The sequence below is a fragment of the Xenopus laevis genome, chromosome 1S (assembly GCF_017654675.1).
Source record: "Xenopus laevis strain J_2021 chromosome 1S, Xenopus_laevis_v10.1, whole genome shotgun sequence".
NCBI classification, from domain to species: domain Eukaryota; kingdom Metazoa; phylum Chordata; class Amphibia; order Anura; family Pipidae; genus Xenopus; species Xenopus laevis.
The window spans coordinates 5417512-5705869 of record NC_054372.1 but is presented as its reverse complement, the minus strand read 5'-3'; the positions used below and the strand labels follow the sequence as shown (position 1 = coordinate 5705869).

Here is a 288358-nt window from a genome sequence, read left to right as displayed (position 1 = left end):
ACCCAATGGTAAAATGATAGATTATAGCTCACAATGGAAATATAGTTTAAAGTTAAAAAAATCTAATAATGGAACTGCTCTAATTCTCTCCAGAATATAAGAAGTTATACATAAATGAACTTTAATTAGTCAAAACAATTAAAGGAGTTTGTTGCAAACTTCCTACTACAAACTGATTAACACTTCTATTTTTTTTTACCTTCCAATAGGGGTGCAGGGGTCATGACTAGAACTGACCAATGAGACCAAGGAAGGACCATGGGCACAAAGAATTGGATCTTTTACCACCAATGAGGAAGACCAGTAGTATGAGTGGGGCATCAAAGGATAGAGGTGGATTAATAGTTCTGGATACAGAGATGTCAACCTTCTAGGAACTGAATCTGGGTTATTATTGGCCATGTTCTAGGCAACCACCATCACCTTCTAACAATGTCTTAACCATGACCTGTGCTCATCCCCAACTGTGATCCTCACCTGATAATGACCACCCTGTTTGTCTCCTGAGATGTCAAACCTCACAGTTCCCTCATAGACTTCTGGTGCTTAAAATGTTGCACTTTCCTCTCTTTGAACCATTGTATTGAGCATCTCAATTCATTTTACTTCTTTTAAGTTCAGCAAGACAGACAGATGTTGCTTTGTGCTGCCTCAGTATAATGTACAATATATAATTACCATAACTTACTTTTCCCTCAGTCCCAGATGCAGCACATGATAACCCTCCCTTTCATGTTACTAAACAGGTACTGAAACTATTCTTGACTCTTTACTGCTTGATAAGTCTCTGGTTTATTGGAGGGGAAAGATCTTTTTTTATTGGTTCTGGTTAATCCTGCCCATGAGGAGCATCTCTTTGTTCTGTGCTGCTTTTGGGACTGTATGCTTTTTTTATGATGATTCTTGCTGTTCCACAACATGTACTCCAAAATATTTGAATTCGTACTAAGCACAATTCCTCGGTGAACCATCCCTAAATTTTCTGGTAGCTTCTAAAGAAATATGGCAACATAGGTATTTCCCTGTACTAAGCACAATTCAGCAGGAACAGTCCCTAACAGAGCCGGGCCAACCCAGCCAGGCGCCCTAGGCAGCCTGGCGGGCCACGGCGCCGGCTCAGTGCAGGGCAGAGATTCACGGGGAGGAGGGGGTCCCACTGTATAGAGCACTGGTAAGGCCCCATCTAGAATATGCCGTAAAGTTTTGGTCTCCATCACTCAAACAGGACATTATTGTATTAGAGAGGCTACAGAGAAGGGCAACTAAGCTGGTAAAGGGAAAATCTTAGCTATGAGGAAAGACTGGCCAAATTGGGGATGTTCACGCTGGAGAAGAGGCGCTTAAGGGGTGATATGATAACTATGTATAAATATATAAGGGGATCATATAATAATCTCTCTAATGATTTATTTACCAGTAGGTCTTTCCAGCTGACACAAGGTCATCCATTCCGATTAGAAGAAAAGAGATTCCAGCTAAATATTTGGAAGGGTTTTATACAGTGAGACCTGTGAAGATTTGGAATTGTGTCTTTTTTCAACCTAACTTACAATGTTACTATGTTTTCATGGAGCTAACACACTTAGGAGAATTGCCACAGGTCATAAAAAAGTCATCATTTAAAGTCTTCACATCAAGGAGATGATTTGTGCCCATCGTTCATCCAGAGTTCTTCTCCATTGGACCTGCCACTCACATTTTCTCTAGAAGCCTAACTTAGAAGTGACATTTAGCTGTAGGATTTGGCATTTTGGGATACCCCTGATAATAAAGCTCCCCTGCAATGTAAAACAGATAAAATATAATATAAAATATAATAGTATAGTAGCAACAAAGTATATTTCAAGCAATCTGCCAAAAAGAAGATGTTCAGGAAGATAAATAGGTCTATAATAGTCTTTGATGCTCTTCCTATGTTTTATTCATATTTATTTTGGGCAAAGTTCGTATTGGTATATTATATAATATTGATACATTGTTAAGCTTATCTGCCCGTGTTGTTATGCTCATTAATTCTAAGAAGTGCTCTACAGTGAAAATGTAGTACAAATAAAGATATAAATACAGTTCTCATGATGACACATTCGAGAGGTAGTTTAAAGCTATAAAACATTGGCATATTGATTTATTCTCTGCTCACTATTTATACAAACATTGCGGCTTCCAGTACAGAGCAATGCAGAGATGTAAGCTCTTTCTGGAAGAAATGGTGCCAAACAAAAATGATAGCGAAAAAATGTCTGCCAACAGGATACAGGTTGACCACTCCCTCCTCTGTCCAAGAAAATTGAACCTATTCATGGGTCAAAATTTCGTATAGTCTTGTAGAGAATGGGATGCTTGGCAAGTACGAGAAAATATGTTTTTATTTCTCAGAAACTAAGGTAAACAAAGAGAAAAATAGATGGCAATAACGTGGTGCATTGAGAAACCAGAGAAATAGAGTTAATGATATATCTGTAGAAGTCTTTGGTTGCTCTATATTAATCAAAATTTGATTAAAAATTGACAAAAATGTCCTAAGAAAGGCTTTGAAGACCATCCAAAGGTCCACTAAGTATAATGATTATGCATCTTTTGCACCAGCTCTATGAAGATCTAAGTTCTCCCCTAAAGCTCAGTATGGATTCTTTGTCCACCCCTTTATGGCAACATTAACAGCCACGAATGGAGTGTGTTGATCAGCAATGAGCATGTCCAGAGCTTGCTCAGCATCTGTCGTTTTGCATTTCTGTTCTTCCAATAAAGTTTAACATACCAACAAAAAAAAAAGATACTGAGACAAATATCAGGAGAATCAGGTTTATGAGTTTGGAATCCTTAAGGCATGAAGTGCAGAATATGGTGAGACTGTGGCATGAGGAGCAATGGTAGACTGGACATTGAAATACTTAAGAGTTCATGTCAGGATTATACTGTAAATCAACCCAATCCTTAGCCACTAACCCTAGTAATGAGTAGAAAACAGTTGACTCATAATGAGTCAGACCAGGGATCTTAGAAAGAAGAAGCAAGCAGTCTAGTAACAGTCTAGTAGTCAGGGCAGACACTATACAGTAAACGGAGTCCCATGAAAAGGTTTTTGGTCAATACTAGGGAATCCACCAGATAAAGATCGCAACTGGTACAGGGACAAACAGAAACCAAAAACAAGACAGGACTCAGGAACTCCAGCTACATCACTGCTATGAGTCAAAGTGAGAAGCTTTGATAGTTGGAGGATACTGGCTTGCTCACACCTGAAGCTGGAGGCAGAAACAGAGGTTGCAAAGGATCTTTATTAGGGTTATTTAGCAGACCAAACTCACACAGCAGACCAACAACACTGGTCAGTAATCACGCAGTCTAGAGTTCTAGGTTCACACCTTTATAGCATTGTAAGCCCTTTTCCAGCTGACAAATTTTATTTGGCACAATCTTCTGCTGGTGGCCATGATTAGAACTTGCCAGTCAAGGGAAGGCAAAAAGGGGCTGTTGATGATTAAAGGTAATGATTAGACAGTGAACTGAATCCCTTTTCATTTTTATAACCAGGAATAAGATATGAACATGAGATCATCATAAAAGAGTTTATTGTAATTCGAAATGGTAACACCAACAACATGAGTTGCATCCTGGACCTTATAAATTCAAGATGGGCCCTATTCAATGAATGGAAGAATAATGCTCGCCCTGCATATTGTATCTATTGGGTGCTCTGTAAGACAATGAGCTCAATTAGTGGTGTTCCTCTTGATAGGGAGACCAAGAGGTGGAATGAAGCCCTGCCCTTACTTAGAAACTGTCAGAGGGTCACCTGATGTCTGTCACATTGGGCCACAGTTCCAAGTAGGGCAACTGTCACCAGTGAGCAGTCTATTTCCTCTCTGTGTAGAAAATAGGGGTGTATGGACCCCTCATTTAGGCATGTCAAAGGACCCCTTCATAAGCCACAAATCATCAGTTATCTCATGTCATATCTACATTTTTTTAATTAAAGTAATTAAAAACCCCTCTTTTGCTGCCACTTTCAAGATGTTCTAGAATACAGGATGATTTTAGGTCTCTGATTTTTGCTCACCTTAAATTAAGCCCCCCCCCCCCCCCCCCCGTAGACTTAGTTCCTACATAAAACTTTCCTTTAAATGCAGAGAGGGGAAAATCATCTCATTTTGTTTTATATTTCATACACAGATCCCCAGATTGAATGCATTCTCAGGCAGGGCACCTTAACTATCAATCACGGAGACACATAGGAGGATGAGCAAGCAAGTCTTGGCATTTTAAATGAATTTATTTGCACATTCTCATCAATAAACACCACTGTAAGTTTTTTTTCCTCTCTCTCCCTCATTCACTCTGGAAGTTTTGTTCCCCAGGGACAACAACTGAACAGAACACACAACATACAGAGTGACAGTAGCCAAGACTAGACTGTTACCTCAACGGTTACCAGCTTTCCTCATTTTTTTATCTTTTCCTGTCTCTTTTATCTCACCATTTAGTATCAGCCAAGGCATGGCAACCTGGTCCTTAAAGGAGAACTAAACCCTATGTAACTCCATCTAGGCTAGGCTTGACCTTGTCCGGCTAGAAAACAGGCAGAGCACTGGTTACATTTGATCCTCTCTCCACAGGATGGGCCTTTGCTACATGAAAGGGTGTTGGACTGGTTTTGTGAAACTACACCTCACTTATGCTGGGTGACAAAATAAAATAATTGGCCGCCAGAAGGTTCTGGACCAAAACAATTAGTAATGGTGGCCATACACGGGCAGACAAAGCTGCCGATATCGGTCGTTTAGACAATTTGACAGCTAATCTGCCCTTTTATGGAGGCTTCCGACGGGTCTTTCCGATCGATATCTGGACACAATATAGATCGGGAAGGTTTGATTTTTCTACCGGCAGACCGGGAGCCCATTTCGCTCGTCGTAATCCGATCGTTCGGCCATAGGGCCAAACGTTCAGATTAACCCCAATATAGCCCTGCCGTTAGTGGCATATCGGGGAAAAGATCCGCTCATAGTGTATGGCCACCTTATCAGGCTTTATTTTCTTAAAGCACAAATCAGGGGTTTTATAAACTCCTTTGAGGTTTATCACATATATTTAATTAGTCAGCACATTGTGACACCCCTGTAGAGATAGCCTATCACATGGATAGACGCACCCTTTATACCATGACCTGTATCCCTACATGTTGGATCAGGGAAAGCACTAAACCTAAATCTCTATCAGGCTATGATCCCTACACTACAGGCCAGTCCTGCCTGAGGGTAGAGCAACCCCCGTTGCTATCCCTCCTAGTTGGAGCACAGGCTGCACTTGCTCACTAGTTCTATCTGCCTCACTTTCCTAGAAAGTGTTTTACAGAGAACTACCCTGTCCTGACTACTCCTCATTTACAGGGTCCCTGTATCCCCAACAAGGCCTAAGCTCCAGGCTCCCCTTACTTCCACTCCCTCCTGGAGTGACAGGGAAATAGGAAGTCTCACCCTCTGCCCAGCACTATACTGAAGTGTGACAGGAACTTGTCATCAGCCTGTGGGCCAATCATACGCTGTAAACATTATGCTAATTAAATGTGCATAAGTAGATATATGGGCTTTTTATTGGATCTCCTGGTATTGACCTCGGCCTGCCTATTTGACCCTCCTTGTCAGCCACCTGCCTCCAACCATTGGCCTGATAAAGGCCTTGTGTATTTCCTTGAGCCTGCATTAATAACTGCTGTATTGTTTCCTTTAATAAATCTTCACATTCTTATAACATGTCAGCTGCCTTTCATCAAGTTCTGGTTTTATATTACCCACATTACACAGCACATATTTTCCTACCTGCCAGCCAACCACCTATGGCCAAACCTGACAGTAGGCATTCAAAGCCATAGGGGGGCATTAAACATATGGGTCCCTACACCTAAATGTGAATATGCCATATTTTATATGCTGAACTTACTGAACCAGCCTGAAGGTTCAGCATCTCTATAGTAGTAATGATCCAGGTGAGGCTGCTGGATGCCTATTGTGGCAACACACACAACTTGCCATAGTAAGTGAGGCACCAACTCTTGTTTGAATCTTTTTCACCAATATTATTTTATCATAAAGTCCACTATAACACATGGTGTTCCAGAAGAAGAAGAGCAAACAATCCCTCCTTCATACTAAACAACTGTGTCTGAATGGCACTGACAGTTATACCTACCAGCAAGACAAGACTTGCAGAACTTTCTATGCCATCAGAAGACACCTGTACCAGCTTAAACCACCGGTGAGAGTTTGGCTTAAAATCTTCAAGGTTGCCGTCGCCTCAATCCTCCTCTGTGGTAGCAAAGTGTAGCAAAGTGTGGGGTCCTGTCAATTACCCAGACCAATCCAAATAGAGCTCTAGCCCAACAGTAATATTTCATCTGGAATTCTGTAAGCACCTTCTCCAGGTTCACCAGCTCACGTGAAACTCTGCTTGGCAGGCCAAGCTGGGCAGATTTTTCTTACTATTTGCCATAGAGAAGAGGGTGCTCTCATACTGGGCACACTTACAGAACAGCAGCCCCATGACCTACCACCATAAAGTCTGGCTGAACAAGGAGACAGAGGGCAAACCATGTGCCCTGAAATAACTCATCAGCACCCTGCCCACCCAAGTAACACAAACGATTAACAAAGCTACTAAACACTACATCTGTGATTGGAGGATAAATATTTAACTCCCAGAAACGTTCCAACTATCAGTCACTGGGGCGGAAATACAGACTGACCTCATACCAGAAAACTCTACAGAACCCCAAAGACAGACAGATCCTGAGTCTGAAGTACAGACTATAAGTGCCCACAGCTTGGAGAATGAACTGGGACAGCACAGACAGACCTACAGGCTCAGGGAAAACAGACTGTGCCTGAGATGTGACCAGGAGGCAGTGGAGGACAAGGCCCAAGTACTCAACACTGCGGGACACCCACTTCCAGAGATTCTCCTGTCACATCCCAGACTTCATATTTATAGAAGAAGAGAGGAAACTCCACAACCTACTGAGAGAAGAGGCACTGACAGTAGCAATAGCTGCACAATAACTTAGAAACTGAGAGAAACAGGACCTTCCCCTCCCCATAAAATGCTCCCCAACCCCACCCATTTCACTCCTCTATCTGCTTTGCCAATGCTAAATATATTTGGTCCTTCCAATAAAGCTCATTTGATTTGATTTGACAGAGACATACAGATAGATAGACAGACAGACAGACAGACTGACTGACTGACTCACAGAGATATATAGATGATAGATGATAGATAGATAGATAGATAGACAGACAGACAGACAGACAGACAGACAGATGGACAGACGGACAGATAGAGATATATAGACAGATGATAGATAGAAAGACAGACAGACAGACAGACAGATAGATAGACAGTTTTGTAGTCCCAAATGCTTCCCTAATGTCTAAAGTGAATATAAACATTGCCCAAGTTAAGCTGTGACCTATATGTATCAGGTGCCAGTTCCATTGGCAAGAGCACAGCATATGTTCCTATACATAGAAAAGTGTTTTGTAGACAGATAAATGGCATTAAAGGTTATGAGAAGGAGCAGGAGCACAAAATTATGGCTGTAGCCAGTAACATAACTAAACACCTACACGCAACATTTGCAGTTGGCTTCCCACACATACAACATACTCAAACCCATGACTTTCCTACTCCTTACCAGGGTCTACAGTGGACTGATGTTTCCTTGGCAGGCCCCAGGGTTTTAGTTGCTCCCCCTCCAGGTAGTTCCACCTCTGTTGCAAGCAGGGGGACACCTATTTATTATTAATAAAAATAACTATGTTTGCAATACACTTTCATGGTCTCTTATTAGTGCTACCGAGCCCTGCTTCTGTAAATGAAACCAGAGCAGGCAGTAACCCTTCAAACAAATTCCCCTTGTCTCCTGGGTAGTTCAACCAATCACTATTTCTGGAGGGAAAATGAAAGCAGAGCAAACAGTGACCCTTTTTAATAACTTCTCCAGTTCTTACCCTATAAATCAGTTTGACTTTTGTAGTACTGGGACTAAAAAGGACCATTTAATGGCAAAGAAAAGGACAGGGATACCATGTTTGATTGCATTAGGATTACTTCTGGGCAACTTTGGAAGCATTATATAGCTCAATATCTTGGCAGTGAAGCATTAAAATCACCTAGCTTTGAAGCTTACCACAACAGTTTCCCTTACCTCTAGAAATAACATAAAAGTGCACCCAAAAACATCCCCCAGAATGTTGCCTTGTTTTCTTTGTGTGGAAGAAATGTACGAGTGTAACAGTGTCATTACTCTGGCTTGGCATGTCTATATACAACACTTGTATCATGGCACCAGTTATATTTTTCATCTGTTCCCCGGAGTCCCATGAAGATAGCTGGAGCGTCACTAAGAAGAATGAAAAAACCGTAACAAGGCAAAGTCAGCAAGCGTGCGTCATGAAGCACAAGGAGCAGCTGTCCTTGCTCACAATACAAGCAGTTGGCAGGAGATTGGCTGAAGCTGAACTTTATGTGCCATCAGTTCCCTGTGATATTATGAACATATTCCTGGATTTGATTCATTTATGAAGAAGTCACTATATACACAGTGTAGACTTAAGTGCACAATGTCACACCATATTAGTGTACCAGTGTGCCCCAGTGTTTTGTGGTCCACAAGTTGTTAATAAAGATCAATGTATATGGGTGTTGGTCATTCCTGGGCAGGTTGGGCATTGGTTATTTCTAGAGTTTTATTTCTAACAGCAGCAGAAAGGGTGCACAGATACCCCTGTTATTCACAAACCAAACAGAAGTAAAATTATATAAAACATCTGAGTGTTGAAGGACCAAGATGAAGGCTTAGAAGATTTCTGGATGTTGATATCAGTTGCCAGAAGAGATAGGACTGAAGCAGAGAGTAAGGAAGAGAGAAAGCAGCACAGCATGATAATGTAAATCACATACAAGCCAGAAGTCAAATGATATAGGACCTCACAGGGTTTAGGCCAATACCTAGAAACCAAAAACTGTAGAAAGTTTAAAGACCAGAATGAGGGCTTAGAAGGTGGCTGCAATAAAGTGTTGACATAACTTGCCAGAAGAGAAAGGATTGAGGCAGATAGTAAGACTGAGGGTAGGCAGCACAGTAGGACCTTCAGTAGCCCATACCTAGAAGCCAAAAATTATAAAATGTTGAAGGACCAGAAAGAAGGCTTCGAAGGTGGCTATGTGTAAATATTAGTTATCAGAAGATATATGACTAATGCAGATAGTGAGACTGAGAGTAGACAGCACAGTAGGACCTTCAGTACCCCAATACCTAGAAGCCAGAAACTATAAAATGTTGAAGGACCAGGATGAAGGCTTAGAAGCAGGCCTGGACTGGCAATCTGTGGGTTTTGGCAAATGCCAGAGGGGCTGCTATAAGGTGCCATAGAAAGTCAGTATTTAGTGGGCTGGTAGGGGATGTTTGGGCCTCTGTGTGGGCTTAAAGGGCCTCTGTGTACCTGAAATGCCAGGGCTTATTTTAGTTCTCAGTCCAGACCTGCTTAGAAGGTGGCTAGGTGTTTACATTAGTTGTCAGATGAGAGAGGACTGATGCAGCTAGACTGAGAGTAGGAAACCAAGTAGGACTTCCAATAGGCCAATACCTAGAAATCAAATGGCAAAATGTTTACATTTAAGAAGGGGTGTATTTAAAGGCACCAGGAACCATTCCTACGTTGGCGACTTTAATGGGTGACTTGCAAAGGGTGGGGGGCAGTCAGACTCAGTGGGCCAGAACAAAAAACCTCCTGATCCCTAAGGAAAAGTCTATATATGGTGTGTATTTACTTATCATCTATCCCTAATACTGTATATCAGGCATATATTTTAAATATCATAAGTAAGTAGTTGTGAGAGTAATGTGGAAAATTTCTCTTGGAGTAAATTCTAGTGTATATTCCTCATACAATTGTACACATTGGACGTACATAATGAGATGCATGTGATGTCATGTTTGGTTATGTCATGTGATGTCATGTTTGGTGAAAATATTCCAAATGTTATACAAAAATTCTTGGTTCTTTTCATACACAAATTGTTACTTCTCATTCGGCTCCTTTAACAGATTCCTGAATTTGTTTCTAAATGCTCAAGAGCTGGATTATGAAAGGGTCAATATCCATGTTGTAATAAAAGTTTGTCAGAACCTTCAGAAATAAATTTTTTTCCAGATTAAGCTCAATAACTAGCGATGGACGAATTTATTCGGCAGGAGCGAATTCGCGCGATTCGCCACCGGTGAATAAATTTGCAAAAGGGGCGTGAAAATTCACCGACGTCAAAAAAATGGACGCCTCAGTTTTTTGGACGCCGACACATTTTTGCCAAAAAAACAGACGCTGACGTAAAAAAAACGGACGCCGGCGACAAAAACGAGATGCCGGCCCGTTTCACAAATTTTTCGTCGTTTCGCGAATTTCACACGAAATTTGTGAATTTTTCAGCGAAAGGACGCAAATTCGCCCATCACTATCAATAACAACAAGCGATGCAAATTTTTTTAAGCATATACAGTATCAATGAACAAATTCAAAGCGGCAGCTTTACTGAACTTTAAAGTGGGAAAAATAACAATTCCTAGCACAAATCGGAAATGTGAACATTTTTCACTTTTATTACTATGAATTTTATTGTCAGTAAGAAAATGTAAATCAATGTGTGAATCAATTAGAATATGTTTGTGCAGTCAAAAGGCAGCACTGAGCCCTAACACCCGTCGAAATCATTAACATCTGGTGCAATTTTAAGGAGAAATTTCAATGTGTGCACAATATCGTCGTTTCTATAAATTATTACATTTGATTTTGCAAATACCTTTAGTCCGATTTTTTTCTGGTTGGAGTTTTAAAAGGCAAAACACCAATTTTTTGTGAATTTTTTTTTTTTTTTGAGATTTATTATACCCTGAGGCTGCTAAAATTCAGAATAAAAAATACTCCATCAAACCTGCTGCGGTCATGTAGAAGTCAATGGCAGATGTCCCTTTTACAGTTGAAAGATATAATGATCTGTGCTGGGTTTCGTACAATAATCCAAATAATTTGAGGTTTTCAAGTGATAATTCTGAAAAGTTTTTGGTCAAATCCGATTTTTTTGCTCAATTTTATTAAGTCTTTTCCAGCACCAGATTTTTTTTTGAGTTAATTTAATGATAAATAAGGTAAAATTGTGTATGGGAGTTTGGTCGAAGTTGTTTTAATAAAACAATGAAAAGAATTTGGATTTTAGTCGATATCCCCCTTACATTCATTTTGTAATTTAAAACAATGTCATTTCCACTGTACACAATATGTCACTAACAAAAACAAGACTTTTTACAAGACTTTATAGCAAACACACTGCCAGTATAAAAACACACTGTAAAAAACATTTTTTGAACTGGTGATACTTAAATCTTTTATGATTTTTTACATTTAATTTTTACCTTGGAAACACATCCCAATAAGATTTATGAGAAATAATGTGCTGGGAGTCGGGGAGTGACGATAAAAATAAAATACAAAAATGAGTCAGTCAACAATCGCTGCCAATGACAGGTTGCTGTTTTTGGTCTTTGACTTGCATTTTGTGATGACTTGAATTAAATCCAATTGTAGGTAACCCCCACGCACTACTGACTTAATCAAAAGTAGTAGGAATATTAAAGGAATGTCTGATTTAGAACAGCTCTTTCCATTGAAACCCAACCTCAACCACCATCTACCCTAGTTTTTGGTTAGATGATGATCATGGAACTTGCAATTTAGAGACAACTTACAGAACCTGGCAGTACTGGTAAATACTGTATCTAATAGGCTTCCTCTGGTTGGGCCACAGCCTGAAATATCAACATGTAGATATAGAATATAAGATTTTGCTCTTGGATGGCACAGCTTTTATTGTGCCAATAAGTTCAAGTGTTTCCCTGTGTTCCCACTTGCCATAAGAAGTTCATGGATCTTGCAGGACCATGTGCAGTTGAATTAATGTTCCTGAATCAACGTCAACTTGAGCATGGACTGGGGAATAGTTCTCCTATAAGTACTAAGATTTACATCTGATGAAGGCCGGGCAAGGAGATGGATCGTGACATCACAGGGGTGTGGGCAGGGATGTCATGGGGCGGAGTGGATGACGTGGAGGGGCAGGGTCATAACATCAGGGGCGATTTTATGAAGTGGCGATCATGATTGGCTGGAACCAAACAAAAAAAGTGAGTTCCTCTAAAAAAAGTGTTCAGGCAGCAAGTAAAAAGTACAAAAAGTTTATTAAAACAAATTAGGACCTGGCCTGATGCATTTTGTGCCTATGAGTAAGTGCCCCAACAGGTAGAAAACGCATCAGGCCAGGTCCTAATATGTTTTGATAAACTTTTTGTACTTTTTACTTGCTGCCTGAACACTTTTTCGGAGAAACATTTTTGTTTGGTCCTTACGAATATGCACCCATGGACTGGGGTGAACTGTGAGTATGTCCTCCTAACTCATGTTCCATTTTTGTAATTATATTGACTTTAGTGGTGCTCACATAGGTTGGATGCACCATATCTCCTTTTGTTATTTAATTGCTCACCATTGGCTGATCAACATGTCAACCAAAAAGAGTCCTGTCCGGAATTCCATATTTGGAAAACTGAGCAGGAAGTTTGTTTTTTGAAAATGCAGGAAGTTTTGACCCAGACAGCATTTTCAAAAACCAGACTGTCTGGGTCAGGACAGGTGGCAACTCTAGATAAACTGCATTCTCATATTTGGGTCATTATCCATATCAAGATTGAGTTTATTATAATTTCATCCATATACGTTTGTACAGTACACAGTGAAACGAAACAATGTTCCTCTAGGACCCTGGTGCTACACACAACATAGATGTAACGGACAACAGACAAAAAGTGCAAAAATATGCAACTCGTGCAAGACAGGACAGCACAGTGCAGGGACAGGACAAGACAGTGCACACTCAGCAGATGTAATATGTTAATATAACTCACGCATTTCATGCTGAGTAAATCAAGGGTACTTCCACCTTTAAGAGACTTGCCATTCAGTAGTTATTCCATAGTAATGCTGTATATTTTCTCTTCAATCCCTGGGGGTTACTGTTATTTGCATTAAATAGAAAGTATTCGATTTTTCCTGGGTGGGGTAAGCAGTGTGGCAGCATCCAAAACACAATATAAACATTGAATTTTCAGCAAAATAACCTATGTTAATTATTGAACATTATGGGGAAATTTTATGTAACTAGGTTATATTATCCTTTAAAAGAGAAATACTGATTTATTAAGGGGCACATTTACTATGGGTCGAATATCGAGGGTTATTTAACCCTCGATATTCGACCGTCAAAGTAAAATCCTTCGACTTCGAATATTGAAGTTGAAGGATTTACCGCATTTCATTCGTTTGATCGATCGTAGGAAAAATCGTTCTAAGGATTTTAATCCATCGATCGAACGATTTTCCTTCGACCCCAAATTGACAGGAAAGCCTATGGGGACCTTCCCCATAGGCTAAGATTGATGTTCGGTAGGTTTTATTTAGCGAAGAAGGGGGTCGAAGTTTCTTTTAAAGAGACAGTTCTTCAACTATCGAATGGTCGAATAGTCAAATGATTTTTAGTTCGAATCGTTTGATTCTAAGTCAAAGTCGTAGTTGAAGGTCGAAGTAGCCAATTCGATGGTCGAAGTAGCCAAAAAAAACGTTCGAAATTCGAAGTATTTTTTATTCTAGTCATTCACTTGAGCTAAGTAAATGTGCCCCTAAATGTCATCTCCCGAATAGCTCATCACTTTGTCAAATGCATTTGTGTAGAAATAATAACATTTTGACAGGACGAGTGGGGTCCAATATCCCGCGCAAGGCAGAGGAATAATTTAATTATTAAATTAAATGGAAACTGATCCCATCTGTTGTTTATCAGTTTGTTTGTTAATACAAGGTGTAAAAAACAGGCAGATTAAAGAGATTAATGTTGCAATATGGGATCTTGTCTTTCCCTATGATCAGATAACAGTGGTTTTCTTACTTGCTTAAAAGGCATCCAACCACTTCTTGAAGCGTGAATCTAATGTATCTGCCAGTACAACCACTTCAGGAAGAGAATGGCACAACTTCACATCTTTCACTGTAACAAACCTTCTCTGAATATTTAGACAGAACCTTCTTTCTTCCAATTGGAATGTGTGCCCTCATCTCAGCTGGAAGGATCTACTGGTAAATAAGGTATAAGAAAGTTTATTATAAGGTCATCATATATTTATTTATAGTTATCATATCCTCCCCTAAGAGCCTCTTCTCCAGCATAAAAACCTCCAACTTGGCCAGTCTTTCCCCCATAACTGAGACTTTCCATTCACTTTACCAGCTTGGTAGCCCTTCATTGGACTCTCTTAAAATTTAATGATACCCCATTTGTGCAAATTATTATTACTAGTGATGGGCAAATAAATTCGCCAGACGCGAATTCACAGCAAATTTCCGAGTTTTGCTGCCGGCGGATAAATTCGCTCAACTGCGGCAACAATTTGCCGGCGAAAAATCCACTGCGTCAAAAAAGTAGTGTATTTGACTGTTCTATTGCCACTTGAGGTTAAGTCCCTCATTATGTTGTTTTAGTGGTTTATATAAGACACCTCTGGAGACAATATATTTTATAAAATATTTAACATGTGAACCTTTATTAAAACAAGATGACACTCTCTTCCCATGAATCTCTGCCCTTTATAATATAACTCAAAACCTTATTTGTATCAATTGAGGGATCGGGAATCCATATAACTATTCAACCTGGCCGAAGGGACCCGCCCCAGTTCCAAAGGCAATCAAACTGCAAAAAGGTTTATATCAAAAAAGATATATGTCCCAAGGCCTCTTAGAGTAAAAACAAAAATAATTTATTGATAATCACATTTAAAAAAGTATTCAGTATGTGGGGTAGTATGTACTGAATACTTTTTTAAATGTGATTATCAATAAATTATTTTTGTATTATATCTTTTTTGATATAAAACTTTTTGCAAAACCTTATTTGCCCTTGCAGCTGCTGACTGGCATTGCTTGTTATAGCCAAGTCTATTATCTACAAGTACTAGTGATGGGCGAATTTGCGTCTCGTTTTTTACGCCGTGCCCGTTTTTGACGCCGGCGCCCGTTTTTTACGCCGGCGCCCGTTTTTTGGCGCGAATTTTCGCGGGCATTTCGCAAATTTATTCGCTGGCGGCAAAACGCGCAAATTCGCCGAGAATTTGCACCTGGCGAATAAATTCGCCCATCACTCACAAGTACAGTCATATGAAGGGTGTAAGTAGCTGCTACATCCCAACATTCAATCTCATCTGCCATTTAGCTGGCCAAATTGCCGGTTTGTCAAAATCCTACTGCATGGGACACCCATTTCTGGACTGGCTGATCTATGTGGGTTGTAATATCTAAAAGGGTTCTGATCACATTCATGTCCTCCTAATCTTGTTCTATTATCATTGTTGTGCCTAGGTTTGCCACCCTTCTGGTTTTGACCCGGACAGTCCGGTTTCCAGAATGGCTGCCCGGGTCTGAACTGCCTGGTTTTCCAAGTAAGGAAATGGCAGGATTCCCCAAGATTGATGAGGCAACCGGCCAATCACTAGTCAACACATCATCATCCTGGTCATAACATCATTGCCCCGTCCCTGTGACAGTACAGCCACCTCCGCTGTGATTCAGCTCCCATCCCCTGTCCCAAAACGTGCCTTTTTCTCTACGATTGCTAAATAACAACAGGGAATAGAGGGAATAGAACAAAACATATTATATATCTAGTTCTGGAGGACCCCATCGTTTTTTAAACAACATATCATCTTAAGAACCAAGGAGCTCTCAAAACAAGTCCAGGATAAAGTTCAGGAGAAGGTCTGATAAGCGCTGGATTCGACTTATTAAAAAAAAAATTAGTTTTAATAGTGGTCACAAGGTGAGTGCAGACAATTACACCAACAACTTCCAAATGATTCTGTTTTCTTTGCCGATCTCCGCTCTTTCGAAGAATATAATTATTTTTTCTGAGCCGGGACTTTTGATCAATGCAGCCCAAACTAAGCCTGGGTTGTTTTAATTTCCTTATTTTGACTTAAAAATAAGTGCAAGAATTCTTAAATTATTCCAACTCAAATGAAATGAAACAGGAGTAGAAGTTTGGTGCATTACATTTATTCTCCTGGTTATTTTGTTCTGCCAAAAACAAATTATAATCTGCTTTAAATATTGCATAATTTCTCTGCTAGTGGCGTCTTCGAAATTCTGGGATATTTTTGTAAATTTGTAGACAGGGTAATTGGGATATTTCAAGGATGATGGCAAGATGAAACCTAAAAATCGGCATCTGTTTTTTTTTATGGCAGATTTGCAAGAAATTTTGAGATTTGCTCGGTTACCTTGGGAATGAGTTTGTAGGTAATTAGTAATGCTAGGATTGTGCCTGCCATGCAGCACAAATATATAATTACTGTGCTTGTTTAATTACCACATTGCAATCCTTTATACTTCATGGATCTTCTTGTACAAACCAATATATGACAAACTTTAATGCTGCCAGAGAGTATGAAAAAATAATTAAAAAATCTAAAAAAAAAATCAAACAACCCATTTTCAGACCCATATCTCCACCTAACACCAATATAGAAAAAAATATTTCATTGAACCTATTATAGAACTGAAGTGATGAAGTGATGACATGACTGCAGCCTTTATCCTTCAAGCAACAGTCGACAAATAATGTAGCAAAGGTCAAGCAACCCATGACAAATCACGGAGTTTTATAAAGTGTTTGGTCCTCCTCCAGTTACTTTGGCATTCCAGTTCAAACTGAGGTGGCAGTTCAAACAACGGAAAATTTTAAGAAAAATATTTTTTTGAGGGTGAGGCCTCTTGACAACTTTAAGTTCTCTTCTTTAACTACTATTAAACAAACGTAATCTATTTAAGTCCTTCCAAGCCTGACCCTACTAACAGTTCACCAACCTTATTGATTCAGCACTCTGCCTTGTGGAAGTCTTCGACCCTTCCCTTTTCTTCTCTAATCTTATTTAAAACACTGTCAATCTCCGTTGTTTTTTCCTTAATATATATATATATATAGTCCGTAATATTGCCAAGATCCAACCCTTTATCTATACAAAAGCTACTTTAAAACATACCCATGCCCTTGTTCTTTTCCTGTCTGGGCTACTGTAACATTTGAATAACAGGCCTCTGAGAATCTCACTTCTCCTTTTTGATTTTTTTTTTTTGTAAAACATTCCATTATATAAAGTTACACAATCTGCAACAAGGCTGCTTCGGCACATTTTATAGGGTAAGATCCCAATGGAGAGAGGAACATTGTCCCACCCTGGCCGTTCCAACTTAATGCTATTATACATACTCATTATTACACCTTTTTTTTATCCTACCTAGTCCCTTCCTTGACTATAAGAATATATACAACTATTATAAGCAAGTAGCCAATTTTTGCCAAATTTCCAAGTGATTTATCTGTTCACACAGTGATACAAGTCCTTCCATTTTGTCATGTACGGTTGTTTAAGTTTCAGAAGCTTCCTTTTCTTAACCTTCATACATGTCCTTGTTTCTTTGGTGCGCCCATTCGTATGATAACATCCCCAGAGGACCCATTTAATTATAGCATTGACGTATTTGTAAATAAACCATATCCCTTACACTGGCTACATATATATTCATATATTAATCCCATTAGTACATGGTCGCATAGCAGTTGAGCAAATGAGCATCAAGTTCCACCATTAAATGTTCAACATGAACCAAATAAACAGGGTTTACTGTGTATTAAAAAACGTGTTAGGGCAAGAAAACCTTAAACCATGGTTCAACTTCAGCCTTTTCCACGGTTTAAATTATGTTTTCACAATGAAGGGTCCTATTTATTAACCATCAGAGGAAGAACCTCTATGTATTTCATCAAGGACGAAATTGCCTATTGATGAACTTTTAGAAAGTTTCTCTCAAAATTGGAAAGGAAGTGGGAAAGTCTTTGATGTTGGCCTGGAAATGACACAACCATAGTAGAAAGCTACAATGCCTCTATATTCATGGTGTTCCAATGACCGTGACACAGTTATCAATGAGTAGGAATACAAATAACAACACAAATCTCACCTGTAAAAACGGGAATAGAAAATGAAAACAATTTGAAAATAGAATGTCTACATCAAACTAAGGATAACTTGAACTTTGAGGGGGAATTATATCTGTGGAGTCGATTATACATAGCGATAGGCGAATCTGACGCGTTTCGCTCTGTTAAAAATTCACAAAACGGCAAAAAAAGGTCAATAAGTGTTTTTTTAAAGCCATAATCATGCGCCATTTTTTAAATCGAGCAACATTTTTTTTCTTACTGTCCATTAGAGTCTATGGGCATTTTTTTTCTCTGCGAAATGCGGCAAAAAATTACACTCATCCTTAATTATATTACCCTTTGTAAGGAATATGATAAGTAATTATAATTAGTATTGGGCGAATTTATTCGTCAGGATTTGCCCGTTTGCCACCGGTGAAAAAATTCGAAAATTTGCAGAGAGAATCTGCTGCTGAAAATTTTGATGCAGGTGGCGATATCGACGCCAGCCTCAAAGTTTTTGCGACACCAGCGACGGTCTCTACTGTTTCAGGAATTTTTCGCCAGTGAATTTGTGAAATTCGTGGCGAACAAATTCGCCCATCACTAATTATAATGTTTATAATATACATATATTCTATTACTACAGGTATGGGATCCGTTAACCGGAAACACACTATCCAGAATGTTCCGAATTATGGAAAGGCCGTCTCCCATAAACTCCCTTTTAAGCAAATAATCCACATTTTTAAAAAGCTATTTCCTTTTTCTGTGTAATAATAAAACAGTCGCTTGTACTTGATCCCAACTAAGATATAATTAATCTTTATTGGAAGCAAAACCAGCCTATTGGGTTTATTTCATGTTTATATGATTTTCTAATAGATTTAGGGGCAGATTTATCAAAGGTCGAGGTGAATTTTCGAATGAAAAAAATTCGAATTTCAAGATATTTTTTGTGTACTTCGACTAGGGAAAGTCCAAATTCAATTCGAATTTAAAAAAAAATTCAAAAATTGGAATATTGAAATTTATTGTCTCTTTAAAAATTCGACTTCGACCATTCGCCATCTAAAACCTGCCAAATTGCTGTTTTAGACTATGGGGGACCTCCTAGAACCTATTTGGAGTCAATTGGTGGACTTTGAAAAATCAAAGTTTTTTTGGGAAAAAACTTCGAATTGAATTCTATGTAATGCGTATTCCTTTGATTCGTACGGTTGTAATTCGCCCGAATACTCACTTAATTTCGGTTGGTCTTTTTGAATTCGAATTTCAAAGTTTTTCAATTCAAAATTCGACCCTTGATAAATATGCCCCTTAAGAAATGGGAAAGAGTTGGCTTTCAACATCTCATTTTTCTATGCTTGTGGCTACTAGGTTTTGATCTTATACAGAGATGTTGATGCAATACAATAAGTCAAGTACCACTCAGTATAAGAAACTGTGTCCAACACTTGGATTTACATAGTCCACAGTCTCCCACAATTTACCAGATAAAGCACAATATCCCGGCATATACCGGATAGTCCACAAAGTGCATAATTCCAACAAGAAAAAAAACAAATGCTCATTGGGCAGCCCACAACATGCCCAAAGTGTATCCATCGGTTCATAACAATCCTAAATTTAAATAGGCAGCTAAAAACATTCCCAAAGTGCATCAGACAACTCAAAATATTCTCAAAATGTTTAAAATAGTTCCAAATCCAGCGTGGGACAGGGGATCAGGGGCGCAGCAGGCTTATGACTGCCCACATGGCACGGAACGAGTAAGGCCACATATTGAGATGTTTATTTCTTTAAATAAAATATTTTTTAGCTGCATCAAGAATCTGGGCCGAATAATTTGCGAATCGGAGAAAAAATTCACGAAATGGCGAAAATTCACGAAAAGTCAATGGGCGTCCAAAAAATGTTAACGTGCGACTATTGTGTTGCGGCAGATTTTTCGCTGGCGGATTTTCAGCGCAGTATCGCGAAAGCATTCACGGGCGGCGAAACATGCCTGCCAAATTTATTCAAAACAAGATTTGGAGAAGCCGCACTCCACACAAACCCAAAAATAAGTATCCTGGTGCCCAGCGATAGAGGAATCAGCCACCTCACAACAAGGGTAAGAAGAATTTCACTGGCACACGGGAGTTGCGATAGCAGGGCAAGCCCTTGCAATTTTATTAATTCAGTAGTGCAACGTTTCAGGGACACGCCCCTTTGGCAAGCATCAAGCATCTTTTTTTGTTGCAGCGGATTTTTCGCTGGCGAATTCTCAACACAGTTTCGCGAAAGCATTGGCGGGCGGTGAAACATGCCTGCCGAATTTATTCACCCATCACTAGCATCAACCTCTGTTTGAAATCCAGTTTGTGCCAGCTGGAGTGTGAAGATAAGAGCCCAACTGGGCTACTGTCTTAGGGGCCCATCACATATCTTGTCTCAGCCATGAGGTCCACCTGAAGCCACCTCTGCCCCCCACCAGTGCATACCATGTCTGGAGTCTTGTTTTCTCTTATTTTGCGACTGCAATTAGGGCCGGGGGGATGTCGGGGGGCAGCACCAAGGATATCAGAGGGAGCGGGTCTGGGTCGGCAGGGCCCATTGGGTTTTTCCCAGTATCCTGACCCTGCCAACATCTTTAAAGTACACCAGGCAGCCCACTATAAGGGTCATTTACATAAGTGCAGTGTACAAAGTGCAAGTTCAAACTCAATGGAAATTCGAACAAATTACCAGCATATTTAGTTCTAGTCTTCCCCTCCTTCAATAGGTGCACAAGGAATCAGACAGACCAGACAGGTGCTATTGCGATTGCCATTAATACATCAACAATCGTCTCCATGTTTGCCAAACCGCAATTCTAGAAATTCCTAAATATGTCCTTACTGTATATGTCCAATTGGTCACAATGCCCCCAATGTGCTTCTTTATTTATTAGGAATATTTCCATGTGATCTGCAAATAAATGTGGGAGGAGGAAAGGCGGGTAATAAAATGACCCTTCCCATATAAAACCCTTTATAATGAACTCCTCCATATCTGTAAACATGAAACAACGGCAGGAGCTGGGGAAAGATGAGAACTTGTTTATATAGAACTATCCTTCCAATTGTTCTTCTGTAGGAAAGAAAACCTCTCCAAGTTGCAAGGGGAGGACGGAGAGGGTAATAAGTATAAAAACAGATAATGTGATGCCCATTATTCCCGGCGCCAGAAAGTAGATCCAATCTGAAGGTCGATTTGTATTATTGCAAGACTCTCGTCTATTCATCCGGCTGTCTGTAATGCAAAGTGGTGCACGGTTTAGGGTCGGCGACCACAGCAGATGGCAGTATAGAATCCTAGCTGAAGAGCTGTACAACACAAAGTTGCACATGGAGCAACGGGAAAAATAAAGAGTAAGGGGCATATTTATCAAGGGTCAAATTTCCAGTTTATGCTAGTTTCTAAAAAATCATTTGCCATAAACTCGAAATTCGGAAAAAATAATTAAAAAAAAAATTTTTTTTAATTTTTTTTTTCAAAAGTCCACCAAACTACTCCAAATTGATTGAAGTTGAATTTGAATTCTTAAAGTGGACCTGTCACCCAGACACAAAAATCTGTATAATAAAAGTCCTTTTCAAATGAAACATGAAATCCAATTTCTATTTTTTATTTAAGCATTCATAGCTGTTGTAAGCTCATTTAAAAATATCAGCTGTCAATCAAATATTGTCTGCCCCTATGCAGCCCTTGGCATAGAGGCGGGGCAGACAATTACTTTCACTTTCAATTCAGCAATTCTTATATGTCACTGCTCCCCACACATTCTCCCAGTTCTCTTTACCATATAACTGTGTGGCCAGGGCATGGGGATGGATATCGGGTCCCCCATTCTGGTGCACAAACAAAATTCTGAGATGATGCAAGGCTTGTCTTAATAACAGTGTCCACAAAATGGCTGCTGCCTGCTTGCTATAATTTTGAAATCCCAGACTGAAGGAAACAAGATTCAAATAATTTATATAGTGTAATTAAAGTTCATTTTCCTTGACTAATGTGATAAAATAGGATTTTGGATAATTTTTTTGGGTGACGGGTCCCCTTTAAAGGGACAGTACATGATAAATTTCGAAATTCGAATTTAGATTTTTTTTTTTAAATCGAATAAAATTTGCACTATTCCAAATTAATTAATTTGCACTATTTATCCTAATTCAAATATGGGACCTGTAATCCAGAACGCGGAAGACCTAGGGTTTTCTTTCCATCATTTGGATCACTATACTTTGTTAAAAAAAATGATTGAAACATTAATTAAACCCAACAGAATTGTTTTGCTTCCAATAGGCTGAATTATATCTTATCTGGGATCAAGTACAAGGTTTTATTTTAATATCACAGAGTTAAAGGGAATCTATTTTAAAAATCTGCGGCCGTAATTGTAATTTATAAGCTTTTTGGACAATTGGTATCTGGATAATGGATCCCATACCTGCACAATATAAGTTTTGTCTGATAAATAATGGGCTTTGTGGATATTCTAAATGTGGAACTGTAATTACAGAACTTTAATCTATTATTAATACATATAGTACAAGACGTAGAATGAATACACAAGGGACACTATGATGCTATTTGATAATAATCATATGCAAATCATGAATCACACAATATAATATTTCTTTAAGGGCCACTAACTCTTTTCTTTTTTTTCATAATGGAAATATAGAGATGAAGTTATATTTCTTTTCTTGCATTAGTTTGAATTCCTGACTCTGATTGAGGAATCTGTCATGATTTTATGATGTAGTTTTTATTTCTTAATGACACTGTTTACACTGCAAATAATTAACTGTACAATATAAAATGTCATTCCTGAACCAGCAAGTGTATTTAGTTGTAATATTGGTGTGTAGGTGCATCTCAGCTCATTTTGCCTGGTCATGTGATTTCAGAAGGAGCCAGCACTTTAGGAGAGAAATGCTTTCTGGCAGGCTGTTGTTTCTCCTACTCAATGTAACTGAATGTGTCTCAGTGGGACCTAGATTTTAATATTGAGTGCTGTTCTTAGATCAGGGGAGATGTTATCTGGTTACCTTTCCATTCTCTTGCTGTTAGGTTTCTAAAAACTCCCATCAACTCCCATCAACTCAAAATTCGAAAAAAAAAATGCTTTTTTGAAAAAGGTTTTTTTTTTTCCAAAAGTCCGCCAAACGACTCCAAATAGATGAAATTCGAATTTGAATTCTTAAAGGGACAGTAGGTTTTCGATCAAATAGGTCCGTATTCGGGCGAATTCGAATCGTACAAATCGAAGGAATAGCACATTTGATCGAATTCGATTTGAAGTTTTTCCCCAAAAAAACTTGCATTTTTCAAAGACCACCAATGGACTCCAAATAGGTTCTAGGAGGCCCCCCATAGGCTAAAACAGCAATTTCACAGGTTTTAGATGTCAAATGGTCGAAGTTGAATTTTTAAAGAGACAGTACATGATAAGTTTCGATATTCGAATTTTCGAATTTTTTTCAAATTCAAATTGAATTTGGACTATTCCCTAGTCAAAGTACACAAAAAATAGCTCGAAATATGAATTTTTTTAATTCAAAAATTTACCTCGACCTTTGCTAAATCAGCCCCTAAGTGTATGTTGCTTCTCCTACTCAATGTAACTGGTAGTGGGACATGGATTTTTACTATTCAGAGTTGTTCTGATATCTACCAGGGAGCTGTTATCTGGTTACCTTCCCATTATTATGCTGTTGGGCTGCTGGGGGGGTGATATCACTCCAACTTGCAGTGTAGAAGTAAAGAGTGACTGATGTTTATCAGAGCACAAGCCACATGACTGGGGGCACCTGGGAAACTGACAATATGTCAGTTCAGAAGTCTGCTGGAGCAGCACTATTAACTGATACATTTTGAAAAAAAAATATGTATCCCATGACAGTATCCCTTTAATTAAAGACTGAAACTAAGAGGGATTTACTGGTATCCAACCACTGCCATGACTCTTGGTTTTCATTCTCAAACACTTCTCCTTCTCTAAACCTCTGTTTGACCCAACTTGTTGGATGTTTCCAGTGATACTCTAGACTAGAGTTTGGGGTAATCCACCTTGGCCAGATTGGATTATGTTTGTTGCTCATTTTAGAGGTGACATCCCAGGGGTTGCACTTGCCCACCCCAGTGTCCTCTTTCACCACCATCTGAAGCAGATCACTCACATTGACCTCTTTAGAGCAGCTGTCTGTAGAGAGACTCACAATGACTTTTCTATGACAATTTTCCTTGTCCTAGAGTGATCCAAACAGTGTTGTTGAGAAGGAAACACTATAAGATGTTAATCAAAAATGTGAACATCGAAAAGCAATATACAAGGTTCATAAAGAGATTCAGGAGTCATTAAATTACGAGAATGACATTTATCCATATAGGCTTGATTTATTACAATAGACTAAATTAAATGAAGAAGGCAATTAGCTGGAGGAGATGTAACGAAATAAATATTTAAACTGTGCACCGTTGGAGATGCCAGGAGAATATTAACGAGGCGGAGTAGCTAATGTCACTTGCAGAGCATTGAAATAAACTATTGTATGGAAGCAGATCTTTAGAAATACTCCTCTGATTTACCCAAAACTATTTTATCTTCTGGACTGATCTAATATGAAGGGGGGCATTAATTTCCTTAGGAGAATATCTCCTGTTTCCAGGCTGCATGTCGGGGTAGCTATGGCCTCATTGGCTATTTCAGGTATTATTTTTAGGAGAAGAGGGAACAAGCAAAGACTGCAGCTTGGGCCAAACCTCAGAAACAGTAAGTCCCTGTTAGGATCTCAAACTCTTAGACGGTGCATGTGTTTTCTGGAGAAGGTGATTAAGACAAGGTGAGAATACAGCAGGAAAAGCATGGGGCAATCCAAGAACTTGCTGTTGAGGACCTGGAACTGTTGGCAGGAATGAATCAGGAATTGGTTCCTGCAGTTTTTTATTTCCTCTACAGCTTCATTGTATGTACAAGACAACTTATTCCAACTAGGGTTGAAACCTGGCCGTTATTTTACCAGCCTGGCCTGTAAAAATGATGGTTGATCCCAATGTTATTAATAGGGAAAAAAGATAAAGATATAGGAAAGCCGGTATTTTTTTCCAAAAAAGGTGGCAACCCTAATTCCAAAATACTCAACCAAGTGCAGAAGGCTACACCAAAGAACTCTCAGAGGCCCTTTCCATCAACCATGGTACAGTGCAGTGAAATGCAGGGCTGGATTTTCATAGCAGGTGCCACTAGGCCCTAATGCCATTAGTTGCCCCTGTCCCCTCCCCTTTATTCATGCACATTTTCATCATTGGGACTGGAGCAATAGGGATTGGCGCACAAGAAATGTAAAACATTATTGTATCTCCTGCAAATCCCCAGTGTTTTTGAACAAATGTGGGTGTGGTTGGGCAGCATGCCACCCCTAAAATCCTGCCACCCCAGGCCTTGGTGGCCTTTCCACAAATCCGGGCTTGATGAAAGGTTTTTGTTGGTGGGGATGCCCTTAAGAAGTTACTACTTTTTTAAAAAAATTTAGAGATGATGCCACAGGGTTCTCTTATCCATTCGTAATATACGTAAATATACGTAATATAATGCCCTTAACCAATATATTGCAAAGAACACAGAAAATGTATCAAGGAGTATCTGGGAATATATTGCTATTAAAACACTTACTACTCATATTTTACTGGTTATTTAAATAAAAAAAAAATCAATCCCAGAGGCCCCTGGGTGATTGAACTGACTTCACTTCTCTTTCACTAAAAGTTTAATGTTGTGTTCAGTTAACAATGGAAACTTTGCACATGTGAGATGTCCCAAGTATTAGTTATTGCATTTGTCCTGTTATATTTTCTTTTTCATATATGAAAAAAAATTCTTGCAAGCATCTATTGTGAGAATTTATCATGCCCACGTCTAGAAATGTCTGTGCTTTTACACCCAATTCCATTGCTAGATTTGTTGCAACAATTTTGAGACAAAATGTCTATGAAGATTCTCATTTATCCAACTCATGAAATACAGTATCTAGTAGAATTAATTCAAAGGAAACTGAACATTTAGAGTTTTTCTTGAATACGGCTTCTTCTGTTCAACTGAAGGGTTAGGAAATTCCCCAGCATTTAAACCTGATAGGATAGTGAAGTCACCGATATCCAATCACAATGGTTCCATTGAACTTCAATAAGGTGTTGGCTGAAACTCACAGATGTGTCAAAGTGTGATACAGTCACAGCGGTACCATCATTTTTATTGAGGCAGGTGTTAATATTTCAATGTACATGACTGGAAGTGGGAATTGTTGTGAAGTCTCGAGGTAAGGATGTCAAATCGGCCTCCTCCTCTATTTAGGGATGGTTTTCCCACTTTGGCATAAATGGCCTCTTTCTCACCTCTTTCAAACTATCTGTCCTCTCTATCCAAAATGTCTTATAAAGTGATTATTTTGTCTCCCCAATGTAAAGATCGGATCACTCCTCACTACACTGGACAGCATAGATCACATTGCTCTTCATGTACTTTGGTGTTGGGTCTTTAGGGTGCACCGACTTCGGTCTTAGGGTGTTGCTGGGTTTGAAATACACAGGAATGTGATGTTTCTTGAAAATTTTCTTAAGTTTTTCTGATGTTCTGAAGATGCCACATATGGCATGTCTATGTTGCTTCGCTTGCTGTGCTTCTCCCCTCTAATTCTTGGTTTGGTCTTTTTGCTTGGCTTTGATTACACTTTGATAAAGGCCCAAGTCTGGGTAACCACAAGTTTCAGAGCTCCTTTCAAATGTTTGTATTCTTTCTCTTTTGCTTCTGCACGGATTGCCACAGTTTCAGCCCGATTTTGTAAAATCCTTATAAGCCCCAGTTTATGTTCCAAAGGGTGATGGGAATCAAAAAACAAAAACAACAAATACTGATCAGTATGAGTGGGTTTCCAGTATACATTAATATCCAGGTTTCCCCCTACACATCTTCCCGAGTGAACTTGGTATTTTTGTCCACCAAGTTTGGATGAAAATCCAAAAAGTTCTGACTATTTTCTGAAAACTACTCCAACCAAATCTGCACAGTCTTTAATTAATCATTACGTTTTCACGAATATTTCTTGTGCAGAAAAAAACTTGATAAAATTGTGAAAAAAATTTGAATCATACAATTTTTTTAGGATTTCACGTCTGAAATCTCAGATTTTTTCCGATTATCTCCCGAAAACCACAAAATCTTCAGATTATTGTACGAAACTCAGATCAGGATATCTTCAAAATGTCAACGGGACATCTGCCATTGACTTCTATATGCACTTGGCAGGTTTGAGTTGGAGTACTTTTTTTATTCAAACTTTTAACACCATCAGAGTTTATTAAATCCCCAAAAAATTTAGGTTTTTATTTAAAAAAAAAAATGGTGATTTTACATTTAAAAGTCCAACCAGAAAAAAAACAGTTTAATAAATAACCCCCTATGTGTTGAGTGAAAGAAGGAACCTTATGTGCTTTCATTTTGACCCATTTGTCATCCGCATATCTGAACCAATGCCTTTGTGCTGTTCCCTTGAAGGTAAGTGTTTTTAATAAACATTTGGGTGATTTGGAATCTAAACAAAAAAATCTGCAGTCTAATCTATTGTATTCAAAATTGCATTTACAATTTTCATTTGGCACTAGTAATATCTGCGTATATGGTGTAGGAGAGGGGTCCCCAACCTTGAGCCACATTCAATGTATAAACAGTTGGGGAGCAACACAAGCATGCCAAATAAGGGCTGTGATTAGTTATTTGGTAGCCCCTATGGGGATTGTAAGCCTACAGGAGGTTCTGTTTGGCAATACACTTGGTTTTTATGCAGCCAAAACTTGTTTCCAAGCCTGGCCTTTGAGGCCACTAGCTGTTCTGTGGTGGAAGAATCACAGGGGTGGACCATCCTATGGTACTGGATCATTCACAAATCAAATGATAACACGGTCTGCAATACAAATACCTACATAATATATGTTAAATACACTAGACCAACTTTTCAAAGCTACATTTCCTACCACTAAGACATAATAGACAAGAAGTATAAAGATGAGTAAGGCAATTCAATGATTGGTGTAGCCTGAGACACTTGCCTGGAATGGCCAAGGCAGCAGATGATGAATGACCTTCGAATATCTCCAAATGATTAAAACCAACTCGACTGAATCCCAATTATTGGTTGTATAGCCAATAGCTTTAAGCCTTCCCAGAATACCTTCATTAGTGACTCTTCCTTGCCTGCTCCAGTGCCCAAACCCAGTGCTGATGCTACATCAGATTTGATCATTCCTGGTGGCTTCTCACCCACGATGCCCAAGCCTAACAATGCACCAAGTGTTCTCTTTAGTATTGTATTGTTTTCATGATTGTTCTTCCATGTGTTGCTTTTAATGGCCACTATATCCTCTAGTTTCTTGACCATCTCTGCTTAGTAATTTTGTGGTATCTCACTGTACATTATATGAGCTGATTTGAGTCAATTTAGCGGGACTGCTCCTGCTTAAAGGAGAAGGAAACCCCTGGGCGCAAAACCCCTCCCCTGTGTTGCCCCTCCTCCCCCCTGGCCTACCTGTCCCCCTGGGCAAACAGGGGAGGGGTTTTGCGCCCAGGGGGTTTCCTTGTCCTTTAATTGTGCTATGCAAAGGGGAATCTCTACTCAACCATTTTTTTAAGTGATTTTTTACAAGGGATGCCAAATCATGGCCTTGGAATTCCATGGCAAGCCAACTACTATTTCTATGAGCTTAAAACACAATAGGAAAGCCCTATAAGGGGCAGTAAAAAGTTGAAGTCAGAGAATCTGATACAATCGCTGCAACATGTCTGAAGCTTTTTAGGAATTTATTTTTATTTGCAAACAGAACAAATGGATAGAACATATATCAGGTTTCAAGCCAATTAACACCCTATGTGTCTTAGTGTCCCCTAAAAATCATTTCCATACTATTAATTGAGATAAAAGCCATTAGGCAGAACACAGGTTTGTTTATATAATTTTCTGCCATAGAGACAAATGATATGAAAATGAACATGGGCCGTGGCAGTCTATGGGTTGGGGGGGACTTTAGATAGAACACGTCTCGGTGGCACATTCATTGGAAAGCATTATGCTTTGTACTCTAGTGTAATGTTAATGAGTTTTGGCAGTTTAACCATCGAATAATCCGCTTTGTAGGTTACATGTCAGAAGAATGTGACTATGATGACATGAGGCTTGCAAGCCTGAGGGAATCCTATTGATGATTTCTTTTTCCTCACTCTAACAGTTTCCATAGCTCTGGATTCATTACAGGGAAATATTGAAGTTGAGTTAATGTCATTTTTTCACTTGTATTTATATATAGTATATGGCTCCTGTGAAGTACATGAAAGCTTTATGTCGAGACCGTATGTCACCACAATGGTTACTTCAATCATCTGACTACAGGACATCTCTAGTGATTAGAATAAAGGTTTCATTTTGAGCTCATAAAGCCAGAGACACCTGGGGATCTAAAGCACTTAGTATAACCCTGATAATCTGATATACTATCTCCACAAGGCAGCTAACACCACATCATGGGAAGGCATTTTCTCTGGGGCCCTTTACATAAAAAATACAGAGGCCCCTGTAATATTATAAATATATTTTTTAGGGCTCCATCAATAATGGGACTTAGTAGAGTTCTACCACCAATGTACAACTGGATGGACGCCATGGTCTGTGGGTCCAGCATTTAGCAGGTATAGGTGGGGTCCAGACAGTAGAAGAGCATCTAGACCAGGAAAACGTATACTAATAGGTTGCAATGCCTCCCTCTGCAACAAATCAATCCTCTCCTTGTTAATAATCAGCAATTAAAACTGGCACCTTGGCTTTACTGCTGGTCTTGGTGGTTGTTTCCACAGGATTCTCCAGCAGCTGCCCCATCTGGTTTTAACCATGGGAGCAACATATAGTGCATTTCATGAGACTTTCTTAGGGGGTTCTCATCTGGCTAAAGCCTAAATTACATAGTAACATAGTAACATAGTAAGTAAGGTTGAAAAAAGACACACGTAATGGGTAAAGATGATGTGTAGTAGTCCTACAGTGCTGAGAGGTTCTGAAGACTCAATAATCAGCTTGTACGTTTGTAGATGCAGAATTACTAATGTTATGCTGGAATGTTAGTCTGTCATTACCATTTCCGAGGAAGGAGTTATTCAATCATATGAGGCAAACTGAGATGACACTGTGACTTTTATTGGGGGAAAAATCCATTGATCCTGAGACTGTGATGGATCACAACATCCTGGTTTGGTGGAGCACATGACAGCAGGAGGTGCTGGCTGAATCCATCTCTTTGTATTGTAAAGAGCCTGTGGCGCTGATCTATCTTTGTATCTTGATTTGATGATCCAGATGAGGAACTGCAAAAAAAGATTGGCAAAGGAGATACTTCAGAGGTGTTACTTTCCCCTTTATTCTTGCCAATTTGGTTTGTTTTGCACATTTTAGCTCTGATATTTGTAGACAAACTCTTATCTGTTTAGGTCAGTCGCTGTTTAATATAGTGACTTTCATCTTGTAGGGATAAAAAATTTTATATACCATGGCAAAATATGGTACAGTACCTCATCATTACCATCCATAAATCCAACCCTCGTAGCATTGTAATCAGTGCCCTCCATATAACCAACAGTACCTTAGTGCAAATTGGCATTATAGGTTTGGGCAAGATTAAGGTGATCATAGAGTTATAAAGGCTGTCAACTCCATCCAAATTTGAGTCAGCAGCTTATTGCCCCAAATATACGGTCTTTGGAGAAACTACCCAAAGAAAGTGAGCTGTCGTACTGGCGCACAGGGATCCCTCGAAAACTCCCGGTGGGCCCAGGTGTCAGTGGAACCTCATGCTGCTAAATATTTCTCCTATTTCATGGCCATTCTCTATTTCTATGAGAACAAAGAGGCTAAAAAGAAGGAATAATAGATTATGATATTATAGTAGGTAAAAAAAAGAGACAAGGAGAATAGAATTGAGTGAGGAGAAGAAGATAATAGTACAGAGAGTGGGCTCCTGGTCTTAGGTTTTTGGGTGGGCTACTGGTGTCCCAGTCCGACACTGGTGTGCTCCCAGTGGGACTCCCATTGGATCATGACAATTTGCGCCAGTGCCTTAGTGATCAAATGGGGTAAAGATCTACTTGTCCACCCAGATTTAGACCTTAAGGAGTCTTTGGAAGAAGAATGCAGATATGAGATCAAACTGAAAAACATTTGTTTTGGAGAGGCTACCACTAGATAGCTTTGAGAACTTTATACAGGTATGGGACCTGTTATCCAGAATGCTCGGTACCTGGGGCTTTTTGGGTAAGGAATCTTTTTGTAATTGGATCTTCATACTTAGGGGCAGATTTATCAAGGGTCAAATTTCAAATTTCAAAAACTTTGAAATTCAACCGACCAAAATTTATTTAAAAAACAGGGTTTTTTTGCCCAAATAGGTCAGTTTCGATCAAATAGGTCAGTTTTTGATCAAATTTGAATGGTACGAAGTAATAATGCATTCGAATCGTACGAATTGAAGTTTTTCCCCAAAAACAACTTTTGAAGTCCACCACTTGACTTCAAAAAGGTTCTAGGAGGTCCCCTATAGGCTAAAACAGAAATTCGGCAGGTTTTAGATGGCGAATGGTCGAAGTCTACGTTTTAAAGAGACAGTACATGATAAGTATTTGAATTTTTGGATTTTTTTCAAAATCAAATCGAATTTGGACTATTCCCTAGTCGAAGTACACAAAAATTAGCTCGCAATTTGAATTTTTTAAATTCAAATTTTCACTTCGAACTTTGATAAATCTGCCCCTTAAAGTCTACTCAAGAATCATGTAAACATTAAAAATATATAATAGGCTGGTTTTGCTTCCAATAAGGATTAATTATATCTTACTTGGGATCAAGTACAAGCTACTGTTTTATTCGTGAAATCGTCGGATAAAATGGAGTCTATGAGAGACGGCCTTTCCGTAATACAGAGCTTTCAGGATAATGGGTTTCTGATAACGGATCCGATACCTGTACTTGTATATGGCAGTTGGTCTAGGTTTGGTTAGACTCCATAAACTAATTTATTCTCAGCCTTTGGGTGTTTGCTCCTTATACGAGGACTTGCAATGACATGCTATAAAGTATAAGCAGGCTTCTTTTTCTTCTTCAAATGGAAGAAATTACAGTAAGCAGGAAAGTGTACCCAAAGAGAAGAATGAATCTAATTTAATTGAAAAAAATAATATAAAATAAATTCCTTTATCACTACAGAAATATTAATTTACTCAATATTGCATAAAGTTGTCAGACCGAAATATTTTTTTATAACAGTGTTCTTTGAATGAAAAAGCTATTGTAGGGCAATTCAGGGCGATTTGAATAATTGGCCTCTTATTCTTCTACAGCTTCAGATTCTGGATTTCTTTTGCACGAGTTCAGTCTGTAACCTCAAAGCAAACTCCACAAACTCCGAGCAGCATAACAAATCAAAGAAGTGGCCTAGAAAGATTTAATTGATTTTCTTAACTTATTTGAGTCAGGCGTTCATGCCAGCATTGATTGGATATTAATTGTGAATGTTGCCATCCATTACATTGAGAGCTGACCCCTTCACAGACTCCTGAGCATTAATCTAATGAAAGTGAAATTCTAGAACATTGTGTTATGGGTATTTGAAATCCCATAGGTGTCAGGGCCGATTTGATGTATCGCCAGATTATAACAATGATCAATGGCTAAAGTTGAAGAGGTTGATCTATATAATGGTGTCTTACTATAGTATAGTGACAAAAAAATAATGCATTGAAAAACTATAATGTAAAAGGGAAAAAAATAATTCTTGATTAGCCTATAATGATCACAAAATATTGCTATGCTGATAGATATCATTTCACATGATTTCTGATGATAAAAATCAATGAACTATCTTGATCCCACTTCTCCATTTGATTGAATTTTCCAAATCCATCCTGACCCTTTTTGTAAAGAATTGGAAATACAACTAAAAAATGTAAAAAATTAGTTAAATTAAATTAAAAATTAAATTTAAATTAAATTTAAATTTAATTTAATAATTAAATTAGTTAAAAAAACGCAATTTTATTGCAACATTTCAATATATATAAAAAAGAAGTCTAAGGGCAGTGTATGTTTAGCAACATTTTTTATAGATATCAATTCATATTAGTTAATTATTTGATCTTGCCACAAGTTGGACAAGTCATGGTAAAAAAAATGTAATTACGTAGAAAAATAGAGATGAGGTTTTTTTTATGATTTGTTGAAAATGAAAAAAAAATCAACAGTTTAGAGGAAAATGTATTATAATGTATTAAAATGGAAATACAACTAAAAAAATTATGTTTTCTTTGCAACATTTCAATATACAGGTATATATAAAAAATTAACATTAAAAATGGAAAAAATTCAAATCTCAGCACCTAAAACCTGTTGAGAAGCCAAAGAAGTCAATGGACGGTGTAAGTTTATCAGCATTTATTATAGATATCAATTCATATTAGTTAATCATTTGATTTTAATAAGTTGGACTGTTTTTCCCCTCAAAAAGTCATGGTAAAAAATGAAGCTATGAAAAAAAACCGAGACCAGATTTTTCTTTTTGAGATTTGTTAAAAATAAAAAATAAAAATCAGCATTTTACAAAATCAGATCTCCCCAACACAAAGTCGATTGGATGGGTAGTGTCAGTAACATTTTTGATTGACAGTCATTACAATTCATTTGAATGAATTAAATGATTTGATTTGACCATAATTTAGATTTTTCCCCAAAAAAAGTAATGGACACAAATGCAACTTTTCAATATTTAACAAATATTTGTAAACAATTATGCATATTAAAAAATGTTGCTTCCTAAAACCTGTCAAGATTCCATAAAAATCAGTGGAAATTGTATTTTCAGAAAAAATGTTAATACATATTTAGGGGGTTATTTACTAAAACTCGACTTTTTCTCACTATAATTTAAAGAAAAATGCGAACAAACTCCCAAACGGCAGTCCCCTTAATTTACCAATAAATCTGTTTGAAAAAGTCGGTGCAGGAAAAAGTCTTGACAAAATTGTATGGCAATTCGAAACATGCAACTTTTTCAAATTGTCGCTGGGAAAACTCGACTTTATTGAATTGTCACCTCAACAATTTATCAGATTATTGAATGAAAACCAGCGTCAAACAGCCTGAAACTAGTGAGAATCATGAAGGCACAAAACAAGTTCCAATTGTTAAAGGGACCATCTGCCATTGACTTTTACATGACTTCGGCAGGTTTTTGGTAGAGTATTTTCAGATTTTTAGCAGCTTCGATGTACAGGCATGGGATCCATTATCCGGAAACTCGTTATCAAGAAAGATCCGAATTACGAAAGGCCGTATACCATGGACTCCATTATAATCAAATAATCCAAATTTTTTAAAATGATTTCCTTTTTCTCTGTAATAATAAAACAGTAGCTTGTACTTGATCAAAGTCAAGTCAAAGTAATCTTTATTGTCATCTCAGCAGTATACGAATACACAGTGAGACGAGACAACGTGGCTCCAGCTAGTACATAGCACAAAAAGGCACTTAAAAATACACAATAAATATGTAAACATGAAATTGGCAGAAATTAGATATATACATGTGTAAACCTTTAGAATTGTGCAAATAAATTAACAGTTCACAAAGTTCACAGTTCAGGTGTGTCTGGAATGTAGTGGGAGGACAGGCAGTGAGTTGAGGAGTCTGATCGCTTGTGGAAAAAAGCTTTCGCCTGGTTGTTTGGGCTTTAATGCTGCGAAATCGTCTGCCGGATGGGAGCAGCGTGAACAGTCCATGTAAGGGGTGTGTGGAGTCCAGTGCAATGCAGGAGACCTTTCTTACACAGCGCTTGTAGAAGATGTCCTGCAGTGATGGAAGAGCCGCTCCAATAATGTTGCCAGTAGGGATGTAGCGAACCGCCGAGTATGTGTTCGCGAACACCGGCAAAAAATGCGAACAGTTCGCGAACTTCGAACATCCGAAAATCGTTCGATTCGAACGATCGAAGGATTTTAATCGTTCGATCGAACGATTTTCGTTCGAATCGAACGAAAATCGTTCGATTTTAGCGACCGAATGGTCGAATGGTCGAACGATTTTGACGCGAACGCCTATTGGCGAACGTCGCGCGACGTTCACGAACTTGTGGCGGACGCGAACAGTTGAAGTTCGCGCGAACTAGTTCGCCGGCGAACAGTTCGCTACATCCCTAGTTGCCAGCTGCTCTGACAGTCCACAGTAGACCTTTCCGGTCAGCAGAGCTGGCACTACTGTACCAGATGGAGATGCAGCTCGTCAGGACGCTCTCTATGGTGCCCCTGTAGAACACTGTGAGGGTGGGAGGCAGAAGGCTGGCTCGTTTCAGTCGTCTTAGGAAGTGAAGACGCTGCTGAGCCTTTTTGGAGATGGAGGTGGTGTTGGTGGTCCAGGTGAGGTCATTAGAGATGTGGACTCCCAGGAATCTGGTGTTCTTTACTGTCTCTACTGTGGAGACGTTGATGTTGAGTGGTGTGTGAACAGGGCGAGTTCTCCTGAAGTCGACGATCATCTCTTTCATTTTATCCACATTTAGTGACAGGTTGTTCTCACTGTACCAGATCGCCAGCTGCTGAATCTCATCTCTGTACGCCGACTCATTGTTGTGGCTGATGAGCGCCACCACAGTTGTGTCATCGGCGAACTTGATGATGTGGTTTGAGCTGTGTCTAGCTATGCAGTCATGTGTCAGCAATGTGTACAATAACGGCCTGAGAACACATCCTTGAGGAGCTCCTGTGCTCAATCTGATGGTGCTGGAAACGTTGTCGCCGATAGGAACAGACTGAGGCCTCTCTGACAGAAAGTCCAAGATCCAATTGCACAAAGACGTGCTCAATCCCAGCTCGTTTAGTTTCCCACTCAGTTTTTGAGGGATGATGGTATTGAATGCTGAGCTAAAGTCTATAAACAGCACTCACATAACTGTCTTTCTTGTCCAGATGAGTTAGTGAGAAGTGGAGAGCAGTAGATATGACATCCTCAGTTGACCTGTTTGACCGATATGCAAATTGTAGTGGGTCCACTGAGCGGGGAAGGGTGCTCTTGATGTGTGCCATCACAAGTCTCTCGAAGCATTTCATGATGACCGGGGTTAGTGCAACATGGCGGTAGTGATCCCAACTAAGATATAATTAATCTTTATTGGAAGCCTATTGGGTTTAATGTTTACATGATTTTCTAGTAGATTTTAAGTACAAAGAAACAAATTATGGAAAGATCTGTAATCCAGAAAACCCCAGGTCCTGATCATTCTAGATAACAGGCCCTATACCTATATAATAAATCTCAAAAAAATGGGTTTTTTCCCTTTAAAAATTCGAGTATTTCCCCTTAAAAACTTGACCAGAAAAAAATTGAGGTTTAATAAATTAAAAATAAAAATAAGTTACAGTACACAATCGTAACATTATTGCTAGGTTTAGCTACAAATTAATATGAAATAATTCGTGAAAAATTCACCATCCGTGAAATTGAGGTGAATTTCCGAGTTTCGCAACGTCATATAAATTCGCGAAACTCCTGGTGCCAAAAATTTTTTAGAAGCGCGTTGGAAAAGTCGCTTGCGTCAAAACACTGCACATCAACATTATTTCGGACACCCATTGACCTTAATGCCGGCATTAAAATTGACACTGACATCAAAATTTGCGTTTCGGTTAAGTGAAAAGGGACAAGTTGCCCATCACTAGAAATAATGATTAATTTCTCTATATGTCTATCCATCTATCTTAAAAAACATGCAAAAGTCATTTCTTAGCGCACAAACAACTCCTCGTCAGTGAGTGAAAGGCACATCTGTTTATACGCTTCGCCTCCTTCCGCCCTTTAACTGTTAGTTCCTTAGTTTCATTTGTCAAAGGTCAAATCCTGGATATCTTTTTCCAATATGGGCAGAATGATTGAATTAAGAGATGTAACCGTGTTTGCAGTGGGTCAGGAAAACTAGGGCATCCATCAATTCTGCACAGAATTATGAGCAAAGACACAACTTTACATGGATATTGATAATCCTGGGGTTGCCAGAAGTAACCAACCACAATCAGGCCCAAATAGCAAGACTGAGCTTTCATAGAGAAGATCTTTTCTGAGGATGAACCTCAGAGGGGGAAAGGTTGGAAATTGCTCTAAAGTAACTTAAGGAAAGATTTACTTATCAGAAGCGGAATCCATGCAAGGAATGATCAAATGCTTATAATAATAATTTGCTTGGGAACCCAACTTGTCTGATCAAATCTGGTTATGTATGTATGTAGTCCATCTTGGTTGGACACAGCAAGAACCAGAAGACCATTAATCAGCAAAGAAACTGTATAAAGTTTGCACAAAACCTAGACAGAGACTGCTCTCTGCTGTTCCTGGTTCCTCTGGTTCTTGCCATGATGGCAGACTATACCCACAAGGGCCAGTGTGCCTACCTAGGATCCTCTGGTGCATTCTGTACATGGAGACTAGGGAGGCCTAAAATTACTGACAGCCTCAACAGGGTTCCCTTAAAGGAGAACTAAACCCTAAAAATGAATGTGGCTAAAGATGGCATATTTTATATAGTGAACTTATTGCACGAGGCTAAAGTTTCAGCTTGTCAATAGCAGCAATGATCCAGGACTTCAAACTTGTCACAGGGGGTCACCATCTTGGAAAGTGTCTGTGACACTCACATGCTCAGTGGGCTCTGATTGGCTGTTGAGAAGCTAAGCTTAGGACTCGACACTAATTATCCAGCAGAAAATGAGCTTCCCTGGCTGTAATATAAGCTGATGCTACAGGTTTGCTGATTATTCAATTCTGATGCTAATTGCACTGGTTTCTGTGCTGCCATGTAGTAATTATGTGTATTAATTACTAATCAGCCTTATATTGTGACATTTCTATTCTATGTGTACTGTATATTGTGAGTGGCTCCCTAAGCTCAGTAAGTGACAGCAGCACAGAGCATGTGCAGTGAATCAGCAGAAAAGAAGATGTGGAGCTACTGGGGCATCTTTGGAGACACAGATCTTTACTGCTAAAGGGCTGTGGTTGCCTTGGGCTGGTACAGAAGCACAAAACATCATGTACAACATTTCTACCTACTTCTTTAGTGAGGCTTTAGTTATTCTTTAAGGGGTTTTGTCCATATCCAGTGAAACAGATGCCATCACATGTTAGTGATCACATTGGCCAGTGGTGTAACTATAGATCAAGCAGACACCGTAGACGGTGGGGTCTGTTTCTCCTATAGTTGTTAGAAGACCCCCCTCCCCAGCCTCTCTCTCTCTCTGATGTGCACGGCAGGCTCTTCCAAAAGATATTTGTGCAGGGGGGCACGTTCTTGTTACGCCCATAACATTAGCACACAATGTTAGTCAGTATATATGCTGACATTCACTAACATGTTCTCCTCATTTAATGCAACACACCGATCTTCAAATATAATTGTCCTTTCGGTCCCTTGTCATCTTGTTCACCCTTAAACCGCTATCCCATGGCAGCAAGAAATAAAATGTGAATTCTCTATTAATGCTCCATCTTTCCTCTCACATCAGTTTAACCAGAAACCACTTACCTCTTGGTCTCCTGCTGAATTCACTCTCATTACCGATCCCTGACTGCACATGTCTGATTTCCACACTACGCCCCACAGCTTAGCCGATGCCTTCAAATAGCCTGTCAGTACAATAATATTATAATAAGGAACGGATTTTGTATGAAGGAAAAGGCTCAGGCCAGTTTTGCTTTTTTAAAGTAATTTAGTGTGTCATTAACTAGATCCTTTCCAGAATAAAAAGAAGAGTGGAGCGTGGCCAATCACGGAGATAACTTTGAATTATATGCAATGCAAGGGGCTTTCATGCTGAGGATTTCTACAGGACTGGACAGCCTTCAGCAGAATATATAGAAATGTCCGCTTTCTGCCTTAGCAATATCCATATTTATATGGTAACATAGTCAGAAATGTCAGTAGGTTACCTAGCCTTGCCATAACAGCAGTTCAGTTGCCAATTTAGCCTCACGTGGGGGTGGAATTGTCCCTGATACAAGAACAGTGATCAAATGGTTCCCCAGTAGGGATGTCGCAGACTGTTCGCCGGCGAACTTGTTCGCGCGAACATCGGCTGTTCGCGTCCGCCGCAAGTTCGCGAACGTCGCGCGACGTTCGCCAATAGGCGTTCGCGTCAAAATCGTTCGACCATTCGACCATTCGATCGCTAAAATCGAAGGATTTTCGTTCGAATCGAACGATCGAAGCCATTGGATTGAATGAAATCATTAAATCGTTCGAATCGAACGATTTTCGGATGTTCGAAGTTCGCGAACTGTTCGCGAACTGTTCGAATTTTTTGCCGGTGTTCGCGAACGGCGTTCGCGAACACATTATCGGCGGTTCGCTACATCCCTATTCCCCAGATCAGTTACCACTGCTTTATGGTCAAGGACTCCTTTTTTAATGATTGGAATTGGCAATTTAAGCCACAGTCATCATTGTTGACACTCTATCCTAGGACAGGGCTTCCCAATCTTTTTTACCTGTGAGCAACATTCAAATGTAAAATGAGTTGGGGAGCAACATAAGCATGAAAAAAAAGTCACTAAAGATGCCAAATAAGGGCTTTCATTGGCTATTTAGTAGTCCCTGTGTGGACTATTCTGCTTACAGGAGGCTCTGTTTGGCAGGACCCCTGGTTTTTATGCAATTAATACTTGCCCGCAATTAAAAAATAAGCACCTGCTTTGAGGCCACTGGGACCAAAGGGTTGGAGAGCAACATGTTGGAGCCACTGGTTAGGGATCACTGTCCTAATACATTGCATACATTTGGATTGGATTTGCAGAAGAAGCATGGAAGAGCTTGACTAGGCTGCACAGAACCCTGACCCCCAGCTTACTCAACACCTAGGATGAATTGCAACTTCAGTGTTAGTCAGGTCGGATAAGTGTCCAACCTCCAAATAAGGATTGAATGGAATGCCACCATCAGTGGTCCAACATCTAGTGAAAAGTCTTCTCAGCCCCAGAAGAGAAGAGGCACCAGAGGCTCCTGATCTCTTTCTTAAGCAGAGCAACATAAGAACATTTCTCTCTCTTCCATTTAAATGTATAGCTCTCTGACTGTGCAGTTAGAATATAATGTAATTATATTAGCGGTCAATAAAAACTTAAATAGCTCTAAACTGAAAATCATCATCAAGTTTACATTCTTTTTTGGTTTACTTATCCTTTAATAAGTTCAGTTGCAGATTTCAAAATTTTTCCATGTTCTTCTCTATATTTTTGTACTTGAAAACCCCAACCCGTAGCCTATACTCAAGGTAAAAGCACAATTATATTATCAAACCTTGAATGCAATGTCCTCTTATATGAGCACTGAATGCCGCAATCAAATGTGAGGTCTAATATTATTCCTAAATCCTTGACAAGAGGGCCACCTTTCCCTCTATAATTATCTTGCTTGTTGCTATGGCATAGGTGCAGTTATTACACCTTTAACCTTTTACATTGCACATTCAGGGACCCACTTAATGAATTCTGTGAATTATTTTTTCTATTGAAGAGCAAATGTATGAGCGCAAGGTTCCGCAGGGAACTAGTATGATTCCTTTAGAGTCTTTGTGGAATTTACTGATTTCCCATTGTCTGGATATGACTGAGAAGCAGCAGGTCTCAGGGCAAGAGACCATTGGGGACCATTAGTTAGTACATTCTGACCCTTGCCGCTATCCTTGTTATTGAATAGAACGTTCATAATCTCCCCCCTTTAGTTGTCAGACACTTGGAGTCCAATAGTCCATTCTTTAGCCTGATTTGTTTATTGATATTTGTGTATTGTTTAATAGGAAGCATAAAAGCTGCAACTGGTCTTTCTTCTTTTTTTATTCGGAAACCAAAATGGCACAAATCTCATTACAGTGATACTGACACTAAAAAATTGTTCTTCAAAATATTAATGTACATTAAAAGTTACCTATAGCTCATGTTGATTGTTTTTCATTGATAGGTCAGTGGCTGAAAAAAAGCCACTCACTGATTGGTTGCTATGGGTTACTGCCCAGGTGCAAATTTGCCCAGTGTTTATAAATGAGCCTCATTATCTCTTTAACATGAAACTGCTAATGAACATTCAGTCTTCATAACGGGGCTGTAAGGCACATTTCTAATAAGGGCCCTTGTGTGGGGGTGAATAGGGCTTATTTTGGGCAGGAATATAAAGCTGGGGCTGAGATATATCATCTATCATCTATCTATCTATCTATCTATCTATCGTCACCTATATATATATATATATATATATATATATATATATATATCAAAATATTTTAATTAGTGCATGGTTCATCAACGCGTTTCGACTCGCGTTTCAAGAGAGAGAGATATATAGATAGATGATATATAGATTGATATAGACAGTTATTTATAGATAGATCTAGATATATCATCTATATGTCTATCTATCATCTATCCATCCATCCACCTATACATCATCTATCTATCCGTGTAGCAAGCATGGAACACATAAACGGTTCTGTATAATAACTGCTGTCTGTGCCCCAGGCTTGCTGAGTCCACTTTGATCATCATATCGGATGTCCCTTTCATCAGTATTCTAGTAAAGTAGATTAATTTGGATTAATTTGCTATTTTGCACTATTTTAATGTCACTTTCCCCATATTCTAACTTTGCACCCTCACTCAATCACCAATACACGGCACCAATATGGGAGACGGCAGTTGTTTATTAACAATGATACTTGAAATAATTAACATATATGAGCAACTGTTACTTAAAGGAGAACTAACCCCCCTCGTAAAGAGATTCCCCATCTAATAGACCCCATTCATCCCCCTCCCCGCTTCCTCCCTGCATAGTCCACTATTTAAACAATCATTGCAGAAAGTCGCACAGACCTTCCCATGCAGAGTAGCGCAATGGAACTCACAGGCGCCAAACTCTTCCAGTTGTTGGAAGCCTCATTCAAAAGGCCCAACAACACCCCACCCCTGCTCACGCTGCCTTCCATACCTTCCACTTTCTTCTTGGAGCATAGAATAGAGGTTGGAGTGGAAGCTGGCAGTCAGGGTCGGCAGGCCAACCGGGTTTTTTCCTGGTGTTCCTGGTGTCGGACTGGGCCGGCGGGACGCGGAAAAAAAAACCTAGTGGGCCCCAGCCCTTGTGGGACCACCGGCCCAGACCACCTCCAGCCTGCTCTGCCCCACCCACCCTGCCTGCTTGCTCTGCCCGCTCCACCCACTTGCCCTGCCTGCTCACTCATTCCATAAAGTAGGTATGCAGGATTGGGCAGAGGGTGGTTTGCTGGGGAGGGAGGAATGCGACTGGAGAGGGGGGCCCTATGGGGAGTGTGGGGGTCCTGATGTGGCAGCCCGTTGGCCCTGACCCGCCAGTCCAACCCTGCCCTTGGGCCCAGTCCAACCCTAACCCTGCCAACTGCAACAATAATTACCAGTTTCAATCACATTGAGAGGGAGGGATATGGGTTCGCCCACATGTCGAGGCCAACTGGTCATCTGAACTGTTAAGTCAACCATAAGTGCGGAACCTGTGAAATGTCTAAAGGCCAATCAAATTGCACGGTTGGGGAGAAGAGCTCCTAGCATTGTCCTGCCTTTCTTCCCCTACTCCTAGCCTACTTCCCTGCTACTCTGAGTTACTGGGCCCTTCTTCTGATATCATTAACTATTGGACACTTTATAATGATTTATAAATAGGTGACGTCAATGCCCCCCCCCGCCCGAGCAACCCCTTAAGCTCTACTAAATACTAAAGGATATGGGAGATAAAATAAGCAGTGTATACTGTTGTTAAGGAGCAGATGATGCAGTCAACTAATATCTTTATTTGTAACACACTGTTTGTATTGACATCTATTTAACCAAAGCAATGAAGTGTAACCACCTCCACTCAGCAAAGTGCACATTACAAAGCGCTCGCCTCGCAGGGATGAACCAACAAAGGATTGAGAGAAGTTCTTGACCGGGGCCCGGGGAGGAAGTTAGAGAGATGTTAAAACACTTGGAGAAATGAATTTGTCTCTGTTCAAATGAAGGGAGAGCACTTGCGTTGGCTGAAAACAAATGTACTTTAACTGGCGTTCCAGCATTAATATTTAAACTGCTCCTTTATCTCCGAGGCAAAACGACGGATAATTAAGTCTAAACGTCCGGGATGCGTTGACTAGAGCAGCTGAGAGGCCCACAGTCTCAACATTAATGGCCGATCAATCTTCTGAATTGCAGCGTCCATACAAAGCAGTCATTTACTCTCAACCTACAAACCTGGCACTAAATAGGGGGAGAAATCAGAAATTCACTTCACCGGCTACAAAATTTATATGAATAAGCTTAAGAAATGCTGAACCTTATGTAGAGAAGGTTTTTTTATGTCCACCATGTCCATATCAGCACAATAAGAGATCTACAGTTGGAATAAATTCTAATGCTGCGTCTGGCGCAGTTTCCTTGGGGGGGGGGTTCATGTGTCAGATGCTTCAACTGGGCTTAGCTTTTCTATTTGCTATTTCAGTCAATATCGGATTTGATATGAAGTTTTGCCTCTCAGAATAAAATGATACGGGTCAGCTACGAAATATATTTATACACAGCTCAAGACCAGGAATATATTTTGTATATGAACATTTCTTGGCAGAAATGCCCTATTAGGGTCCCAAGTTGATAGCGGGGTCTTACACCCAAGGATCCCAGTACATACACCCCAGGTTCTAGATGGAGACCATGGACAGGAGCTAGTTACCATACCAGAGCATTAGTAGGAGAAGCAGGACTTCTGAGTAATGGGGGAGATTAGCCCGTTGAATCCCCTACAAATATTAATAGGAAAGAGATTTTGTCCACCATAGAAATAAACTCAAAGCCAAAAAAGAAACTGAAGGGGCATTTTAATCAAAGTGGACCCCCACCCTCCAGCTTTCTATTCTCTTGTATAGACATTTTACTAGTGTATTGTCAAAAAAGGAAACCGGAGATTAGTGCTTGATAATAGGAATTAGGAAAATGTTTTTTTTTAAGCAAAAAGAATGGACGCCAGCACCGGATTGAGAGTCTGAGGCCCACTAGCGTTGCCGCCACAAGGGCCACTTCCACCCCAGCCAAATGCCCCTCTGCCAAATAAACCCCCCCTGCTTTTTGGTCATTGAACAACACCCATGGTTTCAGGTGGGGAGCAGGACTGGGTTGGCAGGGCCCACTGGGTTTTTTTACTGGTGTCCAGCCCAGCCCAGCCCAACCCTGATAGACACCCTCTGTCGTGTGCAAAACGGCAACCCAACTGCCTCAAAGAATTCTCAAAGGGTGCCCCAAGGAATTACAAACCTACCCAGTTGAGCTTCTACAACTACCCAACCTTGAATCTGCACACAGCTGCTCTTACTAGTTTACTTTAAATATCTATCTGCTAGAGCATTCTATAAGAGAATAGAGATGTCGCGAACTGTTCGCCGGCGAACTTGTTCGCGCGAACATCGGGTGTTCGCGCTCGCCGGAAGTTCGCGAACGTCGCGCGACGTTCGCCATTTTGGGTTCGCCATTGTTGGCGCTTTTTTTTGCCCTCTCACCCCAGACCAGCAGGTACATGGCAGCCAATCAGGAAGCTCTCCCCTGGACCACTCCCCTTCCCTATAAAAACCGAAGCCCTGCAGCGTTTTTTCACTCTGCCTGTGTGTGCTGAAGAGATAGTGTAGGGAGAGAGCTGCTGCCTGTTAGTGATTTCAGGGACAGTTGAAAGTTTGCTGGCTAGTAATCGTTTTGATACTGCTCTGTTATTGGAGGGACAGAAGTCTGCAGGGGTTTGAGGGACATTTTAGCTTAGGTAGCTTTGCTGGCTAGTAATCTACCTTCTACTGCAGTGCTCTGTATGTAGCTGCAGTGGGCAGCTGTCCTGCTTCTGATCTCATCTGCTGACTGCTGCAATAACAGTAGTCCTTGTAAGGACTGCTTTTATTTATTTTTTTGTTGTTTTACTACTACTACTACTACTACTACTATAAGAGCCCAGTGCTATTAGTCTAGCAGTGTTGGGGAGTGGGACTGGTGTGCTAATCTGCTGCTCCTAGTAGTTCAGCAGCACCAACTTTAATTTTTTTTTTTTAATATTCATTTTTTTTTTATTTTACTTTTTTTTATTTTACTACCGCTGTAGTAGTGTATAAGTTGACCTTTTAGGCATTATTTGCCCTGTAGGCATTATTTGCACACTGTTTTCTTCAACCCGCCATCGAGCTGTGTGACCTTGTTCCCATTCTGTCTAAATATCCATAATATTACCGTCTCCAGAAAAAACACCGGAGTCACTTTTTTCAAGCAGCATTCATATATTTTACGTAATCCGTATCCACCGCTGTAGTAGTGTATACGTTGGCCTTGTAGGCATTATTTGCACACTGTTTTCTTCAACCCGCCATCGAGCTGTGTGACCTTGTTCCCATTCTGTCTAAATATCCATAATATTACCGTCTCCAGAAAAAACACCGGAGTCACTTTTTTCAAGCAGCATTCACATATTTTACGTAATCCGTATCCACCGCTGTAGTAGTGTATACGTTGGCCTTGTAGGCATTATTTGCACACTGTTTTCTTCAACCCGCCATCGAGCTGTGTGACCTTGTTCCCATTCTGTCTAAATATCCATAATATTACCGTCTCCAGAAAAAACACCGGAGTCACTTTTTTCAAGCAGCCATAATATATTTTACGTAATCCGTATCCACCGCTGTAGTAGTGTATACGTTGGCCTTGTAGGCATATTTCACTTTTTTCAAGCATCACTTGTGACTTTCATTCTTCTAATATCCTTATTCCGTCTCGAAAAGAGTCCTTTTTCAGCAGCTATAATTTTCGTATCGTATAGTTCTGCTTCTTGTAGGCTATCACAGTTCTAACCATAATTTGACCGTCTCCACGTCTAAATACCATAGATAGTCTCCAAAAGAGTCACTTTTTTCAAGCAGCATTCATATATTTTACGTAATCCGTATCCACCGCTGTAGTAGTGTATACGTTGGCCTTGTAGGCATTATTTGCACACTGTTTTCTTCAACCCGCCATCGAGCTGTGTGACCTTGTTCCCATTCTGTCTAAATATCCATAATATTACCGTCTCCAGAAAAACACCGGAGTCACTTTTTTCAAGCAGCATTCATATATTTTACGTAATCCGTATCCACCGCTGTAGTAGTGTATACGTTGGCCTTGTAGGCATTATTTGCACACTGTTTTCTTCAACCCGCCATCGAGCTGTGTGACCTTGTTCCCATTCTGTCTAAATATCCATAATATTACCGTCTCCAGAAAAAACACCGGAGTCACTTTTTTCAAGCAGCATTCATATATTTTACGTAATCCGTATCCACCGCTGTAGTAGTGTATACGTTGGCCTTGTAGGCATTATTTGCACACTGTTTTCTTCAACCCGCCATCGAGCTGTGTGACCTTGTTCCCATTCTGTCTAAATATCCATAATATTACCGTCTCCAGAAAAAACACCGGAGTCACTTTTTTCAAGCAGCATTCATATATTTTACGTAATCCGTATCCACCGCTGTAGTAGTGTATACGTTGGCCTTGTAGGCATTATTTGCACACTGTTTTCTTCAACCCGCCATCGAGCTGTGTGACCTTGTTCCCATTCTGTCTAAATATCCATAATATTACCGTCTCCAGAAAAAACACCGGAGTCACTTTTTTCAAGCAGCATTCATATATTTTACGTAATCCGTATCCACCGCTGTAGTAGTGTATACGTTGGCCTTGTAGGCATTATTTGCACACTGTTTTCTTCAACCCGCCATCGAGCTGTGTGACCTTGTTCCCATTCTGTCTAAATATCCATAATATTACCGTCTCCAGAAAAAACACCGGAGTCACTTTTTTCAAGCAGCATTCATATATTTTACGTAATCCGTATCCACCGCTGTAGTAGTGTATACGTTGGCCTTGTAGGCATTATTTGCACACTGTTTTCTTCAACCCGCCATCGAGCTGTGTGACTTGTTCCCATTCTGTCTAAATATCCATAATATTACGTCTCCAGAAAAAACACGGAGTCACTTTTTTCAAGCAGCATTCATATATTTTACGTAATCCGTATCCACCGCTGTAGTAGTGTATACGTTGGCCTTGTAGGCATTATTTGCACACTGTTTTCTTCAACCCGCCATCGAGCTGTGTGAGCTTGTTCACATTTTGTCTAAATATTGATAATATTATCGTCTCTAGAAAAACCACTTGAGTTACTTTTTTTCAAGCAGCATTCATATATTTTACGTAATCCGTATCCACCGCTGTAGTAGTGTATACGTTGACCTTGTAGGCATTATTTGCACACTGTTTTCTTCAACCCGCCATCGAGCTGTGTGACCTTGTTCACATTTTGTCTAAATATTGATAATATTATCGTCTCTAGAAAAACCACTTGAGTTACTTTTTTTCAAGCAGCATTCATATATTTTACGTAATCCGTATCCACCGCTGTAGTAGTGTATACGTTGACCTTGTAGGCATTATTTGCACACTGTTTTCTTCAACCCGCCATCGAGCTGTGTGACCTTGTTCACATTTTGTCTAAATATTGATAATATTATCGTCTCTAGAAAAACCACTTGAGTTACTTTTTTTCAAGCAGCATTCATATATTTTACGTAATCCGTATCCACCGCTGTAGTAGTGTATACGTTGACCTTGTAGGCATTATTTGCACACTGTTTTCTTCAACCCGCCATCGAGCTGTGTGACCTTGTTCACATTTTGTCTAAATATTGATAATATTATCGTCTCTAGAAAAACCACTTGAGTTACTTTTTTTCAAGCAGCATTCATATATTTTACGTAATCCGTATCCACCGCTGTAGTAGTGTATACGTTGACCTTGTAGGCATTATTTGCACACTGTTTTCTTCAACCCGCCATCGAGCTGTGTGACCTTGTTCACATTTTGTCTAAATATTGATAATATTATCGTCTCTAGAAAAACCACTTGAGTTACTTTTTTTCAAGCAGCATTCATATATTTTACGTAATCCGTATCCACCGCTGTAGTAGTGTATACGTTGACCTTGTAGGCATTATTTGCACACTGTTTTCTTCAACCCGCCATCGAGCTGTGTGACCTTGTTCACATTTTGTCTAAATATTGATAATATTATCGTCTCTAGAAAAACCACTTGAGTTACTTTTTTTCAAGCAGCATTCATATATTTTACGTAATCCGTATCCACCGCTGTAGTAGTGTATACGTTGACCTTGTAGGCATTATTTGCACACTGTTTTCTTCAACCCGCCATCGAGCTGTGTGTATTATCGTTTCCAGAAAAACCAACTGAGTTTTTGTTGTTGTTGTTGTTTTTTTAAAAATAATGCCAGGCAAAGGCAGGCCGCCACGCAGAGGCCGTGCTAGGGGCCGTGCTGCTATGCAATCCTGTGGCCCTAGCAAATTGCCCAGTTTTAAAAAGCCAATGACCCTGAACTCCCAAAATGCTGAAGAGGTAGTTGACTGGCTTACACAGCACACCCCATCCTCTACCGTTTCTAACTTTACCACAACATCCTCCTCATCCTCCACTGCTATGGCCACCCCACGTAACACTTCCTCCACCACCGGTGCCCCTTCTTCACTGGGGTCAGAGGAGTTATTTTCCAATGAGTTTCTTGAACTGAGTAATGCGCAACCATTATTGCCAGAAGAAGATGAAGGAGATGAGGACCTTACACCAGATTTAATTCTGGCAGAGAACACGATAGAGATGGACATAATGAGTGATGAGGAGGAGGTCCCCGCTGCTGCTTCCTTCTGTGATGTGTCAGAAGAAATTGATGCATCTGAGGAGAATGATGATGAGGAGATTGATGTTTTGTGGGTGCCTAGTAGAAGAGAGCAAGAGGAGGGTAGTTCAGATGGAGAGACGGAGAGTCAGAGAGGCAGTAGGAGAATAAGACTTAGAAGAAGCAGGGAGGACAGCCCGCAGGGATCAGCAGGGCAACAACATGTATCGGCACCTGTGTTCAGCCGGCCAACGCACCCGCCATTGCCGCCAATACCGCCAACTCCGCCAACTTCTACTGTTACCGCCAGATCGCACACTTCCAAAAAGTCAGCAGTGTGGGATTTTTTTAATGTGTGTGCCTCTGACAAAAGCATTGTAATTTGCAATGAGTGCAGTCAGAAACTGAGCCTTGGTAAGCCCAACAGCCACATAGGTACAACTTCTATGCGAAGGCACATGAGCGGCAAGCACAAAGCACTTTGGGAGCAACACCTCAAAGGCAACAGGCAAACTAAAAGCCACACTCCTTCTGGTCCAGCATCTTACTGCTCTACCTCTGCTCTCCTTGACCCGTCTGAACCACCCTCCACTCCGCCTTCCACCTTGACCACCTGTTCCCATTCCCAGTCATCTGCCACCAGCCAAGTTTCTGTGAAGGCCATGTTTGAGCGTAAGAAGCCAATGTCTGACTGTCACCCCTTGCCCGGCGTCTGACAGCTGGCTTGTCTGCACTCTTAGCCCGCCAGCTTTTACCATACCAGCTGGTGGACTCTGAGGCCTTCCGCAAATTTGTAGCAATTGGGACACCGCAGTGGAAGGTACCAGCCGCAATTTTTTTTCTAAAAAGGGAATACCACACCTGTACCAACATGTGCAGAGCCAAGTTACCGCATCTCTGTCACTTAGTGTTGGGCCAAAGGTCCATATGACTACTGACGCATGGTCCTCCAAGCATGGTCAGGGCAGGTATGTCACCTACACTGCCCACTGGGTGAACTTGGTAATGGCTGGGAAGCAGGGAATGGGTAGCTCAACAACAACAGTGGAGTTGGTGTCACCGCCACGGATTGCACGCGGTTCTGCCACCACCTCTACTCCTCCATCGCTCTCTACCTCGTCTTCTTCTTCTTCTTACTCTGCTGCTGGGTCCTCCTTCTCCTCCTCCACACCTGTGCACCCCAGCTCCCCCTAGGCTATTCGACGTGCCAGGTACGCCGTTGTCACGCTGTCTTGGGGATGACGTGCCTGGAAAGCAAAAACCATACCGGATCTGTACTCCTGTCATCTCTGCAGTCACAGGCCGATCGGTGGCTGACCCCACACCAACTGCAGATCGGAAAAGTGGTGTGTGACAATGGAAGCAATCTGTTGGCAGCGTTGAGACTAGGCAATTTAACACATGTGCCCTGCATGGCACATGTGTTAAATTTAATAGTCCAACGTTTTGTCTCCAAGTACCCAGGATTCCAGGACGTTCTCACCCAGTCCAGAAAGGTGTCGGCCCATTTCAGACGTTCCTACACAGCCATGGCACGCCTTGCTGACATTCAGCAGCGCTACAACATGCCAGTCAGGCGTTTGATTTCTGACAGCCAGACTCGCTGGAATTCAACGCTCCTTATGTTGGAACGTCTGCTGCAACAACAAAGGGCCGTCAACGAGTACCTTTTTGAACTGGGTGGTAGGACTGGATCTGCACAGCTGGGGATTTTTTTCCCCCGTTACTGGGTGCTTATGCGCGATGCCTGCAGGCTCATGCGACCTTTTGAAGAGGTGACAAATATGGTCAGTCGCACCGAAGGCACCATCAGCGACCTAATACCCTTCGCTTTCTTCCTGGAGCGTGCCGTGCGACGAGTGACAGATGAGGCTGTAGACCAGCGTGACGAGGAGCTGGAAGCGCACGATTTCTGGTCGGAATCACCAGAACGAACCCAGGCACCTGCTGCAACGCAGGGAGAGGTGCCAGAAGTGGAGTCAGAGGAGGAAGGTGGCTTTGTGGAGGAGGAGGAGGAGGACCAACAGGAGCAGGCTTCCCAGGGGGCTAGTGGTGACCTTTTGGGGACCCCTGGTCTTGTACGTGGCTGGGGGAGGAGACCGTGGATGATGCAGTCCTTGATAATGAGGAAGCGGAGATGGATAGCTCTGCATCCAACCTTGTGAGAATGGGGTCTTTCATGCTGTCATGCCTGTTGAAGGACCCCCGTATCAAGAGGCTTAAGGAGAAGGACCTGTACTGGGTCGCAACGCTACTAGACCCTCGGTACAAGCATAAAGTGTCAGAAATGTTACCAACATACCACAAGTCCGAAAAGATGCGGCATTTACAAACCAGCCTGCAAAACATGTTGTACAATGCTTTTAAGGGTGATGTCACTTCAGGAACTCATCAACATTCCAGGGGCAGAGGTGCCAGTAATCCTGCCACGAGCACACCTGCAAGGACAAAGCCCTTTGGCCAGTCTGTAACGTCAGACATGCAAATGTTTTTCTGTCCAAGGCAGCGCCACAACCCTTCTGGATCCACCCTCAAAGAACGCCTCGACCGGCAGGTAGCGGACTACCTGGCATTAACTGCAGATATCGACACTCTGAGGAGCGATGAACCCCTGGACTACTGGGTGCGCAGGCTTGATCTGTGGCCAGAGCTGTCACAATTTGCCATGAACCTCTTGTCTTGCCCAGCCTCAAGTGTGCTCTCAGAAAGGACCTTCAGTGCAGCAGGAGGGATTGTAACTGAGAAGAGAACTCGCCTAGGTCACAAAAGTGTCGATTACCTGACCTTTATTAAAATGAATGAGGGGTGGATCTCGGAGGGTTACTGCACGCCGGAAGACTTGTTCTGACTTCTATGCAGCTGTCCTTCTCTTCAAGCCTCATGACTCCACACACAGCTGTCCTTTAGCGTCCTCCTCCTCCCTCCGCCACCGTTACAAACTAGGGTGCAAACCCTACTGGTTTAATTTTTTCTGGCCTCTGTGCTTCAGTGGCTGCAACCAAAAAAATGCATATTTTCTGCATTTATATGGCATAATTTTTCTGGCCTCTGTGCTTCAGTGGCTGCAACCAAAAAAATTTATATTTTCAGCATTTATATGGCATAATTTTTCTGTCAACTGTGCTTCAGTGGCTGCGACCAAAAAAATGCATATTTTCTGCATTTATATGGCATAATTTTTCTGGCCTCTGTGCTTCAGTGGCTGCAACCAAAAAAATTTATATTTTCAGCATTTATATGGCATAATTTTTCTGGCAACTGTGCTTCAGTGGCTGCGACCAAAAAAATGACTATTTTCAGCATTTATATGGCATATTTTTTCTGGCCTCTGTGCTTCAGTGGCTGTGGCCAAAAAAACTGGGCAAACAATGCCTACAAGGTCAACGACGTTGACCTTGTAGGCATTGTTTGCCCAGTTTTTTTGGCCACAGCCACTGAAGCACAGAGGCCAGAAAAAATATGCCATATAAATGCTGAAAATAGTCATTTTTTGCCATACGTTGACTCAACGTATATGGCAAAAAATGACTATTTTCAGCATTTACGTGACATATTTTTTCTGGCAACTGTGCTTCAGTGGCTGCAACCAAAAAAACTGGGCAAACAATGTCTACAAGGTCAACGTATGGCGAAAAATTACTATTTTCAGCATTTATATGGCATATTTTTTCTGGCAACTGTGCTTCAGTGGCTGCGTCCAAAAAAACTGGGCAAACAATGTCTACAAGGTCAACGTATGGCGAAAAATGACTATTTTCAGCATTTATATGGCATATTTTTTCTGGCAACTGTGCTTCAGTGGCTGCGTCCAAAAAAACTGGGCAAACAATGCCTACAAGGTCAACGTATGGCAGTTGTTTAAAGAGAACAGTAGATTACTAGCCAGCAAAGCTACCTAAGCTAAAATGTCCCTCAAATCCCTGCAGACTTCTGTCCCTCCAATACAGAGCAGTATCAAGCAGATTACTAGCCAGCAAACTTACTATCATCTGTCCCTGAAATCACTAACAGCTCTCCCCCTACACTATCTCTTCCAAGCACACACAGGCAGATTTTTCAGATACATTTTTGCCCTTGATCCCCCTCTGGCATGCCACTGTCCAGGTCGTTGCACCCTTTAAACAACTTTAAAATCATTTTTCTGGCCAGAAATGTCTTTTCTAGATGTTAAAGTTCGCCTTCCCATTGAAGTCTATGGGGTTCGCGAACCGTTCGCGAACCGCTCGCATTTTTGCGCAAGTTCGCGAATATGTTCGCGAACTTTTTTTCCGACGTTCGCTACATCCCTATAAGAGAAGCTGCTGTACCTGCCACTCTTTACCTCATTTGACAAATTGTAAATATTACCCCATGCCTTGTGGGAACATCCATAGGGGCAAATTCACTAAGCTTCGTAGTTGCGCCAGCGTCCGCTTCGCCGCACTTCGACAGGCGTATTTTCGCCAGCGCTAAGCAAATTCACTAAAATCCGAAGTTGCGCTCAGGGGAAGCGTAAGGTTGCGAAGTTGCGCTAGCGTTAATTCGCCAAGCAAAGCCCTACACATGTGCCCACTGTATAGTTAAGGTGCCATGAGTTAGGAAATGTAGGGGGGAAGGAGGGGAGCCCCAAAAAAATTTCGATCTTTCTCAGCCTACATAGTTACGTCCGTTGCGCAAATTCGCCAGGCGTAAGGGTGCGAAGTAACACTAGCGAATTTACGCAGTGTCCGTTAGTGAATCAGCGAATTAACGAAAATGCGCTATGCTAGCGAATTAACGCTAGCGTTAGGCGCTTCGTCGTTTAGTGAATTTGCCCCATAGTGCTTATCCAGAAACCCATTATCCACAAAACTCCAAATTATGGAAAGACCATCTCCCATAGACTTCATTATATCCAAATAATCCAAATGTTAAATATGGTTTCCTTTATCTCTGTACAGGTACGGAGAATGCTTGGGACCTTGGGACTTCCGAATAACGGATATTTTTGTAATTTCATATCTTAAGTCTGCTAGAAAATCCTTTAAACATAATTTTTTTTGCCAGGATTAGATCAGTATTAAGTATATCTTAGTTTGGATCAAGTTACTGTTTTATTACTACAGAGAAAAAGTAAATAGTAAATATTTGGAATATGGGGATAAAATGGAGTCTATGGGGGATCGTTTCCTGTACTTTGGAGCTTTCTGGATAATGGGGTTCCAGATAATGGATCCCATACATGTACAAATAAAACAGTCGCTTGTACTTGATCCCAACTAAGATATAATTAATCCTTATTGGAAGCAAAACCAGCCTATTGTGTTTACTTAATGTTTACATGATTTTCTAGTAGACTTAAGGTATGAAGATCCAAATTACAGAAGGATCCATTATCCATAAAAGCCCCAGGCCCCAAACGTTAGCAGGTTAACATTTTCTCTTAATATGATGAAAATTTATATTGGTATACAAAATATATTGATAAGAAAATAATGATGATTCTTTTTAAATTATACACAAAAATGTTTATATAATCTTACACTAGTGATTGCTAGATCTTCATTAATACATATATGAGATAGCTCTTAGTATGAGGTCCAATATCTCATATAAAAGTATGGGATCCGTCATCCAGAAAGCCGTTATCCAGAAAGCCCAGAATTACAGAAAGGTCGTCTCCCATAGACTCCATTATAATCAAATAATCCAAATTTTTACAAATAATTTCCTTTTTCTGTGTAATAATAAAACAGTCGCTTGTACTTGATCCCAACTAAGATCTAATTAATCCTTATTGGAAGCAAAACCAGCCTATTGGGTTAATTAAAGTTCCCATGATTTTCTAGTAGACTTAAGGTATGAATATATAAATAACGGAAAGATTCATTATCCAGAAATCCCCAGGTCCTGAGCTTTCTGGATAATAGGTCCCATACCTGTATGTGGATTCCCCAGTGACTCAGAAGGCACTTTTATCAACCAGAATGAGATACTAGATCACAGTTGTTCTTGGGATAGGGATAATGGGAATCGTAGAAAGGGTTGGCAATCTTTAAGCTGTATTTTTTTTTACCACGCAAGTGTTTTAATGAGTCCAAACATGTGAGATTAAAAATTGCCTTTTTTTGAAAGGGCGAGGCCGTGTCTGGGCTACGAAGAGGTTAGATTATATAGGGTGGAAGAATTTGATGGCTGATGTTTTATTCATTCCTGTCTGCCAGTTTACAATCCATGGCTGACAGAAAGGAGAGCGGTGAGTTGCTACAAGTCAGATCTGACGCAAGGAAATCAAAGACCTTTCAACTGGGGCCCGGCAAAAACCCCGGCCAATCGAAATGTTCTGATAAACCTAAGGAAAAGAAAATACTAGAACTGAAGGCAAAGAGAATTTTGATGCTACTCGGATCCCACAAACCGGACGGGATAAACTAAAAAAAAAGCACAAAACCTAAACAACGAGATGAAACCTACTTGTAACCCACTTATGAACTTATTAGAGAGATCAGAAATAGCCATTTTATAAAACTCATTTTATTGATTTGGTAAATTTCATTTCCATTTGCTTTTTATCTTGGTGGACAAAATACAAACCGTGGTAAAATAAAAGTGCAGCCTTGACACGAGTGCCTCCCAACACTTCATTTATTCATCTACGAAGTTGCCTGGCCAGTCCGAGCTTGGTGGTCAGCTCTATGTTTCTATAAATGATGCACCAAGAGGAACTCTGATGAATATTGCATTGAAGCATTGTTGTTGACTTTTGTTGAGAAAGAAGAACACCATCATCAAGTCCAACTCTTAATTCAAAAAAAATTATTTTCCGCTTGCACTTGATCTATTGATAATAGAAATAAGACCACCCCACTTAAACATTCTATCTATGGGACTAAATAATAATAGTACATTACATACATTTTAATTGGGCCTACTATATGTGTATATTTGTATTTTGGAAGAGGAAGAGGAGATGGCATAACTTGTAGTGTGATGATGCTTATTTACCTTGGGCCAGTAGAGATGAAGAAACTGGAAGTCTACAAAAACTTTATACGGAATGTTTTTATTCACAGCCCCATTTTCTGATAAGCTTTACATCTTTGCTGTTGGTCACTCATCCTTGGCTATAACACAGCAATAGCGTAAGGCATCACAGAGACATGATACCACCCTGAAGCTCAACTTCCTGGAACTGTTCTTCCACAGGGGACTTTTTGCCTTTGGTTGTCCAGCCCATTTAGCTGTTAGATGTTCTGCTGGCAACTGTTAGAACCTTAGAAGAACCTTGCTATCCCCAAACTTGTCATTGTAACTCTATATTATTATATTGTCCATCAGGGGGCTGATTCCACTTTACTTCTCATTGAAGAACAAGCACCTTGGCCAGCTCATCTAGCCCTGTCTCTTACCTACAAAGGTGAGCTCAACAGAATCTGCCTTACTAGCTGCTGTATTGAAGTGCTGTTGTGATGTAGGTTTTCTTAGACCCTTGGCATCATGAAGGTTCTCCTGTACATCAGATAAATCAACAACAACTCTCTAGCTTTCTTTTCTTTCTTGGGAATCACTCCTCCACCCTCTACTAGAACCTATCCTAGGGAGCCTGGGTACAACAAGGCCCACTAAAGTTGTTTTGCCTTACAGGAACCTGTACCTCTAGTGATAAGTTGGGGGAGCAGGGACCCTGTGAATGAGGTTTAGCCAGTGACAGGGTAATTTCTTTCATGGCACTCTCTAGGAGAGTGAAATAGAGAGGTTCAGTAGTATGAACAGACTGTGCTCCTACAAGGATAGTAGGGAGTAGTTCTCTGACTCTGAGCTTTTCTATAGTGAAGGAACTGCAGCTAGATAGGGAATCAGGCTTTAGATTTATTCTCCCTGATCATTCTATTATATGGCATCCAGACTACATTTGGGCATTCCATACTGGAGGTGTACCTTCAACTACCTTACTTCCACATGGTGCCACATTGTGCTGTCTTTGACTAACTGTCCTGGCATATAAACATCTGCATGTTTGTTATAACCCCTTCTAACAAGTATCCATTTATGGATCAACTGCATTTCACCCTGCATCATACCAAACATATTTCTTAAAGCTGAATGCAGGGACTTTCCTTTACTAGTGTTTGTTCCATCAGGTCCTTCAGGTTTGATGGAAGTAAGGGTCTATGCTGTGTGAGTAACATTCAGAGATGTGTCCACTTTTATTCCCTACTTATCTGGTTTTAACAGGTCTATGGTATCAGAGTTTAAGGCAAAACATAGTCAAGGCCACGGGAAGGGGTGAGAACTAGAAGGACTCTAGTAGTCAGGCAGGATGGAGATCAGCAGCAGGAGGTCAAGTATAAGGAGGGGGTCAGGCAGCAGAAATAAAGAGGAAGGCAGCTGGAGGATTAATGGAACAGGTCAGGGATGGAGAAGAAACAAGGAAAGGAAAGATGGAATCAACTAAATAAAAGAAAACTTGATCTACAATGGGCAGAACATTAATGACTGGCCAGGCAAGAAGAGCTGCTGCACCATGGTAGTAACTAGGGCAACATTTAAGTTTGGTGCCAATTGAATTCCCATTTGTTCGAACAAGATGGTGGCAGGGGACCAGCAATCTAGGTACAGTATGTGACATTTCCCAACTACAGTTTTGCTCATTCCAGTTATCATTGTATACATCCACCACCTTGTATGTCCCATGATTGAGTCTATGCACTGTCTAGTGAGAAGTCAAGAAATTTACTTTGTTATCTGACAACGGCCTTGGCCAGATATCAGTCTGGCTCGGCAGAAATTCTTAATGCCACATCAGTTCATAGACTGACCATGAATGATTATGTTTTTGATACAGCATTGAAAATTTGCAGCAGCCCAAGGTGAAAGTCTGCTTGTTAAATGACTTGGCCAAACAGGCAAATCTCTAAATGTTTGACCAGCTTTAGTCATAGCAATCTGGTGTTATTTCAGCCTTTCTTTTTCCTCTTCTCACCATCTCAAGACTGATAGTTTTAATTTTGTACTTTCATTTTTTTCCTTGTGTTTGAGCAGCTCTTCATCTCACAGTGCATAGAATCAGAGCTCCCAGGTTAGCTGGTGAGAGATACAGTACACTAAAGAATGAATGGCTGTTTTATTGCTGCAATTACAATGTACTTTATTGACTGTTCTATCTCATGTTCAATGAACTCCATCCAGAGTCTGTTATTTTTATTTGAAAATATGGTGATTCTTGCGTCACTGCCTGGAGCAAACGATTATTATTCTCTGGTGCCAGATCTTGTTTCCCACTAAAGGGCAGGAGAGGAAGAGCTCTAGTGTCATAACACAGGCATCACATATTTTTTCAGGTAGTTTAGAAAATGGTATCACCCAAAATCTCCCCCTAACTGGTCTTCAGACTGGGCCCCCTTAGCTCATAACAAGGTTACAGATAAATAGAAACATTGGGGTAACAGTCACCCTGCTATAGTTCCAGGGGTACCCAGGGTACAAATAATCACTCACCCCAAATCTCCCCCTAACTGAGCTTCAGACTGGGCCCCCTTAGCTCATAACAAGGTTACAGATATATAGAAACATTGGGGTGTCACCCTGCTATAGTTCCAGGGGTACCCAGGGTACAAATAAGCACTCACCCCAAATCTCCCCCTAACTGACCTTCAGACTGGGCCCCCTTAGCTCATAACAAGGTTACAGATATATAGAAACATTGGGGTGTCACCCTGCTATAGTTCCAGGGGTACCCATGGTACAAATAAGCACTCACCCCAAATCTCCCCCTAACTGACCTTCAGGCTGGACCCCTTAGCTCATAACAAGGTTACAGATATATAGAAACATTGGGGTGTCACCCTGCTATAGTTCCAGGGGTACCCAGGACACAAATAAGCACTCACCCCAAATCTCACCCTAACTGACCTTCAGGCTGGACCCCTTAGCTCATAACAAGGTTACAGATATATAGAAACATTGGGGTAACAGTCACCCTGCTATAGTTCCAGGGGTACCCAGGGTACAAATAAACACTCACCCCAAATCTCCCCCTAACTGACCTTCAGACTGGGCCCCCTTAGCTCATAACAAGGTTACAGATATATAGAAACATTGGGGTGTCACCCTGCTATAGTTTCAGGGGTACCCAGGGCACAAATAAGCACTCACCCCAAATCTCCCCCTAACTGGCCTTCAGACTGGGCCCCCTTAGCTCATAACAAGGTTACAGATATATAGAAACATTGGGGTGTCACCCTGCTATAGTTCCAGGGGTACCCAGGGTACAAATAAACACTCACCCCAAATCTCCCCCTAACTGACCTTCAGACTGGGCCCCCTTAGCTCATAACAAGGTTACAGATATATATAGAAACATTGGGGTGTCACCCTGCTATAGTTTCAGGGGTACCCAGGGCACAAATAAGCACTCACCCCAAATCTCCCTCTAACTGGCCTTCAGACTGGGCCCCCTTAGCTCATAACAAGGTTACAGATATATAGAAACATTGGGGTGTCACCCTGCTATAGTTCCAGGGGTACCCAGGGTACAAATAAACACTCACCCCAAATCTCCCCCTAACTGACCTTCAGACTGGGCCCCCTTAGCTCATAACAAGGTTACAGATATATATAGAAACATTGGGGTGTCACCCTGCTATAGTTTCAGGGGTACCCAGGGCACAAATAAGCACTCACCCCAAATATCACCAAAACTACCCCTTTAATTTTATTTTGCTTATTTTCATGATTTACTTCCCTGGTCTTACTGTCACTTCAACCTCTATTAATTCAGTAATACTGAACTTAATTAACATTTTGACTTTGTTTCTTTTGAGACCTTATAAAAAATATATAAAATATATGAGACAGACAAAAGGTCTGTAACGTTGCTATTGTGTGTGTTCCAAAATAAAAGTTATTTCAGGTCAATTTCCCCCATAACTTGGGATTTCTTCATTTATTTTTGACAACGATGATCTAATTATAGAGAAGCTTGTGGCATATGTTAGATTAGGATTCCATCCAAGCCTTCCCATTTAAATAGAAACCTCTTAGCGATAACATTACCCAAAGAGCGACTGAGATTTTCTTTCACTTGCGGAAATAAAATGTATCGAGGCTTAGGGGGGTCACCTTGTGTATAAATTTCAGTGACCTCCCATTGTATCTGCCCTATTATATAACTGAAGCTGAGAAGGTAAAACACACCTACATAAGTGTAAGCTCTTATTATTATTAGTAATAAAATATTATATTATTATAAATTACTTTCCCTTCCATGTTTTTAGATAAAACCACGTTTTAGTATGATGTAGAGAGTCACATTCTGAGACCATTTGCAATTGGGTTTATTGGCTGTTGAATTATTTAGCTTTTTATTCAGCAGCTCTCCAGTTTGCAATTCCAGCAAGTTGGTTGCTAAGGTCTAAATTACGCTAGTAACCATGCATTGATATGAGACTAGAATATGAATAGGAGAGGCCTGAATAGAAACACAATGACAAATTGTCCCAGAATATCCCTCTATACATCACACATAGGGGCACATTTACTAAGGGTCGAATATCGAGGGTTCATTAACCCTCGATATTCGACCATCGAAGTAAAATCCTTCGACTTCGAATATCGAAGTCGAAGGATTTACCTCAAATACTTCAATCGAACAGTTCAAAGGATTTCAATCCATCTATCAAAAGGATTTTCCTTTGATCATAAAAAGCTTAGGAAGCTTATGGGGAAGGTCCCCATAGGCTAACATTGGTGCTCAGTAGGTTTATAGTGGTGAAGTAGGTAGTCAAAGTTTTTCTTAAAGAGACAGTACTTCGACTATCAAATGGTCGAATAGTCAAACGATTTTTAGTTCGAATCGTTCGATTCGAAGTCGAAGTCGTAGTCGAAGGTCGAAGTAGCCTATTCGATGGTCGAAGTACCCAAAAAAAAAACTTCGAGATTCAAACTGTTTTTTTACTTTGAATCCTTCACTCGAGCTTAGTAAATGTGCCCCTAACAGTTCATTTAAAGGTGAACAAAATGGGCACCAAACTGCACCTCTGTAAATCGCACACAAGATGCTTGGCGCATTATTTGGGTGCACCCACTGGACACTGCACTATGGGCAATTATATAGAGTTTTGATCTTGTCTTTGCAAATGAGACCAATAGTATCACTTTCCCTCCCTACTTCTGATTTCAGTGTAAGAAGCACATTGTGGAGTGTAGAGTCATTGAAATAGAGATATACTACAGTTTCCTGTATCACAGACCACAGACCAACCCCTCAGTGACTTCTAATATCCTTATCATTTACAGTAGGGGGTACATTATCCCTTATAATACATGAGTGGTACTCAGAGTTCCCTGTATAACTCAGCCTGCAGCCTTGTGCCTTTATATGGTCACAGAACAACCCCTCAGTGACTTCTAATATCCTTATCATTTACAGTAGGGGGTACATTATCCCTTATAATACATGAGTGATACTCAGAGTTCCCTGTATAACTCAGCCTGCAGCTTTGTGTATTTATATGGTCACAGAACAACCCCTCAGTGACTTCTAATATCCTTATCATTTACAGTAGGGGGTACATTATCCCTTATAATACATGAGTGATACTCAGAGTTCCCTGTATAACTCAGCCTGCAGCATTGTGCCTTTATATGGTCACAGAACAACCCCTCAGTGACTTCTAATATCCTTATCATTTACAGTAGGGGGTACATTATCCCTTATAATACATGAGTGATACTCAGAGTTCCCTGTATAACTCAGCCTGCAGCCTTGTGCCTTTATATGGTCACAGAACAACCCCTCAGTGACTTCTAATATCCTTATCATTTACAGTAGGGGGTACATTATCCCTTATAATACATGAGTGATACTCAGAGTTCCCTGTATAACTCAGCCTGCAGCCTTGTGCCTTAATATGGTCACAGAACAACCCTTCAGTGACTTCTAATATCCTTATCATTTACAGTAGGGGGTACAATTTTTTCTCACCCCAAATGCATTAAAGTCAATGGGCGTTTTTTTTCTTAAAGGAAAACTATACACCCAAAATGAATACTTGAGCAACAAATTAATATCAAATTAAGTGGCATATTAAAAGAATATATATTTAAGTAAACATTGCCCTTTTACATCTCTTGCCTTGAACCACCATTTCATGATGTCTGTGTGCTGCCTCAGAGATCACCTGACCAGAAATACTGCAGCTCTAACTGTAACAGGAAGAGATCACCTGACCAGAAATTCTGCAGCTCTAACTGTAACAGGAAAAGATCACCTGACCAGAAATACTTCAGCTCTAACTGTAACAGGAAGAAGTGTTGAAGCAAAAGACATAACGCTGTCTGTTAATTGGCTCATGTGACCTAAGAAGTATGGTTTGTTTGTGTGCACAGTGAATCGTACAATCCCAATGGTAATTTTCTATTTATGATTACCCAATGGCACATACTACTAGAAAAGTATATTAATATGAAAATGGTTTATTTACATGATGCAGGGTTTTACATACAGATATGAGCTGTTTTATGCAATATATTTTTATAGAGACCTACATTGTTTGAGGGGTATAGTTTTCCTTTAAGGCAACTTTTTTGTTGCAGCACAATATTCCGCTGCAAATTTTTTCTGCAGTTTCACAAAAAAAATTGCAGGTGGGGAAATGTGGAATTTCGCAGTGAATCCATGTCTGGCGAATAAATTCGCTTTTCACTGAAGTTTACTCCACTTGTTAGCATTACCAGCCAATGGGCTCCAGGGACCGCCAGAAAACCGTAGACTAGGGGTCCACTCCCCAAACTATTTCTCCTCTTCCTCTTCTCGCTCAACCTTTATTTTCCAAGTCTCTTTTCTTTCTATTCAATAATCTATAATTCAATTTATTTAGCCTCTTTGTTCCCATATAGAAGTAGGTAATGACAATGAATAGAATAGAAGGCCAAATAGAATAGAAGCAGGAGGACCCACTGGGAGTTTTCCTGGTAGTCCGATGGGCCAGTCCAACACTGAGCCCCAGTGCAGATGTACCAACCCTAATTATCTTTATTATTATCATTTGGAGACCTCAACCCCCTTGTCATTTCAGACTTTAAAGGGAATATTTTCAATATTCACATTTCAGCTTTACGTTGTTGTCCCAGACACAATGTGTTTTATCAGCAGGAACAATGGAGTACTACGCGAGACGCCAATGTAAAGCAACACCATTGATTTTATGCTTGTGCCAATGTCACCCGCTGACCCTAAATAAATGACACTGATACCTCCAATATATGAAAAGCTAAAGAAACATGTCATTGATAAATTCACAGTCACGTGATGAAATGTAATAACCCCTGTCCTGATACTGAAGATGATGATGGGGAAGTCAACTTTGTTTTGAAGAAGGTTTTTCCATCAGTTCCTATAAATATTCAGTAATGTATACGGACATCAGTTATTCTGGGCAGACGACTATATGGAGTGACTTGATAGAGAAGGGCTGCCATGTTGCTCCATCTGACTCATTAGAGTGGTGCTGAGTCTGACCTGCTGGAGTCATCCTGATCCATAACAGAAAGGAAAGAGAAATGTGCTAGTCCTGTCCTGATCCATTACAGGGAATATGAGCCACTGCTTGGGGAGAATATACCATAGCGCTCAGCAAATTTCTATTTGTTTATGTTTTAAAGCTACAGTACAGTAAAGGGCTATCCCTTTCAATAACCCAGGTTTCCCTGCCACTAACATACACATTAACAAGATGATTAATGGCACCGTGGGGTGAATCTGTGTGTCCAAATAGGCCTGTGGCCAAACTTTGGCAGCAGCACCCTGTACTAAGCACAATTCAGCAGGAACAGTCCCTAAGTTTGCTCATAGTCTGTACAGAGAGATACCATAAAACTATGGCAGCATAGGTATTCCCTGTACTAAGCACAATTCAGCAGGAACAGTCCCTAAGTTTGCTCATAGTCTGTACAGAGAGATCCCATAAAACGATGGCAGCATAGGTATTCCTCTGTACTAAGCACAATTCAGCAGGAACAGTCCCTAAGTTTGCTCATAGTCTGTACAGAGAGATACCATAAAACTATGGCAGCATAGGTATTCCCTGTACTAAGCACAATTCAGCAGGAACAGTCCCTAAGTTTGCTCATAGTCTGTACAGAGAGATCCCATAAAACGATGGCAGCATAGGTATTCCTCTGTACTAAGCACAATTCAGCAGGAACAGTCCCTAAGTTTGCTCATAGTCTGTACAGAGAGATACCATAAAACTATGGCAGCATAGGTATTCCCTGTACTAAGCACAATTCAGCAGGAACAGTCCCCTAAGTTTGCTCATAGTCTGTACAGAGAGATCCCATAAAACTATGGCAGCATAGGTATTCCCTGTACTAAGCACAATTCAGCAGGAACAGTCCCTAAGTTTGCTCATAGTCTGTACAGAGAGATCCCATAAAACTATGGCAGCATAGGTATTCCCCTGTACTAAGCATAATTCAGCAGGAGCAGTCCCCTAGGTTTGCTCATAGTCTGTACAGAGAGATCCCATAAAACTATGGCAGCATAGGTATTCCCTGTACTAAGCACAATTCAGCAGGAACAGTCCCCTAAGTTTGCTCATAGTCTGTACAGAGAGATCCCATAAAACTATGGCAGCATAGGTATTCCCTGTACTAAGCACAATTCAGCAGGAACAGTCCCCTAAGTTTGCTCATAGTCTGTACAGAGAGATCCCATAAAACTATGGCAGCATAGGTATTCCCTGTACTAAGCACAATTCAGCAGGAACAGCCCCTAAGTTTGCTAATAGTCTTTACAGAGAGATCCCATAAAACTATGACAGCATAGATATTCCCTGTACTAAACACAATTCAGCAGGAGCAGCCTCTAAGTTTGCTCATAGTCTGTACAGAGAGATCCCATAAAACTATGGCAGCATAGGTATTCCCCTGTAATAAGCACAATTCAGCAGGAACAGTCCCTAAGTTTGCTCATAGTCTGTACAGAGAGATCCCATAAAACTATGACAGCATAGGTATTCCCCTGTACTAAGCACAATTCAGCAGGAACAGTCCCCTAAGTTTGCTCATAGTCTGTACAGAGAGATCCCATAAAACTATGGCAGCATAGGTATTCCCCTGTACTAAGCACAATTCAGTAGGAACAGTCCCTAAGTTTGCTCATAGTCTGTACAGAGAGATCCCATAAAACTATGGCAGCATTGGTATTCCCTGTACTAAGCACAATTCAGCAGGAACAGTCCCCTAAGTTTGCTCATAGTCTGTACGGAGAGATCCCATAAAACTATGGCAGCATAGGTATTCCCTGTACTAAGCATAATTCAGCAGGAGCAGTCCCCTAGGTTTGCTCATAGTCTGTACAGAGAGATCCCATAAAACTATGGCAGCATAGGTATTCCCTGTACTAAGCACAATTCAGCAGGAACAGTCCCCTAAATTTGCTCATAGTCTGTACAGAGGGATCCCATAAAACTATGGCAGCATAGGTATTCCCTGTACTAAGCACAATTCAGCAGGAACAGCCCCTAAGTTTGCTCATAGTCTGTACAGAGGGATCCCATAAAACTATGGCAGCATAGGTATTCCTCTGTACTAAGCACAATTCAGCAGGAACAGTCCCCTAAGTTTGGATTTCACCTGGGTGCAGTCTCAGCTCTAAAGCCTTTGCAGACTCTCCACTCCAGTTACAATGGGCATTCTTTCAGTAGTGCTGGGGCCAGTGGCGTAACTAGATATTACTGGGCCCCACAGCAAATTATTTTTCAGGCCCCCAAAATGTTTAGAGGTTGACTTGTTTCTCCAATATTTATTGAAATTGTATATGAATTAGGGCCTCATGGGGCCCCTATACCTCCTGGGCCCCCTGCAGCTGCAGGGTCTGCTTCCTCTATAGTTACGCCCCTGGCTGGGGCTGTCTGTCTGTCTGTCTGTCTCCCAGCACACTGTCCATTTAGACTGAAGTGTTTTTGTATTCGGTGCATCCCTAAGGGTAGAACTACATGAGCGTTTTTCATCAGATCCGATGCGCTGAGAGGAAATGGATCCAACAAAAATAAGGAAAGTTATAGAAATGTCTCAGACACGACGCGACTGTCGGATGAAGACACAACGTGCAGCGTTCGCATTTTATTTGTGAGTTCATTTTAATCGATGGGTTAAACACTGGAGTGAAGGGCAGGGAGAGGCAGGGGACTGAGCAATGTACAAGAAGATGGCACTGGTCTGAATGGAAAGAGAAACCCTACAATTAATAATCGGGTTGTTGGGTCACTGATCATCAGAGAGTGGAGAAGCCACATGCTGAGTTTTATTGTTTGAAGAAAACACCATTGCTACTATAAGCCCCTTGTTTTACTCAATTATCATTTTATTTCAGAGGCAGCGTTTTGTAAAAATCACTATAGCACATTGAGAACACACAAGAAAAATCTGTACATGGACTTTCTATGGTTCAAGACAAACACAGATTTGCGTTGCAACACCTTGAATATTAAAGGGATCCTGTCATGGGAAAAACGTTTTTTTTTTCAAAACACATCAGTTATTAGTGCTGCTCCAGCAGAATTCTGCACTGAAATCCATTTCTCAAAAGAACAAACAGATTTTGTTATTTTTAATTTTGAAATCTGACATGGGCAGATTGCCACCTGCCCGGTATTTTACTGGCCTAGCCGGTAAAAATTAAGCTTCATCCCAATGTTATTGATAGGTGAAATGCCTAGAAATATAGGAAGGCTGGTATTTTTTTGAAGGAAAGGTGGCAACCCTAGACCTGATGGGGCTAGACATATTGTCAGTTTCCCAGCTGCCCCAAGTCATGTGCTCTGATATACTTCAGTCACTCTTTACTCCCCCCCCCCCAGCAGCCTAACAACAGAACAATGGGAAGATAACCAGATAGCAGCTCCCTAACACAAGATGTTGTGAGGAGGTGCTGAGATTGAGCTTGTGGAGAGAGTGGTTTTCCCAGGTCCCTGGGGGTCTGGGAGGGACCGTTTGAACAGCAAATGCAAGGTTTCAGCCTTGTAATTAATTTGTTTGGACTTTTATTCAGTTTTTCCTCCCCAAAGTGGCAACATGAGGAAGAAAGTGGCTGGGAGCCCTAAGCGCAGTGGGAAAGCCAAGGCTAAGAGTCCTGGGGGCAAATTCACTAAGATGCACTTCGCCAGGCGTAGTTTCGCCAGCGCTCCGCAAATTCACTAAAATCCGAAGTTGCGCTCAGGGGTAGCGTAAGGTTGCGAAGTTGCGCTAGCGTTGATTCGCTATGTAAAGCGAAATTACGCTAGCGAAGGCTTATTTGCATACGGCGCCAAATTCAAATTTCAATGGAGGAACACGTATCTGCACTACAAATGCCTAGAAAACCTTCAAATCCTCAAATAAAATTTTTATTTTGCCCTACACATGTGCCCACTGTCTAGTTAAGTTGCCAGGAGTCAGGAAATGTAGGGGGGAAGGAGGGGAGCCCCAAAAAATTTTTTGATCTTTTTCAGCCTATCACCCATAATGTAGAAAACACGCCAGCGTTTTTTGGGACTTAGAAAAAATTTTGACTTTTTTTGAAACAATCCCTATCTACTCTATTGCGCTTCGCCAGGTCTGAGGTGGCGAAGGAAGTCTGGCGTAAAAGGAAGCGTTCAGTACACTGCGCAAGTTAGTGAATTTGCGTAGTTACGTCGCTAACGAAAATTCGCCAGGTGTAAGGGTGCGAAGTAACACTAGCGAAACTACGCCAGCGTTCGTTAGTGAATTTGCGCAGTAACGAAAATGCCAAACGCTAGCGAATTAACGCTAGCGTTCGGCGCTTAGTGAATTTGCCCCCTGGTGTATTCCCGGCCACAAGCAAACGTGTGACTAGAACCAGAGCTTGTGCTACGACAGTGAGCACAGAGCATTGCATGGGAAAACCAAGGCAGTTTCTGCTGCTGGGAGGAAAGGTAATGGAGGAAAAGGGAATGAGGTACCAGCGGCCATCTTGGATGAGGGAAAAAGTGCCAAACACCTGAAAGAAATCCCTGGTGAATGATCTGGTTCTGTTGCTTTGGAGTGTGAGTCCCCTGGACTGTCAGTCTGTGTGGAGATGGTCTGTGCTCCCTCTGAGACGATAAACTCTGCAGAGTCACAGCGAGACCCCCCTGGGAAAGAACCTGCACAGAACTCCCCTGGGGTCACAGACTCCTTGGAGGAGAGACAGAGCAGCAGCAATGCAGGGCAGGAGGCAGTGGCTGTACCTGGAAATGCCATGGGGAACCCAGGAGGATGCTGGGAGGAAGGTCAAGCTGCAGCAGCAGGAGAAGTAATTCCCATGTGCTGGTCAGTCAGAGGAGAAACCAAGATGGCGCCGGTGTGTGCAAATCTGGCAGTGAGTGAGGCAGAGAAGGCTCTGGAGAGAAGGAGCAGCGCTGGGGCCACTATGGAGCAGGTAATACATTTCCCTTATATTCCCTCTGCTGCTAATGGGCCCCAGGGGGCCAATATTGTCTGTGTTAGAACTGACTGTAACAAACTGGGCTCTGTATCCCCCCAATGAAACTGTGTTTGTCTCTGGTGCAATAATGGCAGCCATGTGAGTTATGGAGACTCTGCAGTGCAGGAAAGTGGAGCTGGAAGCTGCCATACTGACTGACATTAGTGTAATGTCCCAGGCTGAGGGACAAGTGAGGGCCCAATCCATCAGAAGGGCCACACTACTGAACAAGAAATCACACAGACTATGAGTTTAATCAAACCCTGGGAAGATTGGAGGAGATGGAGGGCCCCAGTGTCAGGAGATGGAGGGCCCCAGTGTCAGGAGATGGAGGGCCCCAGTGTCAGGAGATGGAGGGCCCCAGTGTCAGGAGATGGAGGGCCCCAGTGTCAGGAGATGGAGGGCCCCAGTGTCAGGAGATGGAGGGCCCCAGGGAGTTGCCTTGTGAGACTGTGCAGCACTTACTGACTGATTTAAAGGCCTTTATGCCTGTGAGTGAGCAGCAAAATCCTGATCCTGTGCAGAATGCTCTGGACATTAGCCCCACAGACAGTGAGACTGGGGAGAAAGTGGTGAGTGAGGATGGAGGGGGGTGGCAAGTGGGGTGTGTCAGTGCTGTGACGGGGGGTACAAGAGATAATGGGGGGTACCTGTAAGGTGCTGCGTGAGCACGTGGTGACAGGGGGGCAAATGCTCAAGACTGGGACACAGGGAAGGGCCCCAGAACCAGTGAACCCCCAATATCTGGGAGAGGAGGAGATTGTTTGCCAGGCAGAGGAATGAGGATTTTGAGGGACACATGTTGAAGAGAAGGAATGTAATGAGGATCAAGTGGGAGGGAGAGAAGGAGAAAGCCCATGGGGAGAGGTTTGTAGCCAACAATCTAATAAAACAGTTTATGGGCTTTACCCCCAGACATATCTTTGCCTCTATCTCTGTCTCTGAGGTGGAGTTTGACATCAGCTTTAAACTGTCCCAAGACCTGGAGAGATTCTGGACTCTGTATGAGCAGAAGGAGGGGTTGGTGAGAAACATGTTAAGTTGGCCATAGATGCAAAGATCCGATTGTTCGAAACATCATACGATCGCACTTCCCCATCTCCTGACCTGCCACTAACCATTCCGATCAAATAAAGTAGTAAAAGAACAGATGAACCGATGTTCTGCCCCTGACAGCAATCGTACGATAGTTATGTCTGACCAAAGCTGGTGACAGTCTCCCTCTGAAAATCGTACGATCGGCGATACACGCAGAGATATTATCCGCAGCCGACAGAAATCTTTTAACCTGTCCGATCGCCCATTAGACCGATCTCCGCCCGACGAAAAATGTCGGGACTCTCCTCACATGAATCATATGAATCAAGGGTAAGAAGTTACCGAGGAGTTTCATGACCATATAAAAACAGGAGGCCGAAGGTCATGGAACTCCGAGGTAACTTCTAATATCCTCATATTTTACAACTGGGGGTACTTTATTTATTATAATACACACGTTTCAGTGAGTCATGTGACAGAAATGACATCAGAACTCACCGTATATAAGGATATAATTCACAAGATATTTATGGCTTTTGTGTATTATATATATATATATAGATAGATAGATAGATATATCTATATAATACACAAAAGCCATGAATATCCTGTAAATTATATCCTTATAAACGGTGAGTAGTGATGTCATCAGTTATAAACGGTGAGTTCTGATGTCATTTCTGTCACATGACTCACTGAAATTTGTGTATTATAATAAATAAAGTACCCCCAGTTGTAAAATATGAGGATATTAGAAGTTACCTCGGAGTTCCATGACCTGTATAAAAACACTCGGCCTTCGGCCTCGTACTTTTATATGGTCATGAAACTCCTCATTAACTTATAATATCCTTATATTTTACAAGAGGGGGTACTTTATTCACTATATAATACACAAAAGCCATGAATATCTTGTAAATTACATCCTTATAAACGGTGAGTAGTGATGTCATCAGTTATAAACGGTGAGTTCTGATGTCATTTCTGTCACATGACTCACTGAAATTTGTGTATTATAATAAATAAAGTACCCCCAGTTGTAAAATATGAGGATATTAGAAGTTACCTCGGAGTTCCATGACCTGTATAAAAACACTCGGCCTCTTTTATATGTACTTTAATATGAAACTCCTCTGTAACTTATAATATCCTTATATTTTACAAGAGGGGATACTTTATTCACTATATCTCTATGTTTGTGGGTGCCTATTGTGTGTGTTGTACTTCAATAAGTGTGAGTGTGTGTCGACATGAGTTTGCATATCCATATATACTAATAGAGGGCATTTAGGGCATGTCTGTGTGTGATTGTGTGTGATTGTGTGTCTGTGTGTAATATATTGTGAGTATGGTGTGTATTTGCTATGTGTGTCTGGTTGTATGCCTAGAAATATTGTTTATCCATGTGTATTATATATACTAGTGAAATAGCTATAGTTAGTGGTGCATTTCATCAATATCACACGACAACCCTGCCAGACACACGTTTCTCTGCCTTGCTCCCCACACAGCATTTAGGTGCCCCTGCTGCACAATGCCAGCCCTCCTGCAGCCCTGATTGTGTGACTGAGCAACAACACATGTGCTGACTCACAGAACAGAGAGATGCGTGTATGTGTCCTGTGCTGATCTGGGGCTGCTCTCCACTCCCAAGGATGCATGTGTGGCTGCTGTGCCTTTAAGAGAGAGACCCCCCAGTACTGGCTGCTGTGCCAGGGAGCAGGGACCCTCACTACTCTTGTTGTAGTAGAGAGACAGAGACAGGGGAAGGCAGAGAAGGCAGAGACAGGGGAAGGAATACTCGGCTAATAACATCCTACACTCTCTCTGGCTGCAGTGGGGAAGCAGCAGCAACATCAGCATCATTCTCTGGATTGCATTGGATTTAACTCCTGCACCCCCCCCAGGATACAACTGCACCCCCAGCCTCTCTACTCAATATACCACCAATATTCTGGGGGACCCCCCTGAATACCCAGGCAGCACCCCCACTAATTCCACAGCCACATTCCACAGGGGACCCCACTTGTGTCTAATACACAATCCAGGGTGTAAATGGGGGGCCACTCCTGTGTTTAACCCATGGATACCCCCAGCAGCTGGTGACAGCCCCCCAGGAGAAGCCCCTAAACTTGGCAGCAGGGGGGAAGGGGCAGAATCTGGGGCTGAAGTTTTGCAGCTGTGAGAGGGGGAGAGGTTGGCTGCGATCAAACTTCGGCTGATTCCGTCGGATTTGTCGGCTCCGAGGAACTCCGAGCGAAGAGGAATGTGTAGAACCCGCGGAACCAGCTGAGAGCGTCACACACCTGCGGGGACATTGGAGTTAGAACCTCAGCCGCTCCCACACTGTCCTCTGCCACCCGCGGAATTGTCGCCATGAGATCGCTCCGAGTCATCGCTTGCGTCTTGTTGCTGCTGCTGCTACTGGTCTGCGGTAAGTCGCTGCAACTGTCATGAGAATCACCGGCACTGCGTATTGGGCAGTTTGTGCCAAGGGAAGTTACTGTTGCCAAAACTGGCAGTGGTTATTGTGGGTATAAAGTGGGTTATCGGGTTGGGGGCACATGTGACATATAGAAGTCTGCTGCTTGCAATTGGCTTGTGTGTGTGTGTGTCGGTGCTGTATAGTGACACTGGCATCAAACCTGCACTCATCTCCCTGCTAATTCCTTAAATATTTATATACAGTCAATGATACTTCTGATTGTCTTCAGGCTAAATACAGACACGTGCTGGCTACTCACTGCCATTCTCCTGCTATTATATTGCCACTGGCTACTGAGTATGCTTATAGTCTGCTGCTATACTGGTGCTATACTGGCACATACTGGTGCTATACTGGTGCTATATTGCTCATACTGGTGCTATACTGGCACATACTGCTGCTATACTGGTGCTATATTGCTCATACTGGTGCTATACTGGCACATACTGCTGCTATACTGGTGCTATATTGCTCATACTGGTTCTATACTGGCACATACTGCTGCTATACTGGTGCTATATTGCTCATACTGGTGCTATACTGGCACATACTGCTGCTATACTGGCACATACTGCTGCTGTACTGGTGCTATATTGCTCATACTGCTGCTGTACTGGCACATAATGGTGCTATACTGGCACATACTGCTGCTATACTGGTGCTATATTGCTCATACTGCTGCTGTACTGGCACATAATGGTGCTATACTGGCACATACTGCTGCTATACTGGTGCTATACTGGTGCTATACTGGCACATACTACTGCTATACTGGTGCTATACTGGCACATACTGGTGCTATACTGGCACACTGTGGCACATACTGGTGCTATACTGGCACATACTGCTGCTATACTGGTGCTATATTGCTCATACTGGTGATATACTGGCACATACTGGTGCTATACTGGCACATACTGCTGCTATACTGGCACATACTACTGCTATAATGGTGCTATACTGGCACATACTGCTGCTATACTGGCACATACTGGCACACTGTGGCACATACTGGTGCTATACTGGCACATACTGTGCTATACTGGCACATACTGCTGCTATACTGGCACATACTACTGCTATAATGGTGCTATACTGGCACATACTGGTGCTATACTGGCACACTGTGGCACATACTGGTGCTATACTGGCACATACTGGTGTTATACTGGCACACTGTGGCACATACTGGTATTATACTGGCACATTGTACAGTCGTGTGGTACACTGGCATTCAGCAGGAGAGGAGTAATTACATACAGACATAAACTGGCATCATACTGGCACAGTTGTAGGGTTGGCAAGCAGATGGGGAGTTTATTGGGGGGTAGACTCAGAGTTAAGGAATATTCTGGCTGGCACGGGGAATGACTGAGAGTGTTAAAGCACAGAAGTGCTGGCAAAGAGTGGGTTAAATTGTACCTGCACAGAACACGGAATGGCATTAATAGTGTCGGTACATGTGGCATGTGTGTAATTCAGAGGACTGGGCAAGATCTGGATAGAGTTGGCACACGGAGATAAAGGTGATGATATCTGGGCAGCAGGGGGGGGCTACTTACATAGTTCAGATAAAGCTGACAGTGGGCTTTTTGGGGGTGAGTGGGGTTAATGTTGATACATTATTGGGGGCTCCTGGGGAAGGTTAAAGTATTGGCTGCAGGATTTTGGGACAAGTCAGGGTGCTGGAAGAGTGTGGGGGTGTAGGCTGTATCCTGAGCTGATGCTGCTGTGTGCCAGGTGCCCCTTCTAACTGCCCCTGTGTAGGACTGACAGTTGGGGAGTAGTTGGGCAGCCCCAGTTCTCTGATTTATTTATGTTCCAAACGATTCAGTGAAGTGGATGAACATGGAACAGAAAGAGATTGTGTTGGGAATGTATTGAATTTATTGTATTTCCCCATCCAGACAGTGTCCCCCCATATCACCATAGATCTGCTTGGCTAATGCTGAACCCCGATGGAACGAGGGGCAGCCACGTGTCTATCAGAGCAATGGGTAATAAAGTGACACTGAATATACAGTATATAAATATATATAATGCTACTTCCCTCTCTGCACCAGTTTGTCTCCTGTACCCCCCAAATGCTGCACCCTCAGTCTAATCCCCAGTGCGGCCTGACTGCTTTGAACCAAGGCTGCGTAATAATAATAATATAATAATAATATCACTTTCTAATAGAAATACTGGTTCCAAGGCAAGCATGGCTGCTCTCTGGCTTACCCCAGGGCTTTAACTCCCTCATTGCTTCCCCTTTAATCTCTAAACAGTGACAAGGTGCCACCTTCTGCCATTTATCAGATGGAAATCCTAATCTCTCTCTTTCCCCTTCCCAGTCTCATTGATCCCCCTTCTGCTCCAATCTCTCATTGTGCTCACCCTTCTCCCATTTCAGCCCCCCTGTGGCAGTTATTGGTGTCCGGATACATCATGTGTAGCACTAATGCTTCCCTTTCATCTGTGCTGTTCCTCCTGCCCCAAATTCTCCCTCTTCCCTTCTGCTCCATGGAGGGAACAGCTGGTGTATAGTAAGGCAAGTTTTATATGTCACATACAGTACTCTCAGGGGTACACTGTCACCCAAACTCACAGGCATTGGGCACATTTGTGGCACACTTTGTGCACTGAAATCTCTGCAACCCCCAATGCATTCGCTGCCATAGAAAATACTACAACTCCCTGCAGCCTGCCTCATATGGCTCAAGACATTTAATTTGTAGTTAATTTGCAGCACCCCATGCACAGCCTCCTTATTAAAGGTGCCTTATTTTAAAGGGGACGGTATGATATGGTCATCTTTATGTTTAACTCTTTCTCTGTCTGTTATCTCTCAAGCAATAGGTGCTTAAATTATTAAGCACCTATTGCACTGCTACCTTCTCCCTCAGTAAAAGAACCCCGTTATTACTAATAAATTAATTAAAGGTGTATTTGGAGACCAAAGGGGAAGTCTCAGTAGCCACAGGTGGATTTGCCGTTTGGGGGCTAATGAAGTTTAAAAACTCGTTAGTTGTATTTTTAAAGCAAATGTTCCTTTATATTCTTATAAAGGGAAAATCCTAGGGGGGCTTGGAGTGTTGAGGGGGGCGCCAGCCATTTCTCATTTTTCTTTCCCTTTTGCTATTATCTCCTTTATTGTGTCCTCCCTTCCTTTATCTGATTGCTTCTTTTATCCTCCATAGTGTCTTTCTCCTTATTTGCTTTTTTTATTCCCCTCCCCCCACTCCATGTATGGCATCACTTCTAACGTTGTTCCCCCCCTTCTGCATTTAAGACCTCTTCTCCATTGGTTCCTCCAAAATCCAGTACAGGTATGGAATCCTCTATTCAGAAACCCGTTATCTAGAAAGCTCTGAATTACGGGAGGGCCGTAATGACTGTAAAACTGTGGGTACTTCGTCCAAACTAAGATATAATTAATCCTTATTGGAGACAAAACAATCTAATTGGGTTTAATTAAGGTATGACTATAAAAGTCTAATTGTAGACTCAAGGTATGGAGATCCAAAATATGGAAAGACCCCTTATCCAGAGAACCCCTGGACCCGAGCTTTTTGGATAATACTCCTGATACCTGTACCCAGTTCTTTTTCTCTCACATTTGCCCTTTACCTCCACTATTTCTCATTTCCCGTTTCTTCCCAACTATGTCCTCCTGTCTGTTTCCTAATAATTTCTCCTACCAGCTACCCAAAAAGGATCCTACAGTAAATACTATTGTACAAGGCCCTGATGTTCCTGAAGAACAAAAAAACATGTGTAGAATTGTCTGATATCTCAGAGGTGGCCACACAGAAACCCTACTACTAGAAGGTCCTCGAGTGCTCATTGGGTTTCTCATGGGAACACTGGTACTAGAAGGCCCTTGAGTGCTAATTCTGTTTCTCGTGGAGACACTGTGATTGGACAAGAGTTCCTGGTACTAGAAGGCCCTTGAGTGCTCATTGAGTTTCTTATGGGGACATTGTGATTGGACAAGAGTTCCTGGTTCTCGAAGGCCCTTGAGTCCCAATTGGCTTTCTCATGGGGATACTGTGATTGGACATAAGTTCCAGATACTAGAAGGCCATTGAGTGCTCATTGGGTTTCTCATGGGGATGCTGTAATTGGACAAGAACCTCCTGCAGTAGGCTAGGGTAACTGCTTGGAAGGACTAGAGTTTTGTTGCTTTTTGTTCTCACCATTAGTATAAGTTCCACCATAAGTTCCAGGTACTAAAAGGCCATTGAGTGCTCATTGGGTTTCTCATGTTGACACTGTAATTGGACAAGAGTTCCTGGTACTAGAAGACCATTGAGTGCTCATTTGGTTTCTCATGGGGACACTGTAATTAGACAAGAGTTCTTGGTACTATAAGGCCCTTGAGTGCTAATTGGGTTGCTCATGGGGATACTGTGATTGGAAAATATTTCCTGGTACTAGAAGGCCCTTGAGTGCTCATTGGGTGTCACGGCTGGCACCCAATACCAGAACAAGTGCCAAGCACCCTGGTCTCAGCTCGGCTTCACCAGTAGTGTGACCACCTTTGGGCTTTCGGGAGGAGCCCTCAGCTGACTTGGGTGCCACCTGGACTTAACGAGAGGTGCAAGGCGAGATGTTCTGGCTGGCAAAGGGGCACGGCTGTTAGCAGAGTCTTTTGGGCCGAAGGTCACGGTACAAATGGAGCAGGCAAGAGAATCGTCAGACAGGCAGGGTCGAGGCAGGCAGATATCAAGAATCGTCAGGCAGGCTAGGGTCAAACCAGGTTGTCAATCAAGGGGTTAAGCAGGAAGAGTTGTCGTAGGCAGGCGAGGGTCAGGATACAGAATGCAGAATAGTCAGTAACAGGCAGGGTCAAACATGGGTAATCAAACAGACTAGATACAGAACAGATCAGACGCACAAGGCTCAGGAAACCACTAGAAACAAGTTCTATCACGGGCATCTGTCTGCAGTCAGAATGGGCCTTTTATAGAGGACAGGATTCGCGCCAAAACGCACTGGCGCAAACACCAGTGTGTTTGCGCCTATTAACAATGCGCAGGCGCGCCGTGTGCGCCCTAAGGCAGGCAAGATGGCGCCGGAAGAGGACCACGCGGCGGGCGTCCCCGCCGATGGCGGCACAGAGTAGGCGTCCCCGCTGCCCCACTAGACCACCAGGGCAGGTAGGTTTTCTTACATTGGGTTTCTCATGGGGACACTGTAATTGGACAAGAACCTCCTGCAGTAGGCTGGGGTAACTGATTGGAAGGACTAGAGTTTTGTTGCTTTTTGTTCTCACCATTAGAACTTCTGGTATCTTTGTCAGTCCAACTCTTGGGAGTTGGGTAAATCTGTTCTACTGACATGGCTTAATTGCAGGGTAGGGGGTGTTGAATAATTTGCTGAGGGCCTCCAGAATTAAGGTGACAATACAATGGTCCATGGTCCAAACGGACTTATGTCAGAACTCAAGTGTCTACGCTACTCTTCACTCCCTTAACTGCTCATGCACCCACCAACATGGACATGGCTCACCAGCAGATAACATTTTCAGCCAGGACAAATTATTTGTCAATACTCATTCCCAACCTGGCGTACAAGTAACAGGTAGTTTATAGGACGGGTTCCTCCATACCCAGGTATATTTCTCTTCACATACAAACAGATTAATGACCTTTGAGTGGGCGGAGTCTATCCTCTGAGAACATAAGGACAGGCAGAGGAAATGAGTGCACTAAAACAGGTCATTGGTGCCTTTGGCAAAACAAACATAAGAAGTCTCTGCCACATCTGCTGATTCCTATTCCATTCAGTCTGTGCAAGTTTCTGGCAGATAAATATTTAGAAAGCAGCCCCCCCCCTCTTGTGAGTGTAGAACAGGAATATGGCCTTGTAGGAACTTCCTAACCATTTAACGGCAATTAAGACACCCCTAAAATCTCTCTCTTCACTCTTTTCTACTGGCAGAATTCACATGGTGTCTGCTGTGAATGCTCCATAAAAACAGTCATAGAGCAGATTAATTCTTCTGCCAAACAGGAGATTTTTTTTTAATAAAGAAAGTATTTATTTCGGCCTCATTACAGCGGCTTATCCAACAGTTGCTTAGTAAGAGGCGCTTGCAATAGACTGCTCCACTCATGCTGTTCCCTGGTTACGTAAATGGGGCCCAGAGATCCATTATTCCTCTGTTTATTTCAAGTCTAATATTGATCTTGTGCCACTGGTACATCCGATTGAGCACATTCCTGCCTTATATAATGGGATCCTGCAATCACATGGAATTCCTCTAAAGTAACGCTGGCACATGGCAACACCTTCAGCCTATTACAGTGGCATTATACAGTCTCCCCCCCTCCCCCCAATGATTTTTATTTCCGTTCTCTTTTCATTTCCCTAAATAGGGATTGGTAGCACTAGATAGGTACCTAATATATAGAGACAAGAGGAAAGTGTTGGAAGGGTTACTGTCTGCTCTCTCTCATTTCCCTACAGAAATAGGGATTGGTAGCACTAGATAGGTACCTAATATATAGAGACAAGAGGAAAGTGTTGGAAGGGTTACTGTCTGCTCTCTCTCATTTCCCTACAGAAATAGGGATTGGTAGCACTACATAGGTACCTAATATATAGAGACAAGAGGAAAGTGTTGGAAGGGTTACTGTCTGCTCTCTCTCATTTCCCTACAGAAATAGGGATTGGTAGCACTAGATAGGTACCTAATATATAGAGACAAGAGGAAAGTGTTGGAAGGGTTACTGTCTGCTCTCTCTCATTTCCCTACAGAAATAGGGATTGGTAGCACTAGATAGGTACCTAATATATAGAGACAAGAGGAAAATGTTGGAAGGGTTACTGTCTGCTCTCTCTCATTTCCCTACAGAAATAGGGATTGGTAACACTAGATAGGTACCTAATATATAGAGACAAGAGAGAGTGTTGGAAGGGTTACTGTCTGCTCTCTCTCATTTCCCTACAGAAATAGGGATTGGTAGCACTAGATAGGTACCTAATATATAGAGACAAGAGGAAAGTGTTGGAAGGGTTACTGTCTGCTCTCTCTCATTTCCCTACAGAAATAGGGATTGGTAACACTAGATAGGTACCTAATATATAGAGACAAGAGGAAAGTGTTGGAAGGGTTACTGTCTGCTCTCTCTCATTTCCCTACAGAAATAGGGATTGGTAACACTAGATAGGTACCTAATATATAGAGACAAGAGAGAGTGTTGGAAGGGTTACTGTCTGCTCTCTCTCATTTCCCTACAGAAATAGGGATTGGTAGCACTAGATAGGTACCTAATATATAGAGACAAGAGGAAAGTGATGGAAGGGTTACTGCCTGCTCATGCTGTCATGATAGCTAGGTAACAGCCTGTGCCCATATTTTAGGAAAAGGAACAGCTAGAAATCCCAGCAAACCTCTGCAATCTGTAGTTCTGTTACAGGACAAGCTGTAAATGTTACTTAGCCCTGTCATAAGTTGATTTGCTGCTGTAGTTTATTTTTTTCCCCCTCCAAGCCTTTACACGTCATGGGCTCAATCAATCAGAACAAGGCTTGGCTTTGTAGCCTTAACATCTGGACCCTCATGAAATTTTCAATGGAGCATAAAATGACCTTTGGCCCGGCCCCTACCATATGCTGGGGAATAAGTGATTTTAGCATTGGGCAGACAATGTCTGACCACCCTGAAGCCCTTCAGGTGTCAGCTGACTTCATGCAACTTTTTTCCCTGTGTGTGTATGTGTGTTTGTATATGTGTGTATATATATATATATATATATATATATATATATATATATATATATATATATATATATATATAATTTTTTTTATTTTAATATTTTATGGATTGAGATAAAAACAAAAAAAAATTTTTTTTTTATTTGTACTTTTTTACTTTGATGCATTTTGGAGAACTGAAAATTGGGAGACTGGTGTATGTTTGTTGGGCACAGATTTAATCCTGCATGAAGCCACATCTCTGGCTGATAATATGAATGATGGATGCCACCAGCTCGGGCTGTGAATACTAAGCAAAGCTTTTAAACATTCATGAGCAAAACAGATATTCTGACTGTAGAGATGTCCAGAGTTCAATGTAAGTACTTGTAAGAAGAGCATGAATAATGGATCGGGCGGCTAATCAGCGAGCCCTCGCTCTGGTGTTTCCTTCTCTATCTCACAAGCCTAATGTAGCAAATAAATAAGGGACCCGAAGCCCAGAGACAACTGCGATCATATTCATCTACTCTAAGGGCTATAGGAGGATGTTATCAGGTCTAGTAACCCATAGCAACCAATCTCAGTAACACATGGGTGTTCTTCTTGTAAGTTTGGTTTCACAAGTAGCTTGAAAATGCAGCATAGTGGTACAGGTATGGGATCCGTTATCTGGAAACCTATTATCCAGAAAGTTCCAAATTACAGAAAGGCCAAATTACAGAAAGGCCGTCTCCCATAGACTCCATTAAATAAATGAATCCAATATGAATAGGAGATATCTGAATAGAAAGATGAGTAATAAAAAGTAACAATAACAATACATTTGTGGCCTTACAGAGCATTTGTTTTTTTAGATGGGGAGAGTGACTCCCATTTGAAAGCAGGGAAGAGTCAAAAGAAGAAGGCAAATCATTAAAAAATGATAAAATAGAAAAAAATTTAAGACCTGTTGAAAAGTTGCTTATAATTAGCCATTCTATAACATACTAAAAGTTAACTTAAAGGTGAACTACCTCTTTAAATCTCACCAGGCCTGGATTTGTGGGAAGGCCCAGATTCTAGGAGCAGCATGCTACCCAGAATTTTTTCGGAAGTATTGGGGATGCACAGGGTATTTGACAACTCTTTAAATCTCCTGTGCCCCTAATCCCCAGTGCTTGGATGGATACCTACACATGCATACCTCACAACTGTTCCGTTTTTGTCCTGATTTTGACTACTCAACCGCAGTCCCGGATTGTTAATGAAATGTCCCGACTTTCTCTTTGATCCCTTGCACTGAACAGAGAGTCCAGAATATGTGGCAGCTGCACTTTTGTGACTTTTGTAACAATTTAAGATAAGCAAAGAAGCAATTGTAACAAGTTAAGATAAGCAAAGAAGCAATTATAACAATTTCAGATAAGCAAAGAAGCGATTGTAACAATTTAAAGGGATCCTGTCATGGGAAAATATGTTTTTTTCAAAACACATCAAAACACATCAGTTAATAGTGCTGCTCCAGCAGAATTCTGCACTGAAATCCATTTCTCAAAAGAGCAAACAGATTTTTTAATATTCAATTTTGAAATCTGACATGGGGCTAGACATTTTGTCAATTTCCCAGCTGCCCCAGGTCATGTGACTTGTGCCTGCACTTTAGGAGAGAAATGCTTTCTGGCAGGCTGCTGTTTTTCCTTCTCAATGTAACTGAATGTGTCTCAGTGGGACATGGGTTTTTACTATTGAGTGTTGTTCTTAGATCTACCAGGCAGCTGTTATCTTGTGTTAGGGAGCTGCTATCTGGTTACCTTCCCATTGTTCTTTTGTTGGGCTGCTGGGGAGGGGGTGATATCACTCCAACTTGCAGTACAGCAGTAAAGAGAGACTGAAGTTTATCAGAGCACAAGTCACATGACTGGGGGCAACTGGGAAATTGACAATATGTCTAGCCTCATGTCAGATTTCAAAATTGAATATAAAAAAAAATCTGTTTGCTCTTTTGAGAAATGGATTTCAGTGCAGAATTCTGCTGTAGCAGCACTATTAACTGATTCATTTTGAAAAAAAAAATTCCCATGACAGTATCCCTTTAATACAAGCAAAGAAGCAATTGTCCCTCTTTCTATTTATGTTGGAAGGTAAGCACATGCTCATGTTCAAAACGGTGGAGGTGGGGGTGTGAGGAACAGTTGCAGGACCCTTTGGTCTAGAGTTGCCCAAATCATACATCCGGCCTGGAGAAATCTCCATGTATTCTCCTCTGTGTGTCAGATCCCATGTCCTGATTGGCTGGTGCATTCTCCTCTGACCTGTAAGTGTTCACAGTCTCTCCAACAGAGGACAGGCCACTTCATTGATGCCCTACAGAGCAGAAAGCACACGCCGCATGGAGAATCTAGCTCCTCCCCACTCTATAAAATAACCTTCTTTTATTAAACATTTATGATTAAGTAGCAAATGTACCTCCATTAGAAACGTTTTGCACTGTGATTGGCTGATCATCAGAAGCAGGCTAATTAATGGCCTCCATACAGTGGAAAGCTCTTTCGACCAATACAAACCTTTCTCACTTACATAGCGACTGTCTTTATTTCTGCCTTTAATAATATTACAATCAATTTTCTGGGCCACTGCCTGCAATTTATCATAACGGCGTCCAAAGGAAATATTTCAAAACATTTTTTTGCTAATTTTGCGCTGTTTGCAGATCTCCGGTTCCAGATTTGCTCACAAATAATTTAAGCGCTTCCTTAAATCCCAGTGGAATGGTTGTTTGGAAGTTTGCCCTTTAAACGCTTAACCCTACGTGTGCCGGCTGCACCGGTTCTGCCTGGGGGGGGGAGGGGAGACTGTGGCCTCATTCTACATGCAAAGGGGATCAGAATAAATAAACACATTACTCTTTATTTGCAGGAGCAAAATCACAAACCAATGTGCAGCTACCTAGGGATTCTGAATATAACTTCTGGGATATGCCTATCCAATTTATTCATGTGTTGGATTTTCTATTTTCTTGATACACAGCCCTTATATTGTGGGAAGTATTCCTTCCCTGCAAATTATTTATAGAAAAAAATGAATGCGGCTTGTCATGTTTTATTTAATGCAATGGGGTACTCTTTAAATAGCAGTGAAGGCACTCTGAGTATCACTCATGTATTATAAGGGATACTGTACCCCCTACTGTAAATGATAAGGATATTAGAAGTCACTGAGGGGTTGTTCTGTGACCATATAAAGGCACAAGGCTGCAGGCTGAGTTATACAGGGAACTCTGAGTATCATTCATGTATTATAAGGGATAATGTACCCCCTACTGTAAATGATAAGGATATTAGAAGTCACTGAGGGGTTGTTCTGTGACCATATAAAGACACAAGGCTGCAGGCTGAGTTATACAGGGAACTCTGAGTATCACTCATGTATTATAAGGGATACTGTACCCCCTACTGTAAATGATAAGGATATTAGAAGTCACTGAGGGGTTGTTCTGTGACCATATAAAGGCACAAGGCTGCAGGCTGAGTTATACAGGGAACTCTGAGTATCACTCATGTATTATAAGGGATAATGTACCCCCTACTGTAAATGATAAGGATATTAGAAGTCAATGAGGGGTTGTTCTGTGGCCATATAAAGGCACAAGGCTGCAGCCTGAGTTATACAGGGAACTCTGAGTATCACTCATGTATTATAAGGGATAATGTACCCCCTATTGTAAATGATAAGGATATTAGAAGTCACTGAGGGGTTGTTCTGTGACCATATAAAGACACAAGGCTGCAGGATGAGTTATACAGGGAACTCTGAGTATCACTCATGTATTATAAGGGATAATGTACCCCCTACTGTAAATGATAAGGATATTAGAAGTCACTGAGGGGTTGTTCTGTGACCATATAAAGACACAAGGCTGCAGGCTGAGTTATACAGGGAACTCTGAGTATCACTCATGTATTATAAGGGATAATGTACCCCCTACTGTAAATGATAAGGATATTAGAAGTCACTGAGGGGTTGTTCTGTGACCATATAAAGGCACAAGGCTGCAGGCTGAGTTATACAGGGAACTCTGAGTATCACTCATGTATTATAAGGGATAATGTACCCCCTACTGTAAATGATAAGGATATTAGAAGTCACTGAGGGGTTGTTCTGTGACCATATAAAGACACAAGGCTGCAGGCTGAGTTATACAGGGAACTCTGAGTATCACTCATGTATTATAAGGGATAATGTACCCCCTACTGTAAATGATAAGGATATTAGAAGTCACTGAGGGGTTGTTCTGTGACCATATAAAGGCACAAGGCTGCAGGCTGAGATATACAGGGAACTCTGAGTATCACTCATGTATTATAAGGGATAATGTACCCCCTACTGTAAATGATAAGGATATTAGAAGTCACTGAGGGGTTGTTCTGTGACCATATAAAGGCACAAGGCTGCAGGCTGAGTTATACAGTGAACTCTGAGTATCACTCATGTATTATAAGGGATAATGTACCCCCTACTGTAAATAAGGATATTAGAAGTCATAGAGGAGTTCTGTGACCCTATAAAGGCAGAAAGATCCCTATATTACACTGTCTATAAAGGATTCAGTTAGCTTGGTCTGATTAAGTTATATGTCACATGATGTATCAGATTAGAGTTAATTAAAATGCTGGACAGCTCTCGGTTACCTCCCATGACTGCAATAAGAAGCACCGTGAGTAGCCCTCGGCCAGTAATTATCTCCTGTATACACATGGATGCACAATTTATGTATGACTAATGATGACAGGACATTATCTACTCATAATAACATTGTAGATATTGGAAAACAACATGCTCAGTATTTGCTTTTTGCCATCACTCATTTAAAATGTATGATTCTTAATCAACGTGAAGCTGGTGTGAGAGATGTACATATTTTCAGTTCAACAATAGTTGGAGTTCTACACACTTGGACATCCCCATCCATGAGGAGCATCCATACCGGTGCTGGGGTTAAGACTGTCTAGTGTTGAGTCCAAGTCATGGCTCAGACCAAGGGGATTCAAGACCAATGAAACATGACTAATTGTCTTGGTTTACACAACACAATGACAAAAACACAAGATTATTGGCAGCAAGGGGTATAGGTTATTGGGAGGGTATTACTGATCTCATTGCAATTCAGGAAAGAACAGCCCAACAAGCTAATGTTATTCTCTCGACTGCCTTACATCCAGAATTAATATATTGACTTTATTTTCCAAGCTGAGTCCCGACTTTTTATTTTCTAATACAATTTCCTATCTCTGTTACTTTTCCTCCAAACACCGTCTAACCTTGAAGCTAGAACTCATTGGCCTCTTTTCCCAATGACTGTGAAATGTCAGAGTCAATTAGGTTTTTGGATTACTTTCCCGTTAGGATCAAATGCTTTGCACATCTTTGCTGAAGATAAGAAAACCACGCAAAAGATCTTCTTCAACTAAACGGCTACTTGGGATCAGAAAACTGCTGGGGAGATTTATTCTGCGGCTACTGTTGTAGATTGCACGTTCCATAAAAACAGGTTAATGTATTGAGAATACTGTATATTTGGGGAATACCAGGTAGAACAAGAAATGATGCCATGGAATCATACTCACATGACTAGGAGATGCCAATAATTCCCATGGAGAAAGCCATCGTCATTTGGTACCTGGTAGGATTGTGCAGTATATTTTTTAGTTTGCAGCCATGAATGGTCATCTCAACCAGAGCTTGGTCAAGTAATGATCAAGACAGTTGGAAAATCCTATTGGCATGGACCTTATCCAGCTGTTGTGTGGTCCTTTCCTGACAGGTCTACCCAGGGCCAATATATCCCAATATATAATTAAATTTTTGACCCAAACCAAACAACCAGCAAATCAGACAACACAGCTCTCTACCAGAAGAAGGTTTGCACGACTAATGCATCTATAACTGCAGTGTCCAAGGCCTAAGGATAAAGCTATTTGTAATGTAAAGCAGAGAGGAGAATGATATAGATCTGGACAGTGTATGCAATACACTGTCCAGATTGGTGGTGCTCAGCCAGAAGTCAATGTATTAGAGATCGTCTATTTGTTTGCAACAAAACAAAAAATCCCTTTGTATTGAAGTCAATATGTTGATGGAAGGATGCCATCTCCTACATTTTTATGCCATCATTCTTAGAAATGTCGGCAATGTCTCATCTAAATCATGGATGCAGCAATGTTTTCATATATATAGTATCAGTAGTAGCTTAATTATAAACAAAGGGGGTCCAAACCAACCCCTATAATACAGAGAAAATGGTAAATAAACAATTCTTTAAACACAGTGGGGCTCATTTATCAACATTGGGCAAATTTGCCCATGGGCAGTTACCTATAGCAACCAATCAGCGATTAGCTTTTTAAATCCAGCTGCTAGTAGAACAATGAATGCAGCAATATGGTTGCCATGGGTTACTGCCCATGGACAAATGTGCCCAGTGTTGATAAATGACCCCCAGTGTTTGCTATTCCTTCCCTAAAATCTGCCATCAGAGTGTTCTCTTACTGCCTCTGCTTCAGCTAAAGACTCCAGGGCCCTCACCTGTTAACTGTCATCAGTGTTCTAGTCCCACCCACTGTTTGAGTTACAGACTACCAGTCCCTTCCAATGTTAGCTGCCATCAGTGTTCTTGGCCTGCCCACTGCTTTGAGTTGCTCCCAGTCCCTCCCCTTGTAAGCTGCCATCAGAGTCTTCTAGTCCCACCCACTGCTTGAGTTATAGACTCCCAGTCCAGTCATCTGTAAGCTGCCATCAGAGTGTTATAGTCCCACCAACTTCTTGAGTTACAGAATCCAACTCCCTCCCCCAGTAAGCTGCCATCAGAGAGTTTTTTCTCTAGGGCTAAGAGGTAGGAGGTGAAGGTGCATAATGAATTAATTGTAATTAATAGTCTGCAGCCCTTTAGTGTTTTATATTAGTAATCAATGAGCGATTTTCCTCTAAGCTTTCATTATCAGACTCTCCAACATGCATGTAATAAGCATAACATTCAGCATGTGGCTCTTATGATTTATTGCTCTGGGTCAGCGTTTAATCTTGGGGAAATAAAGGTGCCTGATGAGGTCAAGGTGAAGGGATTTCCGATGAGGATGATTTAAAGGTTCAAATATGATAAATGATTGTGCTTTCTTGTTATCTCTCCTTGGTGGTACATGGTAGCCACAGCACACAATGAGAGTCTTTCAAAAGAAGTAGATAGATGCAGAAGGACTAAAGAATAAAATATACATCAGCACATGGAATGAAATAAGCATAATAGGTTGTGTCCATCAAATGGAGAAAGGCCACAAAATGGATTGTGCCTATTTTCCCAGAATTCCACCCGCAGCCAAGGGTCTGTAGGACTTGCTTGAAGCTTAAAAACTACCCCATCTTGGTTGGGTATGGAGTAAGGGTGTGAAGGCACTGAACTGGCATCCATTAGGCCCAACATTGTCTTTTCTCAGGTGAGATTGGAAGATGTAAAAATAAACATGGGCATGGAAATAAAATATGTTCAAATATGCTCCAAGTTATCCTTATAAGCTCAATTTTGTTGTCATCTTGGCCCTTTTTTAGGTGGCCCACCCCCTATTTTTCAGATAGGGGTGCTCTAGAATACTTAATGGTGCACTCAACCCAGTGGGCCAGCCTCTTACACACACATTGGGTGAAGGGTCAGATGTAGGAACTTGACTCTACTAAGCACCAAGAAGGGGCCTGGAAGGTAGACCCAAACCTGTAGGAAGAAAATATTGGTTAAAGTGTCTGTTCTATGTAAACCAAGTTAGTAAAAACCCTCGGTTCTCCCTGTTCCCCGCCAATAACGTAAGGATAAATCTAAGAAAATAGATTTTTAAAAAAAACTTAAACCCCTTGGGCATCAAAATAAGCCTGTTGAGGAGACCTGTTCAATGAGCCCACTAAGGCATGAGTGATAGGGAAGCCAGAATAAACCATCTTCTTGTGTAAGTAGGGAGTGGACTTGACAGGGAACCATGTATGCATTCTTGTATTTGGCTGCATTATTCTGCTTTTTAGCAAATTTAGTTAAAACAATATATATATTGCAACAGAGATGCTTACAGCTGAGCCCAACTCATTCTTCATCTGAACACATGACGCAAACCTATGTGAATTATGTAGGTATAAAAGACAAACACATTAGGAAACATAAAGGTTTTATTAAATTCTTGGCAGGAGACTGTTTAAACCACCTGCTGTCCATGATTCACAAATGTCAATTGTCCTTTAATTCTGTTAATGTCACAGTGTGTGATGCTTGGTGATCATAGTAATTGTTCTGTGGTGACAATGGCAAATACAAGGGATTCAGGGTCTGAGCTCAATGTAAATTGTAAAGATTTTTCATTGCCTTTCGGCCTCCGTCGCACTTCTCTCTCGCTCTGATCTGTTTATTTAGACGCTCCATTCAGCAGTCGTGATGATTTATGCATTGTCTAGTCTCTTGTATAGGAACTCTAATAGGCCAGTGTAGAAATCTTTTATCACTATTATGACATCGCTGACATCTAGATTATGTTGGAAACAGATAAGGGTAATACTGAGTCATGTTACTGTCACAGCTCATATTTATGTAGGTGAGTCTGATAACTTGTGCGGATTTGGTGGGCAGGCATGCCATCAGTCTGTTTTTATCAATTGTGCCTCCATTTTTCATGCAATGAGATTCACTTTAAATGAACTTAAGTTGCTCCAGCTAAACCATTTTGTCTTGCAGTGTGTCCCCCAGCCTGCTTTAGGCCTCAGTCTGACCTACGTTAATATTGTTGGACCCCTTATTTATCTGGTCTCTTAACATAGGTTTGCCATCTTGCCTACCTGTTTTTTATCACCTCACTGATGATGTTCCCCTGTCATCATCTTATCCTACTGTCTTCAAATTGCCTTACTGTCACCCTCTTGTCCTCCTGTCACCATATTGCCTTACTGACACTATCTTGCCTTAGTGTCTCAATCTTGTGATACTGTCAGTAGCTTATCCTACTGTTTTCATCTTGCTTTACTGTCTCCATCTTGCCCTACTGTCTCCATCTTGCCCTACTGTCTCCATCTTGTCCTACTGTCTCCATCTTGTCCTACTGTCACCATCTTGTCCTACTGTCTTTATTTTGCTTTACTGTCTCCAACTTGTCCTACTGTCTTCATCTTGATTTACTGTCTCCATCTTGTCTTACTGTCTCCATCTTGTCCTAATGTCTTCATCTTGCGTGACTGTCTCCATCTTGTCCTACTGTCACCATCTTGTCCTACTGTCTTCATTTTGCTTTACTGTCTCCAACTTGCCCTACTGTCTTTATCTTGCTTTACTGTCTCCATCTTGTAGTACTGTCTTCATCTTGCTTTACTGTCTCCATCTTGTCCTACTGGCACCATCTTGCTCTACTGTCTCCATCCTTCCACACTGTCTCTATCTTGTCCTAATCTCATCTTGCCCAACTGCATCATCTTGCCATTCTGTAACAGTCTTTCCCTGCTACTACCTGATCTTCCTAATGTTACTGCCTTGCCTTACTGTCATCATCCATCCTTCTAGAACTACCACCCCCATATTGACCTACTCATCCTAAACCTGCTGGCTCTCAGCATTTCAACCTGACCATGTGTGTCTATGTTGGGCCATTAATGCATATGGGTCTGGGCACTTGAATTCTTATTTGGACCCACTGTACACAACTCTGACTTCTCTGGTTCTTAAATTCATCTGTTTGTCTTAATATTTTACTAAAAATACTTAAAATAGGAAAAACAAAAAGTTAGTGTATTGTGTTAGTCTCCTTTCAAATGGACTTATTATATTCTTGGCACATAATAAGCCATACCCTCATCTTTTACTGTCTTAGGAGGTCTCTGATCCATATGTGCAAATACAAATATATGGAGATGCAATGTCCTTGGCATGCAATAAACAATGTCTTTGTATTCTACTGCACTTAAACTGAAAGCAAAACTCGTCAGCAGCTTATCTCTGTTGTCCTTTGGTGAGTGTGAGGGGGAGACATATGCACACTCTCAATGTTCCTCACTGGATATAGGCTGTATCCAGGGTACCACTGAATGTCTGAATATTTGAGAACCCTGACGAGTTGATTAATGCATACAGTATAAGTTTCATTTGCTTTTCTATTGACGTAGACGTTCCAATTAAATTTTATATTTGTACATTTGTAATAAAGCAGCTTGCATCCTTGGCTAATGTGTCTTTTTAATTTTAAAAAGAGAAGATATATTTGTCCTAGTTTTTCATTTGTGCCATTACAGCCCTCTCATTTCTATAAGCAAAGCCATAAAGTAAGGCACAGGGACACATCGTAAGGAAAACGTTGCCTTTCTCAGACAGATAAGCATTTGTTTACTGTTGGTAATTACTACATTGTGCATTATGCAAACAGCTTGAATTAGAAACTCATATAAACTCTCTCCGATATCAAACAATTTTGGAACAATTTTGTCACAAAGCAGATATGAGGCTTTGATTAACCATCAGACGTTAGTGCCTATTGTGCAGCTTTAGGTGGTGTTGTTGTTTTTTAATTACTTTAAGGAGTGATTTGCTGTGAAAATATTTGTCAGAAAAGGGCTAAGCCTACGGAAGACGTAACGGCTGTCATTTTTAATAAGCCTAATGTTTTCACCATTGCTGTTAAGATCTTAGAAGAACAAATGGTGAGAACAAATGAGCAAAAATTCCAACTGTTGCCGTGTATAAGTGAAAGAATGAAAGAAAATAATGGAGAAAATAGTAAAGAAAGATAGGAAGAAAAAGTAAAACAAGAAAGAGAGCAAGAGAGAAAGAAAGAAAGAGAGAAAAAGAAAAGAATATAGAAAACAGTAAAGAAAGAAAGAGTAAAGCAAGACAGTAAGAAAGGAAGAGTGTGTGAAAAAAAAGTGAGTGAGAAACTGAGAGCGAAATAAAGAAATAAAGATTAAATCGAGAGAGAGTAAAAAGAAAGAGAGTGGGGAAAAAAGAAAGAAATAATAGACAGAGAAAGTAAAGAATGGAGAAAACAGTAAAGAAAGAAAGAGTAAACCAGACAGTAAGAAAAGAGTGTGAAAAAAGAGTGAACAGTGAGGGAAAGAAAGAAAGAAAGAAAGAAAGAAAGAAAGAAAGAAAGAAAGAAAGAAAGAAAGAAAGAGAAAGAAAGAGAGAAAAAGAGAGAATGAAAGAAAAAGAGAGAATGTAGAAAACATTAAAGAAAGAAAGAGTAAAGCAAGACAGTAAGAAAGGAAGAGTGTGAAAAAAGAGTGAACAGCGAGGGTGAGAGAGTAAAGCATGACAATAAGAAACAGTGAGAGTGAGAAACAGAGAAGAGAGACAGCCGACAGAATGAGAGAGTGCAGGTTGGCCAAAAAAATCTGACGTTCCCTTACACGTGTCCCTAAGTTTAAATCAGTGCGACTGTTATCTGGTAACTACATGGGGGTGAGAGCAGTCACAAAATAGCCGTTAAGCTGCAGAAATGTTATTAAAATCAGGGAAAGGAATGATTTATTGCAGGAGGCAGCAGAAAGCATTACTCGCACAAGTCAGCAAGAAAGCGATATTTCCATAAAACTGGGGAATGGCTCAGGCGTTTTACTATTTTTCTCCTAAAAAATGGTGCATGTTCAATCCAACCTAAATTAAGTGTCACTTTTAAAGAATTTTTACAGTGGGATTGGCCCAGAGTATTTGGTCATGTCCAGGGTATAAATGTCCCCTCCACCACCCTGGCACTGTTGCTGGGTGCAGTTCGACAGCATACTGACATATAAAATAAACTCTAGAATGGGATGTTCCATCTTGCAGCGAGAACCCTGTTTTAGATTTATGCATAGAAATAGGAAAATTTAGCCTTACTCCCCCAACCCAGTCCAGTCTGATCTAGTGACATAAGAATAACAGTTTAGCAAGTTGATGACAGTAGCTATTATCATCTTGCTGAACTGTCTCCATCTTCCACTTCTGTAACCATCAGATCCTAATGTCACGTTCACTATCATGAATTACTGTCCCCATGTCACCCTACTGTCTCCATCCTGTCCTAATGTCTATGTCTATTCTTACTGTTGTTGACCTACTCTACTTTTTACCTACTGTCTCTATCTTGTCTTCTGTAACAATCCTACCCTACTCTCTCTAACTTGTCCTACTCTCTTCATATTGTCATACAGTCTCCATCTTGCTGTACTATCTCCATCTTGCTCTACTGTCTCTATGTGACCTAATGCCACCATCTTGTCCTACTGTAACTGTCTTGCTGTCACCATCTTGGACTATCGTTTCCATCTTGCCCTACTGCCTTCATCCTGTCCTACTGTCTCTACCTTATAGTACTGTCTCTATCTTGTCCTACTGTCTTCATCTTGTCCTACTGTTCCCATATTGCCTTACTGTCTCCATCTTGCCCTACTGTTTCTATCTTGTCCTACTGTTTCCATCGTGTCCTACTGTCTCTATCTTGTCCTACTGTCTCTATCTTGTCCTACTGTCTCCATCTTGCCCTACTGTCTCCATCTTGCCCTACTGTCTCCATCTTGCCCTACTGTTCTCATCTTGCCCTACTGTCTCCATCTTACCTTACTGTTCCCATCTTGCCCTACTGTCTCCATCTTGCCCTACTGTCTCCATCTTGCCCTACTGTCTCCATCTTGTCCTACTGTCTCCATCTTGTCCTACTGTCTCCATCTTGCCCTACTGTCTCCATCTTGTCCTACTGTCTCCATCTTGTTCTACTGTTCCCATCTTGCCCTACTGTTCCCATCTTGCCCTACTGTCTCCATCTTACCTTACTGTTCCCATCTTGCCCTACTGTCTCCATCTTGCCCTACTGTCTCCATCTTGCCCTACTGTCTCCATCTTGCCTTACTGTTCTCATCTTGTTTTACTGTCTCCATCTTGCCCTACTGCTCCTATCTTGCCCTACTGTCTCTATCTTGCTCTTCTTTCTTCATCTTGTCCTTCTTTTGACATGTACTAGCAATGCCATATGGGTCTACTGGCAATTCTCATCTCAATGTATACACCATAAAATCTATCTGAACTGCAGTCCCATTTTATACATATGTTTCAAAGGAAGAGAGGACTATCATCTTCTTTATATTACTGATAAGACATTGATTGCTGAAATGGAATAACGTTTGTAGGACAAATAATCAAAACACAATGCACAAAAAAGACCAAGTCCAGCCATTTGAAACATGCCCTGATTTTTAGGTTTCTGATCTACTCGTTCCTTGATGGATCTGTGTCTTCTGTAATGTCATTTATATTTCCAAGTTCAGGAAGTGCAGGAGATAAAGGAAAACTTGGTGCCCCCCCCATTGCTATTTCCATCCCTGAAACAAAGCTAGCTAAAGATTGGGTCACAATATGTATCCCAGGTAAAGGTTGTATTCTTTTCAGTTGTATGTATGCTCTAATCTGCAGGGATAATTTTATGTCAAATTGCAGGGAACAATTTGACATGAAAAGATTGTGCATTTACCCTTAAATACCTAAATGTAGACGTTTTACTAAATCTGAGCATTTCTATTCAGAGTGGATTATTTACAATGAAGAGGACGTCAGCCTGAGGCTTTCTGCTTTCAAATTGTGTCGTTTAACGGACGTGGGGGAAAAAAGAACTTTAGATCAGCATCTTGGTGCTCTCAAAGCGTAAAGTGTAACCTTTTCTTTCCCTGAGATCCATCATTATCTTTAAAAAGGGTTAATCGCCCATTTCGCCAGCTTAAGCGCCTTTTAAATTGGACTTTACAACCCGAAGAGATGGACTGTATAATACACAACACTGCGTGATGCAGTGTTTAAAGGGAACATTTGCCGGCACCTAGGGGTTTGGGATTTTAAGAGACTCCGCTGGTCAGGGAAAATTGCACCTGTGTGTTTGCAAGATAGCGCTAAGTACAAAATGATTCCTGTGAGGATAAACTCCGCACTTCTCTGCCCACTTCTACTGCTGCTTATTGAGAAAACTCTCGCTGAAAACGATTTATTCCAAATTGCAAAACCAGATGTGGCAGCGTTTGTAACATGGGAGCAGTAAAATGGGGAGCAGGTCAAATATGGGTGATGAGAAATATTGTACTTTACAGGTCTCCCAAACAGCCTTCATTGTCTTTCTCTTATCATTATTGATTAGTGTAGAAAGTATACCCGGTACAAACAAATGCTCATGTCGTCTAACCTTGTTATTGACTGACATAATTTCTTGCACATATTCTTTCATCATTTTCGGGGCTTAGTTCAGGTATAATAGCTCCCAATAACAGCAACAAAACAAATGTATCATATATGATATTCCTGTACAGATGACAATATAAATACAGTGCCAACTTCACTTATACCAACTAGAACACTGGCATTATATACACAGTGCCTATGACATGTATTATGTCCCTATAAAACAGTGTCAGTGCCTAATAACCCAGCAGACAAAAAATTTAAAGGCACAGTAACACCAAAAAATGAGTGTTTTAAAGGAAAGACATTATAATGTAGTGTTGGTCCGTACAGGTAAAACAGGTGTGTTTGCTTCAGAAACGCTACTATAGTTTATATAAACAAGCTGCTGTGTAGCCATGGGGGCAGCCATTCAAGCACAGGATACACAGTAGATAACAGATAAGTACTACTATAGTTTATATAAAAAAGTTGCTGTGTAGCCATGGGGGCAGTCATTCAAGCACAGGATACACAGTAGATAACAGATAAGTACTACTATAGTTTATATAAACAAGCTGCTGTGTAGCCATGGGGGCAGCCATTCAAGCACAGGATACACAGTAGATAACAGATAAGTACTACTATAGTTTATATAAAAAAGTTGCTGTGTAGCCATGGGGACAGCCATTCAAGCACAGGATACACAGTAGATAACAGATAAGTACTACTATAGTTTATATAAAAAAGTTGCTGTGTAGCCATGGGGACAGCCATTCAAGCACAGGATACACAGTAGATAACAGATAAGTACTACTATAGTTTATATAAACAAGCTGCTGTGTAGCCATGGGGGCAGCCATTCAAGCACAGGATACACAGTAGATAACAGATAAGTACTACTATAGTTTATATAAACAAGCTGCTGTGTAGCCATGGGGGCAGCTGAGATGTTTAAATGAGCTATGAATTCTTTAATAAAAAATAGAAATTGGATTTCATGTTTAATTTGAAAAGGAATTTTATTATACAGCTTTTTGTGTCTGGGTGACAGGTCCACTTTAATGCCAGTATAAACACATCTCGATTATGTATTATGCCCCAGAACACATGGCAGGATAAATACAACTAGTTCCATATATAATGTCCCGGAACACAACGTAGTATAAATACAGCTAGTTCCGTGTATAATGCCCAGAACACATTGTAGGATATATAAAAATAGTTCCATGTATAATGCCCCCAGAACACATGGTAGTATAAATGCAAGTAGTTCTACGTATAACTCCCCAGAACACACAGACAAGGTACAGGTATGTATTGTATAATGTCATAGGTACATACTGTACCTCCAAGAACACACTACAGACGTCATCATCATTGTATTAGAAGGCACCTCAGTATGGGACTTCACATGAGCATTTCTTTTTATCTGGTGCATATGGAATGATAATAATGTAGTGATTATTGCTAAGCGATATTAGAATAATCTCTGATAAAATTAATATTTAATTCTAAATTATGAATAACCCCTGGTGCTCAGCAGCATTACCTCGGGGGCTGAGGTTTCATTTCTCATCTCATAAGACTTTTCTCTTAACTCTTTTTAGATTTTTTATCCTTTTTATTTGATATTTATAAAAGGGGCTTATTCTTCTTTCCATATTTGGAGCATTTGCATGAGGTGTTAATCTATTTCTTGCTTGTCTATGGTTTGGTATTTGAATCCACAATATATTCTCTGTAGGTGTGTGTGACCTTGTTGTGAACCTGTGTTTTATATGCTTTCAGGAAGCATAGACCAGAAATATTGTCACTCAAGCAGTGGGCTGGGCTACAACACTCTGATGGAAGCTTACAGGGGGAGGAGCAGGAAGTCTATAATTCAGGCAATGGGTGGGACTAGAACACTCTGATGGAAGCTTACAGGGGAAGGAGCAGGAAGTCTATAATTCAGGCAATGGGTGGGACTACAACACTCTGATGGAAGCTTACAGGGGAAGGAGCAGGAAGTCTATAATTCAGGCAATGGGTGGGACTAGAACACTCTGATGGAAGCTTACAGGGGGAGGAGCAGGAAGTCTATAACTCAGGCAATGGGTGGGACTAGAACACTCTGATTGAAGCTTACAGGGGGAGGAGCAGGAAGTCTATAATTCAGGCAATGGGTGGGACTACAACACTCTGATGGAAGCTTACAGGGGAAGGAGCAGGAAGTCTATAATTCAGGCAATGGGTGGGACTAGAACACTCTGATGGAAGCTTACAGGGGGAGGAGCAGGAAGTCTATAACTCAGGCAATGGGTGGGACTAGAACACTCTGATTGAAGCTTACAGGGGGAGGAGCAGGAAGTCTATAATTCAGGCAATGGGTGGGACTAAAACACTCTGATGGAAGTGTAGCGCTATAGTAAACTGACTTTGTTTTGGTCAGTTTGAGCTACTATCAGTGTGTGTGGTTATACCACAAATGAGGCCTCTCTCTCAGGGGTAAGCTCTTGCAGCGGGGTGGAGGCAGGGTGTAGTGCAACTGTAACCAGGTGCAATAGCACTATGATGGGCGCCAGTAGTTCTTTAACTCTTAAACAATGAACTGTCTTTATTCAACATAGCACATATCAGATATCCACAATGGAGTATAGAACAATCAGACAGCATAAAGGTAGCATATACTCACAGAACCAGTATAGACTGAATCCCTGCAGGCCAGGGAATATACAGCAGAGAGTGTGGCAGCTTGTGAGGGGTATTGCCCAGTTTTCAGGATCTCTTTGAGTGGCAGTCTAGTGGAATTCCTACTATCCCTAGTCTCAACACTTTAGTCCCTACTCCGGGTCAGTAATACCCTGGGATCTTAATCCCTCTAATAACCTCGGCAGAGCCTTGAGCTGCTCAACTAAATAACCTCTCTATCACTCCTAGAGCGATCTATAAAACGAGTAAAGCTGTCTAATTACTAGGGCCAAGGCACCTAGGGTCAGCACTACCCATTCCCTTCCAGCCTGCTTGGTTGGGCTAAAGCAATGGACCCAGAGCACATGGTTCCTAAACCTTTTATACTCTGGCACAGTGCCATCTGGTGTACACTGTGTGAACTGCAGGGGTTACATAAGCACAAGGTCCCCATAAGGACCCACTTAGGTGTCCATATTACTAGGGATGTGCCTGTCTGTAATGTGTAAGGGTGTCTAAATTTTCACATCCCTATAGAAGCTTACAGGGGGAGGAGCAGGAAGTCTATAACTCAGGCAATGGGTGGGACTAGAACACTCTGATGGAAACATACAGGGGGAGGAGCAGGAAGTCTATAACTCAGGCAATGGGTGGGACTAGAACACTCTGATGGAAACTTACAAGGAGAGCAGCAGGAAGTCAATAACTCAAGCAGTGGGTGGGACAAGAAAGCTCTGATGGAAGCTTACAGGGGGAGGGACAGGAAGTCTTTAACTCAAGGAGTAGGTGGGACTAAACCACTGTGATGGAAGCTTATAGGGAGAGGAGCAGGAAGTCTGTAACTCAAGCAGTAGCTGGGACATGAAAGCTCTGATGGAAATGTACAAGGAGGGGAGCAGGTAGTCTGTAACCCAAGCAGTGGGTGGGACTAGAACACTCTGATGGAAATTTACAGGGAGAAAAGAAGAAAGTCTGAAACTCAAGCAGTGGGTGAGATGAATACTCTGATGAAAACTAGAAAACTCTGATGGAAATTTACAGGGCAAAGGGCAGGAAGTTCAGCGAGCATTGTGGATGCAAATATCTTTGTCAACACACACACATTGACTTTGTCCATTTATCAGTGGCCCCAACTGCTGGATAATTCCCTATCATGAGAATTTGCACTATTTTGTTGAATGACCCAAAGTGAGTCTCAGGCTGCAGATCAGATTAACGGAAGTTTGGGCAGGGAGTTTGTAACAGTCATTCAAAAACAAGCCAGTTCTAAATTCTAAATCAGTTTTAAAAACTTAAATTTGTATTTTTCCTTTAATTGTAAAACGAAGCAAAAGAATATAATTTCCCTGTGGTTCCCAAATCTCAAACATCTTAGACTATAAATTTGCACCGCTCGTGGTTACTACTTGTTGCTGCAAGCTGAAAACCAAAATACGGAACCTTTTGACACTGGATTAGTGTTGCAGGTTTGCCAGAGCCCTGTTCTTGTTAAGAATGGGTTTAATTAAAATAAATGAATTTCCAAGCCAATGTGACAGGGCAGAAGGAGGCATTACCTAGGAGACCTGCAGAGTTTAAACCTCGTGATTTGCGAACCGCACTCCTCATTGCCTAAAACTGAGCAGTAATTAAGCTGCTGCTAATCCTCCCAGCACATCTGCAGATGCTGATAGGTACAAATTATGCAGCCCCTCAGTAGTTATATAGACATGCAGAGCAGATCCCACGTTCTTAGTTCCCATCATCTAATGTTTTATTCTATTCCGCTCAATACTTCATATCTCAGAGAGTGAGAATTTATTTTATTTAGCATTTTATGGATGAGAAATTTACAGCAAGTGCAAGTAATGGAAATGATCACTAATAAATTAGATCAGATTGAATTTATTCTCTAAATAATATTTCTTATTTGTTTTTCATTGTAAAGCTGTATGTAAGGAGTTCACATAGGGCTGACTGAAATTGGTTTGGGAATTTGGGAAGGGAGTGTGACTTTGGGATAACAGGTATAGTAGGGAGAGATGGTGCCTATAGTAACAGTGGATAATAGTCTCTGGGAAGGGAGTGTGACTGTGGGATAGCAGGTATAGTAGGGAGAGATGGTGCCTATAGTAACAGTGGATAATAGTCTCTGGGAAGGGAGTGTGACTGTGGGATAGCAGGTATAGTAGGGAGAGATGGTGTCTATAGTAACAGTGGGATAATAGTCTCTGAGAAAGGAGTGTGACTGTGGGATAGCAGGTATAGTAGGGAGAGATGGTGTCTATAGTAACAGTGGATAATAGTCTCTGGGAAGGGAATGTGACTGTGGGATAGCAGGTATAGTAGGGAGAGATGGTGCCTATAGTAACAGTGGGATAATAGTCTCTGGGAAGGGAGTGTGACTGTGGGATAGCAGGTATAGTAGGGAGAGATGGTGTCTATAGTAACAGTGGATAATAGTCTCTGGGAAGGGAGTGTGACTGTGGGATAGCAGGTATAGTAGGGAGAGATGGTGTCTATAGTAACAGTGGATAATAGTCTCTGGGAAGGGAGTGTGACTGTGGGATAGCAGGTATAGTAGGGAGAGATGGTGTCTATAGTAACAGTGGATAATAGTCTCTGGGAAGGGAGTGTGACTGTGGGATAGCAGGTATAGTAGGGAGAGATGGTGCCTATAGTAACAGTGGATAATAGTCTCTGGGAAGGGAGTGTGACTGTGGGATAGCAGGTATAGTAGGGAGAGATGGTGTCTATAGTAACAGTGGGATAATAGTCTCTGAGAAAGGAGTGTGACTGTGGGATAGCAGGTATAGTAGGGAGAGATGGTGTCTATAGTAACAGTGGATAATAGTCTCTGGGAAGGGAATGTGACTGTGGGATAGCAGGTATAGTAGGGAGAGATGGTGCCTATAGTAACAGTGGGATAATAGTCTCTGGGAAGGGAGTGTGACTGTGGGATAGCAGGTATAGTAGGGAGAGATGGTGTCTATAGTAACAGTGGATAATAGTCTCTGGGAAGGGAGTGTGACTGTGGGATAGCAGGTATAGTAGGGAGAGATGGTGTCTATAGTAACAGTGGATAATAGTCTCTGGGAAGGGAGTGTGACTGTGGGATAGCAGGTATAGTAGGGAGAGATGGTGTCTATAGTAACAGTGGATAATAGTCTCTGGGAAGGGAGTGTGACTGTGGGATAGCAGGTATAGTAGGGAGAGATGGTGTCTATAGTAACAGTGGGATAATAGTCTCTGGGAAGGGAGTGTGACTGTGGGATAGCAGGTATAGTAGGGAGAGATGGTGTCTATAGTAACAGTGGGATAATAGTCTCTGGGAAGGGAGTGTGACTGTGGGATAGCAGGTATAGTAGGGAGAGATGGTGTCTATAGTAAGAGTGGATAATAGTCTCTGGGAAGGGAATGTGACTGTGGGATAGCAGGTATAGTAGGGAGAGATGGTGTCTATAGTAACAGTGGATAATAGTCTCTGGGAAGGGAGTGTGACTGTGGGATAGCAGGTATAGTAGGGAGAGATGGTGTCTATAGTAACAGTGGATAATAGTCTCTGGGAAGGGAGTGTGACTGTGGGATAGCAGGTATAGTAGGGAGAGATGGTGTCTATAGTAACAGTGGATAATAGTCTCTGGGAAGGTGGTGTGACTGTAGGATAGCAGGTATAGTAGGGAGAGATGGTCCTATAGTAACAGTGGGATAATAGTCTCTGGGAAGGGAGTGTGACTGTGGGATAGCAGGTATAGTAGGGAGAGATGGTGCCTATAGTAACAGTGGATAATAGTCTCTGGGAAGGTAGTGTGACTGTAGGATAGCAGGTATAGTAGGGAGAGATGGTCCTATAGTAACAGTGGGATAATAGTCTCTGGGAAGGGAGTGTGACTGTGGGATAGCAGGTATAGTAGGGAGAGATGGTGCCTATAGTAACAGTGGATAATAGTCTCTGGGAAGGGAGTGTGACTGTAGGATAGCAGGTATAGTAGGGAGAGATGGTCCTATAGTAACAGTGGATAATAGTCTCTGGGAAGGGAGTGTGACTGTGGGATAGCAGGTATAGTAGGGAGAGATGGTGTCTATAGTAACAGTGGATAATAGTCTCTGGGAAGGGAGTGTGACTGTGGGATAGCAGGTATAGTAGGGAGAGATGGTGCCTATAGTAACAGTGGATAATAGTCTCTGGGAAGGTAGTGTGACTGTAGGATAGCAGGTATAGTAGGGAGAGATGGTCCTATAGTAACAGTGGATAATATTCTCTAGGAAGGGAGTGTGACTGTGGGATAGCAGGTATAGTAGGGAGAGATGGCGTCTATAGTAACAGTGGGATAATAGTCTCTGGGAAGGGAGTGTGACTGTGGGATAGCAGGTATAGTAGGGAGAGATGGTGCCTATAGTAACAGTGGATAATAGTCTCTGGGAAGGGAGTGTGACTGTGAGATAGCAGGTATAGTAGGGAGAGATGGTGTCTATAGTAACAGTGGATAATAGTCTCTGGGAAGGGAGTGTGACTGTGGGATAGCAGGTATAGTAGGGAGAGATGTGTCTATAGTAACAGTGGATAATAGTCTCTGGGAAGGGAGTGTGACCCCATAACTGATGGTGGTAACAAAATAGTTGCAAGGTTTTTTTTGTTAGATCATGGGTGTCTGGGTGTAACTGGGTGTGGCCAGGTATATCAGGGAGTAGCCTAAAATATTTTTAGAAATTGTAATGAAATTTGAATCAAACACTAAAATAACTAACAAATATGTGGGTCTTCATACTGAATAACTTGGCCATATTTTGATGAGCTGAAATTTAACCCAGAGACATCGCAGCCCCCAGTACTGTGGTTTGTTTGACAATTTTATCTCAGAGAGTCGAGCAACAACATAAAAGTTTAGCTGACAAATTAAATGAGAGCATGAATGTTTTGCACGGTCAATTGAGTAAATGGATTTGGAGAGGAGAAATGTAGTTGTATGTTTGCAAGTACGCTTCATTGTTTAATGGCAAGAAAACGAGGCAGAGAGCTGTTGACAGAAAAGTGAAAATATAATTCATTCAAAAACACTCAACTGGGGCAAGTTAAAATGCCAAGTTACTTAGGAACCAAAGATATATTTTATTGCCATGATACACTGAAATTTAAAATAAAAATTACAAATGAAGTCTTTGAAATAAACCCATTTTTAATACAAAGAAAATATGACTTTGATAATTGTTCATAGAGAAAAGAACATGAGCGATAAAGAGAGGAAGAGAGTGGTAAGAGGCATCTACAGTTTGGTGCAGTTTTTGGCTCCGGTCCTTCAGAAGGATATTAATGAGCTGAAGAGAGTGAAGATACGTGCAACTAAACTGGTTGGAAGGATATATGAAAGACTGTCAAGGCTGGGTTTCTTTTCCATGTAGAAGAGGCAATATTTTACAAAGAAATGTTTTACATAGAAAAGAGCAAGAGGAACTAGAAAAATAAATTTGAGAACAAACTGCATGTTGGTTTGAAAAACTTGTGAGGTCACCGAATGAAATCTGATTGGCTGTTGTTGGCTCCACCCACTTTTTCTAACCTTTAACCTTAGTCGTCCCCCCCCAGTGACCAACTGTGAAAAGTTTGGGGACCTTGGTGTAAATATTATGAGAATGGCAGGATTTTAAATTTAAACCAATACAACTGAATAGGTTCAATCTGATTGGCTGTTGGTGGCCCCACACAATTTTTCAAACCTAAAACTGCAGTCCCCATTGACCATCTGTGAAGAGTTTAGGGATCCTGGCTTTAATACTATGAGAATGGCACCAGGTACAGTTTCCCCATTGAAAGTCAAAAAACTCTGATGCCTTTTGATGGCTCTGCCCAATTTTTCTAGCCTTTAACCTTAGTCCCCCAGTGACCAACTGTGAAAAGTTTGGGGACACTGGCATTAATGAGAATGGTAGCAGTTTAAATAAATTTCCCCATTAAAATCAATTACATAAATCTGATTGGCTGTTAGTGGCTCCACCCAGTTTTTTCAAAATTTTAATTATTGTCACCCAGTGATTAACTCTCTGCAAAGTTTAGGGACCCGGGTGTAAATAGTAAGAGCATTTTAAATGTAAACCAGTACAAATAAATAGGTAAAATCTGAATGGATTATGGTGGCTCCACCCACTTTTCGCCCCTAATGATCCACTGTGAAGAGTTTAGAGACCCTGGTGTTAATACTGTCAGAATGGCACAGGTAATTTTCCCCATTGAAAGTGGGTGACATTTGTTGGCTCCTCCCATTTTGGGTCCTCCGACATATGTTGCTGTATCATTCGGGGTGACCCCTTGACTATGTGAGTTAAGTCAGTGAAGCTTCAAAGCTGTGAGAGTGACAGCAATTTGAAAATCTTCCCTGTCAAAGCCAATGGGGTGTTTGGAGTGCTGCCCAAAAAGACAGAGGGCGGGATCTTTCAGAAAAGCACAAGCAACCTGCTCCCCTATAGAATGAGGAAATGTGGAGAGTTTGGGGGGGCACCACTAAAACTGTAGGAGGAGAAGAAGTGATGGGTGAATTTATTTGCCATGCGCAAATTTGCAGTGAATTTGCGTGATTTGCCGCAAGCGAAAAAATTTGCGAAACGCCCGCACAAATTTGCAGCGAAAATTTGCCGGCGTAAAAAAAAATTTCTGAAAAAACGGATGCCGGTGCCAAAAATATGGATGCCGGAATTCACGAATTTTCCAGCGAATCGAAACGCTGGAAATTCGCCCATCACTAAGGAGAAGCATTTGAAAATGGGGGGGGGGGGCAGTAAGAAGTAAAACTAGAAAGGGTAGTTTCAGAACAAACTTAAAGTTGGTTTGAAGAAAACATGTAAACTCACTGAATGAAATCTAATTGGCTGTTGGATCTGTCCACATTTTGTCACCTTTAACCTTAGTCACCCAGTGACCAGCTGTGAAAAGTTTGGAGACACTGGCATCAAACATGAGGGAATGGCAGCAGTTTAAATTTCCCCATTAAAATTAATTGGAGAAATCTGATTGGCTTTTGTTGCCTATACCCACTTTTTTCAAACCTTGAATTATTGTCTCCCATTGACTAACTCTGCAAAGTTTGGGGACCCTAGCATAAATAGTATGAGAATGGCAGCATTTTAAAGTTAAACCAATAAAATTCAATAGATGATTGGCTGTTGTCCCCATTGAAATCAATTAAAGAAATCTGATTGGCTGTTTGTAGCTTCACCTAATTTTTGGCATCCAACAAATACCACCTTTTCATTTGGGTTGATTTCATGACTATGTGATTCAAGTTAGTTGAGTGTGGCTTCAAAGCTCTAACATTGGCAGCAATTTAAATTTCTCCAATGAAAGTCAATTGGTGAAATTTGATTGGCTGTTGTTGGGGATTGGGGAGAGCAGCCCCAAAAAGAGTGAGAGGACAGGATCGCTTAGAAAAGCACAAGAAACCTGCTCTGCTATAGGATGAAGTGTGGAGAGTTTGGGTGTTGTACCCCTAAAACTGTAGACGTAGTAGTGTTAAGAAAATGGTGTATACTAAAAATAAGAAGAAACTGAAGAATAAGTTGTAGTTTTTAAACCAACATAACAAGAGGTCCAACTTTAGACTTGAGGAACGGAAATTTCAGTTGAAGTGTTGTTGGTTCCTCTCAGTGAGGAAAGTCATCCTGTAGTGAAAACAATCTAATGACTAATGTTTGTTGTACCTACCACAATATAGTAATACACAGTAATATTAATTTACTGTAGAGTGGCTAATATTAATACATAGCGTGGCATCTGTTTACTGTAGAGTAGCTCATCATTTGACTATAGAATAAAATCCACTTGCTGCACTGTGTTGTAGATTGACTCATGGGCACTTCACTTACCATAGAGTGTTGTGGATTTACTGTAAAGAGGCTCTTCCTCTTCATTTATTGGATGACACCCACTTATAGTAGAGTGCCTCCTTTTAATATCAAAGAGTACCATCCACTGCAGAGCAATTCATTACATTATTACAGCACAACCCTCTATTATATAATCAAGAGATGTAGCCTGGCAATACCCGAATACACACATGATGGAGAATGTAGTGAAGGTGCTTTAAGACCAAAGCCAGTGAGTGTCTTTAACATGGTGCTTAAGTCTCAAGTCTTCAGTCCCTTGAGCATGTAGAGTGTTGTAGTGGTTGTGGCTTTGTTACAAGATATCTGGAAAAACCTTCTGCCTTTGGAAAGGCATTAACTAGTTGCCTGGGTATTGGTGTGTCCTAATGTGTAGTTCTGACATATTGGCCCCTGCTCTAAACCTATCCAGGTTTTTTATTCACCGAACACTCCACCACCTTGAACATCGGTTGGGCTGGTTTGAGTTGAGATTTGGCCAACCATTGCAGGTTAGGGTTGGGTACTGGTTAAGGTAGTGTGCAGGTTGAGTTTTTCCTGGCCCGCACATCACAAGTAGCTCCTAGATGAATTTATCTTCATCTGATTATAATCATATTGAGAAACAAGTATAGGCACACATTCACTTACTGTACAGCGATCCCTTACAGTGTCAGCACAACATAGAGGAACACTTGTCGAGGAAAGTGACCCTGATGTGAAGGCAATACATAAACTAGGGATGTCCAGCACAGATCCCACCATCACTATGGCCTACTTTGGTGAATAGGGGATCAGCCAAACAGTTTGAGAACCACTGTTCTAGACAGACTCTGACTCGAGTGTAGATTTGACTTGAGTCTTAATGCCAACATATTTGTCAAAATATTACAGAACTTACATTATACATACATTATTCACATTTGTTCCTGCCCTAGTGGTGCTTGTTTCTAAGATCCCATTCCCCCTATCACTTTAACCTACTTATATGTTTAGGAGTGTGTGCAGCATCGGGCTGGGGGACCCAGGGCCCTCTGGGCCTGCAACCTCAGGGGCCCAACACCTACCCCCTGTCTCCCCATCCGCAAAGCCCCAAAGGGCCAGGGAAGGAGGCCGGAGCAGCAACTGGGGTCAGGGAGGGAGGTAAGTAGAGTGGCAGTGCAGGGAGCGGGTCTGGGCGGCTGGGCCAAAAGAGTCGGGCCCACCGGGTTTTTTCCCAGTGTTCCGCCGGCCAAGTCCGACCCTGAGTGTGGGAGGATACCCATGGAGATATATTGCAGATAATGATGGAACAGAACCCAGGATGACAAAGCTGAAAGCCTTAGAATAAGAATGCATTAAGCTTGCTGTAAATTAATTTTTTTTTCACTGTTTGGAACATTTTTTGTAAACACCTTTAGAACAGAGGCAAAACATAATTGCAATAATGAAAAAAAAAAATAAAGCTGTTTTTCCCTGTGTCTCTGATGTATTAATTATAATGATTGAAATTTAATGCATCATTAATTGCATATCACCATATTGACCAGGGAATGATTTACTTTCTTTGCCCTTCTTCGTTCTGCATCAGTGCAACTCTCATAAACTCAGTGAAGCGAAGGAGCAATTGCGATGACTTGTTTGTGCGAGGGATTCTGCTGGTATGTAGCAGCCACCTACTGCAGAGAGCAGAAATTCAGGGCCGTAATGGGTCAAGCTCATGAAGGAATGAATATATAGGAAGGAAAGTGTCTGAGATGGAAAGTTCACTTTGGAATAAAATCTATAATTGTATGTAGTGACCTAGAAAGACCTACCTAGAAATTTGGCTCTATTAGAGCACAACTGCACCCCGTCCATCCAGTCCAAGAGCAAAGAACTCCTTGGTTTAGAACTAGAGGCCGAGGTATATCGGCTGCTACTCCTCCAGGCTGAGCCACAGGAGGCAGTGTGCTTTTATCCTGCCAGTTTATCTAAATGTGTTTTCCCGTGTCTGTGTTCCCCACTAACCTGCTATGATCTACTGTAGCTACAGGTCCAGTTAAGGGGCTATTTACGCCTGCCTCCTCCAACAATCTGTGCCGTATCATTGTGATATTGCCATGACCAAGCCTCCCAAATAACCTGTCCGAGTAAGTTTCTGCCGTGCCCTTGTTTCTAAATCACATGACTCCCCGGTTTATTGACCCATGGCCTATTATATGGACTGCCCTGACCTTGTGCCTGTTTTCTGACTGTGTTTTAATTGCAGCCTGCCCAGACCAATTACCTGTTCTACAGAATTGTTTTCTGCTTGTTTCTGGGTTTTTTTTAGTTGTCCTTATTAAATCTCAGTTGTTGTAAAGCAGTATGTTTCAGGGCTGTTCCAAATGGACCAGGTGCTCTGAGTTTAGTTTTGTCTCTGTATTGCCCATGAAGCCACTACTAAACAAATAGACCTTATTTTAGTTTTTAAGGGTTCTATTTTCCTATAAATGCCAAATGGCATTTGTCATCTATATATCCATAGGGTTATTCCACTTCTGAAACGTTATTTGTGCATGTAACATGTATGGGTATGGCATGTAGCCAGGCTCAGAATTCAGCCCTTCTATTATTTATTTTCCATTTTGCACCATCACATTTACCTCCTGCCTCATGGTTAGCGGTAGCTACAAGGTCCTCTTAACATGTCATGTTGGGCACAATTTTATGTAATATTTCCAAGATCAGGGGTCCCCAACTTTTTTTTAGCTATGAGCAACATTGAGATGTAAAAAGAGTTGGGGAGCAACAAAAGCATGCAGAATGTTCCTGGGTTGTGCAAATAAGAGCTGTGATTGGCTATTTGGTAGCCCCTATGTGGATCGGCAGTCTATGGGAGGCTGTTTGTTTTCTATGCAACTAAAACTTACATAACAGAACCACTGGGAGCAACATCCCAGGTTTTGGTGAACAACATGTTGCTCACAAGCCACTGTCTTCGATTGTAAGATCCGATGGGGCAGGAACTGATGTGAATGATATAAAATCTCAGTAATGTGCTGTGGAGTATGGCATTATATAAAGAATAATGAAATCGCACAGACTGTGCTGACAAATTATTTATTCATTTATTTCTACTTTCACTTGGCCCCCGAACAGCGTTTGACCAAGTGTAATAATAAAGGACATGTAATCTGCCATTGGCCTTTAGCCTGCAACAAGAAAGAATACATTCCATCCAGGCTTGGTTATTCTCAAAGCTTTTGTTGTAGATCAGAGAAAGGGAAAAATCGCCTTTGTGATGAAGCCTTTGTTGTCATACAAAGTAGCCTAGCAGCCGAGGAAGAAAAAAGCCACACACACCAGTCAAAGTCCTACCTGACTTCTCTTGATCCAAAACAAAAAGGGGAAGAAATTGCTCACCCCAAAGAGTTGGGGATTTTCCACAAAGTGAAGATGTAGAAATCCTGGTAACTTTAAGAGCCTAATTTCCTGTTATTAAACCAGAAATGTGTCCCAATTGCACTCTCTGCACTAGTGATGTGGTCCCCCCCTGGACCTGCACCTGCTCAAGAACAGTAAGCTCTGGAGAGTGAGGGGGTGCTGCATTGCAGGAGCCGACTTAGGTGTCAAGGGGAACAAAAGTGTCCCTGGTCAACAGTATAGCAGTTTGAATAAGAATAAGTGCCATCTCCAGGATATCAGTCCTTGGGTGATACAGTGTTGCATGATTAAGGTTTTTGCTGTCTGTATCCACATAAAAAGCCCAAAGCAACTATATGAACATTAGAGATTTGTAAACCGAGCAACTGGTTACTTCTGGCTAAAACTCTGATCAGTTAATGACCATCATCAGATCATGTGATGCCCGCCATTGGAGTATGTGATGACCACCACTGGAGCATGTAATGACCACCATCAGATCACATGATGACCACCATGGGGTCATGTGATGACAATTATTACTGCTTGTGATATGACCACCATCAAAGCACGTGATAAAATTATGTGATGACCACCATTAAAATATATGATGACCATCATAGAAGATTTATCTACAAACAAATTATGTGATGACCACCATGAGAGCATGTAAGCATCACTATTTGAGCATGTAATCACCACCATCAGATCATGTCATAGCCACCATTGAAGCTTGGTGTGACCACCATCAGATCATGTGGTGACCACCATGTAAGCTTGTTATGACCACCATCAGAGCACATGATGGCCACCATCTGAGCATGTGATGACCATCATCAAAGCTTCTTATTACCACCATTGGATCACTTGATGACCTTCATCAGAGAAAATATAAAGAGCAATGGCCACCCTGTACACAAGAATGACATTTTGATTTCTCTCAAGAGTAAGCCATCAGTGCAATTTGGCCACCGATATTTGAAGATAAATTTCATCCAGACCAATCGAATTGCACAAGCAGAGTAATTTTAAGATCTAAATTTCAGTAGTTTCCACCAATTTGCAGTAAGAGCCGTACATTTCCTTTTCTCAGCACACTGGACCATATTATCCTGTTTGGTTTGTGAGCCCCAGAGGCTGCCTTGGTTTCTGTAGCATTAAATATATTTAAATGCATTCTTCAATCACACCTGATTAGCTATGAACCACATTATTCTGGAGCAACCTTACCCCGCTGTGTATTATTTCCCTGTTCAGCATTCCTACTGGGCGCATACATACAGATACAGTATTTATTATCTCGGGATCAGCCAGGCTTCTCAGTGCCGGATGGAGTTCAATGAGACGGTGTCCCCAATGTGCCTCCTACAGTCAACTTCAAAGAAAAGGTCACTTTACGTGTACGTGACCATGGGCTTGTATATTTTTCATTCCATGCACAGGGCACTCACATTTGAATTCTAAAGCTGTTTTTCCTGATTTTGAAAGAGAATTGTGCAAAAATTGAAATGCAAATTCTCTACATAAAGTCTATATTTGTAATTCTCTCTCTATGTCTTGCAGTGCATGGGCTTATCTGGGACTCTTGCAGGTTAATGCAGTCAATTTGTTTGCATTTTTCGACCTCCCTCAGTGATCCACGGTAACCAATGAGATGGATTTACATAGTGTTGGGATGCACCGAATCCAGGATTCAGTTCGGGATTTGGCCAGGATTCGTGCTTTTTCAGCAGGATTCGGACGAATCCTTCTGCCCGGCCGAACCAAATCCTCATTTGCATATGCAAATTATGGGCGGGGAGGGAAATCATGTGAAGGAAGGAAAAATATTTTTCCATTCCAACCCTAAATTTGCATATGCAAATTAAAATTCAGTTCGGTATTTCACCGAATCTTTTGCAAAGGATTTGGGGGGTTCGGGCAAATCCAAAATACTGGATTCGGTGCATCCCTATTTAAAACCCCAAAGCAAACAAACAAATGTTAACAGCAGAACTGCTGAAGGGTCATTTGGACTAAGGATTATATTGCCTTTAATGAGAGAGTAACTAGTGGATCAAATACCTCAATGGGTGTTTCAAGGGATTACACTAAGCACGGTCGGACTGGAGGCGAAGACGCGTTTGCCAGGCCCTCCCCCCTCCAGCCCTCTCCGTACTTATCTTTTTCCTGTTTGAGGCTGCAACTGGGGGCTGGGAGGGAGGTCGGAGGGGCAGTGCCAATAGCGGGACTGACTGAGCCCACAAAGGGGCCCACCACATTTTTTCCCGGTGCAGTCCGACCCTAACACTAATATTTCCCAAGTCCTATCCACTACTGATTTGCAGGTTGACCTAAAACTCATGGTGGTTCACAGGTTGGGCAGGTTCAGGTTGAATCAACCATTGGGTGCAGGTCAGACTGAGAAGACAAGGGTACAGGTTAGGCATGGAGCCTACAATAGCAACATTTTGCAGGGTAGGGTCGGGTGTGACTTAAGATGTTGCAAGTTGGGTGTGGGTTGAGTTTTTCCAGAGCCTCACATTACTACTACCCTACATATTGGTGAGATCTCTAAATTCTCGGGTCCCTTATCCCTATTGTTTACTGTAGGGCTTTATCTTCTTGCTTAAGCCTTCACATGAGGCTCTCCAGCAGCATACACATCCTCCGTAGAGTCCAATGAGACAGAAACTGGGGACAGGGACTATACTCATTACCTTTGGTTTTATGGGGACTCCTTACTCCCCCGGGGCATAGGTGCACTTCCTCGCAGTTGGAATAGGTAACTCCTTCACATTCCTTATATTTATATCAGATTCAGTGTGTTTGAAACAAAATAAATTCTCATTTCTGAGTGTTTATTTACATATGGCTGCCTCTTGAATTCTGTGCTAGAAGCCTGCCCACACTGTTCAACAGGTGTCATGGAGGCAGCCATATGTAATCATTCATTAAACACAGGCAGATGCTAAATTGAGAATAAAATGTTTATTGAAATATATTTAAGTAGATAACCCTGGTTTATTAAAATATTTACACACTTTTGGCACTTCGTAGATTCCCTTTAAAGGACATTAAGACATTCTGTGCCAAACAATAAATCATATATTAAAGTAAATGTAAGTCCAATTCATCAATTTAATCGTGATCCCATTTAACCTTCTGACACAACAAAACACAATCAAACCTGATTAATTGTAATAACAAGCAATATGCTTTCTCTTTTGATTGAAATTATAATTGGTGCGGTCCTATTGAGCAACTGGCTTAGAATCAATGGAAAGTAATTGATTTCTTAGTGTTTCTGTTCAATAGGACATGACGTTACCCTCCCCCTCCTCCAATAAAAACTTTTAGAAACATGGAATCAATACCATTAAGACTAAAAATAACAATGAAATGACATTTCCCTTCCAGTAAAATAGGGAAGGACAAAAAGAGAGAGATTCTTGAGGAGTAAAATCTGAATATATTGGGGTGGGGTTGTACTAAATAATAACATTTGATTCAGGTTTAGAGCAATTGCCTATTGGAGGAGAATCAACTTTATCCACCTAGTCACCAACTCAACACCCCTGTCTACACTTACACCCAATTCATTAAAGGAGAAAAAAGGCTAAAAGTAAGTAAGCTTTATCAGAAAGGTTTATATAAATACACCAGTAAACCCTCAAAGTAATGCTGCTCTGAAACAGCACATTTCTTTCCTTCTATTGTGTACTCATGGGCTTCTGTATCAGACTTCCTGTTTTCAGCTTAAACCTCCAGGGCTAGGGCTTGAGCATGCTCAGTTTGTTCCTCTCTCCCCTCCCTTCCTCTCCTCCCTGCTGTAATCTGAGCCCAGAGTGAGCAGGGAGAGACCCAGACAGAAAATTGTCACACCAAGTTAATATGTAAGTTGTATCCTAAACAAACAGAGAGCTTCTAGAGCTGTTTACTCAGGTATGGTAAAGCATTCTGCAGACTAAATATAGTCTTATAGCTGCACTATTGTGGCTAATATATTGGCAATAAACTGCCTCGGTGGCTTTCCTTCTCCTTTAAAGATGCTATTTCTGCAACGTTCATTATGGCTTCTCAAATCTCTCAATTTTGTTGAAAATCCCATTATGTCAACATGGTGTGTGGTGACATGTCTGACCTTCAGCTTTTGACTTAAAGAGGTAGTCCAACTAAGTGTGAGAGCCCAATGCAGCCTATGACTAGGGAGTCTGGGCTCCATTTGGCCCCAACCTTAAAGGAGAACTAAACCCCCCATGGTTATAAGTCCCCAGTGGCCCCCCTCCCTGCCTCCCCCATGCACAGTCTTATCCCTGAATTCCTCTAGAAATAATGACCGCACATGCAGAGTGAGCGCAGCGGAGCTCGCTGGCGCCATCTTCTTCTCTTTGGTAAACTTCGTAAAGTGATCGACGTATTGGCGCATGCGCAGTTGGAGCAGTCTTCGGGATCATGACAACTGCGCATGCGCCAAAAGAGACGGAATTTGCTGAAGGGCAGGAAGAAGGCACGAAGATTACCGAAGAGAAGCAGATGGCGCCCGTGAGCTCCGCTGCACTCACTCTGCATGTGCGGTCGCTATTTCTAGAGGTGACAGAATTCAGGGGTATTATTTATCTGTTATTGAGTGCCCAACCACTTAGTTATACATCCAAGAGGGAGTCAGGTGCTTAAACTGGATGACCTTTGCCTGCCCTTCACGTCTTGCATTCCATGTAAAGTAAAACCAGTACATGTCTACCCATCTACCCAATGCACCTAACCAATGTGTTGTCCATCTGCTCCCAATGTGCCACCCATACACTCCAAATACACCGCCCACCCAGCCTCCTGCCCTCAATGAACTGCCCTTCCATACCATTGACTTCCTCCTTATCTCTTGGTCCTGGCAGGGGGGGGGCAGGCCTGGGTTGTTGAGTCCCATAAGAGCTGGGGCCCATCAAGTTTTCTCAATGTGCCCAGCTGGCTCAGTCCGACCCTGTGTTTGTATATGAGACCCAAACATAAGCAACCTACCTAGAAACCATTCACAAGCCTCCTTTACCAACAAAGGCTAGCAGGCAAAATTTATTTTTTAGATGCAAATCGCAATGTTTTACCCCCAAAGCAGTTTTTTTTATTCCCATAATTTCAGCAGTATTAGGTCTGCATGCCAAGTTGCATTCTCTGCAATTATATGTGTTGGACCTCAATGACTCATGTCTAGCCAGTTCTGGTCAGTATTATTATAATGTGGATGGTGTCAGTGATGGTGCCAATGCATGAAGCATTAGCCGTTAGTGTGCAGTTCACTTGGCACACATCTGTCCTGCCTACCTAGTATGGTAACCTTGTTATTGGCTGTGGTTCCCTAGTGTCAATATGTTTACTTAGAAGTTGGGCTCTTCCCCCCAGTACCTGCAAGTGCAAGAAACTTGTATGAGTGACTGAATGTCATTGTGCACAACTTCCAATCTATTTTTGGTGCCGCTCTTGTGGATGTAAATGGGGCTTCAAATGTCTGCATTCAAAGAGCAAACCTGTCAATGTTACCTGTCATTTGGTTGCTATGGGTTACAAGACCTGCTGTAAACCTTATGACTTTGTAATTAAACATTCAGTATTTTTGATATCTGTTGACAACCATATTTTAAAGTGAAAGTATGAAGAGACAAATTAATTAAAAAAAATATGAACATTCAAGGAGGTGAAGTCTGACCTGTATATGAGGGCAATACATAAAAATATCCCAGTGATAGAATCCCCCCTTTTTGGGGAGCAGTTGTTGGACCCTTTATGGGCAGGCAGTCATCCACAAACAACTGATTTCTATTAGGGAACAAATAACTATTCAGCTTCCTTGAGATGGGAATAGCCGTCCCTTAGCGTTTCTTGCAGCATAATGGGATCATTCATTACATCTAATCCTTCTCGGGTAATTGCAGGAGTGTTCCATGTTGATCACAGATGACAAACATAATTTGTCACAGGAATGGGACAGTCATAACTTCCTGCAATGGGAAATAATTCCTAAATAAAGACAGAATCTCAATAGTAAAGTAATTTGCCATTCCATTGGCTTTCTCACTCCCTCTCTCTCTTTATGTATATACACCGTATATGTGTATTAAAACTGTGTATCTTTAAGAAGCAACTCACAAGAATATGGAATACAAAGAACAATGTTATAGGTTCACATTAACAATCGCTTATAATACAGAAAAATTTAAATTAGGTGTAATTAATTTCCCCAAATCAACTTTATTTTTGCCCTTGTCTATGGCTGACACATTGCCCAAAATAATAGCAAACCATGTGTTTCCGCCACTCCATTAATTAACATTAATGAAATCTTTTGTGTGTTCAACATGATATTGATCTCAGAATCACTGACTTGTATACAGTTGGCTAAGAAGGACAAGGCAGGGCCGGAACTAGGAGTAGGCAGAAGAAGCACATGTCTAGGACACAAAAGTAGGACACCAGGCACGTACCGTACCTCTTCTGCAGCCTTCCCCTAGTTCCTTCCTTCTTCTACCACTTTTATATGGATGTGGCACATATTCGGCAAGTGCAAGCGAGTAGGGACAAAATAGTTGGCCCAGTTGAGTAGGGCACCTGACTGAGTCAGCCCGGCACTGGGACAAGGAACAATTCCATTTATAACTGCACCGTGGGTGAGTGGGTCTTGTCCTAAGAAATGGTTTACTATTTAACCAAATATACATTAAATAAAATAAATATAGTAAATATACAGTATGCTAAAAATCATCTACAGCTTTTTTCATAGTCTTTATCACCTTAATATCCAGTATTATACTTCTCTAGGCAGATGTGCATACAATACTGTAGGTATAAGAAATAGTTTTTGGAATCAGCTACTCATACCCCAAATCTCCACCTAACTGACCTTAAAGCTGGGCCCCCTCAGCTCATAATAAGTTTAGAGATAGAAACTTTGGGGTAACAGTCACCCTGCTACAGTTCCAGGGGTACCCAGGGCACAAATAAGCACTCACCCCAAATCTCCCCCTAACTGACCTTCAGACTGGGCCCCCTTAGCTCATAACAAGGTTACAGATATATAGAAACATTGGGGTGTCACCCTGCTATAGTTCCAGGGGTACCCAGGGCACAAATAAACACTCACCCCAAATCTCCCCCCTAACTGGCCTTCAGGCTGGGCCCCTTAGCTCATAACAAGGTTACAGATATATAGAAACATTGGGGTAACAGTCACCCTGCTATAGTTCCAGGGGTACCCAGGGTACAAATAAGCACTCACCCCAAATCTCCCCCTAACTGGCCTTCAGACTGGGCCCCATTAGCTCATAACAAGGTTACAGATATATAGAAACATTGGGGTAACAGTCACCCTGCTATAGTTCCAGGGGTACACAGGACACAAATAAGCACTCACCCCAAATCTCCCCCTAACTGGCCTTCAGACTGGGCCCCCTTAGCTCAAAACAAGGTTACAGATATATAGAAACATTGGGGTAACAGTCACCCTGCTATAGTTCCAGGGGTACCCAGGGTACAAATAAGCACTCACCCCAAATCTCCCCCTAACTGGCCTTCAGACTGGGCCCCATTAGCTCATAACAAGGTTACAGATATATAGAAACATTGGGGTAACAGTCACCCTGCTATAGTTCCAGGGGTACACAGGACACAAATAAGCACTCACCCCAAATCTCCCCCTAACTGGCCTTCAGACTGGGCCCCCTTAGCTCAAAACAAGGTTACAGATATATAGAAACATTGGGGTAACAGTCACCCTGTTATAGTTCCAGGGGTACCCAGGGCACAAATAAACACTCACCCCAAATCTCCCCCCTAACTGGCCTTCAGGCTGGGCCCCTTAGCTCATAACAAGGTTACAGATATATAGAAACATTGGGGTAACAGTCACCCTGCTATAGTTCCAGGGGTACCCAGGGTACAAATAAGCACTCACCCCAAATCTCCCCCTAACTGGCCTTCAGACTGGGCCCCATTAGCTCATAACAAGGTTACAGATATATAGAAACATTGGGGAAACAGTCACCCTGCTATAGTTCCAGGGGTACCCAGGGTACCAATAAACACTCACCCCAAATCTCCCCCCTAACTGGCCTTCAGACTGGGCCCCTTAGCTCATAACAAGGTTACAGATATATAGAAATATTGGGGTGTCACCCTGCTATAGTTCCAGGGGTACCCAGGGTACAAATAAACACTCACCCCAAATCTCCCCCTAACTGACCTTCAGAATGGGCCCCTTAGCTCATATCAAGGTTACAGATATATAGAAACATTGGGGTGTCACCCTGCTATAGTTCCAGGGGTACCCAGGGTACAAATAAACACTCGCCCCAAATCTCCCCCTAACTGACCTTCAGACTGGGCCCCTTAGCTCATATCAAGGTTACAGATATATAGAAACATTGGGGTGTCACCCTGCTATAGTTCCAGGGGTACCCAGGGCACAAATAAGCACTCACCCCAAATCTCCCCCTAACTGGCCTTCAGACTGGGCCCCCTTAGCTCAAAACAAGGTTACAGATATATAGAAACATTGGGGAAACAGTCACCCTGCTATAGTTCCAGGGGTACCCAGGGTACCAATAAACACTCACCCCAAATCTCCCCCCTAACTGGCCTTCAGACTGGGCCCCTTAGCTCATAACAAGGTTACAGATATATAGAAACATTGGGGTGTCACCCTGTTATAGTTCCAGGGGTACCCAGGGTACAAATAATCACTCACCCCAAATCTCCCCCTAACTGACCTTCAGACTGGGCCCCCTTAGCTCATAACAAGGTTACAGATATATAGAAATATTGGGGTGTCACCCTGCTATAGTTCCAGGGGTACCCAGGGTACAAATAAACACTCACCCCAAATCTCCCCCTAACTGACCTTCAGACTGGGCCCCTTAGCTCATAACAAGGTTACAGATATATAGAAACATTACCCAGGGCACAAATAAGTAGGGTTAATCCTCCTTTAAGAGGGACAACCTAGCTATTATCTGCCACTCTATTCTTTACCCATCAGCAGGTCTATGGGGTCAGGAAGGCAATGATACTTTCATGTTATTGCTCTATTGTATTTAGAAGTGTTGCACTGGGTTCTGCTTTGAGGCTTCTCTCATCAGCCCAAAAGCAATTTAAATATTTATCTGTGACCTCCACCTAGAAGTCTCTAACACATCACCTCAACACACAACTCTACAATAACTGAGAGAACATGATGCATTGGCTTCATGATTCTTTATTGGTTGGCTGTGTACCTGTTGGATGAGCTACAATCATATGGTGCAGTGAGTATATTTCACTAGACATTAGCGTATGTTTCCCTGATGGTGGAAGGTGCCCGAGGCACAGGGAGATTGCCTGGCTAGAACATGGATATAAGATGCTGCTAATGAAGACACAGGCTTCTATAATCCAGGCGAGCATTACATCAATTACATTACTGTATCTCTACAAAATCATTTACTCATAGCAGGAAACATAAGGGGAAATGTTCAATGGAATGGTTTTATAGCTGGAGATCTTAAAGGGATAGTGTCACCATACAATTTCCCTTTTTTTTCTGATATTTACCATAATGCCAACAATGGGTGTAAGAGATCTGTCCCCTGTGTGCTTAAATAGTAAAATATAAATCCTATGCTTTGACTTGCTCTATTATTTATTTATTTTTTATCTACTTTTATGCCAGACGTTCTACCTCATCCCACTAATTATAAATCCCTGTCCCACCAACACAATGACTTGTATAAACAAAACAACCACTAGGTTCATCTTTAAAGTTACTACTATTCCAGATAATAGTGCAAGCTATAACATTATATTTATTCTGCAGAATGCTTTATCATACCTGAGGAACAGCTCTATAAACTCTCTCTGTTTGTTTAGGATAGCAACCGCCATATTAGCTTGGTGTGACATCACTTCCTGCCTGAGTCTGTCCCTGATTACTCATAGCTCTGGGCTCAGATTACAGCAGGGAGGGGAGGAGGGAGAGAGGAGCAAACTGAGCATGCTCAAGCCCTAGCCCTGGAGGTTTAAGCTGAAAACAGGAAGTCTGATACAGAAGCCCATGAGTACACAATAGAAGGAAAGAAATGTGTTGTTTCTTTTGACAGAGGACTCAGAGCAGCATTACTTTGAGGGTTTACTGGTGTATTTATTAGGGATGCACCGAATCCACTATTTTGGATTCGGCTGAACCCCCGAATCCATACCTTCCAACATTTTGGAAGTAAAAAGAGGGACAAAAATTTTTTTCCTGCACGTAGCGCAGCAATTTTTTTGACCACACCCTTTCTGTGGCCACACCCCCTAATTACCATGTTTGTTTTACAAAATTTGGCAGGTTATAAAAGTTTGAAAATATTTCTCCTTATCTAAACTGTGTTTTTGTGTCTCAAAATTGTTACAAAGTATCTTATTTGCACCTGTTGGCTGTTCTGGGCTCTCTGCTAAAAGCCAATTAAGTGAGAAACTTTGTTTCTTTTTCTGGCTGTTCAGTGCAGAGAAAATAGGGACTTTCCAGTACAAATGAGGGACTGCGGGTTGAGAGGTATGGGAGGTATGCCCGAATCCTTCATGAATGATTAGGCCGAATAGGAGTGGGAAGGGGGAAAACATTTTTTTACTTGTTTTGTGACAAAAGTCACACGATTTCACTCTCCACCCCTAATTTGCATATGCAAATTAGGTTTTGGATTCAGTTTGGCCGAAAGGATTTGGCTGAATCCGAATCCTGCTGAAATAGGCAGAATCCCGAACCAAATCCTGGATTTGTTGCATCCCTAGTATTTATATAGACCTTTCTGATAAAGCTTACTTAATTTTAACATTTCCTTCTCCTTTAAAGTGACATCTTTAGCCAAATATCCAAGCGCATTCTGTAGAAACCCTAATACAAATGTATATATTAGCTGATAACTCTAATTAGCCATTTTCTATTACTCTGCTCGGCCTGTCACCTGTCGTAACCTCCCCTCTGATCTTGTTGTGTCGGAAACAACTCCCTGCGCACACATTGAGTTCCAGCCAAGGTTGTGTGGGTGTTAATGGGATAATATGCATTGGGATTAAAATGAAAATCTTTGTGATATGTTTTATTTTTAATGAAACTGATTAAAGCATGAAATTAAAGAAAAAAAAAAAAAAAAGACCTCTCTTCTTTTCAATACAGCTTTTAATTATAATTATGCGCATAATTAAAGATGTGCTCGCAGGGCCATCCATATAAATGTCTTTCCATTGGAGGCATTGAGTAAAAATGAGCTGAAAAAGAATTGTTTCTGCTTAAAGGGATCCTGTCATCGGAAAACAGTTTTTTTTTCAAAACGCATCAGTTAATAGTGCTACTCCAGCAGAATTCTGCACTGAAATCCATTTCTCAAAAGAGCAAACAGATTTTTTTATACTCAGTTTTGAAATCTGACATGGGGCTAGACATTTTGTCAATTTCCCAGCTGCCCCAAGTCATGTGACTTGTGCCTGCACTTTACGAGAGAAATGCTTTCTGGCAGGCTGCTGTTTTTCCTTCTCAATGTAACTGAATGTGTCTCAGTGGGACCTGGATTTTACTATTGAGTGTTGTTCTTAGATCTACCAGGCAGCTGTTATCTTGTGTTAGGGAGCTGCTATCTGGTTACCTTCCCATTGTTCTTTTGTTTGGCTGCTGGGGGGGAAAAGGGAGGGGGTGATATCACTCCAACTTGCAGTACAGCAGTAAAGAGTGATTGAAGTTTATCAGAGCACAAGTCACATGACTTGGGGCAGCTGGGAAATCGACAATATGTCCAGCCCCATGACAGATTTCAAAATTGAATATAAAAGAATCTGTTTGCTCTTTTGAGAAATGGATGTCAGTGCAGAATTCTGCTGGAGCAGCACTATTAACCGATTCATTTTGAAAAAAATGTTTTTCCCATGACAGTATCCCTTTAAATAAAATATATACACGCGTCTATTCTGGGTGATTTGATGCCACATTGGTATTCGGGGCTACCGATTTGCTATCAACCCTAATTATATATTTATAATAAAGCTGCGGATTGAGGTTGACGATTGCGATTAGACCCTTTCCCTGAAGCCGAAGAAGTTGACATAACCTCATCAATGCTAAGACATTGGAATTACCCGTAGGTAGCCCTGAGGAAACTCGCTTTCAGTCTATCATATCCCCACACTTCATAAATCCTTACAGAAAGCCATTATCGGACAAATCCGTAGTTACATTTCACAGCAAATAATTCCGACTAATACAGCCCATTTCACAGTAAGGCGTGAGATAACATATATTCCCTCGCGTTATGAAATCTATTTTACAACAGCAAAAAAAAAAAAAAAAAAAATATATAGATTTTATTTTTTTTCTGTTTTGGAGTAAATCCGATGAACAAAATCCAGCCAGGCTCAGAGGAAACCCGGTTATCAATGAGGTTTGTATAGAGGATAAGCACGGCTTGTTTCCCTCATGGCCAAATACGATGCGCGCCGCTATGTTTCTGTAGAACTCTGATAACCAGTCGGTGGGCCGACTGCGAGATTTTAATCAAGCCCCACTCGTTTCGCTATTGACAGTGCCTGGGTACAGCATGTTCCAAATAAAGGCTGGTTATGAATTCAGAAGCAACTTGCCTGCTCTTGTTTTTATCATCCAGTCAATGGCAGCCGGTAAATTAGAATTGATAAGATTTGCATTAGGCGAAATTAGAACTGCTAAATGGCAGCTCCATGGGGCACAGAAGCGTTCAGCCTCGGATATGATGGAATATATAATAAAGGACAGTGTTCTGTAGCATTTGGGGAATTATTCCAATGTAAAACATCCAGCTGGATGCCAGAGTTCCCTTATCTGTTGAATAAAGGAAGGATTGAGGGTTGGTTATGTTTACTGGCAGATTCACTAACTTCGAGTGAAGGATTCGAAGTAAAAAAACTTCGAATTTTTGGGCTACTTCGACTATCGAATGGGCTACTTCGACCTTCGACTACGACTTCGAATCGAAGGATTCGAAGTAAAAATCGTTCGACTATGTGACCATTCGATAGTCGAAGTACTGTCTCTTTAAAAAAAACTTCGACCCCCTAGTTCGGCATCTAAAAGCTACCGAGGCCAATGTTAGCCTATGGGGAAGGTCCCCATAGGCTTGGCTAACTTTTTTTGATCGAAGGATATTCCTTCGAGCGTTGGATTTAAATCCTCCGAATCGTTTGATTCGAAGGATTTTATCGTTCATTCGAAGGAATAACCCTTCGATCGTACGATCGTACTATCTGCGCTAAATCCTTCGACTTCGATATTTGAAGTCGATGGATTTCAATTCCCAGTCGAATATCGAGGGTTAATTAACCCTCGATATTCGACCCTTAGTGAATCGGCCCCGTAGGGTCTGGAATGAAAGCCCCACAATAAATACTGATACATATAATTGGCACAAACGTGGGGTGTAAGAGCACGTGGAGCTGATGTCCGTCAAGCACAAAAGCTGTGCATCACCTATTGCCCAATACAAACCTATGACCCCAAACACAGACATCACTGCTGCACTAATGCAGTTCACACATGAAGTTACTGTACATTATAGGAATGGTAAATTGAGATGCCTCCCGAATATCATTTTTTCGAATTTATTGCTCAATGAAACACTGCAGAGGCAGCTTTGCCTGTGATTTACGTCGGCCCTTCACTGTTGCACACTAGTCACATGTCTCTTCAGCCGACCCCTGTTTCTTGCTCTGATAGGACTTGCTTCACTCTGTAGGGCTCATTTAAAAAGACAAACCTAAATGATCACAATTTGCCAAAACTGACACTCATGCAGCAGAACCATATCAAAAAGTAAGGAATTATCAGAGTCGGACTGGGGTGTCTGTGGGGCTTCCACCCCAAGAGCTCACATGCCAGCCATGGAGGGCCCCTACACACCCCTCCCCAACATAAAATTCCTCTTCCATGTCACTGCCTGCCGGAGCTGACGCAATTGAATCTCTCCACAGGGCAAGTAGTGACAGTGTCGGACTGGCCCACCAGGATACCAGGAAAACTCCCCGTGGGCCACGGTGTCAGTGGGCCCTCCTGCTTCTAAACATTTGGCCCATTTCATGTAGGGATGCACCGAATCCAGGATTCGGTTCGGGATTCAGCCAGGATTCCACCTTTTTCAGAAGGATTCGGATTCGGCCAAACCGAATCCAAATACTAATTTGCATATGAAAATTAGGGTTGGAGAGGGAAATCGCGTGACTTTTGTCACAAAACAAGGAAGTAAAAAAATGTTTTCCCCCTTCCCACCCCTAATTTGCATATGCAAATTAGGATTCACATTCGGCCGAATCATTCGTGAAGGATTCGGGAGTTCAGCCTAATCCAAAATAGTGGATTCGGTGCATCCCTAGTTTCATGGTCATTCCCTATTTCTATGAGAACAAAGAGGCTAAATAGATGGAATAATTGATTATAGTGTGTAAAGAAAAGAGACTAGGAGCATACTTCCCAACTGTCCAGTTTTTCACTGGACAATCCTGATTTTGACAGCTCAGCCCACAGTCCCAGATTCAGGCCCAGGCCAAGCCAGTCGGGCGCCCAAGGCAACCCAGTCGGCCGCTTCGCCCCGGTGCCGGCACGGGCTCAAGTGCAAATGCAAGCATGTCCGGAACTGTGTATGCAGGTCCGGATTTGTGGAAAGGGCACCTAGGCCCGGGCCTAGGGCAGCAGGATTTTAGGGGGGCAGCAGGATTTTAGGGGGGTGGCATGCTGCTTTATCACACCACATTGGTTCAAAAACACTGGGGATGCGCTGGAGATACAATCATTTTTTTCATTTCCCGTGCGCCAATCCCCATTGTTCCAGTCCAGATGATGAAAATTTGCATGAATAAAGGGGAGGGGACAGGGGCGTCGAATGGCAGTTTGCAGCGCTGGATTTGTTTGCTGGCCGCCCCTAGGCCGCAAGGTCCGACCAGGCGGCCGCACGGTCCTAGCGCCTGCCTACACTTCCCCTACCCGAAAAAGCACCGGAGCAGCTGGTGTAATTGAATGGGGACGCACACGTCCCCATAATGCAGCTGGGTGGCATGCCGCCCCTATTTTTTGCCGCCCTAGGCCCAGGCCTATGTGGCCTCGCCACAAATCCGGGCCTGGCAGTTTGCCTAGGAGCACCCACTATGTCAATCCAGCCCTGTGCGTATGAGCGGGCATCGTGGAGGGGGAAGAGAGCAGGCACAGAAGCACTCAGGAGAGTGCCGGTGGGAAAGGGTCCACCGAGGGGTAGGCTGAAAAAAGAGGTATTTACTTGGCCCAAGTCACATGCCTCTTCTGCCTTCCCCTAGTTCCTGGATTTGTTACTGAAATGTCCCGACTTTCTCTTTGATCTCCTGCACTGAATAGCCAGAAAAGGATACGTTTTTCTAACTTAATTGGCTTTTGGCAGATTGTCCAGAATAGATACTTAGATACTTTTGTAACCGTTTAAGATAAGCAGGTCTCTTGGGAGAACGTAGACTCACAGGGCAATTCACCTTCATTAGCAGAACTGTAATAACTCATAAAAACCACAGAAAAGTGTTCAAACTTTCATGACCTGCCTAATTTTTTAAAATGGACATGGTAATTAGGGGGTGTGGCCACACATATAGACATGGTCAACATTTTCGCTATCTTTCAGTCCCTCGGATGCTGTTTCCTAGTAAAAGCTGAATGGGCAGAACAGTGAGTGGCTAAGGGCAAATATAGAATTATCTTCATACAAAATCCTCAGCGCGTTTCAAAGTTTGCGGCATTCACTGCTACAACTTAATATATCATAAGTTACATGCGCAGGCACCGCTTCGGGAGCACATTGATCGCATTGTGTGATGTAGAAAGGCTTCTGCTGTCAGCTATAGAGATGGGAAAATAAGATGCTCTGAGACTACAGGTCTATTAATAGGTGAAAATCTCCCCAGAATCCATTTAGATTCAAGTTTTATTCCGATGCAGCCGTAATTCCCAAAGCATCTCCCTCCTTTTTTTTTTTTCATGTTCAAAAGTTCACACAGATGAAGGTGTTATTGACTTTTCTCAAATCTTGAACCATCTCTGGTGTATTTTATTATATTGATGGGCTCCTTGTAGGGAAAATGCCAGAGAATGGCGAGCGGAACATTCCTTCCGACTTTCTAGTAAATTTCTTCTCTTCGTTCGCTTAAGGAACGTGGAAAATTATTTTATTTCAAGATAAAGTCGTTTTTGTATGTAAAGATATTCTGAGTTTATTCCCCAGACTGTCCCTTTTACTACTGCTTGGAACTGGACGTTAAATACCCAATCTGAGGGTTCATTTGCTATTATTGGGGTAAAAACAGACAAATTACACTTGGGGGTAGGGTTGCCACCTTTATAATTTGCCTTTCATTCTCCTTTAAAGGGTTGGTTCACCTTTGAGTTAAAGGGATCCTGTCATCGGAAAACATTTTTTTTTCAAAACGCATCAGTTAATAGTGCTGCTCCAGCAGGTCCCACTGAGACACATTCAGTTATATTGAGAAGGAAAAACAGCAGCCTGCCAGAAAGCATTTCTCTCCTAAAGTGCAGGCACAAGTCACATGACTTGGGGCAGCTGGGAAATTGACAAAATGTCTAGCCCCATGTCAGATTTCAAAATTGAATATAAAAAAATCTGTTTGCTCTTTTGAGAAATGGATTTCAGTGCAGAATTTTTTCCCATGACAGTATCCCTTTAACTTTTACTATGATGTAGAGAGGGATATTCTGAGACAATTTGCAAATGGTTTATTTTTTTTTTATTATTTATGGTTTTTGAGTTATTTAGCTTTTTATTCAGCAGCTCTTCAATTTGCAATTTCAACAGTCTGGTTGCTAGGGTCCAAATTCCCCTAGCAACCATGCATCGATTTGAATGAGAGACTGGAATATGAATAGGAGAGGCCTGAATAGAAAGACGAGAAATAAGAATTAGCAATAGCAATAGATTTGTAGCTTTAAAGAGCATTTGCTTTTTAGATGGGGTCAGCGACGCCCATTTGAAAGCTGGAAAGAGTCAGAAGAAAAAGGCAAAAAATTATAAAACTCTAAAAAAAAAAAATAATGGAAACCAATGCAAACGTTGCTTAGAATTGGCCATTAGATTACATGCTAAAAGTTGAACTACCCCTTTAAGTTTACTTATGATATAGAATGGCCAATTCTAAGCAATTGTTTGGTCTTTGTTATTTATTAATTTTTTAATTATCTGCCTTTTTCTTCTGAATCTTTCCAGCTTTCAAATTGGGGTCACTGACCCCATCTAAAAAAACAAATGCGCTGTAAGGCAACTAAATGCCACTTTTTATTACTCACCTTTCTATTCAGGCCTCTTCTATTGATATTCTAGTCTCTTATTCAAATCAATGCATGGTTGCTAGGGTCAGTTGGATCGTAGCAAGCAGATGGCTGAAATAACAAACTGGAGAACTGCTGAATAAAAAGCTAAATCTGACATGGGGCTAGACATTTTGTCAGTTTCCCAGCTGCCCCTGGTCATGTGACTTGTGCCTGCACTTTAGGAGAGAAATGCTTTCTGGCAGGCTGCTGTTTTTCCTTCTCAATATAACTGAATGTGTCTCAGTGGGACCTGGATTTTACTATTGAGTGTTGTTCTTAGATCTACCAGGCAGCTGTTATCTTGTGTTAGGGAGCTGTTATCTGGTTACCTTCCCATTGTTCTGTTGTTAGGCTGCTGGGGGAGGGGGAAAGGGAGGGGGTGATATTACTCCAACTTGCAGTACAGCAGTAAAGAGTGACTGAAGTTTATCAGAGCACAAGTCACATGACTTGGGGCAGCTGGGAAATTGACAAAATGTCTAGCCCCATGTCAGATTTCAAAATTGAATATAAAAAAATCTGTTTGCTCTTTTGAGAAATGGATTTCAGTGCAGAATTCTGCTGGAGAAGCACTATTAACTGATTCATTTTGATTTTTTTTTTTTTTCCCATGACAGTATCCCTTTAACTTTTACTATGATGTAGAGAGGGATATTCTGAGACAATTTGCAAATGGTTTATTTTTTTTTATTATTTATGGTTTTTGAGTTATTTAGCTTTTTATTCAGCAGCTCTTCAATTTGTAATTTCAACAGTCTGGTTGCTAGGGTCCAAATTCCCCTAGCAACCATGCATCGATTTGAATGAGAGACTGGAATATGAATAGGAGAGGCCTGAATAGAAAGATGAGAAATAAGAATTAGCAATAGCAATAGATTTGTAGCCTTAAAGAGCATTTTCTTTTTAGATGGGGTCAGCGACGCCCATTTGAAAGCTGGAAAGAGTCAGAAGAAATAGGAAAAAAAATTATAAAACTCTAAAAAAAATAAATAAATAATGGAAACCAATGGAAAAGTTGCTTAGAATTGGCCATTAGATTACATGCTAATAGTTGAACTACCCCCTTTAAGTTATACTTTTAGTATGATATAGAATGGCCAATTCTAAGCAATTGTTTGGTCTTTGTTATTTATTAATTTTTTAATTATCTGCCTTTTTCTTCTGAATCTTTCCAGCTTTCAAATTGGGGTCACTGACCCCATCTAAAAAAACAAATGCGCTGTAAGGCAACTAAATGCCACTTTTTATTACTCCTCTTTCTATTCAGGCCTCTTCTATTGATATTCTAGTCTCTTATTCAAATCAATGCATGGTTGCTAGGGTCAGTTGGATCGTAGCAAGCAGATGGCTGAAATAACAAACTGGAGAACTGCTGAATAAAAAGCTAAATAACTCAAAAACCTCAAATAATAAAAAATGAAAACCACTTGCAAATTGTCTCAGAATATCATTATCTACTGCATATTGAACATTAATTGATAGGTGAACAATCTTTTACTATCTATTTAATCTCTGGTTCCTACTGAGGCCTCCCTGAAACACAGACCTTGATTTACACTACAGGGGAGCTCAGCTCTATATTTGGCCTATAAAAAAGTTCCTAGAAGAGAGATAAGCAGAAATTCAGCTTATTTAGCTGATGTTATTGAGTTTAAAACACTGTCCAAAAAAAGCCTCCTGATTTCATAAAGAATTTTTTTTCATAAATTCCCTATACTACTGATCCAATAAGTTTTCTGCAATACTTTTTACTGTCATTCACCTCTTAATAATAGATCACAGCATTGATACATCTGGGGCATAATCACCTTCTGTGTCTTTTTCACAGCAGCAATTTTTTTTCCCCGCAGAACGAGACGCCTGTAATAAACAGGAGCCATTTTGTTCCAATGATAGACTTTAGTTAAAGCAAATTGTTGGTATTTCATCTAAGTGGCACCATAAGTGTGAAAGCTTTTTTAACCTTGAAAGCATTAAAAGGGTGAAGGCTGAACGGCTGCGACGCTTCGGAAAGTGCCCACGCCGCCATTCTTTCCCCGCGCTGGCTCAGATACTTTTGTCATTTCTTTATTAATTTGACCTTGTGAAACAGTTTGATTGAAAGGGGTCAGATAAATTTATGCTTTTTAGAGAAAATGAAAGCCTTAAAACTTTGCACTGTGTCTTATCTGGGGAAAATTGCTCTTGATGCACATGCAAGTGAGAGCATGGTCTGGCCTTGTCATCGGCATGGCAACCTGGGCAGTTGGAGAGCTGCACATTTGCATTGGATAACAGTGTGACATCATGAAAGAGACCTACAGTTTTGGGAGAGGGGAGTTACCCTTCAATCTAAATCATTCAGAGAAAAAAACCCAGAAAAAGTCTGGCCATTAATGTGGACATACGTGAGCAGAAATTGGCTCGAGGTATGGTCAAAATGGCAACCGCCCTTACTAATGAGAGGTTGGTTTGGTATTTACTGGAAAGACTGGAAAATCCTGTTGGGTGTGGAAACACCAAGCTGTGGATTTGTTCTTCTTCTGAAAGGTCTCCTAAGATGAAGGAGGCCAGAAGAGTGTATCTGCCCAGCTTACCCTCTCCTCAAGGGACACTAAAAAAATCCAGTGTCATAATGATGAGAAAAAACTATTTTCTCCATAGACCTCTATTGAGTTTTCATGTAATAAAGTGGCAGATAATAACTAGGTTGCCCACTCTTAAAGCAGAACTAAACCCTAAAAATGAATATGGCTGCCCTACCCACTGCTTCGGGGCCAAGCCTTTCATTTTGGGAACATCTGCTTTAGCACTTTCCCTAGCACATAAACTCGTGGAGCTTCTAACTTGATCAGACTTCACTTCTGAACAAGTTAGAAAAACCTGAACAGGGATGAAGAGCTTTCAGTCTGGGATCCTTATTCACTATCTCCTCCGATGAGGCTCCATAGCTGCCCGAGATCTAAGGCCAATCTATAAATTTTAGATCCCAAGTGAAGAGCACGACAGATGGAGCATATTGTGCGCAGCGGCTGTTGAATGACTCAAGATGGGAATGACTGGCCAACCTGGCACGAATCAGAACAAGTATCATATGGGCAGAAAACAGAGACATGGGCAGAGACTTACTGTAGCTAATGACTCCATTTAGAATTGTAATCAGACTTAAAGGGACATGGCAAATGGGTTTGATGCTATTAGTGCTCAGTCTTGTGTGCACTTTGCTATTTGATATCTGGGGTGGGGGGTCCTGCTTCATGGCCTGCACCCGGGTAGTTACGTTGCTGAGCATTTCCACTTTATTTGTTCTGAATCTTTAGCTCTGAATAGTCATGAGCGAATCTGTCCCACTTGGCTTCACAAAAACACGTGTGCAACCGCATGTGGGCTATTTCTTGTTGCATTTTTTTACTGCACAAAATGCTTTTGGAAATTATTTGTGGCATCATTTTTTACGTTTCACGTTTTAGTCGTGAAAATACATTTGGTCAATGGGTGCTGTGTTTTTTATTCTCATGGGAAAAATCTTTGCAACAAAATTTTGCAGAAAAATTTGCAGAGGGCGAAACGCGGGAAGATTTCTTTCAAATTCCAAAAATTTAACGTGTTTGACCCTTGCAATATATGAAACCAATAATGTAGTAGTAAAAATAGTGCAAATGAAGTGTTTAGGGGCGTAATTACAGAGAAGCAGAAGCTGCAGGGGGTCCAAGTCCCATGAGACCCTAATTCATATACAATTTCAATTAATATTGGTAAAACAAGTCATGCTCTAGACATTTTGGGGGCCTGAAAAATAATTTGTATCTAGTTCTGTCACTGGAAGGGCTATTGTATCATGTTGTGGCATGCTCGCCTTTGCCAATACAACTTGGTATAAATTGGGCAACTGAAGTAGCTCATCCATCTCTTAAATATTCTCGAGATATTTAATATTTTGTTAAAGTGCTCCCTCAACCAAACATTATTATGCTCAATGCAAACACCTCAATCATGATGTGAGTCCCAGACTTGCCCTGACAAGAGATTCATATGAAAAAAATGAGTATTCTTGTCTTCCTGTTGATGCACAAAGTAGGTTATTTTTACTTGTTTTATTCAATAATCCATTTCAGTAAAGAATATTATGCTGAACCCAATGAACGAGATCTCTGCAGATGATCTCAGCAAATAGTAGATGTGCCTTTGATTCATCCCCGGTTTTGAAATAATAATAATAATAGCACTGACTTCATAAGCCTCCTGATAGTTTACACAGCTCAAACCTCCAAGAAGCATCGATATAAGACAACTATGCTCTGGACTAGTTTGCTACACACAAATAATAATAATAATAATATCTATTTTTGATTTATATATCTCTCCAGGCCATAGGGTTTGAAATCCAATAATTAGCAATTTAAAGAAAGACCTATACAACTAGCAAATACACTCCTAGTTTTTAAATAATGTAATTAATTATTGCATGTGACATTTAGGTTTACATAATAGTTCATATATACAGTATATTTGTGTGCATTTTGTTTATAACAGCGTTAGTTGAAGGAAACCAAATATACTGAAGGCAAAACACCCGTCAATCACAAGATGACCTTTTGTAAATGTAATTTTTATAAACTACGTTGTCTTCTCCTACAACACGTAGAGCCAACAGACTATGCAGTGAGCTGTTATGAATGAGCCTGATATGAGGGGAATTTTTAATTTTCAGTCAAAAGGAGGTATCGTACAAACACCTGCCCTTAGAATACATGATGCACTCTATGCTGTATGGGTACAGGATCTATAATCCTGAATAGTGGTGGGAGAATTGATTCCCGTCAAATTTCCGTGTTTCGCCGCCGGCAAATAAATTCACAAAACTTCCATTTCCCGAATTTCGTGGGAAACTCGCAAATTTTTTGGTGAAGCAAAACGGGAGAAATTCGCCCATCACTAATCCTGAATGCTTGGGACCTGGAAATCTCGCCCCTAGCTTCATCACTGAGGAGATCTAAGAGACTTACTTGGGCACCTCAGGGGTATGAAACTAACTTAAGTGTAGGATGGTAAAGGTTTGGCCTCAGCAGTTGAAGTAAGTGCTAGAGAAGTTTTTTAAAAGTTTACTCTAGAGGTGAGAGGCAGGATCGGGGTAGTTAGTAGAGCAGTCAGACTCTCCAACGAGAAGGCCAGAACGGTTAGCACTCTGCAGTGTCACCCGCTAATATTGTGATTCAATCGGTCAGGTTCAGGAATAAGAGAAATATACTGTACCACTGTGAGCTGCGCCTAGTGCTGAAAAGTATTCTATGTATCACCAGGAGATGCCATTGGATGAGTCCAAGTTGAGTAAGCAAAAGAAGGTATTGGGTACAACTTAAGCATTGAAGGATTTACTCTATCAGAATTCTATCCAATATATGTCCTACAAATGTCTTTTCTGAGGGAAGGTTTCATCTATTAAAAAAGGATGCAAACAGCCAACCATTGGCACTACCAAGTGAAAAAATGGTTATAGTAATGGGTATTAATGGGTATAATAAAGAATGAAAAAACACTCACAGTTCACCCCAGTCTATGGGTGCATGTATACATAGCCAAAACAAAAAAATATGAGATTTTTTCAATACAATAAACCAAAAGAGTGGTTAAAAGTTCAAATCCATTTATTAGGACAATACAGGTAATGGTCTGTTTCATAAATCCCTTTTACTCTATGGGGCAATAACATAAGGGAATACCAATATTCAGGATATCCAATAGCTTACTCCACTAACAACAGCTAGTAGATCTCATGAGTAGCTTAAAGGGGACCTGTCACCTTAAGAAATAATTCCAAATCATATTTTATCATGTTAGTCAAGCAAAATATGTATACTATATCATTTATTTAAATCTTGTTTCTGGGAATTCTATAATAATTATAACAAGCAGGCAGCTGCCATTTTGTGAATACTGTTATTAAGACAAGCCTTGTATCATCTCAAAATCTTATTTTTGTGCCAGAATGGGGGACCTGATGGTAATCCCCATGCACTGGCTACATAATTAGATAGGGGAAATGTGGAGAGAGCAGTGACATCTAGGAAGTGCTGAATTGAAAGGGAAAGTAATTTCCTGGCCCGTCTCTATGCTTAAGGCATAGAGGAGGGGCAGGCAATATATGATTGACAGCTGAGATTTTTAAATGAGTTTACAACAGGTATGGATGTTTTAATAAAAAAAAGAATTTGCATGTCATGCTTCATTTGAAAAGGACTTTTATTATACAGGTTTTAATGTCTGGGTTACAGGTCCACAAGAACCTGTAACCCAGACATTAAAACCTGTATAATAAAAGCTGTATAATAAAACCTGTAATTCCAAAATGCACCAAAATCAGCCAAACAATTTATGATAGATGTGGGGGCTAATTATTGAGCTAAAGTGAAAGTGCAAATTCCCCTATGCAAGTACAATATTATTTTCAGCAGTAATCCGACTAAATAAGTGTAAATATATATATATATATTGTCCTTTAAAATGACCCCCCAACAGGCCCTTTAAAGCCGTTTCCGTACATGCACATCTGACACCTTAGCCAAGATGACTTAAATGGCTACAGGGGGCCAACGCGTTTCACACAATAAGACTTTGTTGAAACAAGAAGGGAACGGCTTCTGCAGGGTCAGATTTAAATAGAGATACTTATCCCTTAGAGGCACAGCACCACATGCAACGTAATATGCCATAAATACCAATTTCATTTGAAACTAACCTTTCAGTACATTTATAAATATATATATTGTTTTTATTTGTAAAGGACATTTCAATACAAAATAAGGTCTTTGTCTTCCAAACCAAGAACAATGAGCCCCTTGACCTTGCATAAATCGTATGTATAATGTAATATATAAGAAATTACCATTAGCAGTGTATCAAAGAAATAAAACATTTTCTGTATAAGGGTCGTTGGCAGTCAGCTAAATGGCTTCTCCATCACTTCACACAGTCTTTGTACAGACATGTCACGCAACATATTAGTGCCTGACCTTGGTAACATGGATGTCTGAGAGACAAGTACCACCATCTGGGGACAACATTCCTGATAAATGGTCATTGGTTCAGTACACAAACACTCAGTTGGCAAAATATATTTCTTCATAATTTCACTCCATTGAAAATTTGACAGGTGCTAGTAACAAAGCACCAATGAACTTACCTGCAACCTAACCTGCACTTGAGGTCCAGACTTGGAAGGTTCTAGTAGAGATGGAAAATGAGTCTATAAATTGCCCCTATCCAGAGACACAGTGAGTCGAAGCGGACAACAGAAGGAACTTTAATCAAGAGGTTCAAGTTCAATCGAAACACAGCAGAATGTCAGTGTCTCCACCTGTTTGTCTTGATACCAGTAAAAATCAATAAAACGGTATCTGTTAATGCCTTATTAAAGACTGCTCCATCTGTTGGGTGGTTGTGTCATTTTGAGTCAAAAGGCCTAGTAAGGATTCCTCTATCCAATGTTGAATGGTTGGATCATTTTGAAACTAATGCCTTAGAAAAGATGTTCCATCCATTGTTTAATGGTCGTATTGTTTTGAGACAACATACTGCTCTATTTGTTCTATAGACAGCTCCATCTATTGTTGGGAGATTTCCAGACAAACATGCTAGTAAAAATTACTCCATCTCTTATTGGGAAGTTGTGTCATTTTGAGATACATAGACAGTTCCCTGTATTGTTGGGGGATTTAGAGACAAATGAGCTAGTAAAAATTACTCCATCTCTTATTTGGATGTTGTGTCATTTTTAGATACATAGACAGCTCCATCTATTGTTGGGAGATTTCCAGACAAACGTGCTAGTAAAAATTACTCCATCTGTTATTGGGAAGTTGTGTCATTTTGAGATACATAGACAGCTCCATCTAATGTTGGGAGATTTCCAGACAAATGTGCTAGTAAAAATTATTCCATCTGTTATTGGGATGTTGTGTCATTTTGGGATACATAGACAGCTCCATGTATTGTTGAGTGATTTAAAGACAAACATGCTAGTAAATATTACTCCATCTTTTATTGGAAAGTTGTGTCATTTTGAGATACATAGACAGCTCCATGTATTGTTGGGTGGTTTAGAGACAAATGAGCTAGTAAAAATGACTCCATCTGTTGCTAGGAGGTTGTGTTATTTTGAGATACATAGACAGCTCCATCTATTGGGGTATATTTATCAAAAAGTGAAGTTAGAGATTGCCACAGTCCTCTAGAGTGAAATTCCCCCACTCTCCATTCATTTCTGTGTGCTTTTGAAAGGCATATTTATTAGAAGGATGAACTTTCACTGTTACCCATTGATAAATGATGGGAGAGTGGCGGAATTTCACTCTAGAGGACTGTGGTGATCTCTAACTTCACTTTTTGATAAATATACCCCATGTTCAAGACAAATGAAAAATTACTCCGTCTGTTACTCCAGTTTGTGTCGTCATAAGGCAAATGCCCTAGTAAAAAGCTGCTCCATCTGTTGATGGCAGTGCCAGACTTCTGCAGCTAATGGGTTCATAGTTCATAGACAGACCGTACCATTTTAACCAGCTCAGCAGGGTTACCTGAATATTGCTCACTGTTCCATAAAACCAAAGTCTTAATGATTTTCTCTGTGCAAGACCCATGAGCGCTTAATGTGACCTCAAAGTCTGAAAACAAAAACATGTTTTCAAGCTAAAGTCACCTTCGCAATAGGCACATGGGATTTCAGCTCCGTTGTCAACTTTCTATAATTCGCATTGGAGACTATTAGTTGTGCTGCTGACAGGTCATTCCAGGCTTTGCCTCGTCCAAGTTGACAATTGACAACCTCTAATTTCACAGCAGAGAAGTTTTATCTCGGGGAAAGTACATCAGCGCTTTGAAGGGTGCTTTTATCCTCTTGAAGTGTTACTTAAAAGACAGGGAGTCAACCTAAAAGCACAAAGTCAGACAAAAAAAAAAAAGTCTAAGGGTCATTGTTTCTAATGGAGATTTTTCAGTCCTATAAGGACTACTAAACGTCTCCTGTGAAATATACGAGTTGCAGGTTTGTGGGAGAGGTGCAGCTTTATGTTCCACTATATTCTCCTTCTTTTTCCTTTCACCTGTCTCTGCCCTGTAGACAAAGCTGTTTTTTGGGGGGTTTTTTATGCGTGCTGTGTTTAGTGGTCATAAACGGAGCCGAATCACAGAATTAGATCGTAAACTACAGGCAATTGCAGTGACCTTTTATTTGTTTGTATATTTATTTTTTGTGTAACCCTGACATGGTCGGACTTGGACTGGTTTGGAGGAACCATCACAAAAATATATGGTTCTAATGAAATCCTGGCAGAGATACAGTGTCTCTATCTCTATATATTAGGTACCTATCTAGTACTACCAATCCCTATTTCTGTAGGGAAATCAGAGAGAGCAGACAGTAACCCTTCCAACACTTTCCTCTTGTCTCTATATATTAGGTACCTATCTAGTGTTACCAATCCCTATTTCTGTAGGGAAATGAGAGAGAGCAGACAGTAACCCTTCCAACACTTTCCTCTTGTCTCTATATATTAGGTACCTATCTAGTGTTACCCATCCGTATTTCTGTAGGGAAATGAGAGAGAGCAGACAGTAACCCTTCCAACACTTTCCTCTTGTCTCTATATATTAGGTACCTATCTAGTGTTACCAATCCCTATTTCTGTAGGGAAATGAGAGAGAGCAGACAGTAACCCTTCCAACACTTTCTCTTGTCTCTATATATTAGGTACCTATCTAGTGTTACCAATCCCTATTTATGCTCAGTGTGTGTTTTTGGTAACAAAACATGGCACATCCTGAATTGCAAGTCTGAATGTACTTGTTGCTCACAACTGTATACAGGCCAATTGTGCAAAGGGGAAGTATCTATAGAAAGCTGAGACCATAAGAAGGATATGAAGGAATGGTGCATCCATTATACACATACTGTATATATAATGTATATAGGTGCCACAGACACTTTTACACTAATAGCACAGGAAAAGTGATTTTCTGCTTTAGCCCAGATTCTCTTATTCTCTCTATATATTTAAAGCTATTGGCAACCTGGCATGGTACAGACACTTCTGTTTTTCCATATAAGAACCATAATATTCACAAGATAATCCAGTTCTGTTACTAGTAATCAGGGTGCCCCATACTACTGTCTAGTGATGGGCGAATTTGCGCAATTCGCTGCCAGCGAATAAATTTGCAAAACGCCCGCGAAAATTTGCCCGAAAAAAACGGCCGCCAGCGTCAAAAAAAACTGGCGCCGGCGTCAAAAACGCGACGCCGGGGCCATTTTGAGAATTTTTCGCCATTTCGCAAATTCGCCCATCACTACTACTGTCCTCCAAGGGACTTCAGTTAGTTAGTTTACTGCCCACCTTGGCTCCCTTGGCAGTACCAGCTAAGTGTAAAGGGGTCAACCAAAGTCCCATTGGGAAACTCCCTCATTCCAGCCAAGAACACGTCCATGATCTGCCAGATATTCACTGACAGTTAGATCCAATATATCTTATAGGGGGCTCCTTTCCTAGCAGATGTATTAGAGCTCACTCAAATAACTGATTCCAGTACAAACAAAATGTAACAAAATAACTGCCTTTTGCACAAATCCTGCATGTAGAGAGACATGATGTCTGGTGAGTTTAATAGAGTGAGCTCTAATACATCTTCTAGGCAAAAGGAGCCCCCCTATAAGATATATTGGATGTAACTGTCAGTGAATATCTGACACCCAACTGCTGCATGAAGACAGAATGAAGACAAACAGATGCTGAGAGAGGAATAGTGAAGATAAACTTGATTATTTCAGAAACAATGCAGAATATTTAATTGATTGTATTAAGAAAGTTTCTTATTTCAGTATGATGAAGCTTATATTACATTTTCATTTTCGCGATAGCTCCCCATTGCCAACTGCAGATATCAGGATCCTCTTTACTCGGCCTGAAATGACCAATCGCATTGGTGCCAAGTGTGAGAGCCGCGACAAGGAGGTTAAGTGCTTTGCCAATAAAAGGGATTTTTCCCCTTGCAGTCCAGTGCATGCGCCATTACATCAGCTTATAGAGCGGCTCCTCGTTACCCGGCGAGGATACAGCAAATTATTTGAAATCATTCCCCGCATTAAATATGTATGGCAGCCGAAGGATAAAATCTCAGCAAATAGAAATGTTTTAGCATCTCGCATTGATTCCTCAAGTTCAAGGACTGGGAGAAAGTGGGATTTGGGGGGGGGGGGGTTCATAGTAACCGTTTATATCGAGGAGATGTCCTTGTAGTTTGAGGGTTTCAGTTCTGGCTCATGAGCTAATGGCGCCAAATCATGGAATAGGACTCGCCCACCAATAAATACCGACCATTATTTTATTTTGCTTTGGGGTAATGTCATTCATGTCATCCTTGGAAGGGATTTCTGACATCAAACCCTGAGTTGTTATTGAACTACACGTTCCAGCATCGATTATATCACAATCACTCCTGATATTTCCATTGACATCACACCACATAGGCCAGGCTCCCTGCTGGATGCTTGCCCCTTCTTTAGGGATTATAACACAATGGGAGGGCTATGGGAGATGCATGGTATGAGATACTATAGCAGTTTAGGCAGCATTCAGATGGCGAGTTTAGCAAGTAACTCCTTTGAAGATAGGGAAGGGGCGGAATCAAAGGAAAAAATAATACACCATACATTTTAATCCGCCTGTTAATCTTTCCATTAGAGCAATGTAGAATGATGGTGATAGGCCCTATACATTCTGCCGTGCTTGGAATATCTCACAAGACTTTAATGCTCTCGGTGAGCTGATAAGACCACGGGAGAACTTCAAAGCCGGGTCAGATGGCCGAGTGAAAATGCAAGAAAAACGGATAGTCTAATAGTCATCTGTAATACACTGCAAATTAGGCAGGATCAATTAAAGTGGGATCCAGCACAATGGCAGAAGAGAGTCTCGCTTGCTGTGCCAAGGGCTCATTAGCACATTATATATATATATATACTGTGATATCTCCAGTGCCAGAAATGCAGCCTTTGTCATTGCCACGTTAGTACCAATAAGATGGGGGTGCCTACTGGAACATTAAAGGCACTCATGGAACATAATGAATTAGGGATACCCACCCCAATTTATGTACCTCCCCCCCCCCAATAAATATTATTCTGTTATTTATTTGGGAACTGTAATATTGCTCTTTCTTTCTTTCTTTCTTTCTTTCTTTCTTTCTTTCTTTCTTTCTTTCTTTCTTTCTTTCTTTCTTTCTTCCTTTCCCTTCCTTTCCTTTCATCCCTCCCGTTCCCTAGTTCCCTCCTTTCGTTCATCCTTCCATCCTCCCTCCGTTCTTCCTTCCTTCTTTCCTCTCTCTCTCCCTCCTTCCTTCCATCCGCCCTCCCTCCCTCCCTCCCTTCCTTCCTCCCTCCCTCCCTCCCTCCTTCCTCCCTCCTTCCCTCCCTCCCTCCCTCCCTCCTTCCCGCCTTCCTTCCTTCTTTCCTCCCTCCCTCCCTCCATCCCGCCCCTCCCTTTCTTTTTTCTTTCTTCCCTGTCTTGGATGTCTTTATCAAGCTACCGTGTTAATTGTCAACTCCCTCCTAATTTACTAGACTGTAAACCACAGGGATCCATGTCAGAACACTAGGGAAACAATTCTTTGCTTATTGCATTGTCTTGTGTTGTGGTGATGCCTTACTGGACAGTGTGGACAATATTTAATGTTTGGTGAAGTGTGAGTTCCTCTTCTTGGCACCAATCTCTTTCTGTAAACGCAATTTAGTGTCACAGAACTGCTATGGCATCAGTTGATGTGATCCCTTTCTTAATATACTTGAGATACAAGGGGGCTAATTCACTTTTGCCTGTGAAGGCTCCACCACACCACTATGCTAATTCACTAAAATGCCAAGTTGCGTCTCTGTATCCAAATGCTGGGGAAGTTTCACTAGCGTAAATCTGTCAGTGCGAGCATGTCTCAGAACTTTTACTAACGTTTATTTCTGCCTAGAGAAACTTTGTTAGTACTTTTATGCTTACTTCAATAAGAATATGGAGGGTACATATACTGTAGATCATATATACGTCTTTATTAGAGATGTTGGTGCAAATGCTTGAAGTGGCCACTTATTATTACACATGTCCAAAGAAGTAAAATAAAGACAAAAGATCCTCTGATGTTCTAGACATGAGCCCATCCTAAAACAAATGTGGCATGCCCATGCTAGCGAATTCTCTTCTATGCCTGTATTTCTGGCGAATTTTTGCTAGCGACCGCCACTTCGCCCTTTAGTAAATCTGCCCCAAGACTTAAAGGCTCATAAAAAAATGTGTTTTTAAAACTAGGCATTGGTATCCTTTGAAGGTCTATATCAGGCTTGGCAAGTGGATCTATGTATGGCCAGCTTTAATATTGAAGGCAAAAGAAAATTATTGAGCCTTGTGCTTCAGTTACCATTGTGCCGCAGAGTCTAATTCTTCCAATAATAAAAAAGTCTATTATAATAACAAAAAGGATTACAATCTTAAGCAAACACAATGAGACTGAAGGGTTGTGTGATGGGTTACTGATGCTAAATAGAATTTCAACCATTTTACTGTCAAACACAAAATCTCCCGGCAAAGTTATTGCACTGTAATCTGGTGCCGCTTTCATTATTTATAAACGACTTTCTTTCCTAAACTGTATGTCAGTATGACCTTCCCTCCGAATAGACATTCACCTCCAGGATTTATTTTGTTCTTTTATTATGACTTGCAGCTTATTGGCCCGAGCTGCTCCAAAAAAAAAAAAAAAGCAAAGTTGTCCATGTCAGTGTCACCGGGGAAATCAGTCAAGAGTTTAATATGAATCTTACAAAGTCTTATCTATACATGCCATAAATAGGTTGTCCATGCTGGCCATCACTAGTGTAACCTTGCATCCCCATCACGCATGTTTTTGGTCTCCTCCAACATCTGTCACTTGGGGGGAGCATGGCTTTTCCACAAATCTGGTCCTAAATCTTCTAGTTCAAGTTTCTGGCTAAACATCTATATTGGAAGGGAACTGAAAGGGAAGTTTGTTCTTCTTCTAGAAGAAAAGAAGTTTCATTTAAAGGAACAGAGTAGGGGGTTCTTCACAGTCAGGACAGTGAGGTTGTGGAATGCACTGCCGGGTGATGTTCTGATGCTGATTCAGTTAATGACTATAAGAGGGACTTGGATGATTTCTTGGACAGACATAATACAAAGGCTATTGTGATACTAAACTCTATAGTTAGTATAGATATGGGTATATAGAATTTAATTAAAAGTAGGGAGAGGTGTGTGTATGGGGCTGGGTTTTCATTTGGAGGGGTTGAACTTGATGGACTTTGTCTTTTTTCAACCCAATTTGACTATGTAACTATGTAACTATGTAACTATCCAGTTGGAAGCATCAGCAGACAAGATTACCAGGCAAAAAGAATTGGATAGAAGTCTGGTGAGACTTTCCCTGAATAGCAATCATCAGACTTGAACAGATCTATCAGCCAAATTGCAAAAAAACCCTAAAGCTCATATATGGGCGACCATAAAAAAAAAAACCTGATCTGGGTGTAACTGTCCAGGGCAGCTTTTACGATGAAAGCTGAAAGAAATTACGTTTTAGCTCTCCTAGTAGGCTGTTGGCTGGAACCTGTAGGGTTTTTTTCTGTTTGCTTTTATAAAAAAATAAAAAAATGGCTAATAATCGGAAACATCTCAATAGTCCTCTTCAAGATACACATCCAACAGACCTCTATGGCATCTCAACAGGTTTTAGCTGAAATGGTTAATGGTTTTTTTTTCCCACAATGGTTTTAATCGTGATGTCAAATTGCAATTGAGATTCCGGGATTTTAGCAATTTGGGGTTTTGCTTCAGGTCACGTGACAGTACAGGTTAGGATTTGCTCTGCCTGGAGAGGCTACTGTAAACCTTTTCATAGTAGCCCATCAGAAGGAAAACATTTACTGTTTCATCTGTTTGAAAGTACAAATCTTACTGGTCACTATGGGTTACTAGATCTGTTGCAAACTGTCAGGGAAAGAGAGCAGTTTCAGGGGAGAGCATTTTCAGACCATGTAGTAAATGGAAAGGGGTCATTTATGACCTGGAAGGCAGGAAACAAAGTGCAAAAAAACTGTCGATGTTTTTGCACTTTGCCCAACCCCTCCAGTTGAATTGCCACAAATCTCTTCACCCCTTTTCATCGCACACAGGCAATACTGTATTCATTAATTTGTCAAATTCGGCAGAGCTGTATTCATGAGGGGCGGGTACCCCTTTTTTCCTCCTGTCCCAGGACTTGTAAATGACAACCTGTGGTCTAAATTTATTCTGGAGCAAAAGTTACCATTTTTTTTTCTTTTGGACAACAAATATCTGGGAGGGGTCAGTGGAACTGTACTCTACTTTCAATGGTAGAAGGATATGTTCAGCTGAGCCAGCCCCTTTCGTCATGGGAAACATAAGTGGGAGAATACCTGGTGGTCCAGTGGGCTGGTGGTGACGACCACCTCACTCCCTGCAGGGACACCCGCAGCGCTAAATCTCTTGTATGCTGCAAGTCTATGCGCAGGAGTCCTTTTACTTCAGCGAGCCTTGTGACATCATGGCGTTTGGTGCAAAATTCTAATACTAAAAGGGACCATGGGCAATAACTTATTGCCCAATGTAGGCCTGTCTGCATAGTTCCTGGTGTGTTTTTATTGTCTTATCCTTGTTCTTGAGGCTTGACTGTCCCTGACTTTGATATCTGCCACCTGTACTGACCATTGCCTGTTATTGGCCATTCTTCGGATACTGATTTTGTACCTCGCTACTGTTTGGTGTTAACTACGACCTGTGACCTTGACTTCCTCTTCCTGATTTGGTTCCTCATTGTCTGTTTGGTATTAACCCGGCCTTTTCCACATCTACGCTGCCTGTTTCTCCATCCCTTCCATACACGTTTGGTTCCCTTGCCTGCCCAGAACTCTCTCCTTCTTGGCCCTCTTGTGTTAAAGCCTGGTGGCATCCGAGTAGCGGAGGGCTCCTCCTGAAGGAAAAGGTGAAAAATTACTCGTGACAGGGATCTTGGCGTTAGTTCTGGCTTTGGGATACATTACAGTAGGTTAATGGATGGGTCAGATCTTTGTCCACCTATGTTTTACCGTATATACTCGAGTATAGGTTGAGTTAGTTTTTCAGCATCCAAAATGTGCTGAAAAAGTCTACCTCGGCTTATACTTGAGTCAGCGGGCAGTAGCTGAGATTGCAGTCACTTTTAATCATTCCTATACCAACAGTTCGCTTGGGGAGAAACTGCAATATCACACAGCGCCCTCTGTTGGTTATATGAAAGAATAACAGTGACTGCAATATCACACAGCGCCCTCTGTTGGTTATATGAAAGATTAACAGTGATGCCAATATCACACAGCGCCCTCTGTTGGTTATATGAAAGAATAACAGTGACTGCAATATCACACAGCGCCCTCTGTTGGTTATATGAAAGATTAACAGTGACTGCAATATCACACAGCACCCTTTGTTGGTTATATGAAAGGTTAACAGTGACTGCAATATCACACAGAGCCCTCTGTTGGTTATATGAAAGAATAACAGTGACTGCAATATCACACAGCGCCCTCTGTTGGTTATATGAAAGAATAACAGTGATGGCAATATCACACAGCGCCCTCTGTTGGTTATATGAAAGAATAACAGTGCGCCCTCTGTTGGTTATATGAAAGAATAACAGTGACTGCAATATCACACAGCGTCCTCTGTTGGTTATATGAAAGATTAACAGTGATTGCAATATCACACAGCGCCCTCTGTTGGTTATACGAAAGATTAACAGTGATGCCAATATCACACAGCGCCCTCTGTTGGTTATACGAAAGATTAACAGTGATGCCAATATCACACAGCGCCCTCTGTTGGTTATATGAAGGATTAACAGTGACTGCAATATCACACAGCGCCCTCTGTTGGTTATATGAAAGATTAACAGTGATGGCAATATCACACAGCGCCCTCTGTTGGTTATATGAAAGAATAACAGTGACTGCAATATCACACAGCGTCCTCTGTTGGTTATATGAAAGATTAACAGTGATTGCAATATCACACAGCGCCCTCTGTTGGTTATACGAAAGATTAACAGTGATGCCAATATCACACAGCGCCCTCTGTTGGTTATATGAAAGATTAACAGTGATGCCAATATCACACAGCGCCCTCTGTTGGTTATATGAAGGATTAACAGTGACTGCAATATCACACAGCGCCCTCTGTTGGTTATATGAAAGATTAACAGTGATGGCAATATCACACAGCGCCCTCTGTTGGTTATATGAAAGAATAACAGTGCGCCCTCTGTTGGTTATATGAAAGAATAACAGTGACTGCAATATCACACAGCGTCCTCTGTTGGTTATATGAAAGATTAACAGTGATTGCAATATCACACAGCGCCCTCTGTTGGTTATACGAAAGATTAACAGTGATGCCAATATCACACAGCGCCCTCTGTTGGTTATACGAAAGATTAACAGTGATGCCAATATCACACAGCGCCCTCTGTTGGTTATATGAAGGATTAACAGTGACTGCAATATCACACAGCGCCCTCTGTTGGTTATATGAAAGATTAACAGTGATGGCAATATCACACAGCGCCCTTTGCACATGGTAGTGGGACAGTGGGACAATGCACACAGTAATCCGTTTGGCAATTCTCTGTCACCATCAACTTTGCAAAGAAGTCCGGTTGATCGCTGGTGGGGTCGCTTTGGCGGAATGTGCGCTGCTGGGAGACAGGGCTGTAGTTGTGTCTAGGTTTATACTCGAGTCAATAAGTTTTCCCAGTTTTTGTAGGTAAAATTAGGTACCTCAGCTTATACTCGGGTCGGGTTATACTCAAGTATATACGGTAAATGTATTTAGTGAGGCTGAATATGCAAATTAGGGCTCATCTTAATCTCACGTGAAAGATTCTTTATTTTGCCAAACCTAAAAATGATAGAGCCCCTTTGCACTAGAAGTAGAAGTCGGAGCACTTGTGTATTTTATGTTTAATTCCCACCCCTGCTGCATTGAATTGCTTTGGAGAGCTCGCTGGCATCCATTCCCTGGCATTGTTTGTATTTGCAAGAGCGCTTACATGTTGCCAGCTAATTATCGATTGCATTTAGCCAGGATAAGCGCTTTGCTGCAGTAAAATTGGACTTGGAGGACCTATGGCCCCTAATGTATTTCTATAAACATCTCTTTCCTTTCCAATAGCATCTGATTAATTATGTGGTTAGGATAAAGAAGCACTGATTATATATATACAAGTATAGCGCGTGTCTAGTTAAACACTTTCATATTCCACTTTGTTATTTCAGATGAGGTTTTGCCCATTAGGTGACCTCATCTGTGTCTGCATTGCCAATGAGTTCACTCCCATTGTATATTGTTCCATCTCAACTAGAAATCCTTCTCCTCATTCTCCACCGTATTCTCTCGTGAATAGAATTTTCGTAAAAATATCTTTATTAAAATGGTGATTTCTGATGGGACTTCTGATGGGAGACTTGTAAGTAAAGTAAAGTTTGTGCTTGCATTTATCCTGTGAACTTAACCTATTTCACTTACGAAAGGAAAGGATATACCCCCATATTTAATAAAAGGCACCAAGTTAGTCCAAGAGCAGTAACCTATAGCAACTGTTCAATTGCTATTGGTTACTGCTCCAGGGCAAACATAGTGCCTTTTATTACATAACCCTTAAGTACAGGGCAAAGTGTACAAAATGTGCACAATCTGCCATAATTTTGCACTGAACACATATTAATTTTCAGGAGGTCTCTACAGTGCTGTATTCATAGTTTCAGCCAGGTCAGCTAAAACACAGGGGTAAAACCCAGTGGGCCCTGTCCTTCATGGGCCCTGGAGAGCCATTCTGATACCCTACTGGAACATAGCCACCCACAGCTACAAAGGAAGAGGAGGAGGTAAGCAGAATCAAAGCATGGGCCCTGGTACAGGATAGCCCCCCCCCCACCATGAATCTCAATCGTGGAACTGGGAAGGGGAACCAGTACCCTGTTGCTAAAGGTCATCAGGTTCTGCTGAGCAGCTAAACTGCCATTTACATTTTGTGTTCATTGACCCAGATGATCTGAGAGAGACAGATGAAAGGGCAGTTGAAAGGGTCAAATGAAAAGACTGTCCTGTTGCTCTGCTGATGTCTTCAATCCTGACATTTGTAAATGTGGCAAAAAGCAAATAACGGCAAATGTAACTGGAATTAATACATCTCCCAGTCTCATTTTGTGACTAATGGGAGGAGCTATTTTTCATATCACCATGTGATTTGAACTTGAAAACAGAAAAATGTAGCCTGGTGATATTAGATGGTTGAGGGATCATGATGGAACATTGGTTCGGCATCCAATAATACAGCTCTATGAAAAGACACTGACATTCTATTGTTGTACTACTGTTCTTTGCAAATACAGTACACTAGTCTGCAAAATCCAAAACAATTATTTTGTTAGCATTTACTTACTTACAGACTGTACTTACTGAGGGCCTGAGGCAGTGGAGCGGTGCGGACATGAAACGCATCACCTCCATTTGATGCGAGTGGCTGGCTGGTCTGCTGAGCGGGTCTGTTTATTCCCATCCCCCCTAGCCCCAGACTGGGCCCTACAGGCGCAGACCAGTGCCATACAGAGCCTGAGGTACAGCTGCATGCGAACCGCATGCAGCTGTACCTCAGGCTCTGTATGGCACTGGCCCCCCCAGTCCAAAACACTGACTGGCACGCTTGTCTGCAGGAACTGGTCTTTCTGCCGGTGCAACACAGTACACATCAATCCAGATAATCTTTAACTCCTCTCCCCTGGGTTAAGGTCCCTGGTGCAGCTGCACCCTTTTCATCCCTGGTAGTTCTGCTACTGGCCAGATTCAACCCTGTGTATTCATAAGGGGTGGGCGCCCCTTATTCTTCTGTCCTTATTCTGGGGCAAAGAATATCTTTTGGATACAAACCACTGTGAGGCGTCAATGAAACCAGACCCTACTAGGGATGCACTGGATCCAGGATTAGGCTTCCAATGGTAGAAGGATATAGATTTGGCTATGTTCAGCTGAGCCAATCCCTAGGTTGGGGCTGAGACATAGGTGTGCATCTCCCTGCCCACTTATCATGAATACAGCACCGGCAAATGCAGGCAGCACTGTATTCATCGAGCTCCTGTTTTATACTTTGCACTCTACACAGTAAATAAGCCCTAGAGCATTGATCCCCAATCAGTGGCTCACAAGCAACATGCTGCTCACCAAGGCTTTGGCTGTTGCTCCAGGTAGCCTCAAAGCAGGTGCTCATTTTTGGGTTTCTGACTTGGAGGCAAGTTTTGGAAGAATAATGACCATGTGTACTTCCGAACACACCTGTAGTCTGCCAGACCACACAGAGGCCACCAAATAACAAATTACAGCCCTTATTAAGTAGACCCAGGAACATGCTTGTGTTACTCCCCAATTTTTTAAATGTGGCTCATGTATTGAAAAAAAGGTTGGATACCCCTGCCATAGAGACTTAAAGCAAACATACAGTTCCTTCAAAGATCCTAAACATTCCAAAAATACTGTAAGCCATACAGAGGTAACAGTGTGCAAAAGTGGCACTGGACATCTTGATATTTGGTAGCTGATCACACAGCAGTGAAAATAATGTATGCAGAGGTGTTAGAGTGTGAATTTATCTCCTGCACATTTAGGTACTTCAAGGAGGTGGATGAAAGCAAATTACTGTACCTTGGAACATTGATGTTCATCCAAATATAAACAGCAACTGGTAATAGTCCTAGCTGTGTATGTGATATGCCTGGAATTAGCATATCAATAAAAGAGATGGAGAGTGGATAATTATGGCTTGATCACTAAATAACCAACTCCGTTCTCTGCCTTTAAATGACACAGACAGGTGGCACACTGCTTATTTATATGCTAAACTGCTTCCACAAATATCTGCCATGAAGCTTGGCAGAACAGCATTGTGCGTTATATAAAAGTACTTTTTATTCTCTTATAGACAGGTATGGGATCGGTAATATTCTGGGCTTTCCCAGAAAGCATAACTTGCCTAATGTAAACCACCATTATTCTTTATTTTATATTTATAGAAGGTTTATGGAGCTTACAATTGAATTGTCTATCGAATTGGCTATGGTTAATTAATCAGAAGCAAATTACCCACCTGTATAGTTTTTGGAGTGTGGAAAGAAACCCTCACAATCACAAAGTTGAACATATCAGCTCCTTACTGGAATTGAACCTAGGACCCCAGCACTATACTCTTACTACAAAGGTAGTCTTGAAGCAGCCAGAGAGTGACAACAACTATTTATTATTTGAAAGTGATGTTGGTCCTTGGCACTGATGTTGTTCAGTGTACATCTACTTTATGTGGTTCAGAAGAAGGGCCAGAGCTCCACAGGGTTTAAAAATGTTCAGAGAGACAATGGTTTTCAGACTCTCCTTCACCTCTCAGCTATAGAGGGTCCCTTTCCCATGGGTTTGGCCAATGCTTTCCCAAGAGATTCTTCAAAGCAACAATTCAAAAGCCACACAACCCTCCCTAGGTCTTCATGGCAGAGCCCTGAAGAGTCATCAGGAGCAATGTAACAGTAAAAGATATGTGACTCTTCCAAAGAAATTTAAAGCTATGGTAGAAGTGGCAAAAATCACTACCAATTGACCCATTTTACATTGTATGTCATTTTTCAGTCAGACTGGAAGAGAAATAGGGTAGGGACTGATTAGAAAGTGAGCAATACTACAATAATAATAAGCATTCTGTATTTGTGGTTGCTTATATCCTGGGGAAGTGGGTTAGTGGATTAGCTGATCCCCTGCTTATATAAAAGGAAAATCCAATGTAAATCTTGTATCCACCTCAGTGAGCTCAGAGCGTGGGGCAATGTAGCCTGCAGAGTGAGAAGAGTCACATTCAGGGAAGTAGACACTGTGAAATGAGCAGAGCAGCCCAAAACTCCACTCCAAGTGACTATCACAGTCCAGGGACTGCTAAAAATAGAGATGATTCCCCTTTTTTGTATTGATTTTGAGATGAACTATTGCTGAAATTTTGCTTTTCTAGACTGCTTGTATAAGAATTTCTGGCGTGGTTATCAGAACAGGAGGTGCATTAGTCATTCAGCCATAATTTCACTTTTATCTTGGGGTGCAAAACTAACTGATCATCCAGCTGGGCTTTCAGGTGTACCTAGGAGTGCAAACACAATCCAACCAAATCTCACCCCAACTTGCATTCAGGTTGAGCCCCAATCACTTCTCCAAGCCCCCCAGCGCCATGGTTTTGATACCAATGGTGCAAGGAGTATAATGTTAGCTACAAGGCACAAAGGTGCCATCAAGCTTGGCTTTCAGGTGTATCTAGGAGACCAAACAGACATTCTACCCAAACCTCATCCCCAACTAGCTTTCAGGTTGAACGCCAATTTCTTCTTCAAGCCCCCCAGCCCCACAGTTTGGGAACCAATGGTGCAAGGTGTATAATGTTAGCTACAAGAACCAAAAGTACCATCAACCTGGGCTTTCAGGTGTATCTATGAGAACAAACAGACATTTTACCCAAACCTCACCCCCACTAGTCTTCGGGTTGAGCCCCAATCACTTCTTCAAGCCCCCCAGCCCCACAGTTTGGGAACCAATGGTGCAAGGTGTATAATGTAAGCTACAAGAAACAAAAGTACTATCAAGCTGGGCTTTCAGGTGTATCTAGGAGAACAAACAGACATTCTACCCAAACCTCATCCCAACTGGCCTTCGGGTTGAACCCTAATCACTTCTCCAAACCCTCCCAATGGTGTAAGGAGTATAATGTTAGCTACAAGGCACAAAAGGATTGGTCAATATTGGCATATGAAAGCAACTTATCACTGTCCCTTTATCTAGCAGCCCATAAATGAATGTAAAACTGAGGCATAAGTTCCCAAAGACTAACTTTCTCCATTTATCTTTATCTTTACCCTGTTTATCTTGGAATCCCTGGCGGCCTGTTCTAATACATCAATATGACCACGTTCTTCCACGCGAAGGAATAACGACATGATAGTATAAATGAGGCACAAAATTGCATGGCCAGCTGGCTCCAAACCAGAGTCCTTCATCTTCAGCGTATTCTCATTTTTTTTCCTACAGTAAAATGACTGTAATATCTGTGCCATCAGCAGGCTGTGCGGAGGAGTCAGCCATCTTTGATCTGTGAAGCCATTTGTCAAATTGAAAAGATGAAGTTTCTGTGGCAGCAGCTTCCAGAACAAGTCTGGCCTTTTGCATAAGGTCATGTGGAACACCTTTTAAAATGGAGAGTAGGGGGCCAGGCTTTTTGCTGAGACAGGTGAACCGAAAGCTAAATGAATTCTCAGCATATGTTGGAACGCTCGACAATATCCGTGTCAGAATAAACATCAAGGATTTTAAGCAACCCGTAAACCCCAGCACAAACTACAAGCTGTATGTGTGTGTATACCTGGAATTTACTCCATTATTTACCGTTATACATGCCCTGCATAGCTGGAGAGGCAGAGATTCTTTCTTTCTAAAGTTTTCTTCTTCCTTCTTTAATTGTTTTCTTATTTCATATATTAATTTCTGTAGCGGTAAGAAAATATCACATTTCTAAAAAATATATCTGATACCTGCTTAAAATTATTATTATTATCTTATTCATTGATACACAAATAAGATCTCCCCTGCACATTAAAACTGCTTTGAAGTAGGATCCTTCTTTTTAATTGAGGTGTGTTGGCTATCAGCTCTGCGGTGTTCCGCCATCTTTTATAAAAAATAAAAAAAAGCCCAGTCTATTGCTGCTTATGGAGCCTTAAGTTGACCGTACATTTAAAAACGACTTGTTTGTTGAGGTATTTCCCCAATATACCCACCTTGGGGTGAACGAATAGAGGCTGATCCAAACAGTTGATGGTAAATGCAGCTTTTAATATGGTCCTCACCCTCCAACAAGATGTTCTAAAACTGACCCATCAATGCCTGCATGGTTTTCCAACAGGTATCGGTCAAGCAGGAACATTGGAGAGCCACATACATGGGCCAATAAGCTTCTGACTTGGTCCAGGAAGGACCTGTAGTGGGAAGATGCAACATTTTTGTTGGCCCACTATAAGAACAAAAAAAGTCAATGAAATGATTGACCTGCGGCCATAAAAATATCTAGAAAGCGCCACGTTTGGTGCTTTGGCTTCTATCCATGGAATCAATAAAATAAATTGAGGAAAAAGAAAAAAAAACAATAAGGAAGGAAATGAATAAATACAGGATAATGGATATGTAGAGTGAGAAAAAGAAATGGAACCATCATGCAGTGAAAGGCCCTTTATTGTGCAAAACCAGATACTGCAACTAGTTATTACAATATGTGCTTCCCATTTCATTTTATAAATAGCTGGGAGTCTCTTGTCCATCCTTGCATGATAACAAGCAGAAAGCCAACTTGTGTGGCTGCAATTGAGAATAAACCCTCTCTTGTTCCTTTCATCTACAGCTGCATTAGACCCTGACACTGGAGGTGAAAGGCTAAAATGCCATTTTCTCTATCTCCATATGTCTGTCTGGCTTATTGTCCCCTCACCAGCAGTCCCTATGTAAAAAAGGCCAATCAGAAGCTGTCCTTGGCCCTACCAGGAGAAGCAGACAACTCCCCCTATTACAGTATTATACTATACAGTATGTTCTCTACATGCAGTAGGTACTGCGACATCTCCGCTGTGACTTACCAAAAGAACAAAGCCCTCCTTCATGGCGCATGAAATTTGCTTGGTGTCTGAAGTATGTGGATAAATAAAACAACCCACTGTTTGTTCCAGATAATTTCTCAACTTGAGTCATTTGAAAGTAGAAGCACTGACAAAAAAAAACATATTCAGGGAATAAATCTGAAAAGAGAATCTAACTTGGTGAAAATCAAAGCGTAGGGAAAATAGTACCAGCAAAAGGGTTTTTTTCTTTATATCCCTGTATTCAGATTTATTTTCAGTGTGGATAAAACAGATGGACTCAGAATTAGTTTTTTTTTAAACTAAGATTGTAGATGGGGAAAAAGGAGATGGAGAATAATATAGAGATGCCATAAGATTTGTTTGACACTTGAGAAAGGGTATGTAATGACCCGAAACATGTCGTGTAGTAGCCTTTAATAAACACAACCACAGCGTTTTGCTATTGAGAAGTGCTCTCCTCATCCTTTAATTTTTGCCAGATGTTGGGATAGCGGTTTACCCAAGCGAGGATTTGATGCATTCTTTGAAAGATTGAAAGGGCAGTGCGGAGAACGTCATTGGCTTATTTTATGGTAGAATGAGTGTTTCTCTGGGGTAGAAAACACAAGATGAACCAGAGTAGAGCACCCCTTGAGCAAGGATTAGACTGTAAAAAGCTAGATCCAATGCTATGGTTCTGTGGCATCACAAGCTAAATAAGAAATTGTAGTTAAGTAGTGTTAGGGTCCACCAAGGACAGATAGTTGGGTCAGAAGTTCTAGAGATAAGGGTAGAGTAGAACTGCATGAAGGCATGAAGTGGCTCATTAACGCCACAAAAACTCCCAGAAGGACCAGAATTCCTTGGGTACCTCTATTCCCCAAAGCAAAATGGCCTCATCATGCTCCTAATTCTCTTCAAAGTCAAGGGTAGATCCTAAGCTATGGTTCTGTGGCATCACAAGCTAAATAAGAAATTGTAGTTAAAGGGATACTGTCATGGGATACTGTCAAAAAAACATGTTTTCCCATGACAACTATCCATTTAAGTAGTGTTAGGTTCCACCAAAGGCAGATACTTGGGTCTGAAGTCCTAGAGATGAGGGTAGAGTAGAAATGCACTGAAAGCTTCCCAGGATGGCCCAAAAGAGCCAAAGTACAGTCCACAGTTGTTGAGTTCCATTGGGTCATCTGAGAAATGTTTCCCTCCTAAGGGTATAGGGATTAAGTGTCTTATAAAAACCACAGAAACTCCAAAGGCACTAATTGGATAAATGGTCGTATTACACTCCTTATTCCCTTCAAAGCCAAGGGTAGAAACAGAAAGAATCTAAAGAGAAAAGAATTAGCAGGAGGAATTGATGAGAGTGGCATAGGGTAGGGAAAAATGAGAGAAGAACATGGCTTTGGTAAAAGGCCTATTAATGGTGCACTGCTGTGTAATGCATAATATCTGGCAGTTTGGTCAACTGGCCATATTTCTGATCAGAATGTGCTCTGAATTGTGCAGACCATGAAACTATTGTTGGGGCAATTGTATTTTGGGGAGCAGCTGTGTTTTTCCTGAATGTATTTAGTAAGGGACACTCTCCCTGCTCTTTAGTTTATGTTCCACTTTAGCCTTATGACACTCAGTTGAGAACCTGTGCAAGATTCAGAATCAGAGTTAATGTTAGCGTTAACCCTGAGCCCGGTATTAAATCAGCCTTTATCCCTCTGCATTGGGAGCCAATGTGATTGGCATTGATGTGATGTTCATCATTGTCGCAGTTTTCAAAACATGCCAGTTAATAGTGCTGCTCCAGCAGAATTCTGCACTGAAATTTGTTTTTTTAAAAGAGCCAGAACAGATTTATTTATATTTAATCTTGAAAATTGGCATGGGCCTAGACATATTGTCAGTTTTCCAGGTGCCTCCAGTCGTGTGACTTGTACTCTTTACTGCTACACTGCAAGTTGGATTGATATTACCCCCCTCCCAGCCATTCCCCCCAGCAGCCCATCGGGAGCCTATCGACAGAACAATGGCAGCTCACCAGATAGCACTTATCTGACACCTCTGATGAAGGATTTGTTTGCATTGGTAGACATGAGAATAGCCCCACGATCTAGGTGGTGATATAATAGAATGGGAAGGGGAGAAACATTAGATGTCTCAAAGCAGATCCGTACAAAAGTGTTGTCTTCTTCTCAAAGCTCAGGATCAGGTACAATGCACTGAGATGGTGCCTCTGCATCAATATTACAGCTAAAAAAATACATTTGTTGGTTCAAGCATAACATTTTGAATGGTAGATTATTTGCAATGTTACCAGTGTAATGTAGAAATAAAAAAGTAAACCATAAACAGAATCCCATTAAGATGACTATACACTATAAGATACACTCGTTTGACGAAAGTGCCAAACTAGCAAATCTTTCCCCCAATATGGCCACCTAAGCTGGCCGATATCTGGCTGATCTGATCATTTGGCCCCAGGGTGGTTGGACAGTCAGGTCGTGGAATTCCCTACCCAGAGAAGAAATTATTTGGTTTGTTCAGGAAATGACACAGGAAAGGCAAATACCTGTATATCTTATAGCCGTGAGATTGTGACGTCACTCACCACATTAGATGGAGATGAGAAACCTGGGGAGCGTTCTGTCTGTCTGTCAGTCACAATGTCATTAAAGGGATCCTGTCATCGGAAAACATGTTTTTTTTCAAAATGAATCAGTTAATAGTTCTGCTCCAGCAGAATTCTGCACTGAAATCCATTTCTCAAAAGAGCAAACAGATTTTTTTATATTCAATTTTGAAATCTGACATGGGGCTAGACATTTTGTCAATTTCCCAGCTGCCCCCAGTCATGTGACTTGTGCCTGCACTTTAGGAGAGAAATGCTTTCTGGCAGGCTGCTGTTTTTCCTTCTCAATGTAACTGAATGTGTCTCAGTTGGACCTGGATTTTACTATTGAGTGTTGTTCTTAGATCTACCAGGCAGCTGTTATCTTGTGTTAGGGAGCTGCTATCTGGTTACCTTCCCATTGTTCATTTGTTCCCATTGTTCATTTGTTCCCATTGTTGTTTGGCCGCTGGGGGGGAAAAGGGGGGGTGATATCACTCCAACTTGCAGTACAGCAGTAAAGAGTGATTGAAGTTTATCAGAGCACAAGTCACATGACTTGGGGCAGCTGGGAAACACACAATATGTCTAGCCCCATGTCAGATTTCAACACTTTAAATACTTGGGGGGCCAAGTGGGTCATGAAATACTTGGGGGCCACAGTTGGTCATGAAATGCTTGGGGGCCACAGGAAGTCATAAAATGTTTGGGGCCAAAGTGTATTATGAAATGCATGGGAGCCAAAGTGGGTCATAAAAATGTTAAGTGGCCACAGGGAGTCATTACATTTTTGGGGGCTACAGTGTATTATGAAATGCATGGGGGCCACAGAGGATCATGAAATGCTCGGGGGCCACAGTGAGTCATTAAATGCTTGGGGGCCACAGTGTTGTTTGGAATGCATGGGGGCCACAGTGGGTCATGAAATATTTGTGGGGTTCATCATTCATGAAATGCTTGGTGGCTACAGTGGGTCACGAAACACCAGACTGGGCCATGAAAGGTTTGGTGGCCACAATATGTCATGAAAAGCTTTGCCCCTGACTAGGAGCTTTACTAAAAGCTTTTAAAGAGCAGCTGTTACAATTTGATACATTAGTTGCTGCCATATCCCAACAGCAGCCACTGCATTTCCTACTGATCATGACCCTGACTTGGAGCTTTACTAAAAACTGGGACAGGAGCTTTAATCAAAGCTTACAAGTGCATATGTTTTCCAGCCACTGTGGAATAGTTGCCCTTTAACACCATAAGGAAATACCACTGTCTAAATAAGATGAGCAGTGCAGTTTATAAGCAGTCGGCCAATCAGAAAGGGGCCCAGTGTGAGGTCAGAGCAGGCAAATGGTTTGGATTTGTTACCCTTTGTGCAACACACACCCAGCAGAGCATACAGATATAATCAGCTTAATGAAGCGCATTCTTGCTTCTAATTGGCAGTAAAATTCATGTTAACAAGGAAATTCTTCAATGGCTTTTCTTTGTAATGACATCGCAAAACACAAAACCAGTAATTGCTGACTTTTATTTGCATGAGCTTTCTGTTGCCTTTAAATGCCGCACACCCCGCCCCGTACAGCAACACACCCTAAGGGAAGGGGCACACGGGCAGATTCGGGGAGATTTAGTCGCCTGGCGACTAATAGCCTCTTCTTTGGCGTGAAAATCTCCACGAACTGCCTTCCCCCTGCTTTCCACCTGCTAAAATGAAAAATCGCCTGCGCCAATGCACTTGCAGAGCTTCAATTTCCAAAGTCGCCTCAAGTTTCCTCATGAGGCAACTTCGGGCGACTTCGAAAATTGAAGCGCCATGAGTGCCATTGAGCTGGCGTTTTCTCGTTATAACAGGGGGAAGGCAGTTTGGAGAGATTTTCGCTCTGCAGAAGAGGCGATTAGTCACCAGGCGACTAAATCTCCCCGAATCTGCATGTGTGCCCCTGCCCTGAATGCTACACTGTACCTGCATATTCTGGGATGGACTCATTGCCTCCCTCTGCCCCTAATATGGTGCCTATTAGAAATTATATATAAGACAAGACAGCTGGCAGGTAGTGATGAGCAAATTTATGAAACCGCTAAAAAATTTGCAAAAATGGCGAAAAGTTCAGGAAACCCTTTTTTTGACCAGAGTCAATTTATTTTAACGAGGGTCAAACTTTTTTTTTTTTAAACGGATGGCGATTTTTGCCGCAGTTTTGTGAATACTTTTCACCCGCTGCAAAACACCGAATTCTGACCATGGCAAAACGTTTCATTCATCACTACTGGCAGCTAATCAGGCTTTGATCCCAAGTGCAGACACAAGAACAAACGCAGGTGCAGAAAATTGAGTCGGCTTCAGAAAATCCTGAAAATTAGTGGAATTTCCCCAAATTCAATTTTTATAGGGCAATTGTGTTAGATTATGGCAAATATAGGAACTTCATGAAATGGGTGGTACACCTTTAAGGTAATTTTTATGATGTTATAGAACGGGCAATTCTAAGCAACTTTTCAATTGTTTTTTATTATTTAAAGTTTTATAGTTTACCTTTTTCTTCTGACTCTTTGCAGCTTTCAAATAGGGGTCGCTAACTCCATCTAAAAACAAATGCTCTGTAAGGCTACAAATGTATTGTTATTGCTACTTTTTATTCATCATCTTTCTATTCAGGCCTCTCCTATTCATATTCCAGTCTCTTATTCAAAGCAATGCATGGTTGTTAGGGGAATTTGGACCCTAGCAACCAGATTGCTTAAGATGCAAATTGAAGTTATAGGGGCTCCATGAGGCCCTAATTTATATACAATTTTAATAAATATTGGTAAAACAGATCAACCTCTAGACATTTTGGGAGCCTGAAAAATAATTTGCTGTGGGGCCCCATAATATCTAGTTACACCACTGATCAGGCCAACAAAACCCTTGGTAATATCAGGGCCCTCCTCCAGTGAACCTGAAGCTTTTCACAATACCGACCACCTACCCCACTGCTCTACTCTGCTCTGCAGAACCAGGTAGAAGAAACAACCAAGATAAAGGGGTCCTAAGTGGTACTGAGCCAGGCAAGTCTTATTATTGGCCTTCCTGCCAACTCAACCTCCCATTCTTTGATACGTTGATGAAAAGCTGAAAATATCCTGTTTTTAAGCTCTTTTCATAATAAAAAAAAAAAGCCAATCCTTTGTGTGTGGAGTTGTGTTCACAAAAGAGAATGATTGAAGGGGTAACACCAAATCGCTCATTGCTTGACAAGCGCCTGGAGCTGAGTGTTAAGGATTCATAACCTGCACGTTGCCAGACTCGGCTGTTGTGTTCCTTTGTACCTGACTCAAATCTTAATTCTACCCCATAAACTATATGAGCGGGGTGATGTATCTCTCCTGTGTGTGCCCAACTCTGACAGAGACGTATGTGTCTGCACATGGTTAACCTTTGCCGGATCAGCCGGAGGAACAAGTCATTGTTTCCAAACTCTCATGAGGAATTGGTTTAATAAGGCTAACGAAGCTTGGGTTTATTCTTCTCTCAAACACTGACCATGTTGCTTATTTGTGCCTAATATGGGGGTGGTGTATGTGCTTTACATAAAGCATAATGTCTTTTCCATGGTTGATACTTTAAGTTGACCATATTCACTGTCCTGAGCCCACCACCATTGGTTTCCTAGGAGAGGTCTGGTGAACTTCTTCCTAAAGGTGTATTGGCCTACAAGGAGACATAGAACAATGGAGCTCAAGTGAAAGGCAGAATATTCAACCATTATAGAACTGAAGGAAAGACCTGCAACAGGTACAACCATATCAATCATTTTAACATTATAATAAAACATTGTAGAGTTTTCAACATGGTTACAGACGACCATTGCTCAGCCTCCATATTGTAGGACCAAAATGGCAACACACTGTTGTAAAATAGAACGCAAGAACGTCATGTGATGTCATTAGTATGAATAGCGTCACCATATCATGAATTCATTCGATGGACATTCAGTCAGTCTGATATTTCTAGCAATGTGATTTGAGGTTGAATCACAGGAATCTGTGAAATTGACTTTATTGTCTTTATTGATTAAAGGCAATATAAAAGAATTTCAGAGGCATTACAGATAGCATGGGCAAATTTAATATAATCAAACCTTGATTTTATATTTTGGGAGGTAAGTAAAAATCAGGGGTTTCTTTTAAAAATGGTGTAAACAAAAAAAAAAAAGACTTGAAATGCAAAAAAAAAAAGTTTTTAATGAAATGAGCCAAAATTATGAAATAAAATGAAGGAAATTTGACTTAAAGTCCAGGTTATGCACCTATTAAAATGCATTAGAACATGAAGGGACTGTAAAAGAAACATCAAATCTGGGAAAATGTAAAATCAAGGGATGTAAAAACAGGGTTTGACTGTATCTAGAGCAGGGGTCCCCAACTGCCAGGCTGCGACCCTGAATGGTGTGACAAATTGGATGACTGTGTGCCCAAACTGGACGCCGGCCCCTCCTGACCCCCTCCCGACCCCCACTCCCTGACCCCCTCCAACCCCTCCTGACCACCCCGACCCCCGGTCCTTGGAAAAAAATTGGCTCTTTTTTGGTCCCCTGGCCAAAAAAGGTTGGGGACCTCTGATCTAGAGGAAATATGGCACCACCAGGGCATTGCCAATACCAGGGAGTTCCTCCCAAAAAATGTGTCTGGGCAAAAAGAAAGCCATGAAGTTACCAGAAGGCAAATGGTAAATGACTCACCAGTTCTTCTATTAAGTCAACTATTAAGATTATTTTAAGAGCTGCTTCATATCTTCAGTGTTGAATTGGGCCGGTGGGACACCAGAAATAATCCCAGTGGCCCCAACCTTCATGAGCCCCACCAACTAAAATCCTCCCCCGTACTGTCCCTTCTCCCCGATGACAGGTGGAAATGGGAGGTAAAAGGTTGGGGCATGCAGGATGGAGGGCTGACACCAGGAGGAGGGCCCTTAAAGTCATCCCCAGTGGGCCCCAGGCGCCCAAGCCTGGCCCTGCTTATCTTTGCTTACATCCCACTTTCCTCCAATGTTGACGTGTCTTGCATAGTATCTGGAAGAAAAATTCCTCTTGAGAAATTTGTATACTGACCAAGTTTGGATTTAAATACCCAAACCTTATCTCTGCGCATACCCAGATTTAGTCAGGCTGATGTTGCTCATACCTCCCAACTGTTAGGGGAGATATGCCAAGTCAAGGGTGGGATATTGGGATACAACAGACCATTATTCTAAGATCTCATTGGATATGTCTTCAGCTGTAGAATCTTGGTGGGTGTATGGTCCATCGAAGGAAGAGGAGACGTATGTTCTGATTGTTGGGGCTGCAACTTGTGTGATCATGTATGGTTACAGTATCCTTACATTCCCCCATGAGTCTTTCATTAAAGTCCACTGTGAATCCACTATTGGAAGACCACCTTCACCAACACACTGTAAATCTTGTGAGCTGTCAAGTCCCCCCCAACTCACATAATAGTCTGTCCTACAGCTTATCCCATATACCAGCACCATTACATCATTCTGTGTATCTGCAACTATGCTGAGTTCTAAATATCCATGTAAATGTCCCCAAATGCCCATTCATAAAGAAACAGCTTATATTTAAGCCATCATTTCCCTCCCCCAGTGGAAAACGAGCCCGTTTCCAAGCAGGTACTTTATTTTAACAGACCGGCATAACATTAATTTATAGACTCAATAAGGAGCTTTTGAAATCCCAAGAGCTTTATCTTCAGGTAAAAGTGGAAAATGTACAAAAAATAATTTTGTCTCATTCAGCACTTGTATTTAATCGACCTTGAATGCATGGAACACAAAGCCGGCCAAATAGGGTATAATTAAACTGAAGATAATGTAATTTACAATTGTTACAGATTCATTAACATCCAAAATATATTAACAAATACAATACATATATATATATATATATATATATATATATCCATGACTTGTTTTAATGTTGTTTTTCTTTAGACCCACAGCAACAATAATGTTGTTTATCTGCAAGGCACACTCTGGCAGAACTACAGTAGATTTAATGTACCTGAAGTGGTTCCTCCATTGTCAGGTTCTTTATATAATCCTAATTGTGCTGGAACGGCTGCGGAGTAAGGGTCATTATCACAACCTTGTAGAACAAAGCCGTTCTGAGAATCCATTGCGCTCCATGCTTTCTACTTGAACTCTTGTAAGAAGCTGATAATTTTCTCATCTAGCGGTGAATGAGGTACGAGTGGGAGTCGATAGCGGCTCACTTACCTATTGTGGAATCGAAAAGCTGACAAATCTGACCGACCACTGAGACCGACCTCATACAGGTAGCTGGAAGGGATGATGTAAAAGTTAAAATACAATGGGGGCATTGATTTGGATTAAGTTTTCTTTTCTATTGCCATAACCAACAGAAAGCAGTCAAGCAGGGGTTCACCAAATCTGTAAGTTGTGGATCAGCTAGATATTGAAGATTTAGCCAAATATCAAACCTTATCCAAACCATAACCTGTATGTCCCATTCACCTGTCCTGAGTTTAAATGACTTTAAGGGTTTGAGTCTGGTTTGGCTGAACGCTTACAAGTCGGCCAAATCCCAAGCCAAATCCTGAATTTGGCACAATCCTAGGTCATTCATTGGAAAATTGCTTTAGTGTTCTGTGTAAATTGAACTTATATAATTGAAGCTCTAGAACCAATAGGCAGATCCATGGTCAGATTGACATAGCGGGCACCCCTAGGCCCCATCACCCCTGTCCCTTCCCCTTCATTCATGCACATGCACAAATTTTCATCATTGGGTCAGAAGCACTGAGGATTGATGCAAAGGAAATTTAAAAAACTATTATATCTCTGGAGCAGTCCCAGAGCCTCCGAACCAATGGGTCGCCTGCCGACCCCTAAAATCCTACCGCCCTAGGCCCGGGCCTTGGTGGCCTTTCCTCAAATCCGGGCCTGGGCAGATCGATCTTCAAAATGGTCTCAAGGTTAGACACACCTGTAGCTCTTCAAAGCCTTAGAATTTTAATATAATAAAAGCTGTACAGTTTTCAGGAGACCAACCTGTGGACAATCAAAGCTGTAGAATCTTCACAGAGCAAGAACAACCTGTACCTAATCAAAGAGTTAGAAATTTAAAAAAGCTAAACCAGACCTTAATCAATCAAGAATGTTAGAAAAGTTTGACCAGCCTATAGCCAATAGCTGTAGAATTTTCAGAGACCTGGACCAACCTCCAGCCAATAACAGCTGTAGAGTTTTCAGTAGACCAACCTGTGCCCAATCAAAGCTGTAGAATCTTTACAGAGCTAGACCAACCTGTACCTAATCAAAGAGTTAGAAATTTAAAAAGGCTAGACCAGCCTTTAGCCAATCAATAATTTTAGAATAGTTTGGCCAGCATACAGCCAATAGCTGTAGAATTTTCAAAGACCTGGACCAACTTCCAGGCAATAATAGCTGTAGAATTTTCAGGACTTTTCAGGATACCAACCTGTGGCCAATCAATGCTGTAGAATCTTTACAGAACTAGACCAACCTGTACCTAATCAAAGAGTTAGAATTTTAAAATTCTAGACCAGCCTTCAGCCAATCAATAATTTAAGAATATTTTGACCTGCCTATAGCCAATTGCTGTAGAATTTTCAAAGACCTGGACCAACTTCCAGGCAATAATAGCTCTAGAGTTTTCAGGAGAACTAGACCAACCTGTACATAATCAAAGCATTAGAACTTTTACAGAGCTTGATCAACCTGTAGGTAATCAAACAGTTGGAATTTACACACGGTTAGACCCACCTGTAGCTAACTGGAGCTTTAGAAAAGACTTTAATTACAGTAGACATTGAAATGGGTGATGAACTCCCTTAACATGGTTGAAGGACAAGGCATCTACCCTAAGCAGGTCATAATCTACCCACTTACTATAAAAAAGCACAATAAAAGCACTGTCTCATCTTCCCCTTGGCAGCTTTTCATGAGTACACAAGAACATGCATCTGGTTACCCTGAAGAATACACTATATGTCAAATATCTTTTTGTACATTGTAATTTTAGATGTTACTGTGCCTTTCAAAGCAACATAGTATATATTGTAGGACAAATTGTGTATTTTCTTTTCTTCTTCTATCAGGGTGTTGTCTACCCTTCATGAGTGCTTTAGAAGGGCAGCAGTCTGTAAAACTTACTTATACCTTGTAAAATACAGAGTTCGTGTTGCCTCCACTGCAGCTGAACAAAAGGTCTTCTATCAAAGCCAAACACTTGTCTCCCTCTCTCTCTGTCTGCAAATTGTTTGGTTGGGAAGCAGAGAGATAAAACACCCAGTGTGAGAGGGATCAACACCGCCACTCAATTCAAAGCCTCGGAAATTTGTGGGCCTTTTGACGAATCTGGAGATTTGACAGCTTGCAATTTCTAGATGTATTTTGGACCAATAAAATGTACGTTATTCCTGCTTTCACATCACTTTAAAGGGAGCTTCATCCCACCGGCACACACTCTTGTCTCTGTGTTGGAAAGGGTTGGGGCCCTTAATGGGACTTTTGTGTTGTCATTGTTTGAGATGGATTTCAAACATACTCAGCATCTCTGTTCCTATTCAAGTCTTTCATTTGTCCCGTCGGCACAAAAAAACAAACAACCTGATTATAGTTTATTGTCCGTTTCATCTTCTATATTTCATGAGTGTCAAAAGAAAAAAATCTGTGTAAACCCAAATTTTTCTGCCTGGGTTGGGGGGCGGCACAATAAACGTGGTTTGAATTTTTATATGGTGATCATTTTATACATTTCAAGGGTCAATATTATGAGTGTTCAGCTCAGATGATGGAGCTTGTGTTAAAGTGTTTTATTTTAAGTGATAAAAATACCTATTACTTGTATTAGTGCAAAAGTACAATTAAAACATATAATCCTGGGTTTTCAGAGTGGGATTATTATTCAAGACTTTCTCTGCCTTTTTACCCAAGGAAACAGTTTGGAAGAGGCATAAATGAGACCTTATATCATCCCATTTATTGACTCTACATAGAGTATTCTTGAGCAGTGATCCACAACCAGTGGCTCGTGAGGAACATGTTGTTCAACAACCCCTTGGCCGTTGCTTTCTGCCTTAAAGCAGGTGCTTATTTTTGAATTCCAGGTTTGGAGGGAAGTTTTGGTTGTATAAAAGCCAATTTTACTGCCAAAGACCTTCTGTAGGCTGCCAGTCCACACAGGATACTAAAAGCCAATCCAAACTCCCCTGGAACTTTTTCATGCTTATGTTGCTCCCCAACTCTTTGATTGTAGCTCATGGGTATGATATGACCCCTGTTTTAGAGTCATATTTTGGGAAGACCTCATGCAGTGACTTTGCAGAATAGCATTAAAGGGTGGGAAGAGTAATCATGGAAAATTCATTTTCACCCCAGGCCATGAACCTACTGTACATATTTCAGAGGGAAGGATTAAGGGTTGGGAACAGAGTCAGACTGGAGGGTCCAAAGACCATGGAGTATTCATATTCACCCCATGTAGTGATTTTACATATTTTCGAAGAAGGGATAAAGGGGTTGGATGAGCCATTATGGAGATCTCTTTATCACCCCATGAAGTGACTCTGCAAGTTACATAGTTAGTTACATAGTTACATTTAAATTGGGTTGAAAAAAGACAAAGTCCATCAAGTTCAACCCCTCCAAATGAAAACCCAGCATCCATACACAAACCCCTCCCTACTTTTAATTAAATTCTATATACTCATACCTATACTAACTATAGAGCTTAGTATCACAATAGTTAAGATTTAGGAGTGGAAAAAGTAATCATGGTGACTTCTTCCTGATGGGTCTTTCCAACCAGGGTCTGAGTGACCCAGTGAGCCCCACCTGGCCCTGATCACAACTAAAGAACAGGTACATGAGGGTGGGGTTGTCAGGCTGCTGTTGGGGGCGGGACTGGATGGGCATTGTGGCTTGTGCGGGGATCCGGAAGGGGCCATGAACCTACATATTTCAGGGGGAAGGATTAAGGGTCAGGAAGAGAGTCAGACTGGAGGGTCCAAAGGCCACCGGGGCTTCCACCAAAGGGGACCACACCCCCGCACAAACCACAATGCCCATCCAGTCCCGCCCCCAACAGCAGCCTGACAACCCCACCCTCATGTACCTGTTCTTTAATTGTGATCAGGGCCAGGTGGGGCTCACTGGGTCAGTCAGACCCTGGTTGGAAAGACCCATCAGGAAGACCTCACTATCTCCTCAAGCAGTGACTCTGCACTTTCTAGAGTGAGGGGTTAAAGGGTGAAAACATTAGAAGAAAGAAATTGGTGTAATGTAGCCTTGTTTTTTTAATAGCAGAAAAAGTAGAGAAGTAGCTCAGTGTTTGTGTGTGGGAGTGAATATGCCTATGTGTGTGTGTGTATATATATATATATATATCTCTATGAATTAATCTTTGCAAAGAGATATTTTAGCAGAAACTCTGCTTATTGATTATGCTTGGATTTCAATAAGTTATTTTTTAGTTATTAAAATGCAGAATATAATTTCATCTGAGTCAAACCACAGGAAAAAAGAATCTCGGGCGCTTTCATGATAAAAGGTCACACTCTCAGGCTGAAGGGAAGGAAATGTCAGAAAGTGGAAGAACTGCGTTTTACCTTCTTTAATTGAAGAGTTATAAGAGAGGAAAAGTCTTCAGGCTCAGGTTATAGGGCAGAAAGGGTCGGAGTTGTAGGTTTGTGTTACACTCATATCAGACATCTCAGCAGCCTGAATCCAAGGTTCAAGGACAGGTAACCAGTTTTTTATTGTTTATGTTCTATAACTTTTTCTAACCATCACATTTATATGTTATATTTGCTACACAAAAGATAATAATACATTATAGAACTCTGCTCTGTGATTTTAAATATCCTTGTAATTTACAATAGGGGTTGTGCCTGCAGCCTTTATTTGGTCACAGAACAACCCCTCAGTGACTTCTAATATCCTTATCATTTACAGTAGGGGGTACATTATCCCTTATAATACATGAGTGATACTCAGAGTTCCCTGTATAACTCAGCCTGCAGCCTTGTGCCTTTATATGGTCACAGAACAACCCCTCAGTGACTTCTAATATCCTTATCATTTACAGTAGGGGGTACATTATCCCTTATAATACATGAGTGATACTCAGAGTTCCCTGTATAACTCAGCCTGTAGCCTTGTGTCTTTATATGGTCACAGAACAACCCCTCAGTGACTTCTAATATCCTTATCATTTACAGTAGGGGGTACATTATCCCTTATAATACATGAGTGATACTCAGAGTTCCCTGTATAACTCAGCCTGCAGCCTTGTGCCTTTATATGGTCACAGAACAACCCCTCAGTCACTTCTAATATCCTTATCATTTACAGTAGGGGGTACATTATCCCTTATAATACATGAGTGATACTCAGAGTTCCCTGTATAACTCAGCCTGCAGCCTTGTGCCTTTATATGGTCACAGAACAACCCCTCAGTGACTTCTAATATCCTTATCATTTACAGTAGGGGGTACATTATCCCTTATAATACATGAGTGATACTCAGAGTTCCCTGTATAACTCAGCCTGCAGCCTTGTGCCTTTATATGGTCACAGAACAACCCCTCAGTGACTTCTAATATCCTTATCATTTACAGTAGGGGGTACATTATCCCTTATAATACATGAGTGATACTCAGAGTTCCCTGTATAACTCAGCCTGCAGCCTTGTGTCTTTATATGGTCACAGAACAACCCCTCAGTGACTTCTAATATCCTTATCATTTACAGTAGGGGGTACATTATCCCTTATAATACATGAGTGATACTAATGCCAAAGTCAGATCTCAGAGCGCCTGCTTATTTCTAGCCCCCAGAAGAAGATGGAGTAGGTGTAGCCGGAGAGTTTTACCTTATAACTCTGAGGTTCAGAAAAACAACAAAGCAATCAGAGTGAGCGTCTCGGAATTGTAGATAAAGCATAAAACTGTTTGGGTTTATTTTTCCTTGTCTGGCAGCGGTGTGAGATGTAAGGAGACTGTTAATCACATTTGATATACACCAGTAGCCGGAGAACTTTATCCACTCTCAGCACCGGCAGAGACGTTTCAGATAAAAGCGAGAGGCGAGGATGCGCTCCCCATAGACTCCTTATTCAATAACTCCCAAACAATGATATCCTTGCCTTATCTCTGCTTCTGTTTCCCCTCCCCCTCACTTCATTTAATTGTTTTGTCTTTCCTGAACTCAATTCTAAAGTTAAACCTTCAGGCCTCTCTGAGATAAGATGGGGGAGATAGGGGAGATAGGGGAGCACAAAGGGATATTATTGTAGGCAAATGATGGAGCCAGAAACAATTAACACACGAGATGAGAAGTAATGAGTTTAGTTATATTTGCTCTTTCAGGGAAAAAATGTACTTGTATGTGTTGTGTCGTTTTTATTTCTAAATGACACTGTTTGCACTGCAAATAATTCACTGTACAATATAAAATGTCATTCCTGAAGCAGCAAGTGTATTTAGTTGTAATATTGGTGTGTAGGTGCATCTCAGCTCATTTTGCCTGGTCATGTGATTTCAGAAAGAGCCTGCACTTTAGGATGGAACTGCTTTCTGGCAGCCTGTTGTTTCTCCTACTCAATGTAACTGAATGTGTCTCAGTGGGACCTGGATTTTACTATTGAGTGCTGTTCTTAGATCTGCCAGGCAGCTATTATTTTGTGTAAGAGCTCTTTTACCTGCGCTCCCCTGCGTTCCGTTTTTCGGCATTCAGATGCAGGGGAGCGCAGGAATAGTCGCATTTCATTATTTCAAATGGGGCTGCACTCACACAGGCGTGTGTAGGCGCCGAACGCAGGAAAAATGCAGCATGTTGCGTCTCAACCTGCGTTCGTCGCCTACATGCGCCTGTGAGTACAGCCCCAATTGAAATAATGAAATGTGACTATTCCTGCGCTCCCCTGCGGCTGAACGCCGAAAAACGGAACGCAGGGGAGCGCAGGTAAAAACGCGCGTGAGTAAGAGCCCTTAGGGAGCTGTTATCTGGTTACCTTCCCATTGTTCTGTTGTTAGGCTGATGGGGGGGAAAGGGAGGTGGTGATATCACTACAACTTGCAGTACAGCAGTAAAGAGTGACTGAAGTTTATCAGAGCACAAGTCACATGACTGGGGGCAGCTGGGAAACTGACAATATGTCTAGTCCCATGTCAGATTTCAAAATTAAATATAAAAAATGTGTTTGGTCTTTTGAAAACCGGATTTCAGTGAAGAATTCTGCTGGAGCAGCTCTATTAACTCATGCGTTTTGAAGAAGAAAAAAAACATGACTCTTGAGAACAAATATGAACCGTGAATCATGGGAAGAACCATATCATCTTGCTCTAATTTTTTATTTTTTTTGTACGTTGCCCTCCCTACTTTTTTCCCATTTAGGTATCTGTTGTTTTATTGGTCATCTGCTTAACTGTTATCAATGTTTCCTGCTGCAAGTAGATCACCACTGCTGTGTATCCCAGTGCAATTAATGCGCTTTGTGCTAAATAACTAATTCCAGGTTAAATAAAGGAAAATAAGATTACATTTGAATCCGCCGTGCCTTGTTTTTTTTTTCCCAACCACTTTCCATTTGACTCCCCCTTAAGACGTGAAGACTTTTCACTCCCATTACACGCGTTGCAATTAGCGGCACTTACTACAAAGAAGCAAAATAATCAACAAGGGGCGTCAAGCTGGGTAATTACAGGAGGTAATTGTACAACGAGCAGGTATAGAATGGAGGCTCCTCTCACCTTAAAAAAGCAAAGAGCAATTATTCCCTCTTAAATTACATATCACTGGAGTGTTTTATTATATAGACAAAGGACTAGAGAGACCTTTATCGAGGAGGGGGAATAAATGGCAGCTCCCCGAGGATACACTTACATCGATGAATTAATTAATAATACAGAAATTAGTCCTTACAGTCTGGCTTGAAACGATTGGCTGTTTCGTTTGAAAGCACACCCGCAGGAACCCATTATTTACGTCTGATAAATTGCGGCATTGCGGGCTTGGCCTGCGTTTTATTCACATCACAATGGAGAACACTTGCTTTGTTTTTCAGTGTGGTTATTTTTATACGTAGCCAATGCAATTAACCAATACATCCCCCCTTTTTTAATCGTTAAACCTGCGAGTGTGGGAAATCTGATACAGATTTGGAGGGGCCACAAACAAAATAATTTTATAATTAGATTTATGGCTGCTGCAGTTTGTCGCTGAAAATAGGGATTTACCACATATCTATGGTAAATAACGGCATTTTGGGTTTTTTGAAAGCCAGCGTATTAAAGTAACACTAAGAGTAGGGAAAACTCACTATAAAATAGCTCTCTTTGCCGATGACGTCCTGCTCACCATCACCAACCCCCTTATATCCTTGCCAAATTTGCATCAGTTGATAACCACATATAGCACCCTATCAGGATATAAATTAAATGTTGATAAGACTGAAGCCCTTCCTTTGCGTATCCCACAACCAGCCCTATCTGCTCTGAAGGCCGCTTTCAATTATAAATGGAAAGATTGCTCTATCACCTACTTGGGCACCCAGATCCCAGCTGACTTGATTCAGACAAATAACTTGAATTTCAAACCCCTTATACAACATGCAAAGAGCTTGCTGGACACCTGGTCCAAATACACCATTTCCTAGCTGGGTAGAGTAGCAGCTTTAAAGATGTCTATTTTGCCTAAATATTTGTACTTATTTGAGACTCTCCCAGCAGCTATCTCCCCAGCTACATTTAAGGCTATCCAGTCTCAATTCCATAACTTTATTTGGGCTCACCGAGGCCACAGGGTTGCTAAATCTGTCTTGCTGACACCACCTAAGCAGGGAGGTTTGGGCATCCCAGACCTACAAAAATACTATGAGGCTGCACACTTACGACAGCTGCTGGCCTGGTCTAGCTGGTCCTCGCACACCTGTTGGGGGCATATTGAAAATGTCTTGATAAATGATTTCCATTTAAATGCTTGTATTTGGGGCCACTCAGACTTTGCTCAGATTCCCACCTCTGCACTTTCTGCAACCCGACTCACCTGCTCAATATGGCGTACAACTAGGCTCAAACACAACCTTAGTCCTTCCAAGTCGCCCCTGACCACGTTTCTACGAAACCCTGCATTTCCCCCTGGGATGGAATCCTCCTTTTACACAAAATGGTCCAATTCTCGCTTTTTTATGATCCGGGACCTGCTCAATCCCCTCACGCATGAGATCCTGCCTCTCCAATCGATCCAGGAAATGTTTCCGCAGACACCCATCAGACTTTTCGAATACTTCCAAATTCGACATTTTTTGGGACCCTACATCATTTATGCCAAAGCAAACCGCCTTACGGCTTTTGAACTACTTGCAACGGTCGGCTTACCACAGAAAGGCCTTATCACCAGAATCTATCAATTACTTGCCATTCCCTCAGGTCCTACACAATTGAGACACAAATATATGGACAAGTGGGATCGGGTGTTACCACATCCATTGACAGCTGCAGAATGGTCCCTTATTTGGGATAATGCTAGGCGAATGGTCTCCTGTGTCCGTCAAAAGGAGAGCATCTTTAAAATTCTAACTTTCTGGTACTACACCCCGGACCGCTTGCACAAATTGTTTCCAAATCACCCTCCCACTTGTTGGAGGAATTGTGGGGCCCAAGGCACGCTCCCCCACATTTTCTGGGAATGTCCCTCCATACAACAGCTCTGGAAAGAGGTAGCGGATCTCATTAGCCGGATAATAGCCCGTCCTGTCCCATTGGACCCGATTGTCCTCTTGCTTGGTAAACCCATCCCCAAATTACGTAGAAGTGGTCAGGCTCTAGTGAACCAGATCTTAACGGCTACACGCCTAGCAATTGCCTCCAGATGGAAGGATCCAACACCGCCAACTAAGCCTGAAATCATTCGGAGGGTTAACAGCAACAGACTTTTTGAGTCAAACATTGCCTATATGCAAAATAGGATGGATTACTACCTCAAGGTCTGGTCGTTGTGGGAACTTAGGGGTTTGGCCTCTTAGCAATCATTGAGACCCTTGTGCAGTCCTTCCCATAGTACTGCCATGCTGCCCATGTCCCTTTGGTCATATATTTGGCTCTATCTCCTCGCCTGAGCCCACCTCCTCATTGCTCCTTTTGCTCCCCAATGTATATGTAGCTTATCATAACCCAAGATTATGCCTGCCTTCCACACAACTGATGCAACTGCCTGTTATACTATGATGTCTTTTGCTCCTATTGGAGCCCTCTTTTTATTTTTTTATTTTTCTTTATGTTGTTTTGCACTAACCTGTGACATTTGCATTATTTTGATGTTTGTATGTACCACAAAGTGCTTTATTTACTGAAAAATTGCAAATAAAACATAAGTTACAAAAAAAGTAACACTAAGAGTGTGTAAACAACAAGATGCCACAGTGTAAAAAAAAAAAACATTTTTAGGAAACACAAAATAACAATCACTTTGATCCAGCCAGACCACTGCTTAGTTAATGACTCCCTGACCTTCCACTGTAAACTTCCACGAGAGTGTTCTAGTCCAGCCCACTGCTTGAGTCACAGACTATTTGCCCCTCCCACTGTGAGCTTCCATGAGAGTGTTCTAGTCCAGCCCACTGCTTGAGTCACAGACTATTTGCCCCTCCCACTGTGAGCTTCCATGAGAGTGTTCTAGTCCAACCCACTGCTTCAGTCATATACGCTTTGCCCCTCCCACTGTAAGCTTCCATGAGAGTGTTCTAGTCCAGCCCATTACTTGAGTCACAGACTCTTTGCCCATTCCATTGTAAGCTTAAATCAGAGGGGCAAATTCACTAACCTCCGAAAATTCACCAGCGACGGCTTCGCTCATATCGCGACACACCTCACCAGGCGAAAATTCACCAGGACAACGCTAATTCAATAAAATGCGAAGTTGCGTCCAGGGCACCGAATGATGTTGTAGTTTTGCTAGCATTAATTTGGCAAGCAAATCGAAATTGCACTAGCGTTGGCTAATTTTCATACGGCAATGGACATATATGTTGCAGCAAATACATTACATTACACAAGCCCAGGAAACCTTAATAAAATAAAATAAAGTTGTTATATTGCCTATTGGAAGATTTGTCACCCACAGTCGTGCATTTTTATCGGCTAAGGCCCTTACAGAGGTAAATTCCTGTCACGACCAGCACCCAATACCAGAACAAGTGCCAAGCACCCTGGTCTCGGCTCGGCTGCACCAGTAGTGTGACCACCGTTGGGCTTCGGGAGGAGCCCTCAGCTTACTTGGGTGCCACCTGGGCTTAACGAGGGGTACAAGGCGAGATGTTCTGGCTGGCAAAGGGGCACGGCTGTTAGCGGAGTCTTTTGGGCCGAAGGTCACGGTACAAATGGAGCAGGCAAGAGAATCGTCAGACAGGCTGGGTCGAGGCAGGCAAATATCAAGAATCGTCAGGCAGGCAAGGGTCAAACCGGGTTGTCAATCAAGGGGTTAAGCAGGAGAGTTGTCGTAGGCAGGCAAAGGTCAGGATACAGAATGCAGAATAGTCAGGAACAGGCAGGGTCAAACACAGGTAATCAGACTACATACAGAACAGATTGGATGCACAAGGCTCAGGAAACCACTAGAAACAAGTTCTATCACGGGCAATTACAAACAGCCAGACTGGGCTTTAAATATATTTGAATTTCGCGCCTTTGCGCGCTGACGTCATACATCAGCGCGCCTGCGCCTTACAAAACCAGGAGGCGCGCTGCGAGCGTCCTAGAGAGGAGCCGGCGCAGCGAAGACGCGCTGGCACGGCTAGAGGAAGAGCAGTGCAGCGGGCTTCCCCGCCGATAGCGCGGCGGACGACCCCGCCGCACAGGTATTCTTACAATTCCATTGTTTGGTTTATGCCTAGAGATAACAATTTGGCCATGTTGCCCACCTGTTTGGACTAGTACAACGATTCCCAAAGTGGGGAGCAGTGGTGGTGCATTGGAAGGGGGTTCAGCACAAATGACACATGTTAGGTTTGGGTAGAATGTTTGTTGCACTTTAAACTAGGGATGCACAGAATCCAGGATTCAGTTCGGGATTCGGCCAGGATTCAGCCTTTTTCAGCAGGATTCGGATTTGGCCGAATCCTTTTGCCCAGCTGAACGGAATCCTAGTTTGCATATGCAAATTAGGGACAGGGAGGGAAATCTGGTGACTTTTTGTCACAAAACAAGGAAGTTAAAAATGTTTTCCCCTTTCCCCACTCTAATTTGCATATGCAAATTAGGATTCAGATTCGGTTCGGTATTCGGCCAAAATTTCACGAAGGATTCGGGGGTTCGGCCGAATCCAAAATAGTGGATTCAATGCATTCCTACTTTAAACTTGAACGTCCAGCTTGAAGGACTGGACTAATGCAACTCCAACACATGGTCAGACTTAATCAAGTATAAACTTCTATTTTTCAAGGTGTCCAGTGCATTGCAGAGGCCTCACTTGTAGAACATCTAAAACTGGTACCAAACATAATAAATTCCTGTTGGAAACCTGGAGCAGAAATTCATGCCGATTGTAAAGATTCTCTAAAATGCAAACTACATAAAAAAAGTTGGCCAACATTGACCCTAAATAAACCCATATGCCACATGCTAAGGTGGCTCAACATGACCAACAAAGTCAAGATGAGAGGAGAAGAAACCCAACAGGAACGATGGTCTGACTTGGCACCCGCACACACTTTATCTGACCCAACAGTAGTAATTGAAAAAATAATGCTTGGGAACATTTAATCTAAACTGTACATTTCCCGGGCAATAACTCTCAAAGAACTGTCCTTGTCAGCAGTTTGTACAGCTGTCAGCACCTCGTTTTGTTCTCTCTCGTTTGCTCGGCTCTCCAGAGAAGCTGACAATACCTCCAGTAACGCTCGGGCTCCTAAATGAAATGACAAAGTACAGACTGGCTGATTTATTTAATGCTCACAACCTAGAAGCTTGCCATCTGGCCTTTCAATGATCTCCACACTGTTTCAAACCCTGCGCTTTCTAACAACAGGCACTTGCCAGACTTGCCTTGGATTATCCTCAGCCGGTGGTGGAAGCGCATTAATCATCTCATAGGGATAAGATCTCATCTGTGATATGGAATCGAGTTTTGAGGAATAAATAACACATGGAAGCCTAACAGGGTCAAAGAACTGGGACTCATGAGTGGAAACAAAGGTCAGAAACAATTCCTTCCAGCTCCAAATTGTATTTTATTTTGATCCAAACACTTTATCACACCACATTATTTTACCCTTTTTAGTAGACTGAAATAAATGTCCTTCGTTTTTGTGTCTGATGGAGGGTCAAGTCACCAAACAAGTGGAAAAAATCAGCCTGATCTGGTCGTTTGGACTCCTGAACAAATGATCACACGCAGACCAGTTGGGAGACGGACACATATTCAGTCTGATGTATTTTAGCTCAACCACATTTCTAAACCTGCCTTAATTGATGTCTGGGGAGATATTCTGGACAAACATCAAACTGATGGAAGTAGAGCTTTGAACAAGAGAAAAGAATATTCTATTAAGTGTTTGAGGGAGTATGACTGGATAGAATTAGTTGAGAAAGAAACATTAAGGATTGAAATTAAAGGAGAACTAAACTCTAAAAACTAATATGGTAAAAAAAAAAATGCCATATTTATATAGTGAACTTCTTGCACGAGGCTAAAGTTTGAGCTTGTCAATAGCAGCAATGATCCAGGACTTCAAACTTGTCACAGGGGGTCACCATCTTGGAAAGTGTCTGTGACACTCACATGCTCAGTGGGCTCTGATTGGCTGTTGAGAAGCTAAGCTTAGGGCTCGTCACTAATTATCCAGCAGAAAATGAGCTTCCCTGGCTGTAATATAAGCTGATGCTACAGGTTTGCTGATTATTCAATTCTGATGCTAATTGTACAGGTTTCTGTGCTGCCATGTAGTAATTATGTGTATTAATTACTAATCAGCCTTATATTGTGACATTTCTATTCTATGTGTACTGTATATTGTGAGTGGCTCCCTAAGCTCAGTAAGTGACAGCAGCACAGAGCATGTGAATCAGTGAATCAGCAGAAAAGAAGATGGGGAGCTACTGGGGCATCTTTGGAGACACAGATCTTTACTGCTAAAGGGCTGTGGTTGCCTTGGGCTGGTACAGAAGCACAAAACATGATTGAGGGATGATGGGACTAACTTTAGAGCAGAGAAAGGTGAAGGAAGTTCAGAAATCGGTGGAAGAGATGTGGTGGGGGAATTATACACATGAAGAACAGAATTAGATCATTGAAAAGGAAAGACAACGGAGACAGAAATTTGCAGAATACGAAGCACAAAATAACTAATAAAATGTGGATGAAATAGTATCTGAGTAAATACCACTGCAGGAAAAGTTTAAGGACAAGGAAGAAATAGGGGGAGTAATGTGTTTAAGGGAGACCCAGAAAGCAGGAGAAATGTAATTGAGATGTGAGGGTCGTAGGGGGTGACACAAAGGGGAGAATTTGTGAGGAGAAGAATTGTGCTGAGCAGGAGAAGTGTAATGGGACCTAACACACAAGGAAGATATATGGGTACAGGGTGCTCAGTGTAGAGCATATGAGAGGTAGCACCACATTAAGGGGAACAGTTAAGCACTGCGCTATATAAATAAATGATGATGATGATGATGATGATGAACAGTAAGAAGTATAATGCATTTAGGGGAAGGAGAATGAAGAGAAAATGGATCCCCCATATAATGAACATCCATTACGTCTATAAAACATCCTCAGCCACCATGTAGCATTTATTATCACTAGTTGGGTTGATGTCAGAGGACCATGAGTTGAATCTCCAGGCTTCAGTAGATGCACATGTGAACTTGGAAAGCATCGAGAAATTGCCTTCGTCGTAAAATTTCATGCAACAGAGAACTATTTGGTACCCCAATCACAGAGAATGTCATTTATATGTAAACTTGAATAAATAATCCCGATGTAACTTTGGAAACATATTGACAAAATGCTGCTGCTCCTCACAGAGGTCTCTTCTCCAGAGGTCCCTAACGGCAGTATGGAAATAATGGCCCAACGCGTTCTGCTGAAAACTTCCCTTTGGTTGCATTTTTATAAAGAGAAAGAGAGAAAAAAAAACAACAAATGACAGATATTATGTCATAGCGGAGGTCAATCTGGGGACTGCTGTGTGTATAGCCTGGAACCTTGTCGGAATGGGGCATTTTATTATCTCAATTTTATTGGCAAACGTGTAAGCGACATTTTATTGCAGAGGATTTGTCTCTTTTGCCCTGCTTGTTGCTTCCACAGACTTGAAGGCCAACTGCAGCCTCATCTTCTTTATTAACCCAACAGGATCGGGGCCATAAGAATGTTCATGCAGTACCATGGGCATCTTCTAACCACCTCATCCCTCTCAAATTGGTGAGAATAAATCTAAAGCTGTTTGTGGTGAGGGCGGGGATCTGTAGAGAGACAGTAGAGATCTGTGGTCTTAGCAAATCCCATTGCACCCCCTGTGGAACCTTAACAGAATGGGACACAGGAGCTTGGGGTTTATCAGAGTTCCTTGGGTCAACATAAACCTTTTGTAGAACCTTGTTTGATGCCTTCCTTGGGTCATACCCTGAGATGCCAGAATGGCTGATTAAGGGAACCCATAGTAATTGGGGCCAACAGACAGATGTCCAGCAAAGAAATGTTGTGGGTAGAAATCTGTTCAACGTACATATGTCCCCATTCTTAAATACATTGTAGATCAGAGGAGGTTTCCTTGCTACACAAGTGTCAATTAAATGGAGAAGCCATGTAGCAAGATGTTCCTCTCGCAGTCAACGTATCTTCTTATGATCCTTTTCGCAGAGACATTATGGGTTTGATAAGTTGCGCATTATGCTGCTCGATATCCTATTCCCAGGCGTTTCTATTAAATCTATATTATAGAACATGCTTTTACCTTCATCTCTTCATTCCAGAGATCCTCGTGTTTGTTATAAAATGTGTTTCACAGTCATTTTGTTTGAGACCTTCTTTGAATTCTGCAGTCCTTTCCGAGTGGTGGATATGTATGGGCACTACAGCTGGTTTTTTATGGATTCCAACCTTAAATCCTTAAAAGGAAAAGTCTATGTAGGAGTAGGGAAGGCAACATTAAGGCTTAAGCCTTTATTTTATGTGAACTGTAAGTGAATTTAGACTTGCTGAATCCAGTGGTGGATTGGAATGAGGTCTATAATAAGAGATGACATTTAGGGACGTAATAATAATCTGAAGCCATAGGTCAGTGGTTCCCAGACTGTGGGTCGGGCCCCTTTGTGGTCTCCGGAGCAGTGACTAGGGGGCAGTCTAATGGCAAGTTAAGATGACATTTTTTTTAAAATAACCTGTTATTTAAAGGGATCCTGTTATTGGAAAACATGTTTTTTTCAAAACACATCAGTTAATAGTGTTACTCCAGCAGAATTCTGCACTGAAATCCATTTCTCAAAAGAGCAAACAGATTTTTTTTATATTCAATTTTGAAATCTGACGTGGGTCTAGACATTTTGTCTATTTCCCAGTTGCCCCCAGTCATGTGACTTGTGCCAGCACTTTAGGAGAGAAATGCTTTCTGGCAGGCTGCTGTTTTTCCTTCTCAATGTAACTGAATGTGTCTCAGTGGGACCTGGATTTTACTATTGAGTGTTGTTCTTAGATCTACCAGGCAGCTGTTATCTTGTGTTAGGGAGCTGCTATCTGGTTACCTTCCCATTGTTCTGTTGTTTGGCTGCTGGGGGGGGGGGTGATATCACTCCAACTTGCAGTACAGCAGTAAAGAGTGACTGAAGTTTTTCAGAGTACAAGTCACATGACTTGGGGCAGCTGGGAAATTGACTATGTCTAGCCTCATGTCAGATTTCAAAATTGAATATGAGAAAATCTGTTTGCTCTTTTGAGAAATGAATTTCAGTGCAGAATTCTGCTGGAGCAGCACTATTAACTGATGCGTTTTGAAAAAAATATTTTTTCCCATAACAGTATCCCTTTAAATACACCTAGTAGCCCAGCTTGACAGGCATTTCGATGGGAGATTTGGAGTGATTATAATACTCTTGGAACTATGGAATATTCTCTGTATCCACTCCCGCTTCCCTATTGGTCCTTTTTGGGGTATTTGTCAAAGTCAGTCCTGTTTCACTACTGAAGGAGAAACATTGTTAGATATTTTAATACAAATATAGGGGTGACCAGTCTGCAGTCCTCAAGCTGTTGTTGCTTTATAATACTAAGAATTCCACCAACCGTTGTTTGTTGTTCAGGACAGGGATTTCTGTGTTACTCATTATAAGAGATAATGTACCCCCTACTGTAAATGATAAGGATATTAGAAGTCACTGAGGGGTTGTTCTGTGAACATATAAAGACACAAGGCTGCAGGCTGAGTTATACACGGAACTCTGAGTATCACTCATGTATTATAAGGGATAATGTACCCCCTACTGTAAATGATAAGGATATTAGAAGTCACTGAGGGGTTGTTCTGTGAACATATAAAGACACAAGGCTGCAGGCTGAGTTATACACGGAACTCTGAGTATCACTCATGTATTATAAGGGATAATGTACCCCCTACTGTAAATGATAAGGATATTAGAAGTCACTGAGGGGTTGTTCTGTGAACATTCAAAGACACAAGGCTGCAGGCTGAGTTATACACGGAACTCTGAGTATCACTCATGTATTATAAGGGATAATGTACCCCCTACTGTAACTGATAAGGATATTAGAAGTCACTGAGGGGTTGTTCTGTGACCATATAAAGACACAAGGCTGCAGGCTGAGTTATACAGGGAACTCTGAGTATCACTCATGTATTATAAGGGATAATGTACCCCCCTACTGTAAATGATAAGGATATTAGAAGTCACTGAGGGGTTGTTCTGTGACCATATAAAGACACAAGGCTGCAGGATGAGTTATACAGGGAACTCTGAGTATCAGTCATGTATTATAAGGGATAATGTACCCCCTACTGTAAATGATAAGGATATTAGAAGTCACTGAGGGGTTGTTCTGTGAACATATAAAGACACAAGGCTGCAGGCTGAGTTATACACGGAACTCTGAGTATCACTCATGTATTATAAGGGATAATGTACCCCCCTACTGTAAATGATAAGGATATTAGAAGTCACTGAGGGGTTGTTCTGTGACCATATAAAGACACAAGGCTGCAGGCTGAGTTATACAGGGAACTCTGAGTATCACTCATGTATTATAAGGGATAATGTACCCCCTACTGTAAATGATAAGGATATTAGAAGTCACTGAGGGGTTGTTCTGTGACCATATAAAGGCACAAGGCTGCAGGCTGAGTTATACAGGGAACTCTGAGTATCACTCATGTATTATAAGGGATAATGTACCCCCTACTGTAAATGATAAGGATATTAGAAGTCACTGAGGGGTTGTTCTGTGACCATATAAAGGCACAAGGCTGCAGGCTGAGTTATACCGAGTTATACAGGGAACTCTGAGTATCACTCATGTATTATAAGGGATAATGTACCCCCTACTGTAAATGATAAGGATATTAGAAGTCACTGAGGGGTTGTTCTGTGACCATATAAAGGCACAAGGCTGCGGGCTGAGTTATACAGGGAACTCTGAGTATCACTCATGTATTATAAGGGATAATGTACCCCCTACTGTAAATGATAAGGATATTAGAAGTCACTGAGGGGTTGTTCTGTGACCATATAAAGGCACAAGGCTGCGGACTGAGCCGCTGAGCTATGGAGATCTTGCCACCACCGCCCCAACTGCAAATATGTTTATTTTTCTGCTTTTATTAACACATCAATCTCTTGTTTTTATGTTCCATCTCATCCTCTCAATTTGTTGCGTATCTGCTAGGGCCACATGTTCTTATCCGTTCGCACTTCATCATTTTCTATTTCAACTCCCCGACCAAGTTTCATTTTAATTATTTCCATGCCGGGATCCCTGGAGAAGTGCATGTAGGTAATTACCTTCCGCCTCTCCTCCTGCAACACAGAAAGGAAGATGAGCTTCTCCACCGCATCTCTGAAAGAGGCTGATCAAATCTGCTGGGAAATAAAAACCCAAGCTTTGGATACACGCATTGATTTATTTTATCTTTGGTGAATGTGAAGAGTTCAGGCCTAGTGAACTTTCCCTGGAATTCTTTCTTCAAACAGAATCCAACAGCAGCTAATCAGAGGCTTTTATCGGAGATGGAGCATAAAAGTGCCATCTGCAAATGCGCCAAAGTAGCACAGACTTTATTAACATGCTGTGCTGGTCCACTTCAGATTCAACAGTATTTACACTATATATAATATATCTACCCTTCTATTCATTGCAAATGACTATTTAAACTACAGCCAATTACATTCCTGTCCTGACAATTCCGAGCTCCCTACTTTGTGGCAACAGTTTGGGTCTCCCTCCGGTTTCGGCTCAATAATAACCCAGACCTTCCAACATTTGGGAAATAAAAAGCGGGACAAAAAAGTTACCGTGTGCAGCATTGCAAAGTTTTTGTGACCACGCCCATTTTTGTGGCCACACCCCCTAATTACCATGTTCATTTTACAAAATTTGGCAGATTATGAAAGTTTGAACACATTTCTGTGTTTTTTTCAGTTTATTACAGTTTTGGTAATGAAGGTGAATTGCCCTTTAAGCTGTGAGTTTAACCTCTCCCAAGAGACCTGTTATCTTATATTGTTACAATTACTTATTTGCTAATCTCAAAATTGTTACAAAAGTCTCTGAGGTCCCTTGGGAGAACTTAGACTCACAGCTTAAAGGGCAATTCACCTTCATTAGCAAAACTCTTATAACTGAAAAAAAACACAGAAATGTGTTCAAATTTTCATAATCTGCCAAATTCTGTAAAATGAACATGGTAATTAGGGGGTGTGGCCACAAAATGGGCATGGTCAAAAATGTTTGTCCCCCTTTTTATTTCCAAAAAGTTGTATGTCAGTGGTTGTTACAGTTCCATACAGACCCAGCAGGGAGGTCTCAGCCAATATCACAGCAATTGGAGTCCCCCCCACCCAGCTCCTTTTCCAGATTTGACTACAATCTCCAGCAGCAGACGGGGCTTTATTTTAGGGATGCACCAAATCCAGGATTCGGTTCGGGATTCGGCCAGGATTCGGTCTTTTTCAGCCGAATCCTTGTGCCTGGCCGAAGCGAATCCAAATCCTAATTTGCATATGTAAATTAGGGGCGGGTAGGGAAATCAGGTGACTTTTTGGATTCGGATTTGGTTCGGTATTCGGCCGAATCTTTCACCAAGGATTCGGGGATTCAGCCGAATCCCAAATAGTGGATTAGGTGCATCCCTACTTTATTTAGCATTTCAGCATTCCATACTGGCACTAGGCACAGGCCACAGGTGTCTATATAGAAATATGGCCCTGGCACAGACAATATTTTAATATAGTGCCAGAATTGATGTAATTCCCCAAAATCAGCTCCATATTTTGGCACCAGACCTTTTTTCACCATCGGAGCAAGAACATCGGAGCAGTCATGATGTTACAACGCTGCCACTAGATTTCAAGGGAAAGTATCCAGCCGCAGGGGAAGATGTTTTGTTTCTTTTGTGAAATGTATTTACCATATAGGCCTCCGAGTCTTTAAAGCTGCTACCCCTACACACAGGCCCTCAAGAGCCTATACTGTAAATATATATCGGTACATATAAAAAACACAGTTGTACATGTTTTAACATTTTTCACACACTCAGTGCCGTAACTACATGTTACTAGGCTCCACAGCAAATTCATTTTAGGGCCCCCCAATATATCCAGAAGTTGACCATTTTACCGATATATATTGAAATTGCTCATTAATTAGGGCCTGGTGGGCCCCCTATACCTCCTGGGCCCCTCTGTAGATTCGCCCCTGGACACACTTACACCCAACGCAAAAAAACCCTGGAATTGCAAACGGAACTTGTGTTCATTAATGATCCCTATAATGTATCAGCCATTATTCTTTAGGCAGCATTATGCGCTCCCCATGGATGGCAGATCTGCTCTATTTAGGCCACACCCACAGGCGGCAGCAAGAGGCAAAAAACCGCCTCTTGCAACTTTTAGAACCAAATTTCCAGGTTTTAACCTATTGCTCTCATTGCACTAGTGATGTGGTCTCCCTTTGCTCATGTTTTAAGTGCAGAGCGGATGAGAGGGGGCGGCTGCAGCCTCAGGATCACCCCTGGCCACACCCCAATCCACACCTCTTTATATTAGCCCCTCCCTTCCTGGTTCTGCAGTTCTTGACTGTCCTTTTAAAACATGATGCAAAACTTGTCATAAATATATTTGTGCATCATTCTAGTTAAAACATTTTACTGGATCACCCTGGCCAATCTGTGTCTGCATAGAATCAATAAAATATCCACAAAACACTCATAAAACCAGGGGAAAATCCAACAATAATGCATACGGTGATTTTATTGAAACTTTAAGCAAATGTAGCCTTTAATATCCTGCAGCCTCCGGGGGTGATGCATTTAGAAAGCTACTGAATAAAATTAAAAATATTAGCGGCGCATTGTTCCCGCGTGACAAAAGTCGAAAAACATCTGCAAAAAAAAAAATGGCACCTGTTTAAAAAGTAAAAATTGTTTCCCAGCCGCGACTCTTTTAATATTAAATCCATGAATATCATTTAGGCGCATTATAAATAATTGTACGGGATCGAAACACAAAGTCTGTAATTAAATTTTAAGGCCTCGCTGCTGTTTGTACTTTATTTATGTTTTATGGCCCCAACAAAAACCCTTAGCTGGAATTAAAGTTATGCACATAAATCAGCTTATTTGGGGGATTTTTAATATTTGCAGGAGGGGGGTTTGGAAGCGATTCCGAGGGAGATTTATCTTGTTTGGGGGCGTGCTGGTGTTTTTTAACATCTTTGTTCAAAGAGAAGAGATGGATTTTTCTCTCATTTCCCCCTTTTGGGTTTATAAATTCATTTTATGGCTCTGGAATGAGATATATACATTGCCGACGGGGGGAACGTTCATGACAGTCTGGGAATGGCTGCTCTTCTGTGGGAGCGCACATATATATTTCTGTGATGGATCCTGGTGCTTTGCTCTTGGAGACGATGGGCTAATTATGCTAATTTGTGGAACAAGAAGCGCTTGCATAATTCTAATAATTTTTATTTTTCTGCTTAGCAATGTCTTTTTTAGGATGTGGGAAAGCTTCAGTGTAATAAATAATGGGCACAATCCGTACAGTAATATGCTGAGAATCATTCCGATGGGCTCCCCTTGTCTCCATGTCCCATAATTATCCATATTAAGCAAGAGTTGGGTCTATAGCAGAGGGGTTACTACTGCAGCCAACTTTGAGAGGTGCTCAAGGTAAGTCGGCTGTCCCCTAAAGGTCCAAAATATTGGACGCCATCTTGCCTTGTATATAATGTGTGATGCAAAGAGGTTTCTTTGGTTTCATAGTGTCTATGTGCAGAGCCCACCAGTACAGGGGCCAAGGACTGTCACATATAAAGGCACATACCCACCCACAACTATAAATCTGTCTGTATCACAAACACTCTACCTCTTACCCAGACCTAATGTGTGACATTGGGTCGGGTGCAGTTGTAATGGATCTTTACCTTTGTCTACTAGAAAAGGTTCCTTGACCAGAAGCAATTGGAGCATTGTCTACCAGAGTTTCCCAGACTTTCCAGACCTTTGTGCTCCGGCATTTGGTCAGTGAGTCCAGGGTCGATTCTGGGTATGCTGCCGCCCCCCTCTCCCGCTCAGCATTTAAAAACATCAGTGTCAGAGAGGGTCAAAGAAGGGCTGCATCTCTAGTGCAATGTGCAATAAAACCTGGAAATTCAGCTGTTAAAGTTGTTGCTTTTTGCAGCCCCTTGTAACTGGCCACTCTCTGCTGCCTGAAGCGATGTTCTCAACTTGCCTCATGGAAGGAGTGGCCCTGAGTGAGTCCCCTTGTAGCTAGGGTTGCCACCTGGCTGGTATTTCACTGGCCTAGCTGGTAAAATACCTGGGTCCGGTATTACAAATTTACCATCAATGTATTAGCCGGTAAATTTGTAATCCCTATTGTTCCTCCCCTGGCCTGCCTCAGATCCGCTCTTCTCCCCTACTCACCTAATCCAAGGGTGCAGTCCTTCCTGGCAAAACTCCGTGACTCCCCCATAATCCCGCCTGGAATGTCATAACCCCGCCCTGGACTGACACACCTCCATACCGGCACAACCCGCCCCCATCCTTACATCACCGGCTGGTAGGGCCAGATCGAAAAGGTGGTAACCTTATTTGCCACCTTTCTTAATATAAAATAATAGCCCATGGTTATTGGGATGAGGGCGGGACAATAACACAATGGGGGCAGGGCAAAGGCTAAGTGGGTGGGAACCCACGGGAACTTTGTATGGCTATAAGTATGGGCTATAAGCTACAGCTTGAAGCAGGGATTTAGAACAGGTTGAAGGCGAGCTGGTGGCGGAATAATAAGTACTTTCAAAATATAGAAACCAGCCTTGGCTGACTAGGCCAGAGAAATACTAGCCAGGTTGCAATCCCTAACAATGGCAAGGACAGCACAGTAATTCACCCTTGGATTAAGAAAAATATAGGGCACCAAAAAAGTGCTCTCTCTTATTGACCTTCATGCTGGATTATATAGAAGGGAATATTGGCTTGCTCCAAAATATGTCACTCTAATTGACCTTTAAAGTGGTCTCTACAGCCACTGTTCTGAGCCAGCCTGGTGAGACTTGTTCAACAGTTTGGGAACCACTATTGTATACTCATGCGGGCAGTTTTACAAACTCCATCTTTCCAACCTTGTTTAAATGCAGAGAAAGGCCCAGGAATAAGTGTCTCCAGACACTAGACTGTTCATAGAAGACGTTTCTTGGCAGACTGTATGTTGTTCTATATCAACCCACCTAGGACAAGTTAGAGTTAATAAACTCCATGATATCTGGAAATTCTTGATCCAATCAATTAACCAGGAAATATGGGGTCCCCTGTGTGTGATCTTTAATACTGTTTAAGGAGCAAGTGTTGATTCACTGTGTAGTGAAGATATATGAAACATATCCATTAGTTCCCAAATCATAGTCACATACAAGTCCATGTTATTCCTGCCCCAAACCTGGCCACCCTGAGGTCACTGCATAGTTGTAGGAATGACACAAGCTGCCATTAAACAGAATGAGCCACTTTCTATTGTCTCATATACATATGACAGTTATGTAACTGGCAGCTCAAGCCCTGCAGAATAGACACCTACTAAATGTTGATCGTTTCTTGTGGACTTTTAATTTCACCAAAGGGCAAGTGTTTTCTTTGCGTATTACAGTTCCCGCCCCAAACCCTACATTAACTGTTGTGCTTTATAACCCCTACAAGAGCTTTGCACAACACATGTCCCTTACATGTAGCTTTATTCAAATATAGGACACGTCAATTTCCCGGCTGCAGATAAAAGCCTTCAACCCCCTCTAATCGTACCATTATCTCTTAATAGATTCCTACATGAATAATCAAACGTGTTTGCATAAATTCAGTTGTTTCTATATGAAGTGGCTTCATTAGGGCGATTACTAAAAGAAGCTTTTAAGCAATTTGTTTTCTTATTAGCAATAAAAGGGATTACATTAAGCAAGCGTAGCGTATGCGGCAGCTTGTGCTTGATAAAATGAACGCGGCTTCAGAGCAGCTTGGGAAATATGATCAGTGTAGTAATTCACGTGTATCAGTGCCGTAGGCTAATCTCAGATACTGAATCTCATACATAGTTCCAGTCCCTGTAGATACCACAAAGCTTATTATTCACCATCTATCTGCTGTATTGCTGATTCTATGCAGAGCTGATACCCCTTTTGCTAATGGAGAACCACTTTTCAAGATCATGTACCTCTTCCGCTATCCCTACACCAGGTCTATAAATGCAGCGCAACAGGTTGGTGGCCTCTATGTGTGGCCACATCACATCTAGTTCCCAGGCATGAACACTGGAACCAAAGTCAAGGTCAACTTCCAATACACCATATCAGCCATTGCCAAGGGAGCCGTGCCCATGTAAAGCAGGCAGACATGGCGGCCATCAAGCATGTTCTTCGTTTATGCACCAAAAATGAGGGAAGGGAGCAGCCTATTAGAGAGCTTTCATTCAGTTGGGTAAAAGGACCTGTCTGGGGTGGGGGTTGACTGTTTACAATGGATAGCGAGCTCTGATTGTGTTTTAAAGGAACAATTCAGTGTAAAAATTAGAACTGGGTAAATAGATAGGCTGTGCTAAATAAAAAAATGTATCTAATATAGTCAGTTAGGCAAAAATGTAATGTATAAAGGCTGGAGTGACTGGATGTGTAACATAATAGCCAGAACACTTCTTCCTGCTTTTCAGCTCTTTTGTTTTCCACTGATTGGTTACCAGGCAGTAACCAATCAGTGACTTGTGTAGGGGGGGCACATGGGTCATAACTGTTGCTTTTGAATCTGAGCTGAATGCTGAGGATCAATTACAAACTCACTGAACAGTTATGTCCCACGTGGCCCCCCTTATAGTCACTGACTAACTCAGAGTTAGAGAGCTGAAAAGCAGGAAGTAGTGTTCTGGCTATTATGTTACACATCCACTCACTCCAGCCTTTATACATTACATTTTTGCTGAACTAACTATATTAGATACATTTTTTTATTTTGTACAGCCTATTTATTTATCCAGTTTTTATTTGTATACTGAACTGTTCCTTTAAGGCTATTTTGATCATTGTGGCTGTCCCAAAAAGGATTGTGGTGGTCATATGCCATTGACCTTTATCTAAAATCAAGTTAAAGGGATTCTGTCATGAATTTTATGATGTAGTTTTTATTTCTAAATTACACAAATAATTCATTCTACAATATAAAATGTCATTCCTGAACCAGCGAGTGTATTTAGTTGTAATATTGGTGTGTAGGTGCATCTCAGCTCATTTTGCCTGGTCATGTGATTTCAGAAAGAGCCAGCACTTTAGGATGGAACTGCTTTCTGGCAGGCTGTTGTTTCTCCTACTCAATGTAACTGAATGTGTCTCATTGGGACCTGGATTTTACTATTGAGTGTTGTTCTTAGATCTACCAGGCAGCTGTTATCTTGTGTTAGGGAGCTGCTATCTGGTTACCTTCCCATTGTTCTGTTGTTAGGCTGATGGAGGGAGGGGATTTGAAAGGCAAGTCAAAAAAGATTGAGTAGATCTCATTCACCTTCATTAACTCATTAACAAGTGTCATATAGAGAAGATACTTAATGAATAGCGATGGGCGAATAAATTAGCCAGATGTGAATTCTGTGTTTTGCAGACGAAAAATAAATTTGAGAAAATTCAAATATTTTTGGACGCACGTTGGAAAAGTTGCTTGCATCAAAACTGTCGCCCGTCAACATTATTCCCATTGACTTTAACGCCAGCATCAAAATTGACGTGGGGGTAGATTTTCGAGTTTCGCAAATTTTGCAAATTTTTCTGCAAAACGGGAGAAATTCGCCCAACACTATTAATAAATCTTTCCAAAGCCGGACATTTTATTTTCCAAATGAATATTTTAATATTTCTACTTTGATGCACCTCGTTAAGTAAAACATCAGGCTTCCCAGACACACAGACAGTTTCATTTCTGACATGCTCTTCACACAAAAGTCTTTGAAAAGTCATTTTTGTATTTTTTGCAGCCCCTTTGATAAGGCAAATTTTCAGCTGAAATGGCTTTTTGATTGCCCTGCCTGTTTTATATGATTATATTGCCTCACAGTGTATTTACTTCAAAGCACCGAGGGACGGGAAAACTAATCTCAAATTCCTCTGCCTATTAGACTTTCAGAAAGAAGCCCTATTAGGCGCTTACCTGCCCGGCCACTGGAATTAATGCCGCCTCGTGTTTAACAGAACTGTGTTTTCCTCTAGAGGGAGAGACACAAATGGCACATTTGCATAAAACGGGAAGCGTCGCGGGGGCCTTGTACCAGAAACAGAGGGAAAAGGAAAAGAATCATTCAAATGATGGAATTAAAAAAAAAACCCTATGTCTCTATAATATTCTACTTAGTATGAAACCTATGTCTCCATAAATATTCAGCAGAATCTATAATGTTTGCACGGGCATGTCTGCATATTTGTATATAATAATCAATATTCATCTATACTTCTTCATGGATGAGGAACATTGTCCCACTTAGCATCTGTTATTTTGCCTTAAAACTTTGGTTACCCTACTTCACATGTATCAATTCTTCTGAGCATAGAGATCCATTCATGTGGTGACCTCAGCAAATCAATGGATTGTTGCTCCATTTGGCCACCAAAGTGCTGGCTCAAATCAGGTTGATCTTTTCTTTGGTCCCTGGACCAACTATTGGCTTATACAGGCCCTAAATAAACCCTTCAGGACTTGTTACTTCAAAGGACTGATGTGGTCCTCCCCAATGGCAATGTTAAATCTGGCTATACACAAGCCAATTTGACCCCTCCAGACTGATGTAGCAGCTTATTGGACTTTGTATGTGGCCTAACTCAAATTCTGATCAATTAGATCAGATATATTGGACAGGTTAGAAAATCCTGTCCCTCAGTGGAGCAATTAAGTGTGCCTCACAACAAATTCAATTTAGGACCCCAAAGCATTGGTAAATCAACCTATTCTACCAAGAAATAGTCAAGTCAAGTGGATTTTATTGTCATTTCAGCCATATACAGTAATACAGTAAATAGTAGAAACGAAACAACATTCCTCCAGAACCCATGGTGCTACACATAAAACTATAGGAGGTATATCAAGTGTGAGTTGAGGTGAACAATACATGGTCCTGCTGGGCAAGGTAGTCATACATTTGTGTAAAGTATTTCAGGTTTTATATTTCAGTTCAGTCTTATTATATAGATGCTCTCTGGCCCTCTATACTGTAAGACCACCTGGAACTACATGATCTGGTTTCTTTCTAGTTCCTCTCCTGCTGTCCTATCTGCCATTAAGGTGGTGCTCTTCCGAAAGGTCTGTATAGGTTTCAATTATGTTCTGTGCTTGGGCCCAGGAACCAAAATAATCTGCTTAACCTGATTTGACCCTTCATTGGGTTGGCCAAAACAAGCAAACATATCTATCTAACAGGTTTGAGTGCAAAGGCTTCCCTCACCATGAAGTCCTCACCATATTGATCTTGCATAGGTCTCTGCTTGGATCCAGTTTTTGGCCTGGAAGACCATCATGGGGGGTTGACCAATCAAGCAAAGATCCAGTGTGTTTTGCACCTCCCAGTGATTCTAATCAGAGCCAGAACTAAGGGGTAGGCAGAAGAGGCAAGCTTCTAGGGCAAAAAAGTTGGTGATGCTAGGACCCTAGGCACAAACCTCTGCTACCTTCTCTAAATCTGGCTCTGCCCTGAGAAGGCAAGGTTGGTAGTGAGCAGGGGGGGTGGTTAAGTGAAGGTTGGTGGTAACCATCCCTGGTATGCCATCATTTTGCCCCATACACAGGCCGATAAGTTCATGTGGAGAGACCAAGTCTGCATCTTACAACGGCCCCTATAAGGCCAGAATTCCTTCTGAAACGTAAGATATTTATGCTGGCAATTTGGCAAAATAGAAGAAATTACAACAGGAAACGAGGGCAAATCAATCAGAAGTGAGAGATCGGGAATGAAAAAACATAAACTTTTATGAAATGAGAAATAGAAAACAATGTGCATTTTAGCAAGGGGATATAAAAGGGAAGTAACGCCATAACAATAGTGATTGCTTCCCATGAGATTAAAGGAACCTGTGCTTATAATTAATCAAAGCTTTTTATAAATCAAACTCTAAATCGTCAGTCTTTTTAACGTTGGAATCCACTGGAATACGTGTCTGTGGCGCTCACACGACGAGCCGGGATAGAAGTGCGCTCTGCATCTGGAGCGTAACATTTCAACTCCGTATTATAACCCTGCAGGGGGGGATTCATTCTTCTCTTGATTAAATGTTGTGACACCTACTGAAATCTCATTTGAAAAAGAAGAAGAGAAGGGGGGAAAAAAATATCTAATTGGAAAATAGTTTCGCCTGCCTTCAGAGCAACTCTACGGGGATATTAAACTGCAATGAAGTATTACATTCTATGCTTTTGGAGAAATAATGTGCACATGGATACTGTGCACGGAGTAATGTTCGTGAAAATGTAGTTAAAAGATGCTGGGGGTCATTTACCGCACCCCTTAATGCTGGGGGTCATTTACCGCACCCCTTAATGCTCACTCTCTAAACTCTTGTGTCTTGGTTGTCTTTACTGCCTACTATTGTCCTACAGGGCCCCCTTGCACCCTGTGCCACCAACACTCCCTAAGCACAATTTAGGGGATGGGTACAGGTCAGGAGAAGGGAAGACTACATACTTCTTCTCGCCCACCCATCATGAATACAGTGCTGCCAAACTCAGTCGGCAATGAATTCATGTATTCTAAACCAAAGGGAATACATAAAAAACATAAGGGGCCATTTACTTGCCTAAATTACTTAAGTGGAATTTTGAGTCCAATTACCATATTTTTTTAACCATGCTTAACTGAAGCAGATGCGTTTGTACTTTGACACAAATGAAAGACAATTTGATGAGAGTGACATGTGTGTCCCGTTCTTTTCACACAACAATGCTGTGCAATGAAGGCCACTATGGGAACACTGGAGCTACTGTCTGGTTTTGAGGTGGTGGGAACTCCAGTGTGGCCCTTGTCAATAGACACGAGTCGCTTTATTTGGAACAGGAGCCAGGAAGACGGCACCAGAACGATTTTTTGTTTCTGAATGGGGCACATGTTACATGAAGGAGAGGAGGTTGGAGGTGCTATTCCTACTTGCATTCCACATGAATACAGTGCTGTTACGTAATAAAATAGTTGGGTTGAAAAAAGACACACGTCCATCAAGTTCAACCTTAAGTCTATATATAACCTGTCAGTTGATCCAGAGGAAGGCAAAAAAAACCCATCTGAACTCTCCAATTTGCCTCAGAGGGGAAAAAATCCTTCCTGACTCCAAGATGCAATGGGACCAGTCCCTGGATCAACTTGTACTATGAGCTATCTCCCATATCCCTGTATTCCCTCACTTGCTAAACACCATCCAACCCCTGCTGTTGAACCCGGGCAGTACAGTATTCATGAAGCAAACATGAATACAGGCAGTTCTTCTACCAGCAGGGCAGGGAGAAAGTACAAAAAATCAAGGCGCACCCTTAAAAGTTTTATTGCACAAAGGGCTGATGAATTTGCGTCTTTACTCAACTTCATCTACTAATGTAATGATAAATAAAATGATCTTTGAATATTGAGATAAACTTCCACTTTCATTACCGTAATGTACCACTAATGGTTATACAACATGGGTGGGGGGGTGCAGAGAGCGCTCTAGAGTCGCCGGGCCCAAACACTTTGATCCATTCTACATAATAGAAAATAATTAGAAACATGAAAAAGGGGCTTCTCTTGCCCGCTGTTTCTCGAGGTTGCGCCATGAATATAAAAAATGCATTTGATAAACTAGGCTGTAAAATCTGTCTACCTGCTGCCTCTACTTTATCACCACTGCCTGTTTAATATATTGGTTCAATAAGCAAGCCTGTCACACACTGAGTTTTCAAATGAAGATTAATAGGGGAGTATTGGAGGCTCCTCGTATTGCAGATCAGCCATTGGTGTGCCATTGCTTTAAAGGGAAATAAGCCCCAAACGAGTGACAGTTGGAGAGCTTGAGAGAACAGAACACAATGAGCACCCAAAAGTAAGGGGAAAAGTAACTATTAAACAAGGAATGTCCTACTTGTGATGTTTCAACAGATTTCCAAATATTTATTGACCATGTCTCCAATGTCTTGCCAAACATTGGAGACCATAGGTTGGACATCTCTTCTGTTGATGCAAAATGTATTTTTGTCGAAGAGTTTCTCATGGTTCAGTATTGGCTGGGACGTTAACTCCATGGTAGGGTGCTATCCTGTTTCAGGGGTGTGTGTAGTGAGAACTAGCAGTGCAAAGAATTATGGAATTAAGGTGTGATCTCAAAAATGAAGGTGACTAGCCCAGTATAACTCCTGAAGATTTTGAGAGCTGGTTTAAAGGATGACTGTGATCCTGTTTGTATTCCTGGGCTGTTTAGCCACATCTTTTCCTAATAAATTTCATAGCCCTCCCATTGAGTTATAGGGGGGCATTAATGCAAGTGCTTCAAAATGATGCAAAGGGGAGCACATGGCACACTTCAGTTAACCAAGAAGGATGAACAAGTGGGGCAAAGTAGGGATTTACTCACAGTATTAATGCTTGAATTGAAAGTTTAGCAGATGCCAAGTCTGCGTTTGGCAGATGCCTGGAGAACACTACTTGCCTGAATACATAATGCCAACAGGAAAGTTTGGTGGAGGAGGAATTATGGTCTAGGGGCATTTTCCAAAATTTGGGTTACAGCTCCTGGTTTCAATGAAAGCAAACCTTAAGGCTTAAGGCTTTATAATGATGTTTCTAACAAATCTATGCTTCCTGCTTTGGGGCAACAGTTTGGGGAAGGCCAATAATACTAGTAAGGTCCATACAAAGGTTTGCTGAGATGATAATGGAAGAAATGACCTGCGGAGAGACCTGACCTCAACCCAACTAAACCCTTTAGGAATAAACTGGATAGATGATAGATAGATAGATAGATAGATAGATAGATAGATAGATAGATAGATAGATGATAGATAGATAGATAGATAGATAGATAGATAGATAGATAGATAGATAGATAGCTGAGATAGATAGATAGCTGAGATAGATAGATAGCTGAGATAGATAGATAGCTGAGATAGATGATAGATAGATAGATAGATAGATAGATAGATAGATAGATAGATAGATAGATAGATAGATAGATAGATAGATAGATAGATAGCTGAGATAGATAGATAGCTGAGATAGTTGAGTTAATGATAGATAATTATTAAGTCGAGGAAGTTTGACGAGTGTTTAGGTTAGAAACCTTCCTGTACTTGATGTTCACCTCTTTTGTTCTGTCCCTGAGGCTCCGTTGGAAGTGCAGGGAAATATTGCTTTCAGCTGCAGGAATCACTGCCAAATAATTAAAACATTTATATTTGAACAGGAGAAAATATAATACAGAGTATAAAATATACAGTCAACATGGCAGGTACTCCAGTAATAAACATTTAAGTTTTATTGTTCTGTCATAGCACCCAACCTTGGGGTCATTGGAAATGAGAAGGGAGCATCTCTCTCTGTTTATTAGATAAAATAAATAAAATGTCTTTCTAGTCATTGGTTTCTTTTTTGCTCTAAAATTCTAGATTTGCTGGCAAAATAGCACTTACCTTGTTTAATTGGTTGTATTTGTCCCGGGTGCCGCCTGTGTATACATTGTGGCAATAGTTTCATGACCTCTGACTACTCTCCAGTGGATCTGTTAAAAAAAGTCCTCATGTGTTATGGTAGAGACTTGTGCTGTTATTAGAAGGATCTTCTGTCTAAAGGAATCAGGGTTTTCATTAATAACGTCTGGATTCAGAGAGGCCATGTCACAGTGTTGAAAAGATAAGGACAAACCAGAGGATTCATTTACAAGTGGTACAAATACAAGTGCTGGAACACTGGAGCCAATTTCCTCACCTAGGGCCCATAGGCCTTCTATAAGTAGACTTTGATGATACTTCCATCATTGGATGGACTATGGGCTTGCAGTATCTCTCAATATGTTAAAATTCAAAATGCATTTATAGGGCCCAGTTAGGCTCTCCTCACTCTCCAGTTGTACTGTTAACAGGTAGACTTGGGCTACTGATCTTCCTAGCTCCCTTATTACAGAATGTGGATTTAGTACCTGCTCATAGGGGCTCTGCACTTAACTGGGCATACAATGTCAGATCTGCTCATTTGGTGAGGTCACCAAACATGTAATATTTACCACGTTTGACCAACAAACCAGGATAATCAGGATGATCCAATGATTTATAACCCAGGCCAACATTCATATAATTATAGAAGCCAAGAGAGACCCATCAGGAAAGGATTGCATCCATGTGTAGATGATGTCCTCACACAAGGTGATTTTTAAACATGCTGGAAGACCATCTGACTGGTAACAGATGGACAGCCTATCAGCTAGTCTGTTGGTCCTAATTCAACAGGTTTCATTGGTTTCTTTTGTATGGCCACTGTAGACCCTTGGTAGAAGCCAGGTTTGAAACACACACCTGTCCTCAAATCTGGATTGGATCCAAGAGTTGAGTGAGATCCAGGAGTTTATGTGGTGAGTAATTGTGGTCCAGACAAGACAGAGCAGGCCATATTGGTGTTTCTCTATGCTTTTCTACTATCCTATACTGGGACCCATGGGTTTACCCACGTGTTGGGTGGGGTTGGGTCAAGAAATTGAGCCCTAGGTGCATATTTGGCAGGTCAAACTCCAAGCTTTGCCCTCCTTATATGAGCAATCATATGGGAGTCGAACAGGGTGCAAGTCATAATGAAGAAGATGAGTTCTGCTGGTTTGGATGCTGGTTGGGAAGTAGTGGATTTAAGTTGGAAACATTCTGACGTGCTCATCATTACTTTTACTGTTACCTTGGTTTTATGAGTGGGGTTTTACACGTCTTGAATGTCTATTGCCTACTGCAAAGGAGCTCATCTCTATTTTCACTCTCCGCACCAGTAATTCAATGCCCCAAAATAGAAATTGCCCTAAAGGTTACACAAATTTCACAGGCAATAATTGCATTGCGATAGTAAGTGATACTGAAACACCAAATTGGAATTATATGATCCGTTGTGCCCAGACAGATATAAAAGCCGTGCAACCAAAAAGGGCCTGTCCTACATTTCTATGAAATTGCTGGCGGAGACGTAGGAAACGTTTCTTAGGATTAAGAAGAAAAAAACACTCTTTTTGGCTCATTGGCTGCTCATCTTCTGAAACATCTTGCTCATTTGTGGCTATTAAGGAACTATACATATATATATATACTGGACCTGTCAGCTCTGGTGTCAGGGCTATTAAATTCTAGGAAGGGAAAAAATGCAAATATACATCTTCTATCACATTCACTAAGGAATCTATTTTGTTTTTAAGCCAAATTAAGTATAATGACAACACCTATTTCCAAGGCAGTTTAAGGCAGCGGTGTCACAATATGCAAAGAGAGGTTTCGCTGCAAATCACAAATTTTTTCCTGCATAAACAGATAAACAATGGGACCCATGGTGGGAAAATGAAAATAAAATTATGTAATTGCATCTTCAAAGCCAAACAAGTTCTTTCTCAGAAGAGAAAACAGCTTCGAAATAGACTTTAGTGGGCTGTTTGTCACCTTTTCAACTGTCATTTTTATGCTGAGAACAAGGAAATGGCGGATGGTGGGCTGTAAACGTGCGATACAAAGACAATATCTCTCTCTCTCAAGGAAGAAAAAAGGAACTGTTGACCTATTTCTATTCTTTCTTACTGCCCACTTTTCAAGACTGGCCCTGGCTAAGTCTGTGGGGCAAATTCACTAAGCGCCGAACGCTAGCGTTAATTCGCTAGCGTTTGGCATTTTCGTTACTGCGCAAATTCACTAACGAACGCTGGCGTAGATTCGCTAGTGTTACTTCGCACCCTTACGCCTGGCGAATTTTCGCTACGGACGTAACTACGCAAATTCACTAACACGCGCAGTGTACTGAACGCTACCTTTTACGCTAGACTTCCTTCGCCACCTCAGACCAGGCGAAGCGCAATAGAGTAGATAGGGATTGCTTCAAAAAAAGTAAAAATTTTTTCTAAGTCCCAAAAAACGCTGGTGTGTTTTCTACATTATGGGTGATAGGCTGAAAAAGATCGAAAAAATTTTAGGGGCTCCCCTCCTTCCCCCCTACATTTCCTGACTCATGGCAACTTACCTATACAGTGGGCACATGTGTACGGCAAAATAACATTTTTATTTGATGTTTTGAAGTTTTTCTAGGCATTTGTAGTGCTGATACGTATTCCTCCATTGAAATTTGAATTTGGCGCCGTATGCAAATTAACCTTCGCTAGCGTAACTTCACTTCACTTAGCGAATCAACGCTAGCGCAACTTCGCAATCTTACACTACCCCTGAGTGCAACTTCGGATTTTAGTGAATTTGCGGAGCGCTGGCGAAACTACGCCTGACGAAGTGCGGCGAAGCGCGGCGAAGTTGCGCCTGGCGCACCTACGAATCTTAGTGAATTTGCCCCTGTGTGTGTTGCGATTGTTTGGATTTTACCAGATGCTTGAGGGCAATACATGTCATATAAACATATAAAAAATTCTGCAAAGTTTTATACTAAACCAATTGTGGCTAAAACTTTCAGCAGCCCATTAACAGTTTGTCGGAAGAAATCATTGATTTTAGATGATCTTTGGGGTATCGGAGGCTCTGCACATGCTCAGTGTTGCCAGCAAATCTAGAGTTTCAGAGCAAAAAACGCAATCACGGCCTGGAAAGACATTTTTATCCTAATCCTCAATTGAGTTTTAGTTTTCCTTTAATCTTTCATATTGTCGCAACAATAATAAAGGCACTGCTTGTACATAAAGGTAAGACAATGATATAATAATGCTGTTAATTAAAACTTACAGGTCTAATAACCCATAGCAACCAGTTAACAGGTTGCAGATAATGATGTGATGTATGAAAGCACCTGTTGTTGTTGATTACAAAGTTGATTTTTCTTTTGTTATTACAGTATCCATCCAAGAGCCATCAATCACTCTGCTTACTCGTTGCCTCCAATGACTCTAGGGAAAAGTTTATTCTCAGCAAATAATCCAAAAACCCACAGAGAGGCATCATTAGAAATGCTGCTATTGCTACATGGTTTTATTAGAATGCAGATAATCATCTTCTTCAATTCTCATAGTATCCCCATAATATAGGGGGGGCATAGGCCATTGCTAGAGGAAGACCCTGAGGGATAGGGTTTCTTGTAAGGTCCTGTGATTCCCTCACCCTGATTGCACCCACAGCCCTTTCCTCACATACACAAAAGTTGCAGAAAAATATACTTTTCTGCAGGGCCTGGGAAATAAATAATATTTATATGATACATTCATCTATTTTCTTTCACTGAGGTTTGACTAATGTTGATATTACGTCTTGAGATGAAGTTAAGACCATATTTAAGAATCAAGAATTTGGGGTCTTGACTGGATTTTAGGTGAGGCTGAGTCTTGATTAACATTGAAGTTGAGTCTCGAGGTCGGTTTGAGGATGAGTATAGATTGATTTTGTATTTAACTCAACAACTCAAGTTTTTAGGCTGGTTGTTGATTGGGTTGACTAAGTCTTTATTGATGTTGTTGAGTTATGAATGAGTTTGAGGCTGAGTCTTAAATAATCTTGATGTTTAGTCCTAAGAAATGTTGATGCTGAGTCTTGATTAATTTTGATTATGAGTCTTCACTGGGTTTGGTGCTTAGTCTTTAATTACTATGAGTATTGACTTGACTGATTTTACATCAGGGTTTTGGCTGGGCTTGAGGTTGAGTCTTGACTTGTGATGAGCAAAATTTTTCGCTGAGTCACGCCACAAAATGATGACACTCGACTCCAATGGGTGAAACAAATTGTCACACTACAAAAGAAATTGATTCGCTGCATCAAACAACAAAAAGAAAATTTGACACCCATAGACTTCAATGCATTTCAGTGAATTTTTCGCCATTTAGTGACTTTATGGCGATTCGCCCATCAATAGTCTTGATCAATTTTGATGTTGACTCTTCATTCATTTTAATGCTGAGTCTTAACTTGGCTTGAGGTTGAATCATTTTATATGTTAAAGGGGTGGTTCGCCTTTAAGTTTACTTTTGATATGTTATAGAATGCCAATTCTAAACAACTTTTTAATTGGTCTTCATTATATATTTTTTATAGTTTTTTGTAATTATTTGGCTTTTGACTGAGATTGAGGTTGAGTCTTCATTTTTTGTAATGCTGACTTGAGGTTTAATGGCTTGAGGTTGTTATATGTTAATGGAGAGTCTTGATTAATGCTGATGTTGATTAATTTTGATTTTGAGTCTTGACTGGCTTTGAAGTTGAGGCTTGATACATTTTGAGGCTAAGACTTTTTAAGATTTTGATTTATCGTGATTTGTCTGCTTAATTTATATTGTCACTTTAACAAAGTTGCACTTTTTAGATATAGTCTGTTGTATTCTTTCTGGTTTATGTATGTCTTTCTGGATATAAATGATCTACAAGTGCTATCTATTTAAGCTTGTGAGTTACTCTATGGGGGAAATTCGCCAGCGCCGCAGTCGCCACACTTCGCCAGATGGAAATTCGCACAGACAACGCTAATTCACTAAGTTGTGAAGTTTCGTTGCCGGCACCGAACGCTTGCGAAGTTGCACTAGCGTTGGCTAATTTGCATACGGTCGGAAGTTAAATTTCAATGGACGTATATGTTGCAGCAAATACATTACACTACACAAGCCCAGGGAACCTTAATAAAAGAAAATAGAGTTGTTATATTTCCCTACACATGAGCCCAGTGTATAGTTTATGTGCCATATGTTAGGAAATGTAGGGGGGAAGGAGGGTACCCAAAAAAAATGTACAATCTTTTTCAGCCTATCACCCTGTAAAAAGGAAAAGAAGCCAGCTTTTTTTGTGAATTTCAACTTTTTTGGACCAAGTCCTATCTACTCCATTGCACTTCGCCTGGTCTGAGGTGGTGAAGGCAAGTCTGGCGAAAGAGGAAACATTCAGTAAAAACAAAAATTTGCATAGTAGCGCTCTTTCGCCAGAGTGAAAATACGCCTGGCGTTAGAGTGCGGAGTTGCGCTAGAGTCTATCTCCTTCGTAATTACGCCAGCGCCCATTAGTAAATCGGTAAAGTGCCAAAATGACGTCACGCTGGCAAATTTTAGCCACTTCACCCTTTAGTAAATTTGCCCCTATGTATCTAGCATTGCATGCACTATTTAATGAACTCTTTATTATCAGATTCCTTTCAAGTATTGACTCAAAAAGTCTGTAAGTCCTTTCGACTGCCGCCAAGTCACCAAGACTCCCATAAAATCAGTTTCTGCCAATATGTTGATTGTGCTAATCCCAACAGCAACACATAAAATAAGATGTAGACTCATTAGCAAAGATCTATCAGACTCATATCCACTGGGGGTTATTTATCAACACTGGGCAAATTTTCCCATGGGCAGTAACCCGTGGCAACCAATCAGATTGCTGCATTCATTGTTCTACTTGCAGCGGGCTTTAAAAAGCTAATCACTGATTGGTTGCTATTGGTAACTGCCCATGTGCAAATTTGGCCAGTGTTGATAAATGAGCCCCACTGACTCTACTGCTGACAACCACGAAACCCGTTCTTACCTTGACTATCTGCGACAGGAGGCGAAACTCGCGCTCTATGAGAAATCTAGCTCATGCCATAATTATAGCAATTTCATCAGTGTTGGATGAATGTGTTTAATTGGCCAGGAATACATTTTTTAGAACAGCCAGTGTTCCGCTCTAAGAGACACAAATAGGAAATATATCTTCCCTATAAATAATGTATATTTGCACTTTAAGCCTCTCCATTTAACCTCTTTACTCAAGCCTAAGGCAAGACCGAAGCTTTGAGCTTGTTTACAAGAACTGATGTTGTTATTATTATCATGTTACAATAAGTGCATTTCATAGCTCAGTGCCGCTGCCTTGTGTTTGTATCTATGTCACTGCTTCTGCAATCATGAATGGCATCGTAAGAGAAACTCAAAGAACCCTGCCTTTTTAAAGCACCCTCCAGCTCTTGTTGAACTTCAAATTCAAGCACCCCTTTTCTTCTAGTTTGAAAACAGCTGGATGGCCACTGGGTGGATATCCTTGTGTATTTTCCATTTCAGATGAAGGGCCCTGCCTTCCCATGAGGACCCCCTATTTAAGTCTGAACTTAGTCTGAAGTCTGAACTCCTGCTTTAAAGCCACAGTAGGAGTTAAGCAAAGCTATAAACCCCAGTGACAAGCGTTGAGAAGATTTGTACTACTCACTGTGAGCAGATGCTTTAGCAGGTGCAAAACATTAAGGGGCCGATTCACTAACTTCGAGTGAAGGATTCGAAGTAAAAAAACTTCGAATTTTTGTGCTCCTCGACTATCGAATTGGCGTAAATTCGCCTGAGTAGAATGATTCGAATAGATCGAGTGCAAAAACGCTGCGACTATTGGCCATTCGATAGTCGAAGTACTGGATCAAGCGCAAAAACGCTGCGACTATTCGCCCATTCGATAGTCGAAGTACTGTCTCTTTTAAAAATACTTCGACTGCCTACTTCGCCACCTAAAACCTACCGAATTGCTTTAAAAGCCTATGGGAAAGTCCCAGAGGCTTGTTTTCCAAGATTTTGATCGAATAAAAAGGCATTCGATCGAATGAAAATCCTTCAAGCGAATATTCGATCGAGCGCCTATTCGCCTGGCGAATAGTCGCCAATTCGACTATTCGCCAGCGCGTAAATTCGCCCGAATTGCCTATTTGATTCTATTCCCCAGTCGAATTTCGAGGGATTTAACCCCTCGAAATTCGACCCTTGATGAATTTGCCCCTAGGTGAAAATTGGTATCTACAGATGAAGCCACTTGGATTTGTGAGTTAAATGCGTCATGACTCAGGGGTAATTGAAGAAACTGTGTTATCTTAAGTCATCTTAACTCATTTAATGCATTTAACCTTTTCATTAGCATACCAAAGCTCCATTGTTCACAATGGTGAATGCTTTAATTAGATGGGTTGTTGTGACACAGTTTTCTGTGTTAAATGAGATAAATGGGATATCTGTGTTTAGTTATTCTGTGTCAAACAGACAAACCAAAGTGGCTGCATCTGTATATCAATAATATGAATATTTGAAGGGGTCATTATTTCTATGGTGTTGTTTTTATTTCTAAATTACACTGCAAATAATTTACTCTACCATGTGAAATTTCCATCCTAACCCAACAAATATATATATCCATAGAGCAGGACTGCACTATGGAACTGCTTTCTAACAGGCTGTTGTTTCTCCTACTCAATGTAATTGAAGGAGTCACAGTGGGACCTGGATTTTTATTATTGAGTGTTGTTTCACCAGGGAGCTGTTAACTGGTTACCTTCCCACTGTTCTGCTGATGGGCTGCTGGGAGAGAAGGGAGGGGGTGATATCACTCCAACTTGCAGTACAGCAGTAAAGAGTGACTGAAGTTTATCAGAGCACAAGTCACATGACTGGGGCAGCTGGGAAACTGACAATATGTCTAGCCCCATGTCAGATTTCAAAATTTAATAGAAAAAAAATCAGTTTGTGCTTTTGAAAAATGGATTTCAGTGCAGAGTTCTTTTGGAGCTGCTGATGTGTTTTGAAAAAAAAAACATGTTTTCCCATGACAGTATCCCCTTAAGTACTAATAATATTTAAGTAACTTGGAAATAATATATAGGTTCAAAAAGACACCAAAAACTATTTTTCAGTCCAAAATAGATGTACTTATGGTATTTGACAACTGGAATGACTTGGCACAGAATTTGTTGTGCATTCTAGAAAAAATGTTTTTTGAAAAATTGGAAATCGCCCCAAAGATATTCTTTTTTTGAGCAACAACACATGGAAAAGCTTGAAACTGAGGAAATGACTTTCCGTGATGTAAATAAACCCTTGTGTATTTGTAGAAGTAGGAGGAGAGATTTGTACCTGAGCAAAATCATTTTGACAGTTCTGTTTGTCTCACACTGAATATCTATGAGATGATGCCATTCTCACCTTTAAGAGTCAACATTTTCACAGATGGTGAAGAAAATCTCACCCGTTGCATTGTGCTTTGAACAGGTGGAAAGTCTGAAAATAAATCTCCTTGTTTTTAAGAATCTTTATGAGATACACAGTGCACAATGCTGGGAGTTGTTGGTCATTGATGTCAGAAGGGCCACAGGTTTGGCCTCAAGCTGAGTCTCTAAGTTTCCTTTACTGGGCAGGTCCCCATCTTCTCTAACCTCATCTTGCATTTATTGTTTGGAGAAAATGATCCTATTTCAAGCTTTCATAAAGCATTTCTCTGTCGTGGAGCGTGGAGCCTTTACATGGGAATAATCTGCCCCTATCCTTGATATTTTGGTCCATCTACAGAGTAATTGGTGTCAGATGTAAAGCCTTGGTCCATCACCTGCTTTACTAAATATTTTATACTCTCATCAAATCACTTAATTTCTTACTTGATTTTCTTGTCATTAATCTCTCAATTATTGTTCTCGTTCTTACTCTTTCCCCTTCCTTCTCTTGTTTCACCTCGTTTCTGTTCTCTCTCCCCATTAGTCTGTTTCTTGTTCTCAATATCACCCCTTCCTATTTTATTCTCCTGAGACCCATCCTCTTTGTAACATTCACTTTGTATTTATCTGGGCCGGACACATCTCTGATCACTCACTCTTCACCTTTTCCTCTGTCTGAGAAGGACATATCTGTTCTATGTTCTATGTTCTCCACACCTTGCCCTCTGTCTAGGAAGGTACGTGTGGTAGTGATGTGCAGGTCAGGAATTTCTCGACCCGCACCCGATCCTAACCCGCCCCCTCCCAATCCACACCCGGCCAGCTGCTGCCCCTCTATTTATAGACACGTTCCCAACCTGCCCCAAAGTGATGTCACAAAAGGTGTCGGTGCAAGTCTATAAATTTCATCGCCAGAAGCGGCAGGGAGAGCAGGAGAAGAGCTTGACCCAAAACCATCTGCGATTTTATGCAGGAGTTGGTCCGAACCCATCTGATCTGCAGGTAAAACCGCGGATCCTGCGGGTTTCGGGTCGGCCCGTACATCACTAATGTGTGCCCATTTATTTTGTATGAACCAGTCACTCATTTAACACTCTATCTGGGGAGCATACATTTGTGGTTACTCATTCAATAGGTACCTCCTGTTGGTTTACCGTCCATCTGGGCAAGGTACGTCTGTATGTCATATATACCTTTCCTGCTGTGTGGGAAACACATGTGGGTAATTATTCTTTGTGTAGCACCACATGAAACCCATGTTTATTTATGTTTCTAAACAAATCTTAATGTATTACAGAGGGTTCAGTTATTTCATGTATATAGTGTCCATTATATCTTCCTTCTCTTTCCCCAAAGTTAATTGAAGGAAAACAGTAGATTTTGCTCTCTCAAAATGAGGCCAATGACTTCTTTTCCCCCATGAACAGGGTCGGACTAGGCTAACGGGACATGGGGAATAAACCTGGTGGGCCCGCCAGCTCAGACTTGATCCTCGCCAGTTTCCCACAGGCTGTAGATCTCCCTCCCCATACTCCCTGATGGTACATTAAATTTACGCATGCTCAGGAGAGGGGTAGGGCGGATGGCGGTGGCCCTATAGGGGGTGCAGCTGGGGCCTCATGGAAGGTGAGGGCGGCACAGCCAGGGCCCCATGGGGGCTTGGGCAGTTTAGCAGGGTGCCCATGTGGGGTGTGGTGGCCCCCTGAGACTGCACCCACCCCGGTGGGCCCTGCACCCACCAGTCCGTCCCTGCCCATAAAAAAATGCACCGACATTGGCAGTTCTCTCCACATTAACAAATAATTGCGAATGTATTATTCTCCATAGGATCCTGCCCGGTCAACACTAGAATGAGCTTGTCAATGTGAAATATCAGGACCTGAAATAATTTAGAGAAATTAATCCGTATAAAGATTCATTTCAATCCTCGGAGTTATAAACACAAAGAGTATAATTACTTTTCTAATCCGCCATTCAGCATTGTGTTCTAGAGTGACTTTGAGTTCTTCCAGTTGAGAAAGTGAGGAAGTCAGGATCGGACTCCTAATATCAGAGATGGATTTTAATTTCAAGCCTTAGCCCTCCTATCAATCTCAATGTCATCTTTCCCAAGTCATATTTCCATGCTGTGGTGAGATAGGAGAGAGTCCTGGCTAGCACACGTAGCAGTACAACTGATAATCAGTCAATAGAATCACGGCTCAGACGACCTCTCCACGATTGGAACTATTGGAGATTTCAAGGATTTTTTCCCCCTTTTTTAATCTCTTTTTTTTTTTTGCACGTAGCACAGATATACTGTATAATCATGCGAAGAAAGAGTGACTGGGGGAATGTAAAGGTGTATTGATTACTTTCATGACAGAATCTCCTTAGGAAAAGAATCTGAAAATAAAATTAGATCTTCCTGGAGCTTTCAAAAAACTTGTAGATAAAACAACTCAACAAACGGAAGTGAATATTTACTAGATCTGTTTCAGAAAACCAAATACCGGTATGGGACCTGTTATCCAGAATGCTTGAGACCTGGGGTTATTCAGATAATGGATCTTTCTGTAATTTGGATCTTAATTTTCTACTAGACAATGAAGTAAACTTTAAATAAACCCAATAGGTTGGTTTTGCTTCCAATAAGGATTAATTATATTTTAGTTGGGATCAAGTACAAGCTACTGTTTTATTATTACATAGAAAAGGGAATTTATTTTAAAAAAATTGGATTATTAGGATAAAATGGAGTTTTTGGGAGATGGCCATTCAGTAATTTGGAACTTTCTGAATAACGGGTTTGCAGTAAACCTCAATCTGAGTTCCACGTCAACAGCAGGAGCAATTGGGTTGCTCCAAGTGAGAACATGGTTAGGAACTTCCTTGGTCCAACACACATTAGGTTTAGAGTGATTACACTAATAAAATATATAGCCGTCCTTATTTACTTGCAGTTTGGAATGTTCTAGTATTGATGTGCTTGACTTTTTTTGTCTCAAAGGATTTTTAGACCGGCACTTGTAAGTGTAGTACAGGCGAAAGTGCTACTGTGGTGGACCTCTTGATGGACACGTTGGTTTGTACCCATTTCAGGTAAATAAGTCCTAGAATTTCCACCTGTTGTGGCACTGAGTACTGTACCCCAATAATAAATGAGTCCTGCAATTGACAACATGTCCAAGCATTGCACAGGTTTGCACAGGTTTGTTGTGTTTATGCTTCGATACTGAGCACTGGAATAATTAGGGAGTTGTGTTTGGAGTCTTACCACCAGCAAACTAAATATCCCTAACATGATCTATAGTTTGATTTAGCAATGTTAACTTGGGATGGAGTGGTTCTCAAACTGTGGGTCTGGTCACCCTAGACCATTTAAGGGGAGAATTTGGGAGAATGCCTATTTGTTCTCTTAGAATTAGATACTCCTGAAAGCACAGCTTGAACATCAGTTGGGGGTTTACCATTGCTACTCTTCAGTCTAAGGATGATTGGCTAAGGTAGCAGAAATATCATCTGTTTACTTGTTGTGAGTTAAGGGCAGACTGACTAAATGTTGTGGTGGTTGTGGTGGGGTGCTTTAACTAAAAAAGTTAAAAAACATGTCAATGGTGACCTTTGTTTTCAAGATAATAGCATTGTGCTTATGGTAAATTGAGCCTTATATAAAGGATGCTCACCTGGTACCCACATATAGTCAAGCCTTTCAGAATGGAAGTTGTTGACTGTAAGGATTTATATCACTATTACCCAACCCAGTGTTCCTCGTTTTCTATTGAATTACAGTAGGTGTAGGGTCATAACAGGGACCTGCCGATGGTCAGCATATCATAACCATCTTTGAAGGTCTTTGGGTCAAGCACGAAAAATAATATGGCTAATATTTAAGTCAGCTAAACATGACATAGTAAATACTCCAGTACTTCGACTTATTTCTAATAGAGGAGCAAGAAGTGGGCTCCTCTTTCTTAGAAGGTTTGTTCTTTGCTTTACTGAAAATGTAGAAGATGAAAGAAATTTTAAACTGCCTTTATGAAAATTGATGGTGTCACTGATGTAACATTATCCTTGTTATACGCCATTTGTAACAGCTGTATCGGCTTTCCCAGGCTATTAGTCAAGTATAGGAAGCAGGAAAATAATGTGGGATTGGCTGTTATGTGCAGTGCTGTATCAGCATCCAATCACTTCGCTATTAAATGATGGTGCAAAAAATAAATATTTAAAGCACCAATGAATGTCAGATGTCCAATTGCTGATCTCTGTTCTTGAGTTCCTGGGGACATTCCTGGTCTAACTGACCTTCTTGTCTACTGATTCCTTGGATTGTTTTCATTGTTTGAATATGATTCTTGACTACTTCTTCTGTTGTATAATAATTTGTCTGTCAGCTTGAAAAAGGACCAGGTGGACCAGGCGGTTTTATTCTTGTGAAATGGGAGTGCTGCTATCTTTATTATTTCTTCCGGTGTCTCATTACTGGATTATATCATGAAATTCCCAGTACCCTACTTCTTCCTTGGTCCACACCCCTTGGCCTTGATTGTCTTGTGGCTCTGATAGGATAATAACCTCTGGAAATTGACTGTAGGATAGTGGGTATAGTAGGGAGAAATGGTGCCAGCACTGGGTACCCCTGGAACTATAGCAGGGTGACTGTTACCCCAATGTTTCTATATATCTGTAACCTTGTTATGAGCTAAGGGGGTCCAGTCTGAAGGCCAGTTAGGGGGAGATTTGGGGTGAGTGATTATTTGTACCCTGGGTACCCCTGGAACTATAGCAGGGTGACACCCCAATGTTTCTATATATCTGTAACCTTGTTATGAGCTAAGGGGCCCAGTCTGAAGGTCAGTTAGGGGGAGATTTGGGGTGAGTGATTATTTGTACCCTGGGTACCCCTGGAACTATAGCAGGGTGACTGTTACCCCAATGTTTCTATATATCTGTAACCTTGTTATGAGCTAAGGGGTCCCAGTCTGAAGGCCAGTTAGGGGGAGATTTGGGGTGAGTGTTTATTTGTACCCTGGGTACCCCTGGAACTATAGCAGGGTGACACCCCAATGTTTCTATATATCTGTAACCTTGTTATGAGCTAAGGGGCCCAGTCTGAAGGTCAGTTAGGGGGAGATTTGGGGTGAGTGTTTATTTGTACCCTGGGTACCCCTGGAACTATAGCAGGGTGACACCCCAATGTTTCTATATATCTGTAACCTTGTTATGAGCTAAGGGGGCCCAGTCTGAAGGTCAGTTAGGGGGAGATTTTGGGTGTTTATTTGTGCCCTGGGTACCCCTGGAACTATAGCAGGGTGACACCCCAATGTTTCTATATATCTGTAACCTTGTTATGAGCTAAGGGGGCCCAGTCTGAAGGTCAGTTAGGGGGAGATTTGGGGTGAGTGTTTATTTGTACCCTGGGTACCCCTGGAACTATAGCAGGGTGACTGTTACCCCAATGTTTCTATATATCTGTAACCTTGTTATGAGCTAAGGGGCCCAGTCTGAAGGTCAGTTAGGGGGAGATTTGGGGTGAGTGCTTATTTGTACCTGGGTACCCCTGGAAGTATAGCAGGGTGACACCCCAATGTTTCTATATATCTGTAACCTTGTTATGAGCTAAGGGGGCCCAGTCTGAAGGTCAGTTAGGAGGAGATTTGGGGTGAGTGTTTATTTGTACCCTGGGTACCCCTGGAACTATAGCAGGGTGACACCCCAATGTTTCTATATATCTGTAACCTTGTTATGAGCTAAGGGGGCCCAGTCTGACGGTCAGTTAGGGGGTGGTTAGGTTAGGGTGAGTGCTTATTTGTAGGGTACCCCTGGAATTGTAGAAGAGAGACTAATACAATAATGTTTCATATATTCTGTAATATTATGAGGAGCTAATCTCTTGTTCAGACAGATCCTCAGACTGATCAGTATTCATGTTTGCACTGGTTACTACAAATGTACAGTGGATGGTATGGGAATATATTACTTTCAGGCTTAGATTAAAGTGGCTGCAGAGTGAATGTAGTGGTGCAATAGGGGATTATGTGCGGCGCCAGATAACATTCCCATTCAGATAAGGAGTCTCAGTAACATGTGCTGGGTCTGAGATATGGAGCTTCTCCCATGTGAATATTGTTCTTGTGGAATCCGTCCCATGTGCAAAGAAACAGCCTTTAGACAATGGTGCCCACAGCATGGAGAGAAATGGGAAAATAAATGGCAGAAACCTAACAATGAGCTGTACAGAAAAATGCAACCCCTCAATGTGGGAAACAGCTGGGAAAGTGTAATATTAGGAGCAAATGGAACAGGAGAGAGAAATCAATGGAAGCAGCAGGTAATGGGCTCTTCCTTCTATTCTCTGACATGATGAGGATCATGTGATTATATTAATAGACAGGGAGAAAGAACTAAACTCAGACCCAGTGAAACGGCAGCAGCTTCTCCTCAATGACACTCACATTTGTGCAGAACTCAGATATATGAGTCTGGTGCCGGGGCTCAGGGCACAGGCTTTAAGCTCAGGTCTGGGGTAGAGATATTAGTGGATTCGGGGTTATGGGGAGGAGTAAATCTACCAAATTCCATGAAAAGATTTTAGATAGAGAGAGAGAGAGACAGAGAGAGAGAATGATGATGATGATAGATAGATAGATAGATAGATAGATAGATAGATAGATAGATAGATAGACAGACAGACAGACAGACAGACAGACAGACAGACAGACAGACAGACAGATAGATAATTGATAAATAGACAGATGGACAGACAGACAGATGCTGATGCAACACAGGATGCTGAATTGGGTGTTAGAGATCGAATGTAATCACACAATACACACAGGAGTAACAGCACCTCAAGCAGCTCTGTCTGATACAATGGCAACTGTCACTCATACGGATCAGTGCAGAGCAAAGGCTGACAATCATTTCCTTCCACTGTACTGTCTATTGGAAACGATATGGCAGCTCTCACACATATGTGTCTATAGAAATATACAGAGAAATAGGTTATGCGCATGCCTATAATATATTTACTCTTCTATACAATTCAGACTTTGTGCTGAAAACAGAATTTCAGTTAATCAGACTCCTCCTGTATGAGACTGGGGAGATGTAGCCAAGCTCTTCCCATACATCTTGTGTTCTGTATTCAGTGCTGCCCTCTGCTGCCCATCTGCTGCCTTGTACTATAATCTCCTGTATTAGTGGCACTTGTGTATCACTGAATGGTACCCCCCCCAACACTTACTTATCCCTCATAACAGTATGTTGGTCTCCACGGCCTCATTGGAATATATTGACTAAATGGCAATAAAATACACCTGCCCAATTGAATCAAACTTTGGTGATGAGGAGAAAATTTACACAAAATATTCGCTATTGTGTGTGCAGGGGCCACGTATCCCTCCCACCATCAGACATTGAGGAAGAAATACTTTGAAAAAGCCCAAATTAAATTTCTCTGTTGCTGAAATTGGATTTTTACAGATTGTGCAGAAATGGGGTTTTTAGTGGCAAAAGAAGCCACCAGAGGCCTAAACTGTAACCCCTCCAGCACCAACGAAGTGTCCATATCGCTCCCTGGCTTACTATTTAGGTTCTGTGGCACCCTGGCTTACTATTTAGGTTCTGTGGCACCCTGGCTTACTATTGAGTTACTATCCAGGATCTGTGGCACCCTGGCTTACTATTGAGTTACTATTTAGGTTCTGTGGCACCCTGGCTTACTATTGAGTTACTATTTAGGTTCTGTGGCACCCTGGCTTACTATTTAGGTTCTGTGGCACCCTGGGTTACTATTTAGGTTCTGTGGCACCCTGGGTTACTATTTAGGTTCTGTGGCACCCTGGCTTACTATTTAGGTTCTGTGGCACCCTGGGTTACTATTTAGGTTCTGTGGCACCCTGGGTTACTATTTAGGTTCTGTGGCACCCTGGCTTACTATTTAGGTTCTGTGGCACCCTGGCTTACTATTGAGTTACTATGCAGGATCTGTGGCACCCTGGCTTACTATTTAGGTTCTGTGGCACCCTGGGTTACTATTTAGGTTCTGTGGCACCCTGGGTTACTATTGAGTTACTATTTAGGTTCTGTGGTACCCTGGGTTACTATTTAGGTGCTGTGGCACCCTGGCTTACTATTGAGTTACTATTTAGGTTCTGTGGCACCCTAGCACCCTAACTCTATTCTACATAAGCCCATAGTCCCATTAATACAGTAACTAAAGTCTAATTGTCTCACATACATAAACATGGGCACAAACTAATAACGTTGGTCTAGTTCACACGTGTTTGTACAGGGGTGTATATATATATATATCTGCATGTATGTCTGTACCCCCCACAATGAGAAATCTCTAGTTCCCCTAAAACTGATATTTCACTTTTCCTCTCTATTTGTTTCAGTTGCAGGTGGCAGTCAGCGAGGCGGCAGGAAGAAAACGGCATCGGACGTGGCAGCGACCAACAAGCAGAAAACTAAAGGTTTTTATATGAATTTATTTTACTAATTGTCTTTTTGTGCCATAAAATGATTAAGACTAGATTGATGCTGTTCCCTGTGAGAGAATCAATGTTGTGTTTCTTGGAGTCTTACCCCATTGTCCCCATACAGAACTGTTTTATGTATTTGTAACTTAAGGGACTGATATTCACCCACTGATATGAATGAATTCAGAAGGAACAGTCCCCTAAATTTGCTCATAGTCTGTACAGAGAGATCCCATAAAACTATGGCAGCATAGGTATTCCCTGTACTAAGCACAATTCAGCAGGAACAGTCCCTAAGTTTGCTCATAGTCTGTACAGAGAGATCCCATAAAACTATGGCAACATAGGTATTCCCCTGTACTAAGCACAATTCAGCAGGAACAGCCCCTAAGTTTGCTCATAGTCTGTACAGAGAGATCCCATAAAACTATGGCAACATAGGTATTCCCCTGTACTAAGCACAATTCAGCAGGAACAGCCCCCTAAGTTTGCTCATAGTCTGTACAGAGAGATCCCATAAAACTATGGCAGCATAGGTATTCCCCTGTACTAAGCACAATTCAGCAGGAACAGCCCCCTAAGTTTGCTCATAGTCTGTACAGAGAGATCCCATAAAACTATGGCAGCATAGGTATTCCTCTGTACTAAGCACAATTCAGCAGGAACAGCCCCTAAGTTTGCTCATAGTCTGTACAGAGAGATCCCATAAAACTATGGCAGCATAGGTATTCCCCTGTACTAAGCACAATTCAGCAGGAACAGCCCCTAAGTTTGCTCATAGTCTGTACAAAGAGATCCCATAAAACTATGGCAGCATAGGTATTCCTCTGTACTAAGCACAATTCAGCAGGAACAGTCCCTAAGTTTGCTCATAGTCTGTACAGAGAGATCCCATAAAACTATGGCACATAGGTATTCCCTGTACTAAGCACAATTCAGCAGGAACAGTCCTTAAGTTTGCTCATAGTCTGTACAGAGAGATCCCATAAAACTATGGCAGCATAGGTATTCACTGTACTAAGCACAATTCAGCAGGAACAGTCCCCTAAGTTTGCTCATAGTCTGTACAGAGAGATCCCATAAAACTATGGCAGCATAGGTATTCCCCTGTACTAAGCACAATTCAGCAGGAACAGTCCCTAAGTTTGCTCATAGTCTGTAGAGAGAGAGCCCATAAAACTATGGTACATAGGTATTCCCTGTACTAAGCACAATTCAGCAGGAACAGTCCCTAAGTTTGCTCATAGTCTGTACAGAGAGATCCCATAAAACTATGGCAGAATACTAAGCACAATTTAGCAGGAATATTATAGGCCCTTTTAAAGTATATCTAAAACCCCAGAATTAATAAAGCAATTAGCCATTTATTTATGCAAGGGTCTGTACAATTTTCCAGATAAATTATGAGTGCACGGGAGCAATAGACTTTTAGATTTTCTTGCACAAATTTATGTCGAATGAAGTCCCGGGGTGAGGCTTGATATAAAGCCTTTGCAGTCTCCCCTGTGCCAGAGCCATTAATACTGGGACATATCTGAGGCCGGATTGCTGCGCATGAATCAGCCTTAACCTTTTTTGTGCTGCAAATTTATGCACATTGCCTCGGCCAAATGAGAAATTACAAACAAACAAAAACGTTGCTGTATTAAGTGCCAGACGTCTGTCCTCTCTCGCCAAATCAGCTGCGGTTATTCTGACTTCATGAGCATTTATTTGTACCCCCCGTGTTGGCTCATTTTGCAGCCGACTGACAGTGCAGGGACTCATATCTTCAAAGGTACAGTAAATGCTTATTTTGAGAATTCGCAAATTTACAGCAAAATTCACAAAACAAATTGAAGTCAATGGGCATCCAAATAATTTTGACACACAACAATTTTTATGCACGCAACTATTCTGACCACTAAAAATCATTTTTGACACATCAGATCTTTCACCTGCGAATTGTCGGAAAACAGGGAAATTTGCATTGAATTCGTGTCTTGCGAATTAATCGCCCATCACTACTGTCCCATTTTTTCTAGGGACAGTCCCGATTTTGACAGCTCAGCCCGCAGTCCCTGTTTGTTACTAATATGTCCCAAGTTTCTCTTTGATCTCCTGCACTGAGCAGCCAGAAAAAGATACGAAGTTTCTAAATCTTAATTGGCTTTTGGCAGAGAGCCCAGAATATGTGGCAAGTGCACTTAGATACATTTGTAAAAATTTCAGATAAGCAAAGAAGCAATTGTAACAATTTAAGATAAGCAGGTCTGTTGGGGAAACTGTGATTTACAGCTTAAAGGGCAATTCACCTTCATTAGCAAAACTTTAATAACATTAAAACTACTGAAATTTGTCCAAACTTTCCATAACCTGCCAAATTTTGTAAAATTAACATGTTAATTAGGAGGTGTGGCTATAAAATGGGTGTGGTCAAAGATTTTCCGCCGTGCTAAGCATGCCAAAACTTTTTGTCCCTCTTTCTGTTTTCAAAATGTTGGGAGGTATGAAACCAATGGGGGCAGGGTTGTCAATAGTGGTGTTAGGGCCTGGGGCAAAATAGACCCTTGTAAGGACCCAAGTAAATAAAAGTGCATGTAGGGGGGCGCTATAACTTTAGAGCATGCTTGAGCCTAGTTTTAAAGGTTTAAAGAGATGCGGTGACAATCAAATTATAACCAGGCCAACAATTACTCCCTTCTTCTTCTTTTTATCAAAACTGCTTGAAAATGAGACCCCGGTGAAAAGCTAGAGCATTTCCCATTTTTAAGCTCCATTTCTCATCATGTTCCCAAGCTAAAGCATAAAAAAAATATTTCCTGCTGGAAATGTTTTTAAAATAAAGGAGAAACAGAATCTGCTGAGCAAAGATGTTGACCTTATTGACCTTATTCTTTAAATGGTCCATTATTGGTTCAATTTAAAGGGGGACTAAACCACCAGTTCACCGTCCCCCTTACTCCCTTCCCAGTTGTATCATCCCCACTGGTCATACAAATTAACTATCCCCACTACCTGCTTCCAAACTGCATGTTGGGCCATGGAGCTGATGGACACCATGTTTGGCCATGTCACTCCTATTTAGGGATGTAGCGAACCGCCGATAATGTGTTCGCGAACGCCGTTCGCGAACACCGGCAAAAATTGCGAACAGTTCGCGAACAGTTCGCGAACTTCGAACATCCGAAAATCGTTCGATTCGAACGATCGAAGGATTTTAATCGTTCGATCGAACGATTTTCGTTCGAATCGAACGAAAATCGTTCGATTTTAGCGATCGAATGGTCGAACGATTTTGACGCGAACGCCTATTGGCGAACGTCGCGCGACGTTCGCGAACTTGCGGCGGACGCGAACAGCCGATGTTCGCGCGAACAAGTTCGCCGGCGAACAGTCCGCGACATCCCTACTCCTATTCCCAGGCTCCAGGCTGGTGGCACAATGGAAGCAGACCAGTGGTGCAGCATGGTATGGTCGCCCTTGCTTGCCAGTCACTCTGGAAACTGCTAATGGAATAGTAGTGACGAAGTTCTGCTGCAAAGCTCTGCAGTTGTGGAGCAACTAGAGAGAACCATCAACTTCTGGCCTGCAGAAGACATGTATAAGTTCTTTAATAGAAGCTGACTTGTTTATTTTCCAAGAAAGATGTAGGTAGCAGTGACCAAGACCCCTTTGCATTTATGTGTATTGACCTGATGACATTCAAGCTCATTAGTACTGTTACTATTTATCCTTATGTTGGGGCCCTTTCAGGCATGATGTGCTAAATATACACATTATTTACTCCTCCTGTATGAGAGCACCCATATCTGCTGCTGTTGGGAAATGTCAGGCTCTATTTTGGTTCTCTGAATCACATTCTCCGGTGCTTCCGAAACGCATCAGCTCCTTCTCAGATGCCCTCAAGGTTTCTGTCGCGTGGCTGAAACTGTATGAAATGGCTTTTTGCTCTGCTTTAATGGGATGAAAGAAAGAATAAAAGGGAAAACATATATAGATTACACAAAAACCATGAATAACCTATGAAATATCGGTTCATGGTAATATCATCAGCTATAATCAGTGCTTGGTGATGACATTGGTTGTTGTGCCCAAATGAATGGTTATTATGGGTGTTATAATGGCGTAACTATAATAATGCTAGGTCCTAGAGGAGGGTGGTGTACTTCTAGCTGGAAGGGGTGGGCTCAGCGATCCTGAAGATCAAGTTGAGTTGCACCAAAACACAGAGCAAGGTTTTCAGATAGTAGGATTTGCTCTAGTTGGTGGAGACTTTAAAGGTTCTTCCTTTGGTACAGAAACAACGTTAGGGCTGGCAGCACACATTATTTGCTGAGTATAAAGACAATGTTTTGTTTCCATTCTTTTCTGGGTACAATGTTCAGGGCAGGCAGCATGTGTTCTTTGTTCGCTACAATATTCAGGGCAGGCAGTACATGTTCTTTGCTTGGTAAAATATTGAAGGCAGGCATTACATAATTGTTTGGCACAAAATCTGTGTTCTAGGAAGGCAGCATATTTATTTTGTTGGGTAGAAAACAATGTACGAGACACCTACTCCACATTGGGTAAAACAATATTGCAAGCAGGCAGCACACTTTCAATTTGGGTACAAAATCAACATTTGGAGCTGGCAGAAGACATGCTACTTTGAGAACAACACTTAGAGGGACAACATTTTATGTCTTGGGGCCCCTGCATTTACTAATTGCAAATGGGTTAATTGTCTGTGCAGACTGAGTTCTTTACCTTTACCCATTTAATATCCCATTGCAAGGTAAAGATCAAAGCCATGAACTTAATGTCTGTAAGTATTGGGATCTTCTGTCCCTTGTGGCCCCAGCAATACAGAATTTCAACATGTTAGATGACATGCAAAAGTATTTGGTATTCCAATCCACACCCTTGAAATAAAGTGCTCTTGTACCCAGGCAGTGATCAATTGAGAGTGAATCAAAGCTCTTTGCACTTCTCTCTAGGATCATAAGTGCAACACCTTGTCCCTGTTTTTTGCACTTTGCTTATTAATGAGGCCTATAAAGTCATATTCCAACTGCCACTTGCTCACTAGTCCAAACAGGGTCAAAGCTAGAGAAGAGAAAGCCTGTGGCAATGCTGTTATGCTACAATCCATTGTCTGTCTGAGGGATGCTTCATAGTGTATTTTAGCAGCAACTAAAAGGCTACATACTCCATCTGGGCAACTGCCATCTATAAAGCTATAAAGCTGGCATTGGAGCCAAGAGACAAAACCATCCTGATCGCAGCATATATTTGCTCAACTGTCCAATCAAGTGACCAGATCTTTCTTTTTAACCATCCGGTTCAACCACTGTCAAACACTCTAGACCACCGGATGGTCCAATGGAAAGCAAAGAAACCCATTTGCAGACAAGACTCCACTAAGTAGTATAGTCCACAACCACAGATTGTGGACTATACTAGTCCAAATCTACCCATGTATGGGATACTCTACAGCTGTTCAAGTTGAAGCCCCACTGTGAGGCCTAAATATGGTCAAACCCCAAATAGCCTATACATAGTTCTTTTCCCAGGTTCTTTCCCTAACTGAACATCAAGATTGTCTCCCAGGGGGAGTGTATAGGACAGCAGGTAAATTCTCCCCAAATCTCCCCTTTATAGACCTAAAGCCACTTCTCTGGGCCCAGCCCTGCTCTGCGGTATAATAAGCTCTTGGTTAGAATGAGTGTTGAATGCAGACAACCATATAACCCAGAGTAAAGAAGATTAAATCAACGCCCAGGGTAATTTGTGTAAATTATACCCAATACATGTGCCGTTTCACTGACATTCGCTTTGTCAACATCCATGCTTGAGATGAGCTAGCATTTACCAACAGTGAAATGTCACGAGCAAATCGCTCTGCTATCAGACACATCTAATGGGTTTCAGGGACATTAACAGCATCTCATATATCATGTATTCATCGCCCATATCTCTACCCATATATTCTTCTGCATGGTGATCAGAAATAGGGAGATATTCATACAAGTGACATTCAGACAGATGAGGGTCTCTCAGCTCCGATCTCATTCCAAGGCAAAGCTGGGACATGCCAGAGAGGTCTGCATGAACTTTTACTAATGGACTGCATTGACTAATTATTTTAATTTGCTCAAACCCCAATATCATGAATATTTCTTGAGAAGCCGTGGGACTCTAAGTGTATCTGCAGTGATGCTTCCCACTACATCTCTGGTAGAGGAGCAGGAAAGCCAGGGTGGTATAAGAGCAAAAATGCTGAAGCCACAAACTTGAGTTAGGTTGCTAGTGTCTTGCATGACATATGTTCATGTGTCTGGTGACATGTGGAAAGCTGAGACATTTCATTGCCACTAGAAGTCAGTCTTTGTGATATTTTCCTAAAGAGATATTCGTACGGAACTACCTTAGATGACTGATGATTCATTCACTTCAAATATCTCATCCAGGCAAATTGATTCGGATTGGTTCTTCGTGAGATTAGGCGAGTAGCTAAAGAACTAAAGATTCTGACAATACTGTCCAACCATCTGAACTTGTACTGAATGTCAGGTCAGGCAGTTTCACCACATTATCCTACTATTGTGTAGGATCACAGAAGATTGGACATGTTTATCTTCTGTTGCATCATGTTGGCCAGTTCATGATGAAGAAGAGAAAAGGATCTGCAGCTTATTCTGGTTGTCAGCTCAAATGAATAGAAGTATGGCATCTGGTCACTCATCTATGGCTGCATGTGCAGTATCTATATTTTCAGCTTGTGGGTAGATCAGTTGGATAGCTTAGAGTAGTGATTCCCAACCAGTAACTTGTAAGCATCGTGTTGCTGGCCAACCCCTTGGATGTTCCGAGCCGCATCAAAGCAGGTGCATTTTTCTGGTTTGGAGGCAAGTTTTGGTCTGGCAAACAGGCTGCCCGTCCAAATAGGGGCTACTAAATGGCCAATCACAGCCCTTATTTTGCACTACCTAGAAACGTTTTATATGCTTGTGTTGCTCCCCTACTCTTTTTACATTAAATTAATGTGATTTATGGGTAAAAAAGGTTGGGGACCACCACAGAGTATTAGCCAGTGTCTGGTCATTTACGTTTACTTGCACCATCTTTTCCTCAGCCTCTGCAACAATGTTCTGAAGTCAGGCCTTCAGAGTCCCCAGATGCAGAAAAAATATAAAAAAATGTTGGGATCCACTGAGATGGGCCTGACTTATAAGGTTACTTTTGCTCTATAGGAATGCGTGGCATTTCTCCTGCAGCTCTGGTAACATACATAGTAACATAGTAAGTTAGGTTGAAAAAAGACACACGTCCATCAAGTTCAACCTTTTACATTTTTTTAACCTGCTTAATTGCCAGTTGATCCAGAGGAAGGCAATATGGTGGCCATATGCTATTGGTAAAGCAACTTGAGGCTTGATACTAACCTCAACTCAAGGTAGAAATGCCCCTGTAGCTTAGAAATGGCTGTTGACTCTCAGCACTGGGGGTAAGGTATTGTTAAATGAGTATACAGGCTTGGACAATTCAGCCAATGTACCAGAGGATCTCCCAGTGGGCCTCAGCAAAGTACAATGCCCATGAACCCTTTCTTGTTTCCACCATAGACCTATATGAAACCTTTTATACTTAGCGCTGCTTACATCTAATTCTTCTGAAAGTGGGCCCTCAATGCCATGGTCTATTCTTGGCCGTTGGACTCTGATATTGTGAGTATAGTTTGCCATAGTACAGTATTCCATATTCAAAGCCACCTTCTCTGGGAGGAAGAGAAGCCCTTTAAGACTTACACCATATAATTAAACTTATGTAGAACAAAACAGTGGTCGATCATGTATTGATTAATGTATAGACATCGCGGCCGTGATGGATCATGGACAAGAATACATTGATGAGGACATTAGTTGAACAATAAATAAGAGAAAAAAGTGGAGGGAGCCGGGGACGACACACACACAATGAGTAGCAAGTGGCAGAGTTTTGTTTGAGCGAGGAACAGTGACACATATTGTAAGTGACAGGGAAAATTCACATTATGCTCCGGGGAGACCTTCTTCTATTCACCCCAGCTAATTCATGTGTAAAGCCCCTGATCAGTATTGATTAGCCTTACATCTGTATTACACAGGAACTTGCCAAGTTGGTCTCCTGGGAGGGCACGTGGTCTGTGATTGGCGTTGCTTCTCGGGGACTGGGACTCAGGAGAACACTGCAATTATTTTAATTAATTCACTCTCTTGGTTTATAAAACTGCTGCACTGAGTGAGCATCAATAAGCAGCAGTCGCATGCCCGCACCCAAATTATATCTGCCTCAGGTTTCTTACAAGGGCTTCTTAAATGGGATACTGTAGCCAAAGGCAAAACTCAGTGCTGCTTCTTGTTTCTGTAATAGGGATTCTTAAAGGACAATAACAGCAAAATTCAGTTACTGTTTTAATGCTCTGATTGGCTACCACTCTACTACTTTGCATGGTCCATGAGTCTCATCGAGTGATGCCCATTCTAGCCTTATATTCATTGAGGTGTGTTCTAATGTTCTACTGACCTCCAGCTGGTCAAGTCCTGTAACCATTTTAATACTCTGCTTGTAATTAAGTCTAGTCTCAAGATGGTCTAGCAATGTGGGCATCATAATACTAATGGGGTAATGAAATAAAATGTGCTAGAAATCCTGTCAACAACTACCAACCAATCAGCAGGTAAACTTTGTGGGCTAAAGGTTCCTGCACCTGAGCTAACCCTGTTCCTTCTATTGCATGTGGGGGTAGGAAGATATATTGGTTTGGCCCTTTAAGTATTTTAATGCAGTGGTTTCCAAACTGTGGGGCAGTGGAAAGGGGGCTAAGCCTGAAGACCATTCAGAGTGAGATTTAGGGAGACAATTATGCACCTGAAAGCCTAGCCTATAGGTCATGGCAAATGTCTATCTGCAGTTCTATAAAGTCCTAAAATGATGACCAAATGACTAATATTTCCTTATAACTACTGTATACTTCCTTCATGAGCAAATGGTTGAACCTTGAACAAAGGTTGGACCTTCATGGGGGCCCTGGCCAAAGGTTGAGTCTTTGAACTTTAGTCCATGTAGCCATTAATATCCAGCCAAGAGCCAATAATCTCAGCAGAATGTTGTACAGAGAACAAACAGAGCTTTGATACAGTGCTATGAGTGTATGTCCAAAGTTTGGACCTTCAAGGGGGGACCCTGGCCTAAGATTGAACCTTTAAGTGGAGCTGGAACTGAAAAAGTTTGACAACCACTAACTTTTCCAAGGGCTGAAGCCTAGTTTAGCCAAGTAGAGTCTTTCAACTCCGGTCCATTTAGCCATTAGTGTATCTCAGCAGGAAGATGTATAGAGAACCAGCAGAGCTGCTTGTCTGTTCAACATGGCGTCATGAGTGTATGATAAGAGGAAGGGTAACAGAGGATGATAATGGCACTACTTCACAATCTCAACTTCTTCTGTTTGTTTTGTGTTTCCTAATTAGATGTTTGGAAAGACACAAATGGCTGTGACGATAATTTAATTACTTAGTAGTGATTTAAATAATAACAAAAGAGTGGGAGGAGGTGAGGCCAACAGATCATTAGTCGCTCATTAAAAAAAAAAGTCTCATTAGATGCTGTGAAATTCCCACTGGTAGCGGTGCGGCATACAAGGAGCAGGCGCCGTACGTCGGTTTGTTGTGAAAGGCAGTAATTAAGCAAATGATAATTCAGTCTAAATACCGACCCCTGCCTTACACAAAAACTTCCGTTGTGCTGACTAATAACTCTTTTATGCAAATTGATTTAGGTTGTTTGTTGCATTTTTGTTGTAGATTTTAGCTTTTTTCCGTTTTATACATTCCCCATTTATGCATTGCAGTTTCAACTTTGTTTTACACTCCATTGTTCTCAGCAGTATAAACCAGACCTGGCTTAACACCTCACATAATTCTACTTGACAAGTAGTAATGACTAAACAACCCCTGGACTAGTCTACTAAAGGTCTACAGGTTAAACAGGATCGCCACCCAAAGAGAGTTTTGCTTAATGAAATATAATGCACTTGTTAGCAGCTTCAGCCCTCTATTCCCCTTGGTGCCCAGTCTTGGAACTCTCAGCAGTGACTGATAGGAGCCTTCACGGATCATTGTGCATCACACTGCAGATGTTGGGCGTTTGCTGTGGTTCTGAATCAATATTTCCTTATGAGATGCTTCGCTGCCTATTCTCAGAGGAGGAGCTGTGGAATGTTTGTGATTATCCAACAAAAAAAAGATATTATACTGATCTCATACATCTTCATTTCTCAGTGGCAGGATTAAGCTGTGTTTCCCTCAAAGTGACAATTTAAATAGATATATCAGTGGTGGGGCAAAAAAGTGAAGTAGTCTTGGGGATCCATTAGGGGTTTTTTTTAGAGCAAGGCCCAGGGTAAAACAGACTTTATTCTGTCTCCTGGAATAAAAGCTGACCTATGACCATTCACTGTTGTTGAATTAAAACTCTTAATGCTCTGACAGGTCAACCGCAACTGAAGGCCCTCGGGTTCAGTTTTACTGTTGCCATCATACACTGTCACCTATTATTCTTTTATCTCCACATTGCTGTACTGTCACTATCTTGCCCTACTTTCTCCATATTGCCTCACTGTCACCATTTTGCCCTACTGTCTTCACCTTGTTAAACTGTCACCATCTTGTCCTACTGTCTCTATCCTACCCACCTTGCTGTATTGTCACCCTCCTTGCCTACTGTCTCCATCTACTGTCTTCACCTTGTTGTACTGTCACCACCCTGCCCTACTGTCTCCAACTTTCCCTACTGTCTCCATCTTCCCCTACTGTCTTCACCTTGTTGTACTGTCACCATCCTGTCCTACTGCCTCCATCTTGCCCTACTGTCTCCATCTTGCCACTGTCTCCTTCTTTTCTGTAATCATCTTGCTCTGCCCTCACGATTGCCATCTTGCTCTTCTTTCTCCATATTGACCTCATGTAATCATCTGTCCTAGTATCATGATCTTGCTCTACTGAAACCAATCTCTTGATCTGTGTACGGAACCAAACACAGGATCAATATCAATTTAAAAACCTGTTTCTGAAGTCACCAGAAAGCAGATATACATATGCCACCCCCATTTGATCCAGTCTTTGGTCAGAATTCCTTAAGATTATATCAACCCAATAAGGTCCTCTACTTGGAGGGCTGGTTTGGGCAAAGATCTCCTTGTTTAATGTATGGTCAAAGTATGTAATATTGCTATGTATGTTCAATTCAACCCCCAAAAGAATACAGTTAAGTTGAGGTCAGGGCTCTGCAGTCAGGTTATTCCACTTCCATCTCATCAAACACATTTTGTCTGGACTTGGATTTGTGTGAGGAGGCATCACTGTACTGAAACAGGAAAGGACCTTCTCCAACTGTTCCACAAAGTTGGAACCACACCAAAAATTAGAATGGACATCCACATATCTTTTTGTGATACAGTGCATGTTTTTAACTGAACGATGCATATATGTAACATTATAAGGGGGAATAGCTTTACTGATATTTTATCTCCACTACTGTATAATTAGATGTTACATTTTAGAGTCTCAATATTTGCCTTGTTCTCCAAACCTCGCCGCACTTATAAATAAATGATGTTAATTAGCCATTTTCCCCCTTACTCTTCAAGCTCCAATCATATTGTAAACCTTACAATTTACAGGGTCAGCTTTAGTCTAGCTTAATTAACAGTTTGAGGCCCATTGAGAGAAACCACTGTATGAATCCCTCGTCTTACAAAAAACAATTTATGTCTAATTAATTAGAGTCACAAAATGAAATGGTTCATTTGCAATTAAATCACATAAACTTACAGTTTGTAGAACTGGTCCCTGGCAGTGGATCTGAAATTTCAGCCCCGTCTTGTCCTTTAATATCTGCCTTGCACTGGAAGAACCCATGTGAGTAAACATCAGTGGAGACCAATTATTTGTTGGACTAAACCACAATTACCTTTCATTGGGGGGGTATGGATCTATATGGTCTGAGATAGATTAACAAATTGTATTTGTCAAGTTACCCATCTATCCTCCTCACAGCTCTACCTTAAGCTTCACTTGTTTATAGTAAATAAATAAATATTAAATGTTTCTGGGCCTCACCACAACTTGAAAAAATCCCCGTCTACAGCAGGTTTTTCACTGTGAGTCACTTTCTAATGTGTAAGAGCTGTGATTGGCTATTTGGTATTCCATGTGGACTGCCAGCCTATAGGAGGCTGTCTTTGGTCTCCAAAAATTGCCTCCATGTCAGCCAGTTGTCATTGTTGGATTTCCCAACTGGTTGAGGAGATTGTTTAAAGCCTTATTAGGTGGCCGTTAAATTGATGAGTAATTGCTTTCATGCATAGAGGGCTTTTGTTCAACCACTAATCAAGCCTTTCTAAGAGATACTGAAGAACCAGCTAATTAGGAGAGGCTGATGCTTATCTGGCGCCTGTAAATAATTTGATATCAGAGATCACAAGACATTTTATATAGTGTAAGATAGAACACATAGCAGCAAGTCACACTCTATTAAAGACCACACTCATTGGCTTGGCTATACATTTCCAGGCATATAGACTAATGCGCATTTCTATCCAGATTCTAAGGCATGCTTAGGTCCTGGAGTCCGACTGTAGACACTTTGCTTCTATACACACACATATATCTTTAAATGGACAAATGTATCCTGGCACAACACTGTCCAACCTGTCCAATACTTTCTCGAACCTTCCATATACATGGAAAGAATTGATTGTAACTGCAAAACCCGCTCTGTGGGTGACATACCTGCTTATTTTCTCTTTTTAGACTGGATAGGTCAAAAATTGGACATGGTTTGCTTAAAAGTGGATGGGGTTTTTTCTTTAATCTGGGGTGTACCAGGGGGCCTCTAGGTGTGCCAAGGCCAAATAGGGGCATGGAATAAACTGAGCCCATTTTACATTCAAGAATATTGGAAAGTGAAGGAAGCTTCTTTTCCTCCCTATACCACTGTAAGTGGGTAAAGGCTTTTTGTAACCTTTATTTTAGGTAGTTTCCCAGGAGGATCATGATGAGCTCAGGGTTGTTCATGAGTTATAGTTGGTAGGGAGATATGTTTCCCATTCCTGTGTTAAAGTGTTTTTGTTCTGACAGTGTAGTAACTGGCCAAAGGGCATCAAGGTTTCCTAGTTCAAGGGGAAGCCACCGGATATGCTGTCACTTTTGGCTCCTACTTGCTGGAGAAGTTACTTTCCAGTAAGTACTGTAAGTGCTAGGAAACTTTTGTAATTGCTTATTCTAGGAGTAAGAGGCAGTATTAGACTATTTAGCAGAGCAGCCAGAAGCTCCAGCAAGAAGCCAGCAAGGTGACAAGGCCACCGGTATAGTATTCAATGAGTTAGACTCAGGGATAGGAGATACCTGGAGCAAGGGATCACTGTGAGCTTCATCTAGCACTGGTGATTGACCAAGTCAGTGAGTATTAACTCTGGAGGGTTATGAACCCTACAGCTGAAAAACAAGAGTAACATCCAAGAGATAAAAGTGAACTTATGATTTGAAGTGAACTGTGAAGTGATTGATGTCAGTACAGCAAATACCATATTTATTATATTATTATATCACATGTATTATTGTTTTACTCATTTTGTCCCCTTTACAATGATCCAGTCTTGGGCTTTATACTACAATGGGAGGATGTACATTAGTAGAGCAGTTGAACTTTAATGGGGTCACTAAACTCTATAGTTAGTATAGATATGGGTATATTGAATTTTATTAAAAGTAGGGTGTGTGTGTATGGGGCTGGGTTTTCATTTGGAGGGGTTGAACTTGATGGACTTTGTCTTTTTTCAACCCAATTTAACTATGTAACTATGTTACTACAATCCTTTCCTCATAAAAATGAAGTTTGTGAAGATTCATCTGGCATTTCTCTGGCCCGTACTATACAGAGCAGCATCACCAGACTTTCCTCTTCTCACTAACTGTATTTTCCAACGACTGTGGCCATTTGACCAAAATGAACAGCGGATGAAGCTGTTGATATACATTATAATATTAGCTGTGTAAAATCTGCTAATATCTTGAAAACCAGAAAAAAAATGTGACCGTGACAATCAGTTGCAACAGTGCTCAGAAGAGCATTCTATATCATAGCAGTTCTGCACAGGGACCAGGGTGATCCACAATGGAAATGAGGTGCTGAAGGGAACAAATTTGCAACCCGTGAGTACCCCCTGGTCTCAACATTAATAAATGGCCCCTAACTTCAATCATTAAATAAATAATACAAAATGTTATAGTTATACTGCCAGGGAGTTCACAGCCAACTGAACAAGGAGAGAATACAAAATGTCTTGTGCACTAACCAGAGTAAACCGACTCCTGCTGTTATTTAGTACCGAATGAAGACATCAAGCACTTAGGCCAGGTATATCATTATCAGGCCCGTTGTTCGGATGCATTTAGCCAATTTATTGACTTGGGCGTTACCTCTACCTGATGTGCCCTCTCTAAAATGCAGCTACAACTCCCCAACCACAAAGAACAAGATGTATTTTGTATATTTAATGCAATGTACTTTCAGAGAATTTTACTTCAAAAGCTTCCCAGGCTTAGAGACATGAAAGCTTCATGTGAAACCCCCTGCAAGCTGCCATCTTTGATTTCTAGGCTCCTCCAGTGCTTGGATCATTGCTCCAGGGTTATAAAAACGACGGGGGTTTTGGTTCAGTTCTGGTCAGGGCACCTGTCTGCATTGAGTTGTAATGTTCTCCTTGCGTTTCAATGGAGATTCACAATTTTCCTCCAACATCATAAAAATTTATGTGATGGTTAATTGCCTTCTGTCCGATGAAATGAAAGGGAAATTAGATTGTAAGCTCTATTGCAGAGGGACTGATGTGAATGAATAAACGTTTGCTATAAAGTACTATAAAATATGTAACAAACATACATACTGGGTGAACAATTCAGTCTGTAGACAAAAGATTCCAAAACTGTAATGCTGGTCCATCTAAGGATCCCAAAGAATGAGATGGAGGCAGTCCTATAGATACTTCAGGATACCTTTTCAAAATCTGGCAGTTGTCATCTGAGGAATACAGATCCAGCACCTTGGTGGAGCACAGAACTCCTATGCTCACCAGCCTTGACTATGTTACATCCTTGGGGTTCACTATGACAAGATGCTACTCTGACAATTACTAACTGACAATTGCCTTTTTTCCTTGACTTCACTAAAGAAAAAGTAGCTGGGTCCAATCTCTTCTCCTTGGATACTGAGGCCTACCTCAATGTTAGGTCCATTTGGTAGAACTACCTCCTGCTTTAGTTTCATCTCCCCTTTTACATACTAGGGAACAGGAACTACAATCACTGTCCCCTTCCTCACAGTAAGGTTGGCTAACTCCTTACATCCCCTACACTTGTTATGACCAATAGCCTTACCAAATTGTAGACCACAAAGTAGACTTGAGCCAAAGAAGTCTGTGCTTCCACTAGTTTCCACTGTTTCCTAGTTAGGGATCCAAGTAGATTTTTTTTATAGATATAGGTGTGGGACCTGTTATCCAGAATTCTTGTGACATGGGGGCTTTAAAGGGGACGTAAAGTATACAATAGCATAAGGCTAGAAATGCTGTATTTTGTATACTAAACATAAACATGAACTTACTGCACCACAAGCCTAATCAAACAAATGATTTATGCTTTCAAAGTTGGCCACAGGGGGTCACCATCTTGTAACTTTGTTATACATCTTTGCAAGACCAAGACTGTGCACATGCTCAGTGTGGTTTGGGCTGCTTAGGGATCGTCATAAATGATCAAAACAGCACAAGTCAAATAATATCTGCCAGAAGCCGATACACAAGACTGATTAATAATCAGAATATACAGACTGCACTGGGTCCTGTGTTGTCATGTAATCTAATGTGGATTTTATAGTTTTTGTATTGTTTAATACAAACTTTCTCCAACTCCGCAGAACCAGTGGCTGCAGCAAAATAATCCTCCAAATAGAATCCCAGTTTATCTGTTCAAATCTGGCTCCATGATCTTTGTCCCTGCAGCTGGAGTTGTAAACAGTAAAGGGGATGTAAAGGCAAAAATAAAATCCAATACAAATCTCGACACAGTCGCCGACTGCTCTACAGGGAAACAAACAAAGCTGCTTGAGTTCTGCATGTCTGGGAAGTAAGGCGGGGGCTCCCCCTGCTGTTCATAAGTATGATTGTTTCCCTGCAGATCAGTTAGGGACCGTCTGACAATTCCTATCCACAGCAGTAAATGAAGGGAGAATTTTAAAATGTTTCTTTTAAAAACACATTTTTAATTAAAGTATATTGGAGATAGGCTTCTTTTTCATTAAAGAAAGTAATTTGGATTTCCATACCTTAAATCTACATTTAAACATTAATTAAATTAATGAAAGAATCATTTTGCCCCCAATATGGTATAATTATCTCTTATTTGGGATCAAGTACAAAGTACTGTTTTATCATTACAGGGAAAAAGGAAATGATATTTTATTAAAATGGAGTCAGTGGGAGATGGCCTGGATAATAGGTTTCTGGATAACGGATCTCATAGCAGTACTGAACAAATACATGTACACATGAACCAAGGGAAGGTTTGGGATGCATGTCTGCTCCTTCCCTATGTCTGGCTTTTCACATCCTACAGACAAATGTAAATACAGTGATATTTCTCACACACAACAGGGCTACTTTCTTCCTTTCCCTAAAAAGTGCTAAAATTGGTTTATAAGATAAAAGCTCACTGTGTACTGAACATGGACTAGAATAGAAGGAAAGAGTTAAAAATGCCTTGTGGCACAAAGACCCATCATACCCGAGCTTTAATGATACATTCAAAGGATACAGTGAAATATGAATTATAAAGTACAAGACATGAATCATTCATGGGATTAACTCAGTGCTCCGAAACTGTCAATATCATTTCCATAATTCATAATAAAACTTCTTGTTCTTATTCCCCCCCCCCCAACTTCAGCTCATTATTGCAAAGTTGTGTTTTATTTTGGAGACATTTACTGGAGGTTCATTGTTTGTGGCTTATCAGCAGTGTCATCCCCAGCTCCTCTTGTCCCTATTGGGGGCTATTAACTTAAGGTGGCCATACACGGATAGATCCGCTCGTTTGGCGATGTCGCCAAACGAGCGGATCTCCCTCCGATATGCCCACCTTGAGGTGGGCAATATCGGGCTGATCCGATCGTGGGCCCTAGGGCCCAACGATCGGATCCTAGCGTTCACCAAACGGGCGGTCGGATCGCGGGACCGCATCAACGAACAGATGCGGCCGCGATCCGACGGGATTTTTAATCCCATCCGATCGAGATCTGGCCGACTTTCGGCCAGATCTCGATCGGGGAAGCCCGTCGGGGGCCCCCATACACGGGCCAATAAGCTGCCGACACGGTCTGTCGGCAGCTTTTATCGGCCCGTGTATGGCCACCTTTACCCACCAGTGCAGCTGCAATTCCATGAATTCCATCCAAAGACTCTCCTTGCATTATCATATAGTTTGTGCCATATCCCCCCCCCTCATTGGCACAATGACACTGGAATTATGGGGGTGATGCTGCATTGTGGGTAAAAAAATCGTGGCATCTGCGTCCCAAATTGCACTTAGCATAATGTTCTTGCTGCACGTTTCCAATAAATGTACTTGAGCTCTGTATTTTTTGGTTAGAAGTGCTCAGAACGCTTGAAAAAGTCTTTTTTTCTTTTTGCATTTCTAATTGAGAAAAGGGAAATTTGGAAACGTTTTTTCTGCACCTTGAACTGTTTTTATTTTAATATACATTCAGCCAAGTTAGCAGTTTCAAGCAGAAACCCATCAGACCTCCTCTGATGAAGCACCGATGGTGCGAAATGCATAAGGAGAGAGGGGCATAGGCCCCATGTGGCACTACGATTCATGGTATCAATTTTATATTTCTGTTTTGGAATCACATGTAATCAATAAATGTTTTTGAATGTGAAACTGCTTGTTTACTTGTAGGTATAAAATATATTTTGGGCCTTAGCAGTAAATTACATACATAAAAGATGGCTTTTATTATAATTAAAATACAATGATTTAAAGTGATATCTGCTTGCAAGGGCATAATCAGGCTGCAGGATCCTAGAGACAAGCATTACCACCCTAGAACAAGGCAGTGGAGCCCTTACACCAGCCAATAGAATCCTAAAACCAGACTCTAGGACCAGACAGCAGACCAATACTTAGTCAGTACAAGCCTAGAACCAGGTAGCAGAGCTCTATAACCAGCCATCAGAATCCTAAAACCAGACCCTAGGACCAGGCAGCAGACCAATACTTAGCAAGCCTAGAACCTGGTAGCCGAGCTCTATAACCAGCCATCAGAATCCTAAAACAAGACCCTAGGACCAGACATCAGACCTAGACTTAGTTAGTAAAAGCCTAGAACCAGACAGCAGAGCTCTTCCACCAGCCAACAGAATCCTAAAACCACAGAGTAGGACCAAGCAGCAGACCAAGACTTAGGCAGTACAAGCCTAGAACAATGTAGCAGAGCCCTTCCACCAGCCAACAGAATCCTAGAACCACATCCTAGGACTAGGCAGCAGATCTAGACTTAGGCAGTAAAAGCCTAGAACCAGGCAGCGGCACTCTTGCACCAGCCAACAGACCAGTCAGCAGACCTAGACTTAGGCAGTTAAAACCTAGAACCTGGCAGCAGAGCCCTTCCACCAGCCAACAGAGTCCTAAAACCACACCCTAGGACTAGGCAGTAGATCTAGACTTAGATCTAGAAGCAGACAGCAGTCCCCTAAAACCAATGAACATATGCCTGTGCAGCAGAAGCTTAGAACATAGCAAGAGAGGCCTAGAACCAGGAAGTTGGACCGTAAGACCAGGCAACAGACATTTAAAACTGGGCAACAGAATCCTAGAATTGGTCAACAGAGCCCTGAAACCAGGGACCAGATCTCTAGAACCAGACAGGGGAGCCCTAAAAGCAGTTAACCGTGCACTAGCAGTAGGGCAACAGGGAGCTAAAACCAGGAGCAAAGCCCTAGAAGCATGCCACAAACTGGAACTGAGAATGGAAGATGAATATTAGAGACTTAGAAAAGGCCACAAAATAATGAGCCCATAATGGAGATGCATAAAAATGTGTATTTGGTTTACTTTTGCTAAAGAGCTGCTACATCTGTTCTGAAGTCGCTGCACATGAGCTACAGATTACATGTAAATGAGAGCAGCAGGGCACCGTCCTTTCTGCGGATCAGATGTTTGCTTTCACACAAATGCCCAGTAAATGATACCTGCTGAATGGTTGCTATGGGTTACTAGACCCTAAATGAGGATATAAGATAGACCTGCACTGGGGAGAGAGTAATAACAAGGTGGGGGGGGGACTAATTGAGTCCTGTTCTGTAGCTGCTAGTGGAACAGCATTCGGCATTATGCTAAACACATCCGCAGCCCTTCTCTTCTGTGAAAGTGAATCCGTCATGTGCTTTTTATAAGCTTTCATACTGTCACTGCATACAGACTGGGATAAACAAAATAATGAGCTTGTGACAAGGTAATGATAAAGGAAACAATAAACCATGTTTTTATTCTGCTGTTGGAAATACAATATGAAGAGAATATCAGGTTTCTCTATAAAAAGATGGTTGGATCAATCACTACACTGACAGATCAATGGGCAGACAGATATTGAGAGAGAGAAAGATAGATAAATGATAGATAGAGCACTATATAAATAAAGGTTATGAAATTAAAAATATATTGAACTTTTCATAATTCAACACCCCCCCCCCCTTCCCATTAACCGACTCCCAGCTTTGTGGCTTTGATTTGTCTTCCCATTGGCCGATATTGTCACCTTTACTGGGCGCCTCATATTATCCTGGTTATTGGTGTAATGTTGCTTTTTAAAGCAAATAAAGAAACATCCATGCGCTTTCCCATCTGTACTTCATTAAACAAAGCCGCTCATGGGTGACTCTGCTCAGATTGGCTTTGTCATCTCCAAATCATTTTGATTTATTTCCACTAAAGACAATTTTCAGCAGCGTGAATGCTGTTTATCCCCCATAAATAACTCTCCCCAACCCCTCCTAATCACCAGACTCTCTCCCCTTGGGTCAGAATTCCATCTGTAACCAATGCAACCCGAGGTCCAAACCTACAGCTCAGAAAATCCAGGGAAGACATAAAGGAAAACTTTTATTTTTCTTTCCCTTTTCCAACACATTTTGGTTATGTTTGTATTACAGCTAATTAAATAAAATATTATAATCTCCTTTATTGGGGATTTAAGTATTTTATGATTTTTAAAGGGCAAGTTCTAAGCAAAGCTACAAACAAAATATTCTTGCTGAGCTCAAAACAACACAAATTTCCAAAATAAAAAACAAGTAGGAGAGATATGAGGGGTTATTAAGTGCAAAAGGCAAAAAGCAGCCTGAAGCGCCATGTTTTTTGCCGGTCTTGGCTCCAATGGAGCAAAGAGACTTGTGTTTCCTAAATGAATACAGAGACACCTGCATTTGGACCTCTGCGTTCATAAGGGGTGGGGGAAGGCACGAGATATCTCCCCCAACCATCCCCTAACGTGCGCATCATTCAGAAACTACAGTCTACTATACAAGCACCTTCCCAGTTGGATGTAGGGTGTACTTGGTTGATTGAGTGCAACATTGAATCAAGGTCCCCAGAGAAGCAACGATTCTTCTTTGGTGAACGACCGATTTCAGTGCAGTTCGACCAATCCGTCAAGTGGGATTCTAACGATCGCACATCTTACGATTTTTCGGCCGACATCTGTCAGAAAATTGATTGGCCAGGTTTAAAAATCTTTATCGGTCCCAGTGCAATTTATCTATGTTTGCAGGGCCAAGCAGGCAGCTACTCTTCAGTTTTCCTGGAAATATCGCCCTGAAATGGTCTTTTTACTTGATGGACACATCGTACATTTAAAGGGGACCCGTCACCCAAAAAAATTATTCAAAATCCTATTTTATCACATTAGTCAAGCAAAATGAACTTTAATTACACCATATAAATTATTTGAATCTTGTTTCCTTCAGTATGAGAATTCATAATTATAGCAAGCAGGCAGCCGCCATTTTGTGGACACTGCTATTAAGACAAGTCTTGTATCATCTCAGAATCTTGTTTGTGCACCAGAATGGGGGACCCCATGTTAATCCCCATGCCCTGGCTACACAATTAAATGGTAAAGAGAATGGGGGAGTGTGTGGAGAGCAGTGACATCTAGCAAGTGCTGAATGGAAAGTGAAAGTAATTGTCTGCCCCGCCTCTATGCCACTGGCATAGAGGAGGGGCAGACAATATTTGATTGACAGCTGAGGTTTTGAAATGAGCTTACAACAGCTATGAATGCTTTAATAAAAAATAGAAATTGGATTTCATGTTTAATTTGAAAAGGACTTTTATTATACAGATTTTTGTGTCTGGGTGACAGGTCCACTTTAAACGATCATTTCGAGATAATCGTGGTCTCACGATAATGATTGGATCTTTTAAAAATCTATGGCCAGCTTAAAAGTACCATGGTTGTAAGATAAGTGGTTTAACTCACTGGAGGTGCCCAACATGAACTTCTCCTTTAATCCTTTTACAACTGCCCATTAAGAGCAAATGCTGGAGCAAGGAGTTTGAAATTCTGGACGTGACATGGCCCTTTGCTGGAAAGGATTTCACCTTCACATATCAAGAAATCTAGTGAATGGATTACGGATTTTATTGGAGAGAATTTTGGGAATACTTTATGGGGGGGTTTTTAGAAGTTTGCAAGTTTTTAAAGTGTACCTTGCAAATTTAAAATGGTGTTTTTTTGACTTCTTTCTTCTTTTATAATTACAGTTAGATGTTGAACCTGAAGTCAAAGGCGCTTATTTATAAAGGTGTATAAAAAGGAGGCGTTAGAATGCCCCCATATTAACACTGTCACATATTGTGTTAATCACATGTAGCTATACAACGTGTATCTGTATAATGAGATTCAGCAAGTGTGTAACTGGATGTAAAACTCAGGTGTAAAAGAGGGGTGATAAAACCGGAGTTCTGCACCTTTATAAACACAACCCCCTCTATCGGCCCCCAACAGCAAAACTGTATATTGTCAAGGAATACGGGGAATGGATAAATACACTATCAGAGAATTTTATTAAGTAGTCTTTTTTACTGCAAGAAAAATATAAAAATATTTGGGATTTAGTTATTTTTCCTTTTTTAGAAGGTTGTACATAATATCATTTTTGGATTGGCCCACCGGTATACCAGGAAAACTCCCGGTGGGCCCAGGTGTCCTCTTGCTTCTAACAATTTCATGGCCATTCCCAATTTCTTTATGGGAAAAACATGCTTAATAATGAAAGAATATAGAAAGTAGATATGAAAGTCTAGTAGAATAAAGATGGTGAGTGAGGAGAGGATAAATAATAGTTTGGAAAGTGGGTCCATGGTCTAAGGTTTTCAGGTGGGCCCCTGGCTTTCCAGTCCGACACTGATCATTTTTAAAAACCTTTTCTTGTTCCCACTCTTGTGTCTCTACTATACCAAGTTGGCAGCTTATTGGCCCATATATCAGGCCTGACTGATATTTTCAGCAATATATCTACAGGGCAGGTTAGAAAATTCCACCAGAGAAGGAGCTCAATGACCAAATGCAGAAGATGGAGACTTTATCCATTCATATGGCTTCCCCATCCATGTGTAAACTGTAGGGTTGCCACCATTTTCTTTTGGTGAAAACGGGCAGGGGGCGGGCCAGTGATGTTGGGGGGCAGGTCAGTGACATTGGGGTCTGGGTGCCAAATAATGGTTTCAGTTAAACATATTGCATGCAGATGGGATCCAAATAATGATTCAGGCCCTACCATAATCCTGAAAACTCAAACTTTGCCTCCTAGCTATCTCCTCATACATCAACAGCATCTCAATGAGTCCAACCAAATCTGAAGTCATCATTTTTCCACCTAAACTTAAACCTACACCCACCAGTACTATTTCTAGTGATCTCAGGCTTATTAACCCTGTAGGCTCAGCAACCTTCCTAGTGATAAGCTTTTGCACAACCTGTTTCTTGTCTAGCCACATCAACACCACAACCAAAACCTATTGCCTTCACAATTTGCCAAGATTCATTCTTCTATTGTCCTCATCCTCAGGGCTGGAAATATGAGCAGACGGGCAAGGCTGCTGAGAAGTGATGCTGGAACTTTGGGCGTTAGAAGAACATAGAAGAGGGGAGGGGGTAAGATTCAAGAGAATGGCATGTAGGACAAGCAGGGACAAGAAATAAATCAGAGATCTGAAAAGAAGCATTGAGAAAGTATAGAGAATAATTGTAGAAGAAGGACAAGACATGAATTCAAACCAAATAACTACTTGTCTCTATAAATCCATAGAAATAGATGATACACCCTACAACTAAGACTTCATGTTTACCCCTTTAGAATGGTTAGACTTGGTTACCAGTATCTTTATCTCATCAAGCCATAAAGAAATGTAACCTCCAAATTTTTCCCCATTCACTGTATCTCTCTCTAGATCTGTTCCCTTGTGCCCCCAGATGTTCCTGGATGTCTCCCCCTGTACCCCATCATCTCTTGCTTCTCCTTCCCTCAATTACTTTGTTTCTCTGCTTTTTCTCATTGGGCTCATTTCATGGAGCATGTGCAAGGAGGCTTGTATTTTTATGGTCTCTGTTTATTGAAATTTATTAATATTTCATTGCTGTTGCGGCCCTCGGGCTAAACCTCTGTGATGCTGCCTAGATATGAAAGCTGCTTCTGTGTATTGGGTCTCCGTGATGCAAATAGTATATGATAGAGAAGCAGCAATTATATATATTCCGCCCTGCAAGATATCTGAATTTAGAGGTTTTGGCAGAAGGCCCCCTACAGCCATCATTGCTTAATTAGTAGGCTGCTTGCACTATATATGTGAGTTATGCATTTATTTTGTGACGGTCACATTAAGATTTTAGGATCAGAACTATAGTTTAACTTCACTCCACCTTAAAATGGAACAAACCTTTGTCATATAATTATTATACAACTTTCTTTTTGTCTGAGCAGGGTACTAGAGATGTGCAAGCAGGCCTGAACCCCAGGGAACTGGGGGCTCAAGCTGAAGGGTAAGATGCACCACAGTGTACAGCACCCTGTCACTAACCTCTTCATCCCAACACAATTTGAACCCAAGTCATCCCCCGACCACAAGTCAGGTCAGGTCCCAGTTTAGAAAGAGTGGGTGCAGGTTGTGCAATTCCTGCCCCATGCATCACTACAGAGTACATATGTAGTTGCACATTCTCTAAATGCTCTAAATGGACCTTACCATGGACCTGGACAATGAGGACCTGTGGTTGCTCATTCTGTACCTTTCACCTTTCCATGTATCAGGTCAGGGTACTAGAGATGTGGTGGAGATGCTGGCCTAAAAACCATGGAACCCATGTTCAGACTGAAAAAATTAACTTAGGGTTTGTAACAGACTAGGCTAAGCATTGTCCAACGCAGTACAGAGGAACACTCATTTGGGCTCCCCATCCCTTCTTAATTGGTGACTTAATGGTACCCAGATAATCTCCCCAATGCAATTTCTGGTTTGACTGGAATGGGCAGTCAAGCTTGGGCCATCAACCTCAGAAGGTCTCAGGTCTGATTTAGAAGGAGCAGGTTTAGGTGACTGCATGATGGGAAATTCCCATCCCAAGCATCACTTTAGGTGATTATTATTCCTATATACACCTTTCTCTCTGTCTGTATAGGTTACACCTATTGATATTTAATTTAGTATGTGCATCTCACCTTCCTTTCTGACGGTAGGATTAGGGATGCACCGAATCCAGGATTCGGTTCGGGATTCAGCCAGGATTCGGCCAAATCCTTCTGCCAGGCTGAACCAAATCCGAGCCCTAATTTGCATATGCCTAATTTGCATATGCAAATTAGGGGCGGGAAATCACATTACAAGGAAGTAAAACATTTTTCCCTTCCCAACCCTCGGTATTCAGCCAAATCTTTCGTGAAGGATTCGGGGGTTCCAAAATAGTGGATTCGGTGCATCCCTAGGTAGGATACATCTATTGTTACTTGTGTTGTATTCACCTTACACCTTCCTCCCGGTCTGGGTAGACTAAATCTGTGTTACCCATTCTGTATGTAACATTCACCTTGCCCTCTCTCTCTCTCTGTGGTTAGTCATTCTATATGCATCACTTGTTGGGTTTGAACCAGTCACCTTGGCATTCATAATGGCATCACAGGCAGAATAGAAAGATAAATAATGGAATTTCTGTACATTTAAATGAACTTCCCCCTTAAATGAAGAAAGTAAAATAGTCAAACTTGATGTCGGAATCCCAAAAGCTCTGAGACTGAAACCAGAACAGATAAAGTATCACCTCTTTTTCCGTCTCTGAGAAATCGTCTCCTTGAACTTCTTTCTTTATCTCTCTATTACCGGTCCCTGCTGATTTTGGCTAAAACATTAATTCCGAAGAAGAAAAGAAATTAAAAAAAAAGAAAAAGAATTTAATTAAAAAAAATTCAAGAAAGATACAGGAATTGTCTTGCGCTAGACAAAAGGAACGAGATAAGGGAAATCATTAGAAGTGCTGGATGGGGTCATTTTATTGCAAACGCTTGTTTAAAATGATGAATAATTAATGTATAGTCAACAGATATATAATTAAGACTGTAAGTGGCATTTTAAGCTCTCTCGTGTGCATTTGGGGAAGTTCTTTATATATTTAATGAGCCCTGTTGTGTGCATAGCAGCAGGGCTGCCAGATCTATATTGATAACAGGATTTTTAGTTGAGTATAGAGAAGTGGAACATTCTCCATTCTGCTGACTTATCATCTTCAAGCTCTCGCTCTCTTGACAGCTCCTTGGAAGTTGTAGGCAGAATTAATCGCCGTTAGTAGCTTGGAGTTAACCTCTTTCCAGCCCCTTCTGTTCTATCATTTCTTTTGAGGGTTTGAGGAATTCACTCCTACGGCCTACTGAATTATTTGCACTTGTCACACTGATGGCAGCTCCTACGCCTCACAGATACTTCAAAATAGTGTCTTAAGTTAATACATTTCTCACCCACAGCTTTTTTTGAAGGATCAAAATAGGGGTGACTGCCACAACATAGGAGACCACATAAATGGTGTAGGTAGGAGAGTGGGGGGTGTAGCAAGCATAGAAGCTTAAGCAACAATAGGGCAGGATGGAGAAAGTAGGATAGATAGTGACTTAATGGCATGATAGCGACACTAAGCCAAGATGGAAACAACAGAGCAAGATGGAGACAGCAGGGCAAGATGGAGACAGTAGGGAAAGATGGAGACCATAATGCAAGATGGAGACAGACAATAGGGTAAGTTGAAGTAAGAAGGATAGGTAGTAACAACATGGCAAGATGGTGACACTAAGCCAAGATGACAACAAAAGAGCAAGATGGAGACCGCAGTACAAGATGGAGACAGTAGGCCAAGATGGAGACAGTAGGCCAAGATGGAGACAACAGAGCAAGATGGAGACAGTAGGGCAATATGGAAAAAGTAGGGCAAGATGGAGACAGACAGTAGGGCAAGTTGAATAAAGTAGGATAGGTAGTGACAACATGGCATAAAGGTGACACTAAGCCAAGATGAACACAACAGAGCAAGATGGAGACTGTAGGACAAGATGGAGACAGCAGAGAAAGATGGAGAATGTAGGGCAAGATGGAAACATTAGGGCATGATGGAGACAGTAGGGCAAGATGGAGACAATGGGGCAAGATGGAGATAGTAGGGCAAGATGGAGACAGTAGGGCAAGATGGAGACAGTAGGGCAAGATGGAGACAGTAGGGCAAGATGGAGACAATGGGGCAAGATGGAGATAGTAGGGCAAGATGGAGACAGTAGGGCAAGATGGTGGCAGTAGACAAGATGGCAACAGTATGGCAATAAATAGACAGTAGGGCAAGTTGGAGTAAATAGAATAGGCAGTGAAACAGTAGGATATGATGGAGACAGTAGGGCAAGATAGAGACCGACAGTAGGGAAAGTTCAATAAAGTAGGATAGGTAGTGACAACATGGCATAAAGGTGACACTAAGCCAAGATGAACAGAACAGAGCAAGATGGAGACTGTAGGACAAGATGGAGACAGCAGACCAAGATGGAGAATGTAGGGCAAGATGGTGACACTAAGTCAAGATGGAGCAATAAAATTATGTGCTAGCAGTATGGCACAATGGTATCAGTAACCCTTAGCGCTGACAGTAGGCCAAGATGAAGTCAGCAATGCAAACTGGAGCAGCAATGGTGGTAGGATGGGCCAGAAGGGCAAAATGGAGAAAGTAGATGTAGATACTGTAGCAACAGAAAGACATTACCATGACAGTAACACTTTACAGCAGTGCTGTCCAATTTATATGGTGGAGGGCCAATAATGGAAGCCAATGTTAGCCACTCCCTATTTTTAGACCACACCTACTTTAAACCACACCCATGTTACCCCAAGACCATGTCCACATTAATAGCACACCAAAAAAACAGATGGTTGGTGCTCACTGCAGGGATCAGGGCTGGAACTAGGGGTAGGCAGAGTAGGCGCCGGTCTAGGACGCCATCATTGAGGGGCACACTTTAAATGGGGCTTTTTTTTATTTTATTTTTTTCAAGCGTTTATTTAATACTTTGTTTCAGTAATGATGGTCACTCAGTCTGGGGAATCCCCCTCCTTCACCTTCTCCCTCTTGCCGGCAAGTAATAGCTCCTTCTGTGCGATATATACGTCAATGACATCACTGATGCAGTCGGCTGTCAGATAGAGGCAGAGAGCTGGGGGGCTGCTTGGTTTGACTCTCGCTGCTCTCAGACTTGCACAGTTACACTGAACTGAAGACTTTCTTTCTATTACTGTAAAGTGTGAAGCTTCCTGCTGGCACAGCCACGTACAGATTTGGGGCCCATATGTTGCTGATGGGCGCTGGCACAGGTACATAAATACTTGGGGGCAATATGATGTGATCAGATTTATTTTTGGCTGCTGCTGGTACAAGTAAAGATTGGGGCAATATGATGGCTGCAGGAGGGCTGTATGATGGAGGGCTGCTGGACTTGCTGGTACAGGTACAGGGGGCAGTAATATTAATGAAAAATTGTTGTAATGTGGTAATGTAGGACAGGGGGGTGCTGATTGAAGCTCTTGCCTAGGGGGCCAAACTACCTTGGCCCGGCACTGGCAGGGATGTCACTCATATGTGAAAAAATTAAGTCTTATGAAGACATACCCTTAAATCCATATGCCTCCTCCTCCCCTGTGTATAATACAGTACCCCCAGCATATGATTAAACACCTTAGGGGCCAAAATGTTAACAAACCCCCAGAACAAATACAAAGTATGACACACACAGGAGTATAGGGAAGACAGAAGAGAGCAGGAGACAGGGAAAGCTCTCAGTCTAATATGTACTACATACAGTGACACAGAGCTGGGGCCCCATTAGCATTTTGTATAAAGTGTGAACAGGAGAACAATGTGACAGTTTCAGTCTGGGTCTCAGGTAGAACAGTACAGGGGCTTTAGGATAGAAACAATAGAGGGGTCTCAGGTAGAACAGTACAGGGGCTTTAGGGTATAAACAATAGAGGGGTCTCAGGTAGAACAGTACAGGGGCTTTAGGATATAAACAATAGAGGGGTCTCAGGTAGAACAGTACAGGGGCTTTAGGATAGAAACAATAGAGGGGTCTCAGGTAGAACAGTACAGGGGCTTTAGGATATAAACAATAGAGGGGTCTCAGGTAGAACAGTACAGGGGCTTTAGGATAGAAACAATAGAGGGGTCTCAGGTAGAACAGTACAGGGGCTTTAGGATATAAACAATAGAGGGGTCTCAGGTAGAACAGTACAGGGGTTTTAGGATAGAAACAATAGAGGGGTCTCAGGTAGAACAGTACAGGGGCTTTAGGATAGAAACAATAGAGGGGTCTCAGGTAGAACAGTACAGGGGCTTTAGGATATAAACACTAGAGGGGTCTCAGGTAGAACAGTACAGGGGCTTTAGGATAGAAACAATAGAGGGGTCTCAGGTAGAACAGTACAGGGGCTTTAGGATATAAACAATAGAGGGGTCTCAGGTAGAACAGTACAGGGGCTTTAGGATATAAACAATAGAGGGGTCTCAGGTAGAACAGTACAGGGGCTTTAGGGTATAAACAATAGAGGGGTCTCAGGTAGAACAGTACAGGGGCTTTAGGGTATAAACAATAGAGGGGTCTCAGGTAGAACAGTACAGGGGCTTTAGGGTATAAACAATACAGGGGGATTACAAGTGTGAACAATACCGGGGATTACAGTGTGAATTTGAGGTTTAGACAATACGGGGGCCAGTTAATCTCTGTAGTGATACTTTTTAAATTTTACAAATGATAAACAGACTCAGCATGTGGGGGGAAGATTTAAGAGAATAGCACAACACCATGTATGTTGCAGGTGGGGAGCTGACCCCTTTTACTTAAAGTGACCACCAGTGCATCAACCCTCCCGTCGTCAGGATGAGGGTTAATCCCCCCTGAAACGTTGATGCACAGGAGGTCACTTTAAATAAAAGGGGTAAGGTCCCCACCTGCAACATACATGGTGTTGTGCTATTCTCTTAAATCTTCTACATTGTACTGACGAGTGCCGACTGTCTAGAGAGATCTGCACCACCAGGGCAAGAAGCATTGTGGAAAGGGTGAGAGGTGCAGTTCAGCTACACACAGCATGTGGGGGGACACATAAGGAGCTTTACAGTGTATTAGTGTTGTCTCACTCATCTTTACAGATGACAGGCAAAGTCTGAACGGCTACAGGTGGACTATACAAATATATATATATAAAAGCAAAGACTTACAATTATAGCATCTGTTTCTCCTTTGTTATAGTTTTCAGGCTTTAAAGTGATAGTACTTAACATACATTGTACATAGTGATCATTGCTCCTCCCCAATTTTCTGCTATACAAATGACAGTAGAAATATTGTGAATAATTGCTAAGCGAGTCTATGGATGTGACTGATAACTGAGTCTGTTCTCTGCACTGCTGGTTCTGACTACAGGTACCAGTGAAACAATCCAGATATAATTTGCTCTCAGGCCTTGTTGGCAGCACAGATGAGGGGCAAAGGGGGGAGATTGTTGGGTGGTACCAGGCCCCCCGTTTACTGTGGATGGGCTCCTGTTACATAGTATTGCTTTATACAAGACAAAATAAGGGAGCGCTGTGCAGCCGAGCAGAGAGCGCAGTCATTCAGGCGCATATATCACAGCGTTTAGATTGGGTGTAATATGGGGGGGCTGCTGAAGGCAGTTTGCAGTGTTTTTACAGCTGGACCCCCATATGGATTCCTTGTGAGAAGCCTCATGTTCTGCTGCTGATTTCTGTCTGTCCCTCAGTCTCCCAGTAACATCTGCAGCACATCCCACTGTGAGCAATTACACTCTCCGCTATGAAGAAGAATAAGAAAAGAAGATTTAGAATTCAAACACATCCACGACTGCGCTCAGGGGGGAGAAAGTTCATCTTTTATTCAGATCGATGCATTTTTTATCATTCACAAGTGGCCAGAGAATAGCAGGGCCGGGGTTGGTCGGGAGAGTATTGGCACAAATTACATAATTACCTGATAATTAGATACATGATAATTACACCGCTAGTTTCAGATAGACTGCCTGGTGCCCTGTGCATAGTGGGGCCCGACGGACTTGAAGATGTTTCTACAAAGAGTGGGCAGTGTAGCAGGTATCATAGAGCAGGATTGAAACAGTTGGGCAAGATAGAGACAGTAGCACTAGATGGGCACAGTAGAGTAAGATGGAGACAGTAGGACAACATAGAGACATTAGGACAGGATGGTGACAGATGGGCAAGAAGGTGACACTAGAGTAAGATAGAGAGCAGGACAAAATGGAGACAGCAGGGCAATATGCTTAGAGTTGGAGAATATGGAGACAGTAGTGCAACATGGAGACAGTTGGAGAAGATGGAGACAGTAGGGCAAGATGAAGACAGTAGGGCAAGATGGTGGCAGTAGAGTAAGATGGAGACAGTAGGGCAGGATAGAGACAGTAGGCTGAGATGAAGACAGTAGGGCAGGATAGAGACAGTAGGGCAAGATGGTGGCAGTAGAGTAAGATGGAGACAGCAGGGCAAGATGGTGGCAGTAGAGTAAGATGGGGATAGTAGGACAAGATAGAAACAGTAGGGGCAGGATGGTGACAGATGGTCAAGAAGTGACAGTAGAGCAATATAGAGACAGCAGGACAAGATGAAGACAGTATGACTTTATGTAAGACTTGCCCAACTTGCATGGTTCTGTCATTGTTAGAGTAAGATGGAGACAGCAGGGCAATATGGAGACAGTTGGAGAAGATGGAGACAGTAGGACAAGAAAGAGGCAGTAGGGCAAGATGGTGACAGATGGGAAAAAAGGTGACAGTAGAGCAAGATGGTGATAGCAGGGCAATATGCTTACAGTTGGAGAATATGGAGACAGTAGTGCAATATGGAGACAGTTGGAAAAGATGGAGACAGTAGGGCAATATGGAGACAGTAGGGCAATATGGAGACAGTTGGAGAAGATGGAGACAGTAGGGCAAGATGGAGACAGTAGGGCAGGATAGAGACAGTAGGGCAAGATGGTGGCAGTAGAGTAAGATGGGGACAGTAGGACAAGATAGAGACAGTAGGGGCAGGATGGTGACAGATGGTCAAGAAGTGACAGTAGAGCAATATAGAGACAGCAGGACAAGATGAAGACAGTATGACTTTATATAAGACTTGCCCAACCTGCAGGGTTCTGTCATTGTTAGAGTAAGATGGAGACAGCAGGGCAAAATGGAGACAGTTGGAGAAGATGGAGACAGTAGGGCAGGATAGAGACAGTAGGGCAAGATGGTGACAGTAGAGTAAGATGGAGACAGTAGGACAAGATGGAGACAGTAGAGCAATATGGAGACAGTAGGCCATGAAGGACACAGTAGGCCAATATGGAGACAGGAGGACAAGATGTAGACAGTATCACTTTATAGAAAACCTACCCAACCTACAGTGTTTCATGATTGTTGATGTGCAACTGCCAGCAGAAAGGTTCTTCCATCATTATGACTTTTCTGGGAGGGAAGGGGTTCTTCCTGTTGGAGAAAATACACAGAAATAGCTGCAACATGAACAGCTCGGATTGTATTGATTTCCCAGCAAAGCTGATATTTCCAGATAAGCTTCTGTCCAATGGAAACGACCAATATCAGTTTGTTTTTTGTACAACAATTCTCAGTAGCCAGAGGCTGTCGGGGGCTTCTGGGAATTGGGGAGCAGCTAGAGGACGGTGGGATGGACAACTCAGGTTTAAAGGAATGGAACATGGCACGGAGGTTCTGAATGAAGCAGTGAAAGAATGCCCAGGACTGAGAGCTGATTGCAAGTGTCATATATTAACCCCTGACTGTCAGATGTACTGTGGCTGTTAAAGAGACTACATAATAGTAATTACTGCTGAAATGATTCCCGGTTACAGCCTGCCCTGCTTTCCTCCTGCTATGGAAGCTTCTCTTGCTTCTCTTGCCTGACAAACAAAAAATCACCTGTCCCTTTAAAAAAAATAGGATCCAAGCAGGAGAATCTTCTGAGCAACATGGTCCCCACTGGTGGCATCAAACCTGGACTTTCAGCAGGACATTCCCTGCAACAATATTTTTTGTAGGTTTTATTATAAAACCATGTTTTCCTTTGTACTTGTTTGTCTATCATCTTGTCAAAGAATGAAATCTTGCTGCAGTTTATTTCAGAAGTAATGAAAAAGAAAAGACTAATGGAATTATCCAACGTCACATCTATAAACGTGTCAGTCATTATTCTGGCTAATTACTAGTGTTTGTTTTGTCTGTGACATAATAGATTCCCACTAGTGGAGGGTCCCCTGGTGCGGCCCTTCCTCATGTGGAACAGTCTGTCACGTGGATTCTAAAAAAATTCTTTCATTTCTGCTATTAAATCCGCACTTCTCTGGCAGCACCTACTCCCTGTCTGACTAATGTTTAACCTTTCCCTCACTAAAATATAATATATGTTTCTATATGGTCCTGGGTACCCCGAGTACCCCAATGTTTCTATATATCTGTAACCTTGTTATGAGCTAAGGGGGCCCAGTCTGAAGGCCAGTTAGGGGGAGATTTGGGGTGAGTGTTTATTTGTACCCTGGGTACCCCTGGAACTATAGCAGGGTGACACCCCAATGTTTCTATATATCTGTAACCTTGTTATGAGCTAAGGGGGCCCAGTCTGAAGGTCAGTTAGGGGGAGATTTGGGGTGAGTGCTTATTTGTACCCTGGGTACCCCTGGAACTATAGCAGGGTGACACCCCAATGTTTCTATATATCTGTAACCTTGTTATGAGGTAAGGGGGCCCAGTCTGAAGGCCAGTTAGGGGGAGATTTAGGGTGAGTGTTTATTTGTACCCTGGGTACCCCTGGAACTATAGCAGGGTGACACCCCAATGTTTCTATATATCTGTAACCTTGTTATGAGCTAAGGGGGCCCAGTCTGAAGGTCAGTTAGGGGGAGATTTGGGGTGAGTGCTTATTTGTGCCCTGGGTACCCCTGGAACTATAGCAGGGTGACACCCCAATGTTTCTATATATCTGTAACCTTGTTATGAGCTAAGGGGGCCCAGTCTGAAGGTCAGTTAGGGGGAGATTTGGGGTGAGTGCTTATTTGTGCCCTGGGTACCCCTGGAACTATAGCAGGGTGACACCCCAATGTTTCTATATATCTGTAACCTTGTTATGAGCTAAGGGGGCCCAGTCTGAAGGTCAGTTAGGGGGAGATTTGGGGTGAGTGCTTATTTGTGCCCTGGGTACCCCTGGAACTATAGCAGGGTGACACCCCAATGTTTCTATATATCTGTAACCTTGTTATGAGCTAAGGGGGCCCAGTCTGAAGGTCAGTTAGGGGGAGATTTGGGGTGAGTGCTTATTTGTACCCTGGGTACCCCTGGAACTATAGCAGGGTGACACCCCAATGTTTCTATATATCTGTAACCTTGTTATGAGGTAAGGGGGCCCAGTCTGAAGGCCAGTTAGGGGGAGATTTAGGGTGAGTGTTTATTTGTACCCTGGGTACCCCTGGAACTATAGCAGGGTGACTGTTACCCCAATGTTTCTATATATCTGTAACCTTGTGCTGGAATAAGGTTGCCACCTTTTAGCCCGGTGTAGACTGGGCAGGGGGCGGGACGATGACACTTAGGGAACAGCCCATGATGTCGGGGGGCAGGGCTATAAAGTGGCGATTGCCGTATCAATCATGGGGAATCCTGCCTGGTTTTCCTAATTTGGAAAACCGAGTAGGAAGTTCTGACCCAGGCAGACCTTCAAAATACCGGGCTGTCCGGGTCAAAAATGTAAAGGTGGCAACTCTACCCTGGAACTACAGCAGGGTGACTTACCTAGTGATGAGCAAATCTGCAGAAAAATTCACTAAACTTTTTTTGGGCATTTTTTTCATGGCATCTTGTTTGTGCTTTGGGAGAGCAAAATCCCATGCAGTTTTCACTGCTACACACATTCCCTACATTGTTAAAGAATCTCCAATCCACTAGGCTACAACTGCTTTTTCAATAAAAAAAAAAGTAATCTAATCCACCCGTGGGTTGTTTTTTTTTTGTTTTTTTGCACTTTTTTTTGTCGAAACGAGCTGCGGCAAACTTTTGAAGCAGTTTCATGAATACTATTTTGATATTCATTAATAAAGGGCACTTTGACTTAACCTTTAAAGGAGAACTAACCCCTAAAAATGAATATAGCTAAAAATGTCCTATTTTCTATAGTGAACTTATTGCACGAGGCTAAAGTTTGAGCTTGTCAATAGCAGCAATGATCCAGGACTTCAAACTTGTCACAGGGGGTCACCATCTTGGAAAGTGTCTGTGACACTCACATGCTCAGTGGGCTCTGATTGGCTGTTGAGAAGCTAAGCTTAGGGCTCGTCACTAATTATCCAGCAGAAAATGAGCTTCCCTGGCTGTAATATAAGCTGATGCTACAGGTTTGCTGATTATTCAATTCTGATGCTAATTGCACTGGTTTCTGTGCTGCCATGTAGTAATTATGTGTATTAATTACTAATCAGCCTTATATTGTGACATTTCTATTCTATGTGTACTGTATATTGTGAGTGGGTCCCTAAGCTCAGTAAGTGACAGCAGCACAGAGCATGTGAATCAGTGAATCAGCAGAAAAGAAGATGGGCAGCTACTGGGGCATCTTTGGAGACACAGATCTTTACTGCTAAAGGGCTGTGGTTGCCTTGGGCTGGTACAGAAGCACAAAACATAATGTACAACATTTATAGCTACTTCTTTAGTTTAGCTTAAGTTCTCCTTTAAATGTCCGGTAACTTCTGCTTGAGCCCAACTGTTTGTCTTTATTCCCTTCTGTAGAGAGAACATCAGCAGCCACATCGACCAGCAGAGACTGCCTACAAGCAGGAGAGGCCTGTACCAGTAACCCCAGTTGCAGTTTCAATTTCAGAAAGCTGCGCCAGTGTATAGCAGGGAACGGCGCTAACAAACTGGGCCAGAACGCCAAGAACCAGTGCAGACGAACCGTGACGGAGCTGCTCTCTAGCCAACTGCACGGCTGCAAATGCAAACGCGGCATGAAGAAAGAGAAGACCTGCTTGAACATATACTGGAGTGTCCATCACACCCTCATAGAAGGTCAGTGTATATGGGCTCCTTGGGGGCGGGATCTTATATAATGGGGTGGAGTTTGTATTTTGTTCACCAGTTCTAGTAACTGCTTCCAGGTAAGAACATTCTAGAATTGTGTGTGGAGATCCCTATTAATGAGATGTTAAAGGGGCCTTTGTATCCCCTGGGGCAGAGCTTGTTTAAGTACAAATAGATTATTAACTACTTTTACTATTAGTACTACTATTATATATTATATAACTACTTTTATATATAATAATATATATAACAAATTAGATTATTTCATACTGGCTTGTCCATACACCTTTCCTTGTCCTTTAACCTTGCCTTCTATTTTTTTACTATAAGGTTCCAGGAGTCTTTATGATGTGCATGCCCCCCCCTTTAAAACTGGAGATGAAAGGGTTACTCTACAGTTTGACACTTTAGATGACACCTGCTGTGTGACACTGGAGAGGAAAGGGTTACTCTGTTGTCAGACACTGGAGAGGAAAGGGTTACTCTGTTGAAACACTGGAGAGGAAAGGGTTACTCCATTGTGAATCACTGGAGAGGAAAGGGTTACTCCATTGTAAGACACCAGACAGGAAAGGGTTAATTTGTTGTGAGACACTGGAGAGGAAAGGGTTACTCCATTCTGATACACTGGAGAGGAAAGGGTTACTCTGTTGTCAGACACTGGAGAGGAAAGGGTTACTCAGTTGTCAGACACTGGAGAGGAAAGGGTTACTCAGTTGTCAGACACTGGAGAGGAAAGGGTTACTCAGTTGTCAGACACTGGAGAGGAAAGGGTTACTCGGTTGTCAGACACTGGAGAGGAAAGGGTTACTCAGTTGTCAGACACTGGAGAGGAAAGGGTTACTCAGTTGTCAGACACTGGAGAGGAAAGGGTTACTCTGTTGTCAGACACTGGAGAGGAAAGGGTTACTCTGTTGTCAGCTGACACTGGAGAGGAAAGGGTTACTCAGTTGTCAGACACTGGAGAGGAAAGGGTTACTCTGTTGTCAGACACTGGAGAGGAAAGGGTTACTCTGTTGTCAGCTGACACTGGAGAGGAAAGGGTTACTCTGTTGTCAGACACTGGAGAGGAAAGGGTTACTCTGTTGTCAGACACTGGAGAGGAAAGGGTTACTCCAACACTGGAAGGTGATGCGACTCATTAGACAAAACAGAGTTTCCAGTTGTTTCTCTGGAGCCCAATTTGCAGCTGAGCATTTGTATTACAGTCTGTGGGTCACGGGGGAGACGTGGGACTGTGAGTAGGGGGAGGGGGAAAGCTCGGGGGGCTGCTCTTTGCGGCTGAGCTCGGGGACCCCTAAAGTTCTGCAGTGACATTGGAGGATAATGACTGAGCTTTATTTGTGTAATTAAAGGAAACGTTTTTGGAGGTGTCATTAAAGGGGAACTTTACCCACTGCTTCAATGGAACAAGCCTTGTGCAGGTGTGAGTATAGAGAGAGGGATTGTGAGTGAATGAGACTCAGTCTGACAACATTGACTCTTGCACTGCTGCACCTGCTACGACTCGTGCGATTGGGTTAGTTCCCCTTTAGCTTTTGAAGAAACAAATGGAAACAGGACAAGATGAACGTGCAGTGATCACCCTGTTGTACCGCTCCCCATTCCTTCCATAAGTGACTGATACCGACATGTCACTCTTCTACCGTCTTCCCATAATCCCACTCAGCTCCACCCATAACCCAAGGGAAAGGAAAGCTGCTCAAGTTTAAACGGATTCTGTTATGATTTTTATGGTGTCGTTTTTATTACTAAATTACACTGCAGATAATTGATTCTACAATATAAAATGTCATTCCTGAACCAGCAAGTGTATTTAGTTGTAATATTGGTGTGTAGGTGCATCTCAGGTCATTTTGCCTGGTCATGTGATTTCAGAAAGAGCCAGCACTTTAGGATGGAACTGCTTTCTGGCAGGCTGTTGTTTCTCCTACTCAATGAAACTGAATGTGTCTCAGTGGGACCTGGATTTTACTATTGAGTGTTGTTCTTAGATCTACCAGGCAGCTGTTATCTTGTGTTAGGGAGCTGTTATCTGGTTACCTTCCCATTGTTCTGTTGTTAGGCTGCTGGGGGGGAAGGGGAGATATCAGTCCAATTTACAGTACAGCAGTAAAGAGTGACTGAAGTTTATCAGAGCACAAGTCACATGACTGGATGCAGCTGGGAAACTGACAATATCTCTAGCCCCATATCAGAATTCAAAATTAAATATAAAAAAATCTGTTTGCTCTTTTGAGAAACGGATTCTGCAGGAGCAGCACTATTAACTGAGAAAAACATGTTTTCCCATGACAGTATCCCTTTAAGGATATGCTCGGGGAGAATCATGGGGGTTTTCAGGAAATCAGCCCCTGTGACATCACTGTAGGAACCCCAATAAGTCTCCAGTCTATGGCCAATCATGGGGCTGACAGCTCAGGATTCACTGCTGCAGACGGGAGCCAATAACAGGGGACCCCCAAACCAGTTCAGCCCCTTTCTTATGTGGGGACGAGTCTGGCATTTAAAGGGATATGCACATGATCTTACACAGAACTGATGTCTCCAGCAGGCTCTCCTGAAATCCAGATCAGAACAGGTGTAGGCTGCTAATTGCCCTTATTGGTTGGTAGGTTTTGGGGTTCATCAACTTTCTTCTTCTCGTTCCAGGTGTAAATGTGTTGGAGAGCTCCCCGTATGAGCCATTCGTCAGGAGATTTAACTATGTGAGACTGGCGTCTATCACAGCAGGTAGGCCGCAATATGGCAGCTCCCACCCATGACACAAAGATACACATAAGGAATGTTCTAGGCACACAATTAATAGACAGGAATGTAAAGGACAAGGAAACCTCTATTTACAATAGTTTTCAGCCTCACAAATCTCCCTTTTCTCTCTGGACTGTGATTAATGAAGGGAGTCGGGGGGCTGTTCTGTCTGAGGGCCCAGATCATTTTTCATGAGTCCTATAAATAGTGCCGCTTGCTAAGGGCCCTGTTTGGAGAGACAACAATGGAAATATTGGGCGCGTCGTGTGTTGGCCTCAAGAAACCCCAATATAATATCAGCTTTGTAGTGTGAGCTCACAATCCCCCAGTGTTGGACTCTTTATATTCCCCCATTACTCGGCACCTGCACATTCTCCGCACAACGGCACCTGTACTGCACGGCAAGTGTTCTATTTGCTCAACCAGCCAATCACAACTGCACAAACCCACAGACTCCGCCCCAGTGGCGCAGGATCAGATCTAAAGACACATGAGTCGGGGCCCCAGGAGCAACTCATCAGTCATTGGGCCTCAGCCACAAATATGCTCCATATAAACCAGGCCAGAGACTTAGCAACTGTTCTACTGAATTGTGCCCCAATATTCCACATATTATGTAAGTGCAACAATCAGATCACATGTAGGGCTAATGTAGTGGCCCTCAGATAACCAGTATTTACACTCTGTGAAATCAGTATCTCAAATAAAACACCATATTTAAACACCTCACAATTATTTTCTTTGCAATAGAGAATTAATTTTGTCTCCTCTCTATCCTGTCCAGTCCCCCATTTCTGCCCAGCCTCCAAACCTCACTGACTGGCCTAGTGGCCTCCTAACTTGCCTGGGCTCCCTGTCCTGTTCATACTCCCAAACATTCCTAGCCTACCCTTACTCCCTAACCTGCCCAGCCTCCCTATCATCTCTAGCCTGCCAACCTCTATAACCTTCCCATCCTCGGTAGCCTACTATACCTCCCTATCTTGCCAAGCCTCACTAGCCTCTCTAGCCTGACATCCTAGCTTGCCTGTACTCCTTACCCTGCTCATCCTCCCGAACTCTAGCTTGCTCAACCTCCCTAATATTCCTAGCCTACCTGGCCTTCCTATGATACCCAGCCTCCCTAGCCCACTCTGCCTCCCTAACCTGCCCAGCCTCCTTAACATCTCAAATCTTCCTAGCCAGCCACCCAAGCCTTTTGTACTGGCACCAAAAGGGCTTCCTCTTGCTGCCATAGAACATTCAGAACTTAACATCCCAAGTGCCACTATCAAGTAGGGTACAGGAGGTACCCCAGTTAGGGGCCCTATGGCAGAGGGGGTCCCCAAGTGATGCCACGGTTCCAATGAGGTATGGTGTTGGGTGGGTTGTGGGGGGCATTTGCATATAGTGGGGTGTGAATCTGGGGCATGGATGTGCATGCATGGGACATTTTTTTCTTGCCTGCAGGACCCAACACTCAAGGGGGGCTAATAACTAGGGCCTCCGTGATTATTGATGGTGGTCCTGAATATCGGTCTCATTCAATCCTTTCCAATATGCATTAGTTAGAAAGTTTTTCTACATGCTGCTGAAATTGAAGTCTCTCTCTCTCTCTCTCTGGCTACTTATTCTGGTTCTGGTTCTGACTGAAGCCTCCTGATTAACAGACCATCGAGGAGAACTGACTTTTGCTTCATTGTTTCAAGAGTTGGAAGCAGAGAACAGAAAGGGACAGACAGACGCTGCTTTTTAGCCATTGCATTTTAAAACCACTGAAATGAGTAATGAATGTGCATTGGGAAGTTTCTAAGAGATCCACTTTCTTTCATTAAATTCATTATGCAAAATATCGTTTTTGAGTGGCATTCCCCTTTAACAAGTGGCCCCCGAGGTCCCAATGAGCACGGATCATTTAATTCCAGATATGAGTCGAGGGGAGCGCAGAAGTGATTCATTAGAGCAAAGCATATGTCTATGGGATGTGTCAGATGCTCCAGGATAGAGCCATAAAACACAGGGGTGGGAGGCCAGGGCGACTGCTGAAGGGGCTCCGGGGAGCTGAGTGAGTTCCCAGTCCAAACCAGCTGAATAGAGACAATATCAACCTTGAGCCCCAAAGTCAGTCAAGGTACCACCATCCCCTCACACTCCCAATCACACCTGCTTCCAATTAAAGCAGCGCATCCCATGAAGGATCAGCCACTAAGGACTTCTCCACATGATGGATGGAAAATATTAAATGACCAGATGTCCCTGATTCTTCAGGCCTGAGAAGGATAGGAAATGATTTCATAACCACCCTGGTGCCATCATAGGCCTCACCCACCTCTTATATTCAGGGGCGTCAGAGAGAGAGGGGGGGGGGCATTTGGCTTGGTGGGACCTCAATATCAGAGAGTGACCTTTGGAGAAGAAGCAAAAGTTATAAATATCATGTATTTCTACCATTTAGGGAATGGAATACCTTTTCTTTTCCTAAAAGGTATCTATGGGCAGAGAGTGAGCAAGGTAAGTGGTACATATGGACTGAGTGGCCACACATGGGCAAGTTGTACAAACAGAAAGTGCCAATTCCTCCCGTCACTCTCACTGAATTCTTGATCTCATTTCCAGGTTCTGAGAATGAAGTCACCCAAGTCAACCGCTGCCTGGATGCGGCCAAGGCGTGCAACGTCGACGAGACCTGCCAGAAGCTGAGGACCGACTACGTCTCGTCGTGCATTCGCCACGTGTCACGGACTGAGCAGTGCAACCGCTCCAAGTGCCACAAGGCCCTGAGGAAATTCTTTGACCGCGTGCCTGCGGAATACACCAACGAGCTGCTCTTTTGCCCCTGCGAGGACACGGCTTGTGCAGAGCGGAGGCGACAAACCATCGTCCCTGCCTGCTCCTATGAAGCCAAGGAGAAACCAAACTGCCTGACACCACTTGAGGCCTGCAAAGGGAATAATATCTGCAGGTATGTGCATGTAATGTCCCATTTCACTTCCACGTGATCTAAAGAGGTGATCCCCAACTAGTAGGATGTTGCTCTCAGTGGCCTCAAAGCAGGTGCTTATTTTTGAATTCCAGGCTTTTGGTTGTATAAAAGACAGGTGTACTGCCAAACAGAGTCTCCTATACCCTGCCAGTCCATATAGGGGAAACCAAATAGCCAATCACAGCCCTTACTCGGTACCCCCAGGAACATTTTGCATGCTGCGCCCCAACTTTTTATTACTTTTACTTTAATTGAATGTGGCTCATGGGTAAAAACAGGTTGGGGACCCCTGATCTAAAGGAACAATAAAAGATCTAACTGAATGAGTGAACTGCGCAAACATGCCCCCAACGGAGGTCCTTTATGCGAGAGAAGGTCTAGATGCACCCAACATCCATTCTGAAGTCTCCCTAAGCCTTCTATGGGCACTGTGTTTGGAAAGGGGGCCAGAAGCCTTTCTTTTAGGAAAGTCTGTGAGTTCCAGTGGCTGCTGAGAGGCCAGTGTTTCCATAGCAAAGGCTTCTATGGCGCTGTGCTTGGATAGGAAACCAGTAGCCTCTTTCTTAGGAGAGTCCAAGAATTCCAGTAGCTGTTGATTATCCAGTGTTACTGTAACAAAGGCTTCTGTGGGCACTGTGCTTGGATAGGAAACTAATAGCCTCTAACTTAGGAAAGGGAAAGTCCAAGAGTTCCAGCAGCTGCTGAGAGGCCAGTATTACTATAGCAAAGGCTTCTATTGACTCTGTGCTTGGATAGGAGACCAGTAGACTAAAACTTAGGAAAGTCCAAGAGTTCCAGCAGCTGTTGAGAGGCCAGTGTTAGTATAAGAAAGGCTAGCAGGCGGCCAGCTGGTGACCCTAGTCCTATTCCATTCTGCGAGTAAAGGTGCCCATAAAAGGCTCACTAATAACACTATGATATTTTCTTCTATTTTATGACTCCCGATACATTTATCTAATGGCTACAACTTTATATACGGGCGCCGCATGCAATAAATATCCGTGTCGCCATTAGCCTTTCTCTCTCCAGCCTTTGCATCTTGCCGCACCGCATGATACACGGCTCTCTAAAGGGACACACGGCTTGTGCTCCACGTTGCTCCACTCAGGGGGCGATGTATCTTGTGCTGGAGATAGAGGCACAGAGACATTTCCTCATCCAAGTAATTACAAGAAGGTGGGAGAGGATTTGATTTAAGGCTGCTGGTTCCTCTGTGTGCCGTACACCATTCTGGCTCTGCAGGGGACACTGTACTGCAGAACTATATATCACAGCTTCTTTATTCCATGCAGGTCTCGCTTTGTTGAATTCCAGTTAAACTGCCAGCCCTCTCTCCAGTCTGCCACTGGATGTGCCCGGGAGAATTATGGAGCCTGCCTGCTGGCATACACAGGAATTATAGGTACAGTACCATGTCGGGCCTTCACTACTAATGCTTCTAACTCGTAACCTTCAAAACCCTCCTCACAATAGAGTTTCTAACCTGTGTATTAGTGTTCTAACCAGCTGGATATAATTACATTTTGCAAATTAATTATAAGATAACATGGGTCTTATTTGTAATGGAGAATGCAATAAACTGGTACAAAGTACAGTGCCCCCTTCCAGTGTTATCATGGGCTCAATTTTGCATTCCCTGGATGGAGCACTATCTGACTTTGTATGCCCAGCTGCCTTACAGGAGGGGTGGCCCCTGGTAGTACTTACAGGAAAGTTGGCACTTGGTAGTTCTTACAAGAGGGGTGGTCCTTGGTAGTACTTACATGTGGGGTGGCCCTTGGTAGTACTTGCAGGAGGGGTGGCCCTTGGTAGTACTTACAGGAGGGTTGGCACTTGGTAGTACTTAAGGGAGGGGTGGCACTTAGTAGTACTTACAGGAGGGTTGGCACTTGGTAGTACTTACAGGAGGGTTGGCACCTGGTAGTACTTACATGAGGGGTGGCCCTTGGTAGTACTTACAAGAGGGGTGGCACTTGGTAGTACTTACATGAGGGGTGGCCCTTGGTAGTACTTACAGGAGGGGTGTCCCTTGGTAGTACTTACAAGAGGGGTGGCACTTGGTAGTACTTACATGAGGGGTGGCCCTTGGTAGTACTTACAGGAGGGGTGGCCCTTGGTAGTACTTACAAGAGGAGTGGCACTTGGTAGTACTTACAGAAAAGGTTGCACTTGGTAGTACTTACAGGAGGGGTGGCCCTTGGTAGTACTTACAGGAGGTGTGGCCCTTGGTAGTACTTACAAGTGGGGTGGCACTTGGTTGTACTTACAGAAAAGGTTGCACTTGGTAGTACTTACAGGAGGGAAGGCACTTGGTAGTACTTACAGGAGGGGTGGCCCTTGGTAGTACTTACAGGAGGGGTGACACTTGGTACTTCTTACAGGAGGGTTGGCACTCATATATGGCCTAGATATCCTGTAGCATACTCCTTCCTTGCAGGTCAGTACCATAAGACACAATTTGGTCTCTGTATATAGAACAAGACGTTCTTTTACTCACTTATTTAATTTTCTACAGACTGCAGTAGGCTGAAAAGCAACAACAAGTGGCACTGCTGTTTCAAATTTATATTAGCAGTGTAAAAAATGCTAATATCTTGAAAACTAAAAAAAAATATCCCAGTTTACGTGAGCATTTGATCATAGATTAAAGGATGCCAGTAGCTGCATTATGGTGGCATCAGGGTCATCTTTTCAAGCAACAATGCTCAATGAATAAAACTCCTCTTCATTTCTAGAGAGCCAGCCACTCTATGAATGCAAGAAAAACTTCAGGCTCGATTTTCAATTTATCTGGCTCAATGGTGCATGTTCCTGCAACTGGATATAGAAGCATTAAAAACTGTTGGACACAGTGGGACAGTTTGGTGGGGAGGTTTAGATCAACATTAACAATGATACTAACTCTTTTATTGGCTTTGGTGGAAACTTTTTAAAGCTTCAAGGCAAATCAACCAAATGTGCCAAAATATTGAATAGTGAACTTAGGGCAGTGGTTCCAAACTGTAGGGCTGGGCCGTCTAGGGAGTCCCAGGGCAGTAGTTGAGTGGGTTCAACCTGAAGACCATTTAAAGTGAGATATGAAGAGAATCTCTTTTTGATCTCATAGAAGTTCACCTAGAAGATCAGCCTGAAGGTCATATTACGTGTCCTGGATAGTCTTGTAACGATAGCGATATGGCTAAAAATAAACAGTTTTACATATCTGTAACCTTAAGATGAGTTAGGGGGCCCTGTCCAGTTTTGGACATTTAAAAAGGCCTTCAAACTCCTTTTGGATAGGGTGAGGTCCATTTAAAGAAGTCATAAACCCCAGCGTTGGGCATAAAGTAAAATTTTTAGCATACGCCACTTTATACACACGCAAAGGCATTAACACCAGAACTGTTAACTGCCCCTTGGGGTACTAAACCAATAGACATGCAAATTGCCCCTTTTATGTCCCAGATTTTGGGGCCCTCTGGTTCCTTGTGTTCAGATAAACAGAGTTTCAATCTCCCTCGCTGAAGAGCTGAAAAATTACCTACAGGACAGATCCTATTATCAGCCTGTAATACAGCTTGATGTTGACTGGCTTCTAAAGCATTCTGGGACTGAATCAAAAGGCTCCATGGAGTTCAGCATTTATGTAATTAGAAGAAGGGGAGTTTGTGTTGGGAGGAGAGCTTATTGCTTGTGACACGGAGCTCAGGGAGAAGTTGCTTGTGATGCTCTTTAATCCTCTGCTAAATGCCGTGCAACAACCCCTTGGATGGGGAAGGCAGAACAAATGATCTGGTGTGGAGCAAAGTGACATTTTTATATTAATTTGACTCCAAGTCATATTTACCTGTCACCTTGTTTTATTTCCAAGCCTGCCCACAGGAGCAAGAGCCTCCAACAGCTATTTAAGTTTTCCTTGTCCTTTGAACGCCCACTGCAGAGTGAAGGTTTCCGTGTTATTGCAATAGCAGATCCCCTTTAAGAGGTTTTGCATCTCAGACAAATCCCACGGCACAAATTAGGAACCCATGTTGCAGAGTGGTAATTGCCAGCTGGTTCATCTGCTGAGATAAATGAGAGGAACGAGCTCTGAGATTTTCATCTGTCCTCTTCCGGGATTATCCGTCAAAACCAGTCTTACTATTGGCATTTGCAAAATGGACTTGCTCCCCAGAGCTGTAAAAAATGGGATGGGAAGGTTTTGTCCGACCTCAGCTAAATAGTCGCTCTGTTCTACTTAAGGGTTTGAATAACTGATAGCAGGAAGGCTACGAGCTGATTCATTAAGGTACACAAGGTGATGTAAATAGTAATATAGAGATTGTCAGCTTGAGACTGACCTATCAGAAGTACCAGAGGATCTCCTGGTGGGCCTCTAGTGAGCCCTGCATCAGCCCAGTCTTATTCCATCTATGGAACGTAATGAATATCTATAGCCTTTGGCACTATCCATATCTGAGAGTGCAACTATGGTCTTAGGCCCTCTGGTAGACCCTAGGAGACCATGTCCAATGTTAGAGATTGTGTTTCAGGAAAAACCTATAGACCCTGTAAAACCTATAATCTAAAATGCCTGGCAATACATTTTTCTACAGAATTGTACTTTTGTTTTGGGTCCAACCAACATTTTCACGGTTTGAAGTCATTATGACCAAGAAACATATTGCTCCCCTGGGAAATAATGGGTATGACCAGTATGGTGAAGGAGAAAAGGTTTCATCAAAGTATTTGGCTAAAAACATCTAGTGACAATCTTTAAAAATATCCAGAACAGAAATGCTCTGAAATGGAACATTTTTTGGTGGCTTGCCCAGGTATCTGCCACCCAACCATGAAGGGTCATTTACAAACTCAAGTGTGCAGTTTTGAATGCAAATTACCGTTGTTTTTACCCATAAGGCACTCTGAGTTGCATCTGCTCAATTGTTATCACTGAGACCAGGGTGCCGATAGCAAAAGGGTTCCCCCAAATAGGGGCAGTCATTAGATTGTGGGCAAGAAGTATGGGTTTACCCTTGTTGGTAATGTGTTGCCCTCAGCCTTCAATAAAAATACCCCTTAGTTTAGCAGTTCATTTGACTGGATGATCATCAGTCTTGGGGTGGTAGGGTCAATGAATTAATTCACTTTTGAATTCTCTTTCCAGAAGTTAGTTGAACCACAAGGCCATATATCAGATTCTAAATGATTCGGTCAGTCAGCCTGGGCATCACCAGCTTTAGCCATAGCTCCTTATGAAACCAGCCTGTGTGGTCTCCCTAACATTCTCATACATGACACTTAGCATGATGGCATGACATATTACATTCTAGCTTCTCGGTTGAGTCAGATATATTACTGTATAGAGTGAGAGAAGTAAGAGAAGTAAAGGATGTCTCTTCTCTACTAGTCACATGAGGAAGACAGTTTTACAAGGCTGATGAATGATATTCCTCAATGGGACCCAAAGATATTCCTCAACTCCCCTCCATGTAGCGTTGCTTGTTGTTCATTAGTAGTGTAATGAAAGCCGTTGCTTTGACTACATGGAGTGTGTAATATAGGCATATAGATCCCGTTCATTGTTATACAGAGCAGCATACTAATTATAAATGCATAGGCTCATCAGTCATTATAGTCATTAGGCAAATTGCTCATTAACCCAATATACGTACAGTAAAAAACAGGCATTCCGTCCATGCTCCGCAGCCACAAATGTAATTGAGCATCATTTGTATCACGTTCCTGCCAAAACAAGCCAGTACTCTGCCATTAGTGGGTACCAGTTATCCCATACACAAGGGGCAAATTAGCCTCACAGAACGAACATCACAATGAATCAAATAAGAACAACCTCTACTTGCACCTTAATGGTTTCCTATATAGTATTAGTCATCTATAAAACCCCTCATGCTGTGGGGCTAATTCTTTATCAGTTCTGATGCAGAATGTATTAGTTTCTCTGCAGCCATTCAGGGAACATCAGAAACCATTTAATTTTATGAACCTTTATTGATCAGAGCGGCACATCCCAACAGATCAAATAAGAGAAATCTCTACATGCACCTTATGATTTCCCCTTAACCTATTTAGAAGTATCCACCTATAAAACCCCAATGTTGTGGGCCTACTTCTTTATCAAAATGCACTCGTTTCTGTGCAGCCATAGAGGGAGCATTTGAAACCAGTTCACTGTATAAACTTTCACTTCTCAGAGCTTCACATTCCAACAAAAAGAATAAAAGAAATCTCTACCTGCACATTGTGGTTTCCCCTTCACAACCTATAAAATAAAACCCCTATACTGCCAGGCTGATTACTTATCAGTTCTGATGCCGACATTAAAGGGGTGATCTAACAGTTAGGAGTTACAGCAAACAGGTGAAACCTTCCTCTGCCTAAATATTTCAGTTCTAGATTGCTTTGGTTCCCCTTTAACTGCAGAAAGGAAAAACTATACTACAATATTTATTTGCATTCCTGTCGGCCCCATTTTTTCACGGACCCCACATTAGAAGTCATGGCTTCACGACTCAAAATAAGATCAAACAGGTTAAACCTTAGTCTGCTGGCAGATTTCATTTTTTTGTAATAAAATTCAAACATTTCGGAATGGATTAAGGGGACGTACTTCCTCTAGGGGGTTTTTCCCCATAGATGGAGAGTATGTATTATATTGGTAAATTACATCTTTGGTTGAAAGGTAATAAGGAAAATCCTGTGTTTATTCTGGGTTCTTCAGAGGACTATTCAATATTAGAGAGGGCAACAAGGAACACACAATTGACAGATTTCCGTATGTAAAAAGGCGATACAAATCCAGTTTGTGAGGTTCTGGGAATATTTCATTTATTATCCAATAAGAATCCATTCCATCTCCTCTTGGCCTCCAACAGGTGACACCGGAGCAGCTTGTGTTTAAGTCCATCGATTTCTAATTCAATTAAATTTAATGCCAAAGCCTTTAAGTCCCGTTCTTATAGAAGAGTAACATTTCAGCCGCTCATATTGTGGGTAATCACATCATTCCTTAGCATTTTGGGCCTAAACGAATCAAACGCTTGTATAAAAATGATCTGTTTTACATTTTAAATCCGAGAAGCAACATTTTGTCCTTTCCAAAGGATATTGATCGTGTTTTATAGTTTGCAGTTTGATCCCACCTTGTTTGTTGTAGAACTACCTAAAGAGAAGGAGTGGGAGTGATGGTGAATAGTAGGAGCCCCGCGTTTCATTTATTTCAGGGATTTCTGCCTTTAACTCTGCGGGTTTGGGGAAGGCCAGATGTAAGAGGTGGAGGTGGGATTAATGGGGGGAGATTAATGTTTTCTGACTGTGTAATACATCACTTAGGGTTCAGTCCCACCAGGGACAGTAAATCCAGCAGAACTCTGGCCAAAAAAGAGGCAACACATCAGCATGATAATAGTCTTGTACAGTCAGTTATTAACCTCCTTTTCAGTTATTTAATCAAATTGTATTAAGATTTGTTTTAATCCCAGTCTTCAGGGATGGCTCTAAAGTCATATAAAACCAACAACTTGCCATTACCCCCTACTCTCTACTCCTAATAAAGCATAATTCTTACTGCTGCCCCTAATTGTGCATAACTCTCACCACTGCCCTTTATCATTCATTAGCCACTACTCTAATATCAGCCACAGGCAAGTCAATCTGATACACTCTCTGATTAATCAGCCCTCTAGTCAAAAACACGGATGGTAAATAAGAAACTACACACAATATGGCCACCATTCTATTGTTCTCAATTTTCTGCTCAGTGTCAGACGGGGCTGCCACCTTAAGAATCCCCCAAAACACACCCCCAGCGCCTCACCCCAGTCATGAGGTCCCACTTGGAGCTGCAACCCCCTTTCCCCAACGATTACCTTTTCGCATACTTTGGTCTACCGTTTTGTGGCCACAATTATAGCTGGGGGAAGTTATGTGGCAGTGCCCAGGGTTTCAGCAGGAGCGGGTTTGGGTCGGCAGGGCCCCCCAGGTTTTTTCCAGGTGTCCCACTGGCCCATTCCGATTGTGCTGGGACTCATTCAAAATCAGTGGATCGTTAAATAGGCCCCTAGTCATGGGGCTCAATAATACTATATTAGCAGACCTATTCCCTAGTTGATCCTAATTATTACTGGGTGATGGCCCTGCCAACAAGTAAAATGGGACCCAATAAAAAACAAATGCTTCTCCCATGTAGGAACACACCCCTGATACTCCCCAAAATCTGTCCATAATCCACCCAAACTCCACCTCCTGTGTAAACCATAAATTGTGCTCTACAATCTTGGGACCCCCTATGGGACATGGTCCCTAACTGCAGTACCCCTTTTCCCCCATGATGGCAGACTTGCCCATCATATACATATCTATATTATTGGTACATGTAGAGCCAGCTTAATTGTACATCACATTGTCCTCTGTCCCACTTAATGTCCCTGTCTCTTGCCATAATTGTACATGACATTACCCACTACCCGGTTTCATAATTGCTAATACTACGCCTAATCATGAATCATTTGTAAAACGACCTTTTATCAAGCATTACATTGCCCTTTGCCCCTTATAATGCATTACATTTCCCACTAACCCCAATGTAGTACTCCGCAATGTTTTACCCCTAATACTGCCATTTATTTCCTCTTGCCCTAATGCAGCATCAGATTATACTCTTCTCCTTATAATGTATAGTGTATAAACTTATGACTATGAAGATTTTCATTCATCCAGCACATGGAATATCTAGTAAAAGTAATTGTAAATCAACTGGACTTGCTGAGTAACCCAACGTTCCCACACCAGTCAGTGGAACATACACAAGCTGATGCCTCATCATTTCATTGGTTAAGCAGCCTGTATTTACAGTGTAGAAAGAGATAAACAGATGGAGAGATAGATATAGAAAATGATAAAAGGAATTTTCCAGCTGACATCTTTTTGGGCTCAGTAGAGACTTTGTACCCCAGTGGGGCTAAATTGGCATCTGGCCTGCTAAGATCTTTTGTTTGTCTTCCTCTCTGGATCAAGTTTGCCGGATGCAATTATTTGATTTCAACAACGACTCAATTATTTAATTCTTCTGAGGCGCCTGTTTGTGTCTCGTCTGACTCAGTAGAGTAAGTTTCAGCAGATTGCTGGGCTGTCTGATAGATAAACGTGTAAATGTCATTCCTATTCAGCTTTTCACACCTGCACATGCTTTATTATACTGCTGTGCTCTATCAAGGTGGAAATTAATTGCTCAAGAAGGAAACTTTTTGGACACTGTCCAATAATTCTGCTGAAATAATGACATTGTCTAACATGAGCCGTTGTGTGCCCGTGTGCTTGTAACGTACAGACATAAGGGGGCCCTAATAATAATGGTAGAGAGAAATAATGTTGGCACCAATAGCGGACTGGAACATATTTGCTATCCACCTAATAATCTCTCAAATCCAGCAGTAATAGCTGAGGTCTGATTCCAAACACTAACTTGTTCTCTTTATACTTTACCTGTGCTGCTCATTAAGCACCAAAACCTCATTTAAATCCTCATAAGATGCTAAAAAGGAGGTTGACGGCAACAGTGCACAGCGGATAACTGGGGGTGGGGTGTACAGTTAGTTGTACCCATGTCTGGCAGCTCTGGAGAGGAACCACAGTAAATGCTCCTTGTTCCTATCTAAAGGGAAAAAATGAATCACCTGAGGAAGGATCTTTGATCTGAAATATGTTGTGCATTTTCTAATAAAAGGACTACTAGCTGATAATATGGTTCTCCAGAGTAATATTATCAAAGTTTAGAAGAGCCTACTATGCAAAAATAACCAAGGATACTATCACCTGCACTTTGCCTATTCCTTTGCAGAAAAATTTGTCTGTGTAATTCAGGAGAAGCATGAGAATGGGGTATAAAGGTGAAGCTTGGGATGTTGGGTATTCAGGAAAAACTTGACATGTTGGTTGTACAGGAATAGCTTGGGATGTTGGGTATAGTAAATAATCTTGGGACGTTAGTTATACAAAAGAAGCCTTGGATTTTGAGTTTACAGGAAAAGTGTGACATGTTGGTTGTAAAGGAAAAGCTTGGGATGTTGGGTATACAAAAGAATATTGGCATGTTAGTTAAACAAGAGAAGCTTGGGATTTTGGGTTTACAGGAAACATTTGGGATGTTGGGTATACAAAAGAATCGTGGGACATTAGTTATACAAGAGAAGCTTGGGATTTTGGGTTTACAGGAAACGTTTGGGATGTTGGGTATACAAAAGAATCGTGGGACATTAGTTATACAAGAGAAGCTTGGGATGTTGACTATACAAGAAAAGTTTGACATGTTGGTTGTACAGTAAAAGCTTGGGATGTTGGGTATAGAAAAGAATCTTGGGATGTTAGTTATACAAGAGAAGCTTGGGATTGTGGGTATACAAGAGAAGCTTGGGATGCTGGTTGTACAGGAGAAGTTTGACAGGTATGAGTACAAAGAAGCAACTTTGGATGCTGGGTTTACAGGGAAGCTTGGGAGTTCAATATACAGGAAAAGCTTGGGATGTTGGGTATACAGGAGAAACTTGGGATGTTGGGTAAACAGGAGAAACTTGGGATGTTGGGTAAACAGGAGAAACTTGGGATGTTGGGTAAACAGGAGAAACTTGGGATGTTGGGTAAACAGGAGAAACTTGGGATGTTGGGTAAACAGGAGAAACTTGGGATGTTGGGTAAACAGGAGAAACTTGGGATGTTGGGTAAACAGGAGAAACTTGGGATGTTGGGTAAACAGGAGAAACTTGGGATGTTGGGTAAACAGGAGAAACTTGGGATGTTGGGTAAACAGGAGAAACTTGGGATGTTGGGTAAACAGGAGAAACTTGGGATGTTGGGTAAACAGGAGAAACTTGGGATGTTGGGTAAACAGGAGAAACTTGGGATGTTGGGTAAACAGGAGAAACTTGGGATGTTGGATAAACAGGAGAAACTTGGGATATTGGGTAAACAGGAGAAACTTGGGATGTTGGGTAAACAGGAGAAACTTGGGATGTCGGGTAAACAGAAGAAACTTGGAATGTCGGGTATACAGGAGAAACTTGGGATGTCGGGTAAACAGGAGAATCTTGGGATGTTGGGTAAACAGGAGAAACTTGGGATGTTGGGTAAACAGGAGACACTTGGGATGTCGGGTATACAGGAGAAACTTGGGATGTTGGGTAAACAGGAGAAACTTGGGATGTTGGGTAAACAGGAGAAACTTGGAATGTCGGGTATACAGGAGAAACTTGGAATGTTGGGTATACAGGAGAAACTTGGGATGTTGGGTAAACAGGAGAAACTTGGGATGTTGGGTATACAGGAGAAACTTGGGATGTTGGTCACTACACATTCAGAGCTACCAGAGACACTTCTCATTCAATCAGTTACCTGTTTCTCACCAGTCATCAAACTGCCAAATGATATCATGTGTAAGGGGGTACACTTATAAATGGTGCAAAGAGAAACAACATGGCAGTTCCCACCAGTACATAAATTCAAGGAAAAACATGTAAAATGATTAGAATTTAAGAGGGTATATATTTGACTTGAGTGCACTCAGACTTTAAATTGTCCTTGTCATTTTCTAGGGATCAAATTGAAGATTTGGCCTTTGTTAATCCATCTGGTGCAGAGTTAGTGAAATATACAATTTACGACATGGACCCTCCCCATCTGCTATCCATGTGATTTGTTACAATTAGTAATGGAATCTGTTACCCAAAATTGAATTAGGGCACCTGGTGCCGATTTTGACTGTTGAATATGGAGCCCAAATTTACTTTTATCTGAAGAGGGCAGATACACATTATTTACCTATTTTTTTGTCACCTACAAATCAACAAAGAGACTCCGGTGCATCAGAATCACATGAAGTAGGTTCCTAATTATAAAGAGTCAGAGTAGGGACTTCAACAATTCAGTGGATTCTGTTCTCCCAGGTTGAAGAAAAAAGGTTGGACCGCACCTCCGTTAAAAAAGTTTTCTTCCTTTATTGTATAGCCATTAGAAAAAGATTACATAAAAGCATGTAACTACATCATTGCCTGACGCGTTTCGGACTGAACCAGTCCTAAATCATAGGCTAAATAACGAGCAGTTCAAATAGCATTTAAATACACAGAGATAAAATCACATGACAAATTTTGTCCAATTGAAAACAAAGACATTTCTGACTTAAACACTCCCTCTGGAGGGCATTTAAAGGGGAAACAAAGCAATGAATTACATAGTTATTACATACAGGTAGCTATGAGTTACATAGTATTCAATCATAGCTACACCCAAACCATGATGGATGCTCGAGTATAATGTCTTAACATCCAACGTAATCCAGACATATTGTTCATCCCATATCAAATTATTAATTTTACTTAGGACGTGAGTAGAATCTCGTAACTTTGAATCTAGTTTAAATACAAAAGGCTGGAGGCATTTGTCCACCCATATGGAGAGACCCTCAGAGAAGGAGCCAATACTCGCAACTATGGGTCTGCCCTCAAGATATTGTATTCCCTTGTGCAACTTCAGCAAATGATGGATTCTGTTCTCCTTAAAGGAGAGTTAGAAGAGCTTCAGATCCTCCTATTTCTTGATCTGCTATTGATCGTGATTGATCTCGATCCTCCTATTTCTTGATCTTGATCAGAGATGGTTTAGCAGCATGAATATTCCCAGCGTGGCCAGTGTATTGTCCTAACAGTGATCCATAATCACCTTCATTAATTTAGTTGGTGTTTTATGGACTTTCAATTGCTATGGTCTAATATAGGGATTTTGCAATTACATTGAAGGACAGTGATTGGGATTAGTGGCAATATTACAAGACCACATCATGATCTATTTGCAATAATTTATGGCTTCTGTTTACAGGTGGCACAATCACGCCCAATTATGTCGGCAACTCCTCGACCAGCATTTCCCCTTGGTGTACGTGTAACGCGAGCGGCAACCGACAAGAGGAGTGCGAGAACTTCCTCCACCTTTTCACAAACAACATCTGTCTCCGTAAGTACCAAGAATTCGGCACAAATATTCCCACATGTGAATGGAACCCTTGGGAGGGTGAGATATGCCCAAAAATCACCCTAACTCTGTAATTTTGGGTAGATGAGCACTGACTGTCCGACTGAGCACGTTTCACTTAGAGGTATATATATATATTACTTTTGAACACAGTGTTTTGTTAATACCTAGGGGCCAATTCACCAAGCTCAAGTGAATGATTCGAAGTAAAAAAACTTTGAATTTTGAAGTGTTTTTTGGGCTACTTCGACCATCGAATGGGCTACTTCGACCTTCGACTACGACTTTGACTTCGAATCGAAGGATTCGAACTAAAAATCGTTCGACTATTCGATAGTCGAAGTACTGTCTCTTTAAGAAAAAACTTTGACCCCCTAGTTCGCCATATAAAACCTACCGAACCCAATGTTAGCCTATGGGGAAGGTCCCCATAGGCTTGCCTGTTTTTTTGGTCGAAGGATAATCCTTCGATCGTTGGATTAAAATCCTTCGAATCGTTCGATTCGAAGGATTTATTCGTTCGATCGAAGGATTATTCCTTCGATCGTTCAATCGAACTATTTGCGCTAAAATCCTTCGACTTCGATATTCAAAGTCGAAGGATTTTAATTCCCAGTCGAATATCGAGGGTTAATTAACCCTCGATATTTGACCCTTTTATGAATTTGCCCCCGAGTTGTCTTCCATCAATTACTTTTTTTTATTCCACTTTTTTTTCTTAATACAAAAGGTAATAAATATGCCCCATGGGGTGAAAAAAAGAAAGAAAATGCAAATTATTATACTATGTTAAAACATTTAACACAAAAATTTCAAATCACCCAATAACACAGGACATAACTTTTTATGTTTAGTATAAATATATATATAAAACGATTATTTTCAATTATTTTTTTTTTTTACATTATTTACAATTACAATTAATTACCACGCAATAAAAATTATCCTTAATGTATTTTTTACAATTCTAATGCAAAAAGCCAAAACCACAAAAGAGAACATATTCAAATTTTAATTTTATTTTTAATTTTTATTATTATTAAAATATAATGCAATATAAAATTGTTTCGATTTTTTTTTCTGTGATCTTTCTTCTTTTACATTTTGTACACTTTTTTCTTGTACATTAAAAAATGTTACACTTTATTTTTCAGTAGACTTTATGTTTTATCAAATATTTATCAAAAATACAATGCATGCTAAAATCTGTGGGTTGGAAGCGCGGCCGTAAAAGACATTTGAAGAGAGAATAAAATGATAGAGAAAATCCAAATCCATTTATTGTACTGTATTTTGTAACAAAGGAAGATAAAACGAGCTGCAATGCATTATGGGGCACTGGATGAGGTTCTGATAAGTCCGTGTTGTTGGTAAATGTCATCCTGTGATTTTGCTGATGGTGTCGGTTATTAATATTTGTTTTGGAAGCCACTGAGAAATGTAGAAAATGGGGAAGAATAATGGTGGATTTTAATGAAAGCGTAAAGGGAATAAGCTTGCCTGAACCCCAATACATCCATCTAAACAGAACGAAGGCATTAATGTAGGAAATTATTACATTATAAATGTATTCTGGGGTTTTCTATATGGAATTGGGCCCAGGGATACAAAGAAGGAATCTGTGTAGAAAATGTCTTTCATTAACCTCCTCAAACACAAAAATCTCCCTTCTCCTATGGGGAGAAATAAAAATCATGACAATCGCAGAAAGGCTGCACAGAGCCCGAGCTCAAACAACATGGAAACAGACAAGTGAAGAGTGTTTAGCCATGAGATTGTGATCATAACATTTCTAAACCACCGTATCAACATCAAGAGAAGCTTTTCATAGACAGGAACCAATTGCTTTGTTGAATATCTGATTCCTTATATCACTGATCCCCAACCAGTAGCTCACAAGTAACACGTTGCCCGCCAACCCTTCGGCTGTTGCTTCCAGTGGCTTCAAAGCTGGTGCTTATTTTTGAATTTTGTAGGTGCACTGCCAAAAAGAACCTCCTGTAGGCTGCCACATAGGGCAACACAAGCACAGACTTTTTTCATGCTTGTGTTGCTCTCCAACTTTTTTTACACTTGAATGTGTTAAAAAAAGAAAAAAGGGTGGAGACCCCTGTCTTAAATGATTAGGGTATTGTCACATCTAGAACAGTAGTTCTTCAGTGAAGGATCTAAGCTGAAGCCTTCAAACTGTTATTGCTCTTGATATCCCCATTTCCATCAAAAGCCCTTAAAGCAGATGACTGAAAAGGTGATGGAAGTACCACAGGTTGAGCATCTCTGATCAAAGAGCATCTCCCTATGAAGCAAACACCCACATATCATAATACCATTAATTATTTTTGATGCATGTCCTGTCCAACAGAACTTGCAACCTACTATTTAGTGCTTGAGTTTTGTTATGGTGCTGTTATAGCAATGAGCTGGAGCGAGAGCTTCCACTGTTGGACTGGGACATCAGGGGTTCACCCAAGAACCTTACACCAGGTGCCCACCAAAAAACCTTAGACCAGGGTCCCACTCTCAGTACTATTATTCTTCCTCTCTTAACTCAACCTCTATTCTCCTAGTCTTTACATTCTCTGTAGTCTTTACATACTATAATACTATAATCTATGATTCCATCTATTTAGCCTCTTTGTTCTCATAGAAATAGGGAATGGCCATGAAATAGGCCAAATGTTTAGCAGCATGAGGGGCCACTGACACCTGGACCCACCGGGAGTTTTCCCGAGATCCCAAGAGCTTGTGACTTCCATTGTCTTGTATCAAGTGATAAATCTTGATGGTGAGATCGACATTGCGCTTTTTTGCCTCCTCCCAAATGCCAAACAATATCAGGCATCACGTGCATGTTCCATAAGTTTCTACTCCTCACACAGCTCCAGTTCAGTCTTGCACCCATTCCACTGTGAGCTTTAGGAAGGGAACATTTTCACCAGAGCAGAAGTTAGAGAAAGGCGACAGCTGTGTAACAACCACAATGTTCCAGCCATGTTGGAAGATTAATGAGCTGGATTTGCCTTCTTGATTCAATCACTGGCCTCTCTAATGGCCCCGACAATCATGGACGAACTCTGCACATTCTGTTTCCCGATCTGAACATCTGATCAAGCTCTCAGACAATCGCCTTTTCCTCCCGGCACGTCATCATTAGGAACAGAATGTTGGTTTGTTATTATGCCTTGCCCTGTAGTAAGTTTTATTGCACTTTATAAAAATGTGTTACCTTTCAGCAACTTTATGGACCTCTGGCTGCCAAATAAAGTGCAGCTGTCATTTATATAAGTGACTTGTGTAATCAATAATGGCTTTTTTGTTCTAGATAATGCTATTCATGCCTTTGGCAATGGGACAAACTTGAATCCAGTGTCAAGTCCCTCTGTTGCCTCAACAACACCAGCATTTAAAGAAGAGGTGCATAAAAACAGTTCCATCTCCGTGTTAGAAGAGAGCATCTTTATCCAGATGCAGCCAACCAAGGTAGGTCATCATCATATCTGTTCAACCTGTTTAGGGTTAGATTTATTAGTAGAGCTGAGAGTAAATTTGTTATTTTTGGGAATCAGTCTCCAACAGTTTTAGAACAGGTTGATTTTAGTGTTTTTATCAATGCAGCCACTAATTCATTCAATGTGAATGTTGAAGCTGGGTGCAGGCATGAACCAATGGCAGAATGAGCAGATCACTGAAAACTGACTCAAAAAGAGGTGTGAAATGAAAAAAAAATTAGTACTATCTAAAAAGTTTTTGGTCTTTGTACCATGCCTTCCATCGAAAATGAGTCTATAGTCCAAAACGGAGCTCAGGGACCTGTGGCCACCACCAGAGCTTCCTTCATTTTGAGCACTGTAATCATTAAAGGACAAGGAAAGGCAAAAAAATAAAATCCCATTTTTACTTTCTTTAATGAAAAAGAAACCTATCTCCAATAGACTTTTATTAAAAAATGAGTACTGTTTTTATAAGAAACCTGACTGTATGCAGTGAAATTCATTTACTGCTGTGGATAAGAATTGTCAGATGGTCCCTAACTGCCGAATAGGGAAACAATCATAATTATGAACAGCAGGGGGAGCCCCCATCTTACTTCCCAGCCATGCAGAACTCAAGCAGATTTGTTTATGGCGATCCCTAAGCAGCCAAGACCACACTGAGCATGTGCAGGGTCAGGCCAAGATGTTTAACAAAGTTTGAAAGCATAAATCATTTGTTTGATTAGGCTTGTGGTGCAGTAAGTTCATGTTTATGTTTAGTATACAAAATACAGCATTTCTAGCCTTATTCTATTTTACACTTTCCTTGTCCTTTAAGGGTGGGAAGAGAAGGCTCTTGTTCCCCTTGGGGTACTTTCATTTCTGTCTTCATAAATGACCCCTATGGACTTTCCAAACTTTCATTAATCCAGCCACCTGTTCATTGAATGTGTCACCATAATGAAGCTGAGTACAGACATATCCAGTGGCTGAATGAGATGATCAATGGTTGAGGCAACAACAAACATGGTGGTCCAGAAGATCAAATCTTTCAGCCATCACTGAATCAGACAAAGGAACCAATAAGCCTTTATGTCCTGTATTCCAAGTTCAAGTTCAAGTTCAACTTTGCTTATTTAGATGCCAACACCAAAGGAGATGTTTGGCCAGAATGGTTTTCCTAAAAGATATACAGTTTACAGCTTTCAGGTAATTTACTGAGTTGACACCAACTGATCCCATTATTTTTCTTCTCCTGTTGTGTAGGTCTCTGGGGAGGAGCCATTTCTGCATGGATCCAATCAAATAAAGTCAGAGGTCTCCAGTTCTCTGGCTCTTTCCCCTTTTTCAACCTTGGCCGGAGTTGGAAGCTGCCTTCTTGTTTCCCTTCAGACTTTTGTGTGAAAGGGACGGGTTGTTCCACCTTGTACTCTCAGAACATGACTTATAGGAGGAACCTTTCTTTTATTTTTCATTTCTCCTTTTGATTTTATTGTTTAGGATTTGGTCAAATTAACCTTAAAATGCCTTCAATTTCTTTTCTTGTACATGAAAAAAAAAACTTTTTTGTTGCATTAATCAAAAAGTTTCTACAAATCTCTAATGTGATTTTCGGACACGTTTTAAATCGAGGCCATGTGACTTGACTGAAGTCTTTTGACTGTCTAGAACAATGGTGCCCTGTTTTTTTGCCCAGGTGCCGATGGAGAATGGACAGTGCCTAATATTGAAACCCGGTGCTGGGAACTGCCCAAGAGCGACATTTACACAATCCCTTACTAAATCGGATGACGTTTGATTTATTTGACACTAGTATGTAGATAACTGTATACGACAATGTGATGAATCCCACTCTTATTTTCTACTTTTCTTTGGGGAAACAAAAAGTCAAAGTGAAAATGATGTTATCGTTTCCTTCATTCGAGCGAAGAAGAGCAAGGAGCCTGTTGCCATGGCGTTTTCTTTTTTGATTTTTTTTTTCGACTTTTCTTTATTTTCCGAAACATGGAAAGTGCTTGTGTGATTCAAAGTGAAAGTCTTTTTCTCCCCTGGGTCCTCAGACGATTTCTACATATTAATAACCCAGATGCTTTGGATTTGATACAAGTCGAACCTCTCGGTTCCCCGACGTTTTAGGCTTTTCAACAAGTCAATCAACGTTTTCTGAAAACAACTTTCTTTCTTCTCGAACAGAAATAGATAACGGACCAATATCGCGTATGATTTTTAATCTATGGAATGTCTTTTTTTTTTTCTCTTCACCCGGACAATGATATTAAATTGTACTAAAGACACAACACAGGGTGTGACGTTATTTTTAATCGGGAGATGAAGTCAATATAAAGAAAATCGCTTTGTCCAGTGTGTGGTGAGATACAATATTCCGGCTCTTGGAGTACTGTATGTATTGACATTCACAAATGTGCTTATTTTTTCTAATTCAATTAATTCAATATAAAATGCGAAATGTAAACAGTGCAGCAACCCCAGTGAGAAGACTCTCTACAGCCTGTCTTGTTTACAGCAACAAATAAAACTACGTTATAGAAAAAATATGGCATTTTTTGGGGGTTAGCATTGCAGAATATCATATTTATCTTTATATTCATATCTTACTGTATGTGCCCTGCTGTACCTTCTGTAACTGTAATGCTCTTAAAACTGTGTCACAATAGAGGTCTGTGATCAAATCACAAGATCATAGGTCAAGAGTAAAGGGTATATTTTCCCTTAAAATACTATGAATAATACTCAGAGTTCCCTGTATAACTCAGCCTGCAGCCTTGTGCCTTTATATGGTCACAGAACAACCCCTCAGTGACTTCTAATATCCTTATCATTTACAGTAGGGGGTACATTATCCCTTATAATACATGAGTGATACTCAGAGTTCCCTGTATAACTCAGCCTGCAGCCTTGTGCCTTTATATGGTCACAGAACAACCCCTCAGTGACTTCTAATATCCTTATCATTTACAGTAGGGGGTACATTATCCCTTATAATACATGAGTGATACTCAGAGTTCCCTGTATAACTCAGCCTGCAGCCTTGTGCCTTTATATGGTCACAGAACAACCCCTCAGTGACTTCTAATATCCTTATCATTTACAGTAGGGGGTACATTATCCCTTATAATACATGAGTGATACTCAGAGTTCCCTGTATAACTCAGCCTGCAGCCTTGTGCCTTTATATGGTCACAGAACAACCCCTCAGTGACTTCTAATATCCTTATCATTTACAGTAGGGGGTACATTATCCCTTATAATACATGAGTGATACTCAGAGTTCCCTGTATAACTCAGCCTGCAGCCTTGTGCCTTTATATGGTCACAGAACAACCCCTCAGTGACTTCTAATATCCTTATCATTTACAGTAGGGGGTACATTATCCCTTATAATACATGAGTGATACTCAGAGTTCCCTGTATAACTCAGCCTGCAGCCTTGTGTCTTTATATGGTCACAGAACAACCCCTCAGTGACTTCTAATATCCTTATCATTTACAGTAGGGGGTACATTATCCCTTATAATACATGAGTGATACTCAGAGTTCCCTGTATAACTCAGCCTGCAGCCTTGTGCCTTTATATGGTCACAGAACAACCCCTCAGTGACTTCTAATATCCTTATCATTTACAGTAGGGGGTACATTATCCCTTATAATACATGAGTGATACTCAGAGTTCCCTGTATAACTCAGCCTGCAGCCTTGTGCCTTTATATGGTCACAGAACAACCCCTCAGTGACTTCTAATATCCTAATCATTTACAGTAGGGGGTACATTATCCCTTATAATACATGAGTGATACTCAGAGTTCCCTGTATAACTCAGCCTGCAGCCTTGTGCTGTTGGTCAGACAGTGTCGGACTGGGATGCCAAGGGCCCACCAGAAAACCTTAGGCTGAGGTCCCACTTTCCAAACTATTATACCTCCTCTCCTCACTCAACCTCTTTATTCTCCTAGTCTCTTTTCTCTACATACTATATTCTATTCTTCCATTATCAAGCCTCTTTGTTACCATAAAGAAATAGAGAATGACCATGAAATAGGCCAAATGGATTGAAGCAAGAGGACCACTGACACCTGGGCCCACCGGGAGTTTTCCTGGTATCCCTGTGGGCCAGTCCGACACTGTGGTCAGGTAGTGGGTCAATGAAACAAGGTTGGGCACAGGACCTGCTCAGGACTCTACTACAAGTGTAGGGCATAACAAGGAGACTTCTGAGAAGGTCCTCAAACATTTGCATCCTTGGTGGGCCCATGTTTAGGGGCTACATACCCTTCCCCCAGATCCATACTCAGACCCTTAGGACTCTATTGTACCAGATCCATAAAAAAGTGTTTTTGAATTAAACCATAGACGTGGATCCAAGAGAAAAGCATTTTGGTTGGGGAGACACGATTCTTATTTGCATGCACAGCAAAAGGAATTCTGGAGAAATGGACCAGGATCATTCATAAAAATGTAATGGAATCCTCTAGAGGCTAATCCTTGTCAATATCTTGCAAATACGAAAAAACAAATGAAGTCATACAGGGTCAGGCTAGGGGGCCCGGCCAATCGGGGCTGCTGTCCCAGGAGCCCACTACCACTTTCACAGAGCCCCCTCTGAGCCCCCCGCTCCTGCAATAAGCCAAGAGGTTCAGGCAGGGAAAGGGTCTGGGCCAGAATTCATATAAATCACACAAGTGCTTACGGTGAGGTCACTCGGGGTGTTTTTACATTTTTTACATCCAACATCCGACACAAAATGCCAGTTTTTGCCTTTTTTAGGGAAACGCCAGTACGCCAAGGAAACTCCATATTATTGAGCTTTATGGCACCGCAGGTTTGAAAATACACTTCTCTGAAATGCACTGCGTATTTTCAATATGGCCACCAAACTCACGTGAGACGGACTGTGCGTATACGTATTTGTGACGGCGTCTGCTGGTGAATTCTGCCGATCAGTCCGGCTACATTTTGCGTGTAAATTGCTTTTCCACTTGGATTCTCAAAAGAGTTTAATAAAATTCCTCCGAGTGGAATTGTGGGGAACGAGAAAAAACAGAAATGCATGTTGGGAAAAGAAAACGTCCCGTGTGACCAGTAGAAGACGCTCTCAGCAATCCAGCTTTCGTTTTCCCCGAATGAAACATTTCTGAAATTGCATTGGACTCGCCCAGTCAACTGATTCTTTTGCTGAATCAATTTTTTTTTATTGGAACAGGCCTGATGAATGGTCTGACTTTGCTCTTGTGGAGACGGAACGCCTCGGCTTCTTTTGCATCGTTTAAACTGCGAGTCAAAGAAATCGAATGCGCAGGTTTCCTCCCCGAGACAGTGAAGAAGAAGGTGGGTCTCTGGTGATCTATAAGAGCAAAAAGTCATGCGAAGGAAAACGCTCATTATCATATGTGCTGTCTATGCAATTTCCAAACCCCGTAGTCATTAAACTTTACAAAATGGCATTTCATAGGGACGGCAGATAAAATGCTCGGCAGCAATTCAGCCCATTCCTCAGCCCACGTGTGCACTAAGGGATTTTTCAGAATCTTTTTAAAGGAGAAGGAAAGTCCTTTTACACTTAAGGGTGCCAAAAGTTACGCACCCCCAAGTGATCGCATTTATTTACCTGATCCTATCAGCAGAAAACTGCTCCGGCACAGGGTTATTCCAGCGAGCACCACGGAGCCATCCTCTGCCGGTTTCTTTCTTCTCGCGGCTGCGCGTGTTCAGTAGAGTGAAAAGCTGAACTTAAACGCAAAAGTCGGCTATTTTGTTCTACTGCGAATGAGAAATTTGAAAGAAAGAAGAAGCGGGAAGATGATCACTCCGTGGTGCTCGCTGGAATAATCACGGGCCGGTGCAGTTTTCCCCTAATAGGAGCACCAGCAAAGTTTTGGCACCTCCAAGTAAAAATGACATTTCTTCTCCTTTAAACAAAAATGACCGTTATTGTGGAACTTTATAATATAGCCGATAGGTCTGCTTCCTTTTGCAAATGACAAACCGTGCCAATAAAACGTCTATAGGGAATTTAGTTTTCATTGACTTTCATAGAAATATACCAAAGCATAAAAAGGACTTGAGTCAATCTCTTTTGTATGTTCTTCTCAGTAGAAAAGAGTGAGGCCCCTTCAGAGCAATCACTGTTGGGGTGAGTCCGGGTTATCGTCTGACCCACAAGTGCCCCCAGTGATTCCAAGCAGTTTTCTGGCTCGGCTTTGCTTGGGTGACAAAATGCCTTGAATCGTTGTGCATTGCCCATTGGTTTCTAGAATCTATGAATGAGCTTTATTTTACTGCAGCTCCTCCACCCCTAAATGGTTTTCTCCAATAAAATTAGAATTAGAATGACTGACTTGTGTTGGCTCACGTATGCCATTTGGCTATGGGCATTTTAATAAGCAACAGAAAAGGGAAACCATAAAGAACCAAGAGATGGACTTCACTGGAGCCTTGTGCCCGGCAGATTTTATTATGCTTGATGGTCATTGTAACACAACACTTTCCTTACAAACACTGATATGTTCTTAATCCTCATGGTGGCTCAGTGGTTAGTGCTGTTGCCTCGCAGTGTTGGGGTCCAGAGTTTAATTGTGAGAGATATGAAGGCTGACCAGACCTGTTTGAATTGCAACCATTGTTATCAGCTGTTTTTCCCAGATGAGCCACTGGAGAAGGGTCGCCACATTTTCCGGCTAAACCTGAACAAAGGGGGCACGGATGATGGAATCATTAATCTCAATGTTTTAGATTGGACAGGAAGTTTTAAAAAGACAGTCCTTTGGAAAACTGGGATGTCCAGGTCAAAACTGGGCAGGTGGCAACCCTAGCTCTATCTATATTCTGCCTGATGAGTTAGCCCAATGCTTTAATTAAAAGTATGGGACCTCTTATACAGAACCTACTTGTCCAAAAAACTCTGAAATACAGTAATGCCAATTCCACAATTTTGATTAATTTGCTTTTTTATTCTGTAATAATAAAAAACTGTGTTTGATGGTAATTAATTGACGTTGATAGAAAAAAATCATGGTGAGTATCCTAATATTTAGATGTTTTTCATTTATTGGCCAAATGATTGTTCAGATTTCACAAGGCTGAGAAATGAACAGACAGTTGAGACCAGAACAGGCCTAAGAATAACCAAAGTGTTTTCTAGAGGACAAAGAAAGGGCCAGTTTTCTAGAGGACTTCTTTGCAACAAAGGTACATGGGTTGGGTATTGTTCTAGTACTAATAACCCCAACATCAACTTCTCTGCAGCACAATCCAATATCCTCTGGTAAATTTATAATTTGTTGGGAATGCCTCTATTTTCTACTCAACTTCTGAGCTTGAGATTCCCATTAAATTCATGCAGTTTTGTTGACAATATAAGTGAGAATGCTACCAGTTCATTGGCCTCTCCACTACATACAAGGAGGCTAATGAACAAAACGTAAGAAGGTTATTAAGGTCGTTCCAGTGTAGAGAAAACATTACATAAATAGACTATTGCAATGGATCCATTGGTGAGGCAACAGCTAATCTTGGACAGCCCTGCCAAGTTCAGTGGGGGCAACAGAGATGGAACCATGGTAGTTGACCTACACATCTCAGGAGTGATAGCTGAAGATACATGTTGCTTTGTTTAAAGGTCCCACAATCCCCTGTGAGGTGCCTGTTATTCTAAACATTCTGTTAGTTTCACTTTTTTGCTGGCTTCACTATTTTGGTGGAGGCATCAAAAGGATTTGGGGAGCTTAAAAGCTATATTCATCTCTGGTTTTGCAGTTTTCCGCAATTTCTACAGAGGCCTAGCCCAACTGATATTTTCTAGTATTTCCTAAGGTGAAAACTAGGCAAGATGTGTCTGCCCTATACAGGGGTACATTGAGTCCAAATGTTGATAGTAGTCAAGATACACACTGTAGGGTCACACCCATTAGATACATTGCTCAGTTGACAACTACACTGTTAGCAAACGCTAGAACATTAAATCCAATGGGAAGAACAAGGGGTTCATCATTACTATCAACATAATCATCATGTTGTAAGTTACTCCCAGCAATGTAATAACACACAAAAATCTAGAAACACGGATCACATAAGGAAGAGGACCCTGCTCATAAGATCAAAAAATCTTGGAGAACCATGAGGTACCAGGTGGGTATCCTTGATGAAGAGGGTCTACAAGGCAACGGTGGAGTAAAAAAGATATGTTAAGGTATTCTAGACAGTTTGTCTTGTCTTTCTACAAGGTAGAGATTCTTAACCTATGGCTCCCCATGCTGTTTATGGTGGTTTCCTTTGATCCCCTTTTAAAAAATGAAATAAAATTAAAATCTGATTTGTAGATGAGTTTGTGAAGAAATCTGATTCTCGAACTTAATCTTTGCCTTCTAAGAAATAAAAGTTACAATGTTCCTTCCTATAAAGGTCCGTGTAAAGACAAAATAATATGGCAGAACATTTTCATATGTCATATACATTTGCTAAACCCGAAGGATTAGCGGTAACCTGCTTGCCTCTGATAGACACATTGCGGGTTTATTAAAATCCAACTTAATCCTAATTTACATTCCTATATCAGGTGAGAGTGGGGCATCTGTGCCAAATTATTATGTGCGTAATAAAATCAGATGTTAAATAGGATGAGGCTTTGTTCTCTTGGCACTCGTATAAAAAGGCTCTAAGCCCAGGTGGAAATGCTTGAGTCGACGCTCCCCGGCAATCTTTTTATTCACAACTGAAACACACTCAAGCAGCAGGTTGTTTTATGGATCTCATCAAAGTATTGAAAGTAAGGGTAGATTTTCCCATCAAAAGAGCAAGAATTTAATTATACGGCTTTTATTTCTATTAGGGAATAACAGGCAATTTCTCTCTCTTTGCTTTATTTTGTTGCCACAAAAAAAAAAAAACCAAGAGCAGAAGGCAAGCGCTTTCATCTATAAAATATGGAAAATGAATATGTAAAGGGAATGAAATCAGAGCTCTGTCATCGGAAGTAACATTAAACCTTCTGAATGACAAGGAATTATTTGTTTAATACAATGTTGTAGCTGCAGAGGAGGGAAAGTGCAATCCAAGTATTTATTAGAATAAGGCACATTGTTTAGCAGTCCTCCCTCTGGAAAACCTGATAAAGGATCGTCATTAAAGGCTGGACTTTATAACATGAGTCCAAAAGTATGTGGACACCCCTTGAATTGATTGGACCTGGCACAAACATCATTGCCAACCTATTGCATTCTTGACAATTCCATCATGATTGAGGAGGTTTTAGAAGGATAATAACGAGGGATGAGCACATTTTTTGGCTGCCAAAATGATGCCCATAAACTGTCGCCCATAGACTTTACTGCATTTCGGTGAATTTTCGCTGACGGCAAATTTTTGGCAAACCGAAACTGGTCAAATTCGCCCATCCCTAATAATAACCCCATACACAAATTAAGGTCCACACAGAGCCCTGATATCATCCATGTAGCTTCAATTGGAACCCTGAGCCAGGCCTGATCTCCAACATCATTGCCCAACCTGACTTCTCATGTTCTTGTGGCTGAATGGAAGCAAATCCCAGCACCGATGTTCCAACATTTAGTGGGACCTTCCCTGAAGATCAGAGGCTCTTAACAACAAGAGGGGCAACTTTATACACCCTTGACTTGGGAATGTTGGACAGCCGGGTATTCACATATGTGTACATAATGCTCTAAATGGATCAGCTACTATGCTCATCCCTGAGGCACTCATCGTATACTATTTGTTTTTCTTTTTGTTTCCCATGCTTCCCCATGAGAAACCTTCCTTAGGCCATGCCAAAGGATAGGGAATATATGGCTACATCTACTCTAGACTCAAGCAAATACCATCAACAATGTTCCAAGATTTAGCAGGACCTTTCCAAAAGCGCAGCGGTTCTTATAGAAGCAACAACAGGAGCAATTTCATATTATTACCCTTGGTGTGGAAACGAGATGTTAGACAGTCAGGTGCTCACATATGCCAGAGAGTATATATAATGCTTTAAATGGAACAGCTACCATGTTCATCCCTGAGGCACTGACCCTTCAAGTGACTCTTCGTTCTTCTAGTTCCCCGTGCTTCCCCATGAGATGGCCATGCCACTTGGATACATTTACTCTTTGGTCAAGAATTTCAATCAACCAAATGGACCACAGAGACCTGCCACCATTTTCCAATGTGCAGGGCAGCATGCAAAATGCAGAAAGCTACGAGGATTGCACCAATTTTTTGCACTTTTAACCTTACCTTGCACCCTACAACAGTAGATACAGTTGGTAGGATTCAAGGAGCTAATTATTAGCAAGTAGGGTCTGACTAGGACTCCTAGAGCCCACCAGAGATCATCATGACATTGCGCAACAATAATGGAGATTGTGCCAAATCTTTAGGTCCTCTATACGTCTATGGTTGTGCGATGGCATGTTCTATGGTGGACTCTAGGAGTCACTGTCAGACCCTACCTACTAACAATTAGCTCCTTGCACCCTATCACCTGCAAAATGGGTTCAATCCAGAAGCTAAATGGAGATACACAAGCTGGGTCCCACTAGGGTTCCAAATGGGTTCAATCCAGAAGCTAAATGGAGATACACAAGCTGGGTCCCACTAGGGCCTGGTCCCACCAGGAGGGTTGCGGGTGTTCTGAGTCTGACCCAGACTGACCCTACAACCAGAGATCTGAATGGAATTGATAGTTGCGCATAGGCACAATAGAATAACATGTAATTAAAAAAGAATAAATACAGTGAGTAGAAATGAAAGAGTGCGTGTAAATTCCTGCTAGTAAAAAGCACTAAAAGTACATTTATAGATCAATTGCCCCTTTAGGAATTTTATTTGAAAACAGCATTTTTCCCAGGCCAGAGAACAATAAGACACACTCCCAGCCACTGTATCGCTGCTATTAAATGTATTTTTCATATTTTTGTCCTCACTGTTTAATATCCACAGAGGGAGCCGTGGGAAAGCTACATAGGGATCCGTTATTGTGTTTGTAAATACCCACAGCATATGCTTCCCAAGCTCTTAATGTCTCTATTCAAAATCTCGACTGCAGAATTAGCCACACGGGGGATACACAGAAGTGACATTTGTGCTGCACACGCTCACACCGGAGAGATGGTTCTGTCACCCACCCAAAATAATTATTCTCTCAAACGTCTTTAACATAATGAGTCAGATCGACCCCGAGCAACATATCAGTGAACTGTGACAGCCAAAGCTTTAGTCTTCCCTGCAGGGACTGAATATTCACATCACTCTCATCCAGACTCCTAGATCAATGCTCATGTAAAACAAGGGATGTGCAAGCGACTGGGCTCAGAACTATGGACTTCTATGCCCTCAACAGGGAACCAATACATGTCATAAAACACTCAAGGGCAAATTCACTAAAGGGCGAAGTGATTAACGCTGGCGAAAATTCGCGCAGGTGTAACTTCGCTAGCAAAGAAAATAGACACTAGCGCAAATTCGTACTCTTAACGCCATGTGAATATTCGCTCTGGCGAACGGAATGGACGTAACTGCGCAAATTCACTAAGATGCGGATTTTACTGAACGTTGGCTGTTCCCCAACACTTGCCTTCACCAGCTCAGACCAGGCGAAGTGCAATGGAGTGCATAGGATTTCCTCAATTTGTTTGTTTGTCCCAAAAAAACGCCGGCGTCTTTTCACTTTTTCAGGGTGATAGGCTGCAAAAGTCCGTACATTTTTTTTGGGTAACCGGGTTCCCCCCTACATTTCCTAACATATGGCACATAAACTATACACTGGGCTCATGTGTAGGGCAATATAACAACTTTATTTTATTTTATGAAGGTTCCCTGGACTTGTGTAATGTAATGTATTTGCTGCAACATATACGTCCATTCAACTTTAACTTCCCGCCGTATGCAAATTAGCCAACGCTAGGGCAACTTCGCTGTCTTGCCGCAGTAACTAGGGATGGGCGAATTTGACCCGTTTCATTTCGCCAAAAATGTCGTGGGCGTCAAAAATATTTTGTCGCGTGGCGAAATTGTTTTGACGTGCGTCTTTTTTTTTTTTTTGAACCATGCGGCCATACAAGTCTATGGGCGTCATTTTTTCAGTGAAACAAGGCAAAAAAATTCACCCACCCCTAGCAGTAACGCTAGTGCAACTTCGCCAGCGTTCGTCGGCCTGGACGTAACTTCGCATGTTAGTGAATAAGCGTTGTCTAAGCGTTGTCTGGGCAAAGTTACGCCTGGCGAAGTGTTGCGACGTGAGCAAAGTGGACGAAAGCACAAATTCGGCGCTTAGTGAATCTGCCCCTAATAATCTTCATACAAACACTGACAATTCTGATGGCAACTTACAGGGGGAGGAGCTAGGAATCTGTGAAGTTGTGGTCTGGGCTAGAACACTCGGATGGAAGCTTACAGGGGGGGTGGCAGGAAGTTGTTAAAACAAGCAGTGGGCTGGGCTAAAACACTGATGGCAGTTTACAGGGGAGGAGCATGGAGTCTGTGACTCAAGCAGTAGTCTGGGCTAGAAAACCTTGAAAGCAGCTTACAGGGGGAGGGACAGGAAGTTGTTAAAACAAGCAGTGGGTGGGGCTACAACACTCTGATGGAAGCTTACAATGGGAGAGACAGGAAGTTGTTAAAACAAGCAGTGGGCTGGGATAAAACACTCTGATGGCAGCTTACAGGGGGAGGAGCATGGAGTCTGTGACTCAAGCAGTAGTCTGGGCTAGAAAACCTTGAAAGCAGCTTACAGGGGGAGGGACACGAAGTTGTTAAAACAAGCAGTGGATGGGGCTAGAACACTCTGATGGAAGCTTACAATGGGAGAGACAGGAAGTTGTTAAAACAAGCAGTGGGCTGGGATAAAACACTCTGATGGCAGCTTACAGGGGGAGGAGCAAGGAGTCTGTGACTCAAGCAGTGGTCTGGGCTAGAACACTTTGATGGCAGCTTACAGGCACAGTAAGTTGTTAAAACAAGCAGTGGGCTGGGCTAAAACACTTATGGCAGGTTATAGGGGAGGAGCAAGGAGTCTGTGACTCAAGCAGTGGTCTGGGCTAGAACATCTTGAAAGCAGCTTACAGGAGGAGTGACAGGAAGTTGTTAAAACAAGCAGTGGGATGGACTAGAACACTCTAATGCAGTGATCCCCAACCAGTAGCTCGTGAGCAACATGTTGCTCTCCAACCCCTTGGATGTTGCTCTCAGTGTCCTCAAACCAGGTGCTTATTTTTTAATTCCAGGCTTGGAAGTTACTTTTAATTGCATAAAAACTAAGTATAGTGCCAAGCAGAGCCTCCTGTAGGCTGCCAGTCTAAATAGGGGCTACCAAATAGCCAATGACGGCCCTTATTTGGCACCCCAAGGAACTTTTTTATGCTTGTGTTGCTCCCCAAATCTTTTTACATCTGAATGTGGCTCACGGGTAAAAAAGGTTGGGGACCCCTGCTCTAATGGAAGCTTTAAGGGAGAGTTACAGGAAGTTGTTCAAAAAAAGTGGCCTGGGATAAAAAAAAATGTGATGGAAGCTTACGGGGGGGGGGGGGGCTAGGAGTCTGTAACCGAAACAATTGGCTGGACAAGAACTCTGATTGCAACTTATAGTTGTAGGGACTGAGTTTTTTTTTTTAGTTTGATGTACACATAGATATTTTGAGACAATTTACACTTTCTCTTTTCTAATGATATTGCCACAAGTTTGAATTTTAGAGTCTTTCTGGTTTCTAGGGTTCAATTTACCCTCGCCATTCGGCAACATTTTAAATGAGAGACTAGAAAATCAGTAGGAGAGATCCTTAATAGAAAGAGAAGTAAGAGAAATGAAAAATAACATTAAAACAGAGCAAAAGGGTTTTTTTTAATTAATTTTTTATTTGCTTTTGCCCCATTTGAGAGATGGAAAAGGCAATGTATTGAAAAACTATTAAAAAAATACCTGTTGATTATAACAGGTCATTCTAGAACACACCAAAAGTCACAATTAAGATGAACTATTAATTTACTAGATCTTCTCTATTCTGAAGAGCAGTGAAATATCTTCATCTTGGCCCAGACTGGACTCCCCAAAACCTTGTACAATATTCCCAACTACAGACGACTTTCCTTACACTACTCATATTGTTACTTCAATGTTGACTTCATTCAATTCAAGTTGGTAAATTGGGATGATTGTGCTGTTCTTTGCCTGTTTCCTTGTCTGATATTCTGTTTCGTGGCACCATTAATATTCTGTTCCAGTTGGCCAAAAGCCTCCCGCATAAACAACTTGCTTGAAATTCAGACTCCTTTGATCTTCAGTTACTTTATATTTTTATTGGAGCTTCTAAGGGAACCAGCGTGATTTCCATACTATGTTAATTTAAGGGAAGAAAACCTCTTCCATCACTCGAGAATTACATTAAAGGCTTTATCTGCTCCCTCCTCCCAATGTTTCAAAAGTGATTCGCAATAGAAAGTGGCCCTAAGCCCCCAGCGTGAGAGTCTCATTGTCTTCTCTTTTTCTAAAGAATTTTGTGATAAAGTCACAGTTTATAGTAAAAAGGACTTACTTCAAGCAGTAGACAGAGGGCGCCGTTTATCGATATGGAAGTGCAGGACAATCTGACTAAGCTGCCTCGTTAGGGAAAGTTAATTTAGTGAATTTTAGGGAACATGGGAAAGAGTTGAGGGAACTGCTTGTCCATATTCTTCTCTCCTGTGTTTTGGTTCTTAGACTTAATGACAAAGAGGGGGAAGGTGTAACACACAAAATTAGTACACAATTTGTGTATGTGTAATTAATAAAACAATGAAATTATAAAAATGTATAATAAAACATTTGAATTCTTCGGAATTAATCAAGTGTAGGGTTGACCAGAGCAGAGACGTACGCTACATAGAGTGAGGACACCTGCCTGTCCAACATCTCATTCCCAAACCAAAAGAATTAATAGAACGTTGCCCCTCTGTTTGTTGCTATAACAGTCCCATAAGATGTTATATTGGGGATTTGGTGGGATTTGCTTCTATTCCTATAGAGAGGGTCAAAACTTGGTTGGTAGCAAAAGTCACATAAACTGGTATATTTACCCTTGTTGTATATTTCTGGTGTATTCAATAAAAGCACCTTGCAGCAGTACACCTGCGCTGATTGGTTTCTTTACCCATCTACTTGGATTGACCAAAACTTGGTTGGTGCAACCCTCATGCCTCTGCTGATACACGTCTGTTCCCTCTAAAAAAGGTCCCCTCTGCTGGGACTGTGGGCACCGGCGCTCCCCTCCCATCAATGCCGAAAAGACGAAATGTGAGAAAGTGCCGTAAATTGTGTTCAGCGAGGAGAGCTAGAGCCTTGGACTGGAGAGGGGGGCCCCCAGGCAGCAGCCCCAGTGGGCCCTGGACTACCTAGTCCATCACTATATATAGAAGACTTTGAGCATTGATGTTGGCTCTGGTTCACACTTAACGTTCCAATTCATCCAGCAGAGTTCAGTTGGGTTGAGGTCAGGTGCAGACCAGTCAAAAGTTCCCCCACTCTCATCTCAGCAAACCCATTTGGTATGGACCTGCCTTTGTGCACAAAGTAGGAATCACTAATTTATCAAGCATGTCATTGTATGATGGAGTGGCACCTACCGTATGTCTGCTTAAATAGCCAATTCCAACAATTAGAACTTACTTTTGGCCATCTAGTGTCCTTGACCATCTTAAATATACTGCAATGACTTGTTTAAAGGGTAGGGTATTGCTAAGCAGCATTTTCCAAAAGTCTTAATGCCCTTTAATGTATTGATATGGGTGAGAGCAGGGGATTGTAGAGAAGCCCTCGCAGTTACTGCTCAGTCTGGAATAAAACTCAGGCTTCGGCACAGACGTGCAAAGCTACAATGTGGTCTAGTCAAGAAACATTCGTATTTATGCCCGTCAATCCTTTTAATCCCCCATTTCTGACAATTCCATGTAATTCCATGTGCTGATAGAAATAATGATTTTTCAGTCTTCACTTAACCCCTAGTTCTCTAAGTTCAAACTGAATGTGCTTTCCATCACAATCAAGGTCTTTTTATGTTCTATTTCTGGCTGAATATGGAGCGGCATCTCCCTCCGAGCAGGAATTCCACATCAGAATGAAAATCTTTATAGTTCTATATCATGTGGCTTTGCTCTCATTGTCCCCTCTCTGTGGCAAACCCCATTCTGTGCCAGGAAGCCGCCATTAGCCGCTCTTTATATAACGTTCATAGCCTACAAAAAAAAGGCTTCATTCTGCCCCTTAAAAGCCGACAAGAAAGGAGACAGCGCGGTGCTTTGCTTCTTTACACATTTATGAGTTGTGCAAATAGATACAACAAGGAATTACTGTAGCTCTAAAGGGTTTATCAATATTTAACAGGCTTTCAACTTAATATACAAAAGAGACACAAAAAAGCTTCTCGGCCTCGGTGTATAACCAAATTTATGAGATAATTACCTTTTTTTTTCCTTTCGACCTGAAAATCATCTGCACCTTTCCACTTTGTTACCAGGACTTCCCATAGGTCATCAGAGAAGGTCTGGCCACTCTGCTATCTCCTAAACTTCTTCTTGAATCAGGATCAAACCCCAAGGTTCACATGTTAAGATTCTGGTTTTCAGACAGCTTGCGTTTAAGTTCCCTTTTGCAGTTACACATTTATTCAGACATCTGCCCCCCCCCCCAAAAATAACACAACCATTGACCTGTAAGTCTCCATACTGTAGTTCCAGGAATATCTAGCAAATTGTTGTCCATAGATTTCATCCCAGTTGACCAGAGGTGGAACATCTACAGGTTCTGTCCACAAAAAAAATTGTATCTGAAGTCTGGTCAAGGTAGGTCTAATCTTCTTTGCACCAGACCATGGTCCAGCTTGTGAATGAAAAGGCGCAACTGACAATAAGTGGTTTGGTTGCCTTTAGGTTATCCCCCAACCATGCCACACAGTTTGGAAAACTATGGTGTAGGACAATGGCTCTATCCTAGTTCATGTGATGGTATCTCACTTGAGAGTAGTACATTCTTGGAAGAGTGTCCAAAAGAGATCTGGCTCTCGCACACCCTTGTAAGAGATGAATATAATGCTGTCTGGTGCACAGCGGTAGAGATCCAGCAACCCCAAAGCCAGTCTAGAAGTCAAACAATCCAGAGGCCCACAGAGTTGATGCAACCAAGGAACACCTTGCATGTTTATTGCGGAATAGCAGTGCAACGTTTCGGGGTCAAGTATAAGGATGTGAAGTGCAATACAATATATAAAGAGGTGCAATCATGGTGATTGGTTGATAAAGGGAAGGTGTTCCTTGGTTGCATCAGCTCTGTGTGCCTCTGGATTGTTTGACTTCCATTCCTGGAAGAGGCCATACTACTGTAGATTAAAAAACTATGCCGTATCATGTATGGTGACTGGCCTCCAGCATGTTGGAGGCCTTTGGAATATACGGATAATATTTAGGTGACAATATATCACGCACAATGCCAACAAGGCAACTCTGAGGCCATGCTTTCCATTTCTGCTTCAGGTTGAGATGACTTCTGCATAGAGCCTAAAACGAGGGTTATGGCATGGTTCCTCAGCAATGTCCACCTGACTGTGCCAGTGTCTGTCATGCAAATGGGATGTAGTTGCAGAAGAGAAAGAGAATGAGAGGACCATGGAGGTCAAAGTGTGCCATTACATGAGCCTAAGAGCCACTGTTCTTGATTGTTGCAGGATTTTGGAAACTGAAGTTCTGCTGCATGAGGAGAGCAGGAGAAGTAGTTGTATACTCCTTGAGAAACTGCTACCCCACACAACTTCATACCAAGGCCTTATGGGTATGTTCTGAAGCAATCAATGTTATTTTGTTCCTTTGTATATGGATCAAGGCTTCGTGCATGTCCTGCGGCTAGATAATTCAGTTCAGCTTAATTAGCCATTTGCATCCATTTTTGTTTAGTGGCTAAAACATTCCTTATTATTATGGATATTACAGAACACGTGAATGCCAGGACTTTCAGAAAGAGAAAAAGATGCGAATTTGCTATAATTACCGATCACTAGGCTTTTAGTAGGATCATTCTCATAATATGCTGAAAAGCACTGGCCTTCTTATTGTCTCTGCTACGGGCCGATGTGCGCTCAGTCCTACAAACATTTTATCATTAAGAGGAAAACTTACAAAAGGAAAGGAAAAATTTTTGAAAACAAAAAGAAGTCACATGACCAGTTTGGCTGGGCAGTTCTTAAATGTAACTAGACCTTCAGGGTTCCATTGAATTCTTGCCAAGTTTCTATGCCAGGCCTTGGGTTTGCTGAACTGCCCATCCCCTAACTGCCTGAGAAATATCTGAGTATTAATGTTCCATATTACTTTATACTGAGGCTTCTTTACTCAATGGCTTCTGTGGTTCCATGGTTTCTGGCCCATATGGGTTGTCCATCACAAGCTCAGCTGATCCCTGTGTCTTTTAGAGGCTTTCTACCCCTACTGGGTTCTATATCTTTGCCTATTTGACCCCAAATTCCCTTCGTATTTAGAATTTAGTATTAGTTCCAGTTCAGAGGAACTCTTCATCTGCCCCAGGTTTCTTCACCTTCAGGGTTCCTTGGTTTCTAGAACATCACAAATACAGCAGATCCCTTTGTCTAATCCCTGTTGTTTATACTGGGTTCTATGTAGGGATGCACCGAATCCAGGATTCGGTTTGGGATTCGGCCATTTTCAGCAGGATTCGGCTGAATCCTTGTGCCTGGCCGAACTGAATCCGAATCCTAAATTCCATATGTAAATTAGGGACGGGTAGGAAAATCACGTGATTTTACATCACAAAAGTAGAATTTTTTCCACTTTTTCCTTTCCTGCCCCTAATTTGCATATGCAAATTAGGATTCGGATTCGGTTCGGTATTCGACCAAATCTTTCACCAAGGATTCAGGGATTCGGCCGAATCCCAAATAGTGGATTTGGTGCATCCCTAGTTCTATGGTTTCTGGCCCTTTGAGTTGTCCAATCCTTTGATGGCTTTGCAGATCTCTGTGTCCATCCCAGGCTTTCAGCATGTTCAGAATAACTCTATCATAGGCTCTCTCAAAGGGGGGTTTTCATCTATCAATTAATGTTTAATATACAGTAGAGAGGGATATTCTTAGACAATTTGTGATTGGTTTTAAAAAAAAAAATTGTGTTTTTTGAGTTATTTAGCTTTTTATTCAGCAGCTCTCCAGTTTGTTATTTCAGCGATATGGTTGCTAGGGCCCAAATGCCCCTAGCAACCATGCAATCATTTGAATAAGAGACTGGAATATGAATAGGAGTGGTCCCTAATAGAAAGAAGAGAGATAAAAAAGTAGCAATAACAATAAATTTGTAGCTTTGCGGAGGATTTTGCTGTTTTTTTAGATGGGGTCAGTGACCCCGATTTTAAACCTCGAAAGAGTCAGAAGAAGACAATTAATGAAAAAAAGCTATAAACACTAAAACAAGAAGATCAACTGAAATGTTGCTTAGGATTAGCCATTCTATAGCATACTAAAAGTTAACTTAAAGGTGAACCACCTCTTTAAAGGAACAGGTCAGTGTAAAAATAAATGTGTAAATAGAGAGACTGTGCAAAATAAAAAATGTATCTAAAATATTTAGTCAGGCAAAAATGTAATGTATAAAGGCTGGAGTTAGTGGATGTGTAACATAATAGCCAGAACACTACTTCCTGCTTTTCAGCTCTCTAACTCTGAGTTAGTCAGTGACTATAAGGGGGGCCACATGGGACATAACTGTTCAGTGAGTTTGTAATTGATCCTCAGCATTCAGCTCAGATTCAAAAGCAACAGTTATGTCCCATGTGCCCCTCCTTAAGTCATTAATTGGTTACTGCCTGGTAACCAATCAGAGGAAGCCAAGAGAGCTGAAAAGCAGGAAGTAGTGTTCTGGCTATTATGTTACACATCCAGTTACTCCAGTCTTTATACATTACATTTTGTCTAACTAACTGGACCCGGCGGGGCCCACCAGGTTTTTTTCCCGGTGTCCTGCAGGCCCAGTCCGACACTGCTTACCCCACTTGTGCCCCACTTTTGGCTGCTCTTTCCTTTATTGTCTTTGTCCCTTTCCCTTCAGTTCTCCCTATCTCCTCAGGACAAAGGCAGAAGTTGCGTGTTATTCTTAAAGGGATACTGTCATGGGGAAAACATTTTTTTCAAAACACATCAGTTAATAGTGCTGCTCCAGCAGAATTCTGCACTGAAATCCATTTCTCAAAAGAGCAAACAGATTTTTATATATTCAATTTTGAAATCTGACATGGGGCTAGACATATTGTCAGTTTCCCAGTTGCCCCCAGTCATGTGACTTGTGCTCTGATAAACTTCAGTCACTCTTTACTGCTGTACTGCAAGTTGGAGTGATATCACCCCCTCCCTTTTCCCCCCCAGCAGCCAAACAAAAGAACAATGGGAAGGTAACCAGATAACAGCTCCCTAACACAAGATAACAGCTGCCTGGTAGATCTAAGAACAACACTCAATAGTAAAAATCCATGTCCCACTGAGACACATTCAGTTACATTGAGTAGGAGACACAACAGCCTGGCCAGGCAAAAGGTTGGGGAGGGGGCACAGGGATTATCGACAGCCTTCAAAGTGTGGAGCCCACAGGTCCATAAAAATATCAGGGCTCTGACTGGACACCCCTAAAAATGTTAACCCTTTGGTCTAGTGACTCAGGGCGCAGGCAGATTGGCTGGATCAGCAGCCTCAGTTTATAAGGAAAACAGCCTAAAAATGTCGTACAAATCCTATAAATTCCCCAAATCTGTCCCTTAGAATAAAATAAATAAATTGTACGGCCGCTGCTAATTTCAATGAGAATATGATGTGAATATGAAGGGATAATGGGAACAAACCATGAAAATAGCAGATCCCCGGGCAGTAGGGAAACTCCAGGCTCATATTAATAATCACAATTATAAAGACAAGACCCCACTACATCAGCGACATTTTCCTTTTATTTCAGAAGATCGCAGTAGGCGGAGCTTCTCATTGTACACGTAGTTCACATTTCTGTTGAGACCTTAAATCTGCTTTTATTTAAATTAGCTACTTTACAATACAAAAAAAAATAAAAAATATAGATCCGCAAAAAAAATAAAAAAATCCTAAATGTTATTCTTAACCCCCCCTCACGTGTTTCTCGTTCTATACAATCAGCGCGATCTATGGGCGAGTGGAATCGATGGGGAATTATACACAGCGATTAAACCAACAGGAATATGACAAAACGTTGCTTTTTAAAACTGAAATTGATCGAAAATAACCGTTTCTACAGGGGGAGAGGTGGGACGCCATTGGAGGGGGCTGGAATACGGGTTCCCTGTAGGGGCTGGAAGACAATCAGCAGAGGAGGATCCATTTCTAGAGGGAGATAGGACCTGTATCAACCCCCAAAACAAATCAGTGGAAGGTTGTTCTCTCTTTTGATCACTTTTGCAATTCAGCAGAAAGTTAATTAAGTGAGAAAAGGAAAGTCTTGTGATGTTATTGTGCTTAGAACTGACCAGAGAAACGTCAGATGTCTCTTCCCTGCTCACTAACCATGTTGTCTCTGAAGAGCAGCATCACAAGACTGTCCCCTGCTCACTCTAACTTCATTTTCTGCCGACTGTAGCCAATGCACTGAAATGAACAGCTGTTTTAAAACTCACTCTGTAAGGAGTACAAAAATGAACACGTTTCAAGGGTTGACATGTCCTTTAATCTGCCCGGCCGGTGAGGATTTCAGTTACAATTCCAAAGAATGACGTTTTCTTTCACAGTTATTGGGGGTGGAGTTCCCCTATATACGAGACTGTGTAGATAAAGGAGAATATTATTGGGGTGCCAGGTGCAGACATCGCGGACCCATTCAGTTAACTGTTCTGAAGATGAGGTATTTCAGACTATTGCTAATTGAATATATATACATTAACCATTTATTAACTGCTACAATTTAGCCTTAGACCAGACTCACGACTATATACAGAATATAAAGGGACAGCGCACATCAGTGGATCCTATACTGCTCCGAGCTCTAGAAATAAACTGCAGCACGTAGAAAAGTCTATTAACAACCCCTCTCCTCTCCAAAATCATCTCTGGCAAAGACGAGTCTCCAGAGATCCCCATTCTGCTTCCTCTCATCCCGCTGGACAGACATCTGTAGGGCCGGCTGTCAGAAAATAAACTTAGTGAGCAGAGAAGAGTCACAGGCCGTTTCTCTGTTCAATTCCTAAGCTATATATGTGCCCCAGCATGGCTGTCAGCAGAATAGTGATATAGCTGTGCAAAAGGGTGCCCAGTAAAAATATATTTATCTACAAGTCTGTTCTAGATAAATAAATATAAAAGAGCACCTACCTACTGCAGAGCATTGGCACTTCCATGTCCCATTCACATATTCCAGTGTCACAATAAAATATATATATATATATATATATATATATATATATATATATATATATATATATATATATATATATATATATATATATATATATATATATATATATATACATACATAAAAATGGCACATTCACTAAGCAGAATAGAACGGATCTGATTTAGCAACGCAACCCTAGGGCAGTTACCTACAGCGACCAATCAGATTTCTGGGTGGTATTTGCAAATCTAATGGGGGAAAGTATGGTCCTAAATC

At 41.6% G+C, this 288358-nt stretch overlaps 1 protein-coding gene across 1 annotated transcript; it reads left to right on the top strand.

The window, feature by feature from the left end:
• The first annotated feature begins 71073 nt into the window (after positions 1–71073).
• gfra4.S (GDNF family receptor alpha 4 S homeolog) lies at positions 71074–268249 on the top strand. Its single transcript, XM_018242972.2, has 9 exons — positions 71074–71927; positions 207639–207716; positions 243221–243499; positions 246164–246244; positions 248858–249203; positions 250517–250626; positions 262071–262205; positions 265546–265703; positions 266963–268249. Exons 1-9 carry the CDS (start codon positions 71870–71872, stop codon positions 267098–267100), a joined length of 1383 nt encoding a protein of 460 aa, XP_018098461.1. The 5' UTR covers positions 71074–71869; the 3' UTR covers positions 267101–268249.
• The last annotated feature ends 20109 nt before the right edge of the window (positions 268250–288358 follow it).

Bases quoted from the DNA above. Each gene is read 5' to 3' on its own strand.
- gfra4.S (XM_018242972.2), top strand. From the start codon at position 71,870: ATGAGATCGCTCCGAGTCATCGCTTGCGTCTTGTTGCTGCTGCTGCTA. The intron at 246,245-248,857 runs GTAGGCCGCAAT...TCTCATTTCCAG, and splicing joins ACTGGCGTCTATCACAGCAG to GTTCTGAGAATGAAGTCACC. The intron at 250,627-262,070 runs GTACAGTACCAT...TTCTGTTTACAG, and splicing joins GGCATACACAGGAATTATAG to GTGGCACAATCACGCCCAAT.